Below are 288,358 nucleotides of genomic sequence, written 5' to 3'. Positions count from 1 at the left end.
ATCATTTTCAAAATTAACGATTGTTTGTTTTAGCTTACAAAGCATAAATTGTTTAGAAAGCATATTTTTATATTCAAAATTTGGTACAGTAGAATGACTGAATATTGTGTTGAAAACATGGCATCGGCCTTATTATCAAATACAATTACATATTAAAAGTTGCCCTTTTAGTGCTGAAGACTGTTTTTGAGTATGTAAGCTCCAATCTTAACTCAAATTATAGGAAGACATGACATTAAATTTTCGATGTTCCCATCCATCCGACACACATTACTGTGTATTATGAATAAAGAACTAATGTCGCTAAGCCCCTTCATTGAATTTAATATCGGTGTCAGATGCGTAATCACAGGTATTTTTAATAAATTAGAATATGTTAAAATTATTTAAACAGCAAAAGAAAGCTATCTAATGATACGTGGCATGTTGCAACATTGATCTAAAGTAGCCAATCTCCTTCAACGTAATTCTACTGTTATAAAAGTTATAACTTAGTTGTAATAAGTTATAAATTATTGTTTGATATTAAATGCTATAGGCACCACACTAACATGCTTTTGGAGTCGTAAGAATATTGTTCTGAAAACAAACACGTTAGCGTTAATATAGTTGGTTCCACCTCTGGGGAAATATTTCACGGGGTGCAACTTTTGCTACAAGCGGGCAGTGAGATAATACAACCGCGTGATTGATAAATTGCCTTACTTTCTCCATTGTAAGGAAGGTTCTTGGAAAGTCAGCCATGTTTGTTAAAATCAGATATTTAATGGAAATTCGACCCTCATACTAAAAGTAAAGTCATGTAAGTGAGTTTTACGTTTAGCGAGGTACAATTTTGCTTTTGATTTATTATTGTGTATAGAGTTTCAAGGCATAAGATGTTTTTTGGGTTGTTCTTTCTTCAAATGTCTTTATTTTAGTAATTAAGCATGTGCATAACTTGCATATTCCAAATGTTACCGATTCTTTTCCTAAACAAATACTATTTATGCTATTTGCTTAGGCTACGCTGAATGTGATCTTAATATTACCCTCTCTATTTTAAAATTCATCCGTTGAAAATAGTTATTGTTTATCTTATTAAATAGTAGTAGGCTAAACAATCATTGATTCAGTTTGTTTTATCATTATAACCATGTATTGAAGTTTTTTTAGTTATTTAAAAATATCTTAGATTTGTTTTAAGACTCGCCGTTTTCATACAGAAAATAATTGCAGTTTAGTAACTCAAACTCCTCCATTAGGAATAAGTTGTTCGAAACGTGATTATGATTCGCGAAACTTGTTTGCCGTCATGAATTCCAATTGTCTCTAAGTAAATAAGAAATCTTGGATCCCAACCGCGGAAAACTGCCCAATTTGAGCTCATTCTCTTAAAAAAAAAGTTTTAACGGAGGCTTTGAGGAAATTAGATCTAATTTTTCTCAACAATTTCTATTCTGTGTAAGTTGTTTTTAATCAAAATTTAAGTTTTTCCATTCTATGATTGGATAAATTGCAACGGACGTAATGTAAATAAACTAAATCTTAAACCCAATATAACTGTGTAAATTGTGCCAAACCCATAATTTGCTATAGAAAAATATCCAAAATATACAAGCAAATTTGCCTAAGGATTTTTGATACCGTAAATTGAGATTCCTAAGATAAAGACTTAACCGCATGCAAACAGAGCGTTTGTGTTTTGGTTGGTTAATTCAATAAACCATAATTTCAATATACAGTACTTATAAGAGATTAACCTTTAATATCAATGGTCATGGTACTTCAATAGTTATTTACTCAATACATCGGACTAGCTGTTTATTTGATGCGTAAAGACATGTAGTATTAAATTATGGCGTACTACAAACCCAACTCAGTCCAATGATGATTCCCATTTAATGACTTACATCATAACCAACTAGTAAAAATAAGATAATGATAAAAATGTATCCATACTTATTATTGTTATTGCATTATAACAATAATAATTTAAGTATATTATAAGAATTATTTTCTATTAGGAAATTTATAAGCATCACTTAGCTTTACAAACTATTTTTAATATATAAGAGAATATATTAAGGTCACACACAATTTTCTTGGTGTTAGATAGTTATGAATAATGATTTCATATAACATGATTAGTCCATAAGAGGTTTTTAGTATGGAAACCCTTCCATACTACAATAAGTGGAGACTAAAATAAGTGGACAGTGGAGACTTTTGAGTCTGTTAAAGGTCCTTTTCTTACAACAAAATAAATTTAAACTTTAGTAACATGCTTAGAACAATCATGGAATGAGTGGTTTCTTTACTGATGAATGAATGACAATTCTTATTTATTCGAGGAGAATTTCGGACCAAATGGCCCTTTCTTACAATTAGTCTGAAAATAGATTAAATGTTTAACAGACTCAGACATATCTTAGCAGACTATGTTAAATTTAAAATAACGATTACAAGAAGCGTAATTTATGCTTTGCCTGACTTTAGTTTTTCAGCCTGGCAATGGAATATATTAAAGTAATCAATAACTCACACCACAACGAGGATTGTATACGTTGTGGTAATGTTCTGTCATATAACCAATAATAATCAATGCTTAATAACGGCAGAGTAACTTCTACATTAAAACCTCTTAAAACGTATGAACATGTAATGAAAAGCGTTAGAATATTTCTATTTGAATCGGTTTTATATGGGTATAATAAACAAGACCTTTTTCACAAATATGGGTACACATTTTTTTTTTGTTATTTCAGATTTTTATTCAGTCACGTGTATTAGAAGTAAGAGTTGTATTTGTATGTACAATACTTAACATTCGTATGCACGTTGAAACAAATAAATTGATAAAACACATCCTGGATACCAAAGGTTTCTAGTACGAGTTTTGACATTCAACAAAACGGCGGTGGCTATTTCCATCTACGGATGAATGTGCACTCTAAAGCTATTAACATATTAAGTGGAGTGGCGCAAAAAGACTTCATGAATATTGCCCTCTTGGTAAGCGTTTTATAAATAATTGTCAACTAAATCCGTTTGTCTATTACTTTACTTCTCGTTTATACAAAACAAGTTGTCTGTTTCATCTCGTGAGTGTTAGTTTATACGAAAATTATTGTCAAAGTGTGTAATGGAACTGAACACAGTCTATTGATTTAGGTTCGTTATATCAAGGCAAAAAAACAACTTTCCGTTATTCTAAGGATATATATATTGCTGTTATAAGCAATGGAAGCTATGAAATCAATGATGTAAAGGCTCCTTGGTAAAATAAAGAATTGAAGATTAGACTTGCGTTAACCTTCATGTGTTAGGGTTTATATCACAATCACAGTAGCATGATGTATGCAAAGTTGAAAACTATAAGAATAAAATATCTATTAGGGAGGAAATATAAACTTACAACCTAAATAAAATGACAAGCAGATGTTTTATTTAAAAAATTAGTTTTTATTTAATTGTGTTTTATGATGCGAAATATTCTTTTCATTTTAACACAAATGATAACTTACAAGAAAAGTGTCGTCAACATAGGAACATTTGTTTTTATTTGCTAATTTTTAATGGTTACAAGTTAAATAAAAAAATTAATTATCAACCCTTAATACTATTCATAGTTAGTTCTATCAGAATCATTATTAACATCTCGTTATAACATTATAATAATTAGATTAATTGCGTGACAGTTATGGAAAGTTATGTCGTGAATCGTTCGCTCAATTTCGATTGAAGGATTGATTATTATTTAAAATAAAAGAGTAATAAATGCTTACAGCACAAAGAATCCATCAATGTTTTACTCCAGTTTTTACGAGTGTCGTCGACTTTGACTGAGTATGTATTAATTTTCTAATTGAGTACAAAAATAGTAGAAAAAAATATTTCAGCTCACAAATCCTACTATATATAGTTAGTGGTAGGCCTATAATCCGTTTTTTTATAGATAGGATTGTTTGCGATTTGTCGAATGATTGTACCTTTTATGAAATTACGGGAAATTTACTCTTGGAAATAAAACACTTTTCAATGACTTATCTAACACGAGACTATTTATATGGATTTATATGGATTGCATTTATTTTAATTTTGCAAATGCACTATATCGTCAAATATTTTATATCGAAGTGACAACGTTTAAATACAAAAAAGATGAATATGTTATACGTTTAAAAATAACTTACGCAGGGTTCTTAGAAAGGGTGTTCTATTCAGACAACAATATTTTTTGGATATAACTAGTTGCTTTAAACATTTTTACTGAAAATGTTTTAATACCTGGCAAATACAGGGTGAGTTTTAAATGAGGCCCCCCCTACCTTTTCCTACATTTCTTAAGATATCAACTCCGGACCACGTCAGATCATTGTATAGTAGTAAGTACTTCATTTTTACTGGGTATAAAGATTTGGCCGCCATCTTGGATCAGCCATGTTGGATACAAAGTTTTTTTTTTTCAAATGAAAGTTAGGGTTGTGACCCATCGTTTCAAACTACATTTTTACGCTGAATACCATCCGTTTTTTGTTATCAAGCTTTCTTGATGAAATATTACAATTATTTTATTTAAAATATCAATATTTCAAAAACCAAATATGAAAATGAAAAAAAGATTGGGGCATTGAGTTCAGCATAAAAAAGAAGTTAAAAATTATGGGTCACAACAGCACCTTCATATTTAAAATAATTTATCACATTTCAAAATGGTGGTTCCGGGATGGAGGCCGAAAAATATATCCGTCGTTACCAAGTGAAAATTGATCGACAATGAATGGTGGTGTATACCACTAATGCTTTATCCAGCACTTTTTTGAGAATATGGTCTTAGTTTGTAAATGCACAATGTTGAAATGGGCTAAAAATAAAGTTATAAAAAGTTCTCGTAACTTTAGAATAGATCAAGATTTTTTTTAAACAAATTGCAGCATCGAATTCAGCGTAAGAATCTAGTTTGAAACGATGGATCACAACCCTACCTTTACATTTGAAAAAAAAAAAAACTTTGTATCCAATATGGCAGATTCAAGATGGCGGCCAAAGATTTATATCCAGTAAAAATGAAGTACTGACTACTATATAATGATCTGATGTGGTCCGGAGTTGATATCTTATAACAACTTATACTTATCTTATAGTATTTAAGACATGTAGAAAAAAGTAGGGGGGGAACTCATTTAAAACTCACCCTGTATACGTTATAAGTCAAAAGTCATAAGTCTTTATTAGCCATTAAATACAATAAGTACAATAGGTTTGTCATTTAAATAAATCATGCTAAATCTAATCTACCAACAAATGCAAAATAAATAATTTCTAGTCAAAAAGCAAAATAAGAATACATGCACAAACCATGCAGGTGTACCTGAAAATGTCTCACATGGTTACCACTAGATTGCTTTTGTCACAGTTTAAAAATTCGGATATATAGTAGAAAGGATTTTGAGTGAGCCAATTTTTTACAAAAGTAGAGAATTCTTTTTTCTGTAAATTTCTTGTAAATTGAGGCAATTTGTTGAATTTAGTTATCATCGATAACTAGTTCTAATATTGAATATTTTGTCCGATTTTCCTTATGGATTGGATGAAATAGAAAAAATTAGATTTTCCTTTCAGGACTAAATCGCTACACCTACTTTTGTGAGAACTCTTATACAACTACGGTATTTACTCTAGAATGATTTTAAAATTATTATGAAATGTTTAATGGAAATAAATTGCCTGGTACATATAAAGGATTAAATGAAAGTTCTAGTGTTCAGACGTCTGAACGTCAAGGCCACGTATTACGAATGCCAAGTGTGCCGCCAATATTGCTGAGATGACGTAAGCAACTTTTCCCGCCAAGATTTTCTAGCTTGTTTGTCACAGTGACAACCTAACAGAAACCCGCGCTTGTTGTTTTGAAACACGACTAACTGAAACATATTTCACTCTTACATTTTATAAGTCAAAACGATCACATTTTCAAACAAATGTTATTGTTCTCAAAAAAGAACTATGGATTCGTCCTACTGTAAAACGCAATGCTAATCTGAAATTTCAGTTTGTATGATTAGATTTGTATTAGAATATTCCGTAAACAATATACAGCATATGTATTTCCCATTTATAACATTAGACTAGCAGTTATCCGGCGTGCGTTGCTGCGCGTAACAACTATTACTAGTGTCCCTGTTGCTCGAATTCGAGCAATTACTAAATATTACGGGCGTTATTTTAAAACGAATAACAGTCATAATTTCTGACGACTCTAAAAGATTCGACTCAAAGATTATGGACATAGGCCCTACTCACGATGTAAATAACAGATTGAAGCCGAATTTTAGTGTGAAATGAATGGTTTGATTTGTGTTTATCGTTCCAATGAATAAAATCTCTTGTTTCTTTTTGAAATTTCTGTTCTTACTCCTAATGATCAAGCATAGTCTTTTGAACCAAAACTTGTAGACATTTCTCAGGAATGGGATCTGCATCCTCCAATCTGTTAGATGAGCACCATAACCTCAGTTAGATGTTTATTGTTTGCCTTAAATAGGTGAAATATAACCTAGACGGATAAATTTGGGGATACATTTCTTAAACGTCCCTAGGATGGCAAAAAAAGATACATGTTGTCATAAATCAGTCAATATCAAAATAATAACATTATTGAACGTGAAACATAAAAGTATAAGAAATAAGCAAAATAATTTAGTTAATAATGTTAATAGAAAATGTTAGCTTTCTCCGAAGGACTGTGTGTTTTTGGTAAATTGGAGTAATAGTGCTTTGTTAGTTTCAGAGTTTTAAATAAAATATTTGTTCAAAAGCAGTGTTCAAAATGTGAGTTAGCGTCTAAAGCATCGATTTCTAAACATAAACCTGTGGGATTGGTAAAATAGGACATGTATTTTTACAGGCCCTTCATTAGTACGCGAACCAACTTTACATTCAATTCAGCTTTGATCAACGATTTCCGCTGGCAATTAAAGCCGAATCAGTTACGAATGTTTTAATTTGCATATCCCTTCGGATCTGCCGTGCATAAAGGTCATTCGTAACAGGAAAATATGTTTATTTACTTTTTTGACTGTAAAATGTTATACAAATACATAACACGTACGTAAAAGATATTGCGTTTTATGATAACAAAAATGCTGTACAGGAAAAGAGGGAATTGTATTGTTGAGTACCAGAGTGTGATCTAACATTATTGTTACCAAGGAGTTGATTTGATCACCTTGCTATTAACTAAGTAACTGAACCACTGACTCACGTAATATAGTTACTTGTCTACAACACTCGCGTGTAATACTGTTCGTGCTGTAAACTCTCACAATTTGTGTTTATGTTCCCCATACCTTTTAAAAACATAACCAACACAATAAAATCAAGATGGTTAGAAAAACCTATTACTCTTCCTCTTTTAACAAATGTTATGTAAGGATGTTGTAAAAGGGAACATGAGAAAAAACAAACGAACCATCCCAAAGCGAAAGTTTGGCAGACGGACAGATGGGAATGTTTTTGTTCTCTTGATTGTACAAAAAGAATGTTTAATTATGTTGCAGACCGCAATTATCAGTGTAGAAACATTTCTTTCTGGACGCTGTCGAGCGTACGTTCAGCATAACAAGTGTTCTTTGTCACGTTTACTGTCACTTTCGTTGTGATTGATATTTATTTATGAATACAGTGATAGACTTAATATGTGTTGTCTAAAAACTTTACGCAAAAATATACATTATCTATCTATATATATAAAATCCAATGTATGTTTGTTTGTATGTATGTTTGTTTGTTTGTCCTTTATGGACTCCGAAACCGCTCGACAGATTGCAATGAAACTTTCAGGCATTATTAAGCATTATTCAAGGATGGTTTGTGTGAAGTTTGGTACGGATCCGTCAAAAGGGCTCCGCCCCAGTGGCTCTGGAGTTTCCCATGTTAACCTTATGAGTACTCATATTTAAATGGAATTAAAGAATCTTAACAGCTGGTTCAACTAAGGAATTTCATTCTGTGATGTTCAATAGCATTAAAAAGTTAATAAGTTTACCAACAGGGTGCAGCACGATTATTTTTTTATTTTATTTATGACAACAGCTAATTTGCAACCAAAAGGTGAGTGAGGTAGCGAACGAACTAAACTGAAGGCAAGTGAGTGCAGCGAACGAGCTCCAACCTAAAGGTGAGTGAGCGTAGCGAACGAACTTCAACCAGGATCTTGAAAATGAACAAGCATTTGACATAAAACCACATTAGGACAGGACAACGTCTGTCGGGCCAGCTAGTGATGCTATAAAAAAGTATACATCCCTACCCAAATGATGAATAATAATTGTTTGTATCTTAAAAAATTTGTGAATCTATTGTTTCCAAACACTGTGTGGATTTTTCAAAATAGGACCATAGGGGTTCACTGCTTTTGTAAGAACAATAAACCTCCCCTGTAGTGCGTAAATTAGTTTTACCATTATTACCAAATATATAGAAAAATTAATTTTAGTCTCTTTGGTGCAGTAAGATTGTTTGATTAAAGTGGTCGTAATAGATATTGAGTTCATGGTAACAAAAATGGGTTTCTTCTTATATTTTGAATAAAAGATATGGGAAACTTTGTACATTTTGAAAACTTTACATTTCTATAGATTTAAATTTGTCTGATCATTTTGCCGAATAAAAAATACAAAAAAATAACAAAATGTGTTATTTTTTGTATTTTTTATACCATTATACTATTGTACCGATGTACAGAATGTGTTGTGTTTATCATTGTGCTATACTGTATACTCCCTACAAAAGTAGACTACGTCTTAACCGACAGCTTAAAATAAAAACAGATTTCAGTAATTATTTATCTTTATGTACATGAAATAATACATATTGCATCGCCATAAACTTAACTGATTTCAACCTAAAAGATTGACCTGTTTTAGTAATTTTGTTTCAGATGGGATCACTGATGGATTCTTAATGATCCTTGTATTTTGGAGCTTTAGCTAAGTGCTCTTAATGTTTTCCATTTAGAAATAAATATACAATGTAATATGCATCTGTTATCGTCAACAGAAGAATTCAAAAATGGCACATTATGTAGTCTTTATAAACGGCATTGTAATAATTAAATTAAATACTTTATTGGTTAACATATTCATCAAATAAAAATATTCATTGGAAATTGGATTTACCAAAGGTAAATAAAACAAATCAAATTTCAAATTGTGGGTGCTTCTTTATCATCGAAGCGTGAGTAAGGGGACACTTTTTTGGTCATCTTAAGACTATTTATACTTACAATTGCACTTAAAGATGTATAATATGAATATGATATGTATAATAAGTTCTTATAATATTGCAGATCTATTATTAATTACCTCTAAAAATATATTGCCTGAACCCTTAACATTTATTTTCTATCCAATCTCATATTTAACTATTATATCAAGCTAAACAAAATGTGACTTTGTAAGCATGCATACACTATATTTTGAGTATTAATTAAAAGCATCGCTCAAAGCTGTTTAAACTTTGAGTGAAATGAAAACTGTGAAAACTTAGCTTCAGGCTAAAAATATCCCAATAAAGGTTCTCTCTATTTTATCAAACACAATATTTTCTATGGAAATTCATGTTGCCGTTGTTGTCTTTTGATGTAAACATTTTAATATCATATCTATACATCTTGCAAACAATTCTGCTTTGTCATCGGGGAGGGAAAACTTTTCACCTAAAATATATTCAAGATAAAAATAAGAACAAAAAGTATTATATTTTTGGAATCGTATTTTTACTTGTACAAAATTATGAAAGTATATTTCAAACTATCTTAAGAAGATAAAATAATTGATCTTGTCTGAATTGGAATCTGCGATACCTTATTAGATTTAGTGTGCACAAATAATAACTGTGAAAATAATTTCGTAAAATGTTGCTTAAAATATTTAAAATGGCTGCCATTGTGAAATAGTTCAAGGTTTTATATTCTAGTTTTATGCGAAGGTAGCAGCTATAAGGTGACCAATATAATATCATTTCAACACCATCACGCAAACCATTATGGATTTATGAATAATTCTGTACAAAATACATATACTGTCAGACGTTGAACAAAACGAGATTGGACAAATGTTTAAATAAACTGTTAGCTCATTTTGGCCAAAAGAATCACAACGTAAACTATATGTCCCCACCAGTTTTAACAACTTGTAGTGAGTATCAGTGAACGTGTATTATTTATCAATTGTTGTTAAAATAATCATTCTAACTTGATTAATTCATGAATATATACCTTCTTAGTGACGCTGGCATTCAACTAAAATCTCTATTCATTTTATATTAGCTAATAGTAGTTTACGCAACGATTGAGTACAGATAGCGTTAATGGCACGATGAGGAAATTTAAGGTACGAGCCTTGGCGAGTTATAATTACAAAAAATCACTACTCATAGCTTCCAAGAGAGGTTATGTGTTTTGTTTATAGCCTCTCATTGCCACTGACAGTGATGCAACGAATCATTGTACCAAACACTAATTGCACGACTCGACAATTAAATTGGTCTGAAGAGCTGATTAGTTGAAGCTCGTATATTACAATTTTACTCCTTCTCTCTCATCTTTGAACCTTATTGGTCCGTTACCCGTGTTGTTATGAGTAAAACCATGCTGTTATGAGAAACTTTTCAATTCTAAGAACTGTAAGTACTAAAACGGCTACTTTGAAAAACGGTCGTAGGTAAGAAATTTTACCTACGACCGTTTATTAAAGTAACCGTTTCAGTACAGTTATTAGAATTGAAAAGTATCTCATAACAGCATCGTTTACTTTCATAACAGCATAGTTTTACTCATAACAACAAGGGTAACGGACCAATGAGGTTCAAGGATTGAGAGAGGAGAAGTAAAATTGTAATGATTCGAAATTCAACTAATCATTGGCTGTTCAGGCCAATTTAATTGTTGATTGGTGCAATTAATGTTTGATACAATGTTTCGTTGCATCACTGTTACTGGCAATGAGAGGTTATAAACGAAAACATAACCTCTTTTAGAAGAGATTAATCAGTGTGGCAGATTGCGTGTAATAAATATAAAAGTTACTTACAGTCTTCGCTCAATTAACAGGATTGCGAAGACTGTAAGTAACTTTTATACTCTTTCAGAAGTTATGAGTAGTGATTTTTAGTAATTAAAACAATGTCGTAGGTAAAGTAGTGTACGCAACTCGCGTAAATAATGTCAACGACACTCGTAGAAGTTTTTAAGGCACTCGCCAAGGCTTGTACCTTAAATTTTCTACTCGTGTCAATAACACTATCTTTACGCTATCGTTGCGTAAACTACTATAACAGTCGAAACATCATTTTAGTGTAAAGGTTCAGCATAAGAGTAGGCCTACTGAATTTTTTTCACTAATAAACTTTAAAAAACTATTATTATAGTTCGGCCGCTTAGAAAACAACCGCATTGGGCGCTAATGCTAAACCAATGCTGGAGGAGGTCACTTTCTAAGCGGCCGACCTATACCAACGCCACTCTTAAAATTCAGCAACTATAGCATTACTTCCTCAAAAGCATTTTTCTCTTTTTACAGTTTCTTCAAAACATCATAGTTTCTTAATAAAGTTTTAAAGCTTGAACATCAACATAAACCTAGTGTTGACGTTGTTAGCAACAAGAAGATTAACTAATTATAAGCTCTTACTGAAGCCCTCATGACAGTTTTACACTCTTAGTAAACTTTAAGGCTTTTTTTGTTTTCCTTGGTCTTTGTTTACTCTTTTACTTCACAAATTCCAATAACAATCTATATCTAAACTAAAAGTTATGAAAGTATAGCGGTACCATTTATGTGGAGTGTAGATAAATTTAATTGTTTTAAATTTTATCGACGATATAATTTTTGTATCAATAATACCAAGTAACAATTTTATGTAAAAGTAAAATGAAGAAAAAAAATATGTTGCATCTGGCATTACAAGATTTATATTGAAAATTTATTCCCCTGTACCCATTTCCTGGTACATTTTGTATGGAAGATACAGGCCATTTGTATTTCCTGGCCATTTTGTATAGTGAGAAAATGGGATTATTGTTTTCGTAAAAATTTCCGATTTTGAGTTTTGGGTGGAAATATTTATTTTGTATAGATTTGACCTCATAAAAGGGGGTTTCGAAGTGATGAGAGGGTGTGTGTGTTATTTATTTATGTTTATTTATTTTTTATGTGTACAGATCTACAGACTACATCTGTGTTTTGATTTTTTTGAAATTTGGTATTCAGGTACGACTAATCCTTGTATCTCTACACGATCTTTTTAATTTTTTACAAACTTTAATTTTAAATGGTGCTTTTCCTATTAAAACCTTTAAAACGGTAAAGCTAGATTTTTTTCAAAAACGCTTCGAACGATTTTGATTGAAATTTAGACAATTAATTATGGCCTCTAAAGTAATAAATAAATAGTACAACTCTCAATATTATAAAAACTACGATACAAAAGTTACTGAAATTTTGTTATTTTACCAATAAAATATCATGGATACTCCCGCGTCTTTTCCCACTTTAAAAATCCTTGTTTTTTATATGTTGTTAAAAATGGTGAATAAATCACAAACAAGTGTGTATTACACATAAAAAATGTATATTAAAAACAAAACTACCATTGGTCTCCTACATTCTTTTTTCAATTTATATTGTCACATTTCAAGATATAATGTCTCTTCAACGTTGCAGAGAGGTACTAAATTATTTGCTATCGATATGTTTAGACCTTAGGTATAACACAGAATTTAAATTAGAACAATTATTTATACAGAGTGTCCCGTAAGGAAAAAGCCAAACTCCAGTGAATGTTTAATAAACATTTTACACTTTTAACTCTACATACAAGTTTTCTAGACATTCTTTCATAAAATTAACCATTTCTTAGAAATATAAATTTAAGAAATTAAAAATGAACGCCATTTTGAAATTTGTTGTAGTTTAAATATTTTTTCTAACGTGGATCTGTTTTAACCTTAAACATTGGTTACCAACAAAGTTGCCTAATGATCGGTTGAAAATTTTCAAAAATAAAAATGTTTATGTGGAAAAAAAGTTGCTGATAATAGTAAGGAAATGATTTTGAAAAAAAAATGTATTCTTGATTTTCTCTTTATTTTTTCCATATAGTACCATTTCCCAGAGTTTGGCTGTTAATATACTGGACACCATGTATATTTATTTTATATTTATCCATCAATGTTGTTCTTAGTATACTTGGACAAACCAAACATAAGTTTTTTTTTAAATTTTGTAAAAAATATGTTTCTCAAGGATTGGACACTTACAGGTCAATACATCGATAATACATTGACTGAAAGTCTATATAAAGCTGTTTTGCACAGATAGAAAATATCTAAGAGAAAAGATGTTCCATATACGAATTAAACTTTCCAATTAAATATGTCAAGTATGTGTAGCCATCAGACTAAATTTTGCCAAAAATAGTCTCCACCATCAAAGGAAAGATATGACATGAGAGTAAGGTTGACGGAAGTGAAGGAAATTAGTTCTCTGCAACCTCTGAGGAATGAGGATCGGGAAACATTTACATTTACACGTATCAAAACTAACCGGGAGATAAATCTGAGAACCAAACTGTTTTATAAAACCAGTCTGATAAAGGAAATGTTTCGCTGGATGAGACTTTCATTGGAAGCACTAATTAAATCCTTTCATTAACAACGGCATTAGCTTACTCCAATGTAAATAAATGGAGTGCTTTTCTCCTAAATCTATTGGTCAAGAGTATTTTCAGATGAAATCTTAAATAACTGAGTCAATAATACACTACAATACACAAATATTAATACAATACTTTTTTGCAAGGCCCAGTTTATTCTGTGACATAAACCTGTTGGGTACAAGTAAAATGTTTAATAATGCATTTTACTCGTATGTAAAAACTAAAAAAAAAAAACACATTAAGCTATTAGTAATTTTACTGTGCTTAAGTTTAAGTTAAATTTGAAGTTTTGAAAGCTACACCAAAACCATAGACTATCAAACACAAGTAGACTTTTTATCCCTTTTATTTTTGTAAAATTGTAAGCTTATTTTTCGTGTTGGTCACACTGGCTGCTATTGTCGACAAAATTTTGTTTCAGTTATTTTAGGGTTAGATTCATAATTTTTTGGTTATGCTATACTATTTGGTTATGTGTATAGCTATGGAACGAGTTTTTGTTTGTGATTATATCGTTTTATTTGGCTATACGAGGTTCTGAATAGCTGAAATAATAAGAAACCAATTGTAAACAATAAATAGGATCCTAGTGGTATAAGACGGAAGTAACCAACAACTGTCTTCAGTTGATCCTAAGGATGACAAATCTACTAAGGGATTATGTTTTATCTTTGATAAAACCAACGTAACGTTTATCAATAAAATTATTGCATTTACAACAGGAATAGGATGTATGGACTGGCAAATGGAATTTGTGTAAAGGTTGCTCATAGACCATCACAAGCTATGATATAATATATTTACAGCTCAATTTTACAATTCTCGAACTATGATACATTGAACAATAAGAACAAATCAAATATATCTCTGTTTATCAAACCTTATTATGTGACGTCAGTAATGTATGACAGTTTTTAGTAAGAATTCATGTGCTGATTTCATCAGAGGGGTTTCTCGTTACATACGTTTGTTTTGCTTATAGATACTGGATACCTTGCCTGAATCACACGGAGAAACTAAATCATCTTTTATATAAAAATCTAACCCTGAATGAAAAAAATAGTGTATTATAAACTTAACAATGAGAGTACTCATACACCTCTCAGCGTTATACATCTCAAACGTATTATATGGGACTTCAAAAAAACTGTACGTGAATTAGCTGTGATTATGTGCAGCCTATTTATTCATAAATATTTCTCATATATAGTTTAAATATAGGTAATTGATGAATTAATTGTTATATTATTAAATGACATCAACCATATCGATAAGAACAGATAATTTATGTCACAATCACAATTAGTTTGTAATTTAAAATAAGAACTAGCTAACGAGTAAAACTCAGCAAATAGTGAAATTCTAAATTATGAGAATAAATTCATACTGTCCTAATTTTTTATGTAAATTAGTAGGTGAATAATTTATTAAAAAATTACATATGTCTATTACTGTCAGCGAATTTGTTAATTTTACTAATAAATTGTTCCTTCAAAAAACAACTGTCTATGTAAACATATAAGTTTTCCATTCAAAAGGAATACTTATTTTCCTCTGCAATATAATATAGATGTTATTTGCAACTTCTTTTGTTGTGTTACACAGAGCAAGTCCCTTACCCATTGTTACAATAATTATTTGCACAATCACCGCCAGAGTAAAAAGTATCACCGTTCTTTGTTTTAACTTAATTAACTAACGGACCTTTCTAATGAGAATGTAATCTATTATACGAGTACATTTATATCAAGTTTACTATATGGTTGTTCACTGTTTAACTAAAATTATATTAGGTATTGATTTGGAATTAAATAATGGTTGTGTAACAATAAGTGTTTTTGTTGTTGTTTCTTAATCAGCACAATTCGTGTTATTAATTGCACTCAGAGGAAATAAATACATCTAATAAAACTTGAAACATAAATTTAGACGCGTACTGTTTTAACAAAACGGTAAACAAATACAAAAAATGGTAATGGTAAAGAAGAAGAATACGGGTAAGAGAGCCAGGATACCCAGCACTGTAAAACTAAAAATCGTGACATTTAAATTATTTTTATGCGATCTTCTTTGATTTGGTGTCGTTTGATATGGCGTGTTAAATGCTTAATAAAATATTGCTTGAAATTTTTCATCAAACAAGCCATTTTTTGTAATTAAAATTATAAAACTAATATGGTTGTCATTTTGAAATGTTAGTGTGAACCAAGTTCATACTTCTTCTAACTTATGTATCTTCTACCTAATCATATAGGTAATAAATTTCATAAAGATTGGTTCTGACAAATAAAATATAGCAATTTTCATGTAAAAAATACTAACTGGTGGATATCTGGTTAACAAAGCTATTTTGCAACAAATGTTATTCTTTATTTTCTCTTTATTTTGACCCAAGGATTCACTACGTAAATTATGTCCCAACCTTTTTAATCACCCTGTACATGAATTTGAATTTATGGGTGTTTGGGCTCTAGGGATATCAAAACGCAAAAAGTAAATTCGTCCGGGGTTCAGGTCTTACTATGAGGCCTACGGTAATAGCTTTCCCTATTGGGGGAATTCGCTAAAGGCAAATGTATTAAGTTTTAGAACTCATTTGTGAGATTATGACGTATGGTTTGTTGGTTAAAAACGATTTATTATGAATATGTTATGTCCTTGTCGCTAACCCTACAATTTTCCGTGCTGGGGCAAGATTCATTAGTATTGTATCGTAATGCTAATCTTTAACTGACATGTACATTATAGCATTCCTATACATTAGTGATGAAATGACAGTATGAATATCAATTGATAATATTTCTACAGTACAGTAATTAAAATATTACTAACATTAACACCTTTGATCTTGGAACTACAATGCCTAGATTAGTAGTACTTCTCAAACGAATGTCATAGTAAAATGTTTATTAGTATTTTCAAATTATTACTGGGATGTTAGCGAATCTATTACTAGAAGCTGCAATCAAGTCCACGGATCATATATCACGTTCGAGGTAATAGCATCTGATAATTGGATTTTCAGCATGCAAGACATTTTACCCATGACCTAATAACTAGGAGACTACCTGAAGGAAATATTAGCATTAAAATGACTCCTTGCCAATTACTTTATTTATCTATTGGACATACACGTATTATTATTTGTATTATTACCATTTAAGATGGGGACGTCACCTACGTGCGAATTTTAACCTAAACATAAGTGAAGGATGAGTGTAAAACAGTGTGAGATGATCTGTGTAGCTTTGTTACTGACTAAGATCAGCTGTTTCATCAAGTCAGGATCATTTATTTAAAGCTTAATGATCAGGAACAGCTGGGTCCAGTTTAAAACCAACAAAAAGCTACCAAGCTTTCTCAGATTTGAACCGGTAACCTTTTGATTGACAGGCGAGCACTATAACCACTCAGCTGTAGCCATTTGGTTCTATGCAACTTACCTTATTAATCGAAGGAGTATTGAGGCAATATAAAATGACGCCCAAGCTCTATTATCCTTCATATTGCACACCGTTTGCTTTGCCACTCAACACTGCACCTCAGTCAGCAATGTTTACTGTGTAATCGTATAACCTGTGGGTAATAAGAAGAAAAAAAATATATTTTCTAAAACATGCTATATGTAAAATAATCTGAAAAATAAAATTTACCGAGCGTCTACTAAACTTTAATCGTGGATATTTTGTTTAAAATTGTATATTATTCTACAGTATTTTGTGTAAAAGCCAACAAGTCGCCATATGAATAAGCTAGTTGGAAAATTGATGACTATAAACCAACAGGAACACCATCTGGTATCTGGAAGTTTTGTAATTGGTCGAACTTTAACTATGAACTAACAGTTAACCAAGTTTGCTCACAAATAAAGGTAGAGGTCAGTAACTGTTTTCATAAGATTATTTGGTGGGAGGGGCTCTGATTTCAAATATAAAAATATATATTATTAGCAATATGGTTTTCTATTTTGATTTCATAACGATAACACAACAATCTTTGCTTTATTTTTTCCAAGCTACGGATTTTGAATTAACCAATATAATATGTTGCATACACTATCTTGATAAGTTTGGAAGGAGCAGTTAGCAAATAAAATTCTAAAATCTTTTTATTTATATCCAAAGTCTTTACAGTTTGTACTAAAAAGTCGAATTTGACTGATACTGGGAAATTATGAATGTTTTATTTAAATATTCTTTATCTCGGAATTGAGCACTACTGGGATTCAACATTTCGTACATTTCGGGATCCATATCACTCACTCCATAGTGAGTGATAATGTGACCTGAGAAAGAAACAGCAAAATAAATGCATGCAAAATATTAGAAAAAAATCTTAAGTATTATAAACTTATAATAATCATATTCGCAATTAGTTTTTTCACACTTATGTATATGAGTAAAAATCACTTATTTCAAAAATAGAAATAAACTGTAAACAAACACTAGTGTGGTAGTGGGCAAATTGAGAACTGGCTCAGATCAATGGAAAGTAACTTGTGAGGTGTTTATGTCGGGTAGTGCACCTATCCTAAACTTACCTCCGATTTGCTCGGACAACTCGGGAGTAGTCCAGGGTTCTAGCTGAGTCTCCGTCGCTTGCTAACCGCCTCTCGATCTTCGTAGACGTTTTCTTCGTCGTCCTACACGCACACGATACTATGGTTGTATGTCAGCACAACGACGCACTGACCAAGAATATATCGGCACTAAATACGATGCTTCTATGCGTACTAAAATACGTGACCAGCTTCTAGGTCTAACAAAAGGTATCGCTTCTCGAATAAAAAATAAAAATATAACTCTCCTAGTGAAATAAAAGGCCGCCCCACGCAATAATAAAATAACGAAATGAAATGAGTCAGCGCTAATATGCCAATAAACTTCTTGGCTTTGAAATATAACTAAATAAAATACTTTTAGATAAAATAAAATAACCTCCGATAAATAAACTAAAAAGTGTGGGCTACTGTGGCACCGCACACGCAGTGCCGGCCCGAGAAATACAATACGCTAATCACCTACAACTAAGATGATAGTAAATAAGGTTAACTTTTACTCGCCAAAGTAAAACGGGAAAATAAGATTATTATTAACGTAATGATAGACCGCTGTACTTACGTCTGACGATACTTCTCTCGATCTATTATTTTGTCGCTTTTATGTATTTGATCTTAGGAGGGTGTTCGGCGAACAAGCGCTCGCCGTAGCATTGACTATAAGGATTCATAGCCAATGGCCGTAGACTCAGACTGACTGGCAGCTAGTCTGGCTTAATTGAGGAACGTGAGACTACACTGCCGGCTCCCAAGCTTCGGCGTTTAGAGCCGAGTAGTCACGATGATATCCGACCTTTTCCGATTAGTCTGAACTCTGAAGCGGGAATTTGACTTAGGTTAGGTTATGTTTAGGTTTTAGCGGGAACAAGTGAGCAGAGCACTGGGCTAAATTAAGTGTGTTTAATTGATTTATTTTATTTTATTTATTTAACTTAGCACCCAAATTAAATGCGTTTGCTATGTAAATAATCTTACTTTAGGCTTTTGATGATATTCAATTGTTTCTGAAGGCATTAACATGTTCTTTGTAAATATTTTAGTAGTTAAATAATTATTTGTAGTAATTGTACATATCACACTAATGTGGAGATTGTCCTGTTTCCAAGGTTAGTACACATCTGATTTCTTACAATGGGTAGTTTTATTTAATAATCATACAAATTTCTCTATGATTAATGACTAGTTTTATTTAATAATCATACAAATTTCTCTATGATTAATGACTAAATGGAGACAAATAACTTAAGAATAAACTATAAATGTTCAGCCTACAGTTCCTCTTTTCTTACTGCCAAAACTTTCAGGCCAAGTAAAATGAGCATATGACAGCTTAACTTAATTGCTACAGGATAATTTGTTAGCACAAACTTTCCCAACATTTTAGTTTAGGTATTTTTATTTTACACGGCGGCAATGCATTTTACATTACAATAATAAAATTCAGTTATGATTAATAAATCATTAATTAATTCTTTTACCTGGAAAGTATTAATGACAAAAGGGATTGACTACCGACCAAAAACAAACGGCCGTAGAACGATTGGCACACATTATTAGCCGATTAGGAATAGCACGACTGGCACAATCATTAGGGGGGATTAAGAAGGGACAACCTGTAAGGTTCGGAAAGGCACGATTGGCACAACACCCCAGTAAGGAACTAGCAGCCAGGTAGCCAGAATGCGGGTACATAAATGGAAATTGTTTTGTCCCCACAAATTCCCTGCTGTCGTGCTTATTGGAATAAGCAAGGTTTACGTTTGCGCGACAAATCTGCAGCTACGGTCACTGCGTTAGCTGGATCCAAATAAACCTACACTAACCTAACCTAACCTAACTTAACCTAACCTAGCCTAACGTAACTTAACCTAACTTAACCTCACCTAACCTAACTTAACCTTTGAAAATACGCGATATTACTGGCAAATGACTGTAGTAGAAGAGTTGAGGGGGAATTTTAAACTTACCGTTTTCCCTCGTTCGATGGCGTCTACCTGGTCGAGCGGTTGTGCCAATCGTGCCTTTTCCAAGCAGGCGAGTTGACCCTACTTATTCCGCTCAAATGATTGTGCCAATACTGCCATGGGCAGAAAATCCAAAAATGTGTGCCAATCGTCCCGTTCCCAAACAAACAAACACAATGAATACAAAAAAGTCAGGACCCTTTCCCAGGTCTAGGGGCACAATGGGTTTTAGGTTTGTTAGGGGCTCAATGAAGAGAAAAATTCTCCCACAGGTAGGTAAATAGGGACGCAGTATCTCAAACACATAGCACATCATATGCAAACTGTGGTCTGAAAATATTTCCTGGTTGTCCGTACATTTGTCATGCATAATTACCTTCACATAACTGTTCAATACTGTTCAATGAAATGACGACCATACAAAGTAGGTATTTTAAGCCAAGTATGAATGGAGATGAGTGTAGGATGAGTGGTGCGATCTTGTAGTCTTGTTATAGTAACTAAGGACTTACAACCTATCTTTTTTGACAAAAAGAAGCAGTAGTAAGTTAACGTTACAACTATAAGTAGTAAGTGGTAAAATATTTAATATTAAAAAAAAATTTTGTAGGTGCTTTGTTTTTGTTTTTGATAGTCAATCCATTTTGTAAATCTATTTTTATTCAAACGAGCTCGCGAACAAGCATGATCGAATCATGGGAACAGGGTTATACGGGGAGTTTTATGGGGTAAAAATAGGTTTTTTTTTCATTTTCGACCTTCAAAAAATAAAATTTCCCAATTTCTCTCTTGACCATTTTTAAGAGCTCAAAAGAACAAATAAATTAGTATATTAAAGTGTTTTGTATGGTCATTTTGTTACAAAAAAATTCAAAAAATTGCAAAATAAAAAATTGTCAGGTTATTCTTATGGAGAATAAGTAAACTGTTGTAGTTTGTTTGCAATATTTTGATCAAACTTGGCAAATCTATTTATTTTATACTCAGCTATTAATTTTTTTTACTAAAAAACACCCTGAATACCCTCCCTGTAGCAGCAAACCCAGGTACTCATTAAACCTAATGTTATGGAAATAGATTAACTTCATTGTAGGTGTTAGCCTCCGGATTGCCAAATAATAATTAAAAAGTTCAAATACCTGCTATTAAGTAATCCAATAGATTAAATTGAAATTCAAATCATGCAAATGGGAATTCGCTTAATAGCAGGTTACTTGTTTGCTTTACTTTTTAACATGGCTCAACTATTTCTTGACAGGATAGTAAAATTTTTGTAATCCTTTGATAATATTTGCCATGAATGATCATTTTTCCGGTTTTGGTTCTTTCAGATGAATCCTGACTTGTCACTTGTAAAATGCCAATACTGCAGCAAAAGTTTTAGTAAGAAGAGTAATTGTAATCGGCATTTGAGAAATGTGCATAAAATAAACTTGAGTTGTGAGCCAATTACAGTTAAAGTTAAAGATCAACCTAAAAAGAAGTCCGTCACTTGTGTACTCTGTGATAAAACTTTTGCAACTAAACAATGTCTAGACCGTCACATGAATGTAATTCATTTTTTTAATGTAAAGAGATTTAAGTGTTCTACGTGCACATTCGAAACACACCATCAAAGAAACTTGACCCGGCATGCCCTTACTTGTAAGAAAGGGGAAGAAAGACTTCATCGCTACAAGTGTTCAAAATGTCATTCAAAATTCAAAAGAGAACGCAATTTTGAAACCCATATAAAGAGATGTAATAATAACAAACTGCGTCCCCCAATCAGAAAAATAACAAAAAGAAAATGTCCCTTGTGTCCTTATACCTCTTTAGAGAAAAAAGTAGACGATATTTACAGCCACTTTTCAAAAGCTCATGATATAATAATACAGAAAACCAAACATACGTTTGAAAATATTGATGACTTCTATCAGTGGAAAAATAAAATTGAAAAAGAGTCAACCACTTTCTACAGAAAAAGGCTTGCAAATAAATCATTAACATACTATCAGTGTCACAGATGTGGGTACCACAAATCAAATGGCCACCCTAAACGCCACATGAAAATAACAGGATCATCTAAAATAAATGCATATTGCCCTGCGACCATAAAATTGAACAGGAAGAAAAATCAAGTAGTAGCATACCATATTTCGACTCATGTTGGCCACAGAAATGAGCTGAAACACAAAAGAATCTCGAAAGAAGAAAGACAATCGATCGCTTTAAAACTAGCTCTTAAGGTCCCTTCTGATCAAATTTTAAAAGATGTAAGAAATTCATTAACAAACTTTGAATTGCAAAGAATTCATTTGCTCAACAAAAAGGACATCCAAAACATTGAACAAAGTTTCAACCTTGGGGATGAGGCTATAAAGCATCCATTTGATCCGGTCAGTGTGCAAGCCTGGGTTGAATCAATGAAACAATCAGATAACACTTCACTCATTTATTATAAACCGCAAGGGATCAAAGATGAATGTGAGCCCAGTTTGGAAATTGATGATTTCATTCTTATTTTCATGACCAAATCTCAGGAGGAGATGTTTAAACGATTTGGAAATGATGTTATATGTATGGACGGCACTCATGGTACCAACAGCTATGGCTTCCAGTTGTACATCATGTTGGTAATGGATGAAAGCAGGGAAGGGTTTCCTGTTTCTTTCTTAATAAGTAATAGGGGGGAAATTAAGACGTTCACATTGTTCATAAGGAAAAATAAAAGAAGAGATTGGCCCCATAGCTGCCAATTTTTTTATGTCAGACATGGAGGACAGCTTTTACAAGGCTTGGGTGACAGTCATGGGCCCTGATGTGGAACAGCTGTACTGTTCATGGCACGTTCTAAAATCGTGGAAGCTGAACACAAGGAAAAAAATTAAAAATAAAGAAACACAAGCACTTACCTTCAAAATTCTCCAGGGCCTGTTATATGAATTGGACAAAGAAACATTCCATCAACTGTTGGACAAAGCAATAGAAAAACTAAAAAACGACTCTGAAACAATTGGATTTGTGGAATACTTCGTAGATCAATATGTAAGGCATGAAAAGTTTAAGAGGTGGGCATACTGCTACCGACTTAATAGTGGTATAAATACTAATATGAGTATAGAAAACTTGAACAAACTTCTCAAGTATTGTTATCTGAATGGGAAAAAGACTAAACGCCTAGACAAGACTCTGTGTGCACTTTTAAATTTATTGAGAGATAAACTCTTTGACCTTATTATTAAAAACCAAAAAGGCAAAGTAGTCAAGAAATTGCAGAACTTAAGGAATAGGCATAAAGACAGCCATGCCCTGAGTTATCTTCAGGCAGTTATAAGATGTCTTCTCGCTTCATTCGAAGGTCGTCAAATCGATAATAAATAAACAAAACACAAACACGTACACGGACATAAAAAAGAACATTTTTACAGCTTTAAATGTTCTTTTTTATGTCCGTATACGTGTTTGTGTTTTGTTTATTTATTATCCATTTGACGACCTTCGAATGAAGCGAGAAGACATCTTATAACTGCCTGAAGATGACTCCAATGTGAGTTGAAACCGGTAGCAACTCAGCTACAACACAAGATCGCATAAATGCACGTATTTTACACCAATTTATTGAGCGGAGCGAGCGAAGCGAGCGTAGCTCTTTGGGATCAACTTCAATGCAACAAATAAAGCAACATCACTCAATAACGGCAGAACACATTTCAGCTAAACTTAACAAGATCACTTAGACTAATAGTGAGATGGTTAATAAACACACAAATTTCAATTAGATAATGCTAATGCAATTTAAAACGAACTTAGAATTTTCAAATTTTAACATTAGGCTTATGGGACTAAAGTAGCCATATGACAGTTTTTTGTTTACAAGAAAAATGTAAACAAGAGAACCATAAGGTATTTCTGAACTTTATAGACTTTTCTTTTAGACGTTTTTAAACCATTCCTATGATTTCAATAAACAAGAAAATGCCGTTAAAACATTTTTTTAAGGCACGGAATTCACTGAAAATCGAGAAAATATACGGAACTACTTTCTCAATGCAAGGAGCGGAGGGATACGGACCAGTGACTACTTTCTTGGGAACCTATTTGTGCTGCCAGCTGATTAGAAACAGCCTAGAAATCAGGATTTAATAAGCGATATTTTGAACCGAATCGAAATCGATATTTAATCCGATAATACATCACAGGTTATATTATGTTGAATTACGTAGACGGTGCAGTAAGTTATTACACTTATCTAATTTAGGCATGTGGGGAAGGTAGGTCGGGGTTTATGAGTATTCGTGACTTCATTAAGTGTTTTGAAATAAGGTAAGATTAGGGAGGTAAAGTGTAGGTTATAGGTAGGTGATCGAGTTGTTTATTTGTGTTGCACCAAATAAACTGATAATATTTTCCTGGCCAAAACTACCATAATGCACTTTTGGAAGAGGTATCTGAATAACAAGATGTAGTAAAAACAAATCTGAATTATTATAATTTTAATCAATAAAACCAGCATCTATTGATTTTTTTTTTACATTTAGTTACTTAGGCCTACAAATATCAAATCACGTTTGTTCCGCTCAACTGGCTTTCACCTCTCTGAAAGCAACCCTAGTAATAATTAATGTTGAGGAAAGTGGGCTTTTAAATAAATAATATATTAAATAAATATGTTGAGAGTATAAATACTTGTAAGATTTAAAACGAAAAACGTGGGGTGCATGCAATGGATAATTTACAAGTACCTTCACCTGTTGAACTAATGTATTATTATCAATTAATTGCATGCACCCGACGTTATAAAGGAGTATACATAACTTAAAAGAATACCTAATTGGAGATAATTGTTCAGTATATTGCCTACATCATAAAGTGATTCTTGTTCTCAAACAGTATAAAATACTATAGGTAATTGTTTTGTTTCAGAACCTACTACCAGTAATGAAGGTTAAAGAGTTGTTCTCTTGTTCCTCTATATCAGAAGCCCTGGTTATTTCACCTTATTTTTTGCTTTATAATAATTGTAGTAGCAACAAAAACAGCTGTATATATAAATATTATGTTCACAGTTTTAGGCTGATTAAGGGGGATTATTTATTAATTCATGTATTGTATATAAGTATATTGTATATATAAGCAAATAAGTTTTGTCATATAGTTGTTTCAGTCCTCAAATGTTGTAAGAACTCTTTTCATTGTATTCATTGCATTTAATTTTTTATTTAATTGTATTCTATTCTGTTGATAAAATCTTGTTCTTTTTTATTTGCAATGTCGAAGGTCATCACAATGTGGGGGTCATCAAACAAAACATTTTTACTATTTCTTTCTCAGTCATTTGACAAAGCAATATTTTGTAATATCCCATGAGGAAAATAAAGAATTTATAATCAGTATGTCACAGTACTGGGGGCTAAAATTAATGGTAATTACATTTATAAAGGTGACATCATAAATATTCTATAAGAAACTGGGCTGAACTGCCCAAAAACCTTTTTTCACATGAGATTATAGTAATATAATGATATGTTCACAATGTATATGTTCCATATGTTCCATATGTATAATACATTTTGATTTGTTCTTTATTTAGTCAAATTATTTTCTATTTTTAGTCCTAAGACGTGTATATTAAACAAATATATAAAGGGAAATAAGAACCACCCAGACGGTCCGTCCTTAAGACCACTTTTTTCAAAGATACAAAGTGGATTTCTGTGGAGTGAAATACTGGAGTAAAATTAAAAGAGAACATCAACTTGAACTTATATTTTTGTATTTTGTTGTAAAATTTAACGAACTGTACGCACTTTTACTACTCTATTATATTAATACTGAGTGTTAAACACATTATCATTACTGTGTTACACATTATCAAATCCACAATTAATTATTCAAGGAAACCAGCGTATGGATGATATGTAAATTTTGTTAACGTGTATGGTTTTCATTCAAACTAATTATATCACTTTTTTTAAAAGCTAATATTAAAAATTCAGTTTTTCTCAAATAAGCCAATCACATAAAACTATCAACTAAGACACTAGGCCTATTATTTACAAATCTGTGTGTATTACCACGTACACTTTGTTTGCATTAAAACATGTGGTTATGTTCTTAAAAACCCCACAAGATTCATATACTAAGTTAACTAGAGGACCATGCTGCTCCGCAGCGAGCGTTGAAATAAATATCATGTACCCTACATACATTGTTGTCTTAGTTCGTTCCCGGTCGTACTGGTTTGTGGACTCATTTGTAAATGTATTTGACATGTTTTAACCAAAATTACACTAGCTTAACTTAAATAAAATCAAATGGTTTTTACTCAAGCTTAAGTTATCGTTCTAATGGGTTTAAAAATAGACTTGAACAAATGGTGCTTTATGGGGGAAAAATTAGTCGTGGGTCCAAGTCTTACCAAAATACCCTGGGGGTTAAGAATTAAGTTACGTTTATATTCCATGTAGGATTATACTGTTATTTTGACTTGAGAAATTGTTGTCTTTTTACATTTGAGTTAATATTAGCCTAAGTTTACAAAAATATGAAGACCTAAGACCTTTCTGATAACGATCTAGAAAGTGTATGAATTTATATGAAGTTGATTGAAGAGTTTTTGCTTGTATTCAAAAATATATATAATATATTTAGGCTAGTTGCAGTCCATGGATAAATTTTTGTATGGTCATTGTAGAAATTTAAATTAGGCCTATATGATGTTTAAGTTATTGTTCCTTCGTTAGCGTTGCTAAACATAGATTAAGTTAGGCCTAGAACTACTAGCCTATAAATAAATGTAAAATGTATTACCGTATAAGATAAATTGTTATAAGTTAATGATATAAAGAGAAACATAATAGGCCTAGTTAGTTTCAATACCATATTGTAATTCACCTAATGCTAATAAGTTTAAAGGGATAAAATGTAATTAAATTCCATTATAAATAACGTTGAAACAAACCGATGAAGGGCAGTAAAAAAGGCGATTTATTTGATCTTAAAATGGAGATGAAGAAAGGTAATCATTTATTATACTGATATACCTATCATGAGGTATAGCCTAAAACAGTTTTAGGCTTGTTGCAAGATTCCATAATGTTGAACAAAACAAAACAAGGCACCTTTAATCAATCACTAAGAACAAACAATATACTGTAAACATAAACATAACCTCAATTTATAGAATTGATTTGTTGAGTTCACTCTACTACCATTCGCGGTCGCGGAACGAACGACGGACGGAGCCGGCAGTGTAGTCTCCAGTTTCTCAACATTTTGCCAGACTAGCCGCTAGTCTCAGACTGCCCCAAGAAATGTCCACTGTCCGCTGGTCTCGGCTTCTCCCCACCACGTCTACGTCAGCGCCCCGAAGTCGCGGCGGCCAAGGCACGAACTAAGAGGCATGACCAGCAGTGGACATGTCTAACATTGTTGTCAAGCGCGCTCAAGCCTTCGCGGCCTTTAAATAATTAAAACGAACCCCCCAATAAAATGTGACCATTACAAACTTTAGACGAAGAAGAAATCAGCTGATCAAAACGAAGAAAAAAGGAACACCCCTCACTCTAAATTAGGGGTTAGGAAACAACAACGTTCTTTTACATCAACTATTATCAAAAATAGCTACTCTCTGTACGGAGTAATAAAAAGTATTTAACACAGAACCCGACACGTTCACTTTGAAACTATCTAATCAAAACAAAGAATCGAACCAGTATAAAACTGGTGTAGGCCAGTTATAATTTCATCGCCGCGCAGTGTATACAACGACGGTGAGCTCGAGAAATCACCTTTTATCAGTACGTATGTGTCCTCTATATCGGTCACGTTAAAATATGTTATTGTTTATTGTGATTGTCCTCGTAGGGTCCAAAACCTCATTGTGTGTTTCTAAAAGGTTAGTACGATTAAAAGCAAATTTTATGTTACACGGAGTTTTTAGTTTTCTTCTTTAAACTGGCGTTTCGTTTCAACAAAATAGTTTTAATCACTGAGGGTTGTATTATTGATGGGATAAAGGGTAAGGAATGTCAACCCAAAACTTTAAAGAAAAAGATCAAGTGAGTATTATATAAATAAGTTTAGGAAACATAAGCTAACCGGTTAATTCATTTTATTTGCGGGCTATGATGAAAGTTTTCCAACATCTCTTTAGTCGAATGATTTTTTTTTTCAAACGTTTTACCTTTCTCAACTCACCTTTACCTCACCTTTTGTACGTGAGAATGAAACATTCGTTTACTGAAACATAACCAAATTAAGCTAATTAAAAGTTGGTCCGTATATTACTTCGTTGTGTGTCGATTGATTGAATGTAAGGTATATTGGTATTAACTTAGCCAGTAATCCGGTAATATCTTAAACATATACATATTTTGTACATGTACAAAAATACATGTTGTACATGTACAAATTTTTAGTAAACAAAACTCAGAAATAGATATTTTTAAGGAATTAAATCTCTATAAAAATCTGGCACCTAAACTTTTCCTCAACTTTCAGACAAACTTGACATTGGAACTACACACAGCCTGATAGATCACGGTCGTTGTCAATACTATTGAGTAGAACGGCTGATCAAATAGTAGGGTTGCAAACAAATACATTTATAGACGCAGTTGTTCATTTTACTAAGGGGTCTAAGCGTGTTTTATCCATGTAAATCTAACTAATATTTTCATTTCATTTGAGTGTGTCATGTTCGTCCTGGTACGATGACCCGGCAGCCCAGGTCATTCAAGACGTGTTGTCTACTCTAGTGGAAGGTGACTGTACACTTGCCTGTCCCCTGGACTACCCACCACCCTACCATCCCATAGATGGTGACTACTTTGATTTCATCGTCGTGGGTGCCGGGTCTGCAGGGAGTGTGGTCGCCAACCGACTGTCCGAGGTGATTGTTGTAAAGTAGAACGAAGAACAACTGTTATAGTGGTACTGTTAGTATTGTTTTATTTTATTCTTATCGATGCTCAGTAAGTACAGTTCCATGGACTACAGGAAATTTACTTGATTGAAAGAATAATAAACAGTTTCATTTGAATAACGTGTCTTCAATTTGTTATTCAAAGAGAGTTATTTGTTATAATGTAGGAATTGGATAAAATATATTTATTTTTTACACAAATAGAAACTAAAATCGATATTGTGAGTCCGATTTGTAGATATAATAAATAATTTAATGGAATTTAATGCCGTTTTAAATCAAGTGAATAAATCATAAATATAATTTGGTAATTGGATACTAATACTTGAATATGCTGGACCAGAAAACAAGAAAGATCTAGAGAATGAATCATTAAACGTTAAAATATGTTTATCTTTCATGTTAGCTCATATTTTTTTCTATACTTTGATTCTTGTGTCCAAGCTTGCCTCTGAAAAATACTTTTAATAATTAGCTCAACTGTTATTGAAAAAGCTGTATCAATGTAAGTTGGCCAATTGTATGATTTAATTTCAAAAACATACTTAGTAACACAATACAACAAAAACAAATTATTATACGTGAGTAAGATAAGTCCCTTTGGCTATTTTCTGACATATTTTAGTTATCTTATCGGGAAAAATCACGAAATCTAAACCCAAACAAATGTTGTGGTGATCAAGATTTGTATGTGACGTTTGTAATCATGAAATAAATTAGAAATAACTAAAACCCCTTGGCATTTATAGGTAACCGGGTGGAGAGTGCTGTTAATAGAGGCTGGAGGATATCCTACGAAGACTTCAGAAATCCCAAGCTACGCAGATCAACTTCAACTGTCTGACATAGATTGGCAATACAAGACTAGCCCTGAGGAGCCAAACTGTTTAGCATGCGAAGGTAGAAGGTGCAACTGGCCAAGAGGAAAAGTATTAGGAGGATCCAGCACGATTAATGGAATGCAATACATGAGAGGAAATCCAAGAGATTATGACAGTTGGGGAGCTGATGGTTGTGTTGGTTGGGGATACAAGGATGTTTTGCCATACTTCAAGAAGTCTGAAGACATAAGATCACCTGAAGTGCTCGCAACCCCTGATGTATTGAATTATCATGGCTTTGGAGGGGAGTTGAAAATAGAAGATTTCTTTACTACTTATGAAAACCCAGTAGCAAACGTGTTTGCTGCAGGGATGGCTGAACTTGGCCACTATATCAACTTAGATGCGAACGGAAGATTTCAGTCTGGGTTTAATAAATTCCAGGGAACATTAGAGAATGGTAGGAGATGTAGCACGGCCAAGGCCTTTTTGTCACCAATATCTGAAAGAGAAAATTTCAAATTGGCGACAAACCTATTGGCTTCTAAGGTACTTATAGATGAAGCAAGCAAAACAGCTTACGGTGTCGATGCTATAGACATTACAGGTAGACTAGTTAGAGTCTATGCTAGGAAGGAAGTAATTGTGTCTGCAGGAACTATCAATACTCCTCAATTGCTTATGTTGTCAGGCATAGGCCCAGGAAGACATTTGAGCAGTTTTGGAATAAATGTGGTATCAGATTTGCCAGTCGGATTAAATCTTCAAGATCATTCTTTCGGACAAGGTATTTTATTAACATTCGACTATATAAAACCTTCAGCAAACGAAACGCTTCAAGAAGATATGTTGAAATTTCTTCTAAATAAAAGAAGTAGATTGTCTACTATTGGATTAGATTCATTCAATGCATACATCAATACTGAAAACCCTTCAATAGACTATCCAGACTTTCAAATTTTACTTACTGACTTTGCCAAAAACGACTCATTACGTGTGATAAAATATATGGAAAACGCTGGTTTTGTTGATGGTGTTATACGTCAATATTTAGACATCAATGCTCATTCATACATGATACTCTTTAGGACTTCTCATTTGAAACCCTACAGCAGAGGAAGAATCGAGCTGCAAAGCAAAGATCCACGGGTACATCCAAAACTTATAGCAGGCTATTTTACTGACCCTAGAGATGTTGATGCTTACATAAGAGCAATCGAGCTATATTACAACTTGGTAAACACAGAACCATTTATGAGAATCGGTGCTAAGCTGCATGAAATCAAGATACCAGCTTGTATGCAGTTTCCTTTCTTATCTCGTGATTATAGGGATTGTTTCTTGAGACATTTAACGACGACTCAGTACCACCAGGTGGGAACGTGTAGGATGGGAGACCCTAATCGTCCAGAGACAGTCGTAGACCCTAAACTGAGGGTCAAAGGAGTTAGGGGTCTCAGGGTCATTGATGCATCTATCATGCCTACAGTCACCAGAGGTAACACGAATGCTCCTACAATCATGATTGGAGAGAAAGGAGCCGACCTGGTCAAGGAAACTTGGCTCCACCATAGGACAAGAGCACACTATAACAAACTAAACCAGTTTATAAATATACTCGGAACGTAATTTTAAATATAGTTGTGGTACATTATAGTTGTTGATACGAAATTTGTTTAATATATATTTTTTACTTTTGTATATTTGCACAACAATGAAGATTATTATTTTAATTCCATTAATAAATCAGTTACAACTTTTCTAAGAATATTTGTTTAGATGTGTGTAAACTATAATTTTGACTAAAAAACTAAACTAAATACATTTTATTTTCGTGGTGGAATGCTGTTATACACACCAATAGTAATTTGAGTTGAACCTTATGTTGTATGAGTATAAAGTAAAATCTAGCAGTTCTACAACTCGTTGTGAAAAGTTTTCAAAACAACGGTGACGTGGTGTTTGCTACCAGTGTTTACCTGTTGATAGTACAGTTGGTCTAGACCCATACAAGTAGCAAAGCTTTGTAATGCTTGGTTATGAATGGTTACAAGTTAACTAGCATTAGTTGCTCGCATATAAACAAACGCTTTTCTTACACACATATTTTTTAGTTTAATATGATTCTCTGCAGTTTTATTTAATCAAATATTGTAATAAAATAAAATAAAATCATTACAATTTAAACAAGTAAATATGAATAGTACAAATGTAATCAATGTGGTTTTTATTTTATTGATATTAATATCAATATTACTTCCCAATGCTTTAGGTACCTCAAAACATGAACTTCAACAGATTATATCCTGAATGAGTGGACAACTACTCTCATTTAAGTTAGTTGAATTCCTGATCAACGTCGTGTAAAGTTTTAGTTAGTTCATATTTTTCATTCTCTCAGAAAACACTGGAAACCATTCAATTTGTATATTTAAATATCTTGCAATAAGATTAAGATCAAATAATTTTCTGTATTCACAATATTGGTGATAATCTCCTTAACAAGTTGCCTACCAGTTGTCACGCTCCTCTGAATTGTATGCCTTGTTTAAGGGGGTGATTTAAGTGTTGTTTAAACATGGGCTTGCTCATTTATTTGAAATAAATTAACAAACATTCAAATGTCCAGTTTTGTGCGATATTTGACGTATTAATTTCTAAGGTTTACTACACATGCTGTCAACCAGTTAAAATAACTTGTTATAGAAAGATTTAACCAGCAAAGTGCAACGGAATTGTTTGTTTTTTAAGCTGTGTACGTCTTGGTAACCGTTATCGTGGATATTTATACCACACTACACCAACTGATTTTTAAATTTTAATGTTAACTATTGTATTTCAGCAAACAAGGTTGTTTATCACTTTGGGGCACCTTTATTTATTTTGTTAGAAGGTTTTGAAACCGAGAAGTATTTTTTCTTTTTACGTTTGAAGACAACTTCCGTTGCAGGTACAGACAAAAGGAGACTTAAAGAGTATTTTTTTTTCAATGTTGACGGTTTTGGAACTCGGAAAGACAATCCAATAATCAAAGTATGAAATTCTGGAGAGACTGTTTCCCCTTACATTGGTTTGAATTTTCATAAGGTCCTCTGATAATATCACTGTTAGTTTGTTTTTTATGCAGTCTACAGTACTATACAAAAGCTTTAAAAGTGTGATATAAGATTTTTTTCGTAATGTTATTTAAATGTGGAATGAATATGTCTTGTTTATAGAAATAATTTATTAAAAGTCCAATCAGACAAATTTAAACTCGCTATGCAGGTTTGCTGCATGTAATTCATAGAAGTCCACTATTTTAGGAATCTGACATTGATACAACATATTCAAGTGTAACAAAAGTTTACAATCATTACGTCATACAAATTTATTTATTTATTTTTAGAACACTTCAATGTACTTTAGAACGCAGACAAAGTTACATTTAGAGACGATCGAAGAATCAGCTCTACCCAAGGAACGAAGTTAAACTTAATGAACCGAATAATATGAGATAACTCCCAGACGTTGGGCTCGAAGAACGACGTAAGACCCTTTTCAAAGCTAATCTTTATTTAATCTTTACTTAGGATTACTATACTCAATTGTATTTATTTAATACACCAACCCTATAAATATAAATGTAGGACTGTCATTAATAACAATATAATACTGTCATCTTAACTTATGTAATGGTTCAAATGCAGTATTTTTTCTGATGATAAACTGTTTATAAGCCAATTCAATTGCTAAAAAAATTGGTTAATTTTGTTCAGCACTTATTAATATACACATTACCAACATAAAGGGCACAATAATTCATTTATTTATGAGCACATATCTAAATATGTGATCATAAATAAATGAATTATTGTGCCCTTTATGTAATGTATGCGTTATGTATGCCTTACTAATAAGGGAGTTTACATCAATGCCAGTTCTGAAGTAGTCTGACTCAGACCCATTCAAATTTATATTGGAATTATATGGAATATCAATACCCAGACATAAAATATTCAAAACTGGGTTGCCAAACAAAACAGAGAATAATAGCTGCGATTTTGGCCTGCTATATAACGACTTCTAATGGACTAGTAGAGAAGGTTGTCTTTGCATTTTAATATTATATACAAATTGTCATAAAAATATAAAATAGTGAAACAAGGTACAGGCTGAGGTACCATTCTCATAATTACAATTACATTTTATATTTATTTAATCATAAACTATTTCAGTGTTTTTTTTTACCTGTTATGATACTTATTTAAACGCTAGTGGTGATGGAGAGTTAGCTGCACGATAATTATACGTTTTATTGGTAACGAGTCACTATTGGATGGATCCATGAACAAATCACAATATATAGAGCGTATTAAGACTTAGGGACCATGTTACAAGCAAGAAATATCTCCAGGTTTTCGGATTTTCAGTTAGAAATTCGTAAAATAAATTATACATGTCTGTTTCCTTTTAATGTTATATTTGTTTGACAGTAAGCAGTTTAGACAGAGTTGCCACGTGATGAGAGTAGAATAGTTAACTAGTATGTTAAAAGCTGTTGAGCTCTTTAATAAATCATATTGAGTGATTTATTTTTACTAGAAATTACACAAAGATGTCAAAATTTTACTATCTTAAGTATAAAAAGGCCAATAGCCTACTGTACTAAAGTGATAAAATTTAATTTTAAAGCGCATAAGAAGAAATATATTCTAGCAATATATTATTTTATTTTATTTTTATTTTTTTGCTTGTCATTAATAACAGGCTGGGTATACTGTACACTACAATTAAACATTTTGTTCACACTTAAACACTATTATTTTTTTACTATTATCTAACCTTGGACCGAGTGACATGACTGGATAGTTACTATAATATGACATCCTGTTTTACCATTTAGTAGTTCATAATCATCCCCACTTCATAATGCAGTTTGTAATGCATTGCAGTTATTCACTATGGGTACGCTTTTAGGGTATGTACTATACATCAGGGCTATTAAACCTTACGTATAAATTATGTTTTGTTCTTGCACAATACCCAGGACGGACATTAGAGGTCTGCTAATGATTTAGATGCAGTTAACTGAATTGATCGTCCTAAGGTCAGTTAAATGTGTAAACACCAGCATGTTGTTGAGAAAACCGATTTGGATATTGAATGAATAAAAGCCATATGCATATTTTATCGTTTAAGTATTCGTCTGTATATATGTCATATGTATTTACCATTTCATTGTAGATATTCTTTATAACAGATAAACACACAGAATCTTTTAACTAGGCAATCTATGAAGGCATAGTACAATCAAATGTCTCGTAATATGACTGCGTATACATGGTATAAAATACCACATCATTCATATACCAAACTATCATGAAAAGCTGCGAAAATTGTTTTACATATGCATAGGAGCTTCGGCCTCTTGGGGTTTTAAAATTTGCATCTTAAGAATGTGCAAATTTTTTATTGGTTTTTTTTTTCACGGAAACAGTTAGAAAAACACATTTTTAACCAAATTAAATACACTTTTGTAGGGATTTCAATTCAATATTTCATCTAAAAAAAAAATATTTCAAAGAAAGCTTTGAAATACAGTAGAACTAAACTTATTCGCAGTCTGCAGTAATAATATGTTTACTGAATGGTCAAAATATTTTACTACATTACCTTTACACTCCCATTTTAAGGTTACTACTCGGCCTAAGACTTCTAACTGCAAATTGGTTTTTGGGAAAACCCTCTAGAATGTTATCAATGCTGAGATGATTGCTTTCGTACGAAAATGATTCCGAAATATCTACTTGACTGGATAAAAAGTCGTAATTGCGTAACTAAGTTAGATTATAAAGAAGTGCAATTGTTGTAATTTTAAAATACATTACACAAATTGGACTGCTTTACCACTACGAAACACATTTTATATACGATTTTCTGCAGACTATATTTTTTATCATAAAACTTATACGTTAGAAATGTTGACAGGGACTAAAGTTGACTTCGAAAAAAAATGTGTATTTAAATTTATAAAACCATTACGATTCAAGTAAACGTTTAATATAAAGCCAGAAGGTTGGTAATACATTAAACATACATAAAATATAACACTTATTCTATCTTATTTTCTAACAAAAATACAGGCTAAACATAAGTGATTCAGTTTATTAGTTTAATTTAAAACATGGAATCGATTCTGAAGCATTTCACCTTCGCCACTTGTGCCATAAAGGTTATATTGTCTAATCATTTTAAAATTTAAATAATTTAACTTAAAACAATAAGTTTTTAAGTTTAATATGCAACACACTGAAAATAATAAAACAATTAAAATACATTCAGAACTAAATTTTTGAAACAAAAGTGTTCAAGTTAATGCAGTTAGTTACTGGTTGCAGAAACCGTTTTCAATATGAAAATGTGTATTTTAAGATATTGTAATTACGGAAATTCAAAACTAATTCCAACAAAGACAATCCTGATTGTGTAAGGGAAATTGTTTAGGTATATCTTGAAGAGCTTCTTAAATTGAAATCAAGAATGGCAGTTGCGCTACATTCTACTTACTGAATAATTAGCATGTAAGAATATGTTTACGTACCAAGATCTATTGTTATTTATCTAACATCTAGCACTATTTTTTTTTTACTCAACATCCACAAGATAGACCTTATTTATTGAACATGTGATTTTACGCCCAGTGCCTGAATTGAGAACTGATTAAGAAGATAACGTATTGATGTAGTCTAATCAATGCATTTCATTTTGACAACGGGATCATATTTTCTTTCAGCTCGTTTATGGACCTCGTCCAACTCGATGAAATATAAGAGGTTACAAATCAACGTTTCTGCGGCGTCTACAACGTACGAGATATTCTTGTTGGTGCGACTTGCGTGTTGTAACAATGCTACATATTATTATTCTACGAAAAGATTTACTCATTATTTCGTATAAACTCTTTATGGAAACAAATTTTCCAAGATGTAATTTTGAGATTGATAACGGCAGTTGTTTATATTTTTTGCCTTAAAAATTATATGAAGAATCACGACATTTACTCACATCCTTGTTATATTAAATAGTTCTTAATATAGGCCTATATGAAATATAAATATCATATTAATGTTAAACGATATACCAGCTAAAAAAAAATAATTTTCTATCCAGGCAATCTATTTGCCTCTTGATTCTGTACTCCTTTGACATATAAAATCAGCATTTTAAGATTATGTGGATTATTTAAGTTATTTCTTTCCATGGTAACAGTAGGGAAAGTGTTAACAGTTTTAGCTCTTCCTTCTTAAGTTTCTCAAAATGTCCACACATTATTCAGCTGATGCGAAACAATGTGTAAGAGGCTTGTAAAGCTAAATACGCTTTCTTATCCCCTGGTGAGATTGACGAATATACAGTACTACGGTAAACGTACCGTATAATGTAGATCACTATAAAGCAGAATCCTAGCTAGCTGGGTACTACAACTCGTTTTCTATATTTGCTTAGAATTATTTACATAGTTTCTATTATGAGGTCCCATGCTTTGGCAAAATACAAACAAAGCATACTAATAATGCATTTTGTCCAGTATATTTCATAATTTAAATCGTTTAAGTATCATGCGTACCATGTCAAATTAACATTGTGGATTAAACCATAAAAAACTGCTTCGCCTTAATAAGGGAATGTTAAGTATGTTTCATAACATCCTTAGATTTTAACCAGACGCATAATACCTTCAAGTTCAAACAACTTTTAGATTACTCCTATAATGAATATTTTGATTAAACACCACAAATAACATAAGTAAGATAGCTTTAAACAGACAACTTTACTTAACTTACCCGCAGTAGTCATCATAGGGATGATGACATTTTTCTGAATATTTCACATTCTTTTTCTACACTACCTTTATCCCATTGTAAGATCATGAGTCTCGCCTATAGGAGTTCTAACTGCAAATTGGTGTTTTGGAAAATCCTCTGAATGGTTATCAAAGCTGGTGTTTTCTTTCAAACAAGAATGAACTACTAGGAAATACCTACTTTACAAGATCGAAAATTTAGTAACAAAGTTAATTAAAAATAGTAGTTCCTTTAATCAATAAACGTATAAATTATTTTGTTCAATAAACCCTTACCTTCATTCCTAGTCCTCCACGGCATTTACACAAACTACTGCATCTAAAACATAAAAATAGCCTATGTTAAAGAAACGATTAGAATTTTCAGCTTAAAAATTGAATTTTTTTTTATGAACTATTTTAATAACAGAGTGGAAGCACAATTCAAAGTTTAAAAACAAGTAAGACCTTGTAAAAGCATTAAATATTGTAAATGAATGTACATTTGTCAACTTGATTTTCTTGTCTTACGACCAAACTGTAGATAAGAAACTGAAAAGTGAACCAAATATTGGTCATTAAGTTCACCTTAAAACACAGGACCAGCCTCGAGATATTTTACTTTTATTTTGTTATTTATACCAATGCTTTAGTACAAACAAATTTAAAGTCCAAGTAGCATGGCTTTATTTTTACAGCAGTAATAATCCACGACGTTAATGATGATCAAAGTGCAGCCATATCTCGTTTAACTGAATGCGCTAATATTCAAATTATTGAAGTATATTATGTCCAGTCTATATGTAGTATTAAAAGTTGTCTTTTCTTAAAACTTTTTGAAGAAAGCGAAACAAAGTATTAAGATTTTTTTTGCGTTATACCATATAAATGTATGGTTTATTTTGACTTGCCATTTGTTTCTGTTAACAAATTTTCGCCATTACGGAAAATAAGGTATTACAATTATTACTGTCTTGAAACTAAAAACTAAAATTAGCTTACAAACATGTTTTTTATGAACACACGTTTATATCTATGATATATCAATGTCTTTTGAGTACCGATATTGCTTAGTAATCAAAGGTATAACTTTCAACACAAATGTTGTAGACACTCGCCACCAACACAAGACTAAATGAAAAATATAATTCCTAAAACTGTTTTTTATGGCCAATGTCTAAATAACAATTGAAAAAAAGTAGAGGATGGATGTAATGAATAATTTTTTGTTGACAACGGGATCACATTTTCTTTCAGCTCGTTTATGGATCTAGTCCAACTCGATGAAATATAAGAGGTTACAAATCAAAGGTTCTGCGGCGTCTTCAATGTATGAGATACTGTATTCTTGATGGCGAGTTTATTGCGTTGAGTTTTGACAATGAATTATGTCGAGTCTACAAAATACAATTTATTCATTTACTATGCACATTAAAGTAACCAAATGTTTTTAAAACAACGATTTAAATTGAGCAATAAGACATTTGCCATATTCATTTATCAACCTTAACATTTATTTCTGTTAATATAACAAATTCATTTATGGTATTATAGCCTACTGCTTCCTGGATGTTTTGTGCCTTAAATTATGTTTCTACTTCAATTGATAATATGTGGTTGATCAGGAAATTAATGGTTAAGTTATTGCTCGTATTTCTTCTATCTTAAATGCTATCACACTTTAATTAACTCTCGAGTTTGATCATTACCAACGTGCACTGTACATAGTGCAGCCTATGATGATAATGTTGATGATTATGACTCATGTGAAATGTTTTAGAAAAATTAGCTCTGCATCACATCAAATCGATCAATTTAATCTTTGTACATACATCTGTGCTTGATTAATTTTCACTACTAGTAAAATTATTATTTAAAGCCTTGTACTTTTTCGTTCACCTTAGTATGAAAGCATTCACCAATGTATTTATGTTCTTTTTCTGAGGTACTCCAAGTAAGTAAATGTGGAATGAAAGATTAAAGAGGACATTACGGGAGCTCTAACAATAAATCACTATTTGTATTTCAAGACTTTTCAAGACTCTGCCAAATGGAACCAGCACATTTGTACTAAACGGTAGTTCATTTTGTGAGATTTCTAAAAAACAGAAATCTCAGGTTGGCGTAATAGGTTCGAAGTTACTGCACCACTTTGATTAATACAACCCAACAATTCCATTCGTGTGTTTACCTATAAATATATTCTTTATAGGTGAAAAATAAATTTATGAGGAACAATAATTGTACACTTTTGAAAACACAAAACAAAAACAAAACTGTCTCTATTTAGCCTATGTCCTGAATTGCTCAATACACTTTGTAATTGAAGGAAAATTGTGCAAACATTGTGTTTGTAACTAAATTACCAAACTTATAAAACTGTATTAGAAACGCTAAATGTAAATTATAAACACATATACATTTACAAATAACACACATGTTGTATTTAAGCTAGTAGTTAAATACAATAATCAACAAATACGGGATTTTATTTAAGCTTTTCATACCACCGTAGCTTCGTTACCTTATTTGGTGATAAATCATTGATATTCAATAATAAATGTACATTACAACAAAATTCCTCATTAAACATTACCTAGCGATAACTGACATCATCCTAGTCAAAGCAGAAATTCCACTCGGTAGCTTATGTGTTGGGGTTAGACCATAACAATGTACTCACCCCTCAAAGGATTCAACCTAAAATCCTCTTCCATCATAGCTGAAGGTTGGGTGGTTGTTCTCAGGGTAATATTTATACGATTTTACCATAAAATTAGTGTTTTTAGTCTTAAATGTATTTTTTTTAAACTGAAACCCCCATCTACGGTAGGAATTGTTATAAAACTGTTTCGAATATGTATATATTCAATCTATAAAACAACGTTGCATTACATCCCTACACTCGGATGGTTACCAACAGACTTGAAAACAGAATGGCACTGGTTTAAAGTTAAAGGCTTTATGTTGGAGCCCTGTAAATTTGTAAATTGTGCCAACCAATCGCGTTCACTATTATGGAATGCCTCTTAAGCCTCTTCAGAACCTGCATTTAGCCGTAGTTGTAGAGTCGAGGAAACAGAATAGGATATGATCTTAGTCGTAGAGAACTCTCAGTAAGTAAATCCCTACACCAAACTATATTCATCAGTTACTAAATGTCTAGCAAGAATAGGATATGATCTTAGTCGTAGAGAACTCTCAGTAAATAAATCCCTACACCAAACTATATTCATCAATTACTAAATGTCTAGCAAGAATAGGATATGATCTTAGTCGTAGAGAACTCTCAGTAAGTAAATCCCTACACCAAACTATATTCATCAGTTACTAAATGTCTAGCAAGAATAGGATATGATCTTAGTCGTAGAGAACTCTCAGTAAGTAAATCCCTTCACCAAACTATATTCATCAGTTACTAAATGTCTAGCAAGAATAGGATATGATTTTAGTCGTAGAGAACACTCTCAGTAAGTAAATCCCTACACCAAACTATATTCATCAGTTACTAAATGTCTAGCAAGAATAGTATATGATCTTAGTCGTAGAGAACTCTCAGTAAGTAAATCCCTACAACAAACTATATTCATCAGTTACTAAATGTCTAGCAAGAATAGGATATGACCTTAGTCGTAGAGAACTCTCAGTAAGTAAATCCCTACACCAAACTATATTCATCAGTTACTAAATGTCTAGCAAGAATAGGATATGACCTTAGTCGTAGAGAACTCTCAGTAAGTAAATCCCTACACCAAACTATATTCATCAGTTACTAAATGTCTAGCAAGAATAGGATATGACCTTAGTCGTAGAGAACTCTCAGTAAGTAAATCCCTACAACAAACTATATTCATCAGTTACTAAATGTCTAGCAAGAATAGGATATGACCTTAGTCGTAGAGAACTCTCAGTAAGTAAATCCCTACACCAAACTATATTCATCAGTTACTAAATGTCTAGCAAGAATAGGATATGATCTTAGTCGTAGAGAACTCTCAGTAAGTAAATCCCTACACCAAACTATATTCATCAGTTACTAAATGTCTAGCAAGAATAGGATATGATCTTAGTCGTAGAGAACTCTCAGTAACTAAATCCCTACACCAAACTATATTCATCAGTTACTAAATGTCTAGCAACAATAGGATATGACCTTAGTCGTAGAGAACTCTCAGTAAGTAAATCCCTACACCAAACTATATTCATCAGTTACTAAATGTCTAGCAAGAATAGGATATGACCTTAGTCGTAGAGAACTCTCAGTAAGTAAATTCCTACACCAAACTATATTCATCAGTTGCTAAATATCTAGCAAATGGAGGTTAACTGCTGCAACTTAGCAATATTTGATGAATATTTTATATTTTAAAATATGGAGAACATTTTAGACCAGTTAACAATATAAATATTAAAGCCCCTTCTTGGTTAGAAGAGAATTTTTTTTTTATTAATATTTCCTCTTTAATTAATTACTAATTTAAAAATTTGTTTAGTATTATAAATTTTATTCGGAACAGACACATTTGATGCTCTTCAAATATCAATATGCTCTAATCTCATGATAAAAGATATAATATTAACTGGCCTGATGAGTACATCCTATCTATACAGTGCTTGTCAAGACTTTAAATTAACCTTATGACTTAGAACTTGAACAACATCTAAAACAATTAAAAATGGATTTCCAAAAAATATCTTTTCTAAGGAATTTATAAATTTGGATATAAATATTTTAAAACATGTTTTAAAACAGATGGCAACACATTAACGCTTCTCGGCATAAAATATGTGCATCGTTTCGTTTTCCTTCATCCTTAAACAGTTAAGATGTATGGTGTTTCTGAAACAGTTTGTTACTAGAGATGCAACTTTTTGGCCTGGAATTATCCTTTTTTGGGGAGCAAGATATAAAAGTTTAACTCCTTACTACAGTAATGACTGAAGTTGTACTAAGTAATACTACAAATATAAGTTGACAAACTGAAACTTTCTGACTCAATAGCGGCTTATTCTGCAAAAAAATCGAATACAAATAGTTAGTTTCAATATAAAGCATAAATGGCTTATATTGAATGTACTTACATAATTAGTTGTATGAAAATAGGAAATTTGTTGTTTTATCGTATTCAGCAGATGATTGCTAATTGTGATTTTTATAAGGATAAATGAAAAATATTTCTCCACTGTATTGATTAATTTATAAAAATTATGAAAGCTATATTGTTTTACCTACGACAATGCCAGAAAATGTGATATTATACTAATGCATTATTTTGTATTAAATCTGTTATGAAAAAATATACTTGACATATGAACAGGTGCCAGAAGTTAATGCGGGATTAAATTCAATCGGGTCTTCACTTTAGAGGCTAAACACGGCCCCAATTAGGTGAAATCCGCATTACTTTACAGGTTTGGCAGATTATCATTAGGCTTTTATAAGGGTTGGATTATTTAAATCAAAATCCAACGTTAGAGTGTTGAATGCCGTACATTCTGTAAATGCTATTTTAGTGTTAGGGTTTCCATTAAACATTGAATCATGAAACATCTGATTAGTTGACTTACATAAATTACAATTTTACTCATTTTCTCTCAATTCTTGAACCTCATTGGTCAGTTACCCGTGTTGTTATGAGAAAAACTATGCTGTTTCGAAAGTAAACAGCTGTTAAGTGTTAATTTTCAATTCTTAGAACTGAACTGAAATGGCTACTTTAAAAAACGGTCGTAGATAAAAATACTAACGTTAGAATTAATAACATTAAAATGTACTTATAAAAGAAAAACTGAAGTTTCGACATAACATTTTCTTAATATTTGGCATTCTTTCATCGTTGATTGATTTGTTATTTGTAGGCGAGGTGGTGGATAGTGTTAGGGATTTTGTGTTTTGGGGCATTATTTCCCTAAAATCATCAGAGACTTGTCATATGTGGCAAAAGACACATTATATATCATCAAAGAGTCGTCCCAAATAATTATCGATATTACATATTATATTATAATTGTTTATGGGACATTTTTAATATTATTTTTACCTTTGTGGTTTAATTGTTCCTTTATAAAAGCCTATTTATTTTGTTTGACTTTACTTGCAACCCTAAGGATCGAAATTCGCTTTTAGGTTATTGATGCAAAAATCACTTTTTTTCAAATTATTTAACTTTTAGATTTTTTTTATTAAATGATTTTTTTACCCATGCATTTTTATTAACTTTCGGCACAATAAGCAGAAAATGTATAAGAAAATAACTATTTCCAAAACTTACCTTTTCACTTAAAGTTAAAAGTATTTTAAGAGCAGTTTTTGGAATAAAAAGAATTTTTATTTAACAAATGTAGATAGGTCTATGCGTCAATTTTTTTAATCTTCTCTGGTTATTGAGAAAGTTCATAAGGACTTTTTTATTTCTACATATTTCATGAATAATTTAATTCTTTGTCTGAATATTTGATTGTTTCAATACAGTGGTTCAATATCAGATAAAAAATAAATCCCCTTATAGGATAGAAATGTATTATTGTGGCGGGAATTTACAACCATCGAACATTTAAACCAGAGGTGGCTATGTTTAAACACATGATCAGTGACTGAACCACTGACATGAAGATAATGTATGGCGTAGTTGATACAAGGGAAAGGCACTTAAACTCAATCTAGATCGTTTCAATTAAAATGTAATAAAGAATAGTAAACCAAAATTTCCATGTACAGTTTTCCAACAAAAATTGGGATTTTGGGTGCCAATTGAAAAGGGTGGCGAACGAGCTAAACCTGAAGGTAAGTGAGCGCAGCGAACAAACTCAAACCTAAAGGTGAGTAAGCGTAGCTTACGATCATCAGCCAGGACGTGATTGAGTGATGCGATCGAGCTCATCTTGAAAATGAACGAGCATCTATCTATATATGCTTGAATGGCTTTAATTCAAATAAAAAAACAACAGGTCTCTTCGTAGATTTTAAAAAAGCGTTCGACATGGTCAACCAAGACATTCTTATCAACAAGCTAGAGGCTGCAGGCATTAGAGGCATAGCTTTAAATTGGTTTCGTAGTTTTATTACAGGAAGAAAGCAACAAGTTAAAATCAACAACAACCTAAGCGATTCACTCATTGTTCAGACAGGTGTTCCCCAAGGATCAACGACCTCTGCAACCCTGTTCCTAATCTTCATTAACGATCTGCTTGAACTTGATTTTAAAGGAAATATAAATGCTTTTGCAGACGACATTGCTCTTTTTTACACTCAAAATGATACTGTTCTCCTTTCAGATTCAATCAACTACGATCTTTTATTACTCAGAAAATGGTGCTCCATAAACAAAATGCAAGTAAATGTTAGTAAAACAAAATATGTTAATTTTGACTTCTTTGGTTTTGACACCCCTTCTCCTTTAATTTTTCATTCCCCTACCTGCAATATCCACTTATGTACCTGCCAACCATTAGAAAAAGTTAAATCAATTAAATACTTGGGAGTTTTGCTTGATGAGAAACTAACTTTTGAACACCATATTTTAGAACTACACTCAAAATTAAGATCACAAATTAGAAAGTTCTATTTTCTACGAAATCTTTGTAACACTTCACTTTTACGAACACTTTATTTCACATTGATAAATTCAAGATTACAATATGCCTTGCCTTGCTGGGGAGGTACTTACAAAACATTATTAGAGAAGATTAGAACAACTCAAAATTTTTTCTTGCGAATAATTCTCAAAAAACCTAAACGAACTAGCTCTATTCCATTATACCAACAGTTGTGCATTCTACCAGTTCAACATCTTTTTATTTTTAAACTCCTGATATTGTTCTTCATCCGGAGCGGAAACAGAGAAAATATAATTCCAAATCACCCTTACAGTACAAGAAGTTTTACGAATAAATCTATCAAATTACCCAAAGTAAACAAAACGTTTTTCAGACATTCATTTCAATACTTGGGTCCAAAATTTTACAATAAACTTCCGCTTCATATTAAAAATACAAGAAATTTCAAACACTTTTGTAAAAGAACAATCACTTGGCTTAGTTCTCAACAGGATATAGGTTATCTTGCCAACTCTTTGGTATAAGATTGTGTTACCGTTACCTTATTTTATGTGTATTTTGTTAACACTTTCTTAGTCTAAGTTTTGCCCAGATGTTACAGCAGGCGGATAAAATATTTGTCATCTGATGCTAGGCTCAACAATTTATTATATATTATGTATGTTTAACCTTTTAACTGGTCACACTACTTGAAATAGTGACCAGTTTACATTTCTCAACAATTATTATGATTGTAAAGTGTTCTGTAATATGGGAAATAAATTCATTTATTCATTTATTCATCTATTCATCTATTCATCTATTCATCTATTCATCTATTCATCTATTCATCTATTCATCTATTCATCTATTCATCTATTCATCTATTCATCTATTCATCTATTCATCTATTCATCTATTCATCTATTCATCTATTCATCTATTCATCTATTCATCTATTCATCTATTCATCTATTCATCTATTCATCTATTCATCTATTCATATATTCATTTATTCATTTATTCATTTATTCATTTATTCATTTATTCATTTATTCATTTATTCATTTATTCATTTATTCATTTATTCATTTATTCATTTATTCATTTATTCATTTATTCATTTATTCATTTATTCATTTATTCATTTATTCATTTATTCATTTATTCATTTATTCATTTATTCATTTATTCATTTATTCATTTATTCATTTATTCATTTATTCATTTATATATATAAAAGGCAAAGCTCTCACTGACTGACTGACTCACTCACTCATCACTAATTCTCCCACTTCCCACTTACCTAGGGGGCTGAAATTTGGTACACTGATTCTTTAGGCATTAAATAGGAATACTAAGTGGTTTTTATTCTGATCGGACTCTCGGGCTCCGCCCCAGTGGCTCTGGAGTTTCCCATGTTAACCTAATGAGTACTCATATTTAAATGGAATTAATGAATCATAACAGCTGTTTCAATTAAACAAGTTGGTTCTGTTATGTGATGTTCAAGAGCATTAAAGTTACAAGGATTACCAACAGAGTGCAGCACTATTATTTTTTTTTAATTTATGACAACAGCTAATTTGCAACCAAAATTACCCGGAGGCGAGTTAGCGTAGCGAACGAGCTAACCTGAAGGCAAGTGAGCGCAGCGAACGAGCTCCAACCTAAAGGTGAGTGAGCGTAGCGAACGAACTTCAACCAGGACGTGTGAGCGCAGCGAACGAGCTCCAACCTAAAGGTGAGTGAGCGTAGCGAACGAACTTCAACCAGGACGTGATTGAGCCATGCGAACGAGCTCACATATGAAGTTAAACGGGGCAAAGCCCGCGGGTACAGCTAGTCTATATATAAAACCACATTAGGACAGGACGTCTGTCGGACCAGCTAGTTTAGTATAAAAACTGGATTATATTTTTTCAAATGAATGTTTATAAACTGAACAATAGAAACTTACGAAAAATTTAACTGAAATTAAATACTGTATTATATAACTATTATTATATATATCTTGTGGGTTTTCCAATTCATTTGTCTCTGATGTGTGTGTGTGTGTGTTATAAACAGTGCGGCAATTTACGTCTAATAAATTTATCATATTATAAAGTTTAAATGGTAAGTTTTATTTTTATATTCACTTATGTTTCGCTGAAAAGTCTATTAAACTTCAAAGTGGTTTTACAATAAACAAGCTAACTACAACTAAAATATGACATAAAATTATAAATACAACTAAAACTAAATCAAATTAACGTAGCTTAATGAAAATTACTTAAGAATGAATTTCTGAAAACTCTCTTAGGTAATTGCATCATACAACATGTTGCAATGTATTTAACGAAACGGAAATGTCTCAAGTTTGCTGCGAAGCACGCAGTTGGTGACATCAAAGTGGATGGCGTGTGCTTCTTGACATCAAGATATGAGTTATAGTTTTGAAACCTTCCTGATTAAAGGACAAACTTAAACTCTCTCTTTCATTCAAAAAAAGTGTTAATACAAACGTTAATTGGAGGCTGAAAGCTACGTATTGCTGTCCATGCCAGCTGTCATCGTCATTTGGGTACCGAACAGTTTTTTACATCCCTAGGGCCAAAAATCAGCTGTTTTCTTATTTACTTAAAACATAAATTTGTATTAAATACACAAGCAGTATCCATATTATGCATTGCAATATACTTTTTTATTGTCACCACTGCCTAGCAAATATTTATTATTTTTTCTGAACGGTGAAAAATAGCGTTCATACCACGGGCCGAAAGGGTTTTGCAGCTCTCGATCATTGTAAGTTCTCGGCTGTCTCGAATTTAAAACATAATCTTGAGCCGGTAAACCATCATGTTCGGCCCTAGGTACGAAATATACTATTTCTCAAAATTTTCAAACCGGAATCTCCTTAATGTAAAATATGGCAAATTACAAATTCTTCTTAATATAGAAGAATCCCACACTGATTAATGTACTGCCCTACTATTTATGTATTGTTGTGAAATTGTAAGTAATTAACTAAAAATAACTATTTAACAGACAATTCTTCATTAAAGTATTATCATATTGCCCATAACGAGATAGGTAAATTTAATCGGTTTGATGTATTCAATCTTAGCGAAATTTACCTGGTTAACCGTATCAATGTCATTTTAATTGGCTATACAACAAAGACATTTGTTGCTTTATACAAGCACAAAAAGTGATATTGCAAATTTAAATGTAGGCCTAATATTTGTGAATAAAGGATTAATTTTCCTTTTACTCTAAATATGGTAATAGGAACAACTAACCCTCAACAAACTTGCGAACCAAACAAATTTCCATTCTCAACGGATTTTATCATATAAATTTACTTAAACACACCAGGTTTATTTTGTATTTAAATAATATTAGGTTTAACGAGTAATTAGGTTAGCTGGTATACAAAAGGTAATAAAGTACGTTCTTAAGTAACATGCTAATCCTACAGTATACAATAAATAAGATTCTCCAAGTTTTATCAAAATATATCCATAAACAAGCTATACTACAAAAGCTTCCACATTCTCCATAAGAATAACATGGTAATTTAAAATTAAAATTTATTATTCTTCTCCGAATAAAACCACTTTCAAAATACTAAATTATTAGTTTCATGTTATCTAGGAAATGGATTGGAGAGAAATTGGGAAATTCTATGTATTGAGAGTATAAAAATTTAGAAAACCCATTTTTACCCCATAAATCTCCTTTCCCTCTGTCCGATCATGTTGGTTCGTGATTAACCTGAGTCATTTTTTGCCTGAGTCTGTAAAATTTCTCGTTCAAATATACAAACACCACAAAGCCAATAAGCTGTAAATTGACTGGTGCTGTCGATATTTTCTTAACAACACATGTTATTTATTAATTAAAAATTGAATGATCTGTTTAAAATATTAATCAATACTCAATAAAATTCTGAGTGACAAGAGTGTTAAGTTATTTGTTTAAAATAACAAATATACAATTGAGATTGTTTTGACTTATCCAAAGCGAGGTTTTATAAAAGCTCTGTCCGAGTGATGGAAGAGCACTTTCTCTAATGGCTGTTTACAGCGCTTAAGAGCAGTTAAAGATAGCACAGCTGGTTTTGTCTAGACCTGGGTCCACTTCGTAGAAATTGGTTGATAACTCTGCAAGATACTTACTCCCTTTTCTTACTGAAAACTCCGGTACTATCTCATCTTGGGTCTAAATATTGTTAAAGTATTTATTAAATCAGTTTAAAGAGAAATTGCAATTATTTTATTTTGAAAACTGAGTTTACTCTATTATATTAAACTTCGCCTATTTGAGTTAGTAATAAACTTAAATTGATGATATAAATAATAAGTAACTCCAGTAATAAGTAATGTAGTTCCATATAAATGATTTTGAATGATTTTACATGATCCTTTTAACACTTTTATGACTATTTAATTTTTTAATTTTTATGGAAGATTATATTTTTTTATAAATTTGTCGAACAAATTTGTAATAGTCCCTCTTGCACCAATCATTAAACCAATTACTGGTATAGAATTTAGATTATCTTTGTTTATTAAATAAGTTTCACATTAACTATACATTTTTAGCTTTTCTTCATACACATCTAAGGTTTGGATTTTTTATATTTCAAACCTTATGTTTGGATCAATTATAATTCCACTTTTAGATTTTGTGTCATATATTAAAATGTCCGATCTTCTGTTTGATCCACCATCTTCAATGCAATGTATTTCTTCTACTACTTGCCAGCCTTTTTCCGTAATTCTTCTGCAATCATTAATCTTACAGCATGGTGTCTTGCATTAGCAGTAAGGCTCCAAAGGGACAAGAGCCAAGGACATGCGGAGGAGTTAAGTTAAAAAGGAAGTAAAAACTAACTTGTTTATGTTTTAAACTACAAGTTTTAAATAAGCTTAAATTTGTTAACAACTGGATTTATTTCTTACCTTAACTCTAATGTTTGGTATGATAATGTTAAATAAGACTTTTAGATAACAATCAATGATGAATACTGTCTAATCTTCTAGTCCTTCAGTAATAATGTAGAAGTATATTGAAACAGTGACGATTATTACTTTGAATTATGAATATTTTCTAGGTTTAAAAAGGTATTGATAGACTAAAATAAATGTTCAGATGATAAAACATACTCGGGGTCAATAAAATTGTCTTAAGCAATTAAATTCTCTACAAAAATAAAAATAAATCAAAACCAACTTACAACTAATTAATTGGTATCTGTCAAGAACATCGTCCTCCAGTTCCTTTGCACGAGACACATTGAAAATGTTTTAAGAATTGTTCTTTTGTTCAATTTAATCTTTTCTAACCACTCCGGAAGAAATGTTTTCTTGTTTTTGTTTTTACATTTCAGGAAATACATCTACCAAGTTCTGTACAATAAAACCTATTATCATTAATACTATTATGTGGATTATGTGGTTAAGATGAGCTATTATTTACTAGTAGTAATAGAAAGAGGCCTACTAACATTATATATACTGTATGTATGTATATATATCCGTTATGAATATAAAAAAATATTTTCCCCTTAATAATAACATTTATATTACAAAGTACTATGATTACAAGGAGAGAGGAAAAACTAAAAATACTGTAAATAATATCCAGAAATCCATTTAGCCTAATATTTCAATAACAACTTAAAAGATTTTTAACTCCAACGAAATGGAAGATATTTTTTAGTCTCTTAAAATTGATTTCATATTTAAATTGTTGAGTTAATATTAATTCAGTAGTTTTACCAGTTCAGCTGTTGTTTCCTGATAGATATTAAGTTTTGTTATATAAATATTTAAAATAATATTTCAATTTTTCTTCTTGTTTATTAATATTTAGCTCATCCATTTGTTTGATTATAAATAGCAACTGATTGAAAAAATGAAAATAGCATAATGTTCAAGGGGAGTTTAAAACATATTCTGGCAAAAAATGTAAAGAAAATAATTGTTAGTTTTTGAAAGTATCATTTTTGTTTGTGATTAGTACATATCTATCCATCTATCTATCTATATTAATAGGCAAGCATCTATCTATATATTAATAGGCAAGCATGTTTCTTTAAAACCTTTTTTCTCAGCTCGTATGCATCACAGGGAAAATCTACGCATACTGTTGGAAAGATATTTTCCTGTAGATGTGCAGAATCCTTTTATATATTAAAATAGGCTCAAAAGTAAGAAGAAAAAATGAGTGTAAAAATTTGAAAAAATTAACATGGATCTTATGCGTTGCCATGCTGGTGACGAAATAACAACGAAATATAAACATAAAATCAAAACAAATGGAAGAAACTCCAATCACATGTTTTATTTACAGTGTAAGGTGAAAATAGAGAAGTCTGTACATTACATATCTTTGGCCGGGTTTCGACCACTGGACGACCTCTAGTCTATTACTTATTTAATACGCAAGCAGGATTTTTGTGACAATTACTCCTCTGAAACTACTGAACCGTTCGACATGTTTTTGGTGTCATTGGAAAGAGCGTAACGTGAAGTTGTGCAGGAAACTTTCTTTTTAGGGAAATAATTAGAGAGTGAGGCCCTGGGGCCCTTTAAAGTTTCGTATTTCTCCATAAGATTAACATGGGAAACAAAATTTGTTATGGAACTCCAGCTGTTGTCAGAAATTAAAAGTGAAATATTTATTGATGGTATCCATGGTAACAAAGAACAAACCCACAAAATTTAAAAATGTAAACAAACAGAACTAAACTGTCAAATTAATTTTGATTTCACAATTCCACACAGCTGGTCCAAACATATTAAATACTGCATGATTATTAGAACAGGAACGGTATGGATCATAAACATAAATAAAATGTGTCACTCGCCCATTTAAAATTGATTAAATGGAACTATGTTAATGTCATTATAATCTGGCTGAAATATTTAGGCGGTTTAAGGGGAATTTTACATATATCCCCCTCTCCACTTATTTGTCTAATAGCCTCTCCAGCTGATAACGCTTTGTTAGCAAATGTCAAAACAAATGAGTAATCATTTGTTGATGTTTTTGTTTACTATGTGGTTTGGTTTCTGTATACTTAAGTAATACAGTGTGATTTGAAATGGCAACTAAAGCTCCAGATATTTCAGTACAGACTAAAAAAATAGTGTTTAGTGTTTATCAAAACCTAAAGGATATAGTTAAGACCCATCCAAATGTTACAGTATTGGAATTATTCTCAAACACACAACAAGCTACTGCAGATGCATGCTCATTGTCACTTCGAAGTATTCAAAGAATTACCGCAGAAGGAAACAAAAATCCTATACATAATAATTGTAGGAACCAATTTCTATCATCTACAAAAAAGAAGCCTGAATAGAATAGTGGATTACAGGCCTTGACGGCTTTGACAGAGATGTCGTGCGACGTACTGTATTAGAGTTCTATGATCGAGGAGAATATGTGACCTGTGATAAACTGAAGAATGTTTTAAGAGATACAATCGGGTTTAGAGGGGGGCGAGACTCTATGCGGAAGGTTTTAAAAAAATGTGGGTTCACATTTAAGAAGTGTAATGATGGTAGGCGTTTTTTAATGGAAAGAGACGACATAGTAACAGCAAGATTAGAATTCCTCCGAAAAATGCATGACTTAAGAGAAGATCCACTACAGCGGCCTATAGTTTACCTGGATGAAACCTGGATTAACCAAAATCATTCAAAGAAATACATTTGGCAACATTCGTCAAACGAAGGTGGTTTGCGTGTCCCAATCGGTAAAGGTTCGAGATTAATCATTGTTCACGCCGGATCAGCAAAGCACGGTTTCATTGAAGGAGCTGAGCTGGTGTTTCAGTCCAAATGTACAGGTGACTACCACAAGGAAATGAACCACGAAGTTTTCACAGAATGGTTTGTAGATATGTTGAAACTCTTAGATGAGGGGTGTATTGTTGTTATGGACAATGCCAGCTATCACTCAAAACTGAAAGAAAAAATTCCCTCTTCAAAGTCTAAAAAAAGGACATTACAGAATGGCTAACCAGCAAAGGGATACCTCACAACCCGAGACACACTGTCAGAGAATTATTAAACATCGTCAGAAGTCACAGAAAGGAATATAAAAGATTCGAAATCGATGACATTGCTCTGTGGATGGGGCATGAAGTGGTGAGACTTCCCCCGTACCATTGTCAGTACAACCCTATAGAATTGATTTGGTCACAGGTGAAAGGGGAGGTGGCAGAGCAAAACAAAACTTTTAAGATTAAAGATGTGAGAAATTTACTGGAAGAGTCTATTAAACGTGTTACCGTTGAAGATTGGAAAAACTGCGTGCGACACAGTGAGAATATTCAGAAAGAGGACTTTTTAAAGGAAATAGGCATCCGTGATGACAACTTCCAGCGTATCGTAGTTGATCTCCAGAACGACACAACTGACAGCGACAGTACCGATGACATTGATATGGAGAGCACAGACGGAATCGAATTCTAACAATATTGAAAACCGTGGCAATCAAAGGGTTAATATTGATTGTAGAATAATAATGTAAATGTTGACATAATATACCAACATCAACGACTTTAATGACTAATAATGTTACATTAGAAATTAATTATTTTGTTTAGTTACTATTTTAATTAAATTATTTTTAATACTGCTAATGAAAATATTATTCTAATTTAGCTTTGATAGCTTTTAAATTTGAGCTGTAACCTTTTTATCTTTTAATTTTATTTTTTTAATATTGCTCAAATTGAGCAGTTTACAACGCCGAAAAAATGTCACCGCGAGTCCACAGACTCGCTGTAACAAATCTGCGGGATCGCTTTCAAAGCGATCTTTTGAAAACGTAACACTGATTCGCTCACTTATAAATACGTAAGTCCACGGGCTCACTTTTCCAATCCATGAGCAGAAATGAACCTTTGAGATCGTTATTGGTTGTATAGTGGTGTTTATAGGTGATTATAGCTCGATTGAAAATAGAAAAGTGGATATATATCCACTTTTCTGTCGAGCAGGTAAAAAGAATAAATAACAACTTTTTTTAATGGTGATGGATCTCTATAAGTCTTTAGTTACTCAGTGATCTAGTCACTGGGAGAAAAATGCTCCGTCAGAAACCTAGTACGTCACGGACTCCTTTTGCGTACTGGACGTTTGTGATAGGCGTCATTGCGTCCATTTATTTGTTTGTTAAATTCAAGTTCAGGTTATTTATCTGTATATTTAACCTATATTTTGTTATAAAAAGAGCTATATTTTTTAAGTGTTACAGTAATTTAGTTAGTTTTTTTTATGGTTTTCTTAACTGTGTATGCTATACTAAACAAACTTTTAAATCAAGACGAATTTGATAACATTTTTCGCGTCACATATAATAGCTACAAACACAGATTTCAGTGCCTAAATTTAGAAATTTTAGTATGGAATACCCCCTAGGCCCCCAGGATATAATTTGAAAATCAGCCTTTTCCAATCAAAAACGTCTAATTCCAACCATGTATAAGGCCTGTATGAATTAGGTAAAAATGAAAAATAGAAGTGGTTTGTTTACGTCTTATACATAACAGCAAACAGCTGTCTTGGTCAGTTCCAGTGGAGGGGATAAGAGTTCTTCCCCTTAAACCGCCTAAATATTTCAGCCAGATTTATAGTATGGGATTCTTTCATATGGTAACCATACCATTCGGTAATTTGTTGACCGAGTCTGTTCCAATATTTTTGAGCTGCTGTAATAATATTTTTACAGGAAATAACTTGTAATGACTCAAAATTCAATGTTTATAATTATAGTCCTTATTTTAATTTCAAACTCAATCTTGTTTTATTTTCAATATTTATCCATGTCCATTGTTAATATTATTAAAACCATATTGTCTCAACATATATATAATTTAAAATCAAAAATTTATTCATTGGCTTATTCAAAAATTATTATTCAAAACAATCCCTCCAAATTAAAATACAGTGCATCTGGGGTCAAGATTACAAGTAAATTTCAACCATGTTCTTATTTATGTGAACCCCATAACTGAAAATGAGGTACAACAATGAGATTAACAGTGCAGTTTAAAAGCATCCAAGAAGAACATAAAAGTTTAAACTCTTAATTGTGAAAATAATTGTCATATTATAAAAGAAAGTAGTGTCAAAATTTCCAAATTTTACTGAAGAAAGAAGAATTTAAGCCTTTAAACTAAGAAGAAAATTATTATTACAGAAGATTGGTGAGAACATTCCATTTTTATTAAGTTATTGGCTCAGACTAGACTCTTCAAGCATCCATTTGGACCCAATTTACCTCTCTTAATTAAAATCAAAATCCTTACTATTTAACTCATTGTTTATAAAAGATTATTTAATTGATAACTTACCATAACTTACTTATTGAAAATTTAAATTTGAAATCTTTTGATTCGGCCAGCACGCAGGTTGTTTTGTTCTTGGGATGTCTATAGCACGTAGCCTACACAGTCTAATCTTTCAAATTAATGATTTTAAAAGTGTTTCAATAAAATTATAAATAAACTTGATTAGCTGTCAACTAAAGGAAATTCACAACGTCTGTACTAAAGGTTTTGTAAACTACAAAACTACCTGTAGTTTTGAACTCTTTGAATGAGAAATTTTACAGACTCAGAAAAAAAATACTCGGGTTAATCACGAACCAGGATGATCGGACAGTGGGAAAGGAGTTTTATGGGGTAAACATGGGTTTCTAAATTTTTTACCTTCAATACATAGAATTTCCCAATTACTCTCCAATCCATTTTCTAGATAACAGAAAAACAAATAATTTATTATTTTAAAAGTTTAACTGATACATTTATGTATCAAATTGTTGTAAATAATTAGGATTACTTTTGAGAAGTAATACTTTAATTAATACTAAGGTTGCCACCCCTCCGGATTCTGTCAGGACAGTCCCGATCTTGGTCCCCTGTGCCCGTGTTTATGCCCATGTTAATACGGACAGAGGGGAGGGGGGGCTGTCCCGATTTTTCCTCAACCAAAGGTGGCAACCCTGTGCAATATCATATGAATAAATAATATAACATGTATAGTGGTTTAAATTACCTTGTTCTGGACAGACCTTACCTTTTATTCAGACGATCCAGAGGCCCACACCATCATGAAATATAATATAATATAATGTGTAATATAATATTAACACTAAAAAGTAATTATTATCTAATGGTGTAAATCAAATTAAATTAAACTGAGTCATGGTGAGTTTGTAAGCATATCAATCCCTTCCACAGGAACCCATAGCCATTGGCCAGCGAACAGCTAGTTATGTTAAATGATAACTTGCATAGGTTACCCATATAATTGTGGTTGCTTTCAACTAACATATTGATATGTAAGAAAATAAAATAGATAACTCAACCAAAACCTCTTGGTGAAAATCATACACTTTTTTGTTATTTTCGATTCAGCAAAGCATAAACTATGTGATTAGTTGGACAAAGAGATCAACAATAAAGTAAATAAATACATGTTTATTAGTATAAAGCTTGTAAAAGTATACATACACAAACAATACCTATACATTTAAATTTTATGTTTAAATTAGTGTAGCTACTGTTATGCAAGTCTAGTACAGGAATTTTGAATTTGATATTAATACTAAACACTAACTGAGCAGTTAAATATTGGACAATGGCACAGCAGTTATTGAAACTAACTTAACATTAAAAACATTAAATGAAGATACAACGCTTTACTGAATAAATAGTGGAACAATTATAGTTTTAAAAATGTAATACTTTGTTGGTTATATTTGATTTAGTTTATAATAAAGCAATTAGTCATAATCAAATGAAGCGATTATAATTATTAAATTGAAAAATTTACAGATCTTGATTTCTTTTGACTCAAACTGGTATGCCTTAAAACACAGCTAATAATAGAAAATATGCCAATGCAGTGTTTACATCTGTTGAATTACCTTTTGCCGTCATTTTCTCTTTCCAATAAATTCCCACAAAACAATCTCTAGAGAGGTATTCATTCATTTTTAATATGGAAGTTGATAATTTGCAAAGATATGATTATCGTTTGAGCTTCAATTTTAAAGTTAGCTTATGCAAACTGTTTAAAAGGCAATAACAGAAAGTGGTGCAAAGAACAATGATATATTGTAAGTTATAAATATATATATTATGTATATAATTACTCAGTCAATCTTGTACTCTAGCATCAAGAAGGAACATTATCGAGGTAGCACCTTGAAAATCTATTTATTTACAATCGTTTACATAGAAGTTTCTCTACGACTGAGTGTTCGATTCGTAGTTCTCCTAGAAGGTTCAATTGCGGCCGGAGCTGACCAATCTGGTGGCCTTGTCCACATTATGATGGTCTCCGGGGAACGGAACAGGAATATCAGCTTGCTGAACAAGTCTTCTTCCAGGACAAAGTCATGACTTTCCCGAGCCAGGTAGATGTCAACACAGAGCTGTAAGAAAGTTTTAGTAATCAGTCATAAATAGGAGATAAATAGATGGTTGAATTAAACTACAAAAAATAATCTTTTATTGGAGTGATTTTTTTACGTAACTTGGTTGTTATTGCATTATAAAATATACGGAAAGTAAATAAAAGAAATATTTTATAACACTTAAAACATATTTACGATTATACTGTTACTCACAAGACGTTAAATATACATAAAAGATGGTAAGTGGTGATCAATTTCGATTGGAAACTCCAATCATCATCAGACCCAATAGGCGAATGAAAAGAATGTTGACAGGCGTCCCTACTTATATCCTATTGAGCCAATACATTTTTATAAGTACAACGGGAGTCGAAATTTACTTGTTATTTAAGCTTATTTATATTTTTCCTTATAAAAAATATATAATTCTTCCCAAGCATTATATTAAATATCCTTTTTTTACAATTCTTTAAAATACATAGACCGTCCAAATCCCTCAGCCGCCATCAGCTTTGGCACGGAGTATAGGTGATTGATGAAATTTGTGGGCTTCATTCAACTTTATGTCCTCTCAATCCAGGACTCGTCAAGTACGTAAATAAATGACAGACGTTAACCACAGAGAATTTCCCTAGATAAATAATTAAAGTATTACATTACGTGGTACCTTAGAATTTTGCTATTTTATTAAGGTTGTTAAGACTTATTTTTGTCCATATACACATTAGAGGACAAAGCACACACACTCATAAGACAATTCGGGTCCCAAAATATGTCAGAATTTGTTTGTCTAGGCTAATTGTGTGTTATGTGTCATCATATGTGTGCACGGATTAACAAATAACAAAGATGAGTGGATTTTTTTCAGAAGCATTTATTAACAGGAAGGAAGAGATTCAACAACAAATATTTGTTTAGAAGTTTTGTTATTTTCAGAGGATTATACAAAATAATTAAAGATTTATGATAATTTTACATAGAAAAAAATGTTGGACTTTATTACATCTTGATACTCACCTGAAGAACTCGATCAACGTAGTCCATATCATCAAACATTATACGGAAGGCTATGCCTCTGGTGAGAGGCCGAATTGTACGGCTGAAGAACACAATGAATAGACCATACAGGCCAATGAGTCTGAAACAGAACCAGGGATTGTGAATAGAATACTTTACTCTAGTCAGTTACTGTAAGAAAATGAATATAGTTGATAAACTAAAAATTGTGAATAGTAATTGGTTACTTGCCAAGTATCGATTAATTTAATGTTTGTGAAAAAACATTACAGTAGGCTGAAAGGATAATAATTTTTTTTAATAACACTTTTTATGATGAAAAAGTATGTCTTTCCTAAAGGAGCAGACTTTTCTCTCTAATATTCAGCAATAAAATATTCTTGAGTCCATTGTGTCGGAAATTAACAGGCCTGATGTAAATACAGTTCAGTTATTTCTTTACTACAAATGTTCAAAGCAAATTTTCCATATATAGAATAAGCCATTCTCTAGGTCTATTACTCTAGGTCTTAGAGTAAGTACTAGACCAAGGACCAATTTACTTTTTCTTTGAAAAATTTACTGGGTGATTGGAAATTTGCTTAGTCCGCAAATTTTCTGCAGCACGGGTATTTATTTATTTTTTTTTTATCAAACTCAACAAAAGTATTTTTATAGGCAATTGAATTTTTTCTTTAAACAGACAAAATAGTTTTAAGTGCCACATTTTAATTTTAAATTAACTATCTTGGATCAAATACATCAGGTTTCACTACCAATTATTGTTATACATAAAAATATAGAGCTTTAGAGTCATTAACTAATTATTTTTGATTGCTAGTAAGCTGGGATTCTTGTTGTTCACATTAAAACCAAATATTAATTTTGCATATCATTATTGGTAATAGTAAGCAGCTTTTTTGTGTACATGGTGATTGAATGTCCCCTATGGAGACCCTATGGGAGATGGTCCATATGGAGTAAGTTGAAAATATTAAAGGTAAGCATGGGTTGATATGTAGACCCGACATCAAATTAAAGTTCTTCTTGAACTAAAAACAATGCCCCAAACCAGACCTCAAATGGACAATAGAGCCAAAAATGACAGCTGTTCAAAAATTCATTGAATTTGCAATGCTATACGCTACCTCCTCAGGTCTGTCCCGCTACAAAAGGAAGAAAATAATAAACGTAAACATAGGTGATATACACAATGCATATCAATTTGAAGGTCTTTATTATTAGAATACAATGCCGTAAATTTGAGCTCAAAAGAACAACTAAGTAAAACATGCAGCAGTTTATATAAAAAAATTACAGATTTAAGAAATATTTGAAGGGCTCTCATTTTTTACTTGTTTGTCCATTTGAGATCCAACTTGCAGCATTGTTTTTAGTTTAACAAGGTCTTTAATTTGATGTATGCTTACCTTTAAGATTTTCAACTTACTCCCTATGTCCCATATAGGAGACATCCGATCATCATGAACACCTAAAAGTAGCTTACTATTACCAATAAAGATACAGGGTGAATAAAAAGTCAAGACCCCCCCTCTAATATTTTTCCAAGTAAATATACAGAGATATCCTTTTGGTGGTCGAGCAATCTTAGCAGGAAGTTTCATTTTATCATTTTGAAATTTTTGAGTGTCCCCCCAAAAGGGGGGATTTGGGGGGCAACTCAAATATTTTAAATGTAAACCCCCTTCAAGTGACAACTCATTTTGAAGTGTTTACAAAAACTAACAATTTTACCATTGATTTTCCACAACATTTGACGGGCTACCATTTTGAATAGAGAAGAGATATCGACCTCTAGTTTTCACCATTGTAATATTTCATTTCATTTCATTCATTATTTAGTATTAAGTTTTTTTTTATGTTAACTTTTATTCATACACCTAATAATCACTCCTCAGAAAGGCTGCTCTAATATTCATTTTCCTAATTTATATAATTTCATTAATATGTTCAATTAATCATTAATAATATTCATTCCATAGCCTATATTTTTTTTTTACAAAGCCCGCAACCTAATTATTTATTAAATATGTAAGAGAATTGCAATACATCAAAATTTCTTATAATATCATTTCAAAATTAGTCCTTAAGGAATCAAAATTTAAGAAGCAGTGAAAGTGATCCCATGTGTTCAACAATGAATGATGTGAACAGTGAGATTGGAAGAGAAGGAAGCCATGGAGAAGTTGAAATTGTTAGAAGAAGGAGTCAAAATTTTACCTAAATCAAATCCATTCATCAAGAAGACCAGTTTCAAGTTATATCACAGTAGCCTAAACCTCAAGAGGACTCATCTCAATCATTATCTTCAAAATTAAGTATAACCTTTTCTTTAAACTCTTTTAAATTTTGTGCTAATTGGACTTACCTTTTGGACAACACCAAAATTAGATTTTTCATTGTTGGGATTTATAAGTTTAACACATTAATTAGGCCTATTTGGACACTATTAAATTTATTAATTATTATCATTCAAGCCAGCACGACACCCTACCCTGAGATATATCACATCTAAATTATTTGAACCTTCAAGTTATTATTCAAATCTATCTTTTATTTCAATTTAATTTCAACCCCATACACCATTGTCAATCCTTTCATTGTAACGTCAAGCCTTTTCTCATTGCATGTTAATTGTTCATTTGTTTAAATAAAACACCTTTTGTAATCCATATCTTTGTTAACTTATTAACTTTAAACATTTATAGAATAGGCCTAGCCTAAATGAATATTGTAAGGTGAGTTTACACCATTCTTTAAGTTTTTGTAAACACTTCAAAATGAGGTGTCACTTGAAGGGGGTTTACGTTTAAAATATTTGAGTTGCCCCCCAAATCCCCCCTTTTGGGGGACATTTAAAAATTTTAAAATGATAAAATGAAACTTCCTGCTAAGATTGCTCGTCCACCAAAAGGATATCTCTGTATATTTACTTGGAAAAATATTAGAGGGGGTCTTGACTTTTTCTTCACCCTGTATACCAAATTTAGTTGTGATCTTTTCGTTTTAAAGTTATGAAGTCGTCCTCAGACTTAATTGTCACCCTGTATAGTTTTTTGCATGGGCAAACCAAAACTAAATTCAAATTGTAATAGTTTCAAAATAAAAATAATAAAATTTGTCACAGTGAAATTTGTCTCTCAACCGTTAATTTTTGTTTCTGCCAAAGAACATTGTTAGTACATAGTAGTAATTGAGAATTTGTAAATAAATAAACCGGATTTACAGCAATAACTCTCTAAATCATTAGACAAAAAATAATCTAATAATTATTGTAAACTATGTAGATTTAAAAAATCCTAAACTGAACGTCACACTTAGTTTAAATATCAACATAGGGTGCAAGACCAAAATTAATTTGTTATTATGAAAATCCCAAAAATAAATCTTGGATTTGTAAAGAGGACATTAATTAGTTTCTATTAAATGTGCCGCTTTCACCAAATAAAAGTTGAGTCTTTCTTTCCCATAAAGAATAAAAAATGTATCAATATTACTAGTACGAAGAAATAAATGTAGTAAAACAACTCAATTAAAAGTATGGTAACTTGAAAATATCAGTAAAAATAGAGTATATAGTAGTAATTTAATAAAAATGCACTTTCTGGAGGATAACAAATCTGAGTCAATTTAAAAAAACTAAGACATAGTCTCAATTACTATCTGTTTTCGACAAAGAATTCATTTTAAAATAATAAACCTTTTCATGTATTGACTATTTTTGCATATGGGTCAGAATCTCTTTGTTGAAAAGCATTACTTTTAATACCACAACGATACTCCAGAAATACAGTTTAAATGTAAATTAATTTAAAAACCTCCATTTCAAACAAGATTTTTGGATTTGATGCCTTTAACCTATTTATAAATGTTTCTTGGGTTGGTAACATAAATATTTTACTTATTGGTATTCATGTTTTATGAAGCCCACAAACAATCTTTCCCTTTGTAAAGTGTTTCGCCAAGGAATAATAGTTACAAACAATACAAGATACAACTGGATAGCTGCCTTCACCTTACTGGGGTAATGCTCATCACAGGATGTAAAATTAAAAACCGTTAAAAAACACTCTGTTTTCTTAGTCTACTAAAGAACTATTAAACTCAATTTTTTAGTTGACCTTGGCCATTAGTTTTTATTACACTTGACTCTGAAATAGTTTTATGATTCATTTAGAAGGATGCCCATGTAAATGAAACAACCTAATCTACAGATATCACAGGAAACAAGAAGAGAGAACAGTATGATTGTAAATGTTTACTTGTTCACCAACATGACTTAGCAAAGCACATAAAAAAGGCACAAGTCCGATATAAATCTTAGGGTTACAATCAAATCCCCAAGATCCATACAGATTACAATGACAATGATGATGACAGTTGTTGCCGATTAACACAAGACCGATTGTTTGGCAATTTAACCAAAGGAAAAGAACATGAGAATGGAAGATAATGATTTTGGAAGATTTTTGAAGAACACATGACAAAAGTTTTATTTGGAAGACTTGTCAAATTTTAAAAGTTTTGTTTAGAAAATTTAAGTTATGATTACATCAAATGGTCTTACATATGTGTAAAATTTAAAATTACTCTAACAGAAAAAGACATTTTTAAATTTATTAAATACCTAATCAGAATATACAAATTTCTTGAATCTAACGCAGCATTTAAACACCAAAGTGCCATTACCAATAAGTATTACAAATAAACTAAGAGCCTCAGACCTAATAAGTGAATTTTTTTTTTATTTTTTGCTTGCTTTTTAATATTCAGATGTACAAATTTGTAGTAATGGACAAGACCCGAAACTTTGAGATTTTTTAATGATTTTTTATTTCGAAGCTTTGGGGGAGATTGAAACACTAACAAGATATTTTAAAAACAAAATTTTAATTAAACATTTTAAAAAACTTTGCGAAGGCGTTTATATTTAATTATTTATTCTTTACATGGAAATATTTCTTCAATTGGTTTAGTTTTTTTTTTTTTTTTTTTTACATAGCAAATGATGTAATGATGTTTTGTTAGTGTAAGCGTGAGACATGTTTTGCTACTGTAAACATAGCCAAAATAAGTCACTCCAAAATCATTTTAAAAATAACACAAGACTTAAAAATTTGGATTGTTACAATTTAGAATATTAATACTGTATTATCGATTAACTTGTATTGTAATGCTTAACGGTCATGTTATATTTCAATAGGTGGTTTTAATATATTTGCAATATGATTATGTTCAAAATGAATAGTTTAAATTATTTATTATATCTGTAAATGAAAAACTGATGTTCCTTGGTGAACATTTAAGCAACACTAAAAATCTTTATTTATTTACAAATTGGAATAGAAGCATATTTTTTGTAATCATCTGTTTAAAGAAAGACAAAGTTCAATATAATTAAACCTTTAACTAACATAACATTTTATGAATATGATTAGATTTTCATATTTTCTGACCCCCAGAGCTTGTGGCTTTGGTGCCCAAGGTCCTGGGTTCTAATCCCGCCAATAACTAATGGACTTTATTTATGTAATAGTGCCGCAACTAGAACTAGCGTCCTAGGATATGATGGTGGGACACTAAAAAAATAATAATTTTGCAATATTGTAACAAATTTTGTAAGGTTTAATAAATTTTTAGGGTATTTTCTTTTTAATAATTATTTAGTTTATCTTTTTATTTAAGTAGGCAAAAAAGGCACTTTTTAGGTCGTTGACTTTAGAACTAACAGGTGCAATTGTATTTTACAGTTACATAATTCACGTAGATATCACATCCATCTAACTATGAGAAAAAGACCAACTACAATTCCCTAAGAACTTACTCAATTTAAGTATGGACTTCTAAAAAAACACGCCCTGCGTCTCAAGATAGTTCTATCAAGATTGAAGAAGAGAGGCAAAAATTTAACTACATAAATACTAAACATTAATCAATTCAAAATTGGTGTAACACTGGTTCAAATGACACAAAACCAATTTCTAATTCATGAAAGAGAGTAAAGAGACCTTTGACTCTTTGTAAGTTTATGGTACAACTACATCATGCCATGGAATGATTCAATAAATAGAATTTTAAAATAACAGGAAATGGTGATGTTAATAGCTAAGAAACTATGAGCACCATTTCAATAAGTTAAGATAGCAAATGTAAAAAAATGGTAACCACAACTAACTATTTTACGCAAATAGAAAAATCCTACACAATTTCAGCACTAAAATGTTTAGTTTAAACCATATTTTTTTATTCATCTATGTCTACATTGAACTTTTAAATAATTGGAAATTTAAACTTTCTAAGTAAGTATTATAAAGTTTGATTAAATTGCATTAAATAAAATCAAACGTATCAATAACAATAAAATTAACACTTTTGTATTCCGTTTAAAGATATGTAACTGTAAAAATAAATAACAAAATATTAAATATAAACTTATATCTAAAAAGTCTACATTGTAACAAGAAATAATATAAATTAAATAAAGAATTATTGTACAACAGTATAAAATTTGTGTTTTTTTTACATCATTATTAGATTTAGCATTAATTAAATATATGAAATAAAATTAGAAAAAACTTTAAAAAATCATACAATCTAGAAAACACTGATACAAATAACAAGTTTTAAGACAATAATTTCCTTCATCCAATAGGAAGAATCTGCACAAGCATGGATACAACAATGATTATCCTCATTTACAGGACAAAGACACACAAGTATAAAAAGTAAAAATCATGCATTCCATGAACTATATATGATTGTGCGTCTTGTAAGTTGTAAATGCACAACACAACTTTTAGGCTCAAAACTACTACTATTTAAGGTCAATAACTTGTTGTGATCTACCAAATTTTGTGAATAATAAACACAATGCCATATTTTATTATTTAACTGCATTATCTATTTTAAGATTCATATAAGGTAACAAAAAACATATTTTAAAAGCTGTATTTATTTACAAACAAAAAGGAGTAATTTTTGTGCCTTTTGTATAATGATTGTTTTACACCCAAAGCCAAAAATTGGCTTAGCATTACTTGAGGCACTGACAACAATTATATAGGGAAAAGATACTTTTTTACATATTTAGTTGAGTGAATAATTGAAATAAAAATGTAAGTAGGTATGAATAAAAACCAATTACTAACACATTTTTGAATGTATATTGATAGCTTTAAAGTACACCTTAAGGGGCACCCTGTCAATGGACCTCAAGAATATATCCTCAAGAAAATAGAATCTTGAAATAGTGAACTCTTGCCATTTCCAGCCAATAAACCCTGAGAAATAACAATTAAAAACATACACATTAGCATCATCCACAACAATAACAAAACATACACAGAACATACACAAAATTAAAAGTAACCTTAAAATACTATATACAATATTGTATCAAATATTTAATCTTTGTTTCATTAGCATTCTACAGGACCAAAATGTTCCCAAAAGGCCCCAACTGAGTAGTCATCACTACTTTATTCTAGCTTTAAAAACAATAATTTGTTGACTAATTTTATTTCGTCAGCCATTGGATTTGTTTGCACTCCATTAAGTTTTTGAGTATTTTTCATCTACTTCATAAGATATTTTAATTAAAAATTGTTAGTAAGATGAAAATGATTGAACTGTTTGATGGGATGAGGTCGGTGAGGATACAACAAATCATCCACCATTAATAAGCTATCTACAGTCCCATGTTCTTTGAATACCATATTTGTTGTACACATTTGTTGGCCACATGTAGCTGGCCAGTACTAGCTTATTACTGTGATCATTACTGTCTTGCATGTTACATACAATACTCCATTGACTTCAGACCAGTAGGTTTATGGTATAATGCATTATGGTGTTCTCAATTCAAAAAATAAATCAACTGATTTTTTTTTCAAGATATTTCCTTTGACATTCTACATTTTACTTTGAAAAATTCATCCGTTGCTAAAATTCTTCCAGGACATTTAAAAATAGCTCTAAATATTATGAAACTTATAAAATGCAACTCCATCCTGTGAAAAAAGTATTTCCACAGAGTATTCCATTGTTGGAGCTTGGAACGTCAACTTAACCAGCTGCACGTGTCTAGTAGCTTGTCGCTACTAGACAGCGATGGTAGTGACAAAAACGCGATGTCACTGTGTTCACTGCTGCAGCTGCGGTAAATCCTCTGCTTCCTCTGGTGGAATCTCTTCCGGAGGTCTTGTCCATTTGATCAGGGTCTCCGGGGAGCGATACAGGAACACCAACTTGGCAAACAAGTCCTCCTCCAGGTCCAGCTCTCCGCTCTCCCTCACCAGGTAGATGTCAAGGCAAAGCTGGAAATGAGTTGTGGTTGTAAAGTTTAGAATTGGAAAAATAATATATTTACTGTGTGTTGATAAGCTATCCGTATTTTTAAGGCTTTTCTATTAGAGAACTATCCTAACTCTTACCCTTCTGTGTAATTTTTTCACAGCTATCAATTAATGATTTTGGTGTCCATACTTGGGAATAACGAATAGAAATTCTAACAAATAGCGCTATTCGTTCGTTTTTTTTTGCTAACTTCTATTTTATTAGTTAGTTTCTAAAAAGAGCTGGAAATAACTTCTACTCAGTTAGTTTATTAGACAACGAATAGATAATATATTCGCTAGTTTTAAATTGTTAGCTTTTCTGATCAGGTGAAAGTATTTCCTCCAGTACGGGTTATTTATTTTACGTGTTCAGTGAGGGTTGCGTATTGCGTGCGTACTTGAGAGGTCAGCACCCTTGTGACAAACAACGTGGGGGGTGGGGAAAGAGAAAGTCAAAGTCCAGTCGCTTTGGTATGCAGCAGACCCGGAGGGCGAGCCAATGGCAGCCAATAACAACACCCCAAGCACCGAAGGGTGGGAAGGGGGAATGTTTGTTTGGCGATTGATATGTTGTAGGCCTACTGTAATCTCAAGTGTCAAAACAATGTCTTCACTTCAGTCGATGTTCAATATCTGACCGTGACAGGTGTTATTTTTTTGTTAGTTTCTTAGTTGTCTTGTCGTTATATATATTTTAGTGATAGTTAAATATTTTAAATACTATATAATCATTTTTATTTTTTAGTACAGGTATAGTGTATTTCTCAATGCGTTTCCCATGCTCTTTTAAACTTTATCTCACCACAAATAGGTCACTTTTAAATTTAGTAGTAAACTGTACTTTTATCACACTGGAAATCTTCATCAGACTTTAAAAAATTATCTAATATTTCGTAATCCATTAATTGCTGTTCATTAATTGTTGTACAATAAATTTTAGTGTAAAATTTAGCTAATTGAACATCAACAAACTGTGTTTTTACCTAACCGGGAACTTCAGTTGTAACTTATGTTTGTGTATCGAAAGTTATGTTTATGTCAGGAAAGGTGAGATGATTTGTTTTTGTCTTTTGAACTATTGAAAACTGAGTGATGACAAGTTTTTGTATCACCTTTGTCGGGGAAATAAATATGTGCACTCGAGTTTGAGCCTATATATATCTGATATGATATGAGTTATCCGATTTTGTTGAAACAAAAATTAAATATAAGCTGGTTTAAATACATTTTACGTGGTATCAATTTAAAAAAATCCCGTTTACCAGAAAAATTTATATAGTTGAAAGAACATAAAAAATACCGGTTTTTAAGAAACTATGCACTAAAACTGAACATTAAAATTTATTTGTAAACAAACCACTGAGCCAATCTTTCTAAAAATTTTATGGCTTATTGGTAGTTTCATTGTTAACATTTCCATGCATTTTGAAAATTTTATTCACAATAGTTTTTGTGCTGCTGTTAATTTTTAAAACGTATGCTAACATCGATAATAAGACTTCGTTCAAAATACCATCGTGTTTGCCGTGACACAAGAAATTACACCAATATGACAGATTTTATAATGCGAACAAAGGTGGTTTTTAAACAGATTTATATTTGTAGACAACAATTTATCCCGTGATTGGTAGCGGGCCGCCTGGTGTTTGTACGATATTTCCCAGCCGGGCGGGAGCACGTGCGAATCTGCGACGTTGCCGATGTGTATCTGACTACCACACTGACATTGCTTCAGTATTCGCTCACGGCAAACTAATGTGTAAATCATTATTTAGTAATAAACTTACATAAATTTACTAACAAAATATTCACTAGTCATGAAACAAATACATTATAATAATATTACTAGTAATACAAATCTACAAATTAAAAAAACACCTTTGTTCACTGCGAACGCTTGTTCAGAGCGGCAAGCCTAGTCATCACTAACAGAGTAACAGACGAGGAAGAATCAGCGACGCCAATTTTGAAAAACAACTTCCTTTAAAGTTTAATAGGCATTTAAAGTAAATTGTGTTGTAGTAATGAATGCTTTTACATTACATGAAATGTAAATGTGACGATGTTAAATCTATACTTATTTAATACGCAAGCAAGATTTTTGTGACAATTACTCCTCCGAAACTACTGAACCGATTGACATGTTTTTGGTGTCATTGGAAAGAGCGTAACGTGACGTTGTGCAGGAAACTTTCTTTTTTAGGAAATAATTGAGTGAGGCCTGGGGGCCGCCCTTTAAAGTTTCGTATTTTCTCCATAAGATTAACATGGGAAACAAATATTGTTATGAAACTCCAGCTGTTGTCAGAAATGCTGTTCTGCTATTTAATGTAATTTGTTTACAAGGAAAGTTGTTTCTCGGTGCCATGAGATCAATGAATTATAGTTTTGCATATATTTTAAATGATATACACTATATAAAATAATAGTACTGTAATACAGTACATTAAGAGATCTTAATTTAAATAATCACTAAGCAGAATTTAACCTTTGCCTATATGTTTCCTGGTAAGTGTGTTGTAACTGTTTCTTATAGTATATTATAGTATCTTATAGTATATTATAGTATCTTAAAGTAAAACCGAATTATTCTTTTCTGTATTTTCACCCCGTAGCGAAGCACGGGCAGGGCAACTAGTTAATATTTATTTAAAACACAATAATTAATAACCAAGATGTGTCATTAATTCATTACATATGAAATCCTTTAAAACAACCGTCCAACAAACAGCTGTCTTCTACAAATGTCGAAAACTAACTTTATTTTCTATCAGTTAGTTTTTCAACTAGCTAATAGCTTCTATCAGTTACTTGTTAAACTAACTAACTAGTAACTTCTATCAGTTACTTTTTATGGGACTAACTTCTAACTTCTAACTAGTTAGAAATTTTGACTAACTTTCCCAACTATGACAAATCCAACCACATTTTCAAATGTTATTCACTTCCAGATACTTGAGCTTCCGCTTCAGAGCAAGAGTGAAATGACTCAAAGTAAATAACATGACAACTGACAACAGGCTGTCTAGTTCTAAAGCGAAATCTATAATCAGGCTACCCAGTCATTATTATAAAGCTCTGGTATGTACACTGCAGGAGTGTGTAATGTTTTTTTTCAATTATTTTAATATAAATATTCATTGTACAACTAATATGACCATTGCAGCAATTTGGGAAATGCTAAAACACTTAAGTAAAATTCTAAGTTAAAATTAAAGTACTTCAAGTTTAAATTAATGTCCACAAATATCTAGTGATTCGATAAATAAATCAAGAGATAGATACTGTCCGCGAGAGTAAAGAAGTCCCTTGAGCCAGAGCGATACGCAGCTATGTTTGGAGGGTATCGCGCACTATTTGCAGGCGCTAAGCATCTGAGCGCCTCTCCTTGATGTCTGTCTGTAAACAACTGTTGTAAACATAATTACTCATATCTTTGTTTTGGTAAGTGGATTATCATTATGTGGTCACGTCATTTGATTCATTGCAGTCTCGTGTGTTCACGTTTTGTTTTGGACGGTCCTTGTAGCTAATGATTTAAGAAAACGTGGTGCTACTATACATAGTGGAGAGAGGGATTTAATTAGACGGGTGATCGAGTGTTGTGACAACGAATGTAAAGACAACAATTTATTAGTGCCGATAGAAAAGGCAACAGAACGTACCGCAAACTATTGTTAAGTTCCAGAAAAACTAATAAACGAATTAGAAAAGCCGGCAAACAAACTCCGGATGATAAACTCTGTACACCCGGGAAAAAACGCAAGGAGGCTGACCACCATAAAGTTCAAATAGATAGCTTTGATAGGCGTGTAATTGTAGATGTAATACGCGATTTTTACAAGAACAAAAAAATTGTCCCTACATGTAAAAAACTATTACCTGTTTTGAGAGAAAGAATTCATTTTAAATCGAGCGAATGGGCATTTCGGCGTCTCTTAAAAGATATAGGTTTCAAGTGGAAGAAATTTGGTCCTAAAAGAAAATGTTTGATTAAAAGTCCTGACATCGTTAATTGGAGGTTTAAGTATTTGCGAGGGATAAGAAAGCTAAGGGAACAAAAAAGGGAAATTTTCTATCTGGACGAAACTTGGATGGATAGCAATTTAACATTACAGAAATGTTATAGACCTTAATGGCGTGTTACCTGATGTGAACGCGTCAAACCGCGTGATTGTCGTAGACTTTGGGTCACAAACTAAGGGGTTTTGCTTGTTTTCTTGATTTTTTTGCTTAGGTTTATAGTAATAGGATTAATAACTTTAATAATAAGTTGTTTATTGCGATGAGTGCTATTGAAACTGCTGTACTCGTGTATTACCGGTAATATGCATTCACCATAAGTATATTCATGGATGTTGAACCTCTATAAGACGAATTTCAAGTGGTACGGGAAAAATTCGTACTATAGAGGTATTCTTAATAAAGAGGGTCGTTTTATCGAGGTTTAATTCTGCTGTTATTCTTCTTATAGAGGTATCTCTTCGCTCCAAGGTTTCTCCAAACAATGACTGAGGAAGGAGGAGGGATGGGTGGGGGTTTCATGTTGAGACAAGATTCTGTTTGTTCTGAAAACTACGTACTATGGAGGTTAAGATTATGATAAATTCGTCTTATAGAGGTCACGTTTGTCTTGTAGAGGTTTTGTGCTAAGAAATTTGTTGTATAGAGGTTAATCAGTCCTAGCCCATGTCACAAACAAATTCGTCTTATGGAGGTTTTTAACTTAACTACGTTGTATAGAGGTGTTTTTAGCATTGACCTATATGAAAGTGTCAAGGGGATTAAAAAAAATTCGTCTTAACGAGGAATTTGTTTTATTGAGGTTCGTACAAACGAGGTTCAACTTGGGTTTAATGCTTTCAAACTCGGATTTAAAAAGGATTTTATTGTATTGTATTTTATTGGTATTGTTACATTTAACTAAACAAAAATCATAAAGTAGAAAGGTTATTAATTTGCCTTAGTAACACTAGAAAATGGGTTTCCTTCGATTGTATGACTATGCAAAAAAATATTATGTCATCTATAAGTATAAAAGAGGATGTTTGTATATATATATATTTGGCAGTGACAAACTCAGACACCGCTGAACCGATTGCCACGAAACTTGGTACATACGTGTAGAATTTCATGGAATAGGTTTATACACCATCAATTTCGTGATCCGTCCAATCGGCTCCGCCCCAGTGGCTCTGGAGTTTCCCATGTTAACCTTATGAGAAATGGAATTAATGAATCTTAACAGCTGATTCAATTAAACAAGTTGGTTCTGTTCTATGATGTTCAATAGCATTAAAGTTACAAGGATTACCAACAGGGTGCAGAACTATTATTTCTTTTACATTTATGACAAAAGCTAATTTGCAACCAAAAGGTGAGTGAGCATAGCGAACGAACTTCAACCTGCTGGAGGCGAGTTAGCATAGTGAACGAGCTAACCTGAAGGCAAGTGAGCGTAGCGAACGAGCTAACCTGAAGGCAAGTGAGCGCAGCGAACGAGCTCCAACCTAAAGGTGAGTGAGCGTAGCGAACGAGCTCCAACCTAAAGGTGAGTGAGCGTAGCGAACGAACTTCAACCAGGACGTGATTGAGCCAAGCGAATTAAATCATCTTGAAAATACTGTCATTAATAACCATGAATGAAAATAACCATTAATAATTAAGCTAGCATAACCTAGCATTAATATAAGAGCAATAATAAAGAATCGGTTATCCTTTGTACTATATGTGTTTCATTAGTTGTCGTACGTATTTTAATTTAGTTATAAGCACTTCATATACAATAAGACAATTAAACGTTACGGTACTTAAATTATAAATAGTCAAAGGCAGACAACGTCTGCCGGGTTCAGCTAGTAGATTTATAAAAATCATACCTACAGATATTAAATACAAAAATTAAGCCTTAAAACTAGCAGAGCAGCGTCAAGACGGCTCTACAGTGATTGTCGCGCGAACGTTCAAGCGTAACGCCTTCAAACTACGAATAGGCCGGAGCTCAGGGGACTTCTTTACTCTCGCGGACAGTACATGCCTCTCTTCTACTATTTAAAACTGTAAAATGTATTACCACGCAATACCTCAAATGTACTTGGTACATGGCGCAGGACACATGGGCTAGCTAGTATTGGGCGGGACTTTTAAAAACTGTTTGTTGAAAATACAAACTATATCACAGGTAAAGGTTGAGATTCTATACTCACAGGAAAAATTGCCACATGGAAGTTTATTTTATTTTGTTACCTCTACCAAAGTAAGGTTTTATAATCCAATTTTATTCATTTATTTGTCAATTTCATCAAGAACTATAGTTACTTTACCATGCTTTGGCTTATAAAAGACCACCACTCCTGTGAAGTTTTCCTAATGAGATTGACAACTAACCTGGAGGACTCGATCAACGTTAGGCATATCATCAAACATGATTTTAAACGATATTCCTGTGAAAAACCCTCTGATGAACGAATGCAGGACAATGACAAAGGTCGTGTAAAGACCAATGATTCTGAAAAAAAAAAAAAACAGAGAGTACATTAAACCATTAACCTAGAGACTAACTCTTACAAACATGGAGAATTAAACTACCTTAAAAATAAAGAAGCAGATAGATGAAAAACACAAGTATGTATTTAGTGCAGACAAAAGTGAAATTGCAACTATGTCAGTGATTATGTAATTGTAACACACAACTAAATACTAAAAGGCAGGGAGTGAAAATTGAAAATCAATACAAACTATTTAATTCATGGCAGGTGACAATTAAACATTAATGAACCATGAAACATGTTGATGGTGACATGGTGATATGGTAATGGGACATGGTGATTAATGAAACATGGTGTCAATGCATTGTTTATGCAACATAAATTCATAGTAGTAATGTTAAAATCCGCAAATTTCAAATCCAAATGCCAAATACAATTTCTATAGAACCTACTGTAAAAATTACATTTCCTGGAAATTACATTTCCTGGAAATTACATTTCCTGGAAATACATTTCCACACCTATTTATGAAATCACTTCAAAACTTATTACTGTTTTATTTTCTAAAATGTCACTTTTTAAAATCATGACAAAATCATGTTAATTTTCCATGGTCATATTGACATCACTAGATCCTCCGTCCTCAAATTATACAAATCCCAAAAAAAACTGTAGTAAAATGCTTAAATGCTTGGAACTTGAATAAAACAAATCAGATTATAAATATTGTACTGCCTTTAAAGAATACAAGAGTTATGAAGCAAGTGCAGGTGCGATTAAATTTGAGAAAAATGTCTTTTTATTCAAGCATATCAAATCTTGATTATGAATTTTTTTTTATTGGGTAAATTTAAGATTCAAGATCTCTGGTTTTGATACATAACTTACATATTTAGTGAGTTTAGTAAACTGAATAAATAGTTTTTTTTTATATTTTTTTTATAGGAAAGCTAAATAATATGTTGCCTATGTAATATAAAATGACTGTAAATGTATAAACTATCTTCTAAATAAGTTAATAAAGCTACAAGTAGGCCTAACAAGTAAACCCAAAACATTTTAATATAGCCTAAGTTATTGATATTTTAAAAAAATCTCAAGTATCTTATTTAAATTTAGTGGTACACCTGATGCGGTCACATTCTAAAGCTTTCTAAAATATGCAAAGTAAACTAAAGATTATTTGGTAGAATACAAAATTAATAATACACAAATTAAAAATAAAATGTAAAGGCACTTGTAAACTGCTTTTAAATTTATTAAAAGCAAAATTGACAATTTATAAGTATCTGGTAAAGATAGCTATGAGTAAAATTTAGTATATTACATGTGTTTCCTGTATGAAAGAATAGCTTTATTTGGCAAAAACCACACATAAGAAATTGTTAGGTTAAAAATCTCCTAGAGGTAAAAAGTTGACCTTAGATTTCTAATTCATAATAGGCAAGGATTCTTTCAAACCAAATAATTTACATTTTTGATTTTTTTTTTCTGTCATTGTAAAGCAGTCTTGATATCAAATTTATGATATAAATCAGAGTTTTATCTGAAATCTGGATTTCTCTTGAGGAATCTGTCTCATCTTCACAAAGGCCATATGGTCTCATATAGACAATAAGCAACAGATTGGCTACTACAAACACAAACCATCTATAATGTAGCCACATGCCATAGAAGCAATCATGTGCTGCCCCCAATTGTACTTTATGATCACCACAGGTTTATAATGCCCAAATAAACGTGAAGAATTTAACTACAACTAGATTGCTTTCAAGGTTTTGTATATGATTTATGATTACAGTTAAAGTTAAGTAGACATTGCATTACCAAGTTTTTAGTGTTGTTATTAGTCTTGACTTTTGGATAGTTAAATAAAAGTATTGAATCTCCAGCATTGTACTGTAGTCAATCACTGAAAGCGTAACTAGTTGATAACGATTGCATGCCACATCAGGGATAACAATTTAAAAACTAAAGAATAATACATATAGAATGTCCACAAAAGCACCTCCTCATATTAGATTTATTCCATTTAAAAGCTGCAAACAGTTCATATAAATGGGATGTTATTTATTAACAAATATAACTACCAGCTACCTAAGCAAACCAAAAGTAAAATGCAAGCTATAAAGTCCACAAACCAAGCATTAGGCAAACACAAAATGTACAGTAGAACCTAAATTCAAAGGTGCATAATTGGACGCTGAGAAAGAAAGTGTACCTGTCAAATGAATTGTGAATTCGAGAAAAACTAATATTATAGCGGAAATTCTCTGAAATTTGTCTCGGCAGATAATTATTCAATTATTGGACAAGGTTTTAATATTGACTTAGGATATTGCAAGTACACTCCTTCGATTACATTTAAAAATGCATTAACGTTGTTTTCATGTTTATCTGATATTGTAGTGTTAATTTGATATTTCTTTACTCTTTGGTTATGATATATGACAAGCAATTGATTTACTAATAGCTCCATTTTAAAACTCAATACACAACAGGAAGAGAAACATGATTTTAACTGTTCCCAACTGATACAAAAAGGTGTAAAATCTACACGGGTATGTTTTGGCTACAATGGCTTTATTTTCAGTTTCCTTCCTTGCTATTTAGGTTCTACCTTTAACTACGGATAAAGTAAGACATCCCATGCTAATAATAAAATGTTAAAGATGAGCATGAATTGAGTCAATGGCAGACTATACTGCTGTTAGTTAGTGATTTATGTTGTATAATGTGGTCTTTTTACCAGGCCAAACTGAAAGGACAAATTACTGTCCTAAAGCATCATTTTATATATAAAATGTTAAAATGTGTATAATTTATGTTATAACATAAATTAAAATTAAAATTATTAATTTAAAAACTATGAGGGCAAAAAGAATGTTTCGAGTAGATATTTTGAGTAGGTAGATGTTTCGAGTAGGCTTCTAGCAGCCTATTCAACAATGTTCCATTAAAAAAAATTGCTACAGATGGTCCATATGGATGGGATGTCTACTCTAGTATGCAAAAATGTTCTACTATGCTACTAAACCAACTACACCCACCAAACACCATGTTAATTTTTACAATTAGAGATATGAATGTAGAATTACCTGGATGTTAATGTGTCTGAACACTGAACACATGTGAGGTTAGGGAGTCTGAACTATTTACAGACAACATTCAACTAGGAGCACATCCATCACCCGGGGGGAGCAGGCAGGGGAAGCAAATGTACAATCACGAGCTTTGTGCAACAATTTTCAAATTGTCTTAATTTACAAACGGTAGTTACACACTAGCATACATGTATTTTACATTGACAATGAAGTTCATATAGAATGCGAGTCACAGTTCATCTATTTACATAATCGCCAAAGTTGCTAAAGGCGGCAATAATTGAATTATTTGTATTAAACATCGTACAACCTGAATGAATACATTTGATAACCTGTACACATTATGTAATAGGTAGATAAAGACATGTCACTGCTAGCTCCAAAAATGAGGAGTGCAGACAACTTAAGTAAAACCACTGTTTTTGAAGCATAAATGCAAATAAATCAAAGGCATTTTTCTTTAAAAATATATGTTTATTGTTGTCATGCCCAAATATTTTAGTTGGCATTATCTGAAAAAATTTATGTTTACCATTGATTGTTTAATTTGCCTTTGTTTTAACATGATTTTGGTCTCTGTTAACAAGATTCTCTGAAAAAATGTTTTGTGATTCTTCTTTTTGTTAATGTTAGATTGACAATCATCACCATAACATTTTGTCAGATGATTCTAACACAAATTATTATTGACATGAAAAAAATGTGTATGCATTTTTTACATTCATGGTTCACAGAGATTTTACATTAGTTTTCAGTACTCCTCTTTTTTCACCAGAAGTGACATGAGCTTATATACTCTCATTTAATAATACATGCAAACAATTTTGTTGAGTTGGATTTTATCTACAAGAAAACTATCTAACGACTTAAGGTAAAAATTTTGGATTTTTTACTTTCTTTAATTCTATAAAACCTGACTCCATGCTTTGTTTAAAAAATCAAACCAGTAACAACCAGAACCATCATAAACACACCCCCATCCCCAGTGCTGCCTTATCACTATCAGGATGACTGAATAACATAGAATATACAACTTGGAGTGGGTTAAAAATATTTAAGGATTAAATAGAAAATTTTAATTAATAAAATATAAATTATTAGTTCTTTATGTCAATTTTTGCTTTAAGCACATAGTCTATTATTGCTAAAAACATTGTATGAAAATGGTTGCATGAAAATTTATGTTATAGGGTAAAATCATAGACTAAACAACACAAGTAGACTTCTCATTCCATTGTAAATTTTGAAGCTTGTTTTTCGTGCTTTATATTTTGGTTATATAACTAGGAGACCAGTTATTGTTTATGATTAGAACGTTTTATTTGGCTATACGAGGTTTTAAATTACTGAAATAACAATAAACAAATTGTAAACCAAACACGACCCCTACAGTACGACATACAGAACTAACAATAAAACTGGCTTTAGCTGTTCCATAAGGATGACAAATCTACTAAGGGAGTATGTTTTGTCTATGGTCAAATCTTTTGTTCACGTAATGACAGTTACAGTTCAGTCAATTTTCAAGCAGTCTACTGTGATTATAACTGAAACAATTGTATGAACTTTAAAAATAACGTGTTATCAATCTTCATTGTGTCACAAAAAAATGTATAGTAGAAGTAGCAAATTTGACCATTTATTAGCATACCTACCTAAATCACACAAAAACACAATTTATCTTAAAAATAGAATAAAAAAAATGTTTCAACTTAAAAAAAAAAAAAAAAAAAAAAAACTATTCAAACACTTAAGAAAAGTTTGAAAGTTTACTCAAAACAAGTTGTGTCTATCATCCACTGTTTCAAAATCTATATAATTAATACGCTACATGAAACTTTGTCGGTTGAACTCCTCCGCCATTTCTTAACCGATTTTATCCATTGACGTCTCATTGGAAAGAGCGTGTCGCGTAGATTTGCAAACTGGCCTTACATTTTTGAAAAAGTCCCTTGGGCTCTGCCCCAGTGGCCTTGAAAGTTCCCATGTTATCCTTATTGAGAACATAATTGTTTACATTTTGATCAGCTGTATAATTTAATTGCTGTTATTTATTTTTCAATTCAATGAAATGCATTGAGTACATTTATTTACTATTTGAGTTTGTGTAAACATAACCTTCAAGACGGAACGCATTAGTATGGTTGTATCTTAAATTTGTGTATTTATCGTTGTTTTATGTCGCTGGATCGTGATGGCATGATTGTAACTTAAATTTGTGCATTTATCGTTATTTTGTGTAGCTATAATTTGTTTATTTGTTGTTTTTTTCTTTTAAATGCCTCCGACACGACGACAACGAAACATAGCCAGGACTGACAGGAGGCGTAGTCGTGATAACGACCGCAGCTACACATAGTGGCGTGTAAAATAGGCTACCTCATCACAGTCAGCACCTGACCCTGGACAATCTCAACTATTAGGTTACATATGCACCCTAACACAACCCCAAAACAACTTTTTGTTCTCAATTGGCCCTCTATCAATGACCTGTGTTGCCTGTACAGCGAGGCATTTTGAGAAGGAGAAAACCGGACGGAATGCTTTAGGCTTTAGGTTTATCAATTACGAACATAAACATGGTCTGAGTTACACACCGGTAATCTTTGAGATGACTCTTTTAAACTCATTGTAAATATGACTGTTATTCGTTTTGAAATAACTCCTGTAATACTTTGCAATTGCTCGAATTCGAGCAACATGTACACTAGTTATTGCATTAATGCAACACATAATTTAGCCATTTTAATATTATTTACATAATCTTACACAGCTCTATACAACACATAGGATATCACAGTTACTAAACATGCTTTGTAACTAAATATTTTTATTTTGTATTATATCTACTTGTATAAATTCCTGCTAAAACTATAAACACCCTTATGATATTTATATACAGCACATTCATTTGTTTATATTACATTGTAATAACACCAGGTGGAAGGTGGTTTTTTAGGACAAAATGTCCCCATGTTTTAGAGTTTTTTTTTTCTGGATTAAGGAGCTATAATATAAACTATTGTAACAACAATGTATCATAATTTTAGTATAAGATCTACTTGAACCTGGAATACCTTTGTTCTTGTAAATTTTCAAGATTGAATATATTACAATTCGGAAAACAAACTTCTCGTTTATAGCTCTGCAAACTAAAAAGTCAAGATTTTTTTATATAGTATAAAATAAATCTGGCTTATATCGAAGATTTGTCTGCATAAAAATAAAAATAAAACATATTGACGACCAAAAGGAAGTATTACTTTGAAAAATGTTAAATTAACGAGTGACATTGTCCTGTAAGGAATTGGCTCCATTAAAAAATAATTAAAATCTATAGAGAGTGATTATTGTAAACTCACCCCTTGCCACTAATTATGTTGAGCCCCTCGGGGAACGCTTTGTCATTGAAGGTATAGATAATGAGGTTATCACAGTTGGCCCAAGGCAAGTTCTTCAACACCTGCAGTGGAACATGAGTTTAGTCACATGTGATATCAAACACTCACAATGCAGTGTTAATACGAGTTTATTTGTTCTTAGAATATGAGTAAATAAACATTTAAATTTGCAAAGGATTGTCATAATGGATTATAACATAAACATTTATTAGTTGGGTTCAAAATTTGTTCTTTAAAACATGTTGTTAAAATCAAATTGAAATAAATCAAAATATTTAATCCACCAACTGGTTCCTAATTCTGCTATTTTGAAGATTTATTAGATTTTGACTAAAATATTTCTTTTATTTTAAACTATGCGAAAGTGTTAAAATAAACAGATGTCTTAAATTTTATCATCAATTTTTTGTGTGTAATTTATAAAACAATAATAATACCAATTTTCTTCTGTATTGAACCAAAACATTGATAGATTTGATGATGAGAATAAGATTTTTAATAAGAATAAGACTATTCACAAGCCAAGGATTGTTTCTCATATTACTTCAGGTTAGACTTAGGAGGTTGACTTGAGAATCAAGCATAACAGGGAAACCAAGGGATCTGTTGAAAGTCAAAAAGAATGTGCACATGAGCAGAGGTGACGGCGACCTAGCACCACTAACACGCCTAACTAAATCCCTCACCCTGATAAATTACAGTGTTACACTGACATGACAGTTTGTTTTACCCATTTGACATTTTGGCTGTAGAAGTAAACGAGTTAGAGCTTGGATAACTGTTTCATTAAAGTGAACAAGAATATTTTTTTAACTTTCAGAAGTTCTAAAATTAAATATGGTGAATCCGCAAGTCATTTTCACTTTTAACACATGATTCAAGGTACAATTAGCATTAGCTATAGATTTTATAACAAAACGCATCAAGTTATTACGCTGCATAGTCACTTTAATTGATAAATAAAATTAAAACTAATTGAGTTGATATCAATACATTGTTTGAGTGGGGGCAGATCTCTAGGTGCTTCGGCGTAATGTGGGCTTTTGCTTATTACCAACATTAAAAAATTTGTTAATTTCACTGGATGGAACATTACCGATTCGTAGGTAGAGTCGTTACAGTTTTCTCGTAGCTCCCACCAGTAGACATTACTCAAATTGTCGTAGCGAAGTCTCATGTTTATATCTCGATACGGAGTGATCAGCTCACGGTTTTGGTCTGTGATCAAAATACAGGTTCTAGCAGATTATAACCAACAAAAAAAAAAACTATATGGTATGTTTTTTTTTAACAGTTTTTACCTACTGAACAACGTAGCAGAACATCAATAACATCCTTTTCTTCATAGGCAAACTGCATGTGTGTGAAAAATGTAATACAGTAGTTTTCTATTTAATAGAGATTTTAGTTCCAAAACTAGAAAATTATTATAAGGGACTAGATATAGGAAACTTTCAACAAACGTTAAGACCATGACAAAGAAAATAAAAGAAATAATAACTTCAATAGGTGAAGAAAATGTTTTACTTATATGACAGCACAATTAGGTCACATTGGATTGATGCACAAACATGCAAAAGCCATTTAGGAAATACACCCTTTTATAAAAGATGTAAAAGAACACAAAATATAAACTTGTTTCCTGTTTTCTATCTATAATCATTAAATAAGAGTCTAAGATTTAATAATCTTACTTAACAAACAATTTAATCAATAAAAAACAGTAAATAACTAATGTTCTCAATTCTTATTGAATCAACTCAAGTTCAAGTTATAAAGCCCGAGGTTCAATACTTAACTTTTTTTTTAGGGTTGGCGGCCTCTTTTAACCTTGCATTTGCCCGTCCATATAGACTAAGCGCCTGTGCATGGATCGTTTACAGCAAAGCAAGGAGTGAGCCGGTACAGTACAAAGGTGAACTGTACTGATAAAATGTTATCGGCAGTGACCAGGATCCGAACCCACGACACTACTGCCTTGGGCCTGAAGTCCGTGACACTACCGACTGAGCCACCGACTCACTAAACTACTCAACTTCATACTTAAACTAGTTTAATATATTTAAACACCGACTGATAAATAGATCAGTTAATCATATATTCAACAGTTATACTCCTAGTTGAATGGTAAATTGTAATGCAGACATCACAGACTGTGTTAAATTGATATCTAAATAGAATGACAATTGATTTCATCTACGCTTTAATATTTCTCTTTGGAATTAATTTTATTACTGCCTCAACTATGATAAAGGAAATTTTAAGATTGTCAGACCTCTGAATGCAGTAACAAATTTGCAAAATAAAACAAAGCAAAAACCATAAGGGGGAGAGCCACTAAAAATTTTGTTCTGACAGGTTGCGAGTTTAGATATTGTTTGACTTGCTACAAAGTATGTCAACTTGTTTTCTGTTGACAACGCAAACAACTGTTGGGTTGGCAGTTATTTTTTTAAGATATATAGTTTATATGTTTTATTGGTGTCCTTTTTTGATGCATTTACAGGTTTTTAAATTAATTAGCTGGTAAACAAGTTTGCTATGTGTGTGTCTAAATGTGTAACTTGTACCTCTGTGACAGGACTAATTTTTAAATACATTAGTTGTTGTCGTAAAAAACATATTTTAAAAGACTCTGATTTCATGTTTCTCTAATGAGGGAAAAAATATCAAAGTAGGCAAAATTAAATCACTGAATAATCCATGAGTTACGGTTGCTATTAGTTGTGTCACCTTGCTGCCGCGTACCTGTACCCTGCATCAGCTGAGTGATGGGAGAGGCGATGCCTGTGCTGCTCACTTTGATGAACTTAGGCATCAGGTTGGGTATGACCATATGATTGGCTACATTGGTCTGGTTGAGCATCTGCACCAGAGTCTGTCGGTCCGTGTTGTTAGCCTCCAGGATCGTCTCCTGACTCTCCGTAAGCACTCCGGGAGTCTCCGGGTTGTTAGTGTGTCTCGAAACTGTCCACGTCAGCTTTACGGTGATCGGATTTGCTGCAACACATAGCCAGTGCATTAGTGTGTGATAAGGGAATTTCACAAGTACATTAGTTTACAGCACATTGGAAAATTTAACATTGCTTAGTGAGGACTTGATGAACAGTGCAGTATCACCCTAAAAATGATCAGAGAGCACACTTTAGTGCAGGTGTCTTAGCCTGAGATCTTTATCTTCCGAGTACAGACATTGGAGGCAAAATGCTTGTCTAAACTTAAGTCGATCTATACAGAAACTCGATAGTCTGCAGGGAGAGTTGGATATTACTGGAGGTAGGTAATTAAAGATCTGACACTCAAGACTCTACCATATTACAGTACAATATAGGCTATATAATATGTAAACTGTCAACAAGATACCTTACAAAGATTTGTAAAAACAAAACTAGTGGAATGAGGCTCAAAACTAAAAGATTACCTAGTCATCTCTTGCATACATTTATTTCTTGCAAATGCTATAAGTGTATTTACAATATTGAATTTTTTTATCTGTTGTTTATCTAATAAAAATGCAGATTCAGAGTAGACTGTGATTGATTATGTGAACATTCAGTTGCACTTGTACAACACATGAAAGCCCAAAAACTGTGAAACCGAAACACTCAAGTTGGCCCAGAACTGTTGGTTTGAAAACAGGTTTTCATAGTTTTTAGACCTAAAAACTTTTGAGGATTTCTTAATTTCTACAAAAACTATTAACATTTCAGCCCCTAGGTTACTCACATGATCTGGCCTCCTTCTTCATGTTCTCCTCGTCTGGTGGTGAGATGGTCCAGGTGGAGGTAGAGTGAGGAGAGAGTTGCACAACACCGACGTCCTCGTAGTTGTAGTTGGAGAGGAAAGTCTGAGCCACTCTGGACTTGCGGTACACCTGACTCATGGACGTCCACATGTCCTCATCTAACCTGCAACAGAACAAGAATATTGGCTAACGTTAGATTGTCTCTATCTAGGGATGGTCAAGTCTCAAAATTTCGGGAAATTTTCGGGAAATTTTAAATCTCGTTACACGAGACGAGATTTCTTTTTGGCCGAGATTTTTATCGAGACAAGAAAAAAAAAATAATAAAAAAAAAATTAAAAACGCCTGCAGAAAGTCAATGCAATACCCGCAATACAGGAGCGTGTTGTAGTTGCTTTTCCTTTGCGAAGGCGTTCTTATTTAATTAATTCTTTAAATGTAAATATTACTTTAATTATTTTAATAATGTTACTTTAATAACATTTGAGAAGTATTGTTAAGTGTAAGCAGTGTGAGGAATGTTTTATTACTATAAAAAGTCAAAACAAGTAACTATTTTATAAAAATTAATATTGCTTTTATTTTATGATTTATTTTATTTTAGGATAAGTTGAACTCTATCCTAACTGATATCACTATGTTTCCTAATCGTAGGCATTTTTAATAAGTTAGGCGTGATTAATAAAAAAATGTTATGCTGATGTTTTTTTAATAAAAGATTGTAAATATTCTTGCCTATTATCATTATTTTTGTATTTAAACAGTCATCTAACAATGTTACAAAATCAGGTAAAAATTTTGAACGTGCATTTCCCGTTGTGTATGAGAAGGGAAATCCCGTCTCTATCTCGTCTCAAAATTTTATGAGAAATAAAAAATCTCGTCTCGTCTCGAACTAAAAATCCAATCTCGTCCATCCCTATCTCTATCATATAATAACAGACAACACGTGTCATCTAGCTCCAAAAAAATGCATTGGCTCACAATACACTAAATATGTAGGAATGGGCTTCTTCAAAAGGAATTAGTGGAACCATCTGAGGAAGTCCCATCATGGCAAAAAATATAAAATTTGTAATTGTAATGTGAAATATTGATGTGCTATGTACTCCCTGGAACTCCTTTTAGGGATGGACTCCGCGGTCACGGGGTTATCGTCAGAATGACTCCGCGGTCACGGTGCGATCGTCAGTATGACTCGCGATCACGGCTCGATCGTCAGCATGACTCCGCGGTCACAGCGCGATCGTCGTCATGACTCGCGGTCACTGCGCGATCGTCGGTATGACTTCGTCTCCTGCGTTTGCGGACCTATCGCTCGCAATAACGGCGTTATCGGCACTCGCGAAGCGGAAAAATCGCCGACGATCGGACCAAATCCCGTCCCGAAAAATTCTTGAGTCAAATGTAATCCCGTCCCGATAATCGGGAATATTTTTTTCCCGAAAAATTCCCGAAATTTCGGGACCCGTCCATCCCTAACTCCTTTCAATTGTAACCTAGTTGTGCATCCTACCCTTGATTAAAGAATTCCTAAGCCAAGTACTCTTTTGTTCAAAAACTAACCACTGGAGGAGTAAGTGGTTAAGATTAAATAAATAATAATTTCTTTCATTCTTGTGTACGATTAAAAGCTTCATTGATGTGCCAATAAAATTTACACAGTACCTGTAGCCTGCATCAGATGAGTGGGAGAGGTGACCTTTTACCATTTACCTAACTAGAAAAGTTATTTTCCAAACCAACCTGGCGATAGAGTTATTCTGTGCACTCATCGAGTAGATGGGCTGGAAGGCACCGATCCTGACATGGATGGTGACATCGTAAGGTATGTTAGGCTGTCCCACAGTGTTGCCGAGGGCGAACAGAACCAACGGGAACCAGATGACTCCGATGATGGCCATGAGAGCGCTGCCTCCCACCAGGTACTTGGAGAGAGGGTTCTTGCGTTCTCCCCGTGGCTGAGGGTACTCGGATTCTGCCCGGCGCTGGCACTGTGTAATACAGGAGAGGATATAGTCTTAAAACAGGGTTTACTGGGAGCTGAATATTTTAATTAAAGGGTCTTATAGTTCTGGAAGAATTGAGAATCAGGTACGTTTAGTTAAAAGTTTTTATGAAGACAGACAGATGATCTTGTGGGTGTGTTAATGGGGACAGTCTTGCAGGTGTGAAACTGTCTCAATATCTTAAACCATTAGCAATAGGCTTCCACTGTCACATTCCGCAGATTCATGGTCTTTGGGAAACAATCAAGTCAAAATATATCAAAAACTTTATTCAGTGTTTTTTTTTGTTTTTTTTGTTTGTTTTTTTTTTTGTCTTGACATGACTGACGTATTGTTATCACTTGATTTATCAACTGTTTGGAAGTCAAGTCAATGGCACTCTACATTGATTGGTATATAGGGTATATATTTTTTTTTGCAGTTCTTGCCTATAGTCCACAATTTTATAGGCGACAAGTTTGGCTAAATATTTTTCTGGAGAGTCAGCTGATCTACATAACACATATGAGGCCCAGCGTTAATAGCTCATTGCCTTGGATTTAATTCTGTTAAGAAAAATCTTTTTGTAAATACATATTCATAAATTTAATGTTAATGATTCATTATTCTTTTTATCACTTCTTAACAGTGGTAAACTGTACCTTACAGGGGTGCCAACGGGTTTGATGTCACAAATTGAGACATCAGCAGATTTTTTGCAGGGGAATTTATGATTTTGAAGAGATTCCAGCCATTGGTCGGTTAGAAGCACATAAAAGATTTCAGGGCTGTGCGAATAGTTCGAAAAACGAATCGAATCCGAATCTTTTTAGAGATTCGATTCGGATTCGAGAACGAATCTACTGTTTCTAACTGGATTCGGATTCGGAATCGATATTCAAATTTACTGGTAAGAGATCCGGGTTCGGATTCGATATTCAAATTTCTTGGAAATAGATCCGAGTTGGGATTCGATATTCAAATTTACTAGATTCTGATTGAATATAATTTTCAATATAATTTTTTAGACACTAAAAAACTACTTGTGCACTCCGATTTGCTGTTGACTGGTTCATGTTAGGAACCTGACCAACTTGGTGTTAGGTTTTAGGTACATTAGTGTAGGTCGCATTTGAACCCTATCTTGGCTATCAGTAAACTTAACCTCACAGTGTTTGTTGTTACTTGTAATAGTAATGCAGACACAGGCTTGTGTGGAGGATTAACACCGAGGTGTATAATAGGCTGGGCCTATGTTTTAGACTACACAAATTGGTAGTCCATCACTTTTAGCGAGTAACTTAGGCCTAGGTGGTATGCCTAACTTATGCCCAATTTTTTAGTTTCCAAACTTCAAATAGGTAGGCCTAAATTTTATAACTTTTTTATTTGGCCCATTTCAAGAATTTTGTTAAGCAATTCCCTAAGTTATTTCAGCCCCAGAAAATGTGGTCTAAAAATGTGAAAATTGGTACTGCTGACTTTCCTCGGATTTGGATTCGACTCTGAACAGGTTTAAATATTTGGATTCGATAACAGCTTTAAATTTCAGATTCGGATTCAATCCAGGTTCGATAATGGCTGTAAATTTGAGATTCGGATTCTACCCAGATTCGACTCGGGATTAATTAAAATATTCGGATTCGATCCGGATTCGATAAAATCTGTACAGCTATGATTCGGATTCGGATTCGAACCAAAATTTCTGGATTCGCACAGCCCTGAAAGATTTATCAGAAAATGTTTACAGCTTCCTTAATTTATTACTGGGGTAGTTATGCAATCAAAATCCCATTTGAAAATTTATCTTAATAAATAATTTTATAATGGCTATAAAATGTTTATGTGGATTTCCACTTTCTGACTCGTATCATGTTTGACAATGAGAACAAATTAGTTTTTCCTGTTAATTGGCACTTTTTAAAGCAAAATTGTCCATTTAAATTGGGTTAAAACTTAAAAGTGTTATTCAAAAGTTTAAATTCCCATAAATTCGCAGAGTAGTTTAAATAAGTGTTGGGGTCATCTCACCACCGCATTTTAACTATCCTTTAACCACCAGACCTCCCAGCATGGCAAAGAATTTTGGGGAGGATTCTGCGACGTGAGCTTTGGGGGAGCTGCGCACCCCTGGTACCTTCAATATTAAGATTTAAGCTTTTAAAGAAATCTTTTTATCTTGACAACTCAAGCCTCACCTTGAGTTGGAATATGTGGGCGAAAATGTCCTCCATCTTGAGCCAATCGGAGAGTGTCATTGAAGTGTCTGTCCAGATCCAATCCATCAGAGCTCGTAGCTCAAACACAAACGGAACTGCCATGAAACTAGAAATAATATAGTCAGTTGTTATGAAAACTATTAAACTTGTAACAAGAAGGGGTTGTAAGTAGGGAAAAATTAGACTATGCTAAACTTGATGACATCTTTTGTACCCAAATTATGCTTGGATGTGTGTGTGTACAAGAGCAAAAGAACCAAGGTTGAAGGTTTAAGCATTTTCTTTAGGTTAGAAAATGTACCTAATTGGGAAAGATTCCACTCAGAAACAAAGAGCAAACACAACTTTACACTAAACAGAAAAGTTAAAATATTTCACTAGCACTGACATAAAAAAAAAAAAAAATCATTAAAATCATTCTTGGCTGAAAACACTGTCTATGACACTAAAACATTTAGTGAGTCGGTGGCTCAGTCGGTAGCGTCGCGGACCCAAGGCAGCAAAGTCGTGGGTTCGGATCCTGGTCACTGCCGATAACATTTTATCAGTATAGTTCACCTTTGTACTGTACCGGCTCACTCCTTGCTTTGCTGTAAACGATCCACGCACGGGCGCTTAGTCTATGTGGACGGGCAAATGCAAGGTTAAAAGAGGCCGCCAACCTCTTTTTTGAAAATGAAAAAATAATGAAATTTCAATTTTTGATGATTGTGTCTGATTTGTGTTTCTTATACCAGGGTGGACTCTTCACCACTGAGATGAGCCAGTTGTTCCAACATGTTTTTATTCAAAATGAATTTTGTCCAATTACGAGGTAGGCCTAAATACAATACTCACACTTTAAACAAGTACATATTTATGTAGTTGAAGCTCTTGCACAAGAAGTTGCCCAATATTCTTGTAGGGTAGCCACTGCGTATCTGGTAGGCTGACAGAAGCAGGTAGAAACACTTGACCATGTACCACATCTGAGGAGGCAGAGCTGCGTTGAACTGCCTGTAGTTACAGATAATAATTATTCAGTTAAAAGGATGCTAAAAAGTACGTAGTATTTAAATATTTCCCTCCAATATCATACCATTTAAGTAGACTAGGCTGGCCAGCCGCACACGTACAACAAAATAATGCTGTCTTTTTTAATTTATTATTTTTTACATTTTTAAATCAAGATACATTTTTGAAGACAATGGCATATATAGAAAGTTAGGAATAGAATCTAACAGTGTTGAAAAAAATATTAAAAACTTAAGAACTTGAATTATTGAAAATAGCTGAAAATGGACTGATGGTGATGAACTACTGTTAAGAAATAGTTTACTTTATAGATATTTATTCTTAATTAAAAAAAATAAATTCAAAAACTGTTTTGATTCAATGACTTATGACTAACTGAGTAAATATTATGTACATCATGTAGAAAATATAAAAATAAAATAAAATAAAGACTAACTTTTCTGTTCATATAATTTGAAAACAAAAAAATAAGAAAGGTACTTGTGGGATGAACATTTTCTTCATAGATTAATATTTAATATTTCGTTGAAAATTTTTTTTTTTTATTCACGTGTTCCCTGGATGGTTCTAAACAAAAAATAACTTTTGACAGCTAAATCATCACATGTTTGATCTCTCATCTATGTCAGCTGCCACATAAAATAAAATACCAATATTAACATGGGTAAAGTTCAATGAATTCACTGAAATGAAAGTAATAGGGTGTAAAAAATATCTACAGTTATTAAAAGAGAACTGGGAATTGAATATACTAGCCTATAACCTAATATTTTTAGCTATACCTTTCTGTAACGGCTGGAAGTACAAAAAACATCCAGGCATGGATTCCAATGACTAGAATAAACTGGAATATTATCTTCCCACCGATGAACTTGCGAAGATACAGAGTTCTGTCAATGATGATGAGAGCAAACTGTAGAATCAACATGACCAAGAAGGCAATCGGAACTTTGTTTTCCTCAAAGTATTGAGACACTCCACCATCCCCTTGTTGCGACTGAAACAATAAAATTCATTTAAACAAAATTGTAAACTCTAAAACCACACTGAATTGCCGTTACATTAGACATATATTGAAATTAGTTGAAAATACTCTTTTTTTAATGAAAGTAGAGATGGGCCGATACCAAAAATTGTCGACACCGATACCAATACCGATACCACCAAAGTACTCTCGATACCTATCGATACCGATACTTCCGATACCTATCAAAATAACAGCTGGAATCGAATAAAACATTAATTTTAATATGAACACATTTATTGTCAACGATAAATAAGCAGAATGTCTTTGTTTATATAATTATATTGTTTATTTAAATGTGGATACACATTTTTGTATCCATATTAGTGTGTTATGTTAACAGAGAGTGGGCTAAACTCATTTAAGTTTAGATTTGGATTTGTAACATCCATGGGATTGTCTTCACTTTCATCTTGGCCTAGGCCTATATTCTTCCCCAACTGTTGATTTGTTCAATTTCCTCTGGGAAAATTCACGTTGATGGTGAAGTTTCAGATGTTTATTGAGGTTAGAAGTCGTACAAGACTTAAGCTATCTTTTTGCACAGTTTACATTTTGCCACATCACTACTTTCACTAATAATATTCAAAAAGGCCCACACATCACTTTGACGCTTACTCATATTAAATAAAAATCATAAAATCATTCATTAACTAAAATCAAAAGAAATTCAATTAGAACCAATGTGAAACACTGGCACTCGGTGCGGCGTTCAACAACAAACCAAGTTTCAATGTCGCTAAAACATAGCACTTGATTGGTTGATCGTCATCGCAGGGCAGTAGGTGAGCCAATGAGATTGTGTCTATTAAAATGCCAAGGACACTAACGCTTGCAGTGGTGAACAACCAAACCAAGTATCCACGTTGCTGTCACATTACACGTGATTGGCCAAACATCGTCTCTGGATGGAAAACTAGCCAATGAGGTCGTGTCTATCAAAGTCGCAGTGGTGATCAACCAAACCTAATATCAACCCTGGAGTTGAAAACTAGCCAATAAGGTTGTCTTTACTAAGTAGGCAAACAGCTAGGATTCATAAGATAACGGCAATTTACCCGCTCTGAACTGACTCAATCCGCACCGATTCGTACCGTTCAGTGTCAGTATCAGTAACGAACTCAAAACAGGCAAGTATCGAGTATCGACGATACCTCGATACCGCTGGTATCGAGAGTATTTTGGTATCGAATATCGGTATCGGCCCACCTCTAAATGAAAGATATTCGTAGCTTGGCAGTTTAACCATTTCATTGTTCTATAAGAATTTAAACAACAATCTTATTACAATATGATTGTTTAAAGCATTATCTCTCAACTGATACCAGACTTGAGAAACAGAGGAGTATGCATATTTTAGTAGAAACAACTTCAAGTCAAAAAGACTAACAACTAGGGGTCTGCGGTGCACCAAGTCAGTAAGGTATGGTACAAGCTTAGCTTACTATAGCATTTTACACGGTACAAATTCAGCCTATTACAATAATAATTTACTTTCAGTTTTACTATCATAGTGTAAGGGTTTTATTTTTAGAAGGACGTTATTTTAAATTCGAAAGACGATTTTATTTTATTTAGAATACGATTTTATTTTATTTAGAAGGAAATGTTATTCTACTTAAGGAGATAGTTTTTATTTTTGTAAATATAAATATAATTTGAACCAGAAGGTATATTTATTATTTCGCCGAGTATAAATACGTAATTTAAATCAATAGAATATTTTGTGTTTAAAGCCGAGGCGGGCTTTGTTGTCGTCAAGTCGTATCAGTGGTTAGGAGCGATAAGGCGCGGACGAGCACGCACCGTCGAGTTACCCGTCCAAGCGCGTTGCAACCTGCACTCGCGACCTTTGCACTGATATCTGGAAAATTCCTACCGTCACAGGAGCGTATATAAAGGGCTCTGGGTACGGTGGTAAGAGAGTCAGGACCCAGCACTCGTACGGTGCGGGTTAGGCGAGTGTAGCAGTACATGCTGCACCGCTAACACGGAGTAAGGTAAGTTTAGGGAAACGTGTGCAATAGTATATTTCATTTCATTTATTTCCCACGGTTAAACCAATTTTACAAATTTGTCTACATCAAGATGATAATAAACAATAACAATAATAACAATTTACAATTCTAAAATGCATAGCAAAACAACCATAACAATATAATATTCAATGCAGTAGCAACAAATATAAATAGAAAATTGGAAATTACATAACAATAACATGACTGTATCAGCACTTGTAACTTTTGGTTGTGAATCAATCATTATTTACTTAAGTATTTACAGGTAATTTACAAGTTTAATAAGCAAGCACAAAAAAAAAAAAACATTGATAATTATTCAATACAATAGCAACAGATAATAAAGAGGATACTCAAAGATAACATAATTATTTACAGCATTATATTACATGATTAAAAATACAGTAGCAGAACAGATGGCACCAATAATAAGTAGGAGAAGTGTGTTTGGAGGAAAAGTGAACACACTACATTATGTTGAAAGAAAACTATGAAAAGTGAGGAGACCATGCCCCCACTAAAAAAAAACACAAACACTTAGATGTGGCCCTTTAACGCAGCCACCAAACACCCAGCACTACACAGAAGCTCAATTCCACCACCAACGGACCCAGCCACTTCGTACTGTACTTGAAGAAGACTCTCCATCTATCACTGCTCCAAGTAGAGGACTGAGCGTCTAAACGTACCCAAGGAGTCCGAGAAGAAATCCACCAGATTGCAGACCTCGTTACCAGCTCTCAGCATTCTAGGAATAGGACTATGACGAAGGTAGTTAGTGCTTCTGAGTTTCAGCTCAAAAAGGCATTGTGCTCTGGTAGGTGAAGGGGTCCTGAAGTTGACCAGATGAAGTAGGTAGGGGCAATCAGTAACTCCATTTATCAGCTTATAGAGAAATACCAAATCAGCAATCAGGCGTCTAGAAGACAGAGACGGTAAACTTAGGTTGATTTCGAGCTCGGCAATAGGAACCTCTCTGTAGGCATAGCCATTCTTCTCTCCCAGTATTCTTATGAATCTTCTCTGTATTGACTGAAGCTTATCAATTTGTCCCAGCTGATATGGAGACCATATCGAGGAAGCATATTCCAGGATCGGTCTAACTAATGACTTGTATAACAATGTCATAGTCCGGGTGTTGAGGCCGAATTTTCCCAGCCTAAAGACCAAACCCATCATCCTTGATGCTCTTAAACAAATACCATCAATGTGAGTACTGAAGTTCAGAGAGGAATCCATATACACACCAAGATCTCTCACAATATTGCACCTTTCAATGAGATCACCACCCAAGTACAGGTCCTTGGCAATTGGAGATTTTGTTCGATGAAAAGTAATGTGCTTGGACTTGGAAGGATTTATTTCCATCAGGTTTGAATCACACCAATTGGAGAGTTGGTGGAGCAAAGCCTGCAGCAAACGAAAGTCATCATCTGTTCTTATTGTCTGGTATAGCTTGACATCATCAGCAAACAATGAATATCTAACGCTCAAGTTTTTACCAATGTCGTTGATGAACAGCAAAAATAAGAGTGGTCCTAGCAGTGAGCCTTGAGGAACACCTGACGTGGCAATAAAGGAAGCTGACACGTTAGAGCCATATTTTACACTACAGCTAAAGTCCGATTCGGTAAGTAACTACCGAACCACTGCCACAGATTCCCAACAATTCCATAACCCTGCAACTTGGCAAGAAGGTAGCTATGGCTGACCTTGTCAAAGGCTTTAGCGAAATCAACGTATATAGCATCCACCTGATTTCCAACGCTAAATGCTTCCAAAATGTAGTCCTGGAAAACCAGTAAATTAGAGATTGTAGATCTGCCCAATGTAAATCCATGTTGCTCTTCCACGACCACTTGCCTAAAACAGGGCTTGATAAAATCCAGCACCAGACCTTCAAAAACTTTACCCACTGCTGATTGGATGACAATGGGTCGGTAATTCCTGACGTTAGAGGGATTGCCCAACTTTAGGATGGGTACAACATAGCTGTGTTTAAGTAATGGTGGAAAGCAGCCGCCAGATAATGAAGCATTGAATAATTTAACAAGAACAGGAGCAAGCTGACTGCTGCAATGCTTAAGAACCGCTGGTGTTATATTTATTATGTTATTGCTATATATTGCACCGTACGATATTAAAGCGAACGGTAGGGAAGAGCGTGCAATAGTTATATATTGCACCGCACGGGGTTTAGAATAGGCGTTAGGGATTTCGGCCCATGTTTATTTTACCCATCGACGATATTCGGTCATCGGGGCACTAATCTAAGCGAATGGTAGGGAAACGTGTGCAATAGTTATATATTGCACCGCTCGGGGTTACAATAGGCGTTGGGGATTTCGGCCCGCGTTTATTTTACCCATCGACGATATTCGGCCATCGGGGCACTAATTTAAGCGAACGGTAGGGAAACGTGTGCAATAGTATATACTAGGTGAAACCCGTCGAAATCGACGGTCACTGTCAAGGCTTACGCTAATTATTCATCGACAGAAAGTAAGGTGTAGTGGAATATACTTGAAGTGAAGTTGGCTTTTACTCTTGAACTGTTAGGGACCTCCTCGTTTATATGGTTGTGCGGCTTCATTGGCAACAAATAATTCAAATTACATAACAATGCGGCATTTGGCAAAAGCAATAAATACTGTAAATTGGCTGTTACATAAATATTGACGTTTACATGCATTGTTAAACAACGTATCTTATAAAGGATGATGTGATCTAGTTTAGAAGGAATATGACCTTTCTGTCATGAAAGTAGCTGCTTAAATAGTATTTACTCTTTGTGTATTTTTTACAGCCAAAATATTGTGGTTTTTTAAATCATGTTAACAACCCAGTGAGCCACGGTCCGTAATATAGACCACTTCAAATAATTTGTCAAGATAGGTACCATTTTAGGCCAGGTTTCTGTGTTTGGGTGTTATTACACACGATAAACTTCTTCTGCAGATAAATAATCTCCTGGAGAAATATAGGGCCTAAGCCAAATTATAAATGTCACAATGTGAGTTTGAGCATTTTGTAACTATATGGGTAAGTTACATAGTATTTTCGAGACTGCTGCTCAGTGCACTTTAAGAATTTATTATTAGACTCAAACTCAAATATCTTTATTTATTTGACAGTCGTTATAACTGCATAATAGCATCAACAAAATTTCTCTTACAAATAAAAACAATATTTCTTATAAATAAAATCTAAAAACTAAAAATCATTGATTTCTTAAGAAGTCTTCTACACTGTAACAACAGCGTGACAAAAGAAGACTCTTAACCCCTTTGCCAAATTTGTCCACACTATTTTCCATCTTCAGGGGAGCGGGCAGTGCATTGAACAGTTGAATGCCATTGCAAAATAAATGATTTTCAAAAAACGCAGTTTTGTGCTTTGGAATATCCAAATCGGACCGGCTTCTCAAACCATAGGAGATAGGGCGAGACTGATTTTGAAAAAGGTTGAAGTTTTTCTTAACAAATAGAGGTAAATTTAATGGTTTTTGTTGCTGAGTAGCGTTAGTAAACATGCACAACCCATTTCGTTATTCTAATAACATTCAAAGGCTCCCTAAGAGTTCAAATTGCAGTTTTACAGCTTAATGACTTTCTAAATCATGCGCATATTTCTACACAAATATTGTAAAATGTTTTATTCAGTTGCTGTAAACTACTATTAATTTAGCAAAATGGACACTGCTCAAATGGGCAACGTGCCCTTCTGCACTTGTTTAATTTTGTATTGTATTACGCAATCGAAGATTTTTCCAATGATTGAAAACATGTATAACAATAATCTCGTGAACCTATGATGATCTGTTGAATAATATGATAAAATATAGGCAAATGTGGGGGAAAAGGCAGACAACAACCCGTACAGCAGATATAAGATAGTTCAATAAGAAATTATTGTAAGAGTTTTGTGATAAAAGGAATTTCCACTGATTTCGTAATGGAATGTTATATTGCAAAACATTACATGATACAGAAGAAAATAAATTTTAAAATCAGAAAATAGCATTGCAAATACTTCTTTTGGACAATTTAGTAACTCCCAATAAATGTGTGTTGTTTAAAAACACAATTGAAAAATCAACAGCTGTTTCATTAAAAAGTATTATCCACATGGCCAAAATGTAAACAAATTTGTCGAGGTATCTTTAAAGGCTTCTGGGGCAGAGCCCTAAGGGAATTTACTTCATGTTTCTTTTGATAACTCATCTACAGACCAAGGCCTTTCTTTGGAGACCTCTACCAAGTTTCTACGTCCAGCCGTTCTCTCAAATTAGTGGAGACAAAGTTTCTAATTAAATATTTAGATTTCCCCATGTTAATCTTATGGGAGAAAACCCAACTTTGATGGAAGATCCTGCCCAAACTAATAAAGATTTCAAAAAACCAAAAACACTTTGCAAAACTACAGATCAGGGCCATTTTTTTGACACTTTAATCATCAAAATCGGTCCAAAAATGTGGGAGGAGTTCTGTTTACAAAAATCGGCTTAGCGTATTATATATATAGATTGCACCGTACGGTTAGGTTGCGTGTGCAATAGTTATATATTGCACCGCTCGGGGTTAGAATAGGCGTTAGGGATTTCGGCCCGCGTCCATATTTTACCCTACGACGACTTTCGGCCATCGAGGCATTATCCGGCTCGAAGGACCAAATTTATTCCCGATCGATTGCTAGGTCTGTGATAGCTGTGATGAAAAGAGTTGTATTGGAGTAAACTTTTGCTTGACTCGCACTCATTTCTGAGCTTAGACGTAGTAATAACGTTAAATCGAACCTTGGACGAAATTACCCAGGCTTCGACTGTTTATCCGGCAAACTTTATTTGTGAGGTACGTTTTTTTGACACCCCGGTAATTTTAACCTCACAATAGTCAACGGACAGTTGGTTCCGAGCACATAAAAGTCTTATCAGATATTTGTTTAAAATCTTCATAATTTATTACTAGGGTGATGATGCAATAAAAAACCCATTAGCAGTCCCAAATCCATTAATATTTTATCACGACAACAATTGTTGTATTCAAGTACTTCCAAGAACTGTTGAGTTTTATCACTTTTATTTCTTTACGACTTCCCCCAATTCTATTTTATCATAAAAATATTAGTTTTATGATGACTGTTAAATGTTATCTCTAACTCATTCAGTATTTTCGTGAATATTCAATTTGCGCTGACCATTGCCTACTGTCATAAAACTGTTTATGGCTACATATTAAACTTGTAACTAATCTAGAATCTTATTTTATAAGTTAAAATATTTGTTATAGATATTTTATCTTTCTATTGGCGAAACCACAAGCATAGTTGTTGTTTTTTGCATATTTCTTTTCTTGTTTTTTGCATATTTCTTTTCGTTATGCAAGCCTACTCGGTCTCAAATTATGTCATTGCATGTTCTGTATCTTGTCTTACATTGTTAGATGTGCCTGTTTAAGGCCTAAATGTTTTTTATTTTTCTGTATTTTTTATTGTGTTGAAGGTACTTTTTATGCAATCTAAATCTTATGAACTAGATAGTGATTATGCTACTCTCATTGTAATCAAGGCCCTCCTAAATAATTAGGTCTAGGCCTGGGTCTTTTGATTCTTTGGAAGAGCTTTAAAATATACTAAGAAAATTGGATTGAACCTGAGATAAACTAATGATTGATATGTGTGGATGTTAACTTTGTAAATGAAAAGACAATAATCTTACTCTGTGATAATCCAAATTTTAGTTTAAGAAAAAAACTTTGCAAGAGTTGTATCCATCTTATAATTAGTTTTAAAGCTGAAAAAAATGCTCTTTGCCTTTACTTCATCATAACCTCCAGTTTTTTATTGTCGTCTGCTGTGAACAGCTGGCAATTACACTGTCTTCGTACTGAATGTTTTTATATGTTTTTGAAAATTTAAAAAAACAACTAGACATTGTGTTGGTTAGAAATAATTTACCAGTTGTGTGAAATTATCTTATCAATATATGTTTCAAACATGTTTAATCCTAAAAACTCTTATCCTAATTTTAAAACCACTTTATCATGGCTATTCACAGTATCTCGGAGTAAAATAGGTACCAAAGCCTTTATCTTAACTGTGATTTTTCTTGACACAATCCTCTTAGTAGTAAAAGGTTTTGTTTTAATAATGTGTGGTACAGTAGTTATTGTTCGAAAACCAAGAATGTAGGATACTATCCATTTTCATAGCAATGTCAATGTATTAAAGTTAAAAATAATGGTATAAATACAGTTCTGAGAAGAAAACCGCAAAAATACGGGTAGCCGCGTACCGTACCGATTTTGTACCGAGAACCGAGGTACAAAATATTGTACCGTACCGAACCATACCGACCTTAAATTTTCTGTACCGCAGACCCCTACTAACAACACTAAAATCAATGTTGCTTGAACAATAATCTTACTATATTCATTGATTTGGTTCTTTCCCTTGTCGAACCAGAAGAAAAATTCCATCCTCCTACAAAAAAATAGGAAGGAAATATTGTCCGCTACTTTAAAATCAAATAGTATAGTAAAAAATAAAGCCGCTTCAATGTTTAAAAGAAATTAAAAACATCATAGATAGTGTATTGTTCCATTAGTCCACAGTAAAAGTACTGGGGGTTTTTGGTAACAAACTACTATGTTGATCAAAGCTAATTGGATACTCACTCCAAAGGATGCAAATCCAAAAATGACGACCAGGAAATTGAAGAAATCACAGAAGAACATGTAAGCGTAAACATCTGCTGTAACTCGTACGCTGGGCATCAACAGCGTCATAAAGAACCCCTTGGCAGGGCTCAGGTACTTCTCAGCTCTACAACACATGATATACCTCAGTTTGACCTCTAAAATTATGATAATGTTTGTCTGAACAAAATTATGATAAAAATACATAAAATAAATAAACACTTAGATCTAAAAAAAATGATACCATGTAAATAACGGAAACATACAGAGCTTTCTGGAGCGCACAGAGATTTAGATGTGTATACAATTTAAACAAAATTCCCTATCAAAATTGAAAATATTGAGGATTAATTTTGCGCCCCTTGGTATGCCATTAGGGTGAGGCCTATTGGTAGATTCAGTAAATTCACCCTGGGTATACTTGCATAATATCTTATAGGACCATACCTTAAGTATCTTATATTACCATATAACGATGAGATTAGCGTATGCACAAAAAAATAACGCATGAGATTATTGACAAGATAGTATTTACTCACGTGAGAGGTATGATGCCTGGGAAGTACTCGCAGTTGTCCACAGCATGAGTGTCGGACTTGTGGTGAATATCGGAGGGAGACGTAGGACTGCTGCTGTACGTAGTGGACTCAGTGGTAGACGTCACCTCGGGTGGCATCTTGCCTACATCCTCCACCGTCTTCCACAGCCCCAGTGACTTCAGCATCGACCTGCGTAGAGACAAACTCAGTAACCTACTGACAAGGGCTTGTAGAACAAGTATAGCAAATAATTGTTTTTAATTTTTAATGAAACAGCAATAATATATTGATATTTTAGCAAATGATAAATAAGAACTTTTTTTATTTTATATTGAATAGTTACAACAACCAACAATCCATGGAGGCTTACAATAGCATGTGACCTTAAGGTTAATCAAATATTTCAGAGTTTGCATTTGATTTGAGTCACATACGTTACATTACAGGCACTGGCCATTTATACCTGTGGAAGAAGACGATGAGCAGCAGAAGGAGATCGTATGAAGCATAGTCTTGTTTGCGTTCAATGCCTATGATGCGCGGTGGGAAGAACGGAACATTATCTGCCACAACTTGCTGGTTCCATGGCAGCAGCTCAAACTGGAACATGCTCTTGATGACCACTATCACCTGTAACATAGGAACATAGCCTATGAGAATTCGCTACTAGAGAAAGTGATTATGATTTGATATCCCAAAATAAAGATTAGCCAAAAGTAAATCAACTTACAATTGCAAAAATTGTCGTGCAAACTTTTATATCATTCAGTAAAAGTTAAGAGAATAATTCGGCATTGTTTGGTACAAATCTATTTTATTATTTTATTAAATAAATTAAATTTATATTTCCTTTATACATACGATTTGTAGTCTTAAATAGCTTGTAACGAGTTATTTTTCGTAGGGGGGTAAATATTTGCTATTTGGCCGCGCACCGATTGTTGAGGTAGGCAAGCGGCGGCGGCGAACCTGGCTAGTGCCCTTTGACCCGGCTTATCAGTTCGGATAAGCTTGGGTATCCCGGGACTACTGGATAGCCGAGAAGGACATTCGAGTCGTGGCCTACGGTGAGTGAACAGCTGGTTGGTGATTGTCGAGTGAGACGTGGAGTGCTTTGGTGACATCGGTGTCGTGTGAGATTGGTGCTCAAGGCGTGTTGGTGTCAAGTTGGGTAGTGAGTCAGTGACCCACTTGTGGTGAGTGGACGACTTGATATTATTAGTTTGATAATATTAATATCAGGGGCGGACTGGCCCGCCGGCCCACCGACAACAATGAGCCGAGATGTATTTCTAGAAAGCAAGAGGAAAAACTTAGGAGTAATAGTTTCAGCAGTGAATAGCAAAACATAAGTCGGGTGTGGTGAGACCTGCACCTGAATAGACACTGTCGACAAGCGAGAGCAAAGCAACTGTTCTCTCTCGTACGTGTAGGCATACTCCGAGTGAATGGCACTTTGCTCTGTGGTCGAGCGACTTAAAAACAGCTGTCCGCTTCCCGCGTAATTTTACGCCGAACCCGAAATAACTGCACTGCAACCGGCATCTGTCGGCGTCACGGTGTCGTCTGTTGTAAACAACTAGTGAAGAGTGTGAGCTGCCAATTAATGTGTCTCTGCTTAGTGTCTGATTTGTGTCTCTGTGTCGAAAGCTTCAGTTTAGTTTTATATTCATTACCTACACAGGATACATGAACGTAAGTAGTATTGTAGAATCACTACTCTTACAAAATTTAAACTAGATTTAGTGTATTATTTGTAGACTTAACCATTACACAGTGAAGGTTAAACAGTATTTTAATATGTTGCTACCGCCTATTAATTGATGATTTTAATATGCACTATGGCACTAATTGGGTAAACTTTCATATTTTTACGTTCAGATAGCCAGCCCTAAATATCTTCGTAGTTCTATCTAGGCTATAATTTCATATCGTTTGTAAAAATAGGTTAGGTAAGCCTACCCTATTTTCGTGTATTTGTAGACTTTACAATTACATTATAGGAGTTAAACAGTATTTTATTTGTGGCTAAGGCCTATTAATTAATGATTTAAATAGGCTCTATATGAACTATGAATTGGATCAAACTTGTTATATTTTGGTACACTTAGCCAGCCAAAAATATCTTCCCAGTTCTATCTAGAATATAGTTCCTTTTCGTTTGTAGAAATAGGTTAGGTAGGCCTACTTCACTGACGAAAATATCCTGAACTTTAAATTGTTTTTAAATAACAATTTAAAACATCACCTTTATTTGTAAGTTAGGCCAAGTAACTTATTTCTTTAGTTATACTAAAGCCTTGATAGTGCTAATTGCCCCTGGTGCTTGCCCTACCAATACCTTTTATGCATTACACTTACGCATTTTGATTAGTGAAATAAAATAATTTGAAGACCTAATGTTATTTTTGAGATAAAAAATATCAGCGATCTTTTATTTTTTAGCCTTTGGTAAAACAAGTCTCAGAAGCCACTTTATATTTGCTTAGCAGGTAAGGTTTATTAAATATTTATTGGGCTTACCGTATTAACCTTCATTCTTGCGAATGTTCGTTTCGTCCCAGCAAATAAGTTATTGATGGTGTTCAAACTTATTGTGGAATGTTCTGGATACTTAGTGCATAAACAAGTTTGAATAGTTTTCTCTTACCGCAGGCCTATGGATCTTAATTATGTTACAATTAGTAATTCAAGTTGAAAATGGGCACTGAACTGGCGGCTAGTGATTGGTCCAGTTTAGCGTAGCCTTCAACTGTGCCAATGACAGAGATGACATATTGGGATGACAATGTGATTGACAGATTTCATATTGGGAGGAGCTTGTTAAACTCTCCCAATATGAAATTGACCACTTCAGCCGTCATATAGATTGTCAAAAACTCCCGTTTTGTTGAAGTAAAATTTTTCCTCCAAGCTATATTATCTGTTTAAGCGTTGATTGTAAACTCGATTTATCATTTATTATTGATTTAACACTGGTAGTAAATGTATTTTTTCATTATTACAGCTAGTAATCAATTGAGTCAGTCATTTATGCTTTTTCATTATGTCTTTCATTGGCTAGTTTGATTATGTACCGTTGAATATATATCTATCAATCTTCACCAATTTACTTAAAAAAAAGTAACGCGCAATTGGTTTTAACAGCACACAAAATCAACCTACGTAAAATGTATCTGTATTAGAGCTATCAATATAAGTTGTTACAGATATTTGTTGGATTGATATGGATGACAAACCAAGAAAAAAGCGGAAGTCCGGCCATGAGTATAAAAAAGAGAAAGAGGCTTCTCAGCGGAAAGAGGCTGCATCATCTTGCACAAAACTTACATCATTTTGGGTCCAGACTTCTCAAAGGAAGCCTAATGAAAATGAAGAAAACTGTCCAACTCCAACTGTCGTCACCATCAGTGATGAAACGTCAGTTGCAATGTCCAACATTTTGACTATTGATGACCATGATGAAAATGAAGAAAACTGTCCAACTCCAACTGTTGTCACCATCAAAGATAAAACCTCAGTTGCAGCTTCCAACATTTTGACTATTGATGACCATGATGAAAATGAAGAAAACTGTCCAACTCCAACTGTTGTCACCATCAAAGATAAAACCTCAGTTGCAGCTTCCAACATTTTGACTATTGATGACCATGATGACAATGAAGAGTCCGAGAAAGCAGATTCTCACATTACTTCAACTCAAATAGTTGCCACTCCTAGTCAAGACGATGAATGCAATGCATTAAATTTTTTCCAAAAGCCCACACCAAGAGATGTCAGTGCCTTTTTTAAGTATCATCCACAACCACTTACAGAAGATGAAAACTCATCACCTTTGCCATTTGACAAATGCGTATATAAGTTTAAAAGCAATTCTAATGAATGGTTCAAACGCAATTGGCTCTCATACAATCAAAAAGATAAAAAGTTGTATTGTAGTGTATGTCTGGCTTTCTCTGACAATTCCTCTATATTCTGTAAAGGATTTGACAGGTATAGACATGTAATGCAGACAGTAGGAGAACATGAGAAGTCCAAGTCTCATTTAGAGTCTGTAAAATGTTTTGTAGCCCATAATCAAAAAAGGTCTATAGATTTTTTGTTGTTTGAAAAACAGTTGGATAAACGAAAACATGAAGTGGCCGAAAGAAGAAATGTTTTGAATGGAGTCACTGACGTGATTAAGTTGATTGGTAAACAGGGCCTTGCTTTGAGAGGTAAAAGGCACGAAGAAGGTTATAGCCTTGGTAATCCCTCTTTAAATCATGGAAACTTTCTAGAAATTTTTCTTTTACTTTCTAACTATGATGATTCATTAGGAAAACATGTTAAAAATGTTATCAGTACAAGTACCGCTGCTTTAGAGAAGAGGCAAAACAAAAGGGAAAAAGAAAAAGATAAAGAAAGAGAAAAAGGGAGAAAGGGAGAAAGACAAAGAGGTGGAAGAGGGAGTCAAACAACATTTTTAAGTAAGACTACAGTAATGAATATTGTTTCAATTATCAAAGAAATTATGGTAGCTGACCTCGTGAAGGAAATAAAGCAATCTGTAATCTTTTCTGTTCTCATGGATACAACCATAGACGTATCAGGGTATGACCAATGTGCAATTGTATTGAGGTATGTTAGTGGAAAAGAAGTGAAAGAAAAACTGTTAGGATTGGTCACTGTACAGTCAACTACTGCAGAAGGACTATTACAAACTTTGCTGACTCTGTTGGAGGCTAACGGACTGAATGTAAAGAACTGTGTTGCTGATGCCTTTGATGGAGCATCTAACATGAGTGGAGAGTATAATGGACTTGCCGCTAAATTGAAACAACTGGTTCCCAACCACACACACACATGGTGTTACGCACATGTTTTAAACCTAGTTATGACAGATACTGTTCAATGTTTACCAGTAACCATCTCATTTTTTGGACTTTTACAAGAGACCCAAGTTTTCATAAAGGAATCTTGTAAGAGGCTTAACGTTTACTTGGAGAGAAATCCAAAGATTCGATTGACATCAATTGGAGCAACAAGATGGCGATCAAGAAGTGATGCTGCAACTAAGATTTTTGGGTTCTCTTCTTGTTGGTTCTCAGATGATGGAACAGAAAACAAAGATATGACAAAAGTGGTTTATCCTGACCTCGTTATCGCTCTCTGTATAATCAGCAATTCATCTGAATTCAATCCAAAGACTAGAAATGAGGCCAACGCACTTCTGTCAAAGTTCCTTTCCTATGAAACCATTTTGATTTCTATGACTTTTCTTAAAATCTTCAGTTCCACCACGCCATTGTCGGACTACTTACAAACCCAAAATCTTGACTTCACCCAAGCATGGGCATTAGTTGCCGCAGCACAAAAGTCTTTGGGAAAACATCGTAACGAGTTTGAATTTGAAAATGTTAAGAAGGCTGCTGACAGATTTGTGTCTTACGTGACTGCATCCATCGACAAAAAGTTAGATGAAGACCCTTCTTTAGATGCAGACAAACTGTGCATTGAGACAGAATTGCCCAAAAAAAGGAAACGAACCGCCAAGAGAGTACATGGTGACTCAACTGAAGATGCCTTTGTCAAATCAACTGAAGAAGACCAGTTCAGGATAAAAGTTTATAATGTAATAATGGACAAAATAAATGGAACGTTGAACTCAAGATTTTCTGACCAAAAACACTTATATTTGGACCTGTCTTGCTTCGACCCTAGAAGATTTCCCGAGTTTAAGAAAAATGGACTGCCACCAAATGCCTTGGAGAAAATTTGCACGTTGGTGCAAGATGTAGACAGAGAAAAACTGAAAGAAGAACTCCAATACTTGTTCAGAGTATGGTCTGATTTAAACTTGACAATCGAAGAAAGATTTTCAGAGTTGAAATCTAAAAGTGAGTCGAGCAATGATGAATCCACTGAAGATGAAGATGAAACTAAGACATGCGAAGATGAGGAGGAATATAAGACTTGCTCTTACACATCAGAATGCAAGCAGTGTATCAAGTGTGTTTTTAATGTGATATATGAGTACAACATGTACTCAGTATCATTTCCTGAACTATACAAAGTCTATAAATTTATCTTGACCATCCCTTTGACACAAGTTAGCTGTGAGAGAACATTCTCAACACTCAAATTTGTAAAATCAAGACTTCGGGCAACATTGAACCAAGATAATTTAGAGGCTCTTATTATGATGCAAATAGAAAGAGAGAGGGTCACTTCCATAGACAACGATGTTGTAATAGCTAAGCTATGTGAAAAGAGCGATGAAATGAAGAGGCTCTTGATCTATTGAATAGACTGTCATTTTTGTGTGATTAGTTTAGTTGTTAATAAAATTGACTTTTTTCAGAACTAACTCATACTTTAATTTCCGTCTCCTCAATACAAAATCTGACTAAGTTATAAGCCTAAACAAAACCAACCTTAATAAAGTTAATCTTAAATATGATGAGAACAAATATAAATTTAAAACGAATTCACAAATTATAGTTTATTTCATTTTCGTAGCTGGCAGTTGAATCAAAATAATAAAACACCTTTTTAGGGTTACAGTTTTGACTTAATGCCATGCTAAGACAGTTTCAGTCAATAAATTTGTTTTGTTAACAGTAAAAGCATATTGTTTGGGTTAAAATAATATCATAGAAATCTAAAATATGTAACTTCTGTTATTTAGAGTGCCATTGTACAGCAGCTGCAGGTTCAGGTTGTAAACAGGAAGCACATGATTTATATTGTATGTATGCAGCCAAGTCATGCGAGGGAAAATAGTGAAAATACGCAAATATAATACAAAAGAACCTTAGAAAATCATTTGTGATTTTGTTTGGATATTTACTGTCAGAGTAGCACAAAGTCGTGTGGGTAAATAGTCTAAATTTTGTAATCAAAACATGGGTCAAGTGTCAGTTATCTGATTTTCCACTGTTAATGCATCTAGATTGCCTAAAAATGCGAGTTTACAGGTATAATTTTTAAAAAACCGGACCCCCCCATGTACTGGGGGGTTTTCCATACCCCCAGACCCCCCGGTATGCGCCCTCAGGCTGGTCAAGGTTTACGCCCTAATGGAGTACCCAGTCCGCCCCTGATTAATATCTGGTTTTATTGCGAGAGTTAGAGTTGTAACCATGCTGGTCAAAGCCTGACGGTAGTTAGGATTTATATTAGTCAGGAATAATATCAAAGTGTATTCCTGACGGTTCTGGGCAGGTGCTAGAGCGCAAATAAATAATATAATTTTTTGACTGTAGTAGTTATTATTTTGCGTTGTACCAAGAGTTAGTTATATTACTAATAACTCTGAGGCCCGACAAACCTAGGCTGCACGATTTAGCGTGCGTAGTTGGAAACACGTGGCCAGTAGGCTAGTAGCATTGACTTTATATCTCTAGCTAATATTATTAGCCTATTAACAGAAGCCCAGCTAAGTAACATAAAGTTGGTAGTAGCAGTAGCAGTAGTAGGGTTGTTATTGTTTATTCATTTGATTATTTTAATTTATCCTGAACAGCTTGTTTGGTAATCCAACACGTTATCTTGGTAGCTTGGATAGCGGAGTACCGGCTATCGGATAATATATTTATCTAGTGTTCGGAATGTGTTTAATATTTATTTATCTGCTACGAAGTAACTCAATAATTTGATAGTAGTGCAATTGGCATTTAGCTTTGCTTGTTTGGCTTGGTAGTTATTGAGACCAGCTACTAGTGGTGTAGTCACTCTACCTATAGTGCACTTGTATTGTTATCTGGTATTATTATTGAGTGAACTGTTTGATTGTTAGCTTGGGCATTAGAGTTGTGTATTGGATTATAGTAGCCTAGTAAACCCCGCCTGGTGATAACTCGCGTTGCGGTTTTTATCGGCAAGTCGTCGTGTAACTCACCGTGTTTTAGGCACTCTGGGCTTAACTATTGGATAGTTAGGACGAAGCCCGAGTTGCGTAGTCAGCAACGACCCCCTAGGAGTGTGGAGAATCGGCGTAGGCCTGGTAGTGATTATTGCACGTTTGTTTTGGTGACTTGTTTTTGACTTGTTCACAGTGCCCGTGTATGAGCCAGTCCTATACCGGTTAGACCCGGCTATTGGCCTAGTGGTTTCCCTGACCTTGTCGCAGACCCTGGAACTTTACCCAGCCATTGTAGGCTGAGCTATCCTTGGCAAACGGTTTGCGACTGCACGCACTTTTATTTATTTTTTCCAGTGCGAGAAGTCAGCGTTGCAAGCTAAGACTTATAAATTCTCATCGTCAACACATTTTTAAAGTTTATGATTGTTGTTTCATATAGTTAAATGATCCATGGATTATCGTTGTTTTAAAAAATCTGGGAAAAGCTAGATAAAAAAATGTATTAATTTAAAAGCAAGGTCTACTTGGGTAGGTAAAGTTGATTATCAAAGAGTGACATTGTGAAGTAATTACAATTGATTATTGATACATTAAGAAAGAAGAATGAACAGATTCAATATCGATTTTATGATCAAAGTTCCAGTCGGCTGATAGCACACAAAACGTTCAAGACATATTTAACTTGATATTTCTGCTCTCAGGTTTTACAAACCTCCTTCCAGATACTGTACCACTATTTTCATTTTTTATTTACTTGAACCATCACAGTTTTTCATTCACTGCCTTTATGTTGACAAACGAAAATCTATATTTATAAGTGAGGATTAGGGGTCTGCGGTGCACCGAAAAAGTCGGTACGGTACAAGCTTATTTACCGTCATCGGTTCTGTACAGCATTTTACACGGTACAAATTCGGTACAAATTCGGTTCGGTACAGCCTAATTATAATAATAAATTACTTTCAGTTTACTATCATAGTCAAGACAGTTGGTTCCAAGCACATAAAAGTCTTATCAGATGTTTTTTACGATCTTCATAATTTATTACTAGGGTGATAATGCAATAAAAACCCCATTAGCAGTTTCAAATCCATTAACAGCCTGGATCTCTTATCACGACAATAATTGTTGTATTCAAGTACTTCCAAGAACTGTTGAGTTTTATCACTTTTATTTCTTTACAACTTTCTCCAATTCTATTTTATCATAAAAATAATAGTTTTATGATGACTGTTAAATGTTATCTCTAACTCAGTCAGTATTTTCGTAGATATTCAATTTGCCGCTGGCCATTGCCTACTGCCATAAACTGTTTATGGCTACATATTAAACTTGTAATTAAATCTACAATTTTATTTTATAAGTTAAAATATTTGTTATAGATATTTTATCTTTCTATTGACAACCACAAGCATAGTTGTTGTTGTTTGCATAATTTTTGTTTTCGTTATTCAAGCCTACTCGGTCTCAAGTTATGTCATTACATGTTCTGTATCTTGTCTTATATTGTTAGATGTGGCTGTTTAAGGCTTAAAATGTTTTTTAGTTTCCTGTATTTTTGTGTTGTGTTGAAGGTACTTTATGCAATCTAAATCTTATGAACTAGATAGTGATTTTGCTACCCTCATTGTAACCTAATCAATTTATATATAGGCCCTCTAAATAATTAGGTCTAGGCCTGGGTCTTTTGATTCTTTGGAAGAGCTTCAAAATATACTAAGAAAATTAGATTGAGCCTAAGATAAACTAATGATTGATTTGATTGATAGTGTGGATGTTAACTTTGTAAATGGAATGACAATAATCTTACTCTGTGATAATCCAAACTTTAGTTTCAGAAAAAAACTTTTTTAACAGTTGTATCCATCTTATAACTAGTTTTGAAGCTAATACAAAAATATGCTCTTTGCCATTACTTCATCATAACCTCTAGTGAACAGCTGGCAACTACACTGTCTTCGTACTGAATGCTTTTATATGTTTTAAAACATTTTAATACCCCCGCCGCAGCAAACCTGCCGACTAAGCGAATTTCCATTTGTCTGAATTGATTTTCAGTTAAATATATTTTAATAACATTAGGTTTAACGAGTACCTAGGTTTGCTGCTACAAGAAAACTAATAAAGTGTGTTTTTGAGTAAAGTATTGATAGCTTAGTACGAAATAAATAAATTTGCCAAGTTTGATCAAAATATAGCCATAAACAAGCAAACTACAACATTTGACAATATTCTCCATAAGAATAACATGGGAATTTTAAATTTACAATTTTTTTAATTTTCTCCGTTACTAATAATCAAACAAAAATACTTTTACATACTAAATTATTTGTTTTTTTAAGCTCTTTAAAAAGGTTTAAAGATAAATCGGGAAATTTTGTGTTTTGAGGGTCAAAAGTATGAAAAACCAATTTTTACCCCATAAAACCCCCCGTAAAGCCCCGTTCCCATGGTCCGATCGTGCTGGTTCGCGAACTCATTCAAGTTTATCCCGCTTTACACCATTAAACCAAATTTCATCAAAATCGGACAAAAATTACTCAAGTTATCGCGTTCACGGACGTATATATATATATACTAGCTGTACCCGCGGGCTTTGCCCCGTTTAACTTCATACGTGAGCTCGTTCGCATGGCTCAATCACGTCCTGGTTGAAGTTCGTTCGCTACGCTCACTCACCTTTAGGTTGGAGCTCATTCGCTGCGCTCACACGTCCTGGTTGAAGTTCGTTCGCTACGATCACTCACCTTTACGGTTGGAGCTCGTTCGCTGCGCTCACTTGCCTTCAGGTTAGCTCGTTCGCTACGCTACCTCGCCTCCGGGTTGAAGTTCGTTCGCTACGCTCACTCACCTTTTGGTTTCAAATTCTAGCTGTTGTCAAATATTAAAAAAAATGATAGTGCTGCACTCTGTTGGTAATCCTTGTAACTTTAATGCTATTGAACATCATAGAACAGAACCAACTTGTTTAATTGAAACAGCTGTTATGATTCATTAATTCCATTTAAATATGAGTACTCATTAGGTTAACATGCGAAACTCCAGAGCCACTGGGGCGGAGCCCGAGAGTCCGATCAGAATAAAAACCACTTAGTTTTCCTATTTAATGCCTAAAGAATCAGTGTACCAAATTTCAGCCTCCTAGGTAAGTGGGAAGTGGGAGAATTAGTGATGAGTGAGTGAGTGAGTCAGTCAGTCAGTCAGTCAGTCAGTCAGTCAGTGAGGGCTTTGCCTTTTATATATATAGATATTTATAACGATGTACGGAGGGATAATGCTACTTGATTTTTAGATTCAGTGATATCACTACCGGCCGTCCCCCCTCCGCGCCACTTCCGGCGTTCGAGGCCGGGTAGCAGTATCCCTCACTCAGTATTTACTCGAGCCGTGCGTCGATTCTACGCCAGTTGATACGAAATGCAGGATAGTACTACCTAAAATACGTGTTGCCAACTGTTGAATTAAACCCCACTGTCATCTCACAACTTCTTTATTTACTGTTATTTTATTCTTTAACTAGCTGTGTGCCCGTTCTACGCACGGGGATCTTATAGTAGTCAGTTGAAACCTTCTTATATTAAGATTAAGAATAGCAGTTAGTTTGCATATTTGCAGATATGCTGGCAAAACTATTATATATAAACCTTCGCAAATACAGTATCTGACAGTTCAAGCCAAAATAAATGCTTCGCAATTAAATGTCACCCGGATCGTCGTGGTCCATATGTCCAATGATTAAACTAAAAAATGTTTTATAGATCCATGAAGCGTAGCCCTAAAGTAGGCCTAAAATTGAAAGTTACTTTCCACATCGGTTAACTTAAACGTATTTAAAGTACTACCTCAACCTCACCATTTAACACTTTATTCCGGTTGACATTTTCAGTATCAAAGGTGCTCTTGTCCATTCCGTGAAACACTGAGAAATAAGGACATTAATGCGTTACCAACAGACATACACACAACAATCCAAAAAAGGCCACGAACTATTGATACATAAACAATATAAAGGCGTAAACAATTCATGATGGTTTGCCCAACAAATGTTTTACTCAAATAGGTTATCATTTTCTTAGCATACCGGGTAAGCTAAGATTTGGAATCCAGACAGAAAAAGCAAAACTTATACAGAGTTAAGACATCACTTAAATTGAATACGGACGGCTCTAATAAATAAGGTGCAACACCAACGATAACTAATTTGTAAACTACAGTGATGTGTTGGTACCTACGTAAAAATGATTCTAGCAGCTACCAACGGTTCTAAGGAAAAGAAAGTACCTACGTAAGAACCTACCGAAGAACTATAGTACATCCGACCAGTTAAATACATTAATATCTAGTCCCGAGGTTATTGATCTCTTGCTTTTGGATTTTCTCGTAAAAAGTTATAGCGTAAACTTATCGGTGTCAGTTTGAAAAAAAAAACAACCTTACACAAACAACTTTTTGTTATTTAATAGATTACGCATTCTCAAAACAATGATTAGTATATCTATTAACATTAGAAGGAAATGTGACGAAAATCACACAATGTTGGGGTTTTGGTCATTTGTAATTATATTTCTTAAGTAGGTAGGCCATGTATTCTATGGAAAAGTACCGGTATCAAGGATCGTCGTCAAAAAGGTTGTTATGAATAAATATGTAGGCTTACGTACCCAAGATATGAGCTATGGGCCTATTGGCTGTATGGTCCAACGATTGCATCACACGGTGAGTAGAAACAGAAAGTGACAGTGACACATTGGAAAAGCGAGTTTAGCACTTCCTCTGTTAAACCTCTGTTACAATCACCCACTGCAGTTGTGATTTTTTACTTTACACTTTACACAACCGCCATTGAAGCGCCGTCAATGAGTGGAAACCTTTTTTGTAAGCTATTGGCGACGATCATTTCAGTGTCCAGCCCTATACAACACTGATTCAAGGCCTTCTTTCTGGTTGTCAAAACTCAAGAAACATTTTATACTCAAAGAATTTCTGGTTCCGATTTGGACGATGTCTAGTTATTTAATTTTATTTACGGTTACACTATTAGGCTATATTATTGCACTTGCGATTAATTAAATCCGTTATGTAAGAAAAACGTTTTTAATCTCACTTGGTTGGGATTTGCTTTCACAACGTGATTCGAAATGGTTGCGGTATTTGTAAACAACATTTGTAAACATATCATTGACAGCTAGAAAAAATAATCTTGATCCGAACAGCTGTTCGTTATTTCATAGACGATTACAGGGTGTCCCGGAACTCTCTACCAATATATTAGGGCATTGCTCCTGGGTAAGAAACATACCTCAATATCATATTTAAATTGTCCGGAAGTCCTTGGTTACTCACCCAGCCACCATTTTGTTTCTTTCAGTTATTAATTTTTTTCTAAAGAATGGTTAAACATACGAAATGGAAACTTTGCACAAACATTTATGACAACTAGACAAAGCTACAAAAAAATTATGAAGATTTTTAAAAGTCATAAAACAAAATTGCGGCCATTTAAAATTTTGTTTCTTAAATAACTCAAAAACCATTGATTTTACAGAAATTTTAAATGGCCACCATTTTGTTTTATGAATTTTAAAAATCGTGATAATTTTTTGGTAGCTTTGTCTAGTTGTTATAAATGTTAGTGCAAAGTTTCCATTTCGTATGTTTAACCATTCTTTAGAAAAAAAATAATAACTGAAAAAAACAAAATGGTGGCTGTGTGAGTAACTAAGGACTTCCGGACAGTTGAAATATGATATTTAGTTATGTTTCTTACCCAGGAGCAATGCCCTAAAATATTGGTAGAGAGTTCCGGGACACCCTGTATATATAATTCCGTAAGTCAAATTTTTGTAAAGAAATTGTGAGTGACTGGATGGCCGTAGAAGGATGGGAGGGGTCTTATTTTAAAGGGCTTGACGTGAATTTTGAGGGAAAACTATTCATTTTTCTTATTTTTTTTACCATAAATTCACAACAGAATAAAACTTTTCCCATTAAAACAACATGGGGTTTAATTTGTTTACATCTTTTGAAATTAAAACAGCTGTGCCACAGATTTGAAAACAGTGATCAATACACACATTTGGTTTACTTTTAGCCAGTCAACTATGAAATGTATACTATAATAAAACTGAAATATTGAAGATTAGTCGGAAAAACGTCTGCATTCTTTGTTTATATTTAAATCATATACTCAAGTTTCATTTTTTCATGCTTTTACGTTATTGTCGTGTTAAAGGAGTAAACAACATAGAATAAATATTTTGTATAAATAATCAAAGAGTCGAAATTAAATCTAACTTCTGTTTTGTTTTTATTTTTAAATCATATGTTCAAGTTTATTTTAAATGATGTTGTTTTCTTTATATTTCTACACATTTTAAGGTTAAGGTTGTGTAAATATATACAACTAAAATAACCTATAAATGTTATCGGTTCTAAAATAGTGGATTTGCATTCCTTCGTAAGTAAATTTTTTAGTGCAGTGAATATACAACGTAGAGTAATCATATTCTATCATACTTTTATAAAATCACCAGGGATTCAAGATGTTTTGGTATGTAGGCTGCTGGATATATATTCTTTTCATTATAAGTACTGTAATTAATATGAACGCCAGGGGAATACCACAAAGGCGGGGAACTGTTCATAGGAATGACAGTGCGCGTAGGAGAGCAAGAGTAGATAATGACGAACTTAATCAAGATATGTTACAACCCCTTTTTAGGAGACCCATGGTAGACGAGAGAAATGTAAAGATCCATGATGCAGGATTATTGGACCAAGAGTGCATTCAATGTAGTGCTCTTCATTTTAGAGAAGAACTAACGAATAATCATTTTATGACATGTTGCCATAACGGACTTATTAACCTTCCTCAGTCAAAAACTAATGTAGAACTTAAAAGTTTGTTTGAAGAGAGCCCACAACTGTATAAATTCATTCGACAATGCAACAGTGCGATGGCTTTTGCTTATTTTTCAGCCAGTAAGAAAGATATTCCAGGAAAAGGACCATACTGTTTCAAAATTCAAGGACAGATTTATCGTTCAATCTCAGATTTGCTGCCTCAACATGATGAAGACCCCGTGTATGGCCAATTGTACATTATTGACACATCAACAGCAACAGAAATTCGTCAAAGGCGTCGAGAAAATAGTGACTTAAAACCTGAAATATTGTCAAAACTAGCTGAAATTCTATTAGAAAATCCATTTGCACAAATTTACAAAAGAGCTTCGGAAGAAATGGTTGTAGGCCTACAAGGTGACAGTGAATTAGAACTTAGGTTTGTAGACAGGATAAATATGGATCGTCGTAGGTATAATAAGCATACTGCAAATGAAATTGCAGGCGTCTTCAATTCATCTGAAGGCGAACCTCCAATGAATTTTTAAAATTCCAAACAGGGAAGCTTTTATTTATCCTCATTAACCACAAGACCAAAGCTACCTTAGTAAACCAGTATTTATTCACAAACAATGATATGTTTGCTGCCTTTTCATGTTAAACCACTGGAGTGATTCAAATTATTTATTGAAAATGACATCAACAAAAGCAAACAAAAAGAACAACAAACTGGTTTTTACACAAAAGATATGGTAGGGATTCATATTCTGACACATAGATAATGTTATTCTGAGTTTGTTTAAATACCGGTATTGCAAAAAGTTGTTTTACATTTGAGCTTTTTAGGGACTTATGTCCCTACAAGCCACTAGTGTGATAAAAATTGAACGAAAATTTGACAAAAATCGCACAAAACTGCATTTTTGAACGTCCGTAATTTTATTTACAAAGTAGTGAGGCTATATTTAAATCACTTAAGACACTCTCGCCAATCCAGTGAATACATTAAAATGACTTGGATCTTGATAGGTACTCTGGTTTTCACGGAGAAGATTGCGTAAAATGCCATCTTGAGTGTTACAGACAAAGGGAAAGACAGACAGACAGACAGACAGACAGAAATAGAGATAAGACTCGTTTCTGCTTCTTTAATGTATAAAACGTAAAAATAACCTAAAAGTATATAATTCTGAGCAAAGTACAGACAAAACTCTAATTTTATTTATATAGATTTTCGTATTACCTAAATTATAAACTTACATATGTTTTGTGAAGTTTTACGTTCATTTATACAATTCCCATTATGTACGGACTTTGTCTCGTTATAATATCCCGCATATGACCTTTGACTATTATTACAATAGTTATTCTGTATCCAATAGTGAATGATATAACATACGATTTTTCAAAACATATTATTATTAACCAATCGTTTCAATTGTTTAAATTTAAAATTCTCATAATGCAACTGGTTAAATGAAATATAAAATTCCAAAGTACAAATGATAAAAGACACGTCATTTCTCAGATACAACTAATCTCAGTTTAACATTGTTGTTATTAACTCCGTTTAGTGATTGATTTAAAATGAATGTAGGATAAGTAAAAACAGTCGATGATGCGTAGAATCATTGCAATAATAAAATGCTGATAAGTTTCATCGTAGGTGAACGCAATGCTTAGAATCTGTTTTAAATTACACAAGAAGTGACAATATGTATACGTGTACTAGTGGATGATGTTCTAACATTTTGAATGGTTACGTAACCTTAAACATTAACGTCAAGTTATTTATAGGCCTACTGTGAATATATATTTAGTCTGTGATTTTCGGTTTTTGGACGACTTTTAACTCGATGTACAAAAAGTATATGTAACATAGTTACTACTCGGTGTAGGTGTAACATATTATGTTTTCTGAGGGAAATATATTTTTCAATAATTACTAACGATTACAAATGATAAAATTGTAAGTAGAACCTTTGTTTTAGTAGGGTGATCTTTAATCCGTGTAGTTTTTGCTGGACTAAGGCCTGTTTCACATCTACCCGGCTGCCGGGTGCCGGGTGTCGTTTAACCGGCAATGGGGTGAAGAAGTATATGGCCCCGTTCACACATGCACGGCATGTGTCGTGACCGGTTAATCACTTGCCCGGCTGCCGGGTACTAGTCGAGGGATGCCGGGTGCCCCCTCGGCGAAGGCCGGCTGCCGGTGTCGGTAAAACAGGCCGGCTGGAGTAGTGGGTATAGTGGCCAAATGTGACTGTTCACATACAACCGGCACCTGCCGTCTGTCGGGTGCACCAAATGTACTTTTAGTTCAGTTGTTTGTTGTTATTGTGTATTAATTTTGGGTATTTGTTTGCAAAGTTTTGGTCATGTCGGAAATAGACCATGAACTACTTATCAATTTAGTTCAAGAGCAGAATTATTTGAATTCAATTGAATTTTTACTCAATTATAATTTTCATTTATTTTATTTTATTACATAACATTGAATTGAATTTCACTCAAATTCAAACAGAATTAAATTTAAAAAAATCCAAATATAAATACAGTTGCAATAAAGGTTATTTCAAAGTAACATTACAATTGCTCCCAAAAAAAAATTCTTATTTCGTTCTATTTCCATCCCTTACGACACACAAGTTTCACAAGCTTGAGTAACTGCCGGAGTGCCGGTGTCGGCGTAATGTGAAAGGTACACTCGTGCCGGTGCCGGCTAGAAGTCGGGTTAACGGCATGCCGGGTAGAAGCCGGGTAGATGTGAAACGAGCCTTAATAAGGATCGATATACGGTTAAATCTTAAAGCTTATTATTTTGTTTATCGATAACTGGTACCAGATAAACTACAATACCAGTGGCAGTAGCCAACAGCAAAGTTCCTATGCGCGACCAAATCTGGTTGGGCTATAGGTGAAGGGCAGGGTTTCTGAAGGGGTTGGTCAGGGGACTTTTGTGAAACCTTTTGTATATTGCTCCTCACTCAAATATATATCCCCAGCACTGCCAATAACCGGTACCCGTATGCTGTTTGCGCGCCAAACGTACTCGTGTCACCGAACAGTCAACAGCTTACAAACCACTCCCCTCACTCGCACTACGCTTCGTCCGGTCCTCAGTCGTCTGGTGTAGTGAGCTCGTGTTTGATATTTTGCTACAAATAAACTTTCATTGAATGTAATAATTTAGCCTAGGGTTTTACGGTTTCATTAAACTTTTTATACTGCTATGAATTTTTTTAAGAATCGCTAAGATAATATGGAGTTAGCTCTTTTTTTAATATTCAACGTAGTTACAGAAATAACACACAAAACATAAAATACACAAACAAATAAAAAGCATAAAACTGCAGTTTAGATAGATATTATAGGTGATTGGGATGAAGCAGCGACTACAAAACTTGAAGAATGTTCCGATATTTGGATTGTTTATCATTTTAAAATCCCCGTGTTCGTGACTATATGGATACGAGTGTCTATGTGTTATTACAGTCAAGGTCTGTTAATTGTTAATTAAAAAATCCCGGGGGAGCCCTCCAGTAGCCCTATTGGCGAAGGTCTATCTACGACACTCTTTACAGTACTAATTAGTACTTAAATGGCTTTTTTCAAACAGTACCAATGTAGTAAATAGGCAAAATATCAATGACAATTTTTGACAAAATTTTTATATTTGCATGATATCCATTTAATAGTATCATATCGTTATGCTTTCTACAGCCTTGAGCTTTATTCTATTCATTTTTGCTTTAAAGAAAACAGAAACGATGAAGAATGAAAATCATTGATAAATCACGAGCTCTATTATCCCTATTGTTTGTAAAACCCTACTAGTATTGCACTTTACCATAGTTTTAGACTATATGTCTGCGAAAGCTTTATTTAAAATACTATCTAAACGAAACTCTAACTACTATCATTATTTGTTTAATAATTAAAACCAATGCAACGTGAGGTCTGGATTCAATTCGAGCATGCCAGTAATATCGGTACGGTAATAAATATTTAAATTTGTTTATTTATTCTTTTTTTATTTAAATATAACATTCTCAACTTCTACCCCTAAATATGCCGATTCATAATGTTTATTACAACTATGATCGAAAATTTAGAAAACACACAGGTTTTTATTAAAGAACAGATTGTAAAAAATTATTGATCTGTATGTCGAAATGTATGTTTTAGTATGTAAGGATTCCAATTTTGACATTTTCAAAATTTCGAAAACTCACGGTTTAGGCTGTAGAGAGAAGAAAATACGGGGAAACGCAAATATTGATTTAAATAGATTTTTTGTGTTGAAATTCAAATATAATAGACTCAAACCCAACCCCGAAATATGCTTATTTTAGAATGTTAATCGAAGAGAATCTTAATTATTAATTTTAAAAATCTTATTGTGTTAAAATTTAAATATAAAAGTTTCAAACCCTAAACCAAATAATGATGATTCAAAATGGTTATTACAACTATGATCGATAATGTACCCATAAGGTCAATAAAAATTATTATGTTGAGCGCGACTATAATGACAATATACAGTTTGTTATTATGTCGAACCCTATTAATCTGTATGTCAAAATGTATGTTTTGGTATGTGAGGAATCCTATTTTGACATTTTCAAACTTTCGAAAATGCACCGTTAAGGCTGTAGAGTTGAAAACACGGAGAGTCTTAATTATTATTTTTTTAAATCTTTTTGTGTTGAAATTTAAATATAATAGTTTCAAACCCTAAACCAAATAATGCTGATTCAAAATGGTTATGACAACTATGATCGATAATGCAGCCATAAGGTCAATAAAAATTATTATGTGAGCGCGACTATAATGACAATATACAGTTTGTTATTATGTCGAACCCTATTGATCTGTATGTCAAAGTATATGTTTTAGTATGTGAGGAATCCGATTTTGATATTTTCAAACTTTCGAAAATGTACCGTTTAGGCTGTACAGTTAAAAACTCGGAGAAACTCAATTATTAATTTAAAAAATCTTTTTGTGATAAAATATAAATATAATAGTATCAAACCCTAAACCAAATAATGATGATTCAAAATGGTTATTACAACTATGATCGATAATGTAGCCATAAGGTCAATAAAAATTATTATGTTGAGCGCGACTATAATGACAATATACAGTTTGTTATTATGTCGAACCCTATTAATCTGTATGTCAAAATGTATGTTTTGGTATGTGAGGAATCCTATTTTGACATTTTCAAACTTTCGAAAATGCACCGTTAAGGCTGTAGAGTTGAAAACACGGAGAGTCTTAATTATTATTTTTTAAAATCTTTTTGTGTTGAAATTTAAATATAATAGTTTCAAACCCTAAACCAAATAATGCTGATTCAAAATGGTTATGACAACTATGATCGATAATGTAGCCATAAGGTCAATAAAAATTATTATGTGAGCGCGACTATAATGACAATATACAGTTTGTTATTATGTCGAACCCTATTGATCTGTATGTCAAAGTGTATGTTTTAGTATGTGAGGAATCCGATTTTGATATTTTCAAACTTTCGAAAATGTACCGTTTAGGCTGTACAGTTAAAAACTCGGAGAAACTCAATTATTAATTTTAAAAATCTTTTTGTGTTGAAATTTAAATATAATAGTCTCAAACCCCAAACCAAATAATGCTGATTCATAATGGTTATGACAACTATGATCGATAATGTAGCCATAAGGTCAATACAAATTATTATGTTGTGCGCGACTATTATAACAATATACAGTTTGTTATTATGTCGAACCCTATTGATCTGTATGTCAAAGTGTATGTTTTAGTATGTGAGGAATCCGATTTTGATATTTTCAAACTTTCGAAAATGTACCGTTTAGGCTGTACAGTTAAAAACTCGGAGAAACTCAATTATTAATTTAAAAAATCTTTTTGTGATAAAATATAAATATAATAGTCTCAAACCCTAAACAAAATAATGCTGATTCATTATGGTTATTACAACTATGATCGATAATGTAGCCATAAGGTCAATAAAAATTATTATGTTGAGCGCGACAATTATGACAATATACATTTTGTTATTATGTCGAACCCTATTGTTCTGTATGTCAAAATGTATGTTTTAGTAGGTGAGGAATCCGATTTTGACATTTTCAAACTTACGAAAATGTACCGTTTAGGCTGTAGATAGAACAAAACGAAGAAAATCAAATCTATATTATATTAATAGGCAAGCATTATTCTTTAAACCCTTTTTTCAGCGCGAGTGCATAGCAGGGAAAATCTACGCATACTGTTGGAAAGATATTTTTCTTTAGATGTGCAGAATGTCTTTATAAATTAAAATAGGCTCAAAAATAAGCACAGAAAATGAATTTTAAATGTTGAAAAACTTACATGTTTCTTATGGGTTGACATGCTAGTGACGATATAACAACGAAATATAAACAGAAAATGAAAAAAATGGAAGAAACTCCAATCACATGTTTTATGCTCAGTGTGGTTGTGAAAATAGAGATGTCTGTACATTGCATATTTTTGGTCAAGTTTCGACCACTGGGCGACCTCTAGTAATGATTAAAAAGATTTAAAAAAAACTGCCGTTTCAGAACGGTTATTAGTAAAATACAATGCCGCAAATTTGAGCTTACAATAAAAATGGTAGCCGTTCAAAGATTCAAAAAGGCAGATTAAGGGAATGGCTGCCATTTTTGACTTGGTTGTCCGTTTGAGTTCGGGCTTGCGGCATGGTGCTTTATTAAATAAGACATATAATTTTATACCAAACTTGATCCATGCTTCAATTTGAGGATTTTGCCTTACTCCTCATGGGCCACTCTCCTTAAGATGGAAAAATCTACGCGAGCTTGCGTAGTGGTTAGAGCGAGGGACTTCAGTCTCTGAGGTTCCGGGTTCGATCCCCGCCAAGTCACCTATTTGATTTGATCTAAGTGATAATGCCGCAACCCCTAGGTCTAGCTTGAAGTAATGTGAAAAACAATACCAGGCTCGTGCCTAGCATCCAAGAAAAAAATGAAAAAAATGAAATAATACCTCGAAAAAGGTAGACATTTATAGTTACTAGTGTACATGTTGTAAAGTATTACAGGATTTGCAAACCAGCTATCAAAAGTTCAACAAAACACATCTACCTTCCCTGTAGCAGCAAACCTAAGAACTCATATTAAAGTTAACTTAATGTTATTTAAATAGGAAAGAAATGACCATTTTCAGGGAATATCTTTGTATAAATTTAGCCAGGTAAATGGAAATTTGCTTAGTCTGAAGGTTTGCTGCGGATATGCAATTTTAATAACAGCAATATTCAAACAAACTCGATCAACAAATGATGTAACTGAAAGAATTCCAGACTAATGACATTAACATATAGTTTGACAGTTCCATGTTAAATGTTTACATTCGGGCATAGACAAAAATGATACGGGCGAGTGACATTTTATTAATGTTTATGATCCCTACCGTTCCTGTTCTAATAATCATGCAGTATTTAATATGTTTGGACCAGCTGTGTGGAATTGTGAAATCAAAATTAATTTGACAGTTCTGCTTATTTACATTTTAAAATTTTGTGGGTTTGTTCTTTGTTACCATGGATACCATCAATACATATTTCACTTTTAATTTCTGACAACAGCTGGAGTTCCATAACAAATTTTGTTTTCCATGTTAATCTTATGAAAAAATACGAAACTTTAAAGGGCCCCAGGGCCTCACTCTCTAATTATTTCCTTAAAAAGAAAGTTTCCTGCACAACTTCACGTTACGCTCTTTCCAATGACACCAAAAACATGTCAATCGGTTCAGTAGTTTCGGAGGAGTAATTGTCACAAAAAACCTGCTTGCGTATTAAATAAGTACGAGCTGTTGGCCCGTCCTACGTACGGGAATCTGTTAATACTGTTCAATGAAATGACGACCATACATAGTTGGTGTTTTAAGCAGATGAGTGTAGGATGAGTGGCGCGATCTTGTAGTCTTGTTAGTGACTAAGGCCGACATTCCTTAGACACAACTGTTAATTAATAGCCCACACAGCTAATGGCAACTAAGGGACCTACATTTTATAGTGGAATCCGAAATCGAGTGGTCAATTAAAACTGAATATGATTCAGAACAGCTAGTTTACAACTTGGTGGCCGATTCACACACACTGGCCTTGAGTACAGTAGCTACATACCACCTTCCACTGCATAGGCCTAAAAACTATCACTTACCGTACCTTATTTTACCACCTTGGCCACTGAAACCTCTAAAAAGATCCTGGCCCCCCGTTCTCTTCTATCCCCTGCCATTTCTATATGACAGGAAGACAGGAAGATACCAGTCTGAAGATGTCTTTCATTACTTGGTCTTCCAAGTGGTCGTCTACCTTGTAGTACTCCTTGGAATACACTTTTAAAAGTTAAAAAGTCTCTTCTCTCCACCATGCAAAGCCTGCCAAGCCCATCCGAGATCCGAGCCTTTTGGTCTACTTTTGGAATGTACCCCTTTATCAAGTTTCTGAATCATACTACTGGTATAGTTATGATATGGTATGAATCGATTTTGGTTTCTACTGACACCCTGTAGCTTACTGGTCAGTTGTCTGGAGACTACTACACCGGTTGACATTTTAATTGCGAATAAAATGTGTACTTCATGCAGTCATACTTATATTCAAACATCTAGAAAAAGATGTATCAACACGTAAACCACTTATATTTTCAAGGATTAAGCACTTATACTTAGACGGATTGCATTAATGACAAAACTTTATTATACGTTTAAAATGTTTAGTTCAAAATTACACAATCTCCTGATAACATAGATCTTTTACGGTAGAAAATAAACTGCATTTTAAAGTAAAATAGTGTGTAGGCAAACTCTGACGATCAATATGTTTGTATACAAACAACTGGTAGCATAAACATTTCAATGACAGTTAGAAACCAGCTGTTAGTTAAACCACCACTAAAACGAATTTAACTCGTCTGTCGGCTGCTAGACTTTTTGAAAATTAAAACTTAATTTCTAAGAAACTGAAACCCTAAACTAAAATTATGGCTTCGACATTCCCTAGTTCTCAAAATTATCTTTCTTTCAACACAAAAATCATAAAAATCCGTCAAGTGGTTGATTCAGAATCGTGAAATAAAAAAACACTGTTTCGTTTTAATATATAGGATAATAGATAATTGATTTACAAAGTGCCATTCCTTTATTTATAAAGGTCAACAAAATATATTACCTCGTCCTGGGACTTTTCAATCACACTGTGTACATAGATTTACCCTAGGATGTTAAGTGCACAGCATTCAAATACAGTGCTGATAAGAGAGCAATTGCCGTTTTTTTTTAATAAGAGGGGAGTTTTCTTAACATCCTTGTATAAGGCCTATAGGTAAAACTTTTAGTGTCCTTTTTAAGAGTCTTGTGTTTTACAAAATAGGCATTCTAACACACTTGGAGAATGAATTTCCAAAATAAATCCAATAGATTCAAGGGGACTGTCCCCTCAACAGACTTGTGTAATTCTGTGCCCTCACAACATCTTTGTGCAATAGGGTTTCTCCTCTGTAGTTCTTATTCCGTTGCTTATTTAGTACAATCAGCTCGTCGTTGGCCCTATCATAACCGGAGCCATCTAGCCTTGATTATAGTATAGCCTCCGTCTATAGTATAATATCTATACATGTTAATAAGCATATCAATGCACTAGCATATAGCTTTTCTAAACGTTACAGTCATATAATGTTCTTTGTGATTAGATTGCTTTAAACGCCGTACATAATATTTTGTTGCGGCTCGTTCATCTTGGTTTGTCAGGCCATTTAATTACCTTCTGTTCAATTAATTTCCTTATTTCTCTGCTTATTGAGTTAAATCAGCTCATCGATATATTCGTCTTTTGTCGGCTACAGTGTCCGTAACATGATTTTTCGCTACTGTTGCCTATACCCCAATGAACATACATAATATAGTCCCGCAAACATGCCCCTGATTTATCGTCTGTCACTCAGGTTGTAAGAGTCCTGCAGTTTTACTAAATGCCTTTATTAACTTATATTACCTTTTAGCGAATTCCCCATATAGGGAATAAGCAATTACCGTAAGTCTCATGTTAACATGTTAACAACTCATGTTTTTTATTGGGTGAAAGATTCACATCGATCCACAGTTGCCTTTGGCAGTTACCCGCCCTTTTCCATTTGTGTGTTATAAAAATGCAGCTTTCTCCGCTCCGTCTGATATCCATACACTCGCACACATCTCAGGTCACAAGTGTTCTGCGAACTTCAGATTCCCCTCTTCCCAAAGCTTATATTGCTATCCAACTGTAGTTAGTTTCGTGCACTCTCAAAAAATGTCTCGAGGCGTAGTCGACGTTGTCAGTCCTTATTCGTCTTTGCGCCTATCCATGTATAAGTCACGCCAGGTTGGTAAATGAGATTCTTAATTTCTTGCACACCATCCCGCACAATCTAGTTGGAAACTGTATTACAGTGTACTGGAACAATATTAACTTAATGTACTGGACCGATTTTGATTATTGGAAGTTGCCGTAAAAAAAATCATAATTATGACGTTTTTGCGTACCAGCATTTGTCCCTCATATTCGTTCTCAGGTAGTAAGAGTCATGCAGTTTTCCAATATATGTTTGTTAATAGCTCGAATTACCTTTTATATTCTGTGAAGTGTGTTTCACAGTTGTCTCGAGGCGTAGTCGACGTCGTAAGCCCTCCTTCGTTTGCGCCTAGCCGTGTATAAGTCATACTCGGTTGGTAAACGAATTTCTAATTTTGTTGCACCCCATCAGGCACAATCGAGTTGTAAATTGTATTGCAATATACTGGAACAATTGACTTGACGTACCGGACCGATTTTGGTGGTTGGAGTTGCCATACAAAATAAAGTCGTCTTACAGTCGGAGATGCTTGTTGTAGCGTACCTTCATTTGTCTCTCATATTCGTTTTCAGGACGTAATAGTCCTGCAGTTTTCAATAAATGCTTGTTATATAGCTCGTGTTACGTTTTGTATTGTGTCAAAGGTTCACATAGTTTTACAGTTGTCTTCGGCAGTTACCCACCCTTTTTGTTCGTGAGGTGTTATGCAAATTTAGCTCTCTCCGCTCCGTTTGACATTCATACACTCGCACATATCTCAGGCTACAAGTGTTCTGCGAACTTCCTTAAAAATACCCTCTTTCTAAAGCTTACATTGCTATCCAACCGTTCATTAAGTTTCGTGCACTTTCACAGTTGCCTCGAGGCGTGGTCGACGTCGTAAGATCTCCTTATTCGTTTGTGCCTAGCCGTGTATAAGTCATACCAGGTTAGTAAATTAAATCTCGCTCTTTTGCACCCCATCCCACACAATCTCATTGAAACTGTATTACAGTGTACTGGAACAATTAACTTGATATACTGGACTGATTTTGGTGATTGTAATTTGCCGTTAAAAAATCCTAATTGTGATGAAAGTCAGGGACGCTTGGCGTAACATACCTGCCACGATTACTAGAAAAAATCGTGGTACCACGATTACTAGAAAAATACCAGTATGGATCATAAACATAAACAAAATGACATTGTTGGCCCGAATCCTATACTAATAGCATTGAACATATGATTTGGCAGTTCCATTTAGGCAATGTTAAATAATGTTTATTATCGGGCCAAAAACGTCATTTGTTTATGTTTATGATCCATACTGGTATTTTTCTAGTAATCGTGGTACCTGCATTTGTCTCTCATATTCGTTCCTTAAACTAATGGAATTGTTATTGTAGTTCATGCTGAACATATTTTATTTCATAATGTTAAATTAATCATAATAAAAAATAATTTAAATAAGGAAATGTTGTACAGTATATGAATAGGTATACAGGGTGAGTTTTTAATGACCCCCCCCCCACTTTTTCTACATTTATTAAGATGTCAACTTCGGGCCACGTAAGATCATTTTAGAGTAGTAAGTACTTCATTTTGACTAGGTGTAAATCTTTGACCGACATCTTGGATCCGCCATATTGGATACACAGTTTTTTTTTTATGTAAAGCTAGGGCTGTGACCCATCGTTTCAAACGAGATTGTTACGCTGAATATGATGCTGCAATCTGTTTTTAAAACTACTTATAAATTTATTTTTTGTCATTTTAGCATTGTGCATTTACAAACTAAGACCATAATATCAAAATAGTGCTAGATAAAGATAAGTATACACCATCAGTCATTGTCTATGACAGATTAATTTTTTTTTTAAATGTCAAAAAGTTTTTTAAATATGAAGGTGGTGCCGTGACCCATCATTTTGAATTACTTTTTATGCTGAACTCAATACCTCAATCCGTTTTTATTATTTATATTTTGTTTTTTAAATATTGACATTTTAAATAAAATAATTGTAATATTTCATTAAGAAAACTTGATAACAAAAAACTGATAGCGGCATTGAGTTTAGCATAAAAAAGTTATTCAAAATGGTGGGTCACAACATCGCGTTCATATTTTAAATATTTTTTCTCATTTCAAAATGGCGGATCCAAGCTGATCCAAGCACATCATCAAAAGCTTAGTGAAGTAGAAGACCATCTTAGAGAAAGTGGCCTTACTTTAAAACAAGAATAAATGTACAATTGTCTGTATCTATAAAGGAGTATTCAGGTTTCTGTATTGACAAAGAATGTCTATTCACTAAGTCCTCTGAATCTAAGGTAGAAGCCATTAAAAACGCACCCATTTCTAAGACAGTGAAAAATTCATAGATTTTGTTTGTCCAATAAACTTGTATATATATTAATTACGTAAGGCGATTCTTTGCGTCAAAATTGTGGGCGACTGGGATGTCGTAGAACGACGGGAAAGGGCTCAAATTAAAGTTTTCTATCCCGTGACGGCGGGAAAAATAGTCGAAATACCAAAATGTTTACAAAAATTTAGATTTAACGTAAAATGTTCTTCATAAGAATAGCATTGGAAGCCATACACAGCTGATATCCAGGCCAGTATTCTATACACGCAGTTGGTCTACTTCTTAGCCAGTAAACTCTATAAATGCACTGAATACTATATTAAAACCAGGGATAACATTATATCGTTATCTATAATTGAGCCAATTGAGCAATATTGGCTTCGACAACTGGGAAATGGAACCCTAAAACCATAAAATTATACTTAATGTGGCTAATACAACTGTTAATTTTGTATAGTACTTATTTACTTCCCTTAAGTTTCATCACGATCGGATAATCGTTTTGTAATATATTCGCATATATAACAAACATTGGATTTCACATATATAGATAACAACAACAAAGGCAAACAGAGCGACTTTTAGACAAAAGGATCCATCTTGGCAAATAAATAATTCGATTCTCAGTTTGTTTGAATATTAAAATAAGCTGTTTTACATTTCAAGCTTTTTAGGGACTTATGTCCCTACAAAATACCTATTCCATATTAATTACGTCAGCTGATTCTTAGCGTCAAAATTGTGGGTGACTGGGAAGTCGTAAAATGACGGGAGAAGGCTCAAATTAGAGGTCTCGATCCCGTGACGGCGGGGAAAATAGTAACATTCCAAAAATGTTTACACCAAATTATATACAGTATAGCATAAAATGTTCTCCATAAGAATAGCATTAGAATTCGCTGATTTATGTTTACCTCAATATACTGCAATTTACTGTATAAAAACTATTGATAACGTTATCTATCTATATAAATAAAATTACAGTTTTGTCTGTACATTGCTTAGGATCATGTGGGTTTTGGTTATTTTTACGTTTCATAGCCTAAGAAAGCCGAAACGAGTCTTAACTCAATTTCTGTCTGTATTTATGTTTGCCTGTCCATTCTGTGACTTCACTTTTCCAATGTGTTACTTTTGGCTTTTGGATTCTACTCACTTACATTTCGACAACGATATCGGTACTACCCCTACTTAGGAAATAAAACTACAAACGTACAAAACCCCAGATTTGTGCGTTTTTGTCACATTTCCTCCGAATGTTTGCTAGATATATGTACCGATTATCGTTTAGAGATTACGTAATCTTTTAAATAAGAAATGTTTGTTTGGATAAAGGTGCTTTCTTCAAACTATCATTAATATGTTAACATTAAAAGCTGCTTACAAATAATGCTATTAATGGAAAATAACTTTGATTTTCGAAAACTTAAAAAATCCAAAACCAAGGTCCAAATCCAATAACTTCGGTACTGATACCACATCAAGTGAAAGATTTTTGAGCAAACCATCATGCATTTTTAAAGCTTTAGGTTGTTAACGTTTCATTGGTTTTTAGCCTGTGTATTTAGGCCAATATATTTGCCAATGGATTAACACCTATTAACACCATTAACACGGATTAACACCAGTTTGATTACAAGGACAGTTTGAATTGGCCGTAAGTACTATAGTTATTTTCTTAACTGTACACGTTGGTTTTTGGTACTGATACTTTTCCTTAGAACCGGTGGTAGAAGTAAGAATCATTTTTACGTACACAAACATCACTAAAGTATAGTTATCGTTAGTGCAGCAACTTATTTCTTATTAAATTTAATTGATGTCTTACAGTATGATATTTGCGTTTTCTGTCTGGTATCCAAAATATTAGTTAATGCTATGAAAATAATAAAACATCAGTTAACGAACTTTTTTAGCAAACCCTCATGGATTTTTAAAGCTTTGCGTTGTTAACGTATCAATGTTTTGTGGACTGAGTATTTATTTACTTATTTACTTATTTATATATTTGCTAACGGATTTGTACAAATTTTACTGATTGATCAGGCCTTAATAAGATTATCATAAAATTTGATGACTCTATCAACACTTTCAAATAATTATTTTGTTTGTAATTTGCTTTGGTTAAATAGTAGCAAATCCCCAAATTCAATTATGTATTTGTGTGTGTATGTATATTGCATTTATGTCCTTATTTCTAAGTGTCTCGTGGAAAAGACAAGAGCAACTTTGTTAATAAAAATTTCAACCCGAATAAAGTGTGCAGTAGTGAGGTTGAGGTAGTATTTTAACTACTTTTAACCAGTGTTGGGCTATGCCTAATAGGAAATATGGACTAACACGATTGGGTGACATTTAATTTCGAAACATTCATTTTGGCTCGTATCTGTCAGACATTTTATTTGCGAAGGTTTATATGTCTTCCCATACAGTAATAGTTTTGCCAGCATATCTGAAAAATGCACTCGGCCTGGCGCACACGGTCGATTTTTGATCGGCCGATTAAAAAATCGGCCAATAATAAATCGCCATTGATTTATGTCTAGGCGCACACGTGGCGATTTTTTAGTCCAGAAATGGATTTTTTGAGTAAGTTGTTTAAGCTATCCTAAAATGGACTTTGTTGAATTAACCTGTGTTTTTACTCTTCTAATTAGAAAAAAGACAACTTAAATATTGGGTTCATCCGATAGTAAGTCAGGGACTTTAAAATCGACAGTTTTATAAACTATACACTTCACGTGATGACAGTAAAAACTTCTTTACTATAAAATGTCTATTTAATGTTTCAGTTTGTATTATAACAGCTGTGGCTTTTTTGCAAAGAAAACAACACAACTCACACTGAAGTTCACTGACTCCTGTGGAGAACAACAAGCGACTGGCCGATTTTTTAGTCGACCGTGAGCGTGGACTGATAACAAGAACCTGTACTTTACAGATTTTTAGGTGACAATCGCCTTGCCTACGAATCTGTGGCGAAACCCAGATTTTAAAATCGGCGTAATTCTCGATCGCCTGTGTGCGCGCTTCCATTCAAATACGAGTACATGATGCACAGATCGGCCGATGAAATAGACGCCTCAAAATAATCGCTCGTGTGCGCCTAGCCTTATGCAAAAAAACCCCTGTTCTGAATATAAGAAGGTTCAAACCTACTACAAGATTCCCGTACGTAGGACGGGCACACAACTAGTTGAAAATAATATCAACAAAAGCAAACAAAGACGAACAACTAACAGTTTTTTTACACAAAAGATGTGTTCTACTGTACTGAGATATCTACCCTAACACATAGATAATTTCAATTTGATTCCGAGTTTGTTTAAATATTACAATTATTTGTTTTACTTTTGAGCGTTTTAGGGGCTTATGTCGAAGCCATACGTCATTTCATATTCGTTCCACTACATTACGTCATAATTTACGACCTGCTTATGAAGTACACACATCCTTATTTTATGAGAATGTTGTATTGAGGCTTTTGACAAGGTAAAAGGCCCTGAACTTAGGCTCTTTATGACAACAGTTTACCTTTCATATTGTCCGTAGACGCTAGCTCAGTAGGCCTGGGACCCGTGTTGTCTTACCAGATGGTGTAGTGAACTTGATAGCATATCAGTCACGCACATTCTCAACAGCTGAGCGTAGCTATTCACAAATTATAGAAAAGGAAGCTTACTCATTGTTGTGGCTTGCCCCTGAACTGGACAAATATAAGTACGAAAGTAAAGGTAACTAAACCACTATTATTTTATAAAAGGAAGCTCTTGCTTTAGCATTTGCAGTTTTAAAAATTCAATAACTTTTGTGTAGGGGAAAGCTTATTCTGGCTCTGATTGCAAACTACTTCGTAGTATTTTTGACTAAAAAGGCAATACCTATTTTTGATAGGGCTCGAGTGCAAAGATATGCGTTGTTCTTATAAGGTTGTGAATTTAAAATCTATGTTTTTGCCCCTGAGCTCGGATTGAAACGACATAAATTCAAGCTATAGCCGTAACTCAAGTTACAACAGTTTGAGCTGTAGACAAAGGTAAATACATATTTTTATTAAGAATTTAACATTGAAATAATTTCTTGTTCCTTATTGAACATAACAGACCAGGCCGTATCAAAGTTAAGGCGGGTTCCAACTGAAAAATCTAAAAAAGTTTTCTCTATTTTGGCTTGTAAATCTGTAGTAGCTTTTGAGAAATCTTTCGGACCTTGTATTTGTGCAACCATGAAAAAATTATCTGTTAGAGCACGTTTTATAATAGCAGATTTAATGAAGTTAATATTTTTACAGTCGGTGAAAAAATGATCCAGATAGCCTTCTGTATCTTCTGTAACTCTGGTTGTCACATCGATACAACTAATAAAACCTGAACCATATAAAACATTCACGTAGTAGTGTGAGATATTGTTAGTTTTTTTTGCAAAATGCAGCAATTAATGTCGCCGACCAGACGTTCGACCAGCCAGTGTTTCCTATACCCTATTAACCTAAGTAGGCTTCAAGGTCGTCGATAAATGGACATACTGTAGATCACTAGACGGACTCCTGTACACCGATAACAGGGAAAGCCGCGCACCGCCAAATGTTACCTCTACTTTAACCATATACAAAGATAATTAAATATATACTGTCAACCTGCTGTGATTACCATGGTTACCATAGGTTCTGGCGCACACCGTTTGGAGCGCCGCGTAGTTACGTAGCGCGTACATACATGGCGCTCCCAGTGTTGTGTGCCAGAACCTATGGTAACCGCAGCACATCTGACGGTCTTTATTTAGTCCTTTTTGTCTATGCTTTAACACATGTTGCTCAAAACATTTACCAACCTTAATACCAAACAAAACATAATACCAACCTCCTCCATGCACGCAGAAAAATACTTTTTCACAAACAATCACACCATCATTACGATTTCTACTTTCTTTGTTCATAAACACGTTATAACCATCCATACTCACATTCACACGTGATTCGTCCACCCAAGACTCAATTAAAGCAATTATATCAAATTGATTTACATAACAATCTAAAATAATAATCAACTCGTCTTTATTTTTAGTATAACTTCAATTAATTAGACTAAGAACCGTTTAACTATTTTTAAAATTTTCATTAAACTCGACTGAAAAAATTAAATGTTGATATGTCTATAAATTATTTGTAAATAGCCTGGCAAATAGTCGAAAAAATAATAAAAACTTTGGGTAACAAAAGGTCATATATTTAATGGACAATTCAAATTATTGATTGATTAATTCAAAATATGTTACGTTGACCATATAATACTTAGGCGAAAGACGCGCCGACCTTATGTCACACAAGTTTTGTCGTACCTGTCACGTAATACACCGATTTCTATATAACTAATAATAATAAAGACATACAATAATAACAATATAGATGTATAATCTTTACTCGTGTATTCAGAATGGTATATGGCTACGGAAAAAAAAGAGCCGTTACCGTTCACAATTTTAACTTTTGCTAAGATTTTCTAGTTTTATAAATTTACAGTTTATTTCAATATGTTTTTAATATTAAAAGTACTAGGTGAGACCCGTCAAGTTTGACGTTAATGTTTCAATTAATTACAATAGTTTAACTATAAATCAATGATAAATAGCTTTTTTTGTTGGTCATGCTTCTGCAGCGTGCTTTAGATACATTCGATCACAATAGTCAACCACTAAAATAAAAGCTGGTATTTAACTAAACGTTTTTGATAAAAAAATATAGTATAACGTGATTAGAATTGAGAAAATATGTCTAAAATTAAACTCCATATTCGAGAACTAAATAATTTTATGTTTTGTAATTCAGTACGGTACCGGTAATTCAACATCTTGAACTGTTTAGGATAAATTTGTCACTTAAAAATTGCCGTTTTATCATAATCAATAAGTTAGACAAAACAAACAAAGCATATTAGCGTCTAAAAGATTTTAGGAGTTGGTATCACTGGGTAGTGTTAAGCCTGCAAGTAGTGATATGGTGAAAAACAATAAAATTGGAGTGAGGTAGTGATAAACTGCAATCTGAGTGCTAGGTAGTGTTATCCCGGCTTCCAAGTGTTTGAAATGCAGGCATAACGCTACCAAACTTTGCTACCTCGCGGGGAGTAATATCCTGCAATCCAATGCGGTAGGTAGTGTTATCCTGCAGTCTATAAAGATATTTATATATATATATATATATATATAAGTCTATATATTACTAAGCAAATCAAAATACCACAGTACCCTAAAAACATTTTATTTTATATTACTTACATGTTTCGGACATTAATGCCATGATCACAGTATAGTATATAACCTATTAGTTTCTTTTATTTACAAACATTATTAGATATTTCTTATTAAAGAACAGGTGATAATTTTTATATTAAGGGAAGGAGGTGTTTTCTTTAAGATGTATAATTTCATTGAATATTACGTTTTGATTTTGAATTTGTGTCAAGTTTAGTAAATTGTCTTTGTCATTAATATGATGAGTATAAATATAAAAGTCTTCCTTTGTATTCATTTTTTCACCTTTATTTTCAATATCCAGAATGTGCATATTTTTATTCATTTCTGAGTATGTATGGTCGGTCTGAAGTATATGTTCGGCGTATGAGGATTTTTGTGTTGTCATATTGTTTGATCTGATTGCCTGTATATGTTCTTTGTATCTGACTTCAAATGTTCGACCTGTTTGACCAATATAGTATTTTTCACAGTTGTTACATGATAATTTGTAAATTCCTGATTTCTTATATACATTTGGTGGGTTGGGTATCGGATTTGTTCTTTTTTGTATTATGTTAAAAGCGTTATTCCTTGTTTTATAACTTAGTTTAAATTTTGAGTTTGGTAATGTCTTTCTTAAGGTTTTGTTTAAGGATGAGCTGAATGGAATACATATAAATTCTTTCTTTACGTTTTCTTGTTCTTCTACTTTCATTCTTTTTGTTTTTTCATTTTTTATTAATTTTTCAATCATTTTTTCTTTGTATCCATTTGTTCCTGCAATTCTTTTTATAGTTTACTTTTCTATTTCAAAGTTTTCTTTAGACATTGGTATGTTAAGTAGTCTAAATACCATTGATTTGAATGTAGAAATTTTGTGTTGCCAAGGATGGTTTGACTCAAATGGAATGATTAGGTCAGTTTGGGTAGGTTTCCTATATATATTGAAATTATGTCGATCGTTTTCTTTAGTAATTGTTATGTCTAAGAAATTTATCTTCTTTTCTTGTGTCTCCATCGTAAATTTAATTGTTGGGGAGATAGAATTTAAGTATTTCAAAAAATCTTGATATGAGTCTTTATTGCCGTTGTATAAGCATAATATATCATCGACATATCTATACCAATAGATTATATCTTTTTTAAATGGATTTTCGTCGTTTATGATTTTTGATGATTCTAGATGCTGCATATATATGTTTGCTAGAATACCAGAAAGAGGAGAACCCATAGCCAATCCTTCTAATTGTTTGAAAATTTTGCCATTGAATTCAAAATAGCTTTGATTGATTGCTACTCTAGATAGTTTCATAAGATCATTTAACTCATTTTTTGAAACCTGTTTATTTTTGTTTAAAGTTTCTTGAAGGATTTGAAGGGTATGTTTTGTAGGAATATTTGAATACATATTAGTTACATCAAAGGAGATAAAAATTGCATTTTCAGGTATTAATTCATCCTTAATTTTTTCAATTAATTTATATGTATTGTTGATACTGTATCCAGATTCAAAGTTTATCTTATGTTTTAGTTTATTATTTAGGTACTTACATACATTGTATGCTGGGGCATTTCGGTAGTTAACAACAGGACGTATTGGTACATTTATTTTATGTGTTTTAGGTTGTCCTCTAAATTTTGGTATTATTGGATTTATCATTTTTAGTTGTATCTTTTATATTTATACTCATCATATTAATGACAAAGACAATTTACTAAACTTGACACAAATTCAAAATCAAAACGTAATATTCAATGAAATTATACATCTTAAAGAAAACACCTCCTTCCCTTAATATAAAAATTATCACCTGTTCTTTAATAAGAAATATCTAATAATGTTTGTAAATAAAAGAAACTAATAGGTTATATACTATACTGTGATCATGGCATTAATGTCCGAAACATGTAAGTAATATAAAATTAGGGGTGTGCGATGCAGCATATTTTTTTCGATTCGATGCATCGATGCGATTCAAAGAATTTCGATTCGAATCGATGCGATTCGATTCGATGCAGCACGGCATAATTTTCTTCAAAAATTAAATACAACATGTGTTTCTGTAATGGATCCATTACCTTAAAAAAGTTAAAGTAAAAAATGTACTAAATAAAATTATGAACAAGAGGATAGTTGCTGACCTAACCTCATTAATGGACACTGCTAATTTTATGGTTTGCCTAAGGAAATTCACCCTTCACTAACAATTAGAATAAGCCTATATCAATAAAGCAATCGTTAAGTTTATTATTATTGACCTGTATTAAATAAAATAGAGTTTATTTTATGATGTGCAGGTAGTATTGTTACTTAGTTTTCACATTTATATTTGTTGGCTTTCAATACTTTTGGTTCATTCTTAAATCAGCATGAACCAAAAAAGTTGATAATCAGTATTTACTACTACAATCGGATCTTAGGCTGGATCCGGTTTTATTTATACTAGGGATGGACGAGATTGGATTTTTAGTTCGAGACAAGACGAGACTTTTTTATTTCTCATAAAATTTCGAGACGAGATCGAGACGGGATTTCCCTTCTCATACACAACGGGAAATGCACGTTCAAAAATTTTACCTGATTTTGTAACATTGTTAGATGACTGTTTAAATAAAAAAATAATGATAATAGGCAAGAATATTTACAATCTTTTATTAAAAAACATCAGAATAACTGCCTACGATTAGGAAACATAGTGATATCAGTTAGGATAGAGTTAAACTTATCCTAAAATAAAATAAATCATAAAATAAAAGCAATATTAATTTTTATAAAATAGTTGGTACTGTACTTGTTTTGACTTTTTATAGTAATAAAACATTCCTCACGCTGCTTACACAACAAAACTTCTCAAATGTTATTAAAGTAATATTATTAAAATAATTAAAGCAATATTTACATTTAAAGAATTAATTCAATAAGAACGCCTTCGCAAAGGAAACGCAACTACAACACGCTCCTGTATTGCGGGTATTGCATTGACTTTCTGCAGGCGTTTTTAATTTTTTTATATTTTTTTTATTCTCGTCTTGATAAAAATCTCGGCCAAAAAGAAATCTCATCTCGTGTAACGAGATTTAAAATTTCCCGAAATTTCGAGACTTGACCATCCCTAATTTATACAATTAACACTAAATGGGCGAGTATTCGAGATTTTGAGTTCGAGTAGAGTACGGCCTTGAAACTCGAGCTTATATTTGAACTCGCTAGTTTGGTATAAAATTGTAAGATCAATATTTGTTGAAATGTAACTTGTGTTAGAATAAAATGATGGATAATTTGTATTACTGTAGATTCTACAGTCATACAAACAAATATAGAAATAAGCAAGAGGTAGTTGTCTTGTCCTAACATATTTTTATAGCTGTCACGACAGAATAGGTCAACTCAAAGCAGTCGCCGGCGACTGACTGGCAATGGTATACTGACTTGACACAGAATAGAATGACATGATCGTAGTGTTTAGAGTAGGCCTAGGCCTAGTGTTTCACAATAGAAAATTTCACTACTGAACTGTTACGTAAGCAATAAATTTATGTTTATAAAAGTCAGAATAGAAACACTAAAAAGGCAAAACAATAGAAGGGAGGCAGGCGTTGTGCAATGACCTCGAAATGAGCTGAATAGTAACATTGAGTAGGGGGTTGGAAGGGGGGGAAGGGAAGGGTGAGACCTTTGAGCTATATTTAGACTAGACTTTCACCACTTCCCAAATGGCTGGGTATGGGGATTACAATAGCAGGTTTTTTCCTTGCCTGGTTTGACTTTTGTCTTTTTGTGTAGGAGATTTGAATAATCAAAAATATAATTTGAATTGACCACAATTATTTAGCATTGATAATACAATTTGCAAGGGAGGACCAGGAGGAAATAGAACAAAACACTAAAATTAATAGAATAACACACAAAGTAAACAAGAAATTAAATACAGAACATGGTGATTTAACACCGTCACTGTCACTCAATTTTGTTGTCTAGAAGGGTCGGTGAACTAATCAATAAATAGCCAAAACCAGTTTCCTCCCCCTCTTCTCTCTCAGTCTCACCACCACCCCTCCCCCCCTGAGCCGGGAGGCCCAGCACTTTGTCCTTGAAACACCCTAGCCTCTGAAACAATAATAAACCCTTACACCTGCGTTGCTGTTTTGAACAGGTTTATGAATGTGTTCACTATTTTTCATTTTCCAGAATTAACTATCAATTATTATTATTTGCAAGTTACAAATAGGAAACTACATGACATTATGGTATTCAATTACCCATGTATTATAAAAAATGTATAATTCATTACTTATTTTGATAATAAAAAGCATTCATTACAGCACGCAGCACTTATTGATATATATATATATATATATATATATATATATATATATATATATATATATATAATCATCAAAGTATCTGTTACTTTATACAAAATAAAATAGGTACAAAATTGTGTGGCCAGTCAAACTTTATAAACAAACATTTTATTCTATAAAATACAGATGGTAAATAGGGGTTGGTTTAAAGGAAATAAAATACAAAACAGATTAATTAATTATTTTGATAAACGATAGAAAGGTTATGGGATTGATTGAACTAAAATAACCACAGGGAATCTTAATTAGAAAAGTCGTCAACCACAATCTGTTCAGTACATCGCTAGAGAGAGAGGGGGAGAGAGAGAGATAGCAGATAAGGGCGTTTGATAGGGAATATGAAAAAGTAAACAAACAAGGAACAACGACGCGACAATACTCGTTTATAGCCTTACTGTCTCGACCACTACATTTGCACACGTGACCACTTTTTGTTTCTTCCTTATCTTTCATCCGTCCCAAAATGGAATTCCTGAAATAGTTTGTTGGTATAATCTTCCCTCACACACAAGGCGCAGAGCTCAGTGCGCACTGTAGGTTGCCACGGCAACCGTGTGTCGTCATTAGCGACTTAGCCAATCACGCACGCGCACTGCGTTGTAGATTACGATACGAATAACCCTCTGACTTCGATGTTGTAATTGAATCGAATTTTTCTAATGATGCGTAATGCAGGGATGAAACTGAACATCTAGACAAGTTTAGGTTATTTATTTTGTTCTAAAAATAAAAATAATACATTTAAAGGTCTGACTTATTGATACAGACATTTTTTAGTATAATTTCGTGTTGAGGACACTCGCACGCCGGTTGTCTGAGACTGAATTCTGACCGTCTGACATCTTGAAATGTAGATTGTATTGTGTTGTGCAATATCATCTGCCTGCAGAGAGAACAGCTGAAAATAACCTTTAGCTGTTTTGAACTAAATAGTGTACTAAGTTGGTTACTAAAGTTGTTAGCGTGATTACTAAACCAATAGATATCAAATAAATAAATGTTAAATAAAATATCTATCCATCCCTGTCGGCTGTCGGTATCGGCGGAATCGGGCGAAATCGATGTTTGGCAATCGATTCTTGATACCGATATTCCTAGTATCGGCAATGTCCGAGTATCGGTGGTAGCGATAATTGACACTTCCCTATCTAAAACTCATTTTAGAGTCCTAAATTAGTTTTAAATATGCATCGGGATGTAATCGTTGCATCGGGAGTTAACCGCTGCATCGGTCTTTTTCGATGCATCGAGGCCAAATCGATGCATCGTGATTTCGATGCATGCTGAATCGAATCGCGATTCGATGCATCGAATCGAATCGAATCGAAATTTCGATGCATTTTCGATGCATCGCACACCCCTATATAAAATAAAATGTTTTTAGGGTACTGTGGTATTTTGATTTGCTTAGTAACATTTAAAGTAGCCCTCATTGATGTATACAATAACAAAAGTCTATATATATATATATATATATATATATATATACATATATAAAAATTTGAACGAATGGTGTTTTTGGCCTCTGGGGACATTAAAATGAAAAAGTAAATCGGTCCCGGGTCTAGGTCTTACCGTGCCACCTACGGTAATAGCTACTTCCCTATAGGGAAATTCGCTAAAAACAACTAGACATTGTGTTGGCTGGAAATAATTTACCAGTTGTGTTAAATTATCTTGTCAATAAATGTTTCAAACATGTTTGTTCCTAAAAACTCTTATCATATTTTTAAAACCAGTTTTATCATGGCTATTCAAAGTATCTCAGAGTAAAATAGGTAAAGCCTTTATCTTAACTGTGATTTTTCTTTACACAATCCTCGTAGTAGTAAAAGGTTTTGTTTTAATAATGTGTGGTACAGTAATTGTTGTTAGAAAACCATGAATGTAGGATACTATCCATTTTCATAGTTATGTCAATGTATTAAAGTTAAAAATTATGGTTAAATACAGTCAGTTCTGAGCAGAAAACCGTAAAAATACGGGTAGCCGCGTACCGTACTGATTTTGTACCAAGAACCGAGGTACAAAATATTGTACCGTACCGAACCATACCGACCTTACATTTTCTGTACCGCAGACCCCTAGTGAGGATACAAAATGTCTTTCGCCAACATTCCCCTTACCTCTGTATAGGCGATGATTGTGACCCAAAACAGTTTTGAGGGTCTTGGAACGGTGAGAGTTCCCCATAGAAACACCATGAGAGGCAATGGAAGTGACAGCAGAGTAGCAGACTTCATTTGGTGTACAAACACCATAAAGTAGCAGACAAGCTCTGAGTGGGAAATCACGGCATACCTGTCAAAAAGATAAATGGTTAGAGAGTGATACAGGAGTGGTTAGCAGCCAACCCTGGTTACTTTCTATATTTAATACAATAGTAGAATATTTAGGCTTACTATGAATGTAGGATCAGTTTGAAACCTGGGGAAGCATTTTTGTTGACTAAGGACTGATAATTATGTAGCGAGGATGCATAATATTGGTTTAAATTCTCAAAAAAGGCTATGGCTGATTAAGGAGTGTTTTGTAAAAGTAACGAGTTTGGTTTACTTACCGGAGGGAAAAAATTGTCCAGGAGTTAATAGATACACAAAATGATCATACAACAATACACTTATATTAGGGGTGTGCGAATAGTGATTTTCAACCTCGAGCCAAGCCAAGCCGAGCTTTTTAAAAAATGTTCGAGCTCGAGCTTTTTCGAGCCGAGCTTTTCCTAGCGTAACCTTATCTTAATTATTAAACTTTTTTTCTTAAAAAAGTGCATAATAATAATGATGTTCAGTCAATTTTTAAATAAACACAATGTTATTTTAATATGTTTAAAAACATTGAGAATTGTCAAGACATCAAATAGTAGATAATCACGATAAGAACTGAACTGAACTAAATGAAGATGCAAGAAATAAAAGGATATCGATTGAAGGCCTGAAGAGATATGCAGTGCAGACTGAGACAATCAGATTGTCTTTCATAACAGAACAGCAACGCGACCTTGAATGACGACAAAACAACTAGCAAGTCGATTACATATGTATATTGTAACTACTATGAATATTTAATTCTATTTTGTATAAATAAATACAAAATAAATTTTAAAACACGTGATTATTCTTGTTGTTTTCCATGCACAAAATAGTTTTGTTTTATGAATCCTATTAATCAAAAAAGAACATGGTTGGTTTGGATCCAAAAAGGTGGAGGGACAAGTTTTACTTATATATTAAAAAATATATAATTGACATATAGAGGAAATAGACCAAAGGACTAGAATTAATAGAATAACACACAAAGTAAACAAGAAATGAAATGCAGAACACGATGATTTAACACTGTCACTCAATTTTGTCATCTAGAAGGGTCGGCGAACTAATCAATAAATAGCCAAAACCAGTTTCCTCCCCTTCACACAGTCTCACCGCCCCCTCCCCCCCAATCCGGGTGGCCCAACACTTTGTCCTTGAAACACCCTTGCATCTGAAACAATAAACCCTTACACCCTCGTTGCTGTTTTGACAACAGGTTTATGAATGCGATCACTATTTTTCATTTCCAGAATTAACTATCAATTATTATTATTTGCAAGATACAAATAGGAAACTACATCACATTATGGTATTCAATGACCCATGTACTATCAAAATATATAACTCATTACTTATTTTGATAATAAAAAGCACTCATTACAGCACGCGCCACTTATTGATATATATATATATATATATATATATATAATCCTCAAAGTAACTGTTACTTTATACAAAATAAAATAGGTACAAAATTGTGTGGCCAGTCAAACTTTATAAACAAACATTTTATTCTATAAAAAACAGATGGTAAATAGGGGTTGGTTTAAAGGAAATGAAATACAAAACATATTAATTTTTGATAAACATTAGAAAGGTTATGGGATTGATTGAACTAAAATAACCGCAGGGAAACTTATAAGTAGAAAAGTCGTCAACCACAATCTGTTTAATCAGTACATTGTTAGAGAGAGAGGGAGAGAGAGAGAAAGAGAGATAGCAGATAGGGGCGTTTGATAAGGAATCTGAAAAAGTAAACAAACAAGGAACAACGACACGACGATACTCGTTTACAGCCTTATTGTCTCGCCCACTACATTTGCACACGTGACCACTTTTTGTTTCTTCCTTATCTTTCATCCGTCCCAAAATAGAATTCCTGAAATAGTTTGTTGGTATAATCTCCCCTCCCACACAAGGCGCAGTGCTCAGTGCGCACTGTAGGTCGCCACGGCAACCGTGTGTCGTCATAGCGACTTAGCCAATCACGCACTCGCACTGCGTTGTATATTACGATACGAATAGTTGTGTTAGAAAGACAACGCGACAGGTGATAGTTTCCTCAAAATTACGATCGATAATCATTGCGTCTTGACTGAGCTGAGGTTCGTGTTTATCAAGACACAATTATGAAACGGAGGAGAGTAAATTTAAATGAAAGTTAGTTCCTTATTTATTAATTTAATTTTTATTTGCTAGTTCAATAAGTATTCGGCTCGAACATTTCGAACTTTTTGAAAATCACGAGCCGAGCCGAATAGGACGCTATTCGGCTCGGCTCGTGATTTTCAAAAAGTTCGAAAAATCTTGATGTTCGAATACTCGCACACCCCTAACTTATATTCATCCAAATATTCAGTGAGCGGATTGGTGATTAATTTTATTGGCAATGCAAACAAACATGAGGGAGGAAAATACATTTTTTTTTAGAAAAGCCAAAATTTTTTTAGATAGGCCTATATGATCTCAAAACCAAATAAATTTTGACTATACAGGGTGTCGCGTAAGTAAACAGCCAAACTCTGGGAAATGGTTCTATGGGTCAAAATAAAGAGAAAATCAAGAATAACATTTTTTCCAAAATCGCTTCGTTAACCAGATATCCACCATTTTGTATTTTTTACATAAACATTTTTATTTTTGAATTTTTTTAACCGATCTTTATAAAACTTGTTATGTAGGTAAAAGTAAAAAAGACCAATGTTAAAAAAAAAATTCATCTTGATTCGACTTAAAATTTCTAAATGGCGGTCATTTTAATTTTTTTAACTTAAATTACTCTATAAGTTTATCTTATTATAACTTTATGTCAAGTTCAAGTCTTTCTATAAACTTGAAAGACTAGATGCAAGTGACGTACCATATTGCCAAAGCTAGGCGTATGATGGGAGGTTGATCGGCTGCACTCATTTCTCTTTCTTGCTCCATCTCTTCTATCTGGAGTGGACTGTAAATGTACCAACTTATTGAAATTTTAAAGCCAAAACCATTTGTTAATTGTACACATTTGGGTAGTGATCGGGAAGGCTTCACACTATCAGTAGATTGTACAAGAAGTGTATTTTGAAACAGGTGGCTTTAGATTGACAACAGCTTTTTGTAATTGATTATTGTTGATGACCACTGATTAAGGTAAACAGAGTCCTATACCAAAAAAAAAAAAATATATATTAACTGTCCTTTTGTTAGGGCTATTTAGAAATAAGAAATAAGGGCTATTCAGAAATTAAGGTAACGTTTTGAAATATAAAAATAAAAAAGTTTGAGCAGGTAAAAATGTTATTTTATACATTTGAAAGATTTAAAATTCTACTTTTCTACTTAGTCGCCAAACAATTTGAGGTACTTATAAATGCGGTGGACAAGCTTAGAAATTCCTTTGTTGTAAAAATTCTGCTGACTACAAGCTCAGCCACTCGGTGACACACAATTTGAATTTGAGTTCCTTCTAATAATCAAAGCACTATGTTGGTAACTATGTCTTTATTTTGGGAATCGAAAGACACTTGGAGCAAGACCTGAACCTGAACCTGACCTGACCTGAGTGTTTAACGTAAAATTGTCCGTTTTAATGATTGAAGGAGATCTAAAGTGTGATTTTCCATGTGAGTCATTATCAAGCAAACAAAATTTTTAGACGTCAACTTTATTTGATTGCATTCATTCCAGACAGAACTTTCCTTTATTACGTTTGTTTCCATACACTTCATATAATTGAAGATAAATGTTATAGGATTTTAAGTTCATGGGCTACGAAACTGTATTACAGACCCCACCTGACAACTGGAGGGATTTTAAATTGCAGAAAACTTTTCAAACATTAATTTTACAAAAACAGGCAGCACAACCACAGTTTCACTGTGATGGCTGTACAGTCATTGAAGCGAACACATTTGTTTAAGTACACAAACAGCAAGTGCGTATTGGTGTCAGACAGAAATTGCCCTACTTTCTGAATAGCCCCGTTATTTTGAAGAAGAATGATTGAAAAAAGTTTAATAATTCCTACACACTTAAGAGTATGTTTGTTTTCTTACAGTAGGAAAGTCAGAAAACTTAATAGCTAAAATATAAGCCTTCAAAATAAAAATGAAACTTGAAGAAATATTTATAGCAACATTAAAGAAGTAGAACATGGATAGAGACAAAGCTAATGTTCAATAGAATAATCAACAGTTAAAAATATGTACATAAGCAATTGCTGGAATAGGAAATCGTATATTATTTGTATATACATAAAATATGTACAAATAAGATTAAAAGTGGTGTACTGTAGTACAAAATAATTAATACAAATCATTAATCCATTAATTCATTCTTTTGTAAGATATTACAAAAATATACTCGGCACATTAAACATTAGTGTTTATTTACACATACAAAATCTGTAAACAAGAAAGAAAGCAAAGTACAGTAGAGGTAGAACGGTCGTCCTGAAAATAATTGAGTGATAACAATTTGAGGTGGATAGCCACTGAGGTAAAATGTATAGAGACTGAAGAGCGAAATCAAAAGCTAAAGAAGAGAAGACACCACAACAACTGCAAGGAGCAACATCAGCTGAAATAATACCACAGAGAAGCCAATGACAGGAAAACCAACCCTTGTGTAACCGACTAAACAGAGGGATAATGTTAAAAGATTTTTATTTCAGACTTTGGTTGCTACCAATCATATGAAATTAAATTTCTGCTCAAGCATCCCGTTCTCAAAACTTCCAATTACCGCATTTTCCTTGCACTGTAAAGTATTTTTATTGTTTAAGAATCTTGAAAACATAAAATGATGGTCAGCTAAAAGGTGTAAAATGAACAAATCATGATAGACCAATTTTTATATTTACAATAAATTTGTTAGATTGTTTCAAGTATGAGTAGCTGTGCTTAAATTAAGTAGGAAAATGATATGTAGCCCTTGAAGCAAATTGTACACAAGTTGTCTTTTGAAGATAGTTCTGGCAATTCGAATATATTTAGGATTTGTACACAACTGACACTGTTGTGAATGGATACATGGGTGTGATGTGGCTGTCACTTATATCGTTTTAGAACTTAAATAAGTGCATTTAAGTCAACATATTCCCTCATACTCCCTCATGGCACTTAAGTACTAAATGACTTTGTTCAATAAATCGTGTTTTATATTCCCTACTGATACATTTATTACAATCCCACCAAGTTTTGAAATCCTTAGATCATTTCCTACACCAGCTGCAAGTCAGTTTGTTGTACAGTTCATGTCTCAACTGAAAATTTAAAAAGTTAAAACCCTTTTTCAGATAAAAAAATTCAAGGGTTGGTTTCCTGAAAACGTAATATAGACGAAGCACTTGACGAGGCAACGGACGACAAATAATCAGCGAGGCTGTTGCGTTGAGTCCGGGTTACCTGCACTCCGAGTCCAGCCCTCGCTCCAGGCTGGGGGCAAGGATACGAATGAGCGGCAGAGCTGCACACTGTAACCTGTCAAACAATGTTAGTGGCAACGTGTCGTACAAGAGCACAGCAGGGATATAAACTGTAGAGTGGAGTGTGGAAAGATCACTTGGACATAATTGTACAGAATGTGTGCTTAAGGGATGTTCCTTGAAGGTTTTTGCTCAATAACATGCAAGTAGGAGAGTCTTTGTAACAACGGCATGAATGGGTTCTAGAATCACCTGGCCCAAGACTATTTTTTTGCTCTCAAACTTTTATTTTATCATTTAGAAGTGTTTGGTCAACATACCTGTGATTAAGTGACCAAATATTCTGAGTTTCGAAACTTGAAAAAGCTTTCTCCTAATCGGCCATTGATTATGTACACAGAGCTCTCATTTTTTTTAACAGAGCCAATACTATTAACTGTTAATAAAGGGAAGGGAATTGAATTAATAATTGTAATGGCCGAAATAGGTAGGTCAATGATCACTTCAGAATTTTAAATAGGGATTTAAAAAAACTACCGTCACTTACCAATTTGTTTCTTCCCTATTACTTTTATTTGTACTGTTGAAGAGGTTAACAAACAGCTTGACTACTCAAAACAACGTTTAAACAAAACCACAACAAACTAGGAAAATCAGTCTCATAAAACCAAACAAATTCAAACAAGAGTTATAGAAATTAGTAAACATGCATAAAAGTTTGGGGAAATTGTGCATAATATGACTGGTAGTGCCAAAGAGCTGAAATCTCAATAGAGAAAGGATTAATCGATCAGAGAAAAGTTTGATCAAGTAGAAATCAGTGAAAATTGTCAAAGACGGCAAACATACTACAAACCTCTCAACCGGTTCATCGATTGACGGAGATTCAATTTCAACATGAGCTTCAGAAGAATCGGAGCTGAAAGGAACAACCGTAAACGGGAATGAAAACTAACCAACTCTACAAAGTGTTACCGTAACAGCAATATCTTTTATGTACACAATTAATAAAATGTTCCGTGATGAAAAAACCCCAACTCTTTCTTTTATGAGTGGTTTTTATCAATCACCAGTGTACAGGATTTAAGTAATAATCAAATCAACTTTCTAAAGCTATTTGTGCAACTATTTTTGCTATTTAGCACCCTGATCTGAATATGATTTGGCAAATTAATTTACCTCTTATATTAATCCACTTACCCCCCTTTAGTGTACATAAGTATTCATTTTAAAACTGTTTATCGTCACCCAAGTATTATATTCTTTTACCGATTTCATTATTAAAATCCTTTTCTGACACTTTCATTATTAAGACTTCGAATTACAAACAGATTGATACATTTTATTTATTACTTATATTGATCCAGCTTGTATTGACCTCTCAATACTAGCACCAACACAAACTAAGTGACCTGTGTACACAAGACTTATAAAAAGGATGAAAGGATGTATTGACAAATGTTTGTTGTAGACCTATAAAACTGTAAATTGTGATACTTATTTAAGAATTCACAAATTTCCCTTGTTATTGAAGGACTCTAGATAGTAATGGTTTTATTATTGAGGTTCTTTTGCAACAGTGTTTTTAATTATTTAATTTATTAAATTTTACTTCAACTTTATATGAGAAATAACTAGTTTTTCAAACAAACCTAGTTTTGGACTTTGTTGTAACCGAGTAGAGGCCGGGCTTCGGCTGCCACATCATTGATGAACCAGTCCTCACACCTTGGCCAAACCCTTGTCTCTCCTGAACAAATTAAATTAAAAACACAAATTAGAAATATTTCATTTAAAATTACAAGGACCTTTGCTGTTAATTCACTACCACTGGTCCAGTAGTAGAATGTGGTTTGGTTAATTCCATACAAATACTCATACAATAAATGCAGAAAAATTTAAACGGATAGAAAACAAAAAAAAAAAAAAAAAACTACACCTAGATGAAATTGATTGTAATCAAACAATAAATACCCAAAAATTAAGAAAAAACTTAAGTGAAAAAGAGGTTGAAAACTGGAAAAGCTTAAAACAGAAGGGTAAAAGTGTTGAACTTGTCAAGGACTATACTCCGGGAAATAAAAGTATTATTAATAAAGAAGGCTTGTCAGAATCTGAGTGGAAAGACAGTATAATCATGATTGCAAATGTGGTGCCAGTGCGTGTTCTCCACGGCAGAATTCAGGGCAATAACCGCTGCAGGCATGCCTGTGGTGAGATTGAAACCATTGCACATGCCCTTGGCTTCTGTCCATTTGGTGAACTTCTAAGAAACACAGGGCACCACAAAATAAGAAGTATCATAGCAAATGCCTTCCGAAAAAGGTATAATACATGGAAGTGCAAGAAGAAGTACAATGTCTTTCTTCTAACGGAAGCACCAGAAGAGTAGATATTTTATTGATCGAAAGAGAAACAAACAAAGGCATAATTCTCGATCCAACAATTTGATTTGAAATAAACCTAAATCAACCTAATGAAGTAAACGAAGAAAAGAAAAAAAATTATGGATCTACCTTTGAATATTTCAAGCAAAATTTTGAAATTTTGAAAATGAGGTGATTGGATTGTTTATTGGTTCTAGAGGAACATTATCAACATTTTTTGTGAACTTTTGGAAACAATGATTTGGACAAATCCTTTGTGAAAATTATTATTCAAGAAGAAACATTAAGAGGTTCATTGACTATAATGAGAAATCATTTATATGGCAAATATCAAAATTAATCAGTCTTATAGCTGTTATAATCCTTCAATATTTTAAGTGTACATTTTTCTGTGTCATTGGCAACCCTAGTTTTAAGGCAGACGTATTTATTTTTATAAATAAATTCTTTTCTCTTTATTGCTCTAAAAACTAGTGTTAGTGAATTAACGGAAAAGGTCCAATTACTATAGTACTACATAAATACAGTTGTACTGTAATTACATTATATGTAATTTTCAAACCAGGAACATACCTTGAGCAATTTCTTCTCAATAGCCAGTGTCCGCATGACGTAGCGATAGTCCCGAGAGAATCTGTTGAGGTAGCGTGTCATCGTCACCATGCAGCTGTTCACAAATGCGTAGAGGAACTTGAGGAAGGTTATGATCTTGTTGAACAACGACTCTTCAGACTTCTCAGACATGCTTTCTTTGTCTGAAAAAGTTAGCAACATAACAATATATTACAACATCTTCTTTAGCTAAATTATATTTGAGTAGCTAGCTAGCTGAATGGTTATAGTAATCTATTTTGCCTAACAATTTGTTTAGTAGTTTTTTGAATGGTTTGAAACTGGACCCGGCTGTCCTTGATCATTAGGCATTTAATAAATGGTCCCAAACTAACTGTTTCCTTAGTTGGGACCATTTATTAAATGCCTGATCTTAGTCAGTGAGGGTAGAAGTACTGAAGTCTACACAGGTCATCTGTAGCTGTATACAAGTTTTACAGCCATTAATGATTTTTATTTTACACGGTTTACACAAAACCTATGCTACATTGTTTTTGTTTTCATCATACCTCTCCATATTATGTTTTATTATCTTCAGCATATGTAAACAATCATATACATGATATACTTACTAACCCATTAAATGTAAATACATAGATACATAATATGCATGATACACAAAATACATACATACATAATAATATCTAAAACCATATTAAAATAAATGTTCATTATTGTATACTATTTTTACGATTTATTGCACTTGAAATAAAATTCTAACTGAAATATGGCTTTTTTATAGTTGGTCAGAAAGACTATGTGTGACTCTTGACGTTTTCAATTTCAAGCGCCCTCTGCCAGCTTAGTAGATTGATTTAGTGAGTCATAACAAAGATAAAGAATTTGAGTCTTACTAGCCAACACAACAAAGTATTAATAAATTAATATAAAAAATTACCTTTACTATCAGATGAAACTATACTGACTCGCTTCTTTTTTTTCTCTCCATCTTTTTCATCCTGATCTTTCTTCCTTTTTTCCACAGGGCTGTAGTCATTAAAAATTAATTAGAGTAAAAATATTAAAAGAAAACCAAAAATTTATTTGAATCACTCAACTAAGTGTGAATAAGTTTTTTTACATATAGTATATGACTGAGGACTTAGACAAAACCCAGTATCTGTACAGTAGAGTCCCGCAAACTCGGCGTAATGTGGACTGGAAGGTTGCCAAGTTTGTGAAATGCCAGGTTATTGGGAACTAGGGTTAAAAACAAGAACAATACAATTTTTAAGCTTTTTAACACCTTTTTTTAATTAGATTTATATTTTAAGTTATAGCTCAAGTCATCAGATATAGTACAATAAATCTTTAATACGAGTTGCAAATGATTATACTTGAGCTGGCTTGTGTTCATGTTTAACTCAGACTAAAAAAAAATCACTAATTTTCTGAGCCAGCTGATGGCCGAGTTTTCCAGACTGCCGGGTTATCGAGTGCCGAGTTTGCGGGACTCTACTGTATTGTTTTTAAGTATAGAGCTTTCAGAACTTAACACTACAGATGATATATTAATCAAAGATAAAGATTCACATTCACATTCATGCTGGTTACATATTATTAGGTTCAGATTTTAGTTAAGAGTTATTATTTGAGTAACATCTTGATTAGTATTGTACCTGTTCATGATAGCTTAAGGATGTAATAAAATATGTATTCCAACACTATTCAGTATATTTACACTTAGACTGTAAACTTTCATGATCATTTTCAAGATATTAATTTTTTTTTTAAAGATGTTACAGTGGTGTCTCAGAGATCATCATCGTGCTCAACTAGAGACTTATACTCAGTCTTTCAATATAACTCTGAAATTATTCACTTATTATAAGCCACGTTTTACAGTGTGTCATGTGCTCTTCGGTTACAATACCAGATCATAAATAGTAGTTTAGAAATATCTTCTATTTCGCCACCATTTCAAAAATTAGGAAAATAACTTTAAATAATAGATCTACGCAATTGTATGTAACTTACTTAAAACTGCCTTCAGTTATTTCATAAGGATGACAATTCGGTAAGAGAGATATTCAGCAAGTTTTCTCATTTACGTTAATCCTACTATAGTAAATATAATCCTCCAAATCTGTGAGAGTGTATGAGTACTGCGTAGTCTATGACCTATAGTTATTATTGACCAATCAACAAACCTCTTTTCAGTGACTTGTCCCGAAGTGCTAGGGCCAGGGAGAGGACTAGATGATGTGCCCTGAAAATAACCAAATCAAATTTGTTACCGTGCAGCAGCAAAAAATAATATTTTTTAATTTGCTCAATAGCCACTATTGATTGTAAGAAAAGAATATTACAGAATTATAAAGAAAATTGCAATAGATTCTTAATGAGTGTTGTTCAATTCTTCTAATACCCACATGTCATTGGACCACTTTTTCTTAGATAGAAATATTTTTAAAAATCTTCTGCTGTAAGAGGAAGCAATCTAAACAATAAACATATTGTAGGAGTTATATTAAAATGTTTTAAGAACTTGTATCACAAACACTAGTCCGATTCAGAATAAAAGAAGATTAATAACACAAAGAACTATTAGTTTGATAAAAATTACACCACAGAAACACATAGACTGTACACATCGATGTTAGTCACAAATAAGTTAAAATAAACCACACCAAACACCACCCAACACAGCTACAAACATTTGTACAGATACAATGATGAGGTTAAAGAGCCACACAGTTTATGTTAGTAGAATGAATCAATGGTGTGTGGTGAAATAGACAGTTAATCTGCACTGAAAAAATGGAAATAACAAACAAGTGGCTATTTTTGTGAAAAATAAAGTTATAAAAAACTGTCAAAGAGCACAGATATGATAAGTATTTGCTATTAATTAACTTGAAACCATGTGTATGAAAAGTATTTGGTAAAACACCTTATCCCACAATGTACACAAAGGTATTATATACATAAACAGTGAACACATAATGGAAGATAAATCAAACAGATACATCTAGATGATACAAAGCATAGAGGTATCTTGGAGATTTGTGAAATCAATCTACATAAATAAATCAGTAGGCAGAAGTACAGAAGCACAGGTGGTGTTATCGATTACCTGAAACCCAAAGAAAACTTAAAGGACTATGTATCTTAATTCTGGTATAGGGAAAGATGTATGGGTGGTTCACAGAATAAAGGCCTAAACCAGAACTCTCACTGAGCCAATATAAATGTTGCATTTGAATCTGCTAGTGCATATACCAACTTGACAGAGTGCTGCTGTCACTGACTAGCGGGCTAGGCCAGCAAAGGAGGCAGTAGGAAAGAGAACTGACAATGTGACACCATTGCTATCGGCTGATCTAATATACTAGAGAAATTTATACTTTTAAAAGTCACAACAGTATCATCGTTCCTAGATTCAGTAGCAGATTCACGTTTTCATTGGCTCATTGAGAGTTCTGGACAAGGCCTTTAAACTGTAGTTAAATCTTAAAGTATTTTTCAACTTTTTGCTTCTTCTTTTTACTTTTGGTTGTGAAAACAGTTTTATCCTTTATTTGTAAGTTAATCTTATCCAGTGTTAGTCATCATTTTTTACTCTTATCCTTTATTCTGTTATGTTTTCTTTCAGATTTCAGCATATTTAAATAAATATGTAAATTCTATATTTCATTTAACAATTAAAATATAAATGAAAAGATGAAAATATAAATTTGCAAGAATAGTTTAAATTAAGGAAAATACAGACATGTGCATTAAATAAACATTCACAATGCATGAACTGCAAGGTTGCTGGAATAAAATTGAGTTCAATACAGCATAACTATAATGATTTTTGTAAACATTTTTATCAGTAAAATTACCATCCAATAGATTTCCTTAACACTACTTTCATACTAAACGGTTTTTCCCGTAAGTTTGAAAACCGTAAGGGTAATTATTTTTTTGTAGAGTAAAGAAGACCATGAGAGCTTTCACTTTCACACTACACGGTTACGGGGGCGGCAGAACACCATACCGTCTTGCAGCCGTCCACTGCCACTGAATCAAACAGTTGTCGCACCTTGACTGTTGACATCAAGAACATAAATGGTTTCAACAAGATGGGGCTACTGCTTAAACATGCCAATGCCTCCAATCACACACAGGTGCCTACTGCGGCCAATGCCTCTATGGCAGCAGTTTGAATGGTTTTCTTGGGCATGTGATCTCATGGTTTGGAGATGTTGTGTGGCCACTACATTCACCGAACTTATCAATGAGCGACTTATCCCTGTGAAGTCATCTGAAGACACGTGTTTAAAAAGAAAAACCACGTACTCTGGAAGAGTTGAAGGCCGCAATCAGGAGTCAAATTGAACTGATCAATGAATAGTAAAACTGAACAAAGTGAATCGTTTTCGAGCAAGGCTTGAAAATGTGTCTGTTTCAATGACCCCAATTTGCATGATGTAATTTTCCAAACTTAAAATTTAAGGTATATTTTGTAAATGACCCCCCATTTCCTTCATTTCTATGTCAATAAAACGTTTATATGTTTAAAACTTTAAGAGCAATAGTATTTTTAAATTTACCCGTTTCCCGTGGACCACCCTGTATAATTCTCTCAACTGCATATTTTTTCTTATTCTCCACGAGTCTCCCTCTTTTATTGGTCCAAAAATCATACTTTTATATAACTGTGTAATGTGAAAGAACCTAAAATTGTACTGTTTTGAAACGGATGGCGGAGACCATATAGTATGAAAGGAGCGAATCTATATCTTGCAGTTGGGTGCTCACTTTTACACATTTTTTTACACTTTTGATTGGAAATTTATATTTTCTTGAGAGCAAATGAATATCACCTCCATTCCTTCGTCTCGCCTTTCTTTGTTTGATTAAATAAGTTTTAAGAATATAAATAGAAGGAAACAAATGACCTAAAAGAGGTGTTTAAAAATGTTTGCTTATACAAATTTAGAAGCTAAGTGCACAGGTGCAGTAGCATGTGTGTTTAGTTAGTGTTAAGTGAAACAAATCTATTGTAACTAGCTGTTACCCACGGGCTCCACCTCGTTTTACTACATTAGTATTAATAAAACTATTGATTGGTTAAGTTAAGATGAAATAAACAAAACAGAATACAGTAATGGTAATACAAACAAATAATAACAGCTGATGTATTTTTAACATTAGGTAAATGGAAAGTTCCCTTTGGAAAGCAATTACGACCTTATAGGGCAATTTATGAAATAATGAATAATTTTGCGCAAGGTTTCTCGTCATGACGAACATTTTAAGTATATGGTTTATGGGGGTGTGACTTGTAGTTTTCTCAAAAGTTCATGGGTACTTTTGGCTTTATATATAGATAAACCAAGAAAGCTACATTTGTTTACAAAGTGTGTTGATAAGAAGGTAGGCTTATAAATAAAGAAACCATATGTAAATACCTTCAAGGTTCTAAACCATTCTGCATCTAAAAAGCTTAGAGCTTAGAGCAGTACTGAATTTATCAATACTAGGTGAACCCGTGCGAATTCGCACGAATAAATTAGGATATATTGTAGCAACGTAGAAGTTGCGTCGTTGTATCGACGTTGGTCTTGAGCTCGATCGTTGGCTATATACATTCTAAGTTATTTTTGCTGTTCAGTAGGAGTATTTTGCAGGACGGATCTTATTATGCTGAAAACCTGCGCAAATGGATTAATATCAACCAAATGTTTAGTCAAAATGTGCATGCGTTCAGTGCTGCAAGAGCCATTAGCTTTGTTTGGCATTCTTTCTTGAACAGCGGATCCGTCGTGTCGTAGATATAAATTTGGGCATATGTGGTATCTGACACCCATATGCCCCCCCCTTCATTCCCCCCATCATATGGTCCCCACCTTCTGACAGTTGAAAGGTGCCAATAGAGTGATGAACTGTGTCGTGCACCTTATACATGAAAGGCCCTCCACCGTTATGTTCTTCAATTTTAGCTCGAGTGCTGACCATTGCGAGCGCAGAGTTATACGATCTAATGTTCTCTTTGTAGTTTCTGATCAAATGATTTGCTCCATTTGGTAGGCTCTGTATATAATAGCTTTCTCGGTATGGTGGTAGATTCACTTTTCCTTTATTGCAGCAGGATGAAAATCATTCGCCTCGTCCTCTTTATTCTTCTTTAAAATGTGGCACACCACATTTCTGACATTTTAATGCCATCTCGCCGAGTGAATGCTGCTGAGTTCTTGTATTTGTCAGTGTAATTTTGTAAGTACACGTTGCCACTAACTGTTCCAGCTCCTCATCTGGGCTCATTACGTTTTGCATTGCTTGCCGTATGTTGACTCACCGTGTCCGACCTGCAATATTTCTTTGTCGTCGGGTCCTTTGCATGTTTAAACTAAAATAAAATGTAAAACTTTTATCCCGTCGTGTCCCATAGGTAACATTTTTTTTAACTTTATTTTATTTTACAATCTGTTCAGTACTACTGTGAACAATTAGTAAAAGGCATAATATAAGTAAATGACTTGACCAAGAATCTCCCCAGTGAAAGATCTTGGAAAAATAAATAGTCATATCATGTAACTAAAACTATGTAAATCGGTATGGGAGTTCAAGAACTTTTGCAATTTTTAGTCTGTTGGAAAATTCACTATTGTCCAGTAAGTTAAAGGCTAAATTGTTCTGGTGGGTTGAGTTTTTCTTGATATTTCTTGCTAACTCTCGTTATTTCTTCAATCACTGTAGGTATTTTTAAATCTTCATGGATTGTTTGATTCGAGACAAACCACGGAGCATCAACTATTCTTCGCAGCGCCTTTGACTGAAATCTTTGAATAATTGCTAAGTTGGATTTGCTTGCCGTTCCCCAAAGCTGTATCCCGTACGTCCAAATAGGTTTGATCATAACTTTGTAAAGTGTAAGTTTATTGGTCAACGAAAGCTTTGATTTTTTGCCTAGAAGCCAGTTGAGTTTACGAACCTTCAAGTCCATTTGTTGTCTTTTACACCAAATATGTTGCCGGGTTTCTAATTATTTTTTTAAAAACATGCAAACTGTTTACATTTCAAAACCAAACATAACAGCTGGGATTTCTTTTACTAATGTATTGCCATCTGTTTCAGAATATAATAACATTCAAATCAATCACAATGTTATCCTTATGGAAGGACCTTTGAGGGCAGCCCACGCCCTTCAAAAGATATATTTCGAAAATCTAAAGCCAGTTTGCACATCTACACACCTAGACGAACATTTTGGTATATAGTATGTGGGGTTAAATCTTAAAACTAAAAAGCCTTATTGTTCACAAAGTTTCATGTCGCGTATTAAATATATAGATACTCACTAACTGCATTGATAATTTTACAATTTAACTCAAACTATGTAAATAAACCATGCAATGTGTTTGAGACAGAAGTGTTTAAGTGTGTGATATAATTGTAACTTTAAGCTTATTAAAATCTATGTGTTTGTATGGAGGGATGAACTGTGTGATGAGTTGTCGGGGAATGAAAACATGGACATCTTTGAGAACACAAATACAATAAACGTTTAAATATAACGTTGAGGAACAGAATGAAAGAAAAAACTTGAGTACAAATAAACAATAACCTTTGAAAGCTTGTTGTTATACTTTGTGGATGCTGCAAATATTGGGATTAAAAGGATTGTGACATGTACTTATTTTGATTAGGGTTTCAGGTACCAAAAAAATGTGACTTATAAGGTTTTCTCTGTAGCAATTACTTAAGACACACTAGCAACTAAAAAGGTAGGTTATTTTATACAGATAAACTAAAAGCCATAAAAATCAGTTTCAACATAGAATGTGCTATACACGGTTACAGTGGATTACATAAATATATAACTACCTATATATTTAAGTTTAAAAATAAACCAAAATTAGTTTATTTCCTTCCTTAAAAACACAGAAGCCTGATTAAACCTATAGCTTTAATATGATTGATCAATCCATACATGTTTCTTGATCAATGGAATTTTTTTTTTTTTTTTTTTTTTTTTTAAAGAGGTTGGCGGCCTCTTTTAACCTTGCATTTGCCCGTCCACATAGACTACAGATCTGTGCGTGGAACGTATCCAGCAAAGCAAGGGGTGAGCCGGTACAGTACAAAGGTGAACTGTACTGATAAAAGTTAGTGGCAGTGACCAGGATCCGAACCCACGACACTACTGCCTTGGGCCCGAAGTTCGCGACGCTACCGACTGGAGCCACCGACTCACCAAATGCTTACTTAAATAATAATGAAAGCTTTTATTACATTTGATGAACCTGAAAAATAAATTCCAAAACACAAATCCAGTTATGTAGATATTACAAATTGTTTTGACTATGTCTAGAACCAAAACGTTCAGTATTTGACCATGAATCAAACAAATAACGATTCAACAAAGCAAGATAACCAAAAGCTTTCCTGGAAACCTTTTCAGTAATAACACTATCGAGTTTGTACACAATTTCAATGGTAAGGCAAACACTGTTTTTCACATCCTAACTAACAAAACTTACAACCCAAGCTAAATAGGTAGTTGATTTCTTGACTGAAATGAAACCATTTTTCTACCAGCTAATGTTTAGGAATGTGGAATCCAATCAAATAATCTATAAACAAAAACAATACATATAATTAAATATAAATGATATCTTCTGAAGCAGATTTGGCATGGAAATGTATATTTAGTCTCAGTCTGAGATAGCACAAAATGTTCATCACTAGATAAGGCATGTGTTGTACCTATCATCAAATGATAATACTTTAATACTTTTCATTGAAATGGCGACCATACAAAGTAGGTATTTAAAGCCAAGTATGAATGGAGATAAGTGTAGGATGAGTGGTGAGATCTTGTAGTCTTGTTAGTGGCTAAGGCCGACATATTCCTTAGACACAGCTGTTAATTAATCCCCATACAGCTAATGGCTACTAAGGGACCTACAGTTTATAGTGGAATCCGAACCACATTTTTGCCTTGGTATTAACGAATTGGTCTAATTATCAGGAGAGTACTGCGGAAAGTCGTAGTACTCACTAGTGCAGACGTTAATCCATGGCAGGTAGTATCGCATTCACAGTGCAAGCCAATAAATATCCACAATTTGTTACCTCCTAGTAGCTGGATTACAGTACGACACCACCGTCAATTTGAAAAAACCCTACATGACCCATTCAGCACACAGAAAACTTATAGTCAATCTTAAACAACATGTTCTTAAAACCATACATCAAATATATCACCTTTTAAAATATCCATCCCAAAAACAAACTTACAAAAATTTTGACGAAAACCCCCTCAATTGGAGGAAAATCTAACCTATCACACAAAACTGACAGGCCAACAACAACTATAATAATCTATGATCTTATAATTTTATATGTGGAGTAGGCTATAATAAAAGATCATATAAATTGGGACAGGTCAGCCGCAAACCAAAAAAACCAACAAACTTAGAGTTGGGTGTGTTGGTAGCCTAGTCGTTAGCGTCTCGGACTTCTGTGCAGTAGGGGCAGGTTCAATTGCCGGCACATCCACAAAACTTTAATGGGTTTGGACAGCTTTTCTTGAGTGGATTTAAATTGACCTCACTATAAAAGCCACTGTCGTAGACAAAAGAAAAAAAATCAAAGTCAAACCTAACATGAACAATGTTGAATAAATCTGCCCACAGTGGAAGAAAATCAAACCTATTCAAATTGACAAACCAACAAAGGCCAAAACCTTATAATTTTAATAAATTAAACTTAACATTTTAAAAATCATAACAATAGCTAAAAAACCTGTAGAGCCTAGACTTATTGCAACCGTCTTCATAGCCTACCGTTGTCCGTATAGTGAGAAAGAGTAACTCACATGCACAGAGCTAGCACTCTGCCAGGTGGAGGGTTCGTCGTCCGTGCCACTCTGTCGTAGAAGGGCCAACTCCTCCCCCTCCGGCCTGGGCGACAGTGAGGCGCCTCTCTCTCTCCCTCTCTTCTCATCGGTCAGAGCCATGTCCGCTGCTGCTCCCATGTCTCCGGTCTTCATGGCTGAACTGAGGAACTGAACACACACACGCACACACTCACACATCCGTTCAGCCAGAGGTCATTTTGTAATCTAATATATGTACAGGTATACGGATAAATGCTATATGACTGAAGTTAACAGTATTGTCTTTTAGATATGGAAGTAGATGTTTTATATGGACCAGCTGTAGCCACGTTTCCATTAAAAACAACCGAGTAGAATAAGCCACCCTCAAATTGTGATGCCTTAAGTTATATTTTCTCTCTTAGTCTTTGTTATAGTATAATAATAGTTTATTTAAAAAAAAAAATATGTTAAATAACTACAATATGTTGTCTTTTGGTTTGGATTGCTCCAATGGATGGTGTCTTCTACAGAAATCAGTAATTTACGTCAGAATACTTGTTAGTGGCTTGATTCAACTTAGTTAATTTTAATCTGGCTACAACTTTAATACAAGAATGGAATAAATGGAATCAATAAGTTGTTGTGCACTTGTAAAATCAGTCCATTTTGGTATTTGCTGAACTAACATGAACAAAGGGTATAGCCGGGGTTACTTTAATTTAATCTGATAGTTTCAAAAATCTAGTCAGATTTTTATTTTGTTAATCCTAATTAGAAAAATTTCTAAGGAACATCCAGAATTCTAATGATAAAAAAAATTAAGTACAGTAGAACCCCGGTTAACCAAAATAAAGGGGGGAGAGCCGTTTTGGATAGCCAATTTTTCAGTTAACCCATCATTTAAGACAAATTTAAGATGATAAAAGTATCAGCATGGAAAGTCAATGTCCTAGTGAAATGTAGGAAAACTGAAATTTAAAAGAATGAGTATTTTTTGCAAATATACAAGCAATGGTCCACCTTTAAAATATACATCTAAACCACAATTACAGGGAAACATGAACCAAAACCCTTGTGATTACTGATTATACAAATACATCTAGCCTGGGTTTGTTCAGACCCACTCACTATACAGGGTGATCAACTCATGGAGGGCACCATTGGGATATCGGAAACGGTAAGAATTTGAGAAAACTTTAAATGGGGGACATTCCTTTATTTTTTGAGGCAGTTAAATATATGATTTTATTTTTTAGAAATTCAGCCAACTTTGAAATTTCTTATAGAACACCCTATATTTTATCATGTTTTCGGATAGAACAGGCAATTTAAAATCTTTTTTATTCTTGACATTTTTTCGATAAACCCACTCGTTTAGGAGTTACAGCCTATGGAAAAATGACTTCCGGTGTACATTTTACATCATGTAGCTCCTAAACAAGTAGGTTTATAGCGAAAATTCAAAAAGTAAATAAGTCAAATAAGTCTTAAAATTGCATCTACATTCCAAAAAGACCATAAAATACACAGTCTTCCACTTTTCAAGTTTGCCGCCATTTTGGAAAATGGCCGCCATTTTGTAAATAATAGAATTAATAGTTTTAACAAATTTTATGGTCTTTTTGGAATGTGGATGCAATTTTAAGACTTATTTACTTTTTGAATTTTCGCTATAAACCTTCTTGTTTAGGAGCTACATGATGTAAAATGTACACCGGAAGTCATTTTTCCATAGGCTGTAACTCCTAAACAAGTGGGTATATCGAAAAAATGTCAAGAATAAAAAAAATTTTAAATTGCCTGTTCTATCCGAAAACATGATAAAATATAGGGTGTTCTATAAGAAATTTCAAAGTTGGCCGCCATTTTGGAAAATGGCGGCTGAATTTCGAAAAAATAAAATCATATATTTAACTGCCTCAAAAAATAAAGGAATGTCCCCCATTTAAAGTTTTCTCTAATTCTTACCGTTTCCGATATCCCAATGGTGGCCTCCTTGAGTTGATCACCCTGTATAAAGTAGTGATTGTTCAAAAAATGGAAGGTAAAGTTTAACGCTTATCAATGAAGTGAGATTTAACATTCAAGCAATAAAGCAAGCACTAAAATGCATGTTTTGATTCAAATATTTCAAAAGGGTGATGCAAATTGTATAGGTATCATGTTAATTGGTTTTTCCTAACTCCTATGACCCTCTTGTCCACTATAACTAAATAACAACGTTTTTCCCCTATCTGAGCAAACCCAGATTAGCTGTACCACAATTATTACTAAAAACCAACATATTCAAAAACAAATTGCAAACCCCCTTGCAAAGGGCAAAGCCCTTTGTAGTAATGTTTTACCGTGTTATATTTAATGTGTATACCACGTGTTTTCACTTACCACCACCAAACAATAAGTTTAATGGGCTACACCATGTGATTTTAATAATTATTCCAGTCACATATTAACTACAGTACAAAACAGCCTTTAGTTTACACTTACTACTTTTAAATAGCCTGCCACTTGTATAAAAAGTTAATAAATTATAGGGCTCAGTTTTTTTTTTTGTTTTTTTATAAATACTCATTTCGTTTTACTTACATACATACAACTTAAGACAATGTAAATTACATTCGATTGAGTATTAAAATATACCTGTAATAGCTTTTTCTCATAAATGACAAATGGATGATATCTACTAAGCCAAAAATCATTCGTTATCTCACTGAATAAAAATTGCATCAGCCAAATTAAAATATGCAAAAACAAACCATCAAAAGCATGCTAACTTACCTTCATACAATCACTATGAAAACAAGACTTATCCTAAAGTGGTAACGGATAAAGGGATGTATATCCAAAGACCAAAAGTTATGGGTTAGTGACTGTCAGTTTTAACGAAGCCTACCTCACTCAAAGTGATGGTCAACTATGACTACATTACTGACTATCACGGTCAAATTTAAAATGTTCCTACTTAATTGACAGTCACTGTCAACAGTGCTCCTCTTACTGGTAGTTACTACAGACTATGCCAGCTCACTGACAGTTCCTACCTTGCTGACAGTGATGCCTCGTCCTCTGGATCTCTCCTCCTCGTCGTCTTCACTGTCGAAGGATGTGCTCTCAGCCTCCTGCTCCGTTATCAAGTCCAACTCCTCATCCGGGTCTTGGAACATGTAGTAATCTCCAGACCGGATAGCTGTCCAATCAGACTTTGTTAGAACACTACCCTAAACATTTTCTAGAACCTACTAGCTATCTGCTAATACACTTGTAACAAAGTATAAGATTTGTCTTAGTCTTTAATTGAGTAGGGAAAATGTGTTGTTCCAGGCTGTAGTAGACTTATCTTGAAATATATTTGTGTAAGTAAGAGTTTGAATTAAAATTCAATTCACTTTAAAACAGACTTTTTATGCAATCCTGATTCCACAGCTACTTAAAAACTTGCTAATTTTAGTAAATACTAACCTACTAAAATTAGTTAAAAGAAATTTTGTGAAACTAAATTATAAAAAAAATTGATTTTGTACCTAAACAAAAATGCTACAATTGCACAAGTTGACCAAGCTTTCTTATACTAAAACTTGACTCTGCTGCAACGTGACACAAAGCAAACGCTTCTAATCCGTTTGATTAACTTTTTCAAAATATTTCAAAATTATTAATTCAACAGTAAGCAAGGCTATCTGCCTAGTTATGTATATTAATGCTGTGTGCATTTTTATATACAAAGACAGACAAGTTAGCATGCCTAAAATTAAATTTAGAGAAACATTTAAAGCTTTTACGCTATGTCCCATATAACTGAGAGCATCAATAAGCTTGACATGTAAAATCAGTTTAATTTTACATTTGACACTTATTTACACATTTATTTTACAAAAGAAGATAATCTTGCCTATCCACAATTGGTTTAACAATTTAAGCAACCCCTGCTAGCAAGTTCGGACAAAACTGATAGAACTTAAATACAAATAATGACTTGGAAATCACAAAAACCAAACACTTATGATTAAAAAATTGACAGCAAATTCTTTTACTTAATAATTTACTGGTATATTAGCTATAAATTATTTGATCATTTTACCACAGTCGTCTTCAAGACTTTTGATGAATAGTTAATAATTATTATTAGTTATATTGTTAAAAATACTTTGTGCACCGTATACCAAATAGCTAACTGCGGTGACTACAAAGAAGTTGCACTGAATTTAAGAACCAAACCAATATTTTGATGAAATCAGACAACCAGTGAAACTTGGGAATTGTACATTACTCTTGTCAAATAGAGTGTACAAATAAATGAGCAAAGTAAGAAAATCTTTTGGGGCAAGAAAGTAATTAAAAGTCTTAAAATATTTGGATTTTTTTAACTTTTTGAAATATGAATTTCTTAAAATTACAAGTATACTTTCTATACAAATTATGTAAATTTAAAACTTTAAAATCCATATACTTAACATATTATTAATTTAAATGGAAATCCATTCTGGACACCGAGTAGAGGAATAATAAATAAATAAAGCAGATCTTTTAAGTTTGAAATTTTCAATTTTTGAGAAGTACAAGTTAGCAAAACCTGTCCTAAATAAAAATACTTTTTGTTGTTAACTTTTTTAAATGTTTGCTAGTCTTAGATTACTTATTTACAATTTACAACACCAACAAGTAACTAAAATAATATATATTAAACTGCGAAGCTACAAAACAAACTAAGGGATAATTTCTACAGTTTTTACCGTCCCTCAGATTTCTTAAGGATGAACTTACGTAAAAGTGTTTTTGTTTCCTTTGTTTAGTAAACCAACTGTTGGTTGCAAGACTTCAATGCTAAAAATGGGGACAACAATATGCTGGGACATGACATGTTACGAGCTGTGGTCTTTATATACAGGTGAAAATTATTATCTTTATGATCATATGAAAAGCAGACGTTGTAAATCTTTTACTGCAAAAATAATACAGCAGTATTTTAATTTCTATTCCCCACTAAGACAAAAATTTTGTTAAAATCCCCAAAAATATGGTTACATGTTACCTACATTAACACAAAATTGAAAGAATAAAAATGTTGGTGAAATTTGAAATTGATTATGTATTGTAAAATAAGAAATAAATTATACATAGACTTTTTATGAAAATTACAATTTCAAAACAGATAAAAGGAACACCAAAAATTAAGTTTCAGCAAGTTTCTAAGTAGGGATGGTCAAATCTTGAAATTTCGGGAAATTTTCTGGAAATTTTAAATCTCGTTACACGAGACGAGATTTATTTTTGGCCGAGATTTTTATCGAGACAAGAATAAAAAAAAAAAAAAAAAAAAATTAAAAACGCCTGCAGAAAGTCAATGCAATACCCGCAATACAGGAGCGTGTTGTAGTTGCGTTTCCTTTGCGAAGACGTTCTTATTTAATTCATTCTTTAAATGTAAATATTACTTTAATTATTTTAATAATATTAGTTTAATAACATTTGAGAAGTTTTGTTAACTGTAAGCAGTGTGAGGAATGTCTTATTACTATAAAAAGTCAAAACAAGTACCTAACTATTTTATAAAAATTAATATTGCTTTTATTTTATGATTTATTTTATTTTAGGATAAGTTGAACTCTATCCTAACTGATATCACTATGTTTCCTAGTCGCATTTTTAATAAGTTAGGCGTGATTAATAAAAAAAAGTTATGCTGATGTTTTTTAATAAAAGATTGTAAATATTCTTGCCTATTATCATTATTTTTGTATTTAAACAGTCATCTAACAATGTTACAAAATCAGGTAAAAATTTTGAACGTGCATTTCCCGTTGTGTATGAGAAAGGAAATCCCGTCTCGAAATTTTATGAGAAATAAAAAATCTCGTCTCGTCTCGTCTCGAACTAAAAATCCAATCTCGTCCATCCCTATTTCTAAGTAATTACCAATATTATCCTAGCTGATTCTAGTAAAAACAGCAATAGAAAATTCTAACAATCAACCCTTCTTGATTAATTTACATGTTAAAAAAAAGGTCTATTTACATTTACATTACTTACATTTTTCAATTTTTTCTGATTTAATTAAGCAAAAAAGAATGTAAAGAAGCTAAGTTACTTTTTGTCTTGTTTTACGGTAGATTTGAAAAATTGAATTCTGAACTCTTTTCCCCTTTTTTAAATACTACAGATAGTCACTTACAAGTAACGATTCATGGAAACCATGCTTTACTTAGACTATAGCTCCGGTTTCCGTTTCCTTATACCTATCTCAGGTTTGGTAAACCTTCAGTAAGAAAACTATTGAGTACAAAGTCTGCTTTACAAAGGCGAGGAGAGAGGGACACAAGCAATGAGCATGAGCAGGCCATGAAGACACCCAAGCACCCGAGCAGGGACTAGCCTGAAATGTGAGGTTAGGTTACCGGCTCTCGAGTTGTCTGGACGCTTCTGTCGCAATACTGGACCCCCCGGTCCTGCCATACCAACACAACGGTGAAAAACAAAACAAAACTTTATACATGAACAGAAAGTAAATAAAAAATTGCAAACCAAACTTCTGCAAATGAAAAGTAGCGCAAATTAGATACAATTTAGACACTTGAGACCCAAAGAGAAATATAATACAGGACATAAATAAATACAAAGCTGAAATGATGAGGTGGAGACGCTTGAATGTAAACAAAAAATAAAGTACAATGAAAAATATTGAATGAATGATGACCAAAACATGCTTAATTTGTGATTTCTTGTATGTACATTGTTTGGTTATTAAAATATACTTGTTTGGACATTGTTTCAATTGATTTTGAAAACAATTAGATTGTCACATGAGATAAATAAATAAAGGGAGCGTCTTTGTTTTAGCTAGAAAACATAGTCAAATTTGCCAATATTATTAAAATTAAAATTTAATAAATCAATCTAGACTAGATTAATCATTCATAAAAGTATGGCTCTCAAATTAAAGAGAGATAATATTATTTTATGAAAAAGGAAATCTCAATATTTGTATAGGCATAGGCCACAATAATATTGAAACAATGAGAAACACTAACAAAAAGTCCAAAATTATTTACATTTAACAAATTATGTCTACAAAAAACTTTTCATAATTAAAAGCAACACATAGTCAGTACAATATAACACCTATAACCCTATATCCTAGAAAAGAAGCAATCACATATACAATTTATTTACAATATCAATTTAATTATAATAACAAAATATTTAAAATAATACTAAGTATACAATTAATAACCTTATTATGTTGGAAAGCTCTAGTTCTGTTTACAACTTAACTATCACAGAATTTTCTACTTGTCTCATGTCTGGAAAAGGTTCTGTCCTTAAAAAGGTTTCAAAATACCATGCTAAGCTTATGAGAATAATGTTTGTTTACTGGTGAAAATAGTTAGAAATCCTCAGTTTTACACTAGATTGTTTGCTTTTACTCATTTACATTTTTGAAAGGCGTCAGACTTATTCTGACAATAGTGACTGACGTGAACATGAAAGTTTAAATTATATTTCATATTCTATAAGGTGGTGATATACATTTTTTATACAGTAAAAACAACATCCCTAATTTTACATTCTTATCTTGATGCAAGACATGGGTATCTATATATATAAAAGGCAAAGCCCTCACTGACTCACTCACTCACTCACTCATCACTAATTCTCCCACTTCCCATTTACCTAGGAGGCTGAAATTTGGTACACTGATTTTTTAGGCATTAAATAGGAAAACTAAGTAGTTTTTATTCTGGTTGGACTCTCGGGCTCCGCCCCAGTGGCTTTGGAGTTTCCCATGTTAACCTTATGATTTTTCATATTTAAAAGGAATTAATGAATCTTAACAGCTAAAAATTCTATTTTATGGATCAGCCTTTGGTCTGCTTTATGTTCCAGCTCATAATATACATCAATTTGTGAATGTTGGAATCTAATGTAATACTAAGTTATAAGTAGGTGCAACACTAAAGCAGCTGTGAGATACAACACAGATCTCGTACATGTATGATGACTTCTGGGTGTGGAGGGTGACACAATAGAGTGGCGGGGAGTGGAGAATAACGGCATCCAAGGCGACGGCAATACAACGCTCTGCCGCACCACAGCACCGTAGGGCGGGGGGGAGAACACGGGGAACGACTCGTCCATAGACGGCACACGGGGCAGGAGCTCTGACATGGGTGGTGAGCCGAAGCTCATCCTCTGAGGCTCCAAGTAGCCGTCCAGACCAGAGGCAGTGGCCAGGGCAGAGGTGGGGGTTGGGGGATGTAGTAGAGACCCGCCACGGGGCGGATCATCCTCAACAGGGGTGTGGAACCCCTGCGGTGACACGGGGGAGGAGATGGAGGGAGAGGAGTCATGGGCGAGGGGAGCGGTGGCTGGGGGTGAATGTTAGTCAATAGTGTGGCAATCATGTATTTCTAAACTAGTGATGGTCGGATCCGGATATCGGACTACCGGAACCGCTGGATCCAAGCTAGAACAGACACCCGAGCGTCTCTAAAAAATTTCGGATCTTAGGCTGGATCAGGTTTTTATGGATCCAATTTGTTTACTAACAAAAAGCTGTCTGTATCCATGTACAAAACATATTTTTGCAGATTTTTTTACTAACACAAAGCTGTCTTTATCCATGTACAAGACTATCTTTGACTGTGTACAAGAAGACTATCTGTGTCTGTGTACAAGAAGACTAATGTCAATGTCACACAATCACAATATGGTCAACAATCTCTATGGTTAGTCAATGCCACACTACTGTATATTGCCGACGTCAACAATCTCTATGGTTAGGCAATGTCACAGTACTGTATATTGCCGACGTCAACAATCTCTATGGGTAGTCAATGTCACAGTACTGTATATTGCCGACGTCAACAATCTCTATGGTTAATCAATGTCACAGTACTGTATATTACTACGTCAATAATCTCTATGGTTAGATTCGGAATCTCTTTTCTTAAGATTCGGTGGATTCGAGATCCGGAATCGACACATCCCTACCTTCAATCTTGGGTATGCTATATCATGGTTTTTGCGTGCAGCATCCAATTTATTTATGCCTGGACCACCCCTTGCTTATCTCTTCCTTAAATTCGTTCCAGGTCCACAGTACTGATAGCCGGGTATGTGAAATTCTACAGGTATAATACCTTGTGTCTGTGTACAAGGTTTTCTGTGTACATACAGGGTGTATAAAAAGACAAGACTCCCCCATCTAATATGTTAGAACACAGTATGGTCTTCTTGTACATAGACACAGGGTATTTTACCTGTAGAACTTCACATAGCCGGCTATTAGTACTGTGGACCTGGAACGAATTTAAGGAAAAGATTAACAAGAGGTGATCCAGGCATAAATAAATTGGATGCTGCATGTACAAACCATGATATAGCATACTTAAGATCGAACTATAGTAAAATATACACAGATACCCTTTTGGTGGTCGTGCATACTTAGCACAGTTTCATTTTAAGATTTTGAAAAGTTTTAGTGTCCCCAAAAAATGAGGGACTACGGGCTCAACTGGAGATTACTCTATACATAAGATATATTAACCTTTAAACGTTACCAATTTAATTTTAAACAGCATGATTTAAATTGGCATTTTGTTATTTACGTTTTTTTAACCCACCCTTATGACAGTGTGTATCTGGATCCGGATCCGGTACCGACATTTTCTTGGATCCGTCCATCACTAGTCTAAACATTATGTTTAGTTTGTGACTCAATGTGTTGAAAATATGTAGGCTAAATAACATAACAGTACAATTTAACTTTGGTACATCAAATCTTTAGGGAAACAGCAAACATTCTCAAATTTAGTGTTGTAAATCACCAAAGTTAAAGTTATTAAGGTCCATCCTTAAACAAATACTTCAAATTTACAAAGGCTTACATATTCTGATTCATAGGCAAAAAACATCTTTTACCATTATAGGCAATCAGTTTCATTCAAGCTATAGGTGGGGAGTAAACAGATGAACTGTATACCTAAAGGTGAATGACAAAGGTCATCCACCAAAACAATAATCAAGTCACATATCCATGTTACAATTAATGTTGTCCAATAGTGAGCAGCTTTGATTTTTTATGGTTCTCGAACCTATGAATTATAGCCTACAGGCAATATCAAAGCTCAATAGATCCAACTTTGATTAATGACCATCAATGAACTCATTGATTGGTAAAAGTGTAAGGCTATGTGCTACAAATTTACAATAAATACAGTCCACACAAACTGTAAGGGTAAAAATTTAAAGAGAGCAAAAGGCAAATTTCAAAATCTTTAAAATACCTATTATGATAGTCTAGTATGATGAAACCCAGGTGAAATCTAATTAATGGTTGTAGCATGAATATATTAAACAGATTCCCAACCATAACACAGTTATATGAATCTACAACAGGTATTCAACATGACAAACCTGTAAAGTGGCTAGACGGTTCCTTGTAAGTAAACTGTGAAGGCATCTTCTGTCGTTCAGTAGAAGCCTTGATTCTGTCCATTTTATACTTGATTTTTTCCAAAATCTTCCGTTCTGCTTCCAATTGTTCTTGAATTTGTTTGTGGCTAAGTTCTTCAATAAGCTCTGCCCCTCTAAAAATGTATATAAAAAATAGGAAAACATTTACTAGACATAGCTACATGTACATGTACATCAACAACACATGTATATGTACATGTATTTTCAAATATTTCTTGACAAAAGAAACAAAGCCAGATTATAACCGTAACCATTTCATGCGACAAAACTTCATTTGATGGTATATATTTCTAATAAAAAAATATGACCGTTTACTTTAGGCTCCCTCTTGCACAGATTTGTTTGGTTCCCATGGCCACCTACATGTAGCCACATATGGGCCCCTTTGTTTGTAGACATATAAACCAAAAAGTAGTTAGTCTTGGGCTGTTCAGTACAGATGTTATTGCTTCTTTTCTGTAGGTTACTAGTTTTGAACACATAATTTTGTATTATGTTTCTGACTGATCAAACTTATTTCAGTTCAAGGGAAAGCCCATTCTAGGGATGTCAAAACGAGAGGAAGTCTTCTGTACTCGAACATTAATCCCATTCCTGACTATATAAATTAATACTATTTCATCTGTAAATACAGTCAACCATCAAGTTTAAACTCACCTAGAAGCGAGAACTGCCATCGCTTTAGCCTCGTCCACAATGTGCAAGAAATAGTGGCTGTTGAAGAGTCTTCGTTGAAGTATCAAGAAGCCAAAGCAGAAGCCGTCCCAAGCCAACCCCACATCAGACACTGGCACTGAGCACTCACTCTGATCTGTAACAATAACACTGTCTTACAAAAAATCAACACCCAACATTCATTGTTATTAGGAGTTATCTTTGACTATTGATATAAAAAGACATTCCATCTCCAAATTAAAATCTAGTAGCCAGATTTTAAATCAAATCCTCATAGTTGATGTGAGCCACCTTAAGATTGTGTTGATCTACATTACCAACTTCTGTTGAATACATTTAATTTTTTTTACCAAGACCCGTCCCAATGTTTGTGATTACTGCAGACAATCTTATAGCACATTAGTTATGACAAAATTGTTTCACCTGAAGAAGTGTCTGTGCCACCGAACTTCTTAATGCAAGCGATGCCAAACAGCTGGATGGCCCAGCAAGCATGCTCCTGCATTTCTCTGATGAAGATACAACCAAGGATCTGCAGCATTGCCTTGACAAGGATAACTGTCACACTGTATCTTATCAGGAAGCTCCACCTGTAGAACAACCATATTTAGCACTCATGTACGTCTAACAAATTTGTTATTGTGAAGTCTATATCAGACAGAGACAGTCAATAATGATATTACTCCAATTCTGAGAAATCCTACACACTGGTCTGCCTTAGTTCATTACCTATTGGTAACAAGTTCATGCAACAAACACTGATCTATAATTTAAGTGATAGTTTAAATATCAATGTAATGAGGGTTTGTTCTGATCTAATTAATTAATTTAACAAAACTGTTTCCCCACCATCGCAGGATGACCTTGATGGGTCGCAGGTAGAGGTCATTGCCCTGCCACAGGAAGATGAAAGCTCCGATGAAGTATCCAAGAGAGAAGAGATTCACTCTGTTGGTACCTGCCAGGAACACTATGGCCAATGTGAACCATATGAAGCTGGTCAGGACTATACGCTTGAAGATGTCCAACCAAGACCTACCAACAAACAATCAATTGATATCTCAATTTGAACATAAATTTTACTATCAACTAATATAGCAAGGTAAGGTTCCCACCATAAAATATTTAAATCACATACGATAAACAACAGGAATGTTTGCTGTCTTGACAATTGAATCTTCATTATATGTTGAAGCCAAATTGTAAAATGGGCTGGACAAAGGGCACATCATTATGTGACTACAATACAAGGAACAAAAATAATTTCAGGAAATGTTTTACTGAAATCCTCCTATAGGGAAGGAGTAATTTTTTATTTGAATTAATCCATGCCAATGTCAATTTTTAACGGTTTTTCTAAGGGACAGTTCAAACCCTGGTCTTGTTACTTCTAACATTAATGTTTTGTTAGATAGCATCATTAATTGATAGCCAATGACAAATGCTATCTGGGTCTAGAATTTATCTCGCTTAGAAACAAACCAGCAACCATCAACCTTGAAGGCAAGCTACCCAGCTACCCATCAGAAATACTCGGCTACCCAGAAAATTTACAATATCACAGAATATTAGAGACAAATGCTGATACTGGGACTACCCACTTACCTGGCGTGTGATATAAAGTCAGGTATAGGGTTGACAAAGCCTGGCTTCTCTACTTTGTCTATGATGCTCTTGTTGGTACCACCAGCGTACTCGTGTCCGTCGTGGCGCTGCTCTATCCTGAACACCAATGCTTGTCGACACACCAGCAACAGCAGGACAAAGTCACCTACACATTACATTACAAAAGTCATTGTCTGTTATTATTGTTTTAAATTATATTTATATAAAACTATACCATTGTGTGTATTTCAAGGTAATGAGTGTTTATTATAAAAGACCCATTTTAAAATATAGTCGTTTTAGTAAATATCTTTGTTTCTACTTACACATAAGCTTGTAGGCTGGTGGAGGGTGGATGGGGTCCGGAAGGAACATCCATTCCTGTATCCCCAACAGTATCTCTGTATCATCCCACGGATAAACTGGAACATGACAAATTTAATTTCAAACCAGCTGTTTTATTTTAGATTGAATTTACAGCTACCTTACCTAAGGTAAATTACTCAGACAACCCTAAGTGTTCAAAGGCTTTCAAGAGGATTACTATTAAACTCAGAGGAATCAGTATTCTCTGACTGGAAAGTGCTAAATAACCAGATAACATGGTAATACTCACCTACACACAGTATTGGTGGCAATCCAACAACAAATGCGTACTGCAATGGTATTGTGAACACTATGAACACCTTGAACACAGTCCATATCTTGGACAGCAAGTAGCGACGTGGGGTGATGAGCATACACAGCCAGAGAGAGTAGAAGAGAGCGTAGAGATCCATTCTGGCACCAATCAGGGCTACCACAGCCATCAGGCAGATCTGTTGGCAAAAATAATATCAATGGTTTTTTTAATTTTTTTAGGATTTAAAGGTTTTGAGGTGCAAGAATAGAATTACTAAGCACAAATTTCACTGGCAAAAGAGATAATATTGTTCTGTAGGAGAAAACAATCAATCTTTTTATTTTTGTGTAAATGCCAAGCAAGGATAGCAAGCTGTTTTTTTTTTACCTAGGCTGCCAATAGCTAGATGATACAAGTCAAAAGTGGACGTAAGGGCTTCAACAGTGTTTTGGTTATCATTGGTGTTCCATTGATTTTCACTAAAGTTATGCTTAATTATTCCCAATAAAGGAAAAAGTAAAGGGTTGGAGTTAATTTAACAATAGTTTTAACATTTCTAAGCTTACTGAAGCATCGGTGAAAGAGGAGAAAGTAAGCTATGAAGATAACTAATGAATAAGGACAATTTTATATAGAAAATCCCCGGATGCCAAAAAAAAGGTTGGAAGATGAAGTAGCCAAAACATGAGAAAGTTGAGAGCTTAGAAAAAGGGAGAGCAGATGAACCCAAATCCCTTCTTAGATATGAATGGCTAAGAGAGTTAGAATAATTAGGGCTACTTAAGATCCAGAACAATATATAAATCTTACAATAACATACCTCAACTCCGAACCTGTAGAAGCCGAAGTTGAGCAGGTACTTGATGCAGTGTGTCACATCAGCGTCTAACTCCTTGTAGGTGACTCTGGGGAACATGACAACTGGACGAGACAAGGGGCGACCTCTCAGGTGGCGCTGGTACTTCTGTCGTGTTGTCACTACTGTGTGTAGTGTCAACACCATGATCAGGGCTGCCAACAGTAACATTATATTAGGGACAATTATGACATGCACTGAGTCTAAAATTGTATTTTTATACCAGGGCTAGGAGAAGTTGTTTGATTGATTAGTGGAGCTTTAAGGCCCTTAAGAAAAGTGATATTAATTAAATTTTTTAAGTAGGCTAAGATTTATACTTTACTACTAACAGAACCTGTAAAACACTTACTTTGCTAATTTTCCAAGGAAATGAGTATATATTCTTTCACCAATTTAAGAGTTAATGAAATTACTAAATTTTAGATTAATTGAGCTTTTATGCACAATACCAACACTTATGCACAGTTTAAATTGAGGTAATGTATGTCAATAATGCAGTATTGAGTAAATAGCACACATTTTTTGTGGAGAAACACTAGACTATCAATTGTTAAATGATTTAAATCTTTGAAAACATATAATCATTTTCATTTCAATTCAACATTATTTTCAAACATGATTACATTGGATATTCAAAAAACAGTAATTGATTAATTCCTAGCATAATAATAAAAAACCGTTATGGTTTGCTGATTTAATAATAAAATTAACCTGAAGTGCAAAGACACTTTGGTAGCGGTGGGACACACGGGAGGGACGATGGCTCACATAGTGTCACCGTTCGCGGCTAGAACCGCTAAGTTGAAAAATTTAAATTAAGTTAATTTTATAATTTTTAGTTACAAAATTAACTTTTTAATTATAAAATTAAACTGTCATAACCTAAACTAACCAACCAAACTTGCTGATAATATAAAATACCCCCGCCGCAGCAAACCTGCCGTCTAAGCGAATTTCCATTTGGCTGAATTGATTTTCAATTGATCTATTTAAATAACATTAGGTTTAACGAGTACCTAGGTTTGCTGCTACAAGGAAACTAATAAAGTGTGTGTTTTAAGTAAAATAATTATTCCTTAGTATAAAATGAATATATTTGCCAAGTTTGATCAACAGATATCCATAAACAAGCAAACTACAACATTTTACAATATCCTCCATAAGAATAACATGGGAATTTTAAATTTACCATTTTTTTAGTTTTCTCCGTAACCAATAACCATACAAAAACACTTTGATATACTGAATTGTTTGTTTTTTTAAGCTCTTTAAGAAGGGTTAGAGAAAAATTGGGAAATTTTGTGTTTTGAGGGTCAAAAGTGAGAAAAACCAATTTTTACCCCATAAAACCCCCCATAAAACCCTGTTCCCATGGTCCGATCATGCTGGATTGCGAACTCATTCAAGTTTATCCCGCCTTACACCTTCAAACCAAATTTCATCAAAATCGAATAAAAATTACTCAAGTTATCGTGTTCACGGACACATATATATATATATATATATATATATTTAATTTAGGTGTTCACTTATTAGGGCTGCTGATATATTAAATATTTAAGTAAATAAGTACAACTGAGCACCCTGAATATTATATTTTATAAAAAGAAGTGACATGTTTCGGACATAAGTCCATTTTCAAACTTCAAAATACATTAAACACTTAACCAAGGAATGGATATAAGCAAAACATTATCTTCAATATGATTAGAAACATCAAAAGAAAGAAAACCCAAAATCAAGAACACAACAAAGAAAGAAAGAAGAAAGAGAAATTCATTAGTATCCCATTCAATACAACTCTTAACAGGACTACAAGAAAAACTTTTCAAAATTCTGAATACAAAATTGGCTTTAAAACAAAAAATAACGCTTTCAATATGATAGCAAATAACATTAATACCAATAAAGAACATCAAGACATCTATGACAAATCTGGCATTTACAAAATTAACTGCACTGATTGTAAACACTTCTACATTGGTCAGACAGGACGCTCTTTTAAATCTAGATTCAAAGAACACATTCAAGCTCTTAAGAGTAACAACAGAACATCCATGAAATCAAACTTTGCTGAACACCTTTTATCGACCAACCACAATTACACAAATTTAAAAAACAACATGAAAATTCTAAAAGTTTTAAACAAAGGAAATCGAATGGATTCAACTGAAGAATATTTCATATACGAAGAAAATCTAAAAAATCCAAATCATATTTTAAATAGCCAAATTCCTTCAAGAAACCCAATCTTTGACCAAATTTTAAAATTAAATAATCAGTAACAAAAAAGTTTTTCCAAATCCTGTCTAGTTCTATAAACCATCTGTATGTATAAATCATATTTATTTAAAAACAAACAATATAAACAATGGTTAAGTGTTTAATGTATTTTGAAGTTTGAAAATGGACTAATGTCCGAAACATGTCACTTCTTTTTATAAAATATAATATTCAGGGTTCTCAGTTGTACTTATTTACTTAAATATTTAATATATATATATATATATATACATATATAAAAATTTGAACGAATGGTGTTTTTGGCCTCTGGGGACATCAAAATGAAAAAGTAAATCGGTCCCGGGCCTAAGTCTTACCATGAGACCTACGGTAATAGCTACTTCCCTATAGGGAAATTCGCTAAAATATCCTACTATAATATTATAAATGAGAAAGTTTGGATGTATGGATGTATGTATGTTTGTGACAAGTAAACACGAAAAATTGGGTTGGGCTGAAATTTGGCATGATGATATCTCACGTTCCCGATTAACAAATAGGCATATTTTTATCTCAAAAATCCTTTTGGGCTCCGCCCCAGTGGCTCTGCAGTTCCCCATGTTAACCTTATGAGTATTCATATTTAAAGGGAATTAAAGAATTTAGCCAGCTGTTTCAACTAAAAGAGTTGGTCTATGATATGCAAAAGCATTAAAAATTTATAAGATTTACCAACAGGGTGCAGCACTATTATTTTTTTCATTATTTATGAAAACAGCTAATTTGAACTAAGCAGCAACAAAAAACTGTGATAATGAGAACGGTCAAAGTAGGATTGTTTACAGTTATGTTTATGTTTTTAATTTCATGAATAATTTATGATATTTTGCGAATTTTTAATAATCTATCTTTCTTTATTGTGTAGGTGAAGTAGTAGAACATTATGGCTATGGTAGATGTGTAATACTATTGCATACCGTAAATTTGAGGAAGCAATATTTCTCAAACCGTGTTTTCTCACATCGCAAACGCAAAGATCGGGTATAACTGCAATAAGCATTTTATACTTATTTGCCAACCCCGTACGAAGGACGGGTACTCTGCTATCTATACTATTATATAAAAATCTAATGGTGTCTGTCTGAATGTGTATTACTAATAGATGCAAAAACTACTGAACTAACTGGGCTTAAATTTTACAAAAATATAGTTACCATACCAAGGACCATTATAGGACTATTCACATTTCGATACTGACCGTAGGCTTTGCCCCTTTGGTTTTAAAAGTTCTTAGGTGAACAATTTAAAAGTAAATATTGATTGGTCTCCATGGCTGTGATGAGAACACTAACAATGTTTGTTTACATTTGCTTTGACATTTAAATATAAACAAGAAGAACTGCTAAACTGCATATTTCACAATTTCAGACAGCTGATACAAAGAAATAATACTTTCCATAAATATGAGGTAGGTTTATTTTGATCTAACATTTTATCATGGATTATTTATTCTAAAACTATGTCAATGATTATAGAAAAAAAGATTTTATAACCGTTGCTGTATCAACTCCGGCTCTGCTTTGGATTTTTTAAAGCTTCTTAAGTTAATAATCTTAAGTGAAAATAATGTTATTGATATGTTTTCATGGAAACAGTATGAAAATTACAATGTATAGATGTTTTGTATGAATTTGGAGGCTACTTTAAATAAATTCAAACTGCTTCACATGTGTTGGATTAACTATAATTTGCACATCACATTGTTTTTATATGTATATTTAGGTAAATTAAGTTTTTGTGTTTTGCTAAACCTATGCTTAAATTAAACTAAAGAATACCATCAATAACTAAATTGTCTTTGATTTTTGTTTTCTAAAATCTGTTGTATATGTGCAAAATACAAAATACTCTTATTTTATCTTAACATAGCTTTCAGTTCAAATTTTACTTTATTTGATAAATTTATTGTTTGTGTTTTGCCACACCACTGATTAAATTAAACCAAGGAAAATATCATAAAACTAAGCAGTACACAGTGTTCTTTTGTTTCTAATATCAATGAAATATCTGTTGCTATGTTTTCCTAATGGTAAGTGTGAAAATGTAAAGGCAATGGACGATGGAACTGATTAAAAGAACTGGTTTGTATATTAAGTTGTTTGTTGATATTTTTGTATAGTAGAATCAGTGATGCAATGAAACATATTCTGTATTTGCTATTACATTTTTTAGTCCTTGATGCTTTGATAATCATATTAGTTTTGTCTGCTGTCTTTAATGCTAAATTATTTGTTTGAAATTTTTTATACTACCTATGGATATAGTTTCTTTAATATTTCAAAAGACTGTATTGATAAGGCACAGCAATATTTCTAAAGTTTATAACAGCTGACTTAGTTTTGCTAATGATTTATTGTGAGTGAAAAAACTGAAGATGAAAGGATTTGTGATTTAATATGAAGAAGAGTTTAATATAAAGATATTTAAATTTAATAATTAGGTATTTTTGCAACTTCAAAATTGAAATTTAAAATGTCAATAATAAATTAAAAGATGTGTAATTAAGGAAGATGAAGGTAAATCTGGTAAATCATGTTCAAGTTTTAACTTACTCAAAGATTTGGTCAGTTTTTCTCATATCAGGCTCCACAAGATTTAAAATTAATCAAAACCAAAATGGTGGGATCCACTACTTAACAGATTTTAAAGTCATAACTTAAACGTTTCTATTAAGGCTATAAAAGTTGAATTTTGTTTCTAAAAGCGTTGGCGGATCTGTAACTATTATATGCTAGAGATAATAATTAAAATGTTTCTATTTTGTGTCCTCTTCCCGTTGCAAAGCACGGGTACAAGAGCTAGTTATAAGATAAATAAACGGTATCAGCATTCTGACACATACTTTCTTCCATAAGTTTGTCAAAAACCTTTATCATGTGTAAGTGGTGAAAGTAAATAACTGTATACGCAAATGAGATTTGTACAATTTTGTTCAGAATTTAAAGGATTATAACATGCTAAATTTTTATCAAAATTGTTCGGGCCATTTTTGGGAAAATCCGATTTTTCTGTTATTTTAAAGGGGTTTTGTGGTAAAATGACATAATTTACAATAACTTTTGAACCGTAATTTTACAGAAATGCGATTTGTACCATTTTGTTCAGAATATAAAGGACTATAACATACTAATTTTTTATCAAAATCGTTCTGGCCATTTTTGGGAAAATCATATTTTTTCGTTATTTTATGGGGTTTTATGGAAAAATCCCCATTAAAAATTAAAATTTCCAAAAAAATAAAAAAAAAACTATCAAAACTGTAAGGAGTATAACATGCTATGTTAAATCAAAACCGGATGATTTTCTAAAATCCTATTTTTTTATTTTATGGGGTTTTTATGGGAAAATAACATATTTGACCATAACTTTTGAACCGTAATTTTTACAGATATGGGATTTGTACCATTTTATTCAGAATTTAAAGGGCCACAACATACTAAATTTTTATCAAAATCGTTCGGGCCATTTTCGAGAAAATCCGTTTTTTCCGGATTTTTATGGGTTTTTATGGGAAAATTCCCATTAAAAATCTAAATTTCAAAAAAATGAAAAAACGCCTGGAGATACCATGGATTAGAACCTACATACCAAATTTCATCGAAATCGGACCACAGGTGCGGTCTCTAGCTCTGTACACATCCAGACACACAGACACACACACCAATACGGGGTTTTACCGAATACTCGCAAACACCTAATTGTGGCATCTTTCAAACTGCGACCACCAGTGGATGAAGGAAGGTGGTAGAACCATGTGTGCATCGATATTTTTAATGAACACTCCATTTTAACATCTAACATTCCAGTTTTTAATTGTGGCACCTTGCCACAATTCGGTATATATCAACAGTGTGTGGACAGGATGCCACTAATGCGTTGTAGCGCTTGAGCGGTGTGTTCGCCCCCCCTACTTTTCGCGTGCGCTGTTGCCAGTTCTCCGTTCTAGTTCCTTCATTCCGTTCTGTATTCATGTGGCTATGCCCTAGCCACTGTAGCTCATTGCCCGCGCTCGTCACGTCGTCTTTTATTAGTGTAACGATTTTTTTACATGCAGTTTTTTCCAAGCTCCAATAATTTTGACAATTATTGGATTTAAAGTCGATGAATGAACCAAATGAAATGTCGGGAGGATTACATAAAACTACATGCTATGTCGTTGATATTTTATCGTCACATTATATGTATGATTTACGAACTTAGATACTTGGATTAAAGGCCTTAACACGTTCGCTGCTGAGCGCTAGATGCCGGGACGGCGCCAGTTGCTGAACTAACGCTCGGCCGCTGCGTGACATTGCCACCGATACACTGAATTACAGTAAAAACAACAGTAGTTATACTGGATGGCAATGTTCTGCAATAATACTGGCATTGGATATAGTACTAAGTGATTCTGATAGATAGCAGCACTACCCAGGTTACAGTCGTTAAAGTAGTGTCGCTATCTAGCAGGAAAGAGGTAAAACAAAGCCCTGTTCCAAACAACCCTGGTGGTGATTTGGGAAACTATATTTTTTATTGTCAGAAAAGTACGTCCCCACGAGCTGCAAAGAAATATAGAACGCTTGTGACGTGCTGGCTTATCCATAGCAACGTTAAACAACAATGAACGGTGACGTTCTGGAACGTTCTTAGCTCCTGGCGCCGTGGCCCTGCTGACGTTCCGGAACGTCCGTAGCAGCGAACGTGTTAATGTGCTGGGTAAATTATCAGTTTCATGGGAATATACAAGAAATTTACCTTAAAATACGCAATAAGAGTGACTCCGTTTTTTCTGTATGCATATAATTAATTCATGGTAATGTAAAAGTATGTGTAACAAATTTTTCACCACACTATGATGTTTTAGCTGTTTTACATACGTTAATTGGAGGCTGAAAGTTATGTTTTTCTGACCATGCCAGCTGTCATCGTCATAGGGGCCGAGCAGGCGTTTACATCCCTAGGGTCGCAAAATCACTTGTTCGCTTATTTACTTAAAAGATTGTATATTAAATGCATAAGCTTTATCCATGGCATTGCAATAGACTTGTTTTTTTTTTTTGTGACAGCTGCGTAGACAACTATTTATTGTTATTTTTGATTTTGCTGATTCCTCAAAATATTTCAAATAAATAAGAGGGACGTTATATTGCAAAACATACTTGGGTAAAAATAGCGTTCGTACCACGAGCCAAAATGGGTTTGCAACTCTCGGTCGTTTCACGTTCTCGAATTCGTCTCGAACTTAAAACCCGATCTAGAGTCGGCAAAACCTCGCTTTCGGCCCTAGGTACGAAATATACTATTTTTTACGGTGGATTTAGAGACCCAAAGATTCTCACCCCGTTGCGAAGCACGGGCAGAAACACTATAGTTAATTATAATATTATAAAGTCTTAACTGTTTTGTCTGTACATTGCGTAGATTCATGAAGTGTTTGGTTATTTCTACGTGTTATATAATAAGAAATCCGAAACGAGTCTTATGTCAATATCTGTACGTTTGTTTGATTGTTTCTGTCATTGTGTCTGTAACGCCAAAATTCCAATTCACGTGTCCTACCTTGAGAAAACTAGAGTACCGTTCATTATCCAAATATTTTTGTAATTGTTTGAATAAATTTTCCAAGTTTGATCAAAATATATCCATAAACAAGCAAACTACATTATTTTACAATATTCTTTATAAGAATAACATGGGAATTTTAAATTTACAATTTTTGAATTTGTCCTGTTACCAATAACCGTACAAAAACACTTTGATATACTAAATTATTTGTTTTATACTGATGTTAGGGAAATGTTAATTAAATTTAAATTATTTTAATTCACAGAATATATAATGTACATATAATATCATGATCAATGGCTAACTAGTTTCACTGTATTTACACTTCACCTTGTTGGCAAAACTGGAGAACAGCTGTTAATTAACTAAAGTCATTTTTGTAATGAGCTGCTTCTTCAAATCTTTCTTAGTTGGCTGATTCCCTTAAAAATTGTACAAACTCGTGAAAATGTAAGTAGAAAACATTTTAAAAATAAGAAAATTGATTTATGTGGTATTGTATTGTAAATAATCTTGTTTGCCATGTTTTTACCTATGATTATATATATTCTTTTGATTGTCTGTCAGTTAATAACTTTGTAAATGTCAAATATTAAATATTCAACTTTCATGTTACATTTGGATGAAAAAGCACATGTTCTGAGAATATTTTGTAAATTGTAAAATCACCTTAAATTAATTCTGTTTGCCTCAATTATGTGAAATTAGTATTACTTAAGTTTACCTGTTATTATTTCTTTTGAAATTGTTACAGACGAGTTCAAGCATTAGGCCTACTGTACTTGAAACAGTCATAGTCCGTAGGAACTGGGAATCACAGCCTATTTAAGCCAGTAAAATCGTAGGAATTTTACCAAGTAAGACTGTTGCCATTTAAATACTGATATAGTAATATTAGGTATCATTTATAAGGAAGATTATAAAGGATTTTCATTATTTTGAAGAATAAAATTATAATTTTTTTAGGGATGGACGATATTGGATTTTTAGTTCGAGACGAGATGAGACGAGATTTTTTATTTCTCATAAAATTTCGAGACGAGATCGAGACGGGATTTCCCTTCTCATACACAACGGGAAATGCACGTTCAAAATTTTTACCTGATTTTGTAACATTGTTAGATCACTGTTTAAATACAAAAATAATGATAATAGGCAAGAATATTTACAATATTTTATTAAAAAACATCAGCATAACATTTTTTTATTAATCACGCCTAACTTATTAAAAATGCCTACGATTAGGAAACATTATTAGGATAGAGTTCAACTTATACTAAAATAAAATAAATCATAAAATAAAAGCAATATTAGTTTTTATAAAATAGTTACTTGTTTTGACTTTTTATAGTAATAAAACATTCCTTACACTGCTTACAGTTAACAAAACTTCTCAAATGTCATTAAAGTAATATTATTCAAATAATTAAAGTAATATTTACATTTAAAGAATTAATTAAATAAGAACGCCTTCGCAAAGGAAACGCAACTACAACACGCTCCTGTATTGCGGGTATTGCATTGACTTTCTGCAGGCGTTTTTAAATTTTTTTTTTTTTTTTTTTTTTTTTAATTCTCGTCTCGATAAAAATCTCAGCCAAAAAAAAATCTCGTCTCGTTTAACGAGATTAAAAATTTCCCGAAAATTTCCCGAAATTTCGAGACTTGACCATCCCTAAATTTTTTATTACCATGCATTGGAGTAATTTGTGCAGCATCCTACCATCTGAGGGAAATCACCAAATGATAGGTTATCTCAGCAAACACCATCTTAGCTGTTAGCTTGGTGTTGAAGGATAATAATTCTAAATTAAATCTTGCCTACCTACTCTCCAGTGATTGGCCTATACAGGGGTATTGGGTAGCGTACAGTTTTTTAAGCTATTTAAAAAGGTCTGGATATAAATTGGGAAATTTTGTATTTTTAAGGTAACGTTTTTCTCCATTTCATATATAGGCTATTAGTAACAATATGTATAGTATCAAATTCAGTAATAGCATTGACTACTGTATTTAAACCTTAACACAAGTGTTTATATAGTCAATGAGGCTACTGGTGCTAATGCTGATGGCTTATGCATGTGTACGTTAGTAGCTAGCAGACAATTTGTCAACTAAGAACATAAAATCAGCTGTTCCCCGTCCTCACTGTCGCGGTTGCTCGCCTAGCATGTCAACAGCTGACTGCTGTAAAAATTGGATGAGGCGACAGTATCTTTTTCTAGTACGCTTCTTAACCATGATATCTGCCAATTCAATTTTGTCCTAAAAAATGTATACACATCTCTAAGATTTGTTACCAACTGACAAGCAATTCAAATAAAAAAAAAAATGTTTATCATCCTTGCAAAACTGCTAATAATTCATATTCAAATTTTCATCAGAATTCCGTTAGTTTAAATCAACGATCACATAAGACCAATAGATGGAGCACGCCTATCTAAGTAACATACAAGCAGCTGAAGCCAGGTCCGCCATCTTAGTGCAGGTTAGAAGTGGTTGATGCCAATGAAAACGGCACCAAAACTCAATGTCCAGCTTCAAAATAACTTGACATTTAGCCTATTTAGACTAATGTAAATCGTTGGAACTTCGTATGAAAGATGTCAATTAATCTAGGACACTATTGGTTCTAATTAAAAGCTTAAAAGTTTCTATTTTCTATTTTAAATCTTGAAATAAAGTCGGTACTTTAAATGAGTTTTAAAATATGACATAAAAAAGTTCGTCGGCTGCTACTGTTTTAATTTTTTTGTCAGGTAAGTTAAAAAACGGTGGATTTTGTAGCTAAAAAGCTCAATTTCTTGGATCATATTTTTTTTTAAATTGTATAAAGAAGAGTTGTATAAAGAGTTTTAGAAACCATCTTGTGACTTTGAAAATACATTGTAAACAAAACGCCAAACCGATATAGATACATTATAAACTAATTTGTAGCTTTTGAGAATTTTTCTTTTGTCCAACAAGTTTTTGTTATTAATTATGTAAACTAACTTTTTGTAAGATACGGTAAACGCTAGAAAACAAAAGCATATTTTAAAGGTCATTGTTCAACCGTCATGAATTACGTTATAAAAATTCAACTATTAAATATCATAGTTTTTGAGGGTGGGACTGAAAATTTATACTATATTATAGATTTGCATTCATAGTAGAACATTATAGACTTTAAGTAAACCAACAGTAAAAAGATTGTTTGAATTTCCAAGTTCATTTTAGAACAAACTGTTTGCTCCGCCTCCCAGTTAACTGAGAATTTCAAGAAGTAGAAACATATTAAATAAATAATAAGTGAAGTTAAATATAACATATTGTGTTTTTAAAAAAACATTACACAAACCTCACGGATGCCAATATATTTCTAACCGTACTAGGAATTTCCTAAAATTGATATTGTATGTTGAAATAGGTTTATTATTAATAAACTTGAGAATACTAAAGGTTCTACAAATCAAATCATTGAATAATAAAAATACATTTGTATTTAAAGTAACAGATAGATTGACAAAATTGTAAAACGATTGTATAATATCAAACACTATCAAATTATTTACAGTATCACGGTTACAAATTTTAAACTGTAATGGAGATAAGATAGCTGTAATGGTCATACGCATGTATTATTACGTCATCTTTTTTTGGCCATCTGTATATAATTGCAATGTGAAATGTAAAATGGTGTTTGCCGTATACAAATAAATAAATAAATAAATAAACTACTCTTGTTATGACTCAATGTTAACGTCTTTAGGACCTTTCATTTGCTTTTGTTAGTGGGGACTGGTTAAAACACCACAGTACAGTAGGTTTTGCAAATATGATTGTGAGATGATATATAATCTGAACTAGTTTATGCATGTTGATAATAATATGTATTTTAATTTAAGTACTTTAATTGATTCGGTTATATGTTTACCTCATATAACATTTGAACATGGATTGAAACATTAGATGTCTTTGGAATACTCTGAGAGTGAGAAGCAAAACATAACTTTCAGCAATGATGCATCGAAATCTACCTTTACTGAGTGATTCAGAAATGTAGGCCTAATTGTAAAATATTTTGTCAACATGACTAGAATGTTAATAAAATAAATGTCAGCACGAAATAGTTTGTAAGATAAAAAATCGCAGCATAGGACAACTTATATAGTGTTCTAACCTAAAACATTGTTATTGTTTCAATGTAAAAATTCAATTGATACAAAGTAACTACGTTACCAATTTATGTTTGTAAACAAAAATACATTTTTTAATGGTGGCATAAAAACAATTTAAATAATGATTTACTACACAAATTATTTTTAATGTAAAACATTGTTCACCACTCGGAGCAAAAGCATATTATTTATGGTATGTAAATTGTTTTATAGCACGTGGCAGTACAGTGTTATTAGTTTATTAGTTGCTTGTTGCACTGTTCTACACACTGCTCAAGCGCTACAACTCATTTAGTGGCATCCTGTACACACACTGTTGATATATACCGAATTGCAGCATGGTGCCACTATTTGGAGTGTAAGCTGGCGCGAGAATTGGCAACGTAGCATTAGGAAAGTTATAGTTCCGGCGGACGGCACGAGGCGCGCTAGCTACCTGTATGGTTTTGTGTTCCACAATTCGGTGTGTACCTGCGCTACTTAAAAATACTCAATTGTGGCATGTGATGTTTAAACGACGTAATAATGCTGGAAAACCTCAAAAATGATGGAATTAGCTGTGGCACCCTGAAAAAGGTGCCACAATTTTTGAAGGTGCCACAGTACGGCTGTGTGCCTGTGAAGGATGCCACTATTCGGTGAATACAGACACACACACACACACACACACACACACACACACACACACACAGAGACATCACTTCGAAAACCACTTTTTTAGGTCCAGGGGGGCCCAACGAATATATCCACTCAAAACTCAAACTCGAAAATTTTAACGAAAACAATACTTTCTCCATATACTATGGTATAGGGGGAGAAAGTAAAATGAAATGAATGTTTACTTATAATTTTTAATTATAAAATCAATTTTAAAATTTAGTATTATAAAATTAAACTGTCATAACCTAACCTAACCAACCAAACTTGCTGATAATATAAAAAAGATATAAGATAAAAAGCCAAATAAAGCAAAATCTTTGACAACGAAGTTAGTGTCCCCGACGGGTTTCGAACTCGAGACCTCCTGAACACTAGTCCGATGCGCTACCAACTATGCCACGAATGCCGCTGGAATCACATTGTCTCGTTACGGTAATCATGTTGCCCCAAGAGAAGACATTAGCCACTATAGATATGACGTCACCACACCTTTAGCCATCGTCCCTCCCGTATGCCCATTCCGTTTGGTAGACCAAGGTTGAAATGGAAGAGGTAAATGTTGTAAGACATTATTACTACAATGAGGCTTAAACCTAAATCAGTGGTGAATAGAGAAAAAATAAGAGGAATCGTTGACGAGGAAAAAACCTGCCAAGGATTTAATGGCCAAGAAATTAGGCCCTAAGTAGGTGAATTTTCTAATAATTTAAATTAGGTCAAATGGAGTTCTCATATAAATATCTTACCTATATAGCCGTGAAGAAGGTAGGGAAGACTGATGCCATTCTCATTATCAGCTTTGCGGAAGCCAACCCACTCTGCAGTATTGTAGGTAGTGTTTGTCTCCTGGGTAGAAAATTGTTTAAGTTATCCTCTTGTTTTCAGTAAAAATTATGATTTATATGAGTGTATTTTAGTATTTGTATATTAAATACATGGTAACAAAATTAGCAAATTTAGAACTGATAACTTCTCTGATTAGGCCTAAAATGCAGAAATATAATTTTTAATATTATGTAGGCCTATAGGCAAAAACGGAATATTTTTTGAAACTTTGCAAACAATTAATCAAACAGTTAATTTATTGATTTTCCCGCAAAAATAGATAATAGATTACATGTACAATATATTATACAAGGTACTGTTCACAACAACAACAACCAGGGCTAATAGTCACCAAAGTCATTGGAACCATAATTTAATTGGCCCTCCTGTGATGTGTTTAACCAACTTCACTATAAGAAAACCAACTCACTTATGAAGATGAATACTTACCGAACAATTGACTTGCCAGTTTTCATGTTTGATGTATTCTATTTGGTAGATCATCTTGGAGAGAAGAAGGATAGACACCAAGACCGAGATTATGTGGGTGACGACTGTTTGGATGTTGCTGCCGAATGTTAAAGATACCACTGCCAGCAGGACAAACACAAAATGCAGAGCACAAACCTGTAAATGAATTATGTCCAAGTTTATGTTTTAAAGAAAATAGAACTGGCTTGTAAGGATTTTTTTTTTAAGTAATAAAGTTCAGCTATCATGCCTGAGAAAAGTAGAGTCCAGGGTCTAATAGAAACAATATCAGTGTTATGTTTTGTGTATCTATTAGCCCATGGACTCCACTTTTCTCAGGCAAGCTAGATGAACTCCCAAGATTCTCAAGAATAAAATTCAACATATTAAAACATTGTTTATGTAAAAGTGTGATGAAAAACTTAAAAAATTTCACCTCCGGCACTCAAACTTGAAAAATAATCTTAAGCCAACAGACATTTTGGCAGTTGATGCAAAATATACTACAAAATTAAAAATCAACCTTACAAAGACTCATCAGAAGTGATATTAACTTTTAAATTGGTTATTTTCTTCTCTAAATTTTATTAAAAGTAATTTGTGGCATTTATTATAATTTAGTTGAAAATTAAAAATTTCACCGCAACATTGACACTAAGGATATAAAAATTGACGACACAAATGCACCATTGAAGTTGGAATCACACAATTCATGTTATACTATTTGTATGCAGCTTACATCATAGACAGACAACAGCATGACAGAGAGCATGATGATCTTGAGCATGTGCAGTTCAAGGTAGAGCCAGATGTACTCTATCAGCTGAGTAAGGCTGGTCAACACTTGGGTACCAACAAAGTGCAACTTGAGGTGGGTGAGGTCTGTGAGAACAATACAATAATATTGAGCGTTTGTGTATAAGTTAATTTCTATTCAGAAACACTTCGGGGTTTTTTATTAAACTGACAGGATACCAGTGAATGAAAGAGTCATTAGCTATTGTAGGAAATTAATTAAAAATTTTATTTAAACTGTCATTTTCACATACAACTCCCAGTTTTCACGATTTCTCAATTGCTTGGACACCCTGGATTATAAGTTTATTTAGTTTAAAATTACTTATAAAAAACCTGTTATCTATGTTATTTTATCTACTAATAAATTAGGTAAAACCAAAATGTTCTGGCAGTAAAACTAGTCTTTACATAAAGCTCCCTACCGATATGTTTTAAATTACCTGTTCGTAATTCTTAAATCACAAATACATCCATGCATGAATATAAAAATAAAAAATAGAAGGTGATGAGCCAACATATTTGTATTTGTAAAATACAGGTAAATGACCCATATCATAAAATTTCAATGATTGGAACTTACTTTTAAAGAATGAGTACTATTTAGTCAGTTGATGTGGAAAACAGAGAATTAATTTCAGTTCTGGTAACGACTTTGTGATATGCACGTGAGACGATTATTTTTAGTTTGTACAAGGTAAGACTCACTAGCCAGTATGTGGAAGGACTTCTTGGACTGGCGAGTCTGTGGAGAGTCCATGTCGGGATCCCTCTCCGTGGGAGACATGGGGATGGACATCTCGGACTTGGGTACAGACGTCGTGTCTGAGGGACCCTCTGACTGAGGTCTTACAGAGCTGGTGCCCCTGGGAATAAGAGTAAATATGCCTATAGCTCCGTACTTTTCAACTATCTCAACCCCAATACTTTATAATGGAATGTGACTGCCAAGCAAGCCACAGCAAGTTAATTTGTAGAAAGTAAGTATCTGTAGAATCATTCGTCTGCGTCTGATGTTGAATAAATGCAAGACCTGTGCTTTTACGACAATGTGTTTTTGTGTTTTTGATAGATTGTGCAGTATTAATTAGGGGTCTGCGGTACAGAAAATTTAAGGTCGGTACGGTTCGGTACGGTACAATATTTTGTACCTCGGTTCTCGGTACAAAATCGGTACGGTACGTGGCTACCCGTATTTTTGCGGTTTTCTTCTCAGAACTGTATCCAAACCATTATTTTTAACTTTAATACATAGACATTACTATGAAAATGGATAGTATCCTACATTCATGGTTTTCTAACAACAATTACTGTACCACATATTATTAAAACAAAACCTTTTACTACTACGAGGATTGTGTCAAGAAAAATCACAGTTGAGATAAAGGCTTTACCTATTTTACTCTGAGATACTTTGAATAGCCATGATAAAGTAGTTTAAAAATAGGATGAGAGTTTTTATGAATAAACATGTTTGAAACATTTATTGACAAGATAATTTCACAAAACTGATAAATTATTTCCAACCAACACAATGTCTAGTTGTTTTTTTTTTATTTTAAAAACATATAAAAGCATTCAGTAGAAGACAGTGTAGTTTTGCCAGCTGTTCACAGCAGATGACAATGAAAAACTGGAGGACGGAGGTTATGATGAAGTAATGGCAAAGACCGTTTTTTTTATCAGCTTCAAAACTAGTTAAGTTATAAGATGGATACAATTCTTGCAAAGTTTTTTTCTGAAACTAAAATTTGGATTATCACAGAGTAAGATTTGATGTTGGGCAATTAGACTTTATAACTGTGTAAAAGGTGTGTATCCCTGAATTTATAAATTGCATTCTACACTTATTCACTGCCAAACATAATTCAGTAGAACCTTGATGAACCGAGAATTACACTAGCCTACATAACTTCATTACCCCAAGTAAAATACCAAGATAATTTTTATAATTGTATTTGAATCGTATAATCTTAGTTTGTTAAAAATGGATTGTATGTTCAACAATAATTGCAGTCCATTATTGTTAAGCAGTATGGTCCCAAATTATTGTTTTTGATTTTGAAACATCACAGTTCATTTGACAAAATTATAGTTGAAGCAGCTCAATGTCAAGTCACGCACGCTTGTGCAATAGTTTGTTTACATGCTTTCTCCAGACCACGGGGAGGGGAGGGTCTGATAAGCCGTCTATTGTTCACCCCCAAGAAGGTCCGACCCTCATTAGTGCCGCTCGGCTGCACTCAGTGGGGAACCCAATACAGTAGAGTCCCGCTAACTCGGCACTCGATAACCCGGCAGTCTGGATAACTCGGCCATCATCTGGCTCAAAAAATTAGTGATTTTTTTAGTCCGAGTTAAACATGGACTCAAGCCAGCTCAAGTCAAATCATTCACAACTCGTACCAAGGATTTGTTGTACTTTATCTGATGACTTAATACTGACTTTTAATATAAATATTAATAAAAAAAGGCGGTTAAATAGCTTAAAAATTGTATTGTTCTTATTTTTAACCCTAGTTCCCGATAACCCGGCATTTCACAAACTCGGCACCCTTCCAGTCCACATTACGCCGAGTTTGGGGGACTCTACTGTACCACAAATCAATCTTTTAAATTAATACAAATATTTGGTAATAATTGTTTTATTAATATTCACCTTGAAATTTCAATAAATTTGGTGTAAAATTTGACAAAAATCTGCCATTTGGACCGATTATTAATACAATACCAAATACCAATAAAGTAGTACCGTACATTCATTGGTAATTAAATAATAGGTAAAAATTTACCGATTTTCGTCAAGTTTTACCCCCTGCTGTGCGCTATGTCACAAAAGCTGATAACGACATGGGTGATTAGTAACCATGGCAACTTGTTGAATGCGTGATGAAGGGAAACCCAAGAAATAGAAGAACAAAGAGAAAGAATGACGTTGTTATCTTTATACCCTTTTTACAATTTCTGTTATTGTTATCTTTATGTAAGATTTTATGATTTTGTTTTATAGGTCTATGAAATAATTCTTTTTAACTACGGGAATATCAATTTATAATTTATCAACGTGCTTCTCTTCTGAAACAGCAATACCGGATGCATAATAAAGGTCAATGGCCTAAAATATCACGATTGTGCAATATTGTATTTTGATGTTGTAATTAAAATTACGACAAAAGTTTGTATATATCCATGGTCGTCAATAGAAAGATAAAATATCTATAACAAATATTTAATTTATAAAATAAGATTGTAGATTTGTTACAAGTTTAATATGTAGCCATAAACAGTTTTATGGCAGTAGGCAATGGCCAGCGGCAAATTCAATATTCACGAAAATACTGATTAAGTTAGAGATATCATTTAACAGTCATCATAAAACTATTATTTTTATGATAAAACGGAATTGGGGAAAGTCGTAAAGAAATAAAAGTGATAAAACTCAACAGTTCTTGGAAGTACTTCAATACAACAATTATTGTCGTGATAAAATGTTAATGGATTTGGGACTGCTAATGGGTTTTTTATTGCATCATCACGCTAGTAATAAATTATGAAGATCGTAAACAAACATCTGATAAGACTTTTATGTGCTCGGAACCAACTGCCGTTGACTACGATAGTAAACTGAAAGTAATTTATTATTATAATAGGCTGTACCGAACCGAATTTGTACCGTGTAAAATGCTGTACCGAACCGATGACGGTAATTAAGCTTGTACCGTACCGTACCGACTTTTTCGGTGCACCGCAGACCCCTAGTATTAATGCATTAGACTGTTGGAAGGCTTACAAGACAAAAGAACTAAATAAAATTGTTTCCAAAACTTATCGTCGGACGAATAATATATTTGTATCTACTTTGATACAGACCCTATCTGCCACTACTGTTCATTTGATTGCTCATATACTAGGATTTAGTTTGCAAAACTTTAGTTTTTTTTTATTTATCTATTTTATTAAATACGTATATTAAAATTGAATTTCTATGTTTAAGCATAGACAAATAGAATAAATATAGACTGTCAAAGGAAGGTTTCGGCGCCCACCGCTAGGCGTGCTGTGTAGTTACGGCGCACACCGCTGCAGGCGAGGAGCGCAGGAGCCGTATGTGACCAGCAGACGCTGAAGCGAAGTGCGCCGTAACTACACGGAAAACCTAGCGGCGGACGCCAGAACTTTTGCTAACCGCAGCACAGCTGACAGTATATATTTATTCTATTTGTCTATGGTTTAAGTAAAGAAAATATGGAACAAAACTTACCTGCTTTTAATATCTGATATTGCAAGGAAGTCCTTGTGAAAGTAGTACAACTGTATAACAGTGATGACAACAAAGAATGTTGGAGTCAAAAGTCTAACAAATAGTTCCGTTGTATCAAATCTCTCAAGTCCTATGTCCAGTTGTCTGAAAATTGACAAAATAAAACTTGTAAAATTAATAATCAAATTTTGGTACGGTATAAAAAAGATGCTATGAAATAGGCCTAAATTAAATCATTTGGAGCAAAGTATGATGTTTGTTCATACAAATAAGGCATAATGAGTTGTTAGTGTGACTATGTTAAATAAAAAACTCCTTATTATCATAACTTCATAACATCATTACACAAGTTTTTACAAAACAAGTACTTTCCAAAACTTATTTTCAAATAATTCCTTTAATGAAAACTATTTTTGACACACAGATTTTATACTAGAGGTGTGGAGTTGAGCCTATACTAAATGCTCGAATGACCTAGAGTCAGAAAATCGAGCTTGAACTGAGCTTTTACCATCATGATTTTTCCTGATTGCAGAATGTGCCTGCGTAGATTGCATGATTTTAAAGCGTGTACTTTTGTCATGATTGCCGGGGATAATACATTTCTTTGATCGTGAGAGGCAATGAAGATTTCTCCGTAACCACCAATCTTTATGATTTTGCCATGATTGCAGAAGATGATGATACCTCCACAACTGTAAGAAGTGTTCAGGAATTTGCCGTAATCGCAACAGACGATGATGACGTTTTGGTGATCGTGGAGGAATTTGCCACAATCACAGAAGACAATGATGATGTCCATACAATAAATGCAGAGGTTGAGAAATATTACTGCCTTGGTGAGATTATGAACCCAGAGGTGATGATGAGGATTTTTCTGTGATCGCGAAAGACAATGATGATGTCTATATGATCAGAAGAGGTATCAGGATTTCGCCGTGATCATATACGACGATGATCATTCTGTACACGAGCGTAGAAGATGTTCACAATTCAATAGAAAATCTAAACCTCTATTGTATACCAAATGGCATCTAATTTGAATTCTTATGAAACATACTTTACAACCTACTTGTACCTACTTTAGACAGTAGTGTGCATAATTTTCTCAACCTAGAATGTGAGATATTTCAAATACTTACAGCTCCTCGTCTATTCCAATTGTCTTCCAGTAGGACGAGAAGTTGTCAAACTGGTAAGTGTAAGTCATCACAAGGATGAGCATGGAGTAGATAATCACAGTCAACCAGAAACCATACATGATCTTGCGCCAAAGGACCCAAGATAACTGCAAAAACAAGCAGTGGTTTAATAAAAATCAATAGGGTTAGTAATTGTCAAAAACAATTAGCCTAAGTAAAATTGTTAGATTTAGAAGAACTTTAACATTTATATTCCGGTTATAGTATTTATTTACAGGTTGTGGTAGTTATAACTAATACCAAGTGTTTCTAAAAATTAACTCTGAAATTCAATTCTCAATCTAGCAATTGAATCATGAGATTTGGTGGGCTTGAGATTCAAGATTTGGCTTTAACACATGGCTAACAGGACCTATTCAAAATCATGCAACAACTGAATTTACGGTAACAGAAATAACCATTAAAATTGAAATCCTTGCTTTTTTTATAATAGTAATTATACAACAGTACGAGACCCAACTAACCTGGAAGGTGAGTATGAAGACGAGTGCAAGGGCCATGTATATTATGCGGAACACAGTCATGCGTTGGCCAGTGATGCCGATGGTGAACAGTATTCCAGCCACTACCCAGATCCAGTACTTGGTGAGGAATCCCCTGACCACACGGCCGGTGCGCTGCACAAACTGGTTGGTCTTGGTCTGAGACTCTGCCCCCATAGCTGCAACATCGCTCTTGAGTTGGTGAAACCTCATTATGAAACTAACCAGCGATACTGATGAATACTGATTGGTTTTTTTTTTTAGATTCAACATGGTTCCACACGTTCATTAAAAATATTTGTTTTCCTGTTAAAACTTAGGTGAGTGATAGCGTAGATTTTAAATTACATTAAACTTTTTCATTCAGTACATTTTCGATTACTTAAAAATTAATAAACTCTTTTAATAAACAATATTTTGTAACACTGAACACTTTTATCATTTAAAGAATAATCATCGGAGAAAACTTCTAACAATCAAAGACTGACACAACACGGTTTCACTTCATTCGATGGCTGTATTACTGTTTCTTGTTAAATATATATGGTTGAGACATTTTAATCAACGTATGATAAATAAACCCCAATAGCGCAAATATACTCAATTGATTTTTCATGGTATAATTCCAGCACAACTGGTATTGCCACAACCAAATTCACTTCACAAAAAAATAACATCAATACAGGAAGAGATTTGACTTGTTCACTATCATCCAAAAAAAGTGAAAAGATTATATCAAAGCTATTAGGTTGAAAGAGTCATCGAAGCTTCAAAGTGATAATGAATTTCACGCTCTTCACACTTCACACTGACATTGACACTTTACACACATCCACAAAACAGTTGTTTGTGATTGAACACCTTTTTGCTATGTACTCATTGCAAGGTAGGCATAGTGTTTTCTATATTAATTATAACTTTAATACACACAATCTGGATAAAGTAGTAGATGCAATACAGATAAAAAGTTAAATTGTGTTATTAGCAAAATTTGCGCCTATTAAACCTTTTATTTAGTGTTTTTGTAATGTTATTGTTTTAATAACTTAAAATCTATTAACCTAGTTTTTTATCGGTGTATTTTTTACTATTAGGATGCCAATTAGCGCTCTAGAAAAATCAAATATTTTTCTTACAAAATGCTACAAGTTTAATAAATTAAGAGTTTTACACAACAAAATGAAATAATTTGTCAAATAAATTCAATTATTTTTTATTTACTATCACAAATTTCCATATTTTGACTGATATTTCATTGTTTGTTTTATAATGACTCCTAGATAAATTTTAGGGCTTCATATAATTTGCGTGTATCATCTTTTTGTCTCCAACCTTTATTATTTTTATTTAGCATAACTTTTTGCAACAAATCATATTAACCTGAGGGTTTTCTCAATTTTCCTAGACATGAACGTAATTTCTGCATGTGGCTAATGGCATTTCAAAATCAGTGTGCCCAAGGATTAAGTAATTACTTTATGAACATACTAGTTATTGAGCATTATGAAAAATGAGACTAGTTTGGTTCTTCCAAGATACACTAGGCATGGAAATTATTATAGCTACAAACAAGGGAATGTTTGTTTGCTTTACCCGTGGTGGCAGTACCGACTCCAAGTTGCAGAGGTGCCACCATGTCAGTGATAGCAGATGATTGGCGAGCCTCCCACTTCTCTTGGTTGTGTTGGCGCAGGGTGATCCAAAACATCAATGTGTAAAGAGTCTAAAACATTTAAAATCTCAAATCTACGATTCAATATCAAAGTGTGCATGGTTTCAAAGATTATTAATTTCAAGTCAATGTTTTAGCTATATTGTAAATAACAATTACTCAATACAATATACAGGTTATATTCTAGTTTATGACTTGTTTAAACTGACAGGAACATAAATAAATATGGAGAATTTAATGCTGATTTCTAAATATTTTCAAAACTCTAGAAGTAGTTTTCAATTGACAACAAGCAAAGTTAGATAGCCTGATGATTATACCCAATTATCTTTTTTGTTACATAATGGTTTAAAAAATGCACATTATTTGTCTAGGAAAAATCGCAAAATCTTTAGTAGTAGATTAACCAAAAACATTATTATAGATCACTGATCAATATGGCAAAGAGTACACTTTTCCTAACAATTATTTGAGAGTTTCATCGTCAAAAAAATTCACCAAACTTGATCTCCTCTCCATCAATTACAATAAGTATCGCAGCATTCGAGCAACAGCAATATACCAACCTTGACCAACAGAGGTTTGACCGGTAGATGAAGATACTTCTCAAACCCAATCTGCTTGAGGTTTAGACCCTGTATCTTGGTCGGCAGCTCGTCGTCTGTCAGGTTCATGCCGTAGAGGTACTGCGCCACCAGGAGGAACTCTGCGTAGAGCACGAGGAATGGTGACGTGCGCAACATCGTCTTCCGCTGGTTAGGCAACATCCACATGAACATCGCCCACAGTAGTAGCACGAACGTCAGCCAACTGTGGTAGGTTATGCTCCACGCCTGCAGACAATTTGATGTTTAAATGATTTGGATTGGCAAAGTTGTCAGGTTTTAGTTTATAAAGGGTTTGGTTTCCTAGCTAAATCATTTTAAAATATTGTTTGGGCAGCAAAGTGGTTGTAGTACCTTCAAGTTGAGAGTTGATGGTTTGATACCGAGTGGGATCCATTCTGAACTAAAATGTAATTTGTCATTGGACTGTCTATCAACAGGTCAATGTTTGATAACACTAGGTTTGGATTGTTCATGTAAGAAACCTAAACATTCCAATGACAAAAAACACACAAAATGAAAATCACGTAAAAATATGATTCACAGCATTCATACAGTTTTAAATATGAATTTCTATGTTTTAAATTTTTAACTTTCACCAGAAACATGAATAGTAGGAAAAGCCAGAAGCATATTTAATCTTAAAGTAGACAGCAGCTAAGATGATGAAAAATCTATAGTGATTAGTTTGAACACCCAGAGTAAGCAGGCTACACAATCAACATCACAAGTTGACTATTCTTATTTAAAAGTTTAAATTTAGAATAAATGTTGACTATCTGACATTTATGGCAATCCAACACCTGGTCCCATAAGTGTTTAGATTCATGTGAATCGACAGTACAATAAACTACCTTGCAGTGTTCTCAGACCTACCATCATGATGATGTTGGTGCCGATGTAAGAGGACTGCGCTATGAGTTGAGCCACTGCAATCACTCCGTTCAAAATCATCTCCAGCACGCCAGGCTGGCTGTCATCCTCCATATCAGCTTCATCTGCCACAGACACTCCTAGATAGTACACAGTGTTATAGAAAACCACTGATGGAAACACTGATAGCTTCTCATAAACATAGCAATAGGAACGCAAAACAATATATAGCCTATAACCTTTCGCTATTGATACAACTAGACATTCCATCCCCATGTTGTCCATCTAATAGAACGACTCATTGTAAGCTATAGCAACTGTTATGACCCATCTCAGCAGCAAAAAATGTAGAAAGTAGAATTTTAGACACAAGTCATTTTGTCAATAGCTCTCTCAACTTTTTTATAAAGATACTAGCAGAGTACCCGTCCTTCGTACGGGGTTGGAATAAGTATAAAATGCTTATTGCAGTTATACTCAAGCTTTGCGTTTGCAATAAAGGAGGACACAGTTTGATAAAATTTGTTTTTTTTTAAATTTACAGTAGGGCCTATTCTATAGTATTACACATCTACCATAGCCATAATGTTCTACCACTTCACCTAAACAATAGAGTAAAATAAATTATCAACAATTCGCAAAATATCACAAATTATTCATGAAATGAAAAACACAAACATAACTGTAAACAATCCTACTTTGACAGTTCTCATTGCGAATCACAGTTTTTTGTTGCTGCTTAGTTAAAATTAGCTGTTTTCATAAATGCAAAAAATATATAGTGCTGCACCCTGTTGGTAAATCTTATAACTTTTTAATGCTTTTCCATATCATAGAACCAACTTTTTTAGTTGAAACAGCTGACTAAATTCTTTAATTCCCTTTAAATATGAATACTCATAAGGTTAACATGGGGTATTACAGAGCTACTGGGGCGGAGCCCGAAAGGATTTTTGAGATAAGAATATGCCTATATGTTAATCGGGAATGTAAGCTATCATCATGCCAAATTTCAGCCCAATCCGTCCAGTGGTTTATGCGTGATTGAACTTCAAACACACAAACAAACAAACAAACAAACAAACAAACACACAAACTTTCACATTTATAATATTAGTAAGATACTGGCAACAGCTGTGGTCCATATAGATGGGATGTCTACTTCAGTATACAAGTCAATTATATAATGTTGTGGTCACAGGAATAATTAGGTCTACGTTCTGCAAAATAAAGTTTTGAAGAATTTAACAAAAAAAATTATATATCAGAACTGAGATTAATTTAAGTTTGGAAGACCTGAATCTATCTATACTATAATACGAATCACATTTGCGCACAATGATTTCAAAAACTTAGTTTCAGACAAAAAACAATATCCATGCTGTTCTGGAAAAATTCTTATTTCGTTAAAAACTTGAAATGAAATTTTAATATTTTTAACATCGATCTTATGGAAATCTAGATAGCAAAGACAGCTTTACGCCCTTTACGGAAATGTAAATAAATGAACTGTAACATATGCTTATAACAAATCATCTACGGTACAGTGGCAAACTACTAAATACAATACAAAAGAAAAGGACATTCCCATAAATACCCTTTAAAATTGACTAGCTGTTACCCACGGGCTTCGCCCCGTTTGACATCATAAGTATTAATAAAACTATTGATTGGTTAAGTTAACCTGAAATAAACAAAATACAGTAAAAGAAACAAATAATCACACCTGATTTTAATAAGGTAATAAATTGAAAGAATAACAAACAAATAAGTACAGCTGAGGTATTTTTAACATTAGGTATATTCTCGTCATGACGAACATTTTAAGTATATGGTTTATGGGGGTGTGACTTGTAGTTTTCTCAAAAGTTCATGGGTACTTTTGGCTTTATATATAGATTATGTAAATTCGCTTGAGGTGTTTTACAACGGAATAATGACGACTGTTCAAAATCGTAGATTATTTACTGCAAAAGATGATACACTAATGCTGAACAAATAATATTAAAGGAAACCCCAAGGACGCTCTGTAGTTTTGGACAATGTGTCACCGGAATGGACACGTTGTGGACGATCCCAGGGATTATAAAATAGAAACTATATGGATCATAAACAAACAGACGACCCGAAAATAAACATGTTTGTATTGTTATTTCAATGCAACTGTCAAAAAACGTCCAAAACACATTTGGAGATTATTAGTATCAGATTTCATCCAGTGACATCATTCTTGTATGTTTTGATCCATACCATTTCTGTTCTAATATCCGTGTATGATGCCATTGTTGCGACGTCCCGCGATCCAATGATTTATATCGATAGTAGTAGTTCCTCACGATCGATGTACAGTCGTCGTTATATATCGATGGTTGCAACCAGAGAGCACATAATATTCACAACTCAAATCAAGTCATATGCAATGGCTCAACTTAAAAATTACAATACTGTTATGATATTATTTTAAATGGAGAATTTTTTGTAATTTTTTACTGTGTCAGTAATGCGAGTTGTTTTAGGCCTACAATGGTTTTCAAAGAATTGATACGACAGGGTCGTGCACAAAATGTTGTGAGTATAGCACAAATACGTGAGCATGATAAAATATTATTATATAATCTATATACTTATTTAATACGCAAGCAGATTTTTTGTGACAATTACTCCTCCGAAACTACAGAACCGATTGACGTGTTTTTGGTGTCATTGAGAAGAGCGTAACGTGAAGTTGTGCAGGAAAATTTTTTTATAGGGAAATAATTAGAGTGAGGCCCTGGGGCCCTTTAAAGTTTCGTATTTCTCCATAAGATTAACATGGGAAACAAACATTGTTATGAAACTCTAGCTGTTGTCAGAAATACTGTTCTGCTATTTAATTTAATTTGTTTACAAGAGGAATTGTTTCTTGGTGCCATGTGGTCAATGAGTTATACTTTTGCATATATTTTAAATGATATACACTATACAAAATGATGGTACTGTAATACATTAAGATATATTCATTTAATTAATCAATAGGTACGATTGAGCCTTTGCCTATATGTTTCCTGGTAAGTGTGTTGTAACTGTTTCTTATAGTATATTATAGTATCTTAGAGTAAAACCAAAATATTCTTTTCTGCATTCTCACTCCGTAGCGAAGCACGGGCAGAGCAACTAGTTTGTTTTATTACATATTTTTGACTATATTTTATAGGGGTCTGCGGTGCACCGAAAAAGTCGGTACGGTACAGCTAAATTACCGTCATCGGTTCGGTACAGCATTTTACACAGTACAAATTCGGTTCAATAAATTACTTTCAGTTTACTATCATAGTCAAAGGCAGTTGGTTCCGAGCACATAAAAGTCTTATCAGATGTTTGTTTACGATCTTCATAATTTATTACTAGGGTGATGATGCAATAAAAAAACCATTAGCAGTCCCAAATCCATTAACATTTTATCAAGACAATTGTTGTTTTTCAAGTACTTCCAAGAACCTTGAGTTTTATCACTTTTATTTCTTTACGACTTACCCCAATTTTTTTTTATCATAAAAATAATAGTTTTATGATGACTGTTAAATGTTATCTCTAACTCAGTCAGTATTTTCGTGAATATTAAATTTGCCGCTGGCCATTCCTTACTATGATAAAACTGTTTATGGCTACATATTAAACTTGTAACTAATCTACAATCTTATTTTATAAGTTAAAATATTTGTTATACATATTTTATCTTTCTATTGACGAAACCACAAGCATAGTTGTTGTTGTTTGCATATTTTTGTTTCGTTATGCAAGCCTACTCGGTCTCAAATTATGTAATTGCATGTTCTGTATCTTGTCTTATATTGTTAGATGTGGCTGTTTAAGGCTTAAATGTTTTTTAGTTTCCTGTATTTTTTATTGTGCTGAAGGTACTTTATGCAATCTAAATCTTATGAACTATATAGTGATTTTGCTACCTTACTTGTATACTTGTATACTTGAATTCTTCATCTTTGACAGAACTAGTCTGATAGATTGCGTTATATTGTTAATGATAAAAATAAAAACTATGTACATTATTTACAGTAATTATACTGAGTCACTAAACTTAACTTGGCCGTTTACTATTGGCAAGGCGGACAGAAACTCATCTAACAAGGGGCTCATCCTCAAGTTCCTTTAAGGAGTACAGCGGCCTTTTAAGCAATACATCTTTTAATAACTTCTTAAAAGAGGGCGCATCCATCTCCCGCACTCGAGTAGGCAGCGTATTGAAAATTCTTATGGCTGAGCGTGGATATCTACTCGAGGTATGGCTGAGACGACAGCGGGGAAAATCTATGTTTTGGGCCCTCCTGGTGTGGTGTGCATGTACCTCCTCTCTCCTAAGGTGAGCCTTTAAGTTGCTCTTCAATAGGGTCAGTATATCCAGCACATATTGGCTGTATACTGTAAGGACTCCCAGGTCCTTGAAGATAGGTCGGCAGTGATCTAGGTAGCCAGCAGATGTTATGATCCTCAAGGCTGCCTTTTGCAAGAGCAGCACATCTTCAGCCGCTGAGGAGTGCCCCCACAGTACTAGCCCATAGGTTACATGGCTGTGGAATAATGCATAATACACTGACAGAAGAGAATTTTCAGGAATTTCAGGCCTAAGTTTTCTAAGGAGATGGAGGACTCTTTTATTTATTTATTTATTTATTTAACATCATCACATTACATCAATTCTCTTGACAGGTGATTTGTCATTAAGTCTAATAAAATTATACATTGAAAAATCTACATTATAAAATACAAAACAAATCAAGCAATCAATACAAACCTATGGGAGAAGTAATACCTTTCAAATTGTAATCACATCTCCAAGATATTCTTCTAGTGAGTAAAATGCCCTCTCCAAAAGGAAACTTTTTAAAGATGATTTAAATTTAGAAACTGAGGCAATGTTTTTTATCTCAGCAGGTAGTTTATTGTAAACTTTTGGCCCTATATACTGACAATAGACAATAGACAAGACAATAGACAAAGCTTTATTGTACATCACGCCTGATACAATAATTACAAAAGTAATTCCCAAGCTGGTACATGGTCAATTTATATCTAGGTTCCTTAATCTAATTATACCCTGACAAGAGTAAAAACTATTACAATTTATCTTTAAAAAACGTCTGAATTTTGTAATACGCTTTTTGGCTCAAAGTCTCTTTCAGTTTATATGTAAAATTTGGTTTTGATAAAGTTCTGTATGAATTAGGTAAATGATTGTAGATTTTTAATCCCATGTAAAGAGGCCCAGTTTCAAATTTTGTGTGCGAATGTTTGGGATATTGAAAAGTTTTGTTATTATTTCTCGTTTGATAGTTATGATTTATTTTATATTTTTCAAAAAAGAAGGAATTTGCATGAACATACTTTGCTATTTCAAATATATAAAGAGAAGGTAATGTTAAAATGGAATGTTTTTTGAAAAAAGGTTTACAGCTGTTTTTAGACTTCTGGTGAAAAATAGTTCTGAGAATTGACTTTTGGCAAGTGAACACTTTCTTGGCCTCTGCAGAGTTACCCCATAGAGTGACGCCATAAGCCAGCAAAGAATGAACATACGCATGATATACTGTCAAGCAGACTTCTAGCGGCGTGACCTTGGATAGTACACTTAGTGAATACCTTGTTGACCTTAATTTTTTATTTAGATGATGAATGTGATCAGACCAACTTAATTTTGAGTCTAAATTTAGACCTAAAAACTTAACAATTTTTGTATTACTGATTGTGGTGTCTGTAACTCTGTTTCTGAGTTTAAATTGAAGAATGTTAGTTTTACATTCATTTAATTTCAGGCCATGGCTCTCAAACCATTCATTGATTTTTTTAATTGTGCTGTCAAAAGTTAATTTAAGTTCACTTAGTGTTTTTCTTTTTAAAAGAGCAGTTGTGTCATCAGCATACAAAGTGAAAGCACAGGAATTTGTGGAAAGGCAATTAGGCAAGTCATTAATAAATATAATAAATAATAAAGGCCCAAGTATGGAACCTTGGGGAACACCATATGTAACGCTGGCCCAGTTAGAATAATATTTTATTGATTTTTTTATTACTATTGTGCGCTGCTTTCGATTGAATAGGTATGATCGTAATAATTCTAGTGCCATTCCCTCCAAGCCAATATTCTTCAATTTGATCAGCAGCAACCTGTGGTCCACACAGTCAAAAGCCCTGGATAAGTCACAGAAAACTCCTGCAGTCAACTGTGACTGATCCAGAGCTTCAAGGACACTACTAATATAAGTAAAAAGAGCATTATGTGTGCTTAGATTTCTTCTAAAACCAAACTGCTCTTGACACAGTTTTGAGTTACATTCTAGGTAATTTGCAATTCTAAGATGAATAATTTTTTCAAAAATTTTAGATATATTACTGAGTAAAGAAATTGGTCTGTAATTTTGACTATTATTATGTTTGCCTTTTTTTAAAATTGGTCTGATTTCAGACAATTTTAGCAAGTCTGGAAATTCACCCTCACTAAATGATTGATTGATGAGTCTAGCTATAATATCAGAAATAATGTCAGCAGTCCATTTCAATAATTTAGTGGGAATCTCATCCCAACCACAAGAATTACTATTACTTAAACTTAAGATAGCATTTTTAACTTCAAATTTGTTGGTAAAAGCCAAAAACTGTAATTTATCTGTATTGTCTGATTCTAAAGAGTTTTTACTGATGTACTTGTTATTGATGAAAGAGACATTTGGCACATTTAATATTTCCTTTATGTTGGAAAATTGAAAATTAAGATATTCTGCAATTTCTTTGGGTTCATTTATCACCCTATCCCCAACATCAATTTTAGTAGTAGTCTCCGTTTTTACTTGAATGCCCAGTTCTTTTTTAACAACTCCCCACATAGCTTTACTCTTGTTACAAGATTTAATAATAAAATTACTATTATGCAATCTCTTAGCCTGCAAAACTACCTTTTTGAAAATTCTTTTATAGTTCTTAACATAGTTCAAAAATGATTTTTGTCTACATGTTTTTGCCAATTGGTGTAATCTTCTTTTAGTCTCTGAAGAAATCATTATACCCTGAGTAATCCAATTCTCCTTACATTGGTTTTTCTTTTCTTTAATTAATATCACAGGATAAACTTCATTCAGTGAAAGTGTAAAACTAGATAAAAAAGATTTGTAGTTGTCATTCACAGATTTGTCTAGAGCTAAAGACTTGATATTGTCACTTAATGAATTAATAAAAAGTGGTAATTTTTTAATAGGAAAAAAGCGAATTCTTTTGTATACACTTTCAGGCAAGTTTAAGGTTTTAGGCAATTGTAAAAATAATGCATTATGGTCAGACATGCCAAGATCAATATTTATGGTTGCGTTTTTATCATAGCTTACACTTGTGAGAATATTATCTATGCATGTTTACTGAGGAGATAAATGAAATATTTTAAGCCTATGTTGAATTGGTTTTATAATATTTTTGAATCTTGTGTTATGTGTATGAGATGGTTGACAGTCCATGAATGTATCGAAATCACTTTTAACCATTAATGCCAATTTGTATATATAAGAGCTAAAAAAGGTCAAAATTTTAAACTGAATAAATAAATCTTTACAATGTGTTCTATTGGGAACTCTGGCCATTATTCTTACTGCTCTTTTTTGAAGGACAAATATTTTTTTGGCCTGACTTGATGAGCCCCATACAGTAATTCCATAATTCATAATCGATGAAAAATATGCATGATATACTGCTATTTGTGTTTTTAAATTAGTAGTATCCCTGATTATCGTAAGAACAAATGTTGCTGAACGTAGTCTTTTTGATAGGTTTTTAATGTGATTTTGCCAATTTAATTGTGAATCAATATCAATTCCCAGATAATTTATTAATTTTTGTGAGTGAATTGAATTAAAGTTTGTATTTAAACAGATTTCTTGGTTAATATTGGATGCAGAAAACTGAATTAGTTGGGTTTTTTCTACATTCATGGACAGACCATTTACTGCAAACCAGTCCCCGAGAAGTTGAAATTCCTGAGTTATTGAGGCTTGTATGATGTCATTGTTCTGTCCTGTACAAATTAGAGCTGTATCATCTGCATATTGAAAGGTAGACATCTTAGTAGCTTTACATAGATCATTAACATATATGATAAATAAACAAGGGCCAAGAATGGAGCCCTGAGGAACTCCACAGGGGTTTATGTTCCACTCTGATTTATAATTTCTCTGCATTTTTTGTATAATAAGTCTTTGTTTTCGGTTTTTTAAATAGGATCCAAACCACTTTAATTCAGTGTTTTTTATTCCATGCTTACTTAGTTTTTCTAAAAGTATATCATGATCCACACAGTCAAAAGCCTTGGATAAGTCACACAGCACACCCACAGTCTTCTGCGAACCATCCAAGGCTTTCGAAATGTAGTCAATTATTTTTGTTATGGATTTTTCAGTACTAAGCCCTGGGCGGAAACCAAACTGTGACGGATTTATTAGATTATTGCTTTCCAAAAATTCTGTTAGCTGAATCTTAACAATTTTTTCAAAAATCTTTGAAAAACATGGCAAAATTGCTATAGGACGGTAGTTAGAAGGATCGTTGACATCACCCTTTTTGAATAGCGGTTTAATCTCAGCAAACTTAAGCTTATCAGGAAAAACACCCTCGTCAAGGGACTGATTTACTATTTGGCATAATGGATGTTCGATAAATTTAAAGACTCTTTTAACGACAAAAAGAGGAATATCGTCCCAACCTGAGGACTTAGTGTTACTGAGAGATGCAAAAACTTTTCTTAATTCGTTAATTGAAACCTTTCTAAATTTAAATGTGAATTTGGAAGGTGGATGATTTTTAGTTAGTAGCTGAATGGCTTTAGATTTATCTGTTGACTGGTTAGCATACTGAGAAATATTAATAAAAAAAGTATTGAAGTTATTTGCTACCGCTACTGCAGAATTTTGTGTATTCCATTCATGTTGGAATTTAATTTCTACTGGGGTATCAGATATTTGCTTATTAAGTCCTGTTTCATTTTTCACTACTACCCAAGATGCTTTACTTTTATTTTTAGACTTATTAATAAAGTCATCATTAGCTTTAAGTTTTGCTAGTGCAACTACTTTTTTGAAAACCTTTCTGTAGTTTTTGTAATAAGTTAAAAACTGAGGGTTTCGATTCCATTTTGATTCTTGGTGCAACTTACTTTTATTATCTGCAGAAATCTTTATTCCTGTTGTTACCCAGTTGTTTTTCTTCCGTTTATTCTTTGGACAGTCAATTTTTTTAGGGAATGCCTCATTGAATAAATTTAGAAAAAGTGTAAAAAATGTATTATAATTGGTATCTACGTTAAAGTTTTCAGAAAGGTTCCATCTTGATAGCTTAATGCATACCTGCGAGATGTGTTGGTTCCAACTCAGCCTAGAATCTACCATGAAACTAATCAATTTAACCTAATCAATTTATATATAGGCCCTCCTAAATAATTAGGTCTAGGCCTGGGTCTTTTGATTCTTTGGAAGAGCTTTAAAATATACTAAGAAAATTGGATTGAGCCTGAGATAAACTAATGATTGCTGATATGATTGATATTGTGGATGTTATCTTTGTAAATGAAAAGACAATAATCTTACTCTGTGATAATCCAAATTTTAGTTTCAGAAAAAAAATTTGCAAGAGTTGTATTCATCTTATAACTAGTTTTGAAGCTGATAAAAAAAAGATGCTCTTTGCCATTACTTCATCATAACCTCCAGTTTTTAATTGTCGTCTGCTGTGAACAGCTGGCAAAACTACACTGTCTTCGTACTGAATGTTTTTATATGTTTTTAAAAATTTTAAAAACAATTAACTAGACATTGTGTAGGTTGGAAATAATTTACCAGTTTTGTGAAATTATCTTGTCAATAAATGTTTCAAACATGTTTATTCATAATAACTCTTATCCTATTTTAAAACCACTTTATCATGGATATTCAAAATATCTCAGAGTAAAATAGGTAAAGCCTTTATCTTAACTGTGATTTTTCTTGACACAATCCTTGTAGTAGTAAAAGGTTTTGTTTTAATAATGTGTGGTACAGTAATTGTTGTTAGAAAACCATGAATGTAGGATACTATCCATAGTAATGTCAATGTATTTAAGTTCAAAATAATGGTTTAAATACAGTTCTGAGAAGAAAACCGCAAAAATACGGGTAGCCGCGTACCGTACGGATTTTGTACCGAGAAACGAGGTACAAAATATTGTACCGTACCGAACCGTACTGACCTTAAATTTTCTGTACCGCAGACCCCTAATATTTTATAATATCATAGAAATTGTAAATATGTAGACTTATGTTTATTTGTTTAACGTATCCTACAAACACCACAAGCAATACTCCGTCCCCTGGTACTAAATAATTAACTACAATATACCTAGAGCAGAATTAGTTGAGCTTTTCTCTCATTTATGTACTGGGCATAGTGCTGTATAAAAATGATTGAGATCAAAACTATGGGAAAATAAACCTACTCTTTGCCCATCAAAGAAGTGGTTAATCCAAGTGGCATTGGATCCAAGGCTGGTGAGATAGGACTTATTGTGTTAACTATACATCGTAACTTAGTCTACCTCCTTCCGGTACATTCTCCAGCTTGATGTGTTCCTCGCCAGAGTCAGCGATGGTGACACTACCCAGGGAGTCCTGGAACAGTCCGCGTGTCCTGCTGGCTCCCTTGCGATAAACGGACTCCCTACCTCGTATCAGCTGCAAACATTGCTTACACTTACGACCAGTACTAACTGCTACTCTAACTAACCATTAACTATAACATAAACAAAGTTTTAGCAGGAAATGCAATTTTAACAGGTGTGTATACAGCTTAAATGTTCACAGTTTAAAAGTAAAGAGTCAGTTTTACAAAAAGAGTTAGATAACATAAATATTGAGTCAGGCCTTTATTGATCAAAGTTACCATTTCAAACCTAAAGTAAAACATTATTATTTACTATAGTAGAAAAAAATACTTAACACGTTTGCTACCGATCACCACATATTTGCGTCGCTGCGGTCATTGCCACGGCCCGAGGTATACATTTTCATATTGCACATAAACCAGGTTTCACTTGGTTAACAGTACACGGGCCAGTGGTGCAGCAAAGTAAAAAACAGTTTTGCCAACTATGATATGATGTCACTAATCGCATCCACATACCAAGTGACGCACATATGCAACAGACATCCCTGTAGACCTCTGCAGAGAATTCAGGGCCTTCAAATAGACCGTTACAAAGATATAAGTTTTTAATAGCATTTAATAACTACGCAAATATGCAAAGTCAGTTTATTTTAATGTGACCAGCCAACGCATGCGACGGCAGTATGGGTAGAAACCGGCCGTAGCATGGTGCGTTACTGGTCCATAAGGATGAAAAACTTAGTACTACTGCGGTAGCCAAGGTGTAAACATTTACAAATAGGCCTATCACAAATGTTATTAGTTTTAAAGGAGTAATATTGGAGTGAGTATACAATTATTGCTTAAAAATTTGTAAATATCTTTCTATTTCCAAGAGGAGGTAAAATTTTATTTGAGATTAACTCTTAATATACCAGTACTCGATCTATTTGGTGTTAAACATAATGTATTCATTAATTAATTTATTAGCTACTTAAGCATGTAACTTACTTCAACATGGTACCATAAAATTAATGTTCAAATGCCGCATTATCTCAATTCTAACATAAATATGATCCAGTCTGCATGTAACAAGAATAATGGAAATACTGACTCAAAACAATTGAATTTCTACTTACTAATTTTAGCATGCCAGCATAATAGAATTTTTAAATAATTTTAATAATATTCACAATGATTCTAATTTACTAGACTTGAACTAGTCTAACTCAGTAAAAACAGCAAGCTACTCTTTAATCTGTGCAAACCCAAAAGCAATGTGTGTTCAAAGACTTCAACAGAAATAAAATGTTTAAATATCACTAACAGGCAACAAGGCAACTGTACAAAAGAGTCTTGTAAATGAATGAGTGGGGTGGTCGTCAATTTTCCAATACTTCTAAGCACACCATCGTCTTGGGAAAAATAAGGATCTCCTATAATTGTATATGATTTTTTTGAAAAATCAGAGTGGGAACATCGTTCTCACCTCACTAGGCCTACACCACTGATCAACTGCAATATTATTTGTTCAAGCACTCTAGGATTTTACAATTCTAATGGGATTATTTTAAGGAAATTCTTAGATGGATTGTTTCATCACAATATTTTTGTAACTAATGCTATTGTTGCTATTGTATATGTTATTGTAAGAATTTCTTTATGCTATTGGGTTCTTAGAAGTAAGCAAAATACATTTTTTGAACCTTTACACGTAAAAAATATTCCAACTTAAATAGTTGATTGATTTAGAGAAATTTCCATTCCTCACAATAAACAATAGCCTACTTTTTCGATAAAGTTATAAATGCAAATTACTTAAAAGAATACGTACTGGAGTAGACTCAGTAACAGAAACAGAACTTTGGGAAGGATTTTGAGTTCCCTAAAACAAAGCAAACAAAAAGAAAGTGCCATCACCAATTAGCTGTGAAAAGCAAAAATTATATACATGCAAAACTGTTGCAAATTAGTTGTATGTGTTAAATTATGTAAAAGGCTTGGGAGTATGGACTGTTAGTTAAAAACCAAAGTAATTCAAGACATTAATAAAGTGATTGTTATTCAGCCAACAATAATTATGGATGATTTGAATAAGGAACCAAAGAATTCAAATGATTTGCTATTTCTATGGTACACAGAGTTTTGGTTTATCCATGTTGGAACATCTACATATGTATAAACATGAAATCCTTTAAATTTCCAATAGTCAAAAATATTTTCAGGTAATCAATATTATTTTAGTTAACATAAAATATTATAGAACCAATTTGCAACAAAATTATATGTCAATGGAGCAAGGTTGTGATATAATACAACGCACCAACCACCTCAATCACCTGAAAAATATAGACGTGCATCCAAATAATACAAAGATTTAGTTAATCGAGAATTTATAAAATAAAACCTAGCAGGCTTGGCGAATATTATCCATGGGGCAAAAACTACAAACAATTTATTCCTGTCATTATAATGACCATTGGTTAAATATCAAATCTTTCATTTTAAAACAATAATTATGTATAAAATGTTGAACACTTTTTAGATAAAATAATGAAATGAAAGTTAAATGTTAATAATCTTTAATAATAAAGTGTTGAGTTTCGCTATCATTTTGAAACAATAACATATTGAAACTTATTTCTGGAATGTTAGTTAAATTTTTAGCATTGAGTGGGGGGGGGGATTGTATTGAAAAGTGTTATAGGAAACTAAGCCTGGTGAAATTTCAGAAAACTTGCAACTTCGTTCAGGATAAATAATGTTTTTCTGGTAAAAGAAACTTTTTCAATTCAGTTTTTAAGCATAATCCTGGAGAAAAAAAAAATTGTCCACAGCTTTGCCATAAGTGATATATTTTTTAAGCTTTTGGTAATTTTATTGCTAGAAATACTTTAAGCCTTCCATCGACAGAATCCGAATGATCCTCAAACTGCTAAAATTCTAATAAAACTTAAAGAATGTTCATAAAATAAAGTGCAAAGAAAATTTCTTCTTTGACAACGACACAAGCGGGTGTATCCATGGGACACAAAGACCAACACACTGCTTTGTACAACCTGCGAGGTAGAAGTCATGCACAATGTACGACAACGATTACGAGGCCAAGAAGAAGACAACAGAAGAAAGCTTGAATCGCTGTAACATACTCTGACTTTACGAGTGGCTGACCGCCATCGACTTGTCTGGTTACGTAAGAGACGTTTCTGCGACAATCGGGCGGAAAGTTGACGAGCCATTCCATCATCTGTATTCCCTGCCTGCAATGGTATACAATCATCCCAACCTTCAAAAAACACTTTACCTGCCGTCAACATAAAATACAAACCAAGCAAAACTTTGATGAAAAACTGACAAACTCTCGACATCAAAATGGTGTTTCAAACACTGCAGCCGAGCACCAAAATTATGTATGAAAATTAAAAAACAAACAAAACCCCAACGTGAAATCGCAGATGGAAAAATTATGTACAATAACTGTTGACTAAGGCTTTAAAACTGTCTAATCTAAGACTATTGTTGGTCAAAATGCAAATCTACGTGAAAACATACTAATCAAAACTGATCTTACAAAAATAATATTACAGTACTATTTTTTTTTTTTTTTTTTTACTTAAAGCTACTTAAAATTTTTTTACAGCCACTATCTAAAACTGATAGTTTGTGTTTTCAAGTTTGTTTCTTGATTTTACTGAAACTTGAAAAGTCTTTTAAAATGCATGTTGTCTATTGTATGTAAATTTTATTAATTTAAGAAGTACATGACCTACTAGGTGTATTTAAGTTATTATATGCTGTGATGTATGATTAAAATTTAATCATAACTGTATTTAATTACTTTCAGAAACAGATAAACATTGTTTTATAATTATAAAAAGTATTTACAGATTTGTATGGGTTGGTGTGACTGCTACCACGACAGTTTAAATTTATTTTTAATCATAAGAAATACAACAAAAGTTTATGTTTAGCTCAGGACCAACAGTTATATCAGGATAAAAATCAGAAAAATACCCATTTAAAACTTCAATTTAGAAGAAAACTTAAATATGGAATGTTTATATTTATAAATAAAACGGAAACTCAAAACAAAATATGTATGATTGCCTGATTGGCGATTGCTGATATAAAATAAACATTAAATTTCTTCTTCCAGGTTACTCTTGAAAAATAATTCTTGTTCTGTCCCCCTCTTTGACACTAAACACCAAAAATATGAACACCAAAGGATTGAGTGTATAATATATACTACATTCACCATTTATATGCTAGTAGGCCTAGCGATAAATTGCAGGGTGAATTTTAATTGACATACTCCACTAATTATAAACTTATAAACTTTGATAAACATTGATAAAACTACTTATTACTTACTTGGATCGGCTTTCAAGAATATTTTAGAGGTAACATCATCTAGTGAGTGAATATAGAGTTTTATAAAAGCCTTTACATTGTTGTATGCTTTAAACAAATAATTTGCCCAGACGGATTTTTGTACCGACACAATTTTTAAAATGGCATAATCGAATCACAGTTTAACTTGTACCCTGAACAAAGAAGTTATTAGAGGATAACCAACACTTTGAAAGGATAATCAAAAATATATCTATCTAATAGAAGAGAAGAAGAGGTACTTTCAAAAACTAAACTCTTCTAATCAAACAAACAATTTTTAATGATGTTAGGGATGGAGTCAGCGATTTAATTAGAAGCTGCCACACCAAACCATGTTAAAACAGAAAAAGCGTCTAGAAGTGATTTCACAGTGCTTAGAGTTCGTCCTTTGGAACCAGTAAGGATAGGTCCAAACCATAACCTCAATTCAATATACCTTAGTATCTCCTGGCTTGGAGGAGTCTTTTAATTTTAAATCATCCTTCGCTTGAGAACTCTGTAAACAGTTGGACAGTTATAGAATGGGCAGTAATGTGTTGTTGACAGATGTGTGTAAATTATCCTTGATGAATGTCTACTACCAAATGTTTGGATGTCAAAACAAATATTACATTAGCATTACAACATTCATAAAACTCTGTTAAGATAAAGTCTCCAGCTTAAATTTAAAAATACTCTAAAATACACTAAAATTCCAAAAAAAATTAGCTATTTTCTTAAAATTTTACTTTTTTCAATACAAGAACTTGGAAGCAAATAATTTTAAGACTACTTAAAAATATTGCAATGAGTAAATGGTGAATATTTTTTAGATGTTTTGACAAAAGAGACATTTTTTAAGTTTATAATTTAAAATTTATTGCAAATTGTTGTCTGACATTACCTGTCTACTTAAGTTGGATAAACATCAGAACAAAAGTACCTAAGTATCGGAACAAAAGTACAATACTACTTAAGTATAGGAACAAAAGTGTTGAAAAGAGCAAAGTGGGGTTAAAAATTGTACTTATAGGAACTGAAGAAAAATCACAAATCACACAATACTATCAGCAGCAATGAAAAAATTTTTTTAAAGTAAATAGTTAAAATTCTAAAAATCAACTCACTGGAGCTTTATGCCTTGATTACAAGGATTTATGATGAGGTTTGTTTGTGTTTGTTTAAAGTTCATGTTTGGAACTTGTAAATTATTTGTTCAAAGTAATTACTTTAAATTTATTCACTTCATTTAATTGTAGAATTTATATCAATTAATGTATACATTTGAATGCATTATAAAGTACAATGTTACACTTTCAACCTTAGGTTTTATACAAGAGGTAGTTATGTTAGTGTATCGTTATATTGTGTTAACATGGCAATATTCCAACCCCCTGCGTCAGTGTTAACTTATTGGACTGCATGCAAGTCTTATTTCTAACCAGATATTATTACAATGCCTAAAGTACATCTTTCAAATGATTCAAGTATTGACTATGTTGTTGTTCTTTTTACATTTTCAGGAAACTAACATTCAGAACAGTGGCATTGATTAGTGATTAGTTAGTTAACTGTATAAATTTGTATGATGTTAGGGCTTGTTATTAAATTACCTGTTAAATTGTTTATACAAAGATGCTTATACTGTATTCATGAAACATAAAAGAATGATTGACTAGCTCTTCTGATGCATGTGACATACGGCAGTAAAATGCTGTGACAAGTGATAAGTAAGCCTAATTTGGTGTTTAATGGATAAAATACTTCATTGAACTTAAATATATTGCAATCTATTCCAAATGTAATGAGCAATGCTATCAGTGAAGGTGGTTTGTGATCAAATTAAACGTATGTGATTAAACTTAAACTAACCAAGGGCACAGGACAATCAGGCATCTTTAACAGCCATTTCTCAGTGGTGGGATTTTGTTTCCCTCAATTAGTTTCAGATATCTATCAGTGTTTCATTAACTGGATCGATTAATAATTAAGTTTAATTTTAGTTTACAGATAGGACCAGTATTTAAAAGTCAAGTGTCCAATAACTAAACAGGGTTGGGCAAAATTATGGTCACCCCTATTAACATTTTAATTTGTTTAAAAAAATAAATAAATAAATAAATAAACATACACTTTTTTGTTGGCATCCCAATTTTGTCCTCAACCGCAAAAGGGGGTATTTCAGGGCCAGCTCAAGAATTTTAAATGTAAAGCCCCATTAAGTTGAGTATTGGTCTCTAACTCGACCTGTTGTAGAATGGAAGTCACTTGTTGGGACTTTGCAGTCAAATTTTTTGAGCTGCCCCCAAAATACCCCTTTTAAGATTCCCAAAAAATTGGTACACAAAAAAGTTGTACATTTATACCATATAGAGGTGTGTCAAGTTTTGTTTTCTTTGTGTCAAACCTTAATAGGGGGTGGCCATACTTTTGCCCAACCCTGTACAATTTCATAGACTATTGAGCCTTGGTCAAAATATTAATTTGTTGGAAATAATTTATGATAGCAAAATTACTATGTATTAAAAATTGTAACACTATTTTAGATTTTGTTATGTTATGATTTTTTATTATAAAAAAGTATGAAGTTTAACAACTATACCTCAGCTATGTAAATTGAATATTTTTGGTACATTAACATGTCTATATACCATATCAAAATACATTTTAATATTAAAGAGTGGTAAAAAGAAAAAAATCAATGTGATGCAAAAATGTGACTGAAATCTTACTAATATTTTGTCACCAACTCATCAAGCCAAATCATCAAGCCACCAACAGTGTGGATTACCAGCGTTATTCTGAGATACTTACCGGTGTACTGAACAACATGCTGCTCTCGTACCACAGCATAAAGTAGAGCCATACTAGGGCGATGGGGGAGACAAACGATGCCCACTCCTCATCTGACACATGGCCAGACCTAGGGTCTACACACTCTGTCGTCTGCAACGCTGTCAGGCCTAGGTACCTGCAAGTTATAAAACAAGAAGTAGAGCCACACTAGGGCGATGGGGGAGACAAACAATGCCCACTCCTCATCTGACACATGGCCATACCTAGGGTCTACACACTCTGTCGTCTGCAATGCTGTCAGGCCTAGGTATCAGCAAGTTATAAAACAAGAAGTCAAGCCACAAAGGAAGGGAAATTACGCCCATTTCTGCCTAGAAGTCATGAATAGTTATCTCTTACCAACTAACGAATATTTCAAGTATATTTATTGTTTTAAACCTCTAATCAGTTATTGAACACTTTTGGTTTTTTCAACATTTAGTTACACCTTACATTCCTGTAGAAAAGAACAGTTACAATTCACTTACATAATTGAATATGACAATTGGTAATCTCTCTGGGGTGTATAATTCAATTCCGACCCAAACAAATTTGTTTTGAAAAAAATAAGTTATCCCAAAAAAAAACTATGTAGGCTATATAAAATAATTAAACCCAGAGTCAATAAAAATCCTACCTATATGTTTTATACTGTTTACCTAGCTATGGGGGCATCTCTGGGCAGGAACTCCTGGAACCATTGCATCTGGTAGAGGTAGAGTGTAATGATATGTCCTGCCACAGGAAGCGACAAAAGGCGACAGACAACAGCAAACTTCTTGCCTAAGTCCTTGTTGAATGCCCACCATGTCATGGTCAGCAAGAACACAGCAAAGTACACCCCACTGAGCACCGATGGCCTCAGGATCCCAGCTAGACACAGCGATGCCAGCACCAGGTACTTGCCTAAAACACCAGTTTAAGCTTTAGCTTTGACTGTAGATTGCAGTAGACATTGCATTCTCATATTAAATTTTATATCTAGTTTTTGAATCAAAGTGATTAGTGTAGAACTGATCCTTCGACAAAGTAGGCTATGCTGATGTCAGCAACTGATTTCTGTCGTACAAACTACTTTGTGTTTTGATTGTTTTTGCAAAAATTCTTGCACCATTGAATCTAAAACCTTTTAAACTACAAAGAATAAAGTAGACGAAGCATAACAACTTCTACATTCGGTTTAAGTGGGTTTATTAAACTTACCAAGGATGGTGAGCAGAGAGTACTTTCTACGCTCGGTGATCTGGTCCGTGTCGCTGGTTGGTGAAGCGATGACGGGCAGCAGCTGGTCATCCTCCAGCCGATGTCGTCTGTTGAGAGCCCGACAGATGACCAGCACCAGAATAGACACAGATAGCATCAGCACCTCGGGAGTGAGGATCCTTATAGCGTCTAGTGGTCGGATGTCCATCAACTGTACCAACCCAGCATACCGGCAGAACCTCTCCATCTCACTGCCTGTGTCATAAAGGCATACATTTTAGAGGTGACAGGCATGACACATAAAAACATGGGTTTGTTCATGGCGCTCATACTTTCTCCTTATATATATAAGTACGGTACTTTAAATATTTACAATTTTTCACAACTTAGAAAAGGTGGGTACAAAAATTTAAGATTTGTGTTAAATGCACTAGTGTTTGTTTGCAAAGATGTTTAATATACTTGCAACATAAAGTTGATTCAAATATAGAAAATTACAGTCTACTATTGCTTTTATTAATCAACGTCCAATCCAGCCTGTGGAAACATGCACACATTCGTTTTATATTACCTATCTAATGTATACCTATCAGCAATCATTTATGTTTTGGTTTTCGGTTTTGTGTAAACTGAGTTTGTGTTTAACTTGAAGAAACCTTAAGGCCTCTTTTATGCACAGCAGCAGCGGTTTTTGTCACCAATTCTCAAAATAATTCTCAAGAAATTTGTAACTGCACGGAATAGCCCGCTGGTCTTTTTGTCAACCATGGTTGCAGAAGTGCTATCAAAATAATTAGTTACTCACTATAATATTTTGTTGACATGGACTCTTGTATGATTGCGTTTACTTTTTTTCTGTCTAAAATAATGCAGCTTACATTAATTAATACACAAAAGCAGGTGTTGTTTAGGTGATAAAATCATAAAGTATGAACTAATATTTAGAAATTCTACCGAGATCAAGGCTAATAATAATTTTAATATAACCTCAGTAGTGAATTTTTAGAGGGCCTTTAAAATATTTTACTATCAAGTTAACTAATGGAACATGGAAAAAATCAGTAATTCTTTCATCTACAGCGTTGGGCAAATGTGTGGATACCCCTAGTTAACTTTTTAACGCGTTGCAATAGGAAAACCTAACTCGACACATATTTACAACATAAGAAATGACACTTTTTCATCAAAGTTACAACTTTGCCCCAGCCCCCAAAATGGGGTATTTTGGGGGCAGCCCCAAATTTTCAAAAGTAAACACCTATAATGTGACCCCTCATTTTAAAGGGTTTATTAAGAGAAATTGAATGGCGCAAACCAGAGGTCAATATCGCACGCCTAATCAAAATGGCAGCCATTTTAATTTAACATGAGCAATCATGATAAAGTCTGGACACCCCCAGTTAACTTTATAACGTGTGGCAGTGGGAAAACCAAACTCGGCACATATTTACAACATAAGAAATTGCACTTTTTCATCAAAGTTACAACTTTGCCCCAGCCCGCAAAATGGGGTATTTTGGGGGCAGCCCCAAATCTTTAAAAGTAAACACCTATCATGTGACCCCTCATTTTAAATGGTTTCTCAAGACAAATTAAATGACGCAAACTAGAGGTCAGTATCGCACCCCATATCAAAATGGCAGTCATTTTGGAATATCCCCAATCAATTTTTTAACAGGTTATAGCAGGAAAACTAAACTCAGCATACCTTTATAAAAAAAGAGAATTCACCTTTTGGTCAGTATTGAAATATTTAATTTTTAAAGTTAACTGGGGGTGTCTAGACTTTATCATGATTATTACTCATCTTAAATAATTAAAATGGCTGCCATTTTGATTAGGCGTGGGATATTGACCTCTGGTTTGCGCCATTCAATTTCCCTTGATAAACCCTTTAAAATGAGGGGTCACATTATAGGTGTTTACTTTTGAAAATTTGGGGCTGCCACCAAAATACCCCATTTTGGGGGTTGGGCAAAGTTGTAACTTTGATGAAAAAGTGCGATTTCTTATGTTGTAAATATGTGTCGAGTTAGGTTTTCCTATTGCAATGCGTTAAAAAGTTAACTAGGGGTATCCACACATTTGCCCAACCCTGTATATTTTAAATAGGAGGTTTAATAGTTAAAACAACAATTAAATAACAATAACCACCTGTATAACGTAATATAGGTACTATATATATAACTTGCTGTTATAATACATAGCTTTAAAGTACATCTACAATTACAGGTAGGATGTTAGGTCAGCATGAATTAGTACAAACGGTCTAGGATGTTAAAAAAGTAAAAAACATTCTGTGTAAAAAATAATGTATTTACAGGACCAAGAGGGTCGGCAGCACTACAACAGGGATGATATCTGCTGCTGTGCATTAAAGTCCCATAAAATTCAATGTGTCAAACTCAAACTGCTACAGAGTCACAATCTGTAAGTCTGCTGCTCTGGACTTGCAGGTCCCTACAATTGAGCGGGTCGGACCTACAAAGGTTTATGTGCTTATGTTCAAAGAAGAAAATGCCTGTTATTACCCACTTAATCATTTAAATTGGCAGTGTTATTCATAGAAGCAGAATTACAACAGCTGGGAGCAAACAATGGATCGTAAACATTACATTTGTCAAGTACTGTACCAAGAAACAAAACTCCTTAAAAGTGACCAGTTTACAGGCAAAAGTGATAAGTCTCACTTTGAAGATACGATTTTGTTGAGGATTTTATATAGTATTGCTTTGTTTAATGCTATATAATCAAATATCTTTTTAATGTGTCTTTTAATATCAGCTGCTTGTGATTATTTTGTTGTTCTAATATGTTCACAGTTTGAAGTGTTAATGTTTTAATATCTTTCCTTTTTACATCAATTATTAATAAAGTATTGTAGGTATTTTATTCCCTCATTTCATTAGGTTACGGGCCCAGAAGACGTTTTTGATATAATTCATTTTGAATATGTATAAAACTACATTAAAATGAAGAATTCTGGACTGATTGTGTTTGGTAAGATTTCTAGGCTTATGAACAATATTTTGTTACCTAATTTCTTGAACTGAATTTTTATGTTGTTTGACCTAAAATGGAAACTACACAAGAAAACACTAATACAACTCCTACTATTACACCTACCTCAAGTAATACAGGATTGTCTAGTATCACAAATATTATAATGGGAGGAAATAGTAATGTTGAACGTCTAGAGGGTGTTTCAAATTATAACAATTGGAAGTTTTCAATGAAAATGGCATTAATAATTGATGGACTTTGGGATTGTGTATCTAATGATACTGAAATCAAAGATAAAAACAGGGATCAAAAGGCTCTTGCAAAAATTTGTTTAAATGTTTTGCCTACTTGTTATCCTTATGTTAGGAATGCTAACACTGCTAAAGAAGCTTGGAATAATCTCCAGAATGCTTTTGAAAACAAAAGTTTGGTTAGAAGACTTAGTCTTTTAAGACGTTTACTTAAAACTAAATTGGAAGATTTTAGCACAATGGCAGACTATGTAAATGGGACTTTGTCCTTAGTTCAACAGTTAGCAGACATAAATCACATTGTTGGTGATGAAGAAGTTGCAATGTTACTTCTGGGTGGTTTACCTTCAGAATATGAACCGCTTATTATGGGTATTGAAGTTACTCAAACAACTGTCTCAAGTGAGTTTGTTAAAACTCGTCTCTTACAAGAGGATTTTAGGAGGTCTGAAAATACTTCAACTGGAAGTGAATCAACTTTGGCAATTAAAAATTCTTATGCCAAGAAAATTGAGAAGTTTAAAGATTCAAAAGGTAAGTTTAGACCACAGAAGAAACTTATTTGCCATCATTGTAACCAACCTGGACATATTAAGCCTAACTGTCCTAATCTTGGCAATAATTCTCAGCACAGATCTAAGGCAAATTATGTTGGGAAACACAAAGAAGAGGACAATGTGTTGCTTACAACTGTTTTCCATATTGAAAATATAAAATCTTATGAATCCAAAGTTGATCATAATGATTGGGTAATTGATTCAGGTTGTACAACTCATATGAGTAATCAAATGGTGAAAAATGGTAAGTTTGAAAAGAAGGAAGTTTTGGTGGCCAATAATGCAAAACTTACAAGTAATTGTGTTGGTGATATTGAACTTTATATAGAAAATTCTAATAAAGTTACTGTTAAGGATGTTTTATACATACCAGAACTTGCTACTAATTTGTTGTCTGTAAATAAAATTACAGAAAAAGGTAAAATAGTAGTTTTTGACAAAGATTCGTGCAGAATTTATTCAGAAAATGACTGTCGAATAGAGGGAAATAGTGACATTTCTGCTGTGAATGACGGTGGTGTATATAAACTAAACTTAATTCAGCCAACAGAGTTGAATGGTCACTCTGAATTCAAAGAAGATAATTCATCAGCTGCTCTTACAGTTGCTACCAAAGGTACGTGGCACCGTAGATTAGGCCATCTAAGTCATAAAGGAATGGATTTACTAAGAAATGGTTTAGTTAATGGAGTAAATTATTCAAAATCAGAAAAGGAGAATACTTGTACCACATGTATTGAAGGTAAGATAACAAGAAAATCTTTTCCTAAAGGTCAAAGTATCAGAGCTACTTCATTACTTGAGCTAATTCATTCAGACTTATGTGGACCAATGTCAGTTAAAAGTTGGGGTGGATCTCTTTATCTTTTAACATTCACCGATGATCTCTCAAGAAAAACTTTTGGTTATTTACTTAAACACAAAAATGAGGTTTTAAGTAAGTTCAAAGACTTCAAAATGGAAGTAGAAAATCAAACTGGCTTTAAAATTAAGCGCTTGAGAACTGATAATGGCAAGGGTGAGTATGTTAACAAACAATTTGCAGATTTTCTACGTTTAAATGGCATTGTTCATGAGACCACTATACCCCACACTCCAGAGCAAAATGGTGTAAGTGAACGTGTTAACCGAACACTAGTTGAAAAGACAAGATGTTTACTTCAAGATTCAGGTTTAGGAAAACGATATTGGGGAGAAGCTATAAACACAGCTATCTATTTGAAGAATCGTAGTCCTACAGCAGCTTTAAAGAATGCAACACCAGAGGAAGTTTGGACTGGTTCAAAGGTTGATCTAAGTCACTTGCGGGTTTTTGGCTGTAAAGCTTATGTTCATATTCCCAAATGTTACAGAAAGAAACTTGACACAAAAGCAAAGCCTTGTATTATGGTTGGATATTGTGAACATTCCAAAGGCTACAGACTAATTGATCCTAAGAAACCTTATTCTATAATAAAAGCACGTGATGTTGTTTTTGTAGAAGACCAATCTCATACCTCTGATGTTAATGATTACCTGAAAAATGAAAGTCGACAAGTTGAATATACTGTTATAAACAGAAGCACAACTGAACTTGTGGAAGAACCAAACAATGATATAACATCTGTTGACAACGAAGAAAATCTTGTTCATTCTAACAGTGAAAGTGAACAGGAAGTTTCAGAAAATGAAAATTCTTATCTAGACAATTCACATGATGAAAATGAACAGCTAGTTTTGGAAGAAGGGAATTCTTTGATTGATGATAAAAGACCTGAACGTGATCGCAGAAAACCATTATGGATGAACGACTTCGTTTCATATCAAGCTGTCGATGTTTTTGATGAACCGCAAAATTTCAATGAGGCAATTAAAAGTAATTTCAAAGAAGAATGGATGAATGCCATGGATGAAGAGTATAATTCTCTGATTAAGAACAATGTTTGGGAGTTGGTTGATCGTCCTAAGACTGAAAATGTGGTTAAATGCAAGTGGGTTTATAAAGTTAAGAAAAATGCTGATGGTGATCTTGAGAAGTTCAAAGCACGCCTTGTTGCCAAAGGTTTTAGCCAAGAATATGGTGTTGATTTTACAGAGACTTTCTCACCTGTTGTGCGGTATTCAACGATTAGATTATTGTTTTCTATTGGAAATGAACTTGACATGGATATTGATCATATTGATATAACTACAGCATTTTTGAATGGTTCTTTAGAAGAAACTATCTACATGGAACAACCTACTGGTTTTGAAAAGGGAGAAAATAAAGTTTGTCTCTTAAAAAAGAGTATTTATGGACTGAAACAGGCAAGTAGATCTTGGAATAAAACTGTTCATGAATTTTTGACGAAGTTAAACTACAAACAATCTAAATGTGAACAGTGTGTTTACATGAAGAAACAGAAAAGTGGTTTAACAATTCTAGCTTTGTATGTGGATGATTTTTTTATTTTTACTAATGATAAAGTTGAAAAACGAAATCTAATAACAGCTCTTCAAAAAACTTTTGAAACTAAAGTTCTAGGTCCTGTTACCAACTGTCTAGGTATGAAAGTGACTCGAAACCGTAAAGAGAGAACCATATCACTCTCACAAAGTAGCTATGTGACAAATCTTTTGCAGCGTTTTAACATGACAGAAGCAAAACCTGCATCTACACCAATGGCAGTTAACTTGAAGCTTGAAAAGGTTTCTAATGAAGAGAAATCCAATTATCCTTATCAACAGCTGATTGGTGGACTTCTATATCTTTCAGTGTGTACAAGGCCTGATATATCGTATGCTACAAACTATTTAAGTCAGTTCAACACATGTCATGATAAAAGTCATTGGATTGCAGCAAAGCGAGTACTGAGATATCTAGTTGGGACTAGAAAATATGCACTTACATTCAAATCTACCAATAACTTCAATTTGGAAGCATATGTTGACGCAGATTGGGCTGGAAACACAATTGATAGAAGATCGACAACTGGTTTTGTCTTGAAAGCTGGAGGATGTGCAGTTTCTTGGGAATCAAGGAAACAACGTACTGTTGCTTTATCCAGTACGGAAGCGGAGTATTTAGCAATGAGTGATGTAACTAAAGAGGTGTGTTTTATGAAAAACTTCTTAAGTGAGATAATTGACAAGCTCTACACTGTTGTACTGTATAATGACAATCAAAGTGCTCAGAAGTTTATTCAAAACACTCAAGCTCATAATCGCACGAAGCATATTGATGTTAGACATCACTTCATAAGAGAAGCTGTACAAAAGAAGTTAATTGAAATTAAGTATTTGCCAACTGAAAATATGACGGCTGATATTTTAACCAAACCTTTGTCACGTGAAAAATGTAATCACTTTGTGACGGACTTGGGACTTAAAGACTCAGATTAAATAAAAAAAGATGTTTGATTAAGGGGGAATGTTGAGGATTTTATATAGTATTGCTTTGTTTAATGCTATATAATCAAATATCTTTTTAATGTGTCTTTTAATATCAGCTGCTTGTGATTATTTTGTTGTTCTAATATGTTCACAGTTTGAAGTGTTAATGTTTTAATATCTTTCCTTTTTACATCAATTATTAATAAAGTATTGTAGGTATTTTATTCCCTCATTTCATCAGATTTGCAATCTATTGCACATTTTGAAGTACATTCATGAAATACCAATATAAAACAAGGTAGGGTTTTTAGGTTGATTGCCAAACTGCAATAAAACAAGAGGTGCTCAAAGCTATAGATAACCTATCAGAATCAGAACTAGATCAAATGGTAAGAATCTGAATTATATGGCTATGACAAAAAAAACTATTGAACCCAATTAATTACTTCATCATTAGTGATGAATTGTTAAATTGTGAGTACAAATTAATTTATGTGCTTCTTTCCCATGAAAAAGATAGACTCGACCTGTATTTACAAGCTGGCTGAAGTTCAATTTTGACTTTGGTTCCCTTAAATGAAGATTAATAACAACCTCAAAATTATATGTAGGCTATACTACTGAATCAACATTAACTTATTATTGCACTAGAAAAATAATATTAAAAATACTGCTTTTTGATTAAAGTTGGTTGGTTTTTTATTGTGTTTCATAGTTGATATTTGGTTTTGTATGTTTTGTCCACTATGATTGATAACCATGGGCTTACATGAATGAACTGTCCAAGCCATCTTCTAATCAAGACAGTAATTTATACTCTGAAAAGGTAACAAACTTTGCATGGATGTACTTAATAAAGTTTGAATTCAGTTAGTACAATACAGATTTTTTATGGATTTTCTAGGCTTTACTATGACAGCCTTTCATCATCAGAAAACATAAATAGCTATGCTCTTAAGCCAACTGAAGCAAAAACATCAACTTTGAATTTTAGATATTGAAGTAGACATTCATGTGAAATTTTCTCTCTATGTTTTTTATTGTACATAATAGTGCATAAAAGATTGTAAGGATTAAAGTAATTTGTCCTATCAATTTGGATTGGTTAACAAGTTAGCATATTCTTATTCTTAAAAAATCTGTAATTTACAAAAACTCTCTGTTGGAGGCTCAACTCAATTTAACTACATTTGTTTTCATTGTAAAACTGGCCAAAATCTTAACATGGGAATGAAAAATTTAGTTCTATCTTGGTCAAAGGAATCAACAGTAAAGTTAAAACTTCAGTTAACGTTAACCATGCTACCTTTTGTTACTTTCAAACTATATCACCAACTGACAAGCCAATAATTGGCTTCAGTTTCAAGGTAACCCAGCTAAGAAAGTGCAGCGATAGCAGTGCCTTGTGACACCAACACCACACTCCACAAGTGTGTATGTACAAGTGTTTTGAGGCTAAACATCACACAGATATATCAACACTGACAGAAATACTGAAATAGAAATTTGTAGCAAAGAATATTCTAGCGAGTTCCCATATGAATTAGGTGTTACCATGGTGGTGTTACTCAATTAATTCATAGTATTCATAAAACTCAACTCATCTCAGTTCATAGTTTTTTTTTTTTTTTTTTTTTTTTTTTTTTTTTTTAGGGAGAGGAGGGAAAATGCTTTTACGCACACAGGTAGCCAGCCTGTAGTGTGAGACTCCTGAAAATTGTCAGACTACTCACTAAAAAACCCCCTCTACTCTGTTGGACACAGACCTGGAATTGTTTGTCACATTACTTCAAGTCAGGCCAACATGTGACCTAAGCCCTCAGGGCTCGCACCGTTTCTGGCATTTCGATTCTTAATGACCTACAACCGCATCCCGGTCAAGGTCGATCTTCTTGGCGCGGAGAATACCCTGGATATAATGTGACACACAGGTCCAATTGTCCTCACCCTCCGTCATAATCGGTATGACCGTGTCCACGACAGCAGTCCTATTAATTGTTGAGCCTCCAGGCGGGGCCATTCCCAGCGCTGGCAGTGGAAAAATGTATGTTCCACGTCATCGAGAATGCCTGGGCAGTATATGCAGTCGGGTGACACGGCTTTGCCCATCCTGAACAGGTACGACCGGAAAAAGCCGTGTCCCGTCAGAAATTGGGTGAGGTAGAAGTCCACCTCTCCGTACCGCCGATCAACCCAAGGTTGGACTTGCTGTATCAGTCGCCTGGTCCAGAGTCCCCGTGTCTCCTGTTCCCAGCCCTCCTGCCACAGCTGGTAGGTGCGGGTGCGTTCCTCTGTTCGTGCCTCGTCCTCCCCACGGCGCCGGTAAATTGCCTTTCTCTCCGCCGCCAAAAGTTTGACGGGGATGACTCCAGCAATCACCAGGATGGCGGGCTCGAACACTGTTCGGTAGGCAGATGCTACCCTCAGTGCTGCCTGACGCTGCACTCGGGCGAGCCGCATCCTGTATGCCTCCTTATTTAGTGCGTCTGCCCACACCTCCGCACCGTACAAGAGTACGGACTGGACCGAAGACATTAACAGCCTTCTACGACTGGACCGAGGCCCTCCGACATTGGCCATCAACCGGCTAAGAGAAGAAACCACCCTAGCGGCCTTGTCCGCTGTACGGAAGATCTGATCCCGCCAGCTAAGCTTGCTGTCTACCATGACCCCAAGATACTTGGCAGAACGAACAGTTTGAACCTCGACGGCTCCCACCCTCAACGGCACGATGGTGTCAATCCGTTTTTTTGTCAAAATCACGATCTCGGTTTTGCTCAGAGCAAGCGAGAGACCGTGGTCTGCCATCCATGCGTTTATGGTACGAAAACCCGGTTTAGCTTTAGCTGAGCCAGCTCAACGCTACGTGCAGCTATCAAAGCTGCAACGTCGTCTGCGTACCCAACCAAGACTGTTTCCTCAGGCATTTCAGACCTCAGAAGGCTGTCATAAGCGACGTTCCAGAGGTCTGGGCCGAGTATGGAACCTTGGGCAGCACCAGAAGTGACACTCATCGTCCGCGGGCCCTCCGCAGTGTCATACGTTAGGAGGCGAAACCGGAGATAATCCTCTATGATGCGCATGAGGTATGCCGGCACGTGGAAGGTGTTCTCCAGAGCATCCAGCATATCGCACCACCTCGCCGAATTAAATGCATTTCGCACATCGAGCGTTACGAGCAGCACAACCCTGCGAGAGTAGTGGGTAAAATCCTCAGCTCTCATCACGGCTTGCTTCACCTCCTCAATCGCATCAATCGTTGATCGCCCTATCCTGAATCCATACTGACGAGGGGAGAGGTCCCCCGCAGCGACAACGGCTGAATTTAGCCGGGAACGGATCAATTTCTCGAGGACTTTGCCAGCCGTATCCAACATACACAGAGGTCTGTAAGAGGATGGCAGATCTGGGTCTCCCTTGCCCTTCCCAACAAGCACAAGCCTAGCTGTCTTCCAGCACAAGGGGAAAACCCCTTCAACCAGGCAGGCGTTATACATGCTCAAAAGGATCAAGGGGTTGGTAGTCAAAACCTTCTTGAGGACTTCACCGGGCACCCCATCGGGACCAGGAGCCTTGTTGTTCTTCAGGGATATGACGGCCGCCACCAGCTCTTCAGGGCTGAAAAGTGGGACGTCGTCCACCCTTCCATAATCCCGCAGTGGGCGCAACGCGTGAGCCGGGAAAAGGGACTCGACTATCCTCTCCATAGTGAACCTGTCCATGACGGAAGGTGGAGAGTGGGTTCCAAGTTTCTTGGTTACAAGTTTGTAACCCAGGCCCCACGGGTTGGAATCAACATCGTCCCTTAATTTATCCCAGCAACTGCGTTTACTCCGATTGATGGCTCGACGAAGATACCTCCTAGCCACCCTATAAGCATCCGACTTACGCCGTCTGTCTAGGGGTTCTCTAGCCCTGGTAGCAAGTCTTCTGGCCCTCAATGCCGCTCGACGCAATTCCGCAATCTCGGCAGTCCACCAGTACACAGGACGCTTATTGCACCGGTATCTCCTGCGAGGCATAGACTCATTGCAGGCCGAGACAATCAGTTTCATCGTGGATGTAACTAACGCCTCTGCGTGAGGCACGCCAGTTGCAGGATGAACCACCGGCGTTCTTCGTAGGATGGCTCCATTGAATTTTGCCACGTCCAGTTTTTTAATGTTCCATCGAACGGGCACTTGACGAAACGCTGCCACTTGTCTCTGATGACCATCCAGGACGTCAAAAATTATGTACTGGTGGTCACTGGCCGTGTAATCCTCCAGGACTCTCCAGGCTCTGATCCTTGGCAAAAGAGACTCAGATGCAAGGGTAATGTCTGGGATCGTTCCCCGCATCCCAGGGCGCCGGAAAGTTGGCGTGTTGCCCTCGTTGACGACGACGAGTCCGGCTCTGGCAGCAAAGTCCAGAATGTACTTGCCCCGGGAATTTGTGAGGGTCATTCCCCACTCGACAGCCCTAGCATTAAAATCCCCACCCACGACGACGTGTCCTGTGGTATTGCGCACGCTCTCTTCAAGGCGGTCTATCTTCTCACGAAAGTCACGGATGGCCTCATTGGGAGTGAGGTAGACACTAAAGTAAGTGACATCCCGGCACCGAACCCAAACGAAACCTCGGCCCTTCGCGTGACCCCGTACTTGTACTGTAGCTGCATTACGCGCCCAGATTGCAGCAGTACCAAGACTATCAGGGAACCAAAAAGCTGGGTCCCTATCACGGTACTGGTACTGTTCGCTGACTAAAAGCGCGTCGACATCGTGTTCTAGGGCAAACTGACATAGAAGTGCGTCAGCCGTCCTGGATCGCTCAAGATTGCATTGAAGGATTCTTATCTTCGTGGGAGGGCTTTCGCTTGTTGTAGTGCAGATTTAAATGCACTGCACTGTCCAGACCCAGCTATATGCTTCAAGTGTTTTTCAGCCAGCCCATTTTCTTTGCAAAGAAAACAGGACTCGACTTGGCAGTCCTTACGGATGTGACCGACCTCCCCGCACCGAAGGCAGTTCTTGCTTCGGTCGGGTCCCTTGCAGTTTCGGGAGGAATGGCCGAAACAGAGGCATTTAAAACACCTCTTTACTTCCACTCTCCGTCTGAGCCTGCAGTTGACCCAGCCGACTCTCAGATGTTGGAGTGCCAGCACCTTATTGGCATGTGCGTCTGCCATTTCGGCGACCGCCATCCGCTGCTGGCTCCTATTCGGTTTTGTGAGCCACACCTTCAGAAAAGCCGTTTGCCCACCAAGCTCGGGGATAGCTTTCTTCAGGGCTTCCACAACATCAGCCTCCGTCGACACACAATCAATGTCTCGAACCTCGACTGATGTCTTTGGCTCAAGAGAACGGACGGTGCCCTGGCCTTCGACAGCTGCCTTCAGTTCGGCAGTAAAGGCTGCTTTGTCTTTCGACCTACCCAGTTCAAGGAGAACGTCCCCGCCCCGGGTTTGTCTAATCGACCGTACAACCGTATCGGTCTGCTCTGGCTTAGCATTGGCCTTGATTGCACCCAAGACCTCGGCAAAAGATCTCCCCCTGAGGGTTTGACAATGATTGCCTCCATCCTGGGCTTTTTTGGCCGCAACCTTTTAGGTGCAGGCACCGAACCGGGCCCAGTTTGGGCCACACCAGTTGGCTGTGCCTTCACTGCCTCATTTTTCATGGAGGCGACCTCCGCCCGCCTCAATTGCCTCTTCTCCTTTTTGGAAAGGCGTTTTTCCCAAACAGCCCCAGGTGTCTCCACCACTGACCCCTTTCGGGAACTTCCCTGAAGAGGGGTCGTGGGTTGCTGTGCCAGTTGGCGCCTCGCTCGAGATGCAGCTACGTCCGAAAATGACGTACCGTTGGGCACAGCAGACGAGAGGTCCGTCTGAGTCGCCTTGGCCTTTACCGTGGTCTTTTTGGTCTGGACGCCTTCTTCTCTTTTTGGAGGACTCTCCAATGTGGAAGGCCTCCGACGTTTTTTAGAAGGCAGCACTCTTTCATCGGGCAGGGACACCACCTTTTCGGCAATCTTTTCCATGGTCGCCTTGCTTACCAGACGGCAGGCAAAGACGAAGCCAAGGTCATCCTCTAGTTTTGCCATTCCATTTTTTACCACTTGGTTTACGGCTCTCTGGGTCCGGAAGGTGTCCAGCATAGCCTTAATCGTCTTTTCCATGTCACGGAGCCGGGTTTCAATGTTACTATCTGCGTCAAGATATTCCTGACGCAGAAGCACAATCTCAGAGCTTTCCGACCGCGACGTCGCTGTGAAGGTTTCCTTTGGCATCCCTACAACAGTTCCCGGCAATGCCAGTTCGACATCTACATCGCCAACATTTCCTGGACCGTTTCCAGCTCCACTTGCCGAAAGGGATCCTAACGGGGGGAACGTAGAGCACTTGAAAGGTGCAGGTGGCGGAGATGTCCTTACGTTTTTCGGTGGTGGCGACCTCTTAAGCTTGGAGCTTCGATCAAAGGGGTTCTGCTCCACTTCAGACGCTTTATTTTGCTCATTTGAGCTCCTATTCAATGATGTGTTTGTAGGATTTTTATTAAAACTCATCGTGTTTTCTCCAGCGCATCGTGCGGCAAGGAGCGGCCCGGAATCAGTCAGGAACGGGTATACCCTCGGGGACCAAAAACCCCTACCCCGGTTCCCCGGGGCCCGACCTCCGTTTGCCCAGCACCGGATACCTGACATGCCGGGGGTCGCCCGTCGCAATGCAGAGCCCGACCTCTGCATCCATGCCGCACTCCCTGACCAAGGACCGAAGTGGCTGGTTTCTCACGACCCACTGATAAAACCCATCGGCAGTGCAGAGCACACATCAACCCCTGCAACACAACAGGGGCACTCCCAGGGACTCCCAGTGAGTTCGTCGGTCACCCTTTTAGTCGCCTCTTACGACAAGCCCGAGAAGGCTGCGGTGCTATTCTAACCCGGTACCGCACGGGGTATCTCAGTTCATAGTACGTGTATAGTCAATGATAGTACTAATACCAGGGACAAATTTATCTTTTGCGATCCCCAAAAAAGCTGATACCATTAACACCAGGGTTTGGACCGCTCCCTTTCAAAACGTAAAAAATGCCACTGGCGTAAAAACATTAAAAATAAAAACACAAATTGTTAAATTTTTTTAATATGCCTAAACGCTCTTTCTCAATAAGTAAAAAGCAAACATGTTTATGAATGAGTTTGCGTACCAGCACTATCCAAACATGGGAAGTAGGGGTTTGTACCTGATTATTATGAGTTCTTTTCAGTATTCCATTCACTTCAAAAAGACAAATAATTTTGTACTACATTTGTATGCCTAATGGATGCCAAATATTCTGAGCTCTCAACACAATACAACATTGTTTTCCTTGTTATCATAAGAAGAAATTTTATTGGTGTACAATGCAAGTTTATGGATGTATCTTATTAAATTGAGAAAGATATTTATTTTATGGTAGGCTTTTAAAATGTACTAAAAAACCAAATAAAAGGGTTCTTGTTGAGCAAATCCACTTCCTTATAGGGGATTATTTTGTTATTATTTATTTATGTATTTATTTATTATTTATTTATTTATTTATTATTTCAATTATGTTAGTCCAATGCTACTGGTGATTTCTATTAGAGATACCTTTTAAACAGACCCAGTGCAGAACAAAATTAAAGATAAGCACAAAAGTTATACTTACAGTTGGGATACACGATGCTTCCATACGGAGGATAGGAGAGCAGCACAATCTGAAAAGCAAACTGTGCGATGGCGTTGACCACTGTGAAGAACAATACTGACTTGAGGTAACGTCCTGTATGTCCTGAAACACAAAAACATCACATCAAAACCCTGAGTAAATTGTTTCAGTTCAGCACTAACATAGCCAGAATTAGAAACTACAGTAGTGATAATAGTTAGAGGACAAGAAATGCAACAGGAAAAATGAAACCATAAAAGATTGTTGTTGGGACATTTTTAATTACAAAGGGTAAGCTAACTTGTTTACAGTATACTAATCAAATAAAATAAAATCAATTTATTGACACAAATAACGTTACATTAGGTGCTTATAGCAGTAACTGGTGTCTTGTCAATTACATAAATCTTAATAATAAAATACAATGGAAAAAACATTTTACATAAAACATAGAAAATTACAATAACAATAAAAATGTACAACCCAAGGCTGTGTCTGCTAAAAAGTCTGAGATTACGATTAAAGAAGTACGATTAAAGTAGGTTAATTAGGTAATAAAGCTGGTGTTGGTTTCTTTGGTTTACAATTTTAAGGTAGTTTAGTGTATAATAAGTTTTATAGTATCACATCTAGTTAAAAAAAAAATAATAATCAAGTTTTACAGAAGTATAGTTAGGATAAGATTGAATAAGATTGATAAGTTTTGTAACACATCTAATAATGGCACCATTTTCAGTAATAGGGAGCCATGGTAGACATTCCTCCTACTGTGTTACGCGGTATTTAGCAATTTGTTAAAGTAGTGTAGTTAATAAAAATTTTAATAGAAATTTTACAAAAAAGAGGTACAGTAAAAATTCAACAATTAATTTATACACTAAAAAAATTTTCAATTCCAGCTCCATCTTTAAATTCCGTCGCTGACCGCCATTTCTTTCTAGTTTGTCTCAGATACATACTGGTTGCCCTTAAAATTGCACAAATTGTTCTTGATCATATCCAATTAATTACCAAACTGTACGGTTTTTTTCCATTTGTCTGATAATTTTTCAGTTATATCCCTTAAAAACATTTGGAATTCATTCCCAAAAATTCCATCAACACTTGTGACAAGAGGAGTAAATGATGCATGACGTTGTTCGCAAGCTTTTGTATACTTTTTTTCATCAAACATAAATAAGGTTAATCATAATGTTAATCATAACCTAAATTAGCCTATAATTATTTATTTTGATATTTTTTATTCGATTATAAAAAGGTGTGATATGCTCAAAGTGTCTCAAATCATAAGCTCGAGCAATAATGTTGTTGCTGCACATGTCATAGCTTGCACCGCTTCTATAAAAATGATTTTACTGTGTACTAAAAGCTTTAAATAGAACAGATAAAACAAACCATTATCGAAATAATTACTTTAAATCTTTTAAAGTTCTAGATTTATCAACACTGTGCTCCAGTGAGTAGGTGTCAATTTATTGGACAGAATTGATCTTGTTGGTTTAAGTAGGGTCAAACAGGTGATTCATGATTAAAGAAGAAATTGTGTAAAATGAAAGGATGGGAATCACCAGGAATCACACAGAAAGTGAAACTTGTTGTAAGTGTTTTCAACAATGAATTACCTACTAAAATAATCTAATGCCTAACCAATGATTATTGTTTAGCTGGTTAATAAAACAACTTTATTGCTTATAGATTTTTCCATATTTTTTTTATATTTGCAAACAAATATCAGCTTTATAAGCCGAAATGGAATGCATCATACAATTGTTGTACTATTACCTACTAAAATAATCTAATGCCTAACCAATGATTATTGGTTAGCTGGTTAATAAAACAACTTTAATGCTTATTGATTTTTTCATAATTTAATTTATATATTTTCAAACAAATATCAGCTTTATAAGCCAAAATGGAATGCATCATGCAATTACTGTACTATATCTAATATGAGACATTCAATTAGGCCCTCTTGCAAAATTTGCTACTCATTTTAGGCCCATTTACAAAAAAATAAAGCGCAGAATTTGGTATTGTGTAATTTTAAGGAAAGGTGTGTATTGCTACCTCCAATATATCGCCACTGCAGTAGACTCCCTTTTATCCGGACACCTTTTAACCGAACTACACTCAGCGGAAATGACATCTCTTTAACCGGACAATTTTAATCAGCACATCGGTTTAACCGGACTAGATCGGCAGGAATGCGCGGTACTGAAACGAATATTCTCGTGGGAAAGATTTGAGAGCAGTGATCACGTGTCTAAATGCAATGCTCTCCTAAATTTAAGTCAAATATGTATACAGTATGCATTTAAACAGTCCGTTTTAATGAGTTTTAGGGGACGTCTGTTTAACCGGAAAACCCGGTCCGAGGAGTCCCGATAAGAGGGAGTCTACTGTATCGCTTTATCTTAACTTATCTGTACACTTGCCATTCTGTTATGAATTTGTTGTTATAAAAACATTTTCTGTTCCAACTTTTACGTTAATATAATTGAGACAAATAAATAGTAAAGTCTTACCTAAACAATCCTTATTATTGTGGTCCGATATTAATTTCAAACCCGTAGGTTCATCATCAGTCGGAAGACTTAGGTAGACCAAATTTTGTTATAAAATCCACCCGATGGGTTTCGTAGAAAAGTTGACATTTAACACGAAGACACACATTACAGTTGACATAAATAATATTCGTAGTTTAGGGATAAAAACCATGGATTTATAAAACAGTGGGATAACCAGTGGGGACAGTTCTGCCGGCAGCGTGTTCCCTGACTGAAGTGAGGTTATCCCACTGTTTTATAAAACCATGGTTTTTATCCCTAAACTACGAATATTATTTATGTCAACTGTAATGTGTGTCTTCGTGTTAAATGTCAACTTTTCTACGAAACCCATCGGGTGGATTTTATAACAAAATTTGGTCTACCTAAATCTTCCGACTGATGATGAACCTACGGGTTTGAAATTAATATCGGACCACAATAATAAGGATTGTTAAGGTAAGACTTTACTATTTATTTGATTATATAAGCAATCCAGAGGCTGAAATGATAGATAATTGAGACCTTGTGTTATTTTCATAATACTGTTGCTTTTTGTACCTGAAGTTCGGATTTTTGTGTATTTATTTTTATTACTTGACTATTTTAGCCAAGATATTTTAACGTACAATTGATTAGGGTAGTTTATATTATCCAACTTTAAATAACTGACATCAAGGGTGTAGTGTAAAAACTGTCAAGAGGGCTTATTTGCACTTTTAATATTTAACTTAACTAATAAATCATGTGTTTTTCTCAATCTCGAAATTATCACTACAGTAATGGATTTTAATAATTTAGGACTCCATAATATAGTCCTGCATTTCAATTCCAATAAATTAGTATATACCTTTGATAGTTTCGACTGTGGCCACTGGTGCGATGGGGTTGTACAGTAACAGTAGAAGGTAGACGAAGGAGAGGCCATTCTGCCGAAGGACACAACCTGCAAAAAAAACAATGGTTGAAAAGAAACTGTTGAAACAAAATACCCCCACTGCAGCCAAAACGAAACATTAAATCAGTCCCTAGTTCAGGTCTTACCATGAGACCTACGGTAATATATTATCCCTATATGGGAAATTTGATTACACAACCTGCAATGTAAAGAGTGGTTAAAAAGAAGACCTGTTTATTACAAAACATAATCTACAATGAAAACTGTGGTCAAAAAGAAACCCCTGTTGATTACAAAACATAATCTGTGATAAAAATTGTGGTTGAAAAGAAACTCTGATGATTACAAAACCCAACCTGAAATGTAAAGAGTGGTTGAAAAAGAAGACATGTTGATTACAAAACATAATCTGCAATGAAAATTGTGGTTGAAGAGAAGCAATTTTGATTACAAAACATAACCTGCAATGTAAACTGTGGTTGAAAAAAAACTCTTATGATTACAAAACACAACCTGCAATGAAAATTGTATGTAACAAGATACGCTCTATGGATTACAGTTCTACTGATAGATGAATTACATCAAATTCTTTATATCACTATTCGGGTAGACACATTAAATTATTTGTCATATGTATATATGTTGCAGCTGATTTACGTTTTGGAAAACCTCAGCTGTTGAGCTATTGTTTGAAAGGTAGGATCATGTGGAGGGGATAGGTATCTTCTCCTAAAACCACCTAAATTTTGTGAACGGACTATAGTATAGTTAGGCTATGTTCTTGAACTTCAAATCTGTTTTGAAATGTATCCGTTCAAATGGGATACTGACATAGACATCCCATCTATGTGGACTAGCAGTGGCCATTTTTTTTTCCAAAAATTACGTAGTTGTGTTAACCAGTCACAGAATGTGCTAATGTCTTAAGTATTATTTTCTACCTTTAATTTTGCTGACTTAGTTGATGGGTTAAAAAAGATGCTATAGCTCATACTATATTTGTCCATCTGTTTAACTTGGTAAAAAAGATTGTGTATTCAACCAAAACCGTTAATTTATATTAGCACAATCTGTCGGCGACGATTTTTATTAAATAACTGGCGAAAACATTAACATGACTATGGAATGTCTAGTTTTATCGATAGTCAAAGCTTCTACCCAAGTTAAATTATTTCAACCAAATTCCATTTCATTATCCATAGGAAAAGGAATCAAAGAATAAAATAACCTGCACACCAGTAATAACACAATTCAATGTAGGTCATGTAGTAGTTTGGAATAGTTGGAACGATCAATCTAAATTTGAAAGAAATTGAATGATGTATATGAAAAATTGCTAAAATAAATTATGATGAAAGAGGCAGAGCAAGATCAATATGAGCCGTCCATACCCCTGGTGGAGAATGGAACCTCCACTAACATTTACCTCAGAAAGGTTACCTGCCGCCGCGGACACTCTCAACGTAACTGGAGCGTAGAGTATTTTTGGAATATGAAAAATAGACGTTTGAATTGAACAGAAATGTGATTTTTATGCATAAAAAAATGTATTTACAGCAATGAGTTTAGTGTATGAGACATCTATGTTACAAAGCAAGGGTGAATTCAATCATTAAACCAGGACACACCACTTTTCATGGTTTATTTTAAGACCTCGATCAAGTAATAAGGTTAAACCTAGCTGGAAACCTTTTTGAGTAGGCTACTCAATCTCCAATTTAGATCCGGGGGGGGGGGGGGGCGAGCTGGTCTAGTGGTAGAGCGTGGGATTCCGTATTCTGAGGTCTAATGTTCAAATCCCACCAATCACCAATATATTTGAGTAAGTAACAAGAGCCTATATTGTAATTACCTTCTATCGTAGGCTAAAGTAATGGGCTAAACAGTTTTGGGCTAGAGCCAAGTGTGAACGTGGAACATAAAAACAAAGCTATAATGAGAGTTAGGCCTAACACCTCTTAGGCTAGACTATTATTTATTTCAAAGTATATCTCCTTCCAGCTAACTTTTGAAAATCCCGTTTTAGGGTTTATAGACCAATGTTTAAGAAGAGCAGATGAAATACTAGGCGTTAATTTCATCTTAAATTTTATGAGAAGAAGAGGAGTAGGCCCTAATCAAAAATGACAAGCAACAATTTACTTCTTAAAAATTGTGATCAACTTGGTGCAGGCCTACAAAACAAAGAAAAATATATTGTAAGCAAAATCAGTTCACATTTATCAAGAATTCATCAACAACGAATCTAGCTACAACATGGACAAGAAGCATTTTGACCAAGGATAAACCTAATTTTAAAATCACTAATGTGTTGTTGAGTAGGTTACCTCCCGCTATCTCCGCGTCCCGCCATCTCCGTGTACCGCTATCTCCGAATTTCAGAGTGACCCCTATAATCCTCGGTTACTTCTTGCGTTAAGACTTTCCGTTCAAACCTATCCTAACCTAACTTAACTTAACTTAACTTAACTTAACTTAACCTAACCTAACCTAACCTAACCTGACCTAACCTAACCTAACCCACGGGTTAAATTTTCATCAAATCTTCCATCCACGGAGCTTCGCAGCCGTGGATGCAATGACAGCTAACAACGCAGGCAGTGACTGGATTAAAAGGGTCACTCTAAAATTCGGAGATAGCGGGACAGATTTGGGTTCGGAGATAGCGGAACGCGGAGATAGTGGGAGCACACGGTTGAGTAATACTGATAACCTTGGCAATTATCGTTATCAGCTGTATTTGTCTCCAGGGGTTGTCGTTATCAGTAGTTGCATGACTACCGCGCGTACACTGTACAGTATACAGGTCGACTACACTCAGCTGATGGTACTGACTGACATAAACATAGTGTATCACCACAAGATCTACTCTTATCACTAGGGGGGCAGTTATCATCATTACACTTGACTTATCACACTCGTTATGGATCTCTAACCGTTCTACATATTCAAAATGTACAAGTGGTGAATCTATTTGGAGTATTTTGATTATACATTGCTTGGTGCTTTGACAGCTGGCTTAGTTGAAACATACTTTACACACTACAATGCGAAAAAGATGGACGATCCAAACAACACTTAAAACGTCTCCTTTTTTATGTATAAATATAGATTTATAAATAATCGTGATGTGATTTGTTCTGTATTAACGTACTGCACAAACTAAATTGACATAAAATGTTTGTTGTCGTTAGGTGGGAATTACTACAATAGAATTTTGGTCTATATCTGCACTACTAAAATGTCATTTTGTTTCTGTTTTTAGCGTAGACAGACCTGTAACCCAACACAACATTATTTGGCTCTAGAGTCTCTATTTAATTGAAACAAACATATTTGTTAGTATTTCTAAGTGGTTCAAAAATTGTATTCTCATTCTGTAATGTGACAAGTAGAATGTTTTTATATTTAGAGCAGTCGGGTTGTGGCGTAGACTTGTATCCGACTTGGTTATATCACAGACAATGTCCGTTACGAAAGTGGAAGGCTACAAACCTTTTTTTCTGATCTTTTGGAGTTGGACCGTGGTTCACCCATTTTTGATAAGATAAGATAAAACCAAGAAATTAATTGACCACTGCTGAATTCTTGAAAGAGACTTCCTACAACAGATGGTTCAATGTTTTTTTTGTACGGCGGATAAGTGCGGTGTATGAGCTAACAGTAGCCTATAAACCATATGAAGTTACAGGAACTCTTTAAAATTTACTGTCAATTACATTTTACAGTACAAATTACAACAAAATTTTCTTTAAATATTTCTGGGTCCAAGATTATTGACCTACGATTATTTGACTAAGTAGAAATTGGAAACTAGCCACACTGTACATCAATATTGTTGTAAGCAAGTCCTGGGCGGATAGAACTCGTTGATATAGATTATTACAACCAAAAACTTCAATTATGTAATGTATAGAATTATAAGTCCAAAAACTTTAGTTTAACTGTTTTTTCACTCTATAGGATTTTGCCAGAAGCTGTTAAAGCACAGTACATTGGCAGAGAAAGAAGTGTTGTTCACGCATAACTTGACATTTCGCATATGTTTCGCCAGTTTTACAATAGAGACACCAAACAAATAAATAAAATGATGATTTTCCGTTGTTTGTAGTAGATGTTATACACATTAACCTAAAACGGGACGAACTACTAACGGTTACCCTAAATAGCTAACTAAACAAACAAACCCTCTTCACTGAGATAGTAAACGGTTGATCTTTATAGAAACCAAATGGCAAACATAGAAAAATAAACCACTTAGCACGCCAGGGAGTTTCTTTCAAAGTTAGTTGATTTGTATAACAGGCCTTTTAGCTTCTTGTGTGTAAACAATCTCAAGTAGTGTTTGGAGCTCCAAAGAACATTTAAATCCGTGCAGAAGAGGCTGTAAATCGTCTAGCTTACGACGTCTTATGTATTTCAGAAATTAGCCAATATATTCGTCATACAGTAGTTTGATTTCAGAATGTGACTGTTCACGACAGCTAAGAACTAAAAAAACTCGTTTCGAAACTAATATTATTTTTTTGAACAATCGATGTTTACGTTTGAAATTTATTGCGATTCTTGTGCCTACTGGGGATGAATGGAACCTCGGCTTGAGGCGGGGCAGTTCATCGATCGTCGAAAAACTAGGTCGCTCACCCCGTCACCTTTACCTCACCACGTGTCTTCCTGAGTCACCACTCATCTCTCACCACTTCCCAGGAGAGCAAACTATGTTGTTCACCCCGTCACCTTTACCTCTCCGCGTGTCTTCCTGAATCACCACTCATCTCTCACCACTTCCCAGGACAAACTATGTTGCTCACCCCGTCACCTTTACCTCTCCGCGTGTCTTCCTGAGTCACCACTCATCTCTCACCACTTCCCAGGACAAACTATGTTGTTCACCCCGTCACCTTTACCTCTCCGCGTGTCTTCCTGAATCACCACTCATCTCTCACCACTTCCCAGGACAAACTATGTTGTTCACCCCGTCACCTTTACCTCTCCGCGTGTCTTCCTGAGTCACCACTCATCTCTCACCACTTCCCAGGACAAACTAGGTCACTCACCCCGTCACCTTTACCTCTCCGCGTGTCTTCCTGAGTCACCACTCATCTCTCACCACTTCCCAGGACAAACTATGTTGTTCACCCCGTCACCTTTACCTCTCCGCGTGTCTTCCTGAATCACCACTCATCTCTCACCACTTCCCAGGACAAACTATGTTGCTCACCCCGTCACCTTTACCTCTCCGCGTGTCTTCCTGAGTCACCACTCATCTCTCACCACTTCCCAGGACAAACTATGTTGCTCACCCCGTCACCTTTACCTCTCCGCGTGTCTTCCTGAATCACCACTCATCTCTCACCACTTCCCAGGAGGACAAACTATGTTGTTCACCCCGTCACCTTTACCTCTCCGCGTGTCTTCCTGAGTCACCACTCATCTCTCGCCACTCCCCAGGAGAGCAAACTAGGTCACTCACCCCGTCACCTTTACCTCACCACGTGTCTTCCTGAGTCACCACTCATCTCTCACCACTTCCCAGGAGGACAAACTATGTTGTTCACCCCGTCACCTTTACCTCTCCGCGTGTCTTCCTGAGTCACCACTCATCTCTCACCACTTCCCAGGAGGACAAACTATGTTGTTCACCCCGTCACCTTTACCTCTCCGCGTGTCTTCCTGAGTCACCACTCATCTCTCACCACTTCCCAGGAGGACAAACTATGTTGTTCACCCCGTCACCTTTACCTCTCCGCGTGTCTTCCTGAATCACCACTCATCTCTCACCACTTCCCAGGAGGACAAACTATGTTGTTCACCCCGTCACCTTTACCTCTCCGCGTGTCTTCCTGAGTCACCACTCATCTCTCGCCACTCCCCAGGAGAGCAAACTAGGTCGCTCACCCCGTCACCTTTACCTCACCACGTGTCTTCCTGAGTCACCACTCATCTCTCACCACTTCCCAGGAGGACAAACTATGTTGTTCACCCCGTCACCTTTACCTCTCCGCGTGTCTTCCTGAGTCACCACTCATCTCTCGCCACTCCCCAGGAGAGCAAACTAGGTCACTTACCCCGTCACCTTTACCTCACCACGTGTCTTCCTGAGTCACCACTCATCTCTCACCACTCCCCAGGAGAGCAAACTAGGTCACTCACCCCGTCACCTTTACTTTACCACGTGTCTTCCTGAGTCACCACTCATCTCTCACCACTTCCCAGGACAAACTATGTCACTCACCCCGTCACCTTTATCTAACCCTAATTTAATCATTTTAATTAATGAAGAAAATTCTAAATTAGAACGGGTTGAAAAGGTTTGCGTTTGACAACAGATATATTTTAAAAATATTAAAATCCAAATACAGTACTAGGTATATTATTTATTTTTATAAATAGTCGTTTCTGTAAAACTAAACCGTATGTACCAAACAGTTTTTGGTACCGTATGTACCTAAACCTAAAAACCAAACAGTTTTTATTCTTAGAAGTATACCCTTAACATTTGTACCTAAAACAAACTATATACAATCAAATTCGACTAAACAAACCAAAAGTAATGTATTTACATATTGAAAAGAGTCATTTAAGTTGATCTAAACCTGGGCGTGGCATAACAAGCAGTTGAGTGAAGAGATCAATTTCAGTTTGTTCCGAGGGTTTGTTTGGTGGGCAAACTTCACGTTTGTTGACTCTCGGGATATGAGTCACGACACAGGATAGTGTTCATCTCAATAACAAATCTGCGACTTTCCACCCTCTACACTCTCCAATCTACACAACATATTGGATATTACATTCATACAAGTTACAAATTCTACGAGTAGTTACAGTTCAAAAACAAGTCTCGATTTAATGTTACCTTGAGCTAAAAATTGTTCTGACACGATTTTGAGTGGATAAGTAAGACTACAGAGCGTACGGATAAAAGAATAATGTATTCGAGTAAGGATGCTATTCCGACATACCTTTACATGTGTATATTTACGTTTTATCAATATTACTTTAATCATTTACTAGGGGCCCAAGCTGCTCCGCAGCGTTGAAATAAGCCTAAATATTGTATCCGAGAAATAATCAAATTTGTGATTTTTGATTGAGTAATACAGTACCGGTATGTTGAACTTAACTGATTCAAACGATCAATAACTCAAATTAAAGCCTATAATTTACAGATTTTTAAAGTCTAAAACATAGAAAATACTGGAGCTAATAATTATTAATCATAGGGTATGTATATAACTGGTGAAATGCATCTTAAATTGAAGTAAGAATTCTAAAATAAATCAAATTTATAGTTTTTTTACGAGAAATACAGTAGATAAATATATGCCGATGCTTGATATGAAATATGTGCGTGCACACCTTCAATTTGAGACCTCGATCATGAAAATCGGTCGGGTAGAAGAGCCAAACGAACTCGGAATAGAAAAACATTTTTTTTATATATAATATTCTGAAATTACAACTATACGAATTTCACTTTATTAAGTTTATACCACATTTATCAACAAGAACAAAGATAAATGATGGCTACGATCCATCTCATTGTTTTGCCGAGCAGTATTCAAAATTATATATCATTTATACTGCTTACCCCAATAATGTCAGCTAGCTAACGATTATTAATGTTTTACCACATTGTGTTTTGAACTTTGCTATATCAACTAAGTAAAATTACAAAAAATATCTTCAATGACGCTTCATTACTCGATTCCACTACTTATAAATAGTTACGACTATAATGCAATGTCTAGGTAACCCATAACCTGGTACACTAAAAGGTTGGTGTCCCGAAAGTAAAAGTAAACAAAATTAAAAATAGTCCAGAATAGGGTGAGTAGATAAGTACCATATGCGGTATTCAACTCCCATACTCTTTGCAATTTTCTATTGCTCTAACCAACTAACCCACATGTTTAGGAAACTTAAATGAATATCGAGTTACCGATATCATTGTCAAAATGTAATTACAAAATTAATAACCTAGCTCCTAATTACCTCAATACAAATTTACTTTAGTTTTATTGTTTAATAGAAAACTTTCTACAACGGATGGGTGACATAAATGGACAAATCACGAAAGGGAAATTGTCAGCGGCGGTCGTCGACTGAATAAGGTAAAACACGTACAATCGTACCCGGTCAAGTCCTAATTCAACTGTTACCAACCCAACTACTGTACATTGCCATGCTATCTAACCTATCCTGCTTGTTTGTTTAAAAAGCTTAGTTTGTAAAACGTTTCAAAACAGAAATTTTATTTAAAAAAATATCATCGTAGGGTATATAATTCACGAATACAAAACAACGCCATCAAAGATAAAACTCGTCTTGTATTTACAGGTTGCGTCAGAAAACAATTGAGCAACTGCCAGAAACACTTTTTTTTTTATTCGCAAATGCGTGGTTGTATATTTCCAGTCAGTAAAGTTGTTGATCAAGTCAAACATGGGAAGTTCCCAAACTCTTAACCCCCGAGTAAAACTTCATTTTAGAATCTTTGAACACTGATTTAGGAAACGGTAAAAATAACTTCTCGCCATATTGAAACATCTTAGGTCTGTTTAGAGCCTATGTGTTTAATCTATACTCACACTCTGATATTAGTGTGAATATATAAAATGTAGTAGACAGGCTTAATATGTGTAAATGCATAGTTTAAAACTCAGTGTACACATGAAGGGCAGAAACAAACATAAACATGTTATCTGCTGATTTATATGGATGAAAAATCCATAAGGGAGTATGTTTAATCTATACATTATAGTGTACCGGTGTACAGTAACAAGTATGTGATTCATAACGTGGACACAAATAGTACGAATTCCATAAAGAATACGTTAAATTATTCATGTGTAAAATACATATTCAAACAAAGGAAACAAACTAGAGCAAAATGAAAACTCGTCAGTTACTACAAGTCGTATGATAATACCAGGTTTGAGGCCTCTGTCGTACCAAACCACTCATTATCCACACCATGCGCTGTATATTGAGTTGGTTAATCACATATTCCTCTCACACGCACCACATCGAGTTGATACTTAATTTACACTCACTTCCTTTCTGAATAATCCATTGAGGTCCTTTATCAATATTTGACACATTTCGATCCTTTATTTCCTTCAGTAATTTTCACCATTCGTTCATTGACGATGAAGACGATAGTGATATTGCTTAACAAAAAGTTCTTCAAAAATTACAAGATAATAAACAAATCATTGTTCAGTATTCGTGGTAATCTAAATCAATAACAGTTGAATATTGCTAATATAGTGCGTTTTGGTTCTTTTACGTTGCATAGCCTGTTAACATTCTTTACGTAAAGCGCGTGGCCCCCCTGAGTTTCTGTAACCCGTGTGTCTGTCAAGACACTGATGACAATTCACACTGAACAAGCAAAAACTAGAGCAGCAATCAATACTAAACTCAATTTTAACTAACTACATTTCTGACAATGTCTTTGGCTATTTAAAGCTGGTCTAACCTGATTTAATAATTCCATCTTCTTATTATAGGCTATGTATTGTATTCGTATATCGTCTAAACCTTAAGTAATTACTCGAATGAACCAACTGAACCCTTCGTTAGTTCAAAAGGCAATATATTAGGTAAAACGTAAAAATTAGCTGCGATAAAAGTATTGTCACGTACTGTAAGACGTTTATTGGGGTATTTGTTATATGACCATTGCGTGTGAGCTGTCGTGCCGCGGTGACAAATGTAACATTTAACACTCAAATGATTTTCATTTACTTGCATGTTTGGATCACAATCACTCGTTGCAACCGAATAATACATTTAACACTGATAAATCTGATTTTACAACATTACACAAGTAATAAACTTAACTGTTATCAAGGTTGTGAACACGCATAAACTATGATTGTAATTTTATCGAAACACATTTTTTTCAATTACGTTAATTTTTCTTTATTTGACACGTTTCAATTTATTGGTAGCTAAGTGTAAATCTTCTTGTATTGTGAACCTATTTGAATTTAAATGAAAATTAGCACTGATTTGAATTAAAGTATAAGCCAACTTAGTCCGCCAATTTGCTGGACCTGGGGAAAATAACAATATTTCTTTTGTCTTTGTTACGTTTGATCAGGTATTGGTTGCAGTTAGTTTGGGATTACTCGACTGTATAGTGTTTTTTCTAGCTGAGACGAACGCGATATATAAGTAGATTTGGCGTGGTTCAATTTAATTGAAATACAACAATAACTTACAATAAATTAAAAACCAGATTAATCATGTATAAACAGTAAATCATTTATAGAAATATATGATAAAATGTACCCAAACTTCGTGGAAAAGAGAGCATATTGATCAAGTATGGTATCAAAATGGCCAGTTTAACGATTGAAAAACCAGACGTTCGGTTTAAAGAGTCAAGGTTGTAGGTTGTAGAGTACACATAGACATAGGTTGTAGGGTATGGGACACATAGACAGACAGCCCCAGTGAGTTCATCGCCACTTGCATCACGACACCTCATGCTGATGGGCGTGCACGGGGCGCCTCACAAGGATCTACTGTTTACAGCTGAGCAGTTCAAGGGCTGGGCCACCTTTCATCTCAAACTGCAAATAAACAACGGGAGTCGGGGAGTGGCGTAACGGTAGTCTATTGTGGTGAGACTTCTTCAAAGTTTCACTAAAAACAAAAATTGCAAGTAGTCTGAACTAAAATATATTTTCGCAGGATTGTTGAAACTTACAAGAATTGTAGTTTATCATTTCGTACGTTCTACTAGAATAATTTGTTTTTATACTGTATCCCGTATCCATAACATATATACGCTTGCTTGAGTGTGGTTGGTATAGTGGTTATAGGACGTGGGATCTTGATCTCGAGGATATCACATCAATCTATGGATTGTAGAAATGTGACTCGGCAGTTCGTGTTCACCTATATAGAAAACTGATCTCACACGCAAGTAAAACTTGTTTATCTCACGAATTAAGATTCGGATAATTTCTATCAAATAATACGTGACTGATTACATGTTCATCTAAATGCATAACCGTATCAAACTAACTCAATCAAATACTCGTATAACTAAAATCATTAACCCGGCTTTAATAAGATGTATTTCTCATCCTCCTGACAAAACCCGCCTAGATATGTGAAGATATAGAGAGAATATTTTGAAGCATTATGGAATTGCAAGGGTCGTTACGTTACGGAGTAATTAAACACGTAATTTCCCACAAGACAACAGAATTATAAGGATCTCTCTATAACCGTTCTCTACGTAATTGTGTTTAGTGTTCAAGGTGCATCATTCAGTGTTCCGCCCACAACACAACACACTGACACTGCAATAGGGGACCGAGCTTTGCTCAGAGAAACGTGGTTCAGTGAATCAAAAATATTAAAATTCATTTTTTAACGACTGCGGCAACATGAGTAGTAAAAATCAATTATAACTGTCAGTGTAAAACTGTAAATTTACCATTTAAACTAACATAATCATCAATCGGTAACTGAATCGCTCAGGGCTGTAGAGTTGTGGAGGCGTCCCACTCGCTCATCAATCTCCTCGTTCTTGATTAAACTATTTGTGAACCTGAACTGCATAAGTCAACATTCTCTAGCTCAGAATCTACTATCGGGTTTCCCCAGCAACATTAGAGCAATTTAATGGTAGGCAAGCAAAGCGTAAAGGCTACGCAGGAAAGTATGAATGACATTTTCTGTTGTCAAACAAATCAAATATGTATTCTGCATAGTCTGGTGGAACAGTAACTTTAGGCAGTACATGTACAGTACACATAAGGCACAATCCCAAACTTCAAAGTTGCCGACAAATTCACAGATGAGCACAAATTTCACACATTCATTGAAAACCTTTTATATCACATCGTGTAAGATTCCTGACTTTCCTGCATGGATAAATCAAAATAGTTGACTATATAACAGGTTATAAGGTTATCTTCTGGTGACAATGTTTCATGTCTGTCATTGCATGACTAGAATTTATAATCTATTCATATGCTGTAGTTGCGGCGTTTCATTTGTAATTGGAAAGCAATTTTTGAACACTAATTGCTTTGATCCACCAATCCTGGTATTTCAAAAGTAACAAGGAAAGAATAAGACGAAACCCGAAAAAATACATGTCCGTTCTGAGATGTCTTATTTACAAGCAGGAGTCCAATGGTTGTTATGATGGAAAGACTATTTTCCCCCTTTCATAGGAATAAAATGCTAATTTGTCGGTTGTCTATGACGGTATATCTTTTAATAATTTACTATCAATATAATATATCACAGCCCTAAATAATACATATAGTATTTAATTTTTAACACAACGTTGCACCCAATTGTGAAAATTGGACAAAACCTTTGATTAAAAAATATAGAACACTCTTAACAAGTTGTCTAAGAATGTAAAAATAATAAATCATTTGGCTCACTCAAACCTAACCCACGTGAAATACACATAAAATAGGCTTCAGAATAAAAGCTAAAAGTTACGTTACCCTCATACTCATTTTTTTATACATACAGTCACCAATTTTGTACTTTTGTACTTTTCCTTTGTATTTTCGTAAAAATTTTAAACTACATGTTTCACGTGTGGACAATTTTCAAGTCGAAATTGACAGTGTAGTTTCAAAGCGTTCCACCGTACAGAGCCCTGAGTCAGAATCCCCAGTGTGCCAATGTCAGTTTTCGCGGTCGGAAGGTCGGAAACCTCAATTACATAAACTGGGACACGAACAGCACAGATAGCATGTCGCAAGTCACAACCTGCGTGTCTGTCAGACATCTCAACATAGCAAACCTCATAGGTACCATCACCATGTTTACTCTGAAAACAGGTTTAAATTTATCTAATTATTAATGTTAATAGCCAATTTCTGTCAAATACCCAAACTTTTTTAACCCAAGCCAAACTGAACTGACAAATATAAAGCATCGTTATGCCATTCTACTGCCAGTGATGGAATACATTTGTAAGACTGTAGCACACACTATGTGGCTCATTCAGTCGTGTTCTATTTTAATGACGAATTGGTAACATTTAGTCCATGAAGATGGGCTGTATACTTCAGTATCCAAGTGCCAATCGTACTTCTCCCGTGCTATGTCCAGACTTCCATCCTTTCGCACCATCACAAAAACATGGCCTCTCAACATGCATCCAACGTCAATTTCAGTATTGTGGGTTACATTCCGTCTGTAAATTCGTTGGAATCCCCGTGGTTGGCTGTTTGGCGATAGTCTGACACCCGGAAACATCGCCATTAGTGACTTCCGCACGCCGCTTGCTCGGCAATCGCTGATCAGTGTTCGGCTACAAGCTTGGGCAGTCGATACTGATGTCAGAATACTGCAATGCACTACTGTATTGCTGCTACGACAGCAGGAAGCCGTTCACGTTATTCAATAGTTAATCACGTTATTCAATAGTTGCAATACTGTAATCTGTGCTAAAATCTACATAACTAACACCCCTTCAAATAAGGGTCGCGTATAAATTTACTATAGAATTAAAGACCCATGACTAGAATAATTGGTGAATTCGGCTATTTCGTCACCCCATTATTGTGTGCCTGTCCCAGGTCAGAGGATTGGTGAATTTGTACGTTTGTCCGGACCCTCAACTCAAACCATTGGTGAATCACTGAATCTGCATGTGGCCGTCCAGAGCCATAGACAGTCGTCATGAAATTAGATGGATCCGTATAACATGTTCCAAATAATCAATATAAGATTACTAAAACGGGAGGTGAAATAGCGATCACAAGTAATAATGTGATTAGTTAAAATGAGCTACAAAGTATATCCGCTACAAATTGTATCATTAGATACAGACTGCGCTCGATTTGCCCTAGGGATTGTAATAGAGACGATATTATCATTCCAGCTGCCAAACTCGACTGGAGAACGGAAATAGCGGCTCGTGTCAGAAGCGTGGCGATTTATTTCAACAAGTGGCCGCCGCCGCGTCGTGCATAAACACAATAACAATGTGTATAACAACACCCGAGGACTCTGTTAGCAATTCAAACTGTGTCGTCAAACAGCACGATTTACAACTCAACTGACACCAGTGTTAATACGGCTGAAGACTTTTACCGATTTCTGAAGGCAATAGCAATGTAAGGCCTACCCAAAACAGCATCCGAAAATTCAACATTATAGTTTTTAGTTTCAAATAACTATTACGTCACACTACACTGTCTTAACGAACTTCCCACGCAAGGATTTAGTCCAGAAAACAGCTGTTTGCCGTCAGCTTAATCAAACTGAGTTTCATTACGTACTAGTGTACTGTAATGAGTTTTACCGGACACCAACCAGCTGATTATATTTGACAATTAGAGGTTATAAAAAAAATAACCTCTCTCAAGTGATTGTTAATCCCTTAGTCGGTGGGTAAAAATAAAGATTTGTTATTGTTAACTTAGCTTAAAGTAGTATGGCGTAAGATATCGTACGTGACTCGTCCAAAATGTGTTTACCGGACTCGTATGGCAATCTCGCACTCGACTTCGTCTCGCACGGGAACCACCACACTCGTCCGGTTAACACTTATTTTAAGGACTAGTAACGTAATATACTATTCCGTTATAGTAGTTAAGCAACGATCGTGTAAAGATAGTACTAACGACACGAGTAGAAATCGAGAAGAAAAACTTCTCTACGAGTGTCGTTAAGACTATTTACGCGAGTTGCGTACACTATATCTTTACCTATGACCGTATTTTAATTACTGTACTAACAATCACTACTCACAACCTCTAAGAGAAGTTAAGTGTTCGATTATAACATCTCATTGCCACTGAAAGTAGTGACAGTGATGCAACAACTCGTTGAACCAACCAAAACCACCACTCATTAACAATTAATTTAGTCTTAAGAGGTTGTTCGAAGCATCACAATTTTACTTATTTTCTCTCAATCCTTTAACCTTATTGTTCCATTACTCGTGTTGTTAAGTAAAACAATGCTGTTAAGTGAATATTTTCATTTATAAGAACATAACGGAAACGGCTAGTTTAAAAACGGTCGTATGTAAACACTTATTACACGGGACGTATGCCACAATACACATTTAACGAACTTCCCACGCAAGGATTTAGTCCGTTAAACAGTAGACAGTAGCCTAGTTTGCGCCTTGCGGCCAGCTTAATCAAATGGGTTTTTATTACGTACTACTGTACTGTAATGAGCTTTTAACAGACACGAACCAGCTGATTATATTTGGCAATGAGATTCCAGGTCCTTATCCATTATATTGTCTAGAGTATTTAATCTTCTCAGGGCATTTTCAAAGCTTGGAAAAAATTAAATTCGTTTGGTAATCCCCCACTCGACTTGGTCTCGCAAGGGAACGACCACACTCGTCCGGTAAACACCTATTTTCAGGACAAGTAACTTAATATACTATTGTTGGATACAAAAACTGTGATTGAAAATGATATTAATCTATTTCGGTAGGCTAAGTTTATGCTAGCTTAATCACTTTAACACTGGTTTAAATTGGTGAAAATTAACTCAAAATTCTGTGTAAGTTTGTGATATTGTTCAATTAAAATTATTTTTAGGTAGTTCCGAATAAAAAACATTACATAACTAACCAAACAAAAGCATTAAATGTTGTGGTGCGGGCTAACCAACGAAAATAACGACGGCGGATACAGGCGTAACTTATGTATGTACGCGTTTGTGGTTATTAGTTCGTTCCCCTCAAACACCGCTTTCTTTGTCTGACAGTGACACATTTGTCACTGTGTCCATCTCTAGGTGTAACTGCCAGCTTGTTTAAAACAAAAAATAGAAAGTCTATTCATGGGTAAAGGGAAACAAAACTGAAATTTGAATAACCCAGAGAACCCTTTGCGACCTGCGATAAACAACAGTTTTGTCTGTTTGGAAATAAAATACCCCCGCCGCAGCAAACCTGCTGGCTATGAAAATTTCCATTTGTCTGAATTTATTTTTCAATTAAATCTATTTAAATAACATTAGGTTTAACGAGTACCTAGGTCTGCTGCTACAAGGAAACTAATAAAGTGTGGTTTTTATTAAAATATTAATAGCTTAGTATGAAATAAATAAATTTACCAAGTTTGATCAAAATACAGTACATCCATAAACAAGCAATCCACAACATTTTACAATATGCTCCATAAGAATAACATGGCAATTTATTATTTTTTTTCCGTTACCAATACATTTTACAAAAACACTTTGATATACACTTTGAACACAAGACAGATGTAGTTGGTGCAAATGCTGCCAAAACGCAGATACGGAATGCCATAAGACCAGTGCTGAAAAACGTAGGCTGATTGCCAAATCACATAAATTGCGTCGTTTACAGTGGCATAAAACAAAGTAAACAGTTTTGTCGTTGAATTTTTAACAAGTAGGTATTTTACTTATTTTTTCAGAGAGGCATTTCTTTACCTTTTATAGGGGATTGACCTAGTGTCATTTGGAAGTGTTATTGTATTACAGTAAATAAATAGTTATTAATAACGTTACATTTTACAAACATTAAATATGGATAAAACTCAATTTTTTTTAAAGAGAAAGTGATCAAACTAGCAGTCTTCTTGCACAAAAATGGTACCAAATACGGCATCTTTGTATTAAATCCTTATATCCCTATTCGGAACTTTCATTTGTACAATAAGTGCTGAGGTAACTGAATATAAACATATTTACATATTTATGACACAAAATAATAAAAAACACATCAAGTTTTGCTGGCTGCATTCAAAAAAGATGCCAAAAATCATGTTTGAACAGTAGCGAATAATGATAAGACTACTAGACTAGAGTAGACATATGAAAATGATCTAATAAAATGTGATGCATTCCTGCAGATTTTTTTCAAAAATATTTATGTGTGGTATGGCTTTACCAGAGACAATTCAAGCCACAAAACGCAATTTAATTATGTTCAGAAAAAAATATCCCCATCAAACTGCTAAATCCAAGTTGCTAAAATGCATGAAGTTAAACAACCGATGGTACAATACCTATCAGACCATTTTTATGTGATTTACTTGAACTGAAACAGGTAACACATAATGTAAAGCAGGACTTAAGCCATTGAGTGGCTTAACTAGGAAAACCCCCTTAAAATATGAAACAAAAATACAATAATCGGCTTAGTTATCTTGTAGGATAGCAAAAATGCTTGACTGGTCGGGTTGCAATGTCAGTGCACTTATCAACCCATTATTGCACCTACACTCATCACAACACACCTAGGTGTGTCAAGGTATTGACTTGAGATAAACTATCAGACACCAAGTTACTTACAACTTAAATGAGTCAACATTGAGCTTATCTAACACTGCACTGACAAGTTGAGGAGAAACACCTAATTTTGAGTATAAAACCACTATTTGTGCAAAGCAATATTACAGTAACACTATTTGTGCGATGCAATATTACGGTAAAATACCTATTAACTGCCTGTTGTGAGTCCGCAAAATTTTCCCCAAGTTTTCAATAACGGTTACTTGAATGGTTGGATAACAGAAATTTTTTTTAAAACTAATACAGTTTAGAAAATTATGATGGTTTTGAAGAAAAAGGCCTAACAAAGTGTGTGAATTACACAGATCATGATTTCATACTTTAATACTTTTTTAAAATACTTTTTATAGTAGATATAATTAGTTAGTATATACATACATGCTATTGTATATATTGTAATGCAATTGTGATAAACACAATTTATAATGCATGATTTGTATTGACATGTCACATATTCATTACTGATTCTCAGCCTCTGTAATTGTGAATTTTAGCGATCAATAGATTAAATTGAATTGAAGTCCGATATTATTTTTATTTTATTCGCATCGCAGCCTTCTGGAATTGGTAGTCAATTATAACAGTTTACGTATCTTGGCGTCCACAATTCCTCAGACAAACTTCGACACAACAAAGTCAATGGAAGTTCCACTGAGGTATTGTGGATGTCAAGGTACGTAACCTGTCATAATTATTTTTATAGCTTGTGCAAGGCAAAACCTAGGCTATACCTATACAACATAAATAACATTGAGTCCTGAATAGTAATGTGACCAATGAAGACTTTTCATTATTTTACCATCAAAAATATAATACTAAGTAGATATTTTTGTCTGCTTAGTTACAATCTACAACATGGTATTTTTCATTCCTAAATTGTTTATACAAATGAAGCGTTTAGAATAATCACTCGTTTAGAGTACTACTCAGGGAATAAAGAAATACTATTTTAAAAAAGCAATTTTGAAAAGTTTAAAATGTCCATACATTTTTTTAATTATCCATGAAAATATATAAAAGTTTAAATTGATTAAATTATGCCTAATCAATTTATACAGAAAATACATCATTTGAAATGAAATGAAATGAAATGAAATGTGCTTTATTGTACAATTTGGAACATTACACAATGATACATACTTATGTGCACACAAAAACAATGGTTACTAAACCGTCTGTTTGGTTGACACATTAATTTATGTTTTAAATAAAAACAGAAAGTAACTCCTTGACAAAAGACTGCAAATAAAATAATAAACTTAACATAAAATAATTTTTTTTCATTAAAAGATCTATCTATAAACAGAATTGTTAACAAAAGTAACAAACAAGGAAACAATAATTTTTTAGATTACTTGCTTTTTCATTTGTCTAAAAGTTAAACTCCTTTATTAGATCCCATCTTACACTCCAAGCATCTCTTAAAAAACCACCCAAAGCCCGCCAATCCCTTCCATTTAAATAATCAAAGAATTCGTCTTCACTCAAAGAATGTGCTTTTAGCCAAAAATATCTGATATTCTTTAAAATTGGGCATACTGCTACGTAATGAAACACTGATTCAAATTGCCTATTATTGCATAGAGAGCAAATGTAATTTTTATTCTCTATCCAAGGTTGATAATTTAATGACAGTAGCCCTGCTCTGGCCTTAATAATCCAGGATATAAGGGAAATGTCCAAGTTATCAGTGAGCAAGGGTCTGTCGCCGAGCTCAAGGTCAAGAGAGAGATATTGTTGGTACCTAAATTGTTTATACAAATGAAGCGTTTAGAATAATCACTCGTTTAGAGTACTTCTCAGGGAATAAAGAAATACTATTTTAAAAAAGCAATTTTGAAAAGTTTAAAATGTCCATACATTTTTTTAATTATCCATGAAAATATATAAAAGTTTAAATTGATTAAATTATGCCTAATCAATTTATACAGAAAATACATCATTTGTTAGAACCAGTTCCACACTCAAGTTTGGACGGGCAAGGTGTCATGACTCGGAGTACTTAACTGGCAGTTAAAGCTAATGACCAACAGCATCAATAGCTTCCTCACGAACAGGTCATTTGCCAATAAAACTGTAGAGGTGATTTGGTTTATAGGAGGCTACATATTGCCTGATAAATACCTATAAAGCTACTGTTACAGAACTATTTATTCTGGTACTATATCACTAAACTGTTTATTTTATACATCATTGCCTCCAGGATTGATTTTTGACAATATAAAATAGGTTTACGTACCTTACGTCGTCAATCCCAATTTATTCTTGCCCAAGACTAAATTAAGATTGATGAGATAAGGTATTTAAAAAACCTATTTATTATTATTTAAAAACTGTTTTTAAACACAAATTTCCAACAAGAATTAAAAATATCAAATTTCCTACATAACGAGAAGTTTGTCATTTTCAGGTAGCCACGCAAAACAAAACCAGGAGTGTTCATATATCTTATATACAGCTTTACAGTCTTATGGTAAATAACCTCGAAAGTGGCCAACTTTGGTATGCCGATCTTAACTGTTTAGAAACATGCTAGAGCTTAAAACTTTACAATAATGTACGTCTGGCAGGATAGCTAGAATGAGGTACTAAAACCCTAGATATCTTAGGAATTTAGCATTTTAAAATATGTAGCCCCCCTCAACAAATAATTAACCAAAAAAAAAAAATTCTTGAACCACTGTCTTTCTTTGTGGTAAGGGCGTGAAATCTTTCATAGTTACTAGTCTTTGTTTTAAAACCAAGGAATAATTTATATAAGTCTATAAAATTTACACCCTACCCTCGCCAAATCAATCCTCCCCCTTATAATTCTGTATAAAAATACATTCAGTTGCATTAAACTACAGTGCTTAGTTTTTTACACCTTCTTATTATTGTATTATTTTACACGCTAAAAGTATTTATCAGTAACAGATTTTCTCCAAGGATATTTCCAACAATCCCCCAACCAAAAGAAGGGGGCCTGAGGGCAGAGCCCCCAGCGAGCCTAAGGCAAGTGTATAAGTATAACACTAAACTTAACACTATTTGAAACATCACGTCAATATATTTTACCAAAATTGTATAACTTGGTACATGATAATTTAAAAAACATTGCCAATCCAAAAATAATTCAAATAAATGTAAAGACTGGTATCTGACCATACACATTTTAATCTTAAATGAACTTTTAAGTGAAAATCGGTGAGATTATAGCGATTTACATTACAAGTGTAGTAAGAGCGTTTTTACATCACGCAGGTGAATGTTATTCACCGAAGTGATGTAAACACGCTCTTGCGTAACGTGTAACGTACAAGATTTTACCTGACCCGACAATATCCAGGAGGTTACGAGCAATATGCTTCATTATCAATTTCACTCATCTTCTAACAGTAACCAGTTTGGACTCTTTCCCATTCAGGTAAGCCTGCTATCCTCTCAAAAAATCTAGGCCCTTGTGCTCTATGCTACACCCTTAACCCCATACCTTAAATGCCTATGTAATAGTCCATAATAAGCCTGTATTAAAGAATGCTGACATCACGTCAATATATTTTACCAAAATTGTATAACTTGGTACATGATAATTTAAAAAACATTGCCAATCCAAAAATAATTCAAATAAATGTAAAGACTGGTATCTGACCATACACATTTTAATCCTAAATGAACTTTTAAGTGAAAATCGGTGAGATTATAGCTATTTACATTACAAATGTAGTAAGAGCGTTTTTACATCACGCAGGTGAATTTTATTCACCGAAGTGATGTAAACACGCTCTTGCGTAACGTGTAACGTACAAGATTTTACCTGACCCGACAATATCCAAGAGGTTACGAGCAATATGCTTCATTATCAATTTCACTCATCTTCTATCAGTAACGTTCATTTACAAACAAAAGCTAGGTTAAGAAAATTCTTCAAAGAATAATAATAAATTCAAATACACAGCTGATTTCTAGCGATGAACGTCGTTGGCTCCATAGAGTTATATTTTTTAAGTTATCCACTCAATGTTATTTAAATGGGTTTCATTACATCACCGAGTGAGTTTTTTTCAACTTTACATCACTCGAGAAGTAAGGAAGTTGTATACATCACGCTTGGGATAGGGAAGTTTAACATGGCGGGTTAAGTAAAGTATTATACTGCACTCACAATATTAAATGTCCAGTCATTTTATGATGTAACTCTGCATTTGGTAAATAAATATCAAACAACTGGTAGTGCTCAGTAGAAAAGTATTAACCTTTTACAGGAATAGACATAATCAGAGCATACTTTACAAAAAAAAATCAACCCTTATAAAGACTGATTTTAAAGACTCACAAAATCAAAACTATCTTATTGGTTCTAATGTCATATAATACAGGTTTTGTACTCAAGATCAATAAGATTTATACTACAGGTTAATAGCTGCCCTTTTACATTAAGATACAGTGTGAATGAATATTCATTCATATATATATAGTGCATATAAGATAAACTGAAACTGTGTTTTTTGAATTCATACTATTGGCAACACTGACTCAACAACTCACTGGCCACCATTTTGGACATCTAGAAAACTCTCTTCCTTAGTTGAAAATGCTGTCAGTGACAGTTAAATATTCTAATGTTTTGTGTATATAGTGTAAAGTTTTGTTTTGTGTTTCCTGTGCCAGTTTGGACTCTTTCCCATTCAGGTAAGCCTGCTATCCTCTCAAAAAATCCTAAAAAATCTAGGCCCTTGTGCTCTATGCTACACCCTTAACCCCATACCTTAAATGGCTATGTAATAGTCCATAATAAGCCTGTATTAAAGAATGCTGATTCAATTCACCACACAAACGTTTCATAGCAAATATACTCGAACTAAGTCTCGCCCTTACCAAATGAACATGATATTGCCAATTTAGAGTAGTACTAGCTGTAACCCGCGGGCTTTGCCCCGTTTAACTTCTTAATTTTCAAGATGATCTCGTTCGCATGGCTCAATCACGTACTGGTTGAAGTTCGTTCGCTAAGCTCACTCACCTTTAGGTTGGAGCTCGTTCGCTGCGCTCACTTGCCTTCAGGTTAACTCGTTCGCTACGCTAACTCGCCTCCAGGTTGAAGTTCGTTCGCTACGCTCACTCACCTTTTGGTTGCAAATTAGCTGTTGTCATAAATGTAAAAGAAATAATAGTGCTGCACCCTGTTGGTAATCCTTGTAACTTTAATGCTATTGAACATCATAGAACAGAACCAACTTGTTTAATTAATTGAAACAGCTGTTAAGATTCATTAATTCCATTTCTCATAAGGTTAACATGCGAAACTCCAGAGCCACTGGGGCGGAGCCGATTGGACGGATCACGAAATTGATGGTGTATAAACCTATTCCATGAAATTCTACACGTATGTGCCAAGTTTCGTGGCCATCGGTCCAGCGGTGTCTGAGTTTATCACTGCCAAATATACCAACATCCTCTTTTATACTTATAGATCAAAAGTTAGTCCCAAAAACTTTGGATGCAGATTTTCATTTGGCATCTCAGGAATTTCTATAAAGACTAAATACTACAGTTGATGTTTTATCTTTATTTAGAATTAAATTATTTGCTGTGAGCCAGTTCTCAACGACATTTTACCATTTTAACGACAGTTCTCAATAATCTATTACCGTAGCACTCATGGTAAGACCTGGACCCGGGACCGATTTACTTTTTTGTTTTGAGGTCCCTAGAGACCAAAAACACCATCCGTTCAAATTCATATATATATATATATATATATATATAGTTATATTTATATATGTGTCCGTTAGCGCGATAACTCGAGCAAAAATCATCCGATTTTGATGAAATTTGGTACAAACGTGTAAACCTACATTTATTCAAACGAGTTCGCGAACCAGCATGATCGGACTATGGGAACAGGGGTTTATGGGGGGTTTTATGGGGTAAAAATTGGTTTTTCCAATTTTTTACACTAAAAACTTAAAATTTAGCAATTTCTTTCCAAACCATTTTGTAGAGCTTAAAAAAACAAATAATTTAGTATATTGAAGCGTTATTATGCGCCTAATGGTTACGGAGAAAATTCCAAAAATCTGTAAATTTAAAATTCCCATGTTATTCTTATGGAGAATAAGTAAACTGTTGTAGTTTGCTTGTTTATGAACATATTTTGGTCAAATTTGGAAAATGCATTAATTTTGTACTAAACTATTACATTTTACAAAAAAAAAACACCTTTTTACCCTCCCTGTTGCAGCAAACCTAAGTACTCGTTAAACTAATGTTAATTTAAATCCTAGGGAATGAATGTGATATTTTTAAGGAGAAATTTTAGTGTAAATCCAATCAGGTAAATGGAAATTTGCTTAGTCTGCAGGTTTGCTGCGGCGGGGATATTTTTTATCTTACAAGTATTTATTCTATCCACATATTTAAATATTATTTTCTACTTTTGGTGCGTCTAAAAACGTGGTATTTAAAAATGTGTTTTTTATTTATAAATTATTTTCTACTTTTTAGTTTTCAATGTGTACAAGTATGTTAAATCATAGACAAATAGAATAAAATTCAGAAGCCCATGGAGTGTAGCCCAAGGTAAAAATGAAAATAAATTATTTGATATTGTATTGTCATCTCTTTGTGAGCTATGTCTCAAGTTTCAAGTCTCTAGCTCATCAGGAAGTTAGTTAAAAATCGGGTGCATAATTTGTACCGAACAGACAAGAAAGCGAGCTAATAAAAATGTTTTAAAATGCCACAACATTGTCTATAAGAGCAAATTATGTAATGCTCAGAAATGAAAAGTGAGGAAGCAATAAATATGAAAGCTGTGTCAAAGTGTATGAAATCAGAGGTTGTGGGTCACTGAGAGAACCTTGAAGATGACCTTTTATCAACGTGTGCTCCACTGATAACACACTAGACTGAAATAAATAAGAAATCCTGTCTAGTGATGACTACTATAAACTAGAGTGATATCAATATTATGATTGACCAGTTCAATTTAGTTATTTATTGAAGCATTTTTACAGAATTTTTTGTCTACTTTAAGGTAGGAAAGCTCTAGAAAATGAAAATACTTATAAAGCTTGGGGAAAGTTTAAGAGAACTGATTTAAGATTATTACTGCACAAAGTTCACAGAAAAAAGAATAGTGATAATTTGATCATGAACAAACATAGGACCAATTTAATGAGCCATCAAACAACTTGTGTTTTTTTTTTCTTTTTTGTTGTTTTTTGCCTCCTGATCACAATATAAATTAATTAATCTCCCTCTAAGAGGGCAAACTTTTGTTTGCCAAATTTATCTATAGAGGAAAATAGAGGTTTTGATTCAGTAAGTTAAGTTTGAAGATCTTCCCAAGACTTTAAGTTTAAAAGCAAGCCTTTAAAATAAACTAGCAGTGTTTTAGCAAAATCTGCCATCTACAATTCAAAATAGCAATTCCAGGACCGTTAAATATAGCCCCTGGGCCGTTATGTAGTTGTTTCTAAATGCCTTATTAAGCTAGATGTTTTCAGCCCCCCCCCCCCTTTCCAACTCAATCTCTATCACACCATCAAACCTAATTTATTTTTACTCTGTGGTAGTAAATTTAAGACTTGATCAAGATGGTAGCAACATGATGGACAACATGAGAAAAGTCCAAGGTGCTCATTTGCAAAGTTTTGAGGAATTACTGTGGTCTAGGGCAATAGATTGGTTAGGGGAGTATCGTAGTGGTAGAAGAAATAAGTCGGTGTCCCTAACACAAGTCAGCATCTCAAGGTCCAGTAGGATAAAATAATATAGGCCTAGGCAGTGTACAAGCCGAAAACTGTTTTGGAATAAACTATTGATTTTGTCTACATATACAATATCAACAGACAGCTTAGCTCACCTATAATCAAGGCGATGGGTAGTAGAATCCTCTGCAGACACAGGCAAACTAAGAACCTCCCCATCCTGACTCAGACCTGCAACAGAAATAAAAGAATATAACCAAGAGAAAAATCTAGGAATGCTTTTTACAAATTCAAAAGAAAAGATGTTTACAATTTATTTCCATTTATAGAATTTTGTAATTATAATTTTCAATCACCCCCAACTACTTTTTCTGTCCAGAAGTAGCTACTACTTTTTCTTCTATAATTGTCTTTGGTTTGGGTATACAACACTACTAGGAGTCTACATTTAGCATCCTATTAAGCCTACCTTATTAATTTATTAGGTACCGAGTTTCATCTTTTACTTTCATCTTTTAATGGGTGATTGATGGTATCAAACTTAAAAATTATTGACTTACACATACTTTAGGAACTAGGATCAATTAATTAAAACTTATTTGAACTGCGTTTCATGCATGGTTACAATTAAGTGACCAGATAATGGTTTTACAGTTTAACTTTCACGTAACATTTACATTTTTACATAAAAACAAGAAGGTTGTTGTCCTGCACCTCTGCTATTATTGAAACAGAGGAGAAAACCACAAGTTGTACCTTTGATTAGTGATAGAACTAGACATTCCATCCCTATATGTAAATGTTGACACCAGTGTTTGAATCAAATTGGATGTCCTGTAGTTAAATCGAGCCACCGACAGATTGCGCTGATGTAAATTTACTTATCTAGCCAACTGATTTATGTCAAATAACTTTTTAACCAATCTATTAACTTAATAGGAAAGCATGTTTCTTGAAAACCTTTTTTCTCAGCTCATGTGCATCGCAGGGATCTATGCCTAATGTTAGCAAGATATTTTCCTAGGTAGATGTGCAGAATCCTTTTATAAATTAAAATCGCTCAAAAATAAGCACAAAAAATTAATTTAAAATTTAAAAAAATAATAACATGGGTCTCATGGGTTGCCATGCTGGTGACGAAATAATAGTCCGGCAGATTTGACCCGAACCTGGTTTTGTCCTTTTAAGTTTTTTTTATTGTTGATATGTGATATCTAGGGTATGTAGACCCTAAAACCACCGGGTACTTTTTTGGTACCCTTGGGCAACAGCCGCCATCTTGGAAAATGGCGGGAAACGTAAATTACAGTGTAAGCTTTTACTTAAACCAATGTAATAAAAAACTATTTAAGATGGAACAATGCATGTTATTTTAAAATTATTATTGTTGAATTCCCTGCTCAGAAATACCGTATATTAAATATATATAATTTGTTTTAAGGTCAGTATTACTTTAAAAAGTTTATAATTTATAAAAAAATGATGTCATATTTATTTTTATTTCAATTTTGCGCCTTAATTACTCAAAATATGACTGTAATATATATTATAAAGTTTGAAGAGCTTTAAATTTGGAATCGAATACATCTATGGGATGTTTTGTTGGATCAAGGATAACGCCAGAACAAAGCGTTAGAAAATAATTTTTTTATTGATTTTCAATGAAAAATAAGGATATTTTATATGTTCAATAAAATTGTAAAATCTTTCCTGAGACCATCCGCCACTTCTCTTTGGCTGTTTTTGGTTTTAAAATGTTTGTAAAATTACCAAATTTAATGTTAACTATCAACTGATTATATTTAAGGACTTTAAGGCCGATCATTTCATCTTCACTCCAAAGAAGCAATATTTTTTTCAAAAAGATAAGTTTAAATTTTGACCAAACCAATGAGTTACTATTATTAGAGGTTGTATGTATTGCAATAAAAACACTCAGTAAACAATTGGCATCCATTTGACATGTAGATCACTGAAATCGAACGAGTCGGAGGTGAATTACAAGACTTCAACCAACAAAGATTTTAATGGTTGTATAATTTTCTTTGAAAAAAAGATTGTTACTCGAGAACTGATTATGCGATGTTATGTTTTTTTTTATAAAATACTCAGCAAACTACTGGCTTTCATTTGAGGCATTGGTCATTCAAATCTATCGGGTTTGAAGGGATTTATAGAACTTTAACCAAATAACATTTTAGTTTTTCCAAGATTTGTCTTTAATTAAATATATTATCTCAGGTTATAATTGCGTTATATGAAATGTTATATACTATGAATACTCAGTGAGTTATTGGCTTTAATCCAAGCCATTGACTATTAAAATCGGCTGAGTTGAACATGAGTTGTGGACCCCAAACAATAAAAATTAGATTTTTTTACAATTTATCTTTAGTGATTGTGTCTCAAGTTATTTTTAAGTGATATTGTATGTTGTGGTATGGGATTACTCAGTGAGTTAATGCGGTTCTTTTCAGCTATTATTTATTGCAATCTGACGTGTTTGGGGCGAGTTATAAGCTTAAACGTAAATTAAAAGTTGTTTTTTTTAAACTTTCTTCTGTATTTAAAGACATATTTATCAGCTGCTATGTGTACTATATTATTTGTTCGGGTCTAAAACACTAGGCCAACTTAGAACTTTAATTTGAGACAATTTTCATTTAAATATGTAGAGCTTAAGGTGAGTTGTAGACCTCTAACTAACATTAGGTTTTCAATTTTTAATCACTGTCTTTTATTAAAGATCTATATCTCAAGATCTAAATGAGCTGTGTTATTCATTTTGGTGAAGAAAACTTCAGTAAGCTAAGGGTAAACTCAGATATGAACCTAACCTGGTTTATTCCTATCAAGTTTTGTTTTGTTGCGTTTGATATACACCAGTGAACAGAATTGAAAAATATGTAGTTGCGTGAGCTCAGGCTTACCTTGGACAGTATTTTGTCATTGTGGATATAATACCTGTTTAAATAGAAAAATACAAACTCAAGACGTCAGTGAAGACTACGACAATGTAGAATAATGAGTTAATACCCCCGCTGCAGCAAACCTGACAAATAAGCAAATTTCCATTTGCCTGGATTGATTTTCAATTAATCTATTAAATTCACATTTATGTTAAACGAGTACCTAGGTTTGCTGCTAAAGGGAAACTAATAAAGTGTATTTTTTATTAAAATATTAATAGCTTAGTATAGAATAAATAAATCTGCCAAGTTTGATCAAAATGTATCAAAAAACAAGCCAACTAAAACATTTTACAATATTTTCCATAAGAATAACATGGGATTTTAAATGAACTATTTTTTTAAATTTTATATATATACAAGCTGCTATACCCGTGCTTTGCAACGGGAAGAAAATGTGACCTAGAGAGCTATTAAAGTGGTGCTGATGTGTGTTTTAAAATACAGCAACTCTATGACTTAGTTTAAAAATATAAACTGATTTAAAAGTGTAAACCTACTTACTTTCAAACCTCATCTTTTAATGTTAATAGATCCAAGAGAATATGAAAACTTTAGTACAATATATACTACTCATTAACTGTGGGGTTCCAGACTTTTGCCTAACCCTGTATAAATTACAAATTAATCTTGGAGAAATACTTTACAAAACGTATTATACAACCTTCTTTCTTGAATACCAAACATAACCCTCTTCAATCTATAAAGCGTCACAAACATTTTTTTTTGTAAATAAACAAACACCAGTTCATTGCACTAACCAGCTGTTTTATCAACTAAATTAAATTAAATCATTTAAACTTTGGAAGCATGCCAGGCGTAGCCCTTTGGAAATCAGCCTGTGGGGCAGAGCACTTAGGAAATTCGTCCATATCAATACTTTACGGCAAATCTACACACTCTAAGCTTCATTTTGATGTGCCATATGCCTATATTGTTATTTGGTAAATGGCCTTAACCGTTTACATAAAATTTTATTGTATCACTTTAATAATATAATAGATATATATAAATTTGAGCGAAAGAGTGTTTTTGGCCTCTGGGGACATCAAAATGATGTAAATCGGTCCCGGGCCTAGGTCTTACCATGAGACCTACAGTAATAGCTACTTCCCTATAGAGAAATCGCTAATAGTCACTAAGAAATCGATTTTATTAATTTTGTTAACTTATTGTCTTTTTTCAATGTAACGCTTCAATGTTAACTTCAAAATCGAGTATTAGCCTATTATTACATGCCATAATAATGATGTAAAGAATGTGTCTTGCTAGTAACTTATAGAAGCTCAGGTTTAAATTGGCAAAACTTATATTTTGTTCGCTTATAGGTAACACTAAAACAAGGTCGTATATGATCCGTGTATAATCTGAAGTCTCTTCCGATAAGAAATGATTTCCGTTTTCAAAGGGCTTCGACAATGGCAACGGCTTCTTTTTCAACAGCTGAATACAGCTTCTCAGATTTGTTTAGAGTCCATGAGAAAAAAGCAATTGGCCGATTATCTTGACTCAAAGTTGCTGCCACGGCTATGTCAGATGCGTCAGTCTCCACTACCAGTGGCTCTTGCCCATTCCTAGGAGTAATTACTGAGTTTGCAATGTCAAGTTTGAGGGCTTCAAAATCTGCAACCGCTTCCTGTGACAAAGGAAAAGAATTGACTTGTGTCAGGTTTCTTATTTTATCAGAAAACCGATATATCCATTTTGAATAGTGAGCGAAAAATCCTAGGACTCGCTTTAGTGAAACTTGGTCTTTGGGCACAGGAAGTGACAGTAGAGATTCTAGCCGATCTGGATCGGGTCGAATAGAGTTATGGGAAACTAAATGTCCCAACAAGGTTATTGAAGTCTGGTTGAACTTGCTCTTTTCGTTGTTGATTACAAGTCCATACTTAGTTACATCATCTATAAATGTTATTAGATTCTCATCATGATCCTTTTGATCCTTTCCACATACGGTCAAATCATCCAGATAGGCATTCACTCCATTCAGTTTTTTTTTTTTCTAATGATTTGGTCCATGGTCTTTTGAAAACATGCCACCCTGTTGGTTACGCCAAACGGGATTCTTCTGAATTGAAAAAGACGACCAGCAGCCTCAAAAGCAGTGTACTTCTTCTCTTCGTCAGAAATTGGTATTTGATAGTATGCTTGTTTTAGATTAATGGCACTAAAAACCTTGTTCGTCGCTACAGTGGATACTAGATCATCTATGTTTGGTAAGGGATAGGCGTCTAACAGAGTAAATTTGTTTATCGTTTGTGAATAGTCCACACACAGTCGCTTCTTCCCTTTGTCGTTTGTAACAACCAACACTTGTGCACACCAAGGTGACGAACTAGGTTCAATGATCTCCTCAGTCTGTAGTCTTTCCATTTCTTGTTTTATAAATTGCATATCTTCATCTGAGTAACGTCGTGATTTTGTGGCTATTGGCTTACAATCTGGAGTTAAATTGCAGAATAGTTTGGGTGGTTCAACTATGGCACAGGAGCACACCAACAGAGGAGGTTTCTTACCTCCAAACCAAACCTGTATGTTTGAGTGGAGTTTCATGATAGCATGTCTGATAAGCACGTCAGTACAAAGATCTTCAAAAACAGTCAACTTCAAATTGTTGTAATTGTGATTCAAAAGATTTAGGTCGATTTTAACAAACCCGTGGACGTTTGATTTCATATTAGAAGCAGCTAGTGATACTTGTCCACTTTCATTATACATTTTAATTTTGTTTAACTGAACAAACTTCAAGTTTACAAAGCTTGATGTACTCCCGGTGTCTATTAAGCAATTTGCTTTCAGGCCATTCACTTTAGCTTCAACTGTAGAGTCCTTCAATACAAATGTATTATGTGTTGTTGCTATTTGTGCAGCTGATGTACTAGACGTCTTCTGTTTTACTTTAAAATGTTGAGTTGGATTACTTTTACAGACTCTCGCATAATGCCCTGTCTTGTTACATTTCCCACAAGTTGCTTCTTTGGCTGGACAGCGATCTCTAGAGTGTCTGTCATGCCCACAAAAATAACACTTGCCATCAACATTTTTAACAGCGGAAACAGTCGCTTCTTCCTTTTGTTGTAGTGGGAATTCGTACTGACAAGCTTGCTTTGCCAATTCATTTGTTGCACAAGTTTGCATTCCGTACATAGATTTTGGATGGCTCTCGACTTGAGCTTGAGCCATTTCAAGAGCTCTAGACTGTTCCACTGCTTCAGCTAGGTCTAAAGTTTTATTTTCAAATAGTCTCTGCCGTATGTATGACGAGGCTAAGCCAGATCAGATCCTAAGCCTATCAGATTTTATGCATCTTGATAAAAGCATCACGAATGTAGTGATCCCTGTATTGAATCGCATTAACAGCTTCAAAAACGCAATCTTGGCTCAAAAGTTTCAGTTCCGACACATATTTGTCAATAGTCTCACCTTGTTGCTGTTTTCTAGTCATTAATAAATATCTTGAGAATATTTCATTCTTTTGTTTGATGTAAATTGAGTTAAGAACTCTCAAAGCGTCTTGGTAAGTTTCAGATTCCTTGATAAATCTATAAGTAGTAAAAGATAATCGATTAGTTAGTAGTTTCAGTTTGTCCTTGTCTTCAACGAATTCTGTCATGGTTAGAAAGTCTTCGAATGTTTGTAACCAGTGCGTCCATTCCTCTGAGGCACTTGGAGATTCCGGGTCAATTTGCAATTTGTCTGGTCTAAGGAATTTCTCCATTGTAATGTAGCACTAACTGAGTTTATCAATGAATGAATAAAATTGTTGTAAGAAAGGCTTAGTAAACCAAAAGTATGGCTTTTATTCATTCAAAATTACAACCATTTTTTAGTTAAGAACAAATAGGCCTACAATATTTAAAAACAAATCAAATAATAAATATTATCAGGTGATAATGTTCACATCACCACATGGACACACCAAAATTACAAAAAACACAAACTAGCCTTTATTAATCTTGTAATTTCTCCTTTCAACTCGAAACGACCGGCACTACAATCCTGACGTACACCCCGAACTAGTCTCTAAAACCAACTGACTCTATCGACGCCAGGCTTGCCACTGTCGTACTCCAAAGCTGCAAATTTTTCCCTAAGGGTCGTGACTTCAAATCGAGGGATTTAGGTGTGTCCCCCGATTTGACGTCACGACCCTTAGGGTCATGGTAGGTAGTCAGTTTACAATGAAAACAAAATTATCATATGCTCCTTTTTCTTAACTATTGATGTACCCGGTAATAAAAATATGACATTATGTATTTCGGCATGAATAATTATTCTAAAAACAGCATGAAAGTTGCAAAATGTACCCTAGGGACACGTGACGGTCGTGAGTTTTGAGACTTTAAAAATACGAAAAAAAATACCTAGAACCTATTTAAAGCCAAATAATCGTGTAGGCCTACCATGTGGCCCCCGTCCCAAAAAGTATTAAAACACATAATAATAAACTACATATTCAGTACCGGTACCTTTCTACGAAGTAAAAGGCCAGGGACATAAAAACGTGCATTACAAAATTTTCTCTCATTAACTTAACTTAATTCCTTGTTTATTTATATATACTTAGTGGTCAAAAACTCGACCAATTATATGTAATTTACCCGGGCATTGAATATTGGATAGGCTATTGAAGTAAGTTAGATATTCCACCTATATGGACCAGTTGTCAAACATTTTTTTTATTAAAAACATGTAGTTGTGTGAACCAGTCACAGTAAGCGTCTCTAAAATTATATTAGGCCTATATCTTATTTTTTTGTTGCTGACAAAGTTGATAGGTCATAACAGTTAGTTGCTATAGCCTATAACTTAGGCCTAGCTTTTAATAAGTCATTCTATAAGTTTGACTTGGTAAAAATCACTGTGACGTATTCGAGAGAAATTAGTCATTTAGATCAACGCAATCTGTTGGTGGCCCACATTAACTACGACAAACTTGATTAGGCCTAAAACTGGCGACAACTTTAACATGGGGATGGAATGTCTATTGCAAGCCAAAGGTACAGGCTATTTTCACCCCACGCTGTAAATAAAAAATGTGATTGTAATTTCTTCTATTTGTTTTGATTTTCTGTTTATATATCGTTGTTATTTTGTCACCTCAGCATGGCAACCCATAAACCCCATGTAAATCTTTTTTAAATTTCAAATTCATTTTTTGTGCTTATATTTGCGCCTATTTTAATTTTTAAAGAGATTCTGCAATATCTTTTGAACAGTATGCGTAGAGTTTCCCTGCGATGCACACGAGCTTAAAATAAAGGTTTTAAAGAAACATGCTTGCCCATTAATATAATATAGGCTAGATGATGATATTTCTTTACCAAAGACTGAATACAAGATGTAGGCCTATATACAAACAATTATTGACTTGTATTGTTGGCCCTACCTATGACACATGTAAAAGACGAATAAATGTCTTACCTATGTCTTATGTGGAATAGATTTCGCTGAATACAACATTAAAACACTATAATATACATATTAGGCCTACTTACGGTATACATTGTACAAAAGAAACTACGGTAGGCTAACTAGGCTGTGACGAAATATGAATTTTGGGGGGGTCTCTCACATAACTTCTAACTTAGGGGCTCTTCACTCAGCTCTTCCAGCGAGTAAAGTGGCCTTTTTAACAGGCCGTTTTAAAGATATTGTGGTCATTTTCTGCACTTTTTTTCTTGCACCTTTCATTTCCTCTTTTATTAGGGTGTTAAAAAGCCTTAAGATATGGCACTTTGGGGATTAACTCTTTTAAATTATCTCCTGGCATATCGAGGTGTAGGGCTTGCTGAGTGCAATATCTCTTTAAACTTTTAAAGTGAAGTTCTATTTTGACAAGCAGATGGACATTCTCTTTCAGTAAGTTAGTGTAAGGATGTTCAACACATAAGTTAAACTGGCTAAAAACATGGTAGGGCCTAGTCTAAGTTAATGCAAGTTATTAACACAAGGTAGGCCAAACTTTTGCTGTGTAGTAAGTACCAGTAGGCCCTACGGTATTTGATGAATTATTATAGAATAAGTTAGCTAACCTACACCTAAAAAAATAAGGTAATTATTCCGTATAGGTGCCTCCAAACGAATTTTTAATTTTGATATCTTACTTTATATAGTTTTTTACCTCCTGAATCCAAATATAACATTATTTTTCACAGCTGATGAATATTTCTCAAGGTATCGCCATAATAATATACAACATACAATAAACAAGGTAGGATGGATGACATTTACAGTACAAGTGGAATGAACTATGGGTTAAGTAAGCCAACAGCTGATTGTTTTCAATCATAGTCAAGCAAATGGAAGTGACAACTTTAGTTAGCTAACTCTGATTCTGCAATACAGTAGAACCCCTCATATCCAGCCACCACGGGACCAAGCCCCTGGCCGGATAACGATTTGGCCGGATAAACCAACCTACTATGAAAATGACCATTGATCTAATAATATTATTTAATCAATATATGCAGTCAAAAGTATCATTCAAGTCTGTTCTGGGATTATTTTTAGAAGAATAAACATGTTTATAACTTAAAAAGAAAAACAAATTATTTGTAAGCTAAAGTCGTTAAGTAATGATAGTATACAAATACTATGATTCCAGGTAGGCCTACAAAAAATATTAAACAATAATGGAGGTAAAATGACAATGAATTGGACCGACTTGGAAGATCATTAGGACTTAAATGGTACATGCATTTATAAGTTACTCAACTTTCTTATCCACTTTGTGAAATACAAAAATTAATGTACCGGTACAGTACTGTACTGTAACCCCACTTTGGAAAATAATCAACCAACTGTTCAGAGGTTAGTCCTACTAGCTCAACTGAGTATAGTGACACAGAAAATAAATTATAAACAAACAGATAAATAGTGAGAACAATTCATTTTATGACTTTAGTAAACGCAAAGTGCTTGCATATAAACCTCTGTAAGATGTGAGAAACACATTTTCTTATTGGCTTCCTGGAAGGGGCCGGATAAACAGAGGACCGGTAAAACCAAGGCCGGATATGAGGGGCTCTACTGTATGAAAATCACCTGATTACGTTACACTTTTCACTTTCTAAGACCAATAAGTTAATGTATTGTTGTTACCAGTATTTTATCCTTATTAAGTTAATGATTTATTGATTTATATTCCGCCGTTTGGAAATTACATAATAAAATGGTGCTATTCTAACATAACCTAACCTAACCAAACCTCTAGAATGTAAGCAAACTCCTTTTGATGTCAGAAAAGGCATGTCAGGATGATAGGTCGTGCTTTATGTGGATTGGTGACTGCATTAAGTCCTTGAAGGTAGGTTAGATTAGGTTAAGTTAAAGTTTAGGGTACAATGTATCAAGTTGTTAGTTTATGTCGCCTGCAGACTGTTTTTGTAAAATTAAAATCCAGAAAAAACACTTCAAATTACTATTTCAAAAATGCAAGCATTTTGGAAAAAATAATATTTAAAGTATTTTTCTCAGGATTTTAATTTTACAAAAACAGTCTGCAGGCAACATAAAATAACTTGATACACTATAACCTAAACTTTACCTTCCTAATCCAACCTAACTTCAAAACACTTAAAAGGCTAAGGTAATGCAGTCACCAATTCACATGCAGCACGACCCTGACATGCCTAAATAAAAACTACATGTAATTAGTCTACCAGTCCATCTATATCTCCATAATGTGACGAAATTCCTATATAGAAAACATTATTGACTACAGAATCACTTGAAATGTTATCCATCCTACCTTGTTTATTGTAATGTTGTATGTTTTTACGGCGATATCTTGAGAAATATTCATCAGCGGTGAAAAATAATGGTAGCCTATATTTGGATTCAGGAGATAAAAAACTATAAAGTAAGATATCAAAATTAAAAATTTGTTTGGAGGCACCTATACGGAGTAAATACCAAGGCTGCACTTTACTTGACGTCCTACACTCATTCGAATGAAAATATCGATCGATATATCGATTGCTTCATTCGATATATCGTTTGGTTAGTTAGGTAAGGTTAACCTAACCTAACTAACCAAACGATATATCGAATGAAACAATCGAATGAAAATATCGAATCGGAAAAAACAATCGAATTAGTGTAGGACGTCAAGTAAAGTGCAGCCAATACCAAAAATAATTCTCAAAAAATAAAACTAAGTCACTTTAAAGCTGCTGCATTCTTTGATAGAATCTATAGAAAGATTTTGAACATAGTGTGTACGCTTTTTGTACGGGTACCTAATAGGCCTAGCCTAGATATATTTCTTAACAACATTCGTAATTTAGTAACTTATAAAACTTAAAGTTACTGTACTATGCGATTTTCATTTGGGGTTTATGCTTGCCTATGCTTAATCATAGACTGGCCTAAGTTAGAGAAAACTGAACTTAGTCTAAATATATGATTTAAACTATGAAAAGAATTCAAATCCAACAAATAATGAGCTTATTCTAAAAAACTCTGAGTAGGCTACTTAACTAACCTGTTTGCAAAAGTATGTACCGCTCTGACTATTTCAAATCCAAAAACGTGCACATAATGTAAACACAAGCCTAACCTTTTTCCAAATCATCGCTGGTAAAGGTTAGAGTTTGTAACACTACACTCAAACATAACAACTAAAATTTGAAATTCACTGTATCAACGTGCAGCAAAGTACATTATGAACAAAATTAGATATTCAGTTAATAACGAGGTAATTTAACACAAGGAGTGCACTATAAAAACACATTACACAACGACAACGATTGACAGTTCTACCATTCTCGTGGCTCTACCAAAACAAACACAAACCGACAATCGGCAGTGTATGCCGAAAAAAAAAAAAAAAAAATTGACGCAGTTTATCCAGCTATGCTGGTCAACAACGCAGCTTTGGTAATAAGGTAATAAGGTAATAATAAGGAGAGGAGAGAAGAGCACGAGAGACGACTGGACTGAGTCGACTCGACTGACTGACTCTGACTCTGCTGACTGGACTGAAGAAAGAGTGAGTGAAGGACGAGCACAAGACGAAACAACAGCTGACTACAGCTGAGAGCGAGCTGCCAGCTGGAGCTGACACTGACACTGACAGCCAGCCAGACAGCGACCAGGGACCAGTGTTGCCACTCGTTGCCAGACCTAATTCCCGATTTTACTCGCATACACGTAATGAAATCCCCGGGTTTACCCCGGTCATTCGGTAGTAATCGCCGAAAAATATCCTAAACCGGTAAATGTATTCTAAAATTTATGAAAATCACCTTTCTTAGATTTTAGCGAATTTCGCCTATAGGGAAGTAGCTATTACCGTAGGTGGCACGGTAAGACCTAGACCCGGGACCGATTTACTTTTTCATTTTGATGTCCCCAGAGGCCAAAAACACCATTCGTTCAAATTTTTATATATGTATATATATATATATATATATATTAAATATTTAAGTAAATAAGTACAACTGAGAACCCTGAATATTATATTTTATAAAAAGAAGTGACATGTTTCGGACACATATATATATATATATATATATACGTCCATGAACGCGATAACTTGAGTTATTTTTGTCCGATTTTGATGAAATTTGGTTTAAAAGTGTAAAAGCGGGATAAACTTGAATGAGTTCGCGAACCAGCACGATCGGACCATGGGAACGGGGCTTTACGGGGGGTTTTATGGGGTAAAAATTGGATTTTCTCACTTTTGACCCTCAAAACATAAAATTTCCCGATTTCTCTTTAAACCTTTTTAAAGAGCTTAAAAAAACAAATAATTTAGTATATAAAAGTATTTTTGTTCGATTATTAGTAACGGAGAAAATTTAAAAAAATTGTAAATTTAAAATTCCCAGGTTATTCTTAGGGAGAAACACTGCCTATGTTAAACAGAAATGTTAATTACACATTTGCAAATAACTTTAATACTCCTCTTTGTGGGGATGTTGAATCAAATCCCGGACCATGGTAAGACCCTAATTCTGATTGTTCAACAGTTAGAGGGGCAAGACCTGACACTCCAAGCACATCCAGCGGTTTATATAAGACAACGATGGGCAGAGACGAGAGATACATGAGACCTTGTTTTAAGTGGCAAGGTGACGACAGCAGTTTTTTGAGTGAGTCACAGTGCCATGAAGAAGATGTGCTTTTATCAGAAGTGCATGTGACACCGGAATTTACAGATGCTACGTCAGAAATGTCTCAATCATCTGTCGAACCTTATACTTTGCCTCTGTTTGACATAGATAGATATGATTTTTGTCCCAATTGTGAAAAGAAATACACTAAAAGAGCCTTTAAAATTCATAGTAAAAATTGTAAAGGGACTGGTAGAGCTGAAGATTATTTACCAAATACTGACAATAGTGACAATCCACACAATGATAACGCAATTAAAATGAAAAAGAATAAGAGAAGCTGTTTAATCAACAAACCAATTCCACCTAAAACACCTTGTCCTCTAACAAATTCTGAAACATTATATCAACCAAAGCTTTTACAGTTGGATAACTTGAGTGAATGTAAAATTTTAGTAGAATCTTTCAACATAAACAATTCTATAGAAGAACGTCAAATTACCTCAGATTGGAAGTCTCGTTGGGAAAAAATCATACACCTCAATACGACCTACCATGTGGCTCTATAGGTGACGGATTTGTGAAAATGTTAGCTGAAGAAATTTTACTTTTAGCCAATGGTCAAGAATGTTCCGAGCGATTCATATGTTTCATTGCTGTGATATTACAAAAAGAAAAGATGGTAAGACAGGCAAAAGATATTAGAAAATTATTGAAAGAAGACTTGATAAGTGGAATAATAGATGTTATGATGAATTAATAGATGAAGCAATTCGTTGTAATAGGTCCCTAAAATCAAAGAATAAAGCCGAATACAAAGATAATGAAGAGTTCATTAAAACAAAATCCAATATATTGGTTCAAAGAGGAAAAATAAAAGAAGCATCTCGGATTATTAATCAAGACAATAAAGGAGGCATATTAAGTCCTGATACTATAATAGATGGTGATAGACGCACTGTATTTGATATATTGAAAGAAAAACATCCAAATGGCACAATGCCTCATCCGGAATTGCTAAAACTACCCAGCCACATGAAAGAAATACCTAGATTGGAGTCAGTTGAAATCACAGCTGAACATGTAGAAAAAGTTGCATGGGAGTGGAGGGCCAGGCGGGAGTTCTTCTGAACAATGGACAGATTTTTTACTAAGGCATGGTAGAAAAAGTGCTTTCTTAAGAGCGTCAATTGCTGAATTAGCAATGAAGTTAAACGAAGAAATCATACCTTGGTCAAAAATACAAGCTCTTATGGCTAATCGGTTGGTTGCAATCGACAAATGCCCTGGTGTTAGACCGGTGGGTATAGGAGAAGTTCTCCGACGTATCTTAGCAAAATGCATAATTCTTGCAACTGGTGATGAAGTTATTGACATATGTGGCACTGATCAACTCTGTGTAGGATTAAAAGCAGGAATAGAAGGTGCAATACATTTCATGAGAGACCAATATGAAGACAAACGTCAAACTGAAGAAGACAGCTGCATGATAATGGTTGATGCTGACAATGCCTTCAACAGGATAAACAGAGTTCATGCGTTATGGCAGGCAAGAATTAAATGGCCAAGGGCTGCACGATTCATTTTCAACACATACCAGAGTAAGGCTCCACTAATTATGCCAGGAAGTAACAAACAACTGTATAGCATGGAAGGCGTTACTCAGGGAGACCCATTATATCTATGATATTGTATGGATTAGCCACTTTGCCGTTAATTTATGAATTAAAAACCATCCCAGATACAAACCAAGTATGGTATGCGGATGACTCATCATGTCAAGGAAAACTTTATAATGTGATGAAATGGTGGGAGAAATTACAAGAAATTGGGCCTAAATATGGATACTACCCACAAGCTCACAAAACCCGTTTGATTGTAGGATCTGAACCATCAACATTAGACCTAGCCAACATATCAGGATTACAGATTGTTACTGGGAGTAGTTTTTTAGGAGGATTTATTGGATGTGACAAAACAGAAAAGGATTTCTTTATTAAAAAGAAGGTAGAAAAGTGGAATAGTCATTTGGTAAGTCTGGCGAATGTTGCTGAAAAATATCCACAATCTGCACATATTGTTGCCACAAAATCCATACAAGCCGAATGGAATTTTTTTCAAAGAGTTGTTGAAAGTGAAGACATTAATTTTTATCTGATAAAAAACTCAATAGAACAAAACCTATTTCCTGCTTTATTTGGCTGTCATCTAAACCAAGATGAACAAAAAATATTACATCTGCAAGTAAAAAATGGAGGAATTGGTTTAGTTGATCCTACCGCTCAGGGAAAAGCATTGTTCCGAGCTTCAAATAAATGTTGTAAATTCATCATAGACTCTCTAAAAACTAAGAGGAAAATAAGCATGCAAGAACATGAAGAACATTTGGTTATCTCAAAAAAGGACTTGAAAGAGGAGAGAAGATTAGAAGAAGAAAACATTTTGAAATCGACAATTCAAAATCTTCCTCTAAAACAACAAAAAACTATCTTGCGAGGAGCAAATACTAAAGCGAAACATAGTGGATGGCTGTCATGTATTCCATTAAAAAAACTTAATTTAGATCTTTCTCCACTGGAGTTCAGAGATGCTCTTGCACTAAGATATGGCAAAAATCCAATACACCTCCCCTCTTCATGTGATGGCTGTGGCAAAAACTTCAGTATGGAACATGCCCTTAACTGTCGCACAGGTGGGTTGATAATAAGAAGACATAATGAGGTAAGGGATACTCTTGGAAGCTTGATGGAGCTAGCATGGGGAAACTGTGTTCGAGAACAAATGATCTCTGAGCAAGGGTCATTGGATGCTGCAGCACTAAAAGCAGACTTGGCTTGTGGGTGTATGGGAGGTTCAGACGGAAGCATTATTCAATGTACGTGTCGTTGACACTGATGCTCCATCGTACTTGAACCTCCCATACGAAAAAGTTCTGGAGAATGCAGAAAGAGAGAAGAAGAGAAAATATTTAACAGTAACAGACACAAGAAATGCTTCTTTCACCCCACTAGTCACGTCTGTGGACGGAATGCTAGGCAAAGAATTTCAGACCTTGCTCAGAGCAATGGCAGAACGCCTCACAGAAAAATGGAAGAAACCTTACAGTTTAGTGATAAACTGGATAAGGGTGAAAACCATCTGTGCGACGTTAAGGGCCAGCAGCATGTGTCTAAGGAGGACAAGAAAGAAGTGGAGGACACTTAGAGAGTTCGAAGATGGGGCTGGAGTACCAGCTTTTTATTAATCTAAGTAGAAAAAGTGTTATTATTTTTCCATGTCAAAAAATGTAAATGAAGATTGCTTGTTTTGTTTCTTAGGGAGAATTGTAATAAAAATGAAATTGATTACCTGATCAGAACAAGCAGGCTTTAATTTACTTAGGAATGATACTAACATGTTAGAGGATTGTGTACAAAACAGTCAATTAACAAAAACATAAATAACCCAGACAGCACACTTTCTCCTCAGGACATCCCACGGATATTGCGACAGGATATGCAAGATATCCCATAGTGGTCCTATGGTCAACTTGGGATATCACAGAATATCCACAGGAATGCGTAATGTCCCCGCCCGGGGATGTCCTACGGATAAGCTCACACGCATATCCGTGGGACATCCGAGGTCATCCCATGGTAGTCCTCAGGACATTCTCAGGACATATGGGACTACTATGGGATGTCCCTGGGATAAAGTTTGGTCTGGGCCTGAACATAAAAAACACAAAATAATATAGATTTAGTATGAAAAGCTTAATTATAAGTTTAGTAAATTGATTAAATAGTTAATAAACACAAATTTTGAAGAAAAAAACGAGAAAAAAGTTTTTGGCCCAGACGGGTTTTGAACCTGGTACCTTCGCCTTGTGAGCCTCTTACCTTACCTCCTGAGCTATTAGCGCTTGTTGATTATGGGTGTTTTCAAGTGGTTAAAGAGTAGCCGACAGTTGCAATGGTCACAATACTTAAAATATTTTTGATACTACAGTATAGGCTATACTGTATATGATTCTGTTAATCTGTTTAGGCCTCAAGTAGTTGAATTGTTTTTCTGGTAGTTGGAGAGGATACTGGTATTTGAATATAGATGATTTAATCACCATTAGATTAGCACTGTAATAATGGATTGTTATATGATTAAAATTAGTTTTTTGTTGTTTTATTAATTTAAAGTTAGAATTAAATTCACATTTCACACAACTATGATAGAACTCTAGCTTTCCTGAACTCAGTGGTAGTAATATGTCAGTAAAGTAAAGTCAACTCTTGCTAGCCATAGTATTAACAAGACATATTTTCAATCTGGGAAACCTTAAACTTTTAAAATAAATTATAAAACCTCAACATCTTAATGCGTGGGAATCTTATTTTTAGAAAAAAAACAGACCAAAATTAATTGTTAAATAATGAAGACGGCCCAATTATAAATTCGGAATTACTGAAAATAATTACATCAAGAACAACACTGTAACATATCCAAAATTCAAAAGATTAATTTTTCTAATATTATTTTTTATTTTTCCAATATCCTTTAAATCATCTGTTTTAACTTTGTTTAAAATTAATTTATTAAGTAAATATTTACTTTCTGTACTAGTGTAAACACAGCCTGAAGATGGAGACCAAGTTTCTGAAAGCACTAGTGAAAAAAACAAATTATTATATATTGGCCTTGTTGAACATTTAAATTTAGATATACTGTACATTTCATCAGTGGTAGTATTTTTTTTCTTCAGTTTGTTACCGGGACATTACAGGATATCCAGTGGATTTTTTACATGTCCCGGGATGTCATGGGACATTCTGGGATATCCTATGGCATTCGTACATATCCCGGGACTTTACAGGATATCCTGAGGTTAACTTACAAATCCCGGGACATTACGGTATATTGTAGGATATCCTGTGGATTTCGTACTCGTCCCGGGATTTTGCGGGATATCCTGAGGATAGCGCACATATCCCGAGACATTCTCAGGACATATGGGACTACTATGGGATGTCCCTGGGATAAAGTGTGCTGTCTGGGAACATATGATTTTACAAATTATACATAAAGTAAAGAAGGAAAGCAGAGTATCAAATATTACAACATTCTTCCCTCCTTAGGAATGAAAGTAGTCTTTCAAATAGACAGGAAGCTTCCGAGGTCTATTGCTTCTTCTAATTGGCTCGTTGGTATTTTTTAAACTATTATCTCTACTATTGGATTCGGATAGTTGGACAGTAGGGCCAGAATCTTGTAAAATAGGAGCATCAGAAGTAGTTTCGTCAATCTCGTCCACATTTAGTAGGTCTTTATTTTCAATGTCTTGCTCATGAGCTTCACTCACCTCACCGAAAGGAGCTAGATGGCGTGTTGAAACAGTAGTTTCTCTTCCATCTGGATATCTGATATGGGCGTATTCGGGATTTCCTTCTAAGAGTGTCACTTCTTCTACTAAAGGGTCAAATTTTGAAGTCCGGTTGAATTTACGTAGAAGAACGGTGCCTGGTGTTAAAAGCCAAGATGGAGTTGATAGGCCATTAGCAGAACGTCTTGAAAAACCAAATATTCTTTCATGAGGGGTGGTATTTGTAGCCGTACACAACAATGATTGAATAGAGTGGAGAGCATTCGGTAAGACTTCTTCCCATCGAGTAATGGGTAAACCAAGATCTTTGAGAGCTAGTTGAACAGTTTCCAAATAGTACCATTATAGCGTTCAACTTGTCCATTTCCTCTAGGATTGTATGGTGTCGTCCTGCTGGTTGCAATGCCCAAGGTCATGAGCCACGTCTTCAATTCTTGTGACATGAATCCAGACCCTCTATCAGAATGAATGAACGATGGAGCACCGAAAACACCAAACAGTTGTTGAAGACATGAAATAACTGAAGATGATGAAGTATCACGACAAGGAAAAACAAACGGGAAACGTGAATACTCATCTATCACAGTTAGCATATACTTATTTTGAGAACGAGATGGAAGTGGTCCTTTAAAATCAATATTAAGCCGCTCAAAAGGGGCTGAGGCTTTGATGAGAGTGCCATGGTGTTTATGGAAGTTTGGCTTTACTTCAGCACAGGTACGACATGCAGATGTTATTCGACGCACGTCTTCTACGGAGTAAGGAAGATTCTTGGTACGTATCCAGTGGCTAAGTCTTGAAACTCCAGGGTGACATAGTAACTTATGGAGAGAGATAAGTTTTGCATCAGTGGAAGTTACAGTAGATGATACAGAACTGACTCTAGATAAAGCATCAGCAGCATGATCGTCTTTTCCCGGACGATACACTATGTCATATGAATAGCACGATAGATCTAGTCTCCACCTTGTAATCTTCTCATTCTTACTCCCATGTTTTAAATCAAACATGAATGCAACCGATCGTTGGTCAGTGATGAGTCGAAAGTGTCTGCCTAACAAGAAGTGTTTCCAATGTCTCACAGCCTCAACTATGGCATAAGCCTCCTTTTCGACAGAGGAATGGCGTTTCTCTGAGTCTGATAGAGTTCGGGAGAAGAATGCTACCGGTCGATTTTGTTGACTAAGAGTGGCGGCTATCGTATAGTATCTGAGGCATCTGTCTCCACGCAAAATGGAACTTCATTATCTATGCAGTCCAGAGACGCTTTCTCTATATCATGTTTGAGATTCTGGAACGATGAAAGTGCTTCTTCAGATAACGGAAAAAAGCCTGGTTTCAGGAGCTTAATCTTTTCGGAAAAGCAGAGGGTATGAACTTGGAGTAGTGAGAGAACATGCCTAAGGCTCTCTTTAAAGAAGCAGTATCAGTGGGTGGGGGAAACTCTAAAGGTGACTGAAATCTCTTTGGATCAGGTCTAATAACACCATCACTGATGGAGTGACCAAGTAGGGTGATATTGCGTTGAGAAAATGAGCTTTTCTCATGGTTCATTGTTAAGTTGTATTTAGAAGCTGTTTGCATAAAATTTTTCAGATTTTCATCATGTTCAGTTTGAGTGCGACCACAAATTGTTATGTCATCAAGGTAAGCAAATGTATCTTTCAATTTTTCTTTTCTTATAATGTGATCCAAGGTTCTTTGAAAAGCAGCAACACCGTTTGTTGTACCAAAAGGGATTCTGGTAAACTGGTAGAGTTCCCCAGCAGCCTCAAAAGCAGTGTAGGCCCTATAGTCGGTCTTTTTCAGGAATAGGGACTTGATGATAGGCACTTCTCAAATCTATCGTACTAAAGACTTTATAACGAGCAACTTTAGAGATTATTTCATGGAAGGGATTGGGTAGGCATCCAATTCTGTGAAGCGGTTTATTGTTCTAGAATAATCTATGACTATCCTTTTCTTGTGATTTTGTGAAGAAGTAACAAGCACTTGGGCACGCCATGGTGAATTGCTCTTTTCAATGATTCCATCATTTAACAGCTTATTCACTTCTGCTTCAATGAACTGAGAATCGTTGAGTGAATGGCGAATGGATTTGATAGCTATAGCTTTACAATCAGAAGTCAGGTTGGTAAATAGATTAGCAGGTTCAACGTTTGCAGCAGTAAGAGCACTTACAACTAGAGGATCCTTATCCCCTCCAAACTCAAAGTGAACTGATGAATGAAGTTGCAGTAAATCTCGTCCTACAATTATCTCTGAACAGAGGTTAGACATAACAGAAAGTTTGGTATGAGGGTATTTATGACCAAGCATCTCAAGAGTTACGTTGCAATTGCCAGTGATTTTTACTTATGATTATTGGATGCTTATCCAACCTCTTCATTCATCTTGTGAATTTTCAAATTTACTTGACGGGCTACTTTGTCATCAATCAAGCTTAAGTCACTTCCAGAATCAGGCATACCTTTAACCTTGAAACCGTTAATAGTGACAACGGTCTTAACTTTGGACTGGTGTGAGATAGAACAAGAAATTTCACACACAGAATTTTGAATAGCAGAAGTAGTCTTCTTTGATTGTGACCGGCAAACTTTCTGAAAATGGCCTGTCTTTCCACAACTATTACAAGTTTGGTCCTTTGCTGGACAGTTTATGCAAGGATGTCTAAATCCACCACAAAAGTAGCATTTGGAACGCACAGCTCCTACAGCAGGGTCGTGACTAATACTAGTGGTTTAATCAGTAGCAGAGTCCTTAGTCAATAAGTCATTTGAAACAGCATTTATTGTTGCACAAGGAGTGTTATACTGCAAGGAATGTAGTTGAGCCATCTCCAAAGCACGAGCTTGAGCATGAGCATCCGCCAAAGTCAAATTTTCATTTTCGAGTAGGCGTTGTCGTATTACAGGACTTAGAGGACCTCTAATAAATGAGTCACGAATACAGTCATCACGATTGCTTTCCGCTGTAACTGCTTTGAATTGGCAGTCGCGACTAAGTAGTCTTAATGATTCTAAATACCGGTCAACAGTCTCATTTGTTTCTTGACGGCGAGTAAAGAGTTTATGTCTAGCAAAAACCTCGTTTACAGGTTTAACAAATACATTTTTGAGGACAGTTAAAGCTTCATTGTAAGAATGACATTGACTTCGCGTATTCATATATGGTAGGTGATATGTAATTGATAAGAAGACGAAATTTCTCTTCCTCATTAGCATTTGTACTTCTAATAAAATTTTGGAATCTGTGTTGCCAGTGATTCCAAACTGTAGATGAATTGTTTGATTCTGGATTCAACTTTAGTATATTTGGACATAGAAGACGATCCATTCTTCTTGATCTAAGTAAATTAAATTGTAATAAAAATGAAATTGATTACCTGATCAGAACAAGGCTTTAATTTACTTAGGAATGATACTAACATGTTAGAGGATTGTGTACAAAACAGTCAATTAACAAAAACATAAATAACATATGATTTTACAAATTATACATAAAGTAAAGAAGGAAAGCAGAGTATCAAATATTACAACATTTGTCATAGTACATCAAATATGTCAAATGTTGTGTAGTTTGCTTGTTTAAGGATATATTTTTATAAAACTTGGCAAATTTATTTATTTTGTACTAACCCATGTAGCACAGATGGTTGGGCCAACGTTGGCCAACTGTGGGACAGTTGGTCGATGGTTGGTTCGAGCTTCCACAACCAACCAACCGTTGTCCAACTGTATATCTCGTAGTTGGGCCAACCAATATTTACAACTGTGGACCAACATTAGTTCATTGTTAATGAAATACATTAATATGCATTGCTGGGTATCATACATCAAGCCAACCGTTGTCCAACCGTTTTTCACTCCGTTGGACCAACAAAAGATACTTTTGTTGGACCAACAATGGTCCATAGTTGAGTTTACACGACTTTCATTCTCTGGGTCTAGCTTTCACAACATAATTATAATAAAATATCTGGTTTTACAATACCTTTATCAGTTCCAAAAGTTTCCAAAAGTTTTTGGAACTGATAAAGGTATTGTAAAACCAGATATTTTATATATTACAGTTCCGGCGCTACAACAATGAATTTTAATATTTTTAATAATGCAAATATTTTTTAAATTAATATTCTTTAACTTATTTGCAATAATTTAAGGGGAAAGAGTAATTAATCATATAACAGGCAATTATAATAGCATTAACAATCTAACGGTAATTAATTAATCATTCAAATACCAGTATCCTCTCTAACTCCAAAAAAAAAAACTACTTATGATGCCTTAACAGATTAACAGAATCATATTATACTGTGTAGTATCAAAAATGTTTGAAGTATTGCGACCATTGCAACTGTCGGCTACTCTTTCACCACTTGAAAACTCTCTATATCAGCAATCACAGATAGCTCAGTGGTAAAGTAAGAGGCTCATAAGTCGAAGGACCCGGGTTCGAGACCCGTCTGGGCCAAAAAAATTTTGTTCTAGTTTTTTTTTTCAAAATTTTTTTTTATGAACTATTTAATCAATTTACTCAACACACCAAAGAACGTTCGTTTATATGATCTTTTTAATAATTATGCTTTTCGTACTAAATCTTTATTATTTTGTGTGAAATAAAACGGTTGGACAATGGTTGGCTGGAAAACAGTTTAAAGAGGTGACATTTCTACCGTTGGCCAACTGTGTGGCTCCACAATTTACCAACGTTGGCCCAACCATCTGTGCTACATGGGAAGCTATCAATATTTTACTCAAAAACACACTTTATTAGTTTCCTTGTAGCAGCAAACCTAGGTACTCGTTAAACCTAATGTTATTAAAATATATGTAACTGAAAATCAATTCAGACAAATGGAAATTCGCTTAGTCGGCAGGTTTGCTGCAGCGGGGTATTTAATATAGTTTTTGTTTGTTTTTTTCTTGGACGCTAGGCACGAGTCTGGGATTGTTTTTCACATTACTTCAGGCTAGACCTAGGGGTTGCGGCATTATCACTTAGATAAAATCCATTGGGGAGATAATATAGTAGGTAGTAGTAGTTGGTTTGGTGATACAGTATAATAACCTTACCAGCCTCTTTGTAGGATTATCTCTGAGCTATTCAATCACAGCCTGAGCCAGGGTATTTTTCCGTCATCCTTGAAAACATCCTACATTGTTCCGATCTTTAAAGCTGGTGACATGTCTGAGGCCAGTAACTATAGACCTACCATCCAGTCACCCATTGCTAAAACTTTTGAATCTTTGGTCCTAGATAGACTCAGACCTCTGCTTGGAAGTCTCATAGTTAAAGAACAACACGGGTTTACTATGGGAAGGTCTACAGTAACAAATCTAACCTTTAAGCAGTACATATATTCATCCTTTGATAATAGAGCTCAAGTTGATGCCTTGTTTCTCGACTTTAGTAAGGCTTTCGATAAAGTGAGCCACACGATCATCTTACTGCTAAACTGAAGGCCTATGGTATTATTGGTAAACTTCTATTGTGGATTGACAATTACCTGAGGAATAGACACTCGATAGTCAGATTTGCAAATGCTGAGTCTCTACCCATAAAAATTTTGTCAGGGGTTCCCCAATCCCCAGGGATCTCTCTTGGGGCCTTGTCTGTTTAACATTTTTATAAATTATATAGGGGAAGTAATTAATTGAGTCCGAATACCTGTTATTTGCCGATGATAAAAAATTATTTAAAACGATCAGAAATGTTAGTGATGGTGAATCTCGGCAGAAAACTCTCGCTGGCATCGAGTCTTGGTGCAAGCAGAATTTGATGTATCTCAATGTCTCTAAACGCAATGTAATATCTTTTACAAGACGTGAAACTATTGTACATATGGATTATCGGTTGGATGGTACTCCTCTGAGCCGGTGCCACGTAATTAAAGACCTCGGAGTCTATTGGAATTTTTCCCTTACGCCTGAACACCACATAGATGAAATCTGCAGGAAAGCTTGTGGAATCCTCTGTCTCATCTTCAGAGTGCCAAGAAATGGGGTTTCAATAAAAACTCTAACTACCCTTTACAAGACACTCCTGCGCCCAATTTTGGAATATGCGCAGGTGGTTTGGAAACCTTACCATGACATCTACGTTTCTCGGTTACAACGAATTCAGAGAAGATTTGCAAGAATGATGGAAGTTAGATGTGGCTACGCTACAACTATAGAGACGTCCCGGGTGAAGAACTTGAGTCCCTGCTGAACCTTCATACTCTGGCCAAGAGAAGAGATGTTGCAGATCTGGCTTTCTTGTTAAAACTGATCAATGGTAAAATAGACTCTACTCAGCTGTTGGAAAAGCTGTTATTTAGAGTTCCAGGCAGTACCAGGGGCCCATTTCATAATAAAGTACAAACTAATATTATTAGTAAATCAGCCGATCGCCCAATGCAAATCTAATGGAAATTACAAGTTACAAGTTGTAACTTGTAACTTGTAGTTCATTATGAAATGGGCCCCAGGTTTGCAGATATTTTCTTCAGGACGCAGTACAGGACTAACTACCTGGGTAATAGTCCGATGATCCGACTCCAACAGAAACGAATTCGCAACCCATGTTGACCTCTACAGTGACAGTCTAGCCTCCCTTATACACAAAATCCTACACGATTAAATAATTCACACTCAATTACACTTATACATCCAAATACAGTTATACTTTAGACTTACACTTGCATTAATAGAATACAGTTTAAAACTCAGACATCCTACACTAAACGATTCAGATATACATATTATTATCATTGTTATTTTTATTCATAATCATTATGCATTGTTATTGTTATTTATAATTATTCTGTATTGTTATTGTTATTGTTATGTCATAGTATTATAGATGTTATTGTTGATTGATTGTATTGATGCAATTGTTGATGAAATGTTGTTTGTTGTATACTTTTGTTCTAAGTCAGTATTGATGTTTATATGATCTTATTAATAATATTAACTGATTGTTATTATTGTAAATGGAATTGCCCTAGAAAATAAAACAAAAACCAGCGAAGACAGCTACGGCAACGGCGGGTGGAGAGTTCAAAGTTCAATATTCCACTAACGCTGCTCTATAATAAGCACTCGGAATGAGATGGGTGGGCGCAATTAATTAATAAATCCGGCGACCCGCCCAAGCAATGGGTCGCCGGATTTCTACCCCCGGATATTTACCCCCATGAAAAAACGCCTACGTCACTTTGACGTCACATGTATGGGGGTAGATTTCCGGCCGCGAACTTTTAGGATGGATAAATTATTATATATTCAATCAACTCGCATTTCACGGTTTACTTAACAGTTGTAATTAATCAAAATGCTAATAAACCTGACACCGGAACTTTACCCCCGGAAATCTACCCCCAGACATCCACCCCCGGACATCTACCCCCGGACATCTACCCCCAGACATCTACCCCCGGACATCTACCCCCGGACATTTACCCCCAGACATCTACCCCCGGACATCTACCCCCGGAAATCTACCCCCAGAAATGTACCCCCAGTGGTCAAATCATAAATGTCCGACCCCGGAATTCTACCCCCGGAAATCTACCCCCCGTGCTACACTACGTATCGGCCAATATTCATTGTTGTAGTTGATTTTAGTAATTGGTTTATAAAAATAATCAATGGCTCTTCGTTTAATAACTACCCTCTAATATCTAGTATTAAGCATGTGATATGTCGTTGTCTTGTTTAATGTCATCTATATTTCCAATTCATTAGGCTTTAACTGATTTAGGTGTAATTTTTAAGCTTAAGATTCAGTGCAACGCAAATGGTAATTAAAAAGGATATTTTGATAAAGGGCTCCAAAAGTTTAACCCATAAGCATTTTATTTATTTTCAGACAGTGATTTATATGGTTGCCCAATTTTCACATACACTCATAGCTAACGGCACATGTACGAGAGCAAATCAGATCGTGAAATTTAAAATATATCACTGAAGGAGGTTATTTTCTGATTACTAGTGGTAAAAATGCAATTAAATGTTGATAAAAAGCCTGCCACAGGTTGATTAATGAATTAATAATGTTTTCACTATCAATTACCTCCTAGTAATACGAAATAGCATAATCCCTATGTCGTAGACACTATCCGGAGTTTTACATTGGCTAAAAAGTCTAGTTGTTTACACAAATAATTAATCGTAAAAAATATAACATAAACATATTTTATGATTGGTTCTGGTTGTCAATGCTGGTTGTGAAATAACGGAGAATAATGTAAGAGAATAAAATTGGATATTTTGGGATAGGGAAGGTATTTTTACCTCATGGTTCTTTTGGTTTTACGAATTTATTTTAATGAAATTAGAGTTTAGTATGAACATTGCTCAAAATTATATATTTTTTGGTCATTTTTATGTTTCATACAAAGAAGCCAAAATAAGTCTTTATTTCAATTTCTGTCTTGTCTGTCAAGGCCCAGAAGGCATTTTACGTGACCTTCTCCTCAAAAACTAGAGCAACGATCGTTATTCGATTTAAATAGTCTTTTTGGATTTGGTGGATTGACACGAGTAACTTAAGCCATTAAAATATGGCTTCACTACTTTTGAATTAAAATAAATTTTGTTCAAACCCCCATTTTTTTTGCATTTTTGTCAAGTTTAAGCTACTTTTAATGTTTACCAGTAATTTATGAAATAGGTACTAATAACTTGTTTGGAGAATACGACATCTGTGAAATAACGAACAGCTGTGAAAGATGAAAAGCTGGATAAAGATGATTTTTTCTAGCTGTCACTGGAAATTTGTTATTACATTTTGTTTACAAATACTGCAACCATTTCCGATCACGTTTTGTAATAAAATCCAAAACCAAGTAAGATTAAAAACGTTGTGACTCACGTAAATAAACGGATAAAATAAATCGTAAGTGCAATAATATGTAACTAGTGTACATGCTACTCGAATTTGAGCAATTACAAAGTATTAAAGGAGTTATTTCAAAACGAATAACAATGAATATTTACAATGAGTTTAAAAGAGTCAACTCAAAGATTACCGGTGTGTAACTAAAACCATGTTTATCTTCGTTATTGATAAACCTAAAGCATTCATCCGGCCGGTTTTCTCCTTCTCAAAATGCCTCGCTGTACAGGCAACACAGGTCATTGATAGAGGGCCAATTGAGAACGAAAAGCCGTTTAGGGGTAGTGTTCCATCTCTTGTTTACAGTTGCAGACGATCTATTCTGGTTTTCAACCTGACTTAAAAATTGAACTGATTAGTAATCTGCTCATATTTCACCTTTAAAACTGTTACTGTATAGTGTGAAAGTTGGTCAACCATTGGAAGCACCTTCTAGGAATAAATCAAAGGCTTAGGGGTCAACCTTTTGAAGTCCTAATGAAAATATCCTTTTTAATTACCATTTTGCTCTGCGCAAGATCTTAAGCTTTAAAATGACACCTCAATCGTAACAATCGGCGAAGTAGGTCGGGTCTCTTACAGCTTATTGAATTAGGAAGATGGATAATGTTAAACAAGACATTGACATATCGCATGCTTTATACTGGATATTACAAGACAATGCTTAACCGAAGAGCCGTTGATTTCCGGGGGTAGATGTCCGGGGGTAGATGTCTGGGGTTAGATGTCCGGGTTAGATGTCTGGGGGTAGATGTCCGGGGGTAGATGTCTGGGGGTATATGTCTGGGGGTAGATGTCCGGGGGTAGATTTCCGGGGGTAGATATCCGGGGGTAGATATCCGGGGGTAAATGTCTGGGGGTAGATATACGGGGGTAAATGTCCGGGGTGGATTTCTGGGGGTAGATGTCCGGGGGTAGATTTCCGTGCTATGGCAAATCACTTTATAATCAAACAATTACATGTTGATTATTTAATAATATATTGGGGGTAAATTTCCAGTCGCGGGCTGTTTCTCGACCGTGTATAGGCCCCGCCCCTCGTGACGTCAAAATGACGTAGGCGTTTTTTCATGGGGGTAAATATCCGGGGGTAGACATCCGCTACCCCGCTTGGGCAGCAACTCTTAGTTTAAGTGTGAATGTCCTAACCTTAACATCCTTATATCTTTACGAAACCATCCTCTTTATCAAATCAAACCCACCTCAACTCAGAATAAACTGTCACGAACACAACCTCAGAGTAAAATCAAACTTTAATCTAAACCAACACAGACTAACGAAAACCAGCAAAACCACCAAATTACATGGGAATAAAATTATACAACATCTTACCCAACAAACTTAAAGACATAAACTTGCTCTCTATCTTTAAAAAACAGCTGAAACAATACCTCATAAATCGACCTTATTACACAATTACAGAATATCTAGAAGAACATAAATTTCCTACAAAATAACACTCATAATACAAATCATACATTCACCCACACTACAACACTACACACAATCAAGTAGCTAGCAAGAAGAAAGATGAAAAAGAATTGACAATTCCCCGGTCTCCAAGGACTGCGGCAAAGACTTCAATGGTAAATGGTAAATGTCTTTTCTGCCACTCTTGGGTGCACAAAATAGGGAGAGCTAGGGGTGTCATGCTTCCCCTTATTAAATACCTTAAAAAAAAAATATTAAGTTCTGTAGGGTTTATAAACAGCTCAATGGGTCCAAAAAAGTAAATCTGTTTAATCCTTATATATAATACGTGAAGGCGATTTCTACGAAACACTACTCCTCCGTTAATAATGGACGGATTCTTACATACGATGTGTCAAAATTAAGTATTTTTTGTGTAGCCGCCCCCTTTTACCAAATCCTGTAATAAAAGTCCTCGGGCTTTGCCCCCACAGACCATCAAAATCCCAAGTATTTCTTATGGATAACAGACGAATAATTTGTATTAATTACAGCTGTCCATAGTAAACACATGATATAGGTCTACACAAGAGCGTAAGTTTTAAGATTGAGTTCGTTTTTAGTTTCGATAACTATAGTGGAGTGATTGATTACATTATCTTTGAGCTGACTCTTTTAAGACGTCTGAAATTATGACTGTTATTCGTTTTAAAATAACGCCTGTAATTGCAATTGCTTGAATTCGAGCAACAGGTGCACTAGTTTAAATATATTTGTTGATACAATTTAAATAAAGTATTTACAGTATGTAATACACTTTTAGGTAATTACAAGTAAAATACCTCCGCCGTAGCAAACCTGCAGACTAAGCGAATATCCATCTACCTGACTGGAACTCCACTAAATTATTTCCTTAAAATTGTCAGATTTATTTTCTACTTAAATATCATTAATTTTAATGAGTTTGCTGCTACAGGGAAGAAAATGGGGGTTTTATTAACATATCGATTGCTTAGTACGAAGAAAACAAAATTTCAAAATTCCATTAAAACATCTCCATGATCATAGTGACTCAGCAAAAAAGTCGGCTTCTTTAAGAATTCGAGCAGTTTTATAACTATTTTATTAATTTTAAATTTTTAAGAGCTGCTGTTCAGTATAAAGGATGGACAACTTACAAACAAAAGGGACAATAAGAAGATACATCAACTTTTTTTATAAATACATTTATTATTCATAGAAATTGGTTATAAATATAAAAAAAACACAGCAATGAATAAATGGATGGACTTAGGTATTTCAATAAATAATAAGATTTTGTAAATACATCACAAATAAATACACTAAAGCTATATTTTTATTTGATGATTATGAACTGTGAACAAAGGATCAC

General features: G+C 34.1%; 3 protein-coding genes across 13 annotated transcripts; 1 reads left to right on the top strand and 2 right to left on the bottom strand.

Moving 5' to 3' along the window:
- Window positions 1-22,977: 22,977 nt before the first annotated feature.
- On the top strand, window positions 22,978-32,081 carry LOC129000533 (glucose dehydrogenase [FAD, quinone]-like). The gene is made up of 3 exons (XM_054427495.1): window positions 22,978-23,273; window positions 28,897-29,098; window positions 29,881-32,081. The coding sequence occupies exons 1-3, from the start codon at window positions 22,978-22,980 to the stop codon at window positions 31,579-31,581; spliced, it is 2,199 nt and encodes a 732-aa protein (XP_054283470.1). The 3' UTR covers window positions 31,582-32,081.
- Window positions 32,082-56,832: 24,751 nt separating this feature from the next.
- Window positions 56,833-270,040, bottom strand: LOC129000065 (piezo-type mechanosensitive ion channel component). 11 transcript variants are annotated; one of them, XM_054426932.1, is made up of 50 exons: window positions 269,744-270,040; window positions 258,439-258,514; window positions 233,247-233,342; window positions 229,851-229,973; window positions 215,016-215,270; window positions 214,472-214,718; window positions 213,792-213,948; window positions 211,435-211,494; window positions 206,557-206,692; window positions 195,963-196,099; window positions 195,048-195,314; window positions 194,403-194,532; window positions 192,792-192,988; window positions 192,268-192,413; window positions 191,126-191,269; window positions 187,573-187,730; window positions 186,809-186,951; window positions 186,049-186,225; window positions 185,520-185,619; window positions 172,082-172,272; window positions 171,256-171,457; window positions 170,966-171,061; window positions 170,640-170,805; window positions 169,884-170,069; window positions 169,458-169,624; window positions 169,017-169,170; window positions 168,300-168,472; window positions 164,279-164,329; window positions 160,928-161,073; window positions 157,884-158,072; window positions 150,223-150,281; window positions 148,971-149,059; window positions 148,034-148,215; window positions 146,726-146,823; window positions 145,054-145,128; window positions 142,527-142,613; window positions 139,481-139,655; window positions 99,794-99,960; window positions 99,331-99,519; window positions 98,771-98,918; window positions 89,837-90,051; window positions 88,878-89,036; window positions 88,020-88,146; window positions 85,580-85,827; window positions 83,815-83,996; window positions 82,822-83,088; window positions 81,185-81,306; window positions 80,050-80,150; window positions 58,760-58,880; window positions 56,833-57,760 (listed from the first exon to the last, which is right to left on the bottom strand). In XM_054426932.1, the coding sequence occupies exons 2-50, from the start codon at window positions 258,500-258,502 to the stop codon at window positions 57,557-57,559; spliced, it is 7,473 nt and encodes a 2,490-aa protein (XP_054282907.1). In that variant the 5' UTR covers window positions 258,503-258,514; window positions 269,744-270,040; the 3' UTR covers window positions 56,833-57,556. The 11 variants fall into 11 exon arrangements, with proteins under 11 accessions (XP_054282907.1, XP_054282900.1, XP_054282903.1 ...); XM_054426925.1 differs by lacking the exon at window positions 211,435-211,494 and adding an exon at window positions 209,753-209,863; XM_054426928.1 differs by lacking the exon at window positions 211,435-211,494 and adding an exon at window positions 209,753-209,863 and having other exon boundaries at window positions 82,837-83,088.
- LOC129000532 (uncharacterized protein K02A2.6-like) lies at window positions 262,655-264,438 on the bottom strand. The gene is made up of 2 exons (XM_054427494.1): window positions 263,308-264,438; window positions 262,655-262,888 (listed from the first exon to the last, which is right to left on the bottom strand). The coding sequence occupies exons 1-2, from the start codon at window positions 264,436-264,438 to the stop codon at window positions 262,655-262,657; spliced, it is 1,365 nt and encodes a 454-aa protein (XP_054283469.1).
- Window positions 270,041-288,358: the final 18,318 nt, after the last annotated feature.

Source organism: Macrosteles quadrilineatus, unplaced genomic scaffold, assembly GCF_028750875.1.
Source record: "Macrosteles quadrilineatus isolate MER2022 unplaced genomic scaffold, UCM_ALF_1.0 Scaffold_8__2_contigs__length_117827958, whole genome shotgun sequence".
Taxonomy (NCBI): domain Eukaryota; kingdom Metazoa; phylum Arthropoda; class Insecta; order Hemiptera; family Cicadellidae; genus Macrosteles; species Macrosteles quadrilineatus.
Note: the sequence above shows the minus strand (reverse complement) of the source record. Positions and strands in the feature narration are given on the sequence as shown.

What these genes read in the sequence shown, in the direction of transcription:
- LOC129000532 (XM_054427494.1), bottom strand. Translation starts at nt 264,438, where the DNA reads ATGGCTCAAGCTCAAGTCGAGAGCCATCCAAAATCTATGTACGGAATG. An exon ending in TCAGAAGAATCCCGTTTGGC is followed by an intron (nt 262,889 to 263,307) that starts GTAACCAACAGG and finishes CCTTTGTCACAG; the next exon opens with GAAGCGGTTGCAGATTTTGA.
- LOC129000065 (XM_054426925.1), bottom strand. Translation starts at nt 258,502, where the DNA reads ATGGGGAGGTTCTTAGTTTGCCTGTGTCTGCAGAGGATTCTACTACCC. An exon ending in GGGCTGGACTCGGAGTGCAG is followed by an intron (nt 142,614 to 145,053) that starts GTAACCCGGACT and finishes GTACATTTACAG; the next exon opens with TCCACTCCAGATAGAAGAGA. An exon ending in ACGACTCTACCTACGAATCG is followed by an intron (nt 80,151 to 81,184) that starts GTAATGTTCCAT and finishes GTTCCACTGCAG; the next exon opens with GTGTTGAAGAACTTGCCTTG.
- LOC129000533 (XM_054427495.1), top strand. Translation starts at nt 22,978, where the DNA reads ATGGAGGACAGCTTTTACAAGGCTTGGGTGACAGTCATGGGCCCTGAT. An exon ending in AGGCATGAAAAGTTTAAGAG is followed by an intron (nt 23,274 to 28,896) that starts GTGGGCATACTG and finishes ATTTCATTTGAG; the next exon opens with TGTGTCATGTTCGTCCTGGT. An exon ending in TCGCCAACCGACTGTCCGAG is followed by an intron (nt 29,099 to 29,880) that starts GTGATTGTTGTA and finishes TGGCATTTATAG; the next exon opens with GTAACCGGGTGGAGAGTGCT.